The sequence below is a fragment of the Schistocerca nitens genome, chromosome 8 (genome assembly GCF_023898315.1).
Source record: "Schistocerca nitens isolate TAMUIC-IGC-003100 chromosome 8, iqSchNite1.1, whole genome shotgun sequence".
Taxonomy (NCBI): Eukaryota; Metazoa; Arthropoda; class Insecta; order Orthoptera; family Acrididae; genus Schistocerca; species Schistocerca nitens.
This window is the reverse complement of record NC_064621.1, coordinates 443,045,245-443,333,602: the sequence shown is the minus strand read 5'-3', so window position 1 is coordinate 443,333,602 and position 288,358 is coordinate 443,045,245. Positions and strand designations below refer to the sequence as shown.

Below are 288,358 nucleotides of genomic sequence, written 5' to 3'. Positions count from 1 at the left end.
CACACCGCGCTGCAGAACGAAAATTCATTCTTGAAACATCTCCTAGGCTGTGCCTAAGCCATGTCTCCGTAATATCCTTTCTTCCACGAGTACTAGTCTTGAAAGTTTTGCAGGAGAGCTTCTGTGAAGTTTGGAAGGTAGGAGACGAGGCACTGGCGGAAGTGAAGTTGTGAGGAAGGGTCGTGAGTAGTGCTTGGGTAGATCAGTCGGTAGACCACTTGCCCGCGAAAGGCAAAGGTCCGCGTTCGAGCCTCGATCCGGCATACAGTTTTAATCAATACCCGGCATAGAGTTTTAATCTATACCAGCGCACACTTCATTCACTGCAGAGTGAAAAATCAATCTACTGTAAACTACGTTGTAAAATCATCTTTGCACAACTGATATAATTCAGTGGCGCTATTTTACTGTTCAAACATAACAAATTGGTGTAACTTTGCTGATCGCAAAGCCAACAGCTATGCTATCACGCAGTTGCAGAGGACTGGACAGCATTCTAGGCCACAGACATGAAGTATCCAAAGCAGACAGCCAACCAGTAAATCGGAGCCAAGACGAGAGAAACATGCTCTATGCTCTCTTAATTTTCGCATGATCATCGCTGTCTTAGATTCAAAGATAATAATATAAAAGTTGTTTAAGGTCCAAAGTAATTTCAACACCAACGGGCGCTCATGTTGCATTTTAAGTGATGTAAGGGTAAATCACATTTTTACAATTAATGTGACTGCCGCGTGGTCTAAGGCTCATTGTCACGGTTCGCGCGGCTCCCACCGTCGGAGGTTCGGGTCCTCCCTCGGGCATGGGTGTATCTATGTTGGTTGGCCCTAACGTAAGTTATATTAAGTAGTGTGTAAGCCCAGAGACCGATAACCTCAGCAGTTCGGTCCCATAGGAACTTACCACAAATTTTGTACGTGACTTGTAAGGGATAGGAAGACAGACAGGTATCGTATTGAAACATCAGCATGCAGCTCATCACAATGTTTGAAATGAACTTACATTTAGTTAATATTTTAGAATTAAAAACTGCTCTGCCAAATTAAGGCTGAAACTAGTTCGAGGACTGAGAGCAGATAGGCTACTTCAAGGCAGGCCTAGGCGCTTCAGTCCGCAACCGCGCGACTGCTATGGTTGCAGGCTCGAATCCTGCCTCGGGCAGGGATGTGTGTGATGTCCTTAGGTTAGTTAGGTTGAAGAAGTTCTAAGTTCTAGGGGACTGATGACCTCAGATGTTAAGTCCCATAGTGCTCAGAACCATTTGAACCGCTTTTGCCAAGACAGGCCTACGAATCTCAACTCACAGAAGTGGCACATAGGGCCGCTGATGTTTATCATAGTGTATATAAATGATGGAGTGCGTACGTCGGCAGCCCCACGACGCTGTTCGGGATGAAGCTGTTGCACACTCGGAAGTTTCAACGCCAGAAAATTGGCGCGACATACAAGGGGACCTGTAGAGGATTGATGCTTGGTGCAGTGACCGACGGTAACCCAAATTAAATAAACGTAACATATTGCGCATGAATAGACGGAAAAGGTCCGTGACGGTTCGATCATACCATTGGCAATAGATCGTTGGCAATGTTATGAACCGTAAAATATCTACAAATATTCGTTCGGAATGACCACATGGTAATTGTAGGCAAAGCGAATGGCAGGCTCAGATTCATTGGGAGAATCCAAAGGTAGGATTAATGGATGGCAAGAAGAGTTCTATAGGCGAATGGGGCGTTTCTTGGTGGGTTCGTTAGGTAAGCGCGACAGCGTTTTGCACATGCTCATGAAGTCCATTTTTTAACAAGAAATCCGCAAACAGCTGTATTTTGAACCAATTTTATTAAGGCACTACCTGTTTCATTGATTGTGGCCACATTATCGGGTGCATATGAACATCAAAATATGGTAAACAACATGGCGAATATAGATGGCCCAACCTCCATAGATAAAACCATAATGTCCGTACGGCGAATAGCCAATGTATAAATAGTTGGGCGACAGCAAACACCCAGTGCCAAGCAATGCACTTGTCGATAACAATGGAAAACGAGAAGCGCCGTCCCAAACGAGTTGCGCACGCACGAGCCATCTCCTTTGATGAACCGACACAGCGCGGAACTTGTTCGTTGTTGCCTAGAGCGGCGCGATTTGACATCCACACCGGCTGCGCTGTGCGAAACCTCTTTGGTTTTGCGCGAGTGCGTGCTGCAGTGTGTCCTGTGGTTGTTGCGGCTCAGTAGGGTGGTGTGTTGTGCTGACTTGCTGGCGCGTCCTTGATACATGGCATTGGATGTTTCCCGCCACTCAACTTGACTCCGGCCTACGGCCATTATGGTTTTAACTATGAAGTTGGGACTTCCATATTTTCCACCGTGTTCTTTACCATGTTTCAATATTTATGTGAACCTCATGATGTGACTAAAAGCTACTAAACTGGTAGTGCTTTGATTAAATCAGATTAAAATACAACTGCTTGCTGAGTTCTTGCTGCAAAATGTTCTTCCCGAGCTGCGGATGCCCCGACCACAGGGTCGTTCGTAGACATGCTCAGTTGAAGATGCAAGGTGGTGGGAATTGTAAAGGGTATAACTATTTCCTTTGACAAACTTTGAGCAAAAGATTTTTGCACCAAAACAAGGAAAAAAGGAAATTCGTTACTGTGAAGCACGTGTCTCTTACTGCAAGCTCTTTGTTTTCCACATTTTGGGAAGAGGTAGTATTGTCCAAAACAGGAAAAAAGCATTCAGTAAACATACACTTTAAAATACATATCTTAATAGTTATGAGGACTTGCTCAGTAGAAGCGACGTGTTTCACAGTAGCGAACATGAACAAGTGCTCGTAACTCGTATGGTATGCATTTTAGAGCACATATTTACTAGACTTTTTCCTTTTTTGTGAAAAAGAACCTGTCTTAAAAGTCTGTGAAAGGATTTCAGTTGCACAGTGTACACCATGTAGTATTTTACTTTCAAAATTCCTCTATAGTATGTTTCAAACAGAGTCAAACAAGTAAATTACTTCCTCCCCACATATACAACGAAATGACCAGGACAAGGGCGTCATATGTAGGTTTACCAACAATCGTTCTGCCCAAACATCATTGTATGTTGGGGGGGAGGGGAATATCTGGGGGAGATGATAATGGCACTCTACGTACCCTCCGCAATACATACTGAAGTAGCTTTGGTATAGGTGTAGCGCACCGAAATCCGGATATTAAGGAGAATTCAACTTCACTGCGGGCTCAGGGATGTCACTGTGAAGATAAATTTTTGCTCTTTAGCATCCCTGTGGCTATGGTTGGGCCTTAAGGGTTTTAAACACGGCGCACTCTGGGAGAGCTTTTGTGGACCGGATGATCCAGTAACAAGTTCCGGCTATGGGCTTGACTAAGCATTGTTATTTCGGAGGTGGTATGCCCTTACCTTTCTCCAAATTTTGAAATGACTGTCCCAGGAAGATACATAGAAAAAAAATTATAGATTTTTGCTGACAGACCATGTGCTAGTGTTGCTTTACCACCCATCAAACATCCTGCCACCTTAAACCTACTGTTCTCTAAGATTTAAAAATAAAAAACGGGAGAAGCACTTTTCTCTTGAAGAAATTGTAACCACGATCGGTGTGCTGACCGAATATGTCAGTAAGTATAGACTGTGGGTGGTTTCAAAGAAAAAAAGTACACAAAGTTCATGATGATCATAATGAAAAGAAATTTGTCGTCTTGCTTAGAAATTATTTAAAGGAAACGCTTTCGGTGCCATTCTCGTGCCAAACCAAGCACACATTCAGTTCCAGAGAGACCATACCTCACACCGCGTACATCTACTGAGCTATACGTCCGAACAAGAACAGTTTTCAACTTCTATGACTGGTCAGTCATGGTTACCGTGGAATAAGCAACAAAATCCTATTTGTATATTAAAAACAGTTCCTGCACATTGACAAGCTAGTCGTATTCATAGTATCGGCGACACGAATACTGTGATCATTCGTCTAGCTGCGAAGTTGTAGAATGTCACTCCACCCATTTCCTAGACAAGGAAGAGAGTTAATTCTTTGTAAGTAGTTCTTCTGGCCACCAAGGCAAAAAAATGAGATAAAATTAGCAACAGGCGGCTAGTAGTCATCAGATAACTTTTCATCACTCCTTTCAGACGTTCGTAAAAATCGAGTGATATCACAAGCAGATTATGTAGCAGAAACGTTATTGTATGCTGTTCTTACAGCTATCACTCCGTCAATGACGGTTTGCCACACATCTCACTAACTGCAGACTCTTTCATTGCATTGCCGCTAAACTACGGCGTCTTTTAGCTTGGTAATAAAAAAAACGTTCCCTGTCCATTAGTTAATGCAAACACCAACTCTCCCGCCGTCTTTTCGTACAAATACGCCGTCTTCAAGGACTTTTAACAGGATAAGAAATCACTATTTCCTTCGGTTTCGTTTCCATGTCCTACAATTACAGTGACAGATACAACAAACTTCTTCCACGGACACTTGAGTTTGAGTCTTGGCTACGATAAAAATATTGCAGCTTAAAGAGCGACTCTTTTCATAACTGGCAGCTAAAAAAATTAAAATAACTTGAAATCATCAATGTTAAACACTGGAAGAGAAACTTTTCTTCGACTGAATACTGACTTTATGAGAATTCAAAGTACCTGCAATTCAGAACACCGCAAGGACTTCTTTGACGCAGAATCATTTTGCTTTCTGTGATGGTGTATTCTATTGGCGACCCGCCCATCGATATGCACGACGAATACGTGAACGTCCTGAAGCGCGATGGCGTGACTTGTTTACAAACAAACGTGCCATACGAAAACTCGAGTACAAACTACATAAAGCACCGTACAACTTTTGTTGTGCCATCAACAGCAAGGCTTAAAACGAGCGCAGGTGCACCAAAACATTGTGTAGAACGCTGTCCGACCCGTATCGGCGATACGTGTAGTGACACAAATAATATCTGAAGGATATTACAAAGAGCAATAAATAATGAAGTTGCCAGCTGCAATTGCTGATTGTTCAATTTAACATGTCTCTTCCTGCAAAATGTTAACAGTACTTTGCAATCCAGTGACATGTATAATAGTGAGTTACATGTATAACAATGAGTTACCAGACCATCTAAGAAAAATCTTCTAGGCAGTACAACTATAATTATCATGTCTCCTACCTTACTCCCATACGAGATTCCAGGACAGACAGACAGACGACGGCCACGACGACGCTGGATTCGCGGCGAATGACGCGACTGCTGCACTGAATACTCTCACAACTCTCCTGCTCGGAGGCCGGGCATGGACTGCGGCCAAGTTTCCCGCGCGCGACGGCTGCAGCCTCTGACGGCCGTTTCTCCAACTACTTATGACGTCACGACAGCTGAGCGGTCTCGCAGCTGAGCGCACCACCACTTTCTGTTTTTATGAGGTGTTGAACAGATGTGCTGCTGCTCGAAGGTTTCAATAAACCTTTACTCTGGCATATAGCATGCAATGGTAAATAATTTAGTTATGTTCCGATATCAATCGCAGAGGAGCAAAAAGACCATACGATCTATATGTTCTCTGCCAGTTTTTCGAGTTAGGTGGATCGCTCTGCAGTTGCAGTGAAGAAAAACAATGCTGCCATCGACAACATAGCTTTTCGAACTTGTCTCTCACAGTTTTGACAGTAATCGTCGTAACTGATCAATATTTGCGAAGTTTAAAATTTCAACTGGAGGTGAGACGCATGTGTGCTCTTCTTCTTCTTCTTCGTTTCACCCAACTTCGGGGTACGTTGAATCAATCACTTCTGTGTGTTCTGTGCCTTTCTTTTCGCCCAGTACTGCTTCATTCTTTCTGATCTTGCTTTTCTTTCCTCATCAGAGATGACAATCGTTCTTTTCTTCCTATTTTGGAGCTGGAATCCCTCTTTTCTGTCTTTGCTTATCATTTTTGCGGTCCTGTCTGTGAGCATTTTTTCTGTGATGTGTAGTTCTCTTAAGTCTTTCTCTGTTTGGATAAACCAATTTGGTTTTGATTTTTTATTCCTGAAGTAGTCAAACATTCTTTTTGTAAGTCTATTTGGGTTCATTCTGAGAATGTGCCCATAAAACTCAATTCTTCTTTTCCTCATTGTATCCGAAAGTTTTTCTGTGGTTTTGTAGAGTGTTTCATTTTTGGTATGAATTAGTTTGTCGTTATGAAATTTGGGGCCTAAAATTTTTCTCAATATTTTTCTTTCTTTGATCTCTAGCCTTTCAATTGGGCCATGGTTAGTGATAGATAATGTCTCAACTGCATATAGTGCTTCTGGTTTAATGACAGTGTTGTAATGTTTTATTTTTGAATTCCATGAGAGGGACTTTTTATTATAAGTATTTTTAGTAAGCTGAAAGGCTAGTTCAACTTTGTTTCTTCTTAATTCTATTGCTTTTTTCTCAAGGGCGTTCCAGCTAATCCATTCACCAAGATATTTGAATTCTTTAACAATTTCGATCTTTTGGTCTCTTACTTTAAGATATTTCATTGGCTTTTTTATATTTGTGATTATTTTGGTTTTTTCAAAAGAAATTTTAAGGCCTATTTTCTCTGCTTGTTTCTGTAATTCGAGGATCTGTTCTTTGGCTTCTTCCCATGTTTCAGCTAGTAGGGCCATATCATCTGCAAATGCTAGGCAATTAACCTTGATGCCTTTGTTTTTTGTTCCTAGTCGGATTCCACTATTGATTTTCTTGTTCCATTCTCTTACTATTTTTTCTAGGGCACAGTTAAATAACAATGGAGAGAGTCCATCACCTTGTCGTACTCCAGTTTTTATCTCAAATAGGTCTGAGAGTTCTCCCATAAATTTAATTTTGGAGTATGTGTTGGTGATGGTTTCTCTAATTAGGTTTGTAGTTTTATTGTCTAGGTTCAATTCTTTTAATATGGAGATTAGAGATTCCCTGTCTATGGAGTCGTACGCCTTTTGAAAGTCAATGAATGTGATGACATACGCTTTTGCTCTCGATTTTTGGTAGGCCATAAGATTTTTGGGGTTTAGAATTTGTTCTGGGCAGGATCTTCCCTTTCTGAAGCCTGCCTGGTATTCTCCAAGTTGACAATCTAGCTGGGGTTCTGCTCTGTTCAAAAGGACTTTAGACAGTATTTTGTATGTTACGTCAAGGAGCGAAATCCCTCTGTAATTGTTGGGGTCTGTTCTCGATCCCCTCTTATGAATTGGGTGAATGAGGGCCATCTTCCATTCATCTGGAATTCTTTCTGTTTTCCATATTTCTTCAAATATGTTTTGGAGAGATTCTATGGCATTTCTATTGACATTTTTCCACAGTTCAGCTGTAATTTGGTTCTCTCCCGAAGCCTTATAGTTTTTGAGATTCAAAATGATTGATTGTAGTTCCTCGACGGTGGGTGGTTCTGAGTTAGGACTTGTTGAAGTTGAGTTGCTGAAATCCATTTTTTCAATTGGTTCTTTACAGTTGAGAAGGTTTCTGAAATATTCCCTCAAAATTTTGCAATTATCCCTGTTGTTGTGTGCAATATTACCATTTTTATCTTGTAATTGGAGTGTCGGTGGGCTGTACTTGGTTATTTTTTGTTTAAAAGTTCTGTAAAAGCTCCTAGTCTTGTTTTTGTTGAAGTCTTCGTTGATCTGCAAAAGGAGTTGATCTTCTTGTGCTTTTTTAATTCTTTTGAGGTTTTTACTCACTAGTTTTCTTACACTCAGGAAATTTTGCCTATTATATTCATTTTTCTGAGATTGCATCTGTTGCCATGCTTTCTTTCTTTGCTCAATAAGTTTGTCACATTCCTCTGTCCACCATGCGTGTTTTTTGATTTTGGTTATAGGTGCTATTTGTTCAGCTTTGGTTAGTAGGCTTTCCTTCATTTGATCCCAATTTTGGTTCCTTATATCTTGAGTCGCGAGGGGAAACTCCTTCGAATTCATTATCTTTTCTGGATCGTATCTTCTGCTTTTGGGTTTACTGTTTCTATCTTTCCTTTTGGGGATAATTTTGAGTTTTATTTTAGAAAGATAGTGATCAGAATCCAAGTTTGCTCCTCTGAGTACTTTGACATTTTGTATTTCTGTATGGTGTTTCCATTTTATCGCCACATGATCAAGTTGAAATTCACCCAAGTGTGGGTTTGGTGAGGTCCATGTCTTCTGTTTTCTGGGTAGTCTCTTAAAGGCTGTGGATTTCAGGATCAAGCCATGCGCTTGGCAGAGTTCTACTAATCTGACTCCATTTTGGTTAGTTCTATTGTGCGCTGGGTAGTTTCCAACAATATTTTTGTATTTCTTCTCTTTTCCTACTTGAGCATTGAAGTCCCCCGTAAGTATGATGTTGTGTTTGTCTGGGATCTTTTGCACCGCGTCATCTAGTTGTTCCCAAAAACGTTCCACCTTTTCCTTATTTTTCCTATTGTCTTCATTTATGGGGGCATGTGCATTCCCAATTGTGTATACTCTATTAGAAGATTTAAAAGTGAGTGTGGAGAGTCTTTCCGATTGTGATTGAAAGCTGATAATGGAGTCTAAAATACTTTTATCTATTATAAAGCCCGTTCCGAGGTGGGGTGTGTTTTTCATTATTCTTTTGCCTACCTTTCCTTTGTATATTCTGAAACCTCCGGAATCAAAATTGTTTTCATCTATGTATCGAGTTTCTTGTAGTGATGTTATGAGTATTCTATGATGTTTGAGGGTATCTGTAAGATGTTTTAATTTTCCTGTTTTTAGAAGAGAGTTTACATTGAAAGTAGCTATGTAACTTGTTTTTTTACATTTCAATTTGCTTGATGTCTTATCATGTCCTGATTCATCTCTGTGCAATGCTGCAGACTCCCCAGAATCCGATAGTCTGCTTGCGCACCTTGGTGCGGTGGATTGTCCACCTGGGGTAATTTGTTTCACATTACACTCTTCCATGATTGATAGTATTATGTAAGGGGTGACTCTTCGAGCCACAAATTTACAACCACGGTTGTTAGCCCTGGAGGTTTTTCCCAGCCGCCCCTGACCTGGGGAACAGACGCTGACCAAAGACCGCCCAATGTGAGACAGTCGCCTTTGGATTTCTGGTCCTGTGTTGGTCCACGGGTGGTATTTTATTTCCCACCTACCCTACATATCTGTAGAGCTTTCCCCTATCCGCCACCTGGGGACGCGCCCGGTAGGGGTGTGTGCTCTATTCTGGATCTATTTCCATAATTTTGTCTTACAGCCAGAATGAAAAGGAAATTACACATCGATTATGATATAGTAGCAAATACGGTACATACAGAATTCCCTTAACGAAAGCATGAGCCCAAAACCTCAGTACATATTATAGCTGGTTATGCCTACTTCAGTTGTTAATATATACGCCCAGAAAATCAGAGAAATTAGAGTTAATACGGAAGTTTACTTTTTATTTTTTTATTATTTACTAAGCAGCTTGTGATGTACATCTGTGGAGCATGTCGAAGCACATATTTGCTTTCTTAGTTTTCAATTAAAATACATTACAGTTCCTTATTCAAACTGCACATTTGCTTAGATAACTAACAGATTTTGCCGGCCGGAGTGGCCTTGCGGTTCTAGGCGATACAGTCTGGAACCGAGCGACCGCTACGGTCGCAGGTTCGAATCCTGCATCGGGCATGGATGTGTGTGATGTCCTTAGGTTAGTTAGGTTTAATTAGTTCTAAGTTCTAGGCGACTGATCACCTCAGAAGTTAAATCGCATAGTGCTCAGAGCCATTTGAACTAACAGATTTTAGCCTAGTAGATTTCCATAATAGTTACGTAACTTTTAAGTTCAGTAAACCAGACAGATTTTTTGAGGCATACATATTTTATGTACATGACTGGAAGAAAATTTAAGTGCAGTATTTCTACAGCATGGTTAATCATTTTATATGGCATAAAACAGTGACATAGGATATATATAGTCTGGCTCCAGTTATGTTTACATTGATAAAAAAGACTGTACCTCCTATTACTTTTTCTTTTCTTCGTTTGTACGTTCTTTTACGCTCTGCTTGTTTACGTCAGTTAGTTTCATTTGAAATAAATTCTTCCTCCCACGTCGCGTAACAGGCCGAAACTATCGGCGTTTATTGCGGGTGACTTGCCTCCCCTGCTACAAGAAGTGCCACTGATGATTCGAAGGGTTATGTGGCTGCTACATAATGGTGCTCCAGTCCATTTCGCCGTTAATGTCCGGACGCACCTCAATCGTGTCTTCCCTGGTGGATGGATTGGATGAGGGGGTCCAGTTGCATGGCCTGCGCGTTCACAGGAACTCAAACAGAGCGATTTCTGGTTACGGGGCCATCTCAGAAGTATCGTGTATGCAGAGCCCATTTCAGATGTGGAGACATTGGAGCAGCGTATTCATGCTGCATTTGACACTGTTCGGATGCAGCCTGGGCGATGTGAACGTGTGAGACAGAACATGCTATAGCGCGTACACCCTTGCGTTGAGGCACATGGAAACCATTTTCAACATACTGCAACTGTGGCTGCATGGTACAGAGCAAATTAGACCAAGGTCTCTTTAACAATCTATGACTGAATAATTGAACTCATGCATTTCCGGAGATAAGTTCATTAGGCCTTTTTTTCCCGTATCCTCTCATCGATCAATCCCTGGAGTTTGTACACAGTGGAAAAAAAATCACCCTGTATTGGGAACAATCCCAGTATTTTCCTGAAGTAATTTAAGGAAACTCTTGAAATTCTAAATCAGTATGGTCAGATGAAGACTGGAGCGCCCACCCTCCTGAATACAAGTCCAGTCTGTTAAAAAGAGTGCTACCTGATTCGGTTTTTCCCTAGTACGCAATACCGTTATGTAAAGAAATTTAATAGAGTTCATTCATTTCTCATTTCCAGTCGCTACACACACTATACACACATCGTTTCATAATGTAACACTAAATACAACATCAACTGACATCAAGACCAAAGCGACGAAGATTGTTTTCCATTTCTTTGTACCACAACATTCCATACGCTAGGCTGAAAAACTCTCAGCATCCCCCTATGAGTGAGATGTTGAGCTGAAGACGAGAATACGGTATTAGAATTATAAATTTCATAACTTTGAGAGTAATTATTTCCAGAAAAGAAAAAAGGAAAGAAGAAACATAGTACGAAAGTGTTATGTGAAAAGATGTTTTGTTTTATCGTTGTTATTTATTTGTATTATATTTTCTTCCAAACTTCTACTCTGTTTTATCTAAGTATTCCTTCACTGTATAAAACGTGTCACTTAACAGGTATTTTTCAACTGCTTTGTTAAATAAGTTTGTTTTAGCAGTCTCTTTAATCTTCTTGGACAATTTATTGCACTGTTTTATTCCTTGCTTGTCAACGATATTCCCGCAGTGGTAACACCAGTTTCCGTCAGATCATCGAATTTAAGCACTGTCGGGCTTGGCTAGCACTTGGATGGGTGACCATCCAGGTCTGCCAAGTACTGTTGGCAAGTGAGGTACACTCAGCTCTTGTGGGTCCAGTTGAGAAGCTACGCAACTGAGAAGTATCGTCTCCGTCCACGAAGACCGACAACGGCCGGGCGGGTGGTGTGCTAACCACATACCCCTCCATATCCGCCCCCAGTGATTCCTCTCGGCTGTGGATGACACGGCTGTCGGTCGGCACCATTGTACCTCCCAAGGCCTTTTCGGACAGAGGTTAGTTTTTTTATTGCTTGGTAGAATGTGATGTTTGGAGTTTTATGTTTATTCTTTCGTGGTAAATATAAATTCAGTCTAGATATCGTTTCATGGTCATGGACAGAGCTGTCTATAGAGTAAATTTCACTGTTATTCTTTATGTGTGCGACTGACTGGTTAAAGTACTCATGTGGTATAGTTAAAATCCCCAATGTTTTGAACAGATCTTTATAATGAGTTCGACTACTATTTCTGGTTATTATCCTTATGGCCCCTTTTCTGTAGTTTGAAAAATGTGCTGATATTCTGTACACTTGTTTCCCAGAAAAGAATTCCGTAGGTAAGAAATGGGGGTAGTGTGCACATTAAACATAAGGGACAGTCAAATGAAAACGAGACAGATGGGGAAAAGTAAGTAAATAGTTTATCATTTCAAAAGTAATCGTCATAATGAAACTTCTTGATAGATTAAACTGTATGCCAGACCAAGACTCGACCTCAGGACCTTCACCTTTTGCAAGTGCTCTATCGACTAGGGCTACCCATTTAGTGAACTACCAAAGGAAATTAAAAGAATATGAAAATTCCAAATTTTCAAAAAAGAACCTTATAAATGCTAATTAGCAAGAATTTTTATTGTGTGATGGAATACCTAAATCATCATCATTCAGAATAAAGCAGCCTATACCCTTCATCATGTTTATGGTTTCACGTTGTACATAACAATATTTTATTACCCGATGTACATAGTTAAATCTTTCATGTCCTATTCTACACTCCTGGAAATTGAAATAAGAACACCGTGAATTCATTGTCCCAGGAAGGGGAAACTTTATTGACACATTCCTGGGGTCAGATACATCACATGATCACACTGACAGAACCACAGGCACATAGACACAGGCAACAGAGCATGCACAATGTCGGCACTAGTACAGTGTATATCCAGCTTTCGCAGCAATGCAGGCTGCTATTCTCCCATGGAGACGATCGTAGAGATGCTGGATGTAGTCCTGTGGAACGGCTTGCCATGCCATTTCCACCTGGCGCCTCAGTTGGACCAGCGTTCGTGCTGGACGTGCAGACCGCGTGAGACGACGCTTCATCCAGTCCCAAACATGCTCAATGGGGGACAGATCCGGAGATCTTGCTGGCCAGGGTAGTTGACTTACACCTTCTAGAGCACGTTGGGTGGCACGAGATACATGCGGACGTGCATTGTCCTGTTGGAACAGCAAGTTCCCTTGCCGGTCTAGGAATGGTAGAACGATGGGTTCGATGACGGTTTGGATGTACCGTGCACTATTCAGTGTCCCCTCGACGATCACCAGTGGTGTACGGCCAGTGTAGGAGATCGCTCCCCACACCGTGATGCCGGGTGTTGGCCCTGTGTGCCTCGGTCGTATGCAGTCCTGATTGTGGCGCTCACCTGCACGGCGCCAAACACGCATACGACCATCATTGGCACCAAGGCAGAAGCGACTCTCATCGCTGAAGACGACACGTCTCCATTCGTCCCTCCATTCACGCCTGTCGCGACACCACTGGAGGCGGGCTGCACGATGTTGGGGCGTGAGCGGAAGACGGCCTAACGGTGTGCGGGACCGTAGCCCAGCTTCATGGAGACGGTTGCGAATGGTCCTCGCCGATACCCCAGGAGCAACAGTGTCCCTAATTTGCTGGAAAGTGGCGGTGCGGTCCCCTACGGCACTGCGTAGGATCCTACGGTCTTGGCGTGCATCCGTGCGTCGCTGCGGTTCGGTCCCAGGTCGACGGGCACGTGCACCTTCCGCCGACCACTGGCGACAACATCGATGTACTGTGGAGACTCACGCCCCACGTGTTGAGCAATTCGGCGGTACGTCCACCCGGCCTCCCGCATGCCCACAATACGCCCTCGCTCAAAGTCCGTCAACTGCACATACGGTTCACGTCCACGCTGTCGCGGCATGCTACCAGTGTTAAAGACTGCGATGGAGCTCCGTATGCCACGGCAAACTGGCTGACACTGACGGCGGCGGTGCACAAATGCTGCGCAGCTAGCGCCATTCGACGGCCAACACCGCGGTTCCTGGTGTGTCCGCTGTGCCGTGCGTGTGATCATTGCTTGTACAGCCCTCTCGCAGTGTCCGGAGCAAGTATGGTGGGTCTGACATACCGGTGTCAATGTGTTCTTTTTTCCATTTCCAGGAGTGTAAATGTAAGATAATGTGTGACACATCATATACAATTTTGTAATCATGAGATATAAGGATGCTAAACAAATAAATAAGTTTAAAAAGTTAAGAATCAGAAGAAACAAAAGTACAAAATGATTGAGCACTTCGAAAATAGGTTAACTTCTTATGTCAGCAAGTGATGAACCATTAGAAGTTTCTTCCTGAGAAACCTTGATGTGATGTGGCAGTAAATTGATTGCCTGCATAAATGCCACCATCTGAAATGCATTTTGGACTGTTTTGACATAACGTGACGTGACATGATATGGCAAAATGGCAATACTGAATTGGCTTTTACTATATGCAGCATGCTGTAAGCCGGCCGAAGTGGCCGTGCGGTTAAAGGCGCTGCAGTCTGGAACCGCAAGACCGCTACGGTCGCAGGTTCGAATCCTGCCTCGGGCATGGATGTTTGTGATGTCCTTAGGTTAGTTAGGTTTAACTAGTTCTAAGTTCTAGGGGACTAATGACCTCAGCAGTTGAGTCCCATAGTGCTCAGAGCCATTTGAACCAACCAGCATGCTGTAACTGCTCCCCATGCTTACATCAGGCAGTCAGCAGAAGTTTGTGATCATTGTTTCTGGTTTTCAAAATGGTTCAAATGGCTCTGAGCACTATGGGACTTAACTTCTGAGGTCATCAGTCCCCTAGAACTTAGAACTACTTAAACCTAACTAACCTAAGGACATTACACACATCCATGCCCAAGGAAGTATTCGAACCTCCAACAACCGTAGCAGTCGGGCGGTTCCAGACTGTAGCGCCTAGAACCGCTCAGCCACCCTGGCCGGCTTTCTGGTTTTAACATGTCATACGATTTCTACAGTGTGGGAAGTCATACATTCGCCAGACAACCAGGGCGGTGGACGTCAGGTGCAAAGAACACCAGAGGCACACCAGACTCGGACAGGCAACCAAATCTTCCATAGCGGAGCACTATCTGGAGCTCGGTCACTCAATGGACTACAACAACACCAAAATTGTGACACAGACGCCAAGATTTTGGGACAGTGTCATAAAGGAGGCCATCGAGATCAAGGTCACAGACAACCTAATAAACCGAGACAGTGGTTACCAGCTCAGGGCGTAGAGTCCGGCTCTGGAGCTTATCAGGGCCCAACGAAAGGAACCGAGAAACTCCTAAAGAAGTAGTAACACCGCAGGAGCAGCGCCAGACGGGCGCGGACCGCGAACGCAACTCCCGACGCGGGACGGGCCTCTGACAGCCGCCACGACCGCAGATGATGGACGAGCCGAGCGCGGACTACCGTCAGAGCACCAGGGAAGTGTCAACACCTCAGGAGCAGCGCCAGGCGGGCGCGGACTACGAGCGGAACGTCAAACGCGGGTCCGGCCCCAGACAGCTGCCACGACCACGGATGGTGGACGAGCCGGGTGCGGACGGCCGTGGGAGCACCAGGGAGGGGCCAAAACCTCAGGAGCAGCGCCAGGCGGGCGCGGACCACGAACGGAACGTCAAACGCGGGTCCGGCCCCAGGACAGCTGCCACGACCACAGATGGTGGACGAGCCGGGCGCGGACGGCCGTGGGAGCACCAGGAAGGGGCCAAAACCTCAGGACCAGCACCAGGCGGGCGCGAACCGCGATGGGAACGCCGACACAGGACGGGCCTCAGAGAGCTGTCACAGATGGCGACCAAGTCGGGCGCGGACGTCCGAGGGAGCACTGTGGAAGAGACAACACCTTACCAGCAGTGCCAGGAGGGCGCGGTGGGCAAAGAGAGCACCCAGCGCACTCTGGGCATAAATACTGGACAAGATCCTCCAATCTGGCGTGTGGCAACTAGCCCGACACTTCACCAGGGAGAAAATATACACCCCAACGCTTCAAGGGCCTGACGGACATGCATACTCAGTGTGAGAGAAAGCAGAACTAATGGCCCGCACACTCGCAGCGTCATTCACACCGAACCTGGTACCATCAGATCCAGTGTTCACACTTGCTACTGACCAAGAGGTTACACGCATTCTAGCCCAACCATCACGCGATGACATTCGACATTCTAGCACAGCCGAAGTCTCATGAGCTATAATGCATTCCGCTGCTAGGAAAGCCCCTGGTCATGATGGAATTCAAAACCGTGTCCACCAAGAGTTCACAGATAAAGCTACTGAGTACCTAACACACACAACGAATGCCATACTAAAACACCAACACTTTCCCGCCTTTTGGAAGACAACCAAGGTCCTGATGTTCAGGAAGCCGGGGAAAGACCACAGGCTCCCACAAATTACCCACCCATGAGCCTACTGAGCTCGCTCAGTAAGATTGTTTAGAAGGTGATTCTCAAACGCATCACTAGGCACTGCATAACAAATGACATCCTGAGACCGGAGCAATTCGGCTTCAGGAATCACCACTCCACAACACAACAACACTTATGGGTCATTGAACATATAACACATGGCTTCAACATAAACAAAGCTACAGGGTCGGTGTTCCTGGACATCGTAAAGGCTTTCGACCGTCTATGGCACAACGGCCTCATTCGCAAACTCAGCGACGCGGGATTCCCCGACGGGCTGGTGCGTCTAATACACTCATACCTCACAGACAGGAGTTTCAACACTGACTTGCAGGGAAAACAATCAACACGACACGGTATACACGCGGGAGTACCCCAGGGAAGCATCCTAGGGCCCCTACTGTTTAACCTCTACATAAACGATCTCCCAACCACACACAACACAACGATGGCAATCTACGCGGATGACACAGCCATCCTTGCACAAGATTGGAAACCATCAAACATTATATCACGCTTACAGACTGCACTCAGAGTGGCTGAGCCTTGGTTGGAAAAATGGCGTGTAAGAGTAAACGTCGACAAGTGCGAATCCGTTCTGTTCACTAGAAGACCGAAACAACTGCGCAAACACCGATACTGCAGACCAATAACTCTACATGCACGCCCAATACGAGAAAGTCAAATACCTCGGTGTCTGGCTGGACCGGAAATTACTGTGGGGGGACCACATACAACACATGACCAGCCAAGCTAGCGCGAGGCTCAAACAGCTCTACCCTATGCTCAACAGGCGTAGCACACTGAACAGAAGGGTGTCGAGGTCCATATACATGACACTTATTCGACCCCTGACGATGTACGCAGTTCCTGTCTGGGGATACGCTGCCCCTACACGCCTGCACCGTCTGCACCTCATACAAAACAAAGTACTCAAATTCATAAGCAATGCTCCACGATACACTCACATCGCGGATCTTCACCGGGAATACCGACTTGAGACTCCCACGGAGGTAATCCACAAACTCACCACAAGACTGTACAGAAACTCCAGACATTCGCAGAACCCATTTATTCTGAATCTGGGGAACTACGACCACAATCATAGATGGAAACATAAAAGACCAAAAGACATACTTGTAAGGACCTAACATCTATGGCCAAGCACACGCAAACACAACGGTACAGGATATCCAGCTGGAATACACTGCCAAATAACTGGCACCACGCAGGGAAGCCGTACTGTATACTGCATGCAGACAAGCTCCACACATCCCCCACACAGTGAGACGATATATGGCCGATCTCCCACTACTGTATAACGATCTTCATTGTTCCAGGAATGTAGCGGCTGCAGCGACTGGGATACATCGCCATCGCTTGCCACAGTAATCATGCATGATACCCATACTAACAAATCCAACCTTGCATGAACTATCGCAGCTAGTAGGCCACTACTGCTCTTACTACCCATCCCACTGTCGCAGAGGTTTTTTTTCCCACGGCACGAGCCTTGGCACTTTTTTCCCTCTGCTCTTCAAATCTCTACCCTCACTCGCGTTTCGTCCACTATCTATCACCTGATGGACCGTGTTAATGCGTAGTCTTACCCAGACGCACGGATAACATCACAGCCCAGCATCCTGTGATCCACTTGCTAGATAACTAACATGTTGACGGAGGTGACAGTAGAACTTTTGGTTTGGTCACCACGTTGGTGCGGGCGTGGAGGGGCCCCATCTCTTTTTTTTCCAATTCGGCAGTTTCAGGTAGCACCTGAAGAAGGCAACGAGTTACGTGGCCGAAATATTGTGCCAGAGCGACACAAACATCTGGCAGTAGACCTGATTATTCCACATGTCAAGATCTCGCCGGGAAAGCCTGAAGAGTTACGGCATTATTATTATGATTTTATATTTAACTTATAACCTTAATGGTCTACATCACCAAGTATTAATACTTGGGAATTATCTTTCAACCAATAACATATAGGAAGTACTGGGATTACCATTAAAGGTGATGTTTTCCTTCCTGTTTATAAATCATACAAGGTTGTCAACATAATTATTATAACAATAAATTTATTTCAATAAGAAAGTTGAGGTTTAGTGCAAACAAAACAAAGAACGAAAATTTGGCTGTACAAAGTAAATATTAGTGAAATATATAATTATAAATGTGTTTCATTTTGTCTCAAGTCATGGCAGTGCCTCACGTCCCATCATTTTATGGTACCTATAATGGCATTTCCTGGATTTTCCAAGGAGGTACATGTAAGATGAAAAAAGAACCAATTCGCTGCAGCAGAGATGCTGCTAGATGAGGGAGATGTGATTGTTACTTTGGTTTTAAGTTAGTAGAAATAGAGGAGTCTGTGGTGTGTCTTGTTGAAGAGAGGACATACACATTTTATTGCTCCTCCTATTGTAACAGTTAATAATATTGGGTTTTGGGTTAATATAAATAACATCAAGTAAAACACAGAGCCTGTATATTTATCTGACAAATAGTTCTTCTCACACCATTGAAATATGAGTTTCTTTCATTAGGTGACACAGTCAACAATTATCAACTTCTACAGCAGCCATAGTCAAGACAACCACCACAGCAGAAAGAAGAGGTAAAGTTTCCCTCTGAGAAGAAAATACAACTAAGAATATTTACTATTAAACTTTCTAGTAAGTTTATGGCAGATATGTTTGATGGTGTCTCTTCGGCAGCTGGTTGAAAAAGCATTTCACTCACTTCCATTTATGGCTTCACACTTAAAAGACATTAAACATTTCTAATTCAAAAACTCTAATTGCTCATACAGCCAATAGCAAAAATAGAATAATACACCGGCGACTGTGATAAGACTCGAACCTGCGATCTTTCAATCCTAATTAAAAAGGAACCTAGTGATTGTTGAAATACTAATTGTATTCTGTTTTTGTTTCACATACTTGACAATGAGTAACATTGAGTAAAGGAGAATGTTACCAGTAAAAACGGAATAAAATGGCGAAAACTGAAGAAAATTTTCTCCAGATACAAGTAATTGAACTTTACGGAACATGAACAGAAGTACTGCAACGAAATGTAGGATCAAGAGTATTCTATTGGTCATAGAATGCAAAAGCAATTTCACCACATTATCCTGATTTTTAACCTGCTTGAAACACTTTTGCAAACAGCAATATTTATGGCAGAGTTTATTTTTCAGAGCAATAGGGTAAACAATTTTCATTAACGTAGTAGCAACAATAATAAGCCATCTTGTTTTAATATATATCATGAGAGAAATTTTCCGCAACTATTGAGTTTCTGATATATTTCAATCATTCAGCTACAGTGTGTTCCTTTTATGGTCAGTAAAAATGGAATCAAGTGCTAATAAGAAACTTAATACTAACAATAATGATCAGGATCTAATGCATTAGATATTGCAACTGGATGGCAGTGTCACAGTCGAAAAAAACAATATACAACTGAATTCAGCTGCGATGGATGAATGGACAGAATGTTAGACCACATGATGCCACATGGCTAACAATCAGTCACGTTAATTCACAATCCTCAATAGCAAATGTCTCTTTTCAAAATGATTTCGGTAAAACAATCCAACAGACATAGAAAATTTTCCGAGCTCAATGAGTGAACGAAACGGACACACGTTACTCAGGCTACATTAAACAATAATCATGCACAGGTATCAGCTGTAGGACAATACTTACAGAAATTAATACAAATTAATATTGAGTTTTGTACAGACTTGACTACTAAAATCACAGTGTTTCCATTGGCTTTGGCAGTTCAGATCAAAGAGTCAGTACCTTAGACCAAAAAGTCACGACACTTTCGAACGACTGCGAAAAATTGCGTTCTATCTTGAACACACAGTTCACAGATGCATTCAATAAATACGTACAATCATCTAGACAAAACACTTTCTAGTATGAGTGAATACCAATGTCAAAGTGCACGTCAAGTTGAGGTAATTGCATAAGTGCACGATAGTATCTAAAGTGCACATGACAGATTAGCTCGAGTACTAGCAACAATTCAAACACACGTATCTGAAATGGTGTCTGCGTGCGAAAATTTACCGCGTGATGTACAAAAAATCGTGCAAGACATTGGCTTTCTGACTTTCGGACAAACGTTTTTGAAAACTGAGCACAAACGTATGAATAAGGATGTAAAAAGATTAAATGAGAGAGCTGAGACTGGCGCATTTGACAGCGATTATACTCTAGCTGAAAAGTGCATCTGAGAACAAGGAGCTTATATTGATGTGGTTGAAGAGGTCATAAACGAAAGAGAACATAAAATTCTCGATAAAATGGATAGTGTTGTGAAAGAAATACAAGGTAAGACTCGTTCCAAACTTATCCGTGAAAGAGATCGTTTAAGCAAAACACCTTCTACAGTTAATCAAAACAGTAAAATGGTACTTGCCAAAGTTAGATTATGACAAAACCGAAGGAGAACAGTTTTTAAACAATCAAACGTATGTGTCAGTGTCACAATAAGGAGCACTGTTGTCTCCACAAACGAGTAGGACAGCGTTATAATCTGATGACATAATGCCTGGCCTATCGTCAGTCATAATAGATGGGGGGTCTAACAAAACATAGACAGTTCCCAGTCTTCTCACAATAATCCAAGAAAACACATTGTCTTCGTGAGAGTTGTTAGAGAGGTTTTACCTCAGCACCGATCTGAAATGCAAAAGATTCAGTTCAGTGTTGGTTTCATACAAGTTGGTGCGCGGTTGTGGCCAGCCGAAGAGGCACATCATTGTCGACCATATGAACAATTTGCACAAGCTTTTGTAGATAAATACTGATCGAAAGGAATTCAGGAAAGACGACAAATGGAAGTTTTCGACCCACAGCCGTTTAACGTAAAACAGGAGAGATTACGCCGATTTTTCGAAAGATTCTTAAAGAAGATGAGACGCTGGAACAGTCTGTTATCACATGTCGATGTTTTGAGAATATTGAAGAGTCATTTGCTGAATAACATTAGTGAAATGTGGTAACTGTCCAACTTATGAACTAGAATACTTTCTCACGGTCCTGGATTCGATTGACGTGATTTATGAGAGTAATCAAGACTCAAATGAGTGTAACAGAAACCAATCGGGTCCACCGAAAAATGATGGGTTTAATAATTGTGGTAATAGTAGCCTAATAACAAAAACAACAACGGCAATAATAGCAGTGCAGCTGGCATCTACATTCACCACCGCAGGGATATGACGGTAATGGAGGATCCGAAAACCGTCAAAGTAACGGTTTCCAAGACAGGAATAATAGAAATTACAATTCAGGTTACTATGGCTCACCATCCTCATCATTGGCTCTGAGAACTATGGGACTCAACATCTTAGGTCATAAGTCCCCTAGAACTTAGAACTACTTAAACCTAACTAACCTAAGGACATCACACACACCCATGCCCGAGGCAGGATTCGAACCTGCGACCGTAGCAGTCCTGCGGTTCCGGACTGCAGCGCCAGAACCGCTAGACCACCGCGGCCGGCTATGGCTCACCATCGAGAAATAACATAATGCATAGAATAATTGATGTGTTCTGTCGATAACAGACAACAAGGGTATAGGAATGTGAATGAACACACACACAAGCATAATTAACAATTATGGGAACAACGGCTATGGGAGTGGCAAAAACAAAACTCAGCGAAACGCCACCTCCAGTACTGTACTGAATAGAACATGGCAAAATACCGATCACATTGTAAACATTGTAAAAGTGACAGACGGTAGCAGCAGCACCTCACCTCCCCGGACGGTAAAAGGCGATTAGTGGGCCTAAACCCCAGACTGCTGACCTAAATTGGCCGTGGGGGCTTGACGCTGTAAACACTTATTTCTTATGACAAAGAAATGTATATGCAAGATGACCTATATAGAGATAATCAAATGATATAAAAGGAATAAACGATGAAGAACAGGCGATGGTTAATGCCAAAATAGGAACAATAGATGTACATGTGATAGGGAACACAGGAGTGGCTATGAATCTTGTTTTGTGCACCTTATTCAGTGAACTAAAAAAGAAACTAAATATACCTACTGTACATGTGCGGAATTGTCGTATTTTAACAGCTACACAAAATAAGTCAGAAGGCATCATGTTACAAACCTATTTTCTGATAACTTTCACTGGAACCACAATTACTTGTACATTCCTAGTGGTAGAAAAACCAACAGTTAAATGTCTCCTAGGAATCGATTTTTTCAAGCAATATAAAGTGAAAATTTACCTAGGCAATGGCAAATGTTATCTTTACTCAGATGATAATGTAATTTGAGTTTATTTAAAGAAAACAACGACTTGTGTGAATAAGGTTCGCAGGAGAGCTTCTGTAAAGTTTGGAAGGTAGGAGACGAGGTACTGGCAGAAGTAAAGCTGTGAGTGCCGGCCGTGAGTCGTGCTTCGGTAGCTCAGTTGGTAGAGCACTTGCCCGCGAAAGGCAAAGGTCCCGAGTTCGAGTCTCAGTCGGACACACAGTTTTAATCTGCCAGGAAGTTTCATATCAGCGCACACTCCGCTGCAGAGTGAAAATCTCATTCTGGAACCAAGTAGCAGATAAAGTGAGTATCCATCTGACGTATTCAGAAGTCTTTCACATGAGCGAGCAATGTAATGAAGAGACCACAGAGGAAATTACAGTTGAAACACTATTCAGAATAATGTAAAAGAAATGGGTAGTTTACAGCCATACAGAAACAAAAACTAGTTACATTGTTGTCACAATATTTGCATGTTTTAGAAAAGAAACCAGGAGTAATTAAAGGATATGTCTAACATATGGATATATACCCCTATGAAATTTTCTGTTGTACATCGTATGCAATTCATTGGACAAAGACAGAACCAGTAAGATAGGAGACTGAATCTGTGATCAACTGGAATGTTTTGAATCATCTCACTCGGCATATTACAGCCTCATCCCAGCGGTAACCAAACTCGATGGAAGTGTATGACTTGTTTTGGATGCAACGGAAATTAACAAAATCATAATACCTGTAAGAATTGAGCCAGAATACCTAGAGGAGCGATTATTAAAATTCCATTGGGTAAAATTTCTTACAACAATAGATTTAAAACGTCATACTGGAAAATCTTGTTGCACCCAGATAGCTGACAATACACACCATCTTTCTGTAATGGTAGAAGTTATCAAGGTTGCATTTTCCTGGTCGCGCGGGATTAGCTGAGCGGTCTAGGGCGCTGCAGTAGTGTGCTGTGCGGCTGGTCCAGGTGGAGGTTCGATTCCTCCCTCGGGCATAGGTGTGTGTGTTTGTCCTTAGGATGCTTTAGGTTAAGTAGTGTATAAGCTTAGAGACTGATGACCTTAGCAGTTAAGTCCCATAAGATTTCACACACATTTGAACATTTTTTTTACATTTTACTGTTAGAATTTACTGCAAGTGCAGGACTGTTTGTTGCAACTTTAGATAAGGTGCTAGACCCAGATTTATTCAATCGGGTTAAAGTCTGTGTGGATTGATTTACTTATTGCTACAGCTGAATGGAATGAGCATTTGGGCATACTGAGAAGCGCGTTTTACAAATATTCTACCTATTTTATTATTAATTTTTATTTTGTCCTATTTGTATGTATGAACTGTTTTGTGAAATAAGTCTATAAACAATACACCTGTGCACTTACTTTAAATTTAACATTTGTGTGTATATATCGACTCCTAAAACCCTATATCTAATTGCAGGACTAATTTCGTTTGTCTGATATTTTTGTGCTTTGGATGTTTTGTTATCTCTTGTGTGTTTTGTCTTCCATTGTCTCGCTCTCATACGGTATGGACGCCATTCTTCTGTGCTCATTGTAAAGTTTATTATGTTAGTTATAACTACACTACTGGCCATTAAAATTGCTACACCACGAAGATGACGTGCTACAGACGCGAAATTTAACCAACAGGAAGAAGATGCTGTGATATGCAAATGATTAGCTTTTCAGAGCATTCACACAAGGTTGGCGCCGGTGGCGACACCTACAACGTGCTGACACGAGGATAGTTTCCAATCGATTTCTCATACACAAACAGCAGTTGACCGGCGTTGCCTGGTGAAACGTTGTTGTGATGCCTCGTGTAAGGAGGAGAAATGCGTACCATCACGTTTCCGACTTTGATAAAGGTTGGATTGTAGCCTATCGCGATTGCGGTTTATCGTATCGCAACATTGCTGCTCGCGTTGGTCGAGATCCAATGACTGTTAGCGGAATATGGAATCGGTGGGTTCAGGAGGGTAATACGGAACGCCGTGCAGGATTCCAACGGACTCGTATCACTAACAGTCCAGATGACAGGAGTCTTATCCGCATGGCTGTAACGGATCGTGCAGCCACGTCTCGATCCCTGAGTCAACAGATGGGGACGTTTGCAAGACAACAACCATCTGCACGAACAGTTCGACGTCGTTTGCAGCAGCATGGACTATCGGCTGGGAGACCGTGGCTGCGGTTACCCTTGACGCTGCATCACAGACAGGAGCGCCTGCGATGGTGTACTCAACGACGAACCTGGGTGCACGAATGGCAAAACGTCATTTTTTCGGATGAATCCAGGTTCTGTTTACTGCATCATGATAGTCGCATCCGTGTTTGGCGACATCGCGGTGAACGCACATTGGAAGCATGTATTCGTCATCGCTATATTGGCGTATCACCCGGCGTGTTGGTATGGGGTGCCATTGGTTACACGTCTCGGTCACCTCTTGTTCGCATTGACGGCACTTTGAACAGTGGACGTTACATTTCAGATGTGTTACGACTCGTAGCTCTACCCTTGATTCGATCCCTGCGAAACCCTATATTTCAGTAGGATAATGCACGACCGCATGTTGCAGGTCCTGTACGGGCCTTTCTGGATACAGGAAATGTTCGACTGCTGCCCTTGTCAGCACATTCTCCAGATCTCTCACCAACTGAAAACGTCTGGTCAATGATGGCCGAGCAACTGGCTCGCCACAATACGCCAGTCACTACTCTTGATGAACTGTGGTATCGTGTTGAAGCTGCATGGTTTGTACACGCCATCCAAGCAAGCTCTGTTTGATTCAATGACCAGGCGTATCAAAGCCGTTATTACGGCCAGACGAGGTTGTTCTGGGTACTGATTTCTCAGGATCTATGCACCCAAATTGCGTGAAATGTAATCACATGTCAGTTCTAGTATAATATATTTGTCTAATGAATACCCGTTTATCATCTGCATTTCTTCTTGGTGTAGCATTTTTAATGGCCAGTAGTGCAATTTCTTAATACAGTATGAAGTTAAAGTTATTCTGCCTTTTATTTCTAACAAAAACCTTGTTACTTTTATATGATTTTTAATTTCTATGACGTGTTATCAGAGGACTGAGGCTGAAAAGAAGTGTCGAAGGAACATTGTTAGTGGACGTTAATGACTGAACACTTTTTGTTCAGTCATTACTTCTAATTACTTCTTACGCTATAAGTCTCTGAGACACTTCAATCGGTCATTTTATTTGTCTCTTGCAGGATTTTCAAACAAGCTATGCAAACAATGATTCAGTCATTCGTCTACTAACAATGGCGTTGCTGTGCGACCTACACCAGTCGGACAGAAGCCCCACGAACATTCGAAAGTTTTTGATGGTGACTAACTTCCCTGTTGCGTTCTCAGCTTCACGCCGAACTTGGTACGAAACATTGGCTGTATTACCTCGCTGGCCCATACGTATTGCTGAGAAACATACAACCACCTGGTGACATGTACCATTTTTTAAATTTATATTAAATCGTGAAATTACAGTCTTTGAATCTATTTAAGTGTAGTAACGTGTCATTCTGGAGCCCAGTGTCGGGGTAGACAGAATTTCTATTGTACTAATCTGTACTGTGTTCTGTGTTTCACCTACCACATATTGAGAGCCGAAATGGTGATAAACTGTTGTAATTGGAGAGAACCATACTACTCATGAGGAGCTGCTTGGCCGGCAAGGAAGGGAAAACGGGTATTGTAAAATTCTGAGCTCTCATAATTATGAAGCTGTGTGAGAAAGGTAAGGGACGTCAACGCACTGAGGCTGTTTTAAATGTTTGACGCCTTTAAGTAATTGCTCGATAGCTCACATTTGGCATAATTTTTTCAAGCAGTTGAGTTATAAGTGTTAATTTTCGTTATAAAGTCAGTTTTCATTCTTACCAAAAGTTGTCATACATGTCTGCCTTTGCACTGTGCCACGACAAGGTGGCATACTTCTTTTTCTAATGTTTTGCTCTACTCTTCAGGCATTCATCCTGTCTTCGCAGTTTAACATTATTGCAGCTGGACATAATATAAAGACATCGGTATTTTGTCCTTTGGCATTTTTAATGCCAATTTTAGTCATTTCTATTGTAAATGCCGAAGTAAAGAAAATTTTCCAACACGAATACTGGTGATGAAACAGGAAGACAAATGCATGTCGATGACGGCAATACTGGCGATCCAAATGGTGGTACGCACGGATTCCGAGTTGGACGCTTATGAAACCGGAGTCGCAAATGTTTCCAACCTATTTGAACCAGAGAACAAGCAACTTGGAACAAGTAAAACTACTACTCAACCTGAGCAACCGATTGCGTCATTCAGTGATATACCAAAAGTTAGCGAATATATTGACTGAGGCTACTACAAAACAAAGTGCCGACTTGGCTAAAGAGATATCAGTAAACGTTAAGTATTAAATTACATTCAAAATTTTAATACATAATGAGAAATGTTCAAGAGTAATTTGATAACATGTCAAAATACTTAAGTGAATGACTTTAGTGAGCAAAGGATTGAATTAGATTCGAAACTTCAAGACTTGTCTAAAAGTATGGACGACAAATTTGATACCGTGGTGACAGACCTGAACGGTCAATTAAATGCGAGTCTCATGAACCGAGATCACGAGTCTCAAGGAGGCATACCGTGAGGTTCCCGATCAATTTAAAAGTTTGTCTAAAGATGTAAAAGAGTTGAAAGATACTCGGACAGCTGGGCAAACAAAAGTGTCTAATTTAACAAAGCAGTGTAACAGGATTAAGATCGCAAGATGCAGCAGAATCTCGCTGCTCAAGGTGAAAAATTATTTAATAAAGTTTCTGATGAATGGATTCCTGAACGCAATATGGACATACTTCAGAAAGCGAAGGAGGAATTACGTGCCACAATGCAGGTTGTCAGTGCGGAAGTATTGTCCACACCGGGAACGTCAGGCGAATTTCCTCGCAATGAACTCGGTCAGATACATAATATTTTAACAAACGAGTTGCCTGGCTGGCGGCAACGGCAGATACAAGAGTCGCCACGCGTGACATCTCCACCGCCGGTTTTACACGATATTTCGCCGGGGCGGGAGATAAGAACGTGACATCACCGCAAGCCACTGGACCTTACAGTCTGTATGGAAATTTCCCACCGCCAGCTTCTGACTTTTATTCCAGGTTGTAGAGGAGTGTTGCGCATATCGTGGACTGATCGTCAGGAAATACAATTCGCGGCAGCTTATATGCAAGGCGAATCTGCACTGTGGGCCGCAGCAACTGCCGAACAATGTTCTACATACGATCATTTCGAGCAAGTGTTCTTGGCCAAGTATTGGTCACCGCACATACAAGCCCGCCTACGATGGGAAGTTTCAATCCTGAAATGTACCATCCTAAACAGTGGAGCCTTCGAAAATATTTCGAGTGGTACAATAATAAGACGTGATATTGGGATAATCCCATCGTACCCAAGGACGTGGTCGGAATACTAAAAGGCACATTACCGGTTGATATGCCTGAAAAGTTGCCAGAAGATAACAGTGAGGGTTTTCTGTTTGTCGTCGACGCGTTAGATTTAATCCATGACGATACGCTAACGGAAACCGTGGTTTTCCAACAATGTATTCCTGTAGACATAACAACAACGCCTGGAACTGCGCAGCTCGCAACTGTCAACCCCTCCCATGGTAGACGCGCTGCAAAACGTAAGCGGATATCAGCAGGTACATAGCGGCGCCAGATTACAGTATAGAAACTTGAATAATAGGTTCCCTGTCAGAATGGTAGGAATGGATCACTTGTAGGGCAGGACCATGGTAACAAGCGGAGACAAAACTGTCCACAGAATAATCCACTAAACGGAAGTCACAGCTTGAATCAACCTATTTTCGAGCAGAGACCACCAACAGGATGATCACAAATCCCGCGAAATTAGACAATACAGATTGTGGAGTGCACGGATGAGTAGCCTCCACAAACGAACAAAACATGTGTCAAACTAAGTGCAGTCTCATCGCGCTCCCTGATTGTAGCCGCGGTAATTAATGAGGGCAACAATTCCTGTAATCCGAGGAACACATTTTGTTGTAATGATTATCAAGATATCCGTGATGATCTTTGTTGTGATCCGATGTCATGTAGGGAAGTTTGGGTAATCAGGTGCAAGTGGTAGTGAATGGTGTACGGAGGTATTCCGGTCACCATAGTGATTGACACCACAACTAGTATGTGTGTGCTGGCCACTCATTCCTTAAAAAGAATTTTGGAAAGAGCTAAGTTTCCGACGTTGCTTGTACAGAATTGTGTTGAGTCGGGAGCTATTGGAGCAATCACGTAAAGAGCAGAGAAGCACGTATTGGTTTTAAGAGAATTTTAGAGCGGAGCCGTTGAGTGCACGTTCTTGGTGGTCAAGGGTCTAACTGTACCTAGTTGGATGTCAGTGGACTTCCTAAGACGGAGGAATACGTGTGTCAAGAATCAATATGGGACACGCGCTCTGTTTCTTAATGATAAGGAGCGGAAATTGAAATTAATTCGTACCAAGAAACGTCAGGACACATTATGCCAGGACCTTTCCATCAAATTAATTGACGTAAATGTGCTATAGGCAGACAATCATTTTACCAACATTGAAGCAAAACCTGTGTTGTCAACGCAAATGATCTATCCAATGTAAACAAAATTAGCACCAAGGCTCAGAAATCTGAATGCCTTGACGTACAGCAAAAGAATGACCTTATGCACTTATTAATGATGCAGGTACGAGGGCAGTTCAATAAGTAATGCAACACATTTTTTTTCTCGGCCAATTTTGGTTGAAAAAACCGGAAATTTCTTGTGGAATATTTTCAAACATTCCCGCTTCGTCTCGTATAGTTTCATTGACTTCCGACAGGTGGCAGCGCTGTACGGAGCTGTTAACATGGCGCCTGTAACGGATGTGCGTTGCAAACAACGGGCAGTGATCGAGTTTCTTTTGGCGGAAAACCAGGGCATCTCAGATATTTATAGGCGCTTGCAGAATGTCTACGGTGATCTGGCAGTGGACAAAAGCACGGTGAGTCGTTGGGCAAAGCATGTGTCATCATCGCCGCAAGGTCAAGCAAGACTGTCTGATCTCCCGCGTGCGGGCCGGCCGTGCACAGCTGTGACTCCTGCAATGGCGGAGCGTGCGAACACACTCGTTCGAGATGATCGACGGATCACCATCAAACAACTCAGTGCTCAACTTGACATCTCTGTTGGTAGCGCTGTCACAGTTGTTCACCAGTTGGGATATTCAAAGGTTTGTTCCCGCTGGGTCCCTCGTTGTCTAACCGAACACCATAAAGAGCAAAGAAGAACCATCTGTGCGGAATTGCTTGCTCGTCATGTGGCTGAGGGTGACAATTTCTTGTCAAAGATTGTTACAGGCGATGAAACATGGGTTCATCACTTCGAACCTGAAACAAAATGGCAATCAATGGAGTTGCGCCACACCCACTCCCCTACCAAGAAAAAGTTTAAAGCCATACCCTCAGCCGGTAAAGTCATGGTTACAGTCTTCTGGGACGCTGAAGGGGTTATTCTGTTCGATGTCCTTCCCCATGGTCAAACGATCAACTCTGAAGTGTATTGTGCTACTCTTCAGAAATTGAAGAAACGACTTCAGCGTGTTCGTAGGCACAAAAATCTGAACGAACTTCTCCTTCTTCATGACAACGCAAGACCTCACACAAGTCTTCGCACCCGAGAGGAGCTCACAAAACTTCAGTGGACTGTTCTTCCTCATGCACCCTACAGCCCCGATCTCGCACCGTCGGATTTCCATATGTTTGGCCCAATGAAGGACGCAATCCGTGGGAGTCACTACGCGGATGATGAAGAAGTTATTGATGCAGTACGACGTTGGCTCCGACATCGACCAGTGGAATGGTACCTTGCAGGCATACAGGCCCTCATTTCAAGGTGGCGTAAGGCCGTAGCATTGAATGGAGATTACGTTGAAAAATAGTGTTTTGTAGCTAAAAGATTGGGGAATAACCTGGTGTATTTCAATGCTGAATAAAACAACCCCTGTTTCAGAAAAAAAAAGTGTTGCATTACTTATTGAACTGCCCTCGTACATATTTACTCTAAGAATCCTGATACTGTGAAAGGGATACGTCTATCACATGAATATTGCTCCCCATGACACTTATTTTAATCATCTACATCTACATCTACATCTACATGATTACTCTGCAATTCACATTTAAGTGCTTGGCAGAGGGTTCATCGAACCACAATCATACTATCTCTCTACCATTCCACTCCCGAACAGCGCGTGGGAAAAACGAACACCTAAACCTTTCTGTTCGAGCTCTGATTTCTCTTATTTTATTTTGATGATCATTCCTACTTATGTAGGTTGGGCTCAACAAAATATTTTCGCATTCGGAAGAGAAAGTTGGTGACTGAAATTTCGTAAATAGATCTCACCGCGACGAAAAACGTCTTTGCTTTAATGACTTCCATCCCAACTCACGTATCATATCTGCCACACTCTCTCCCCTATTACGTGCTAATACAAAACGAGCTGCCCTTTTTTGCACCCTTTCGATGTCCTCCATCAATCCCACCTGGTAAGGATCCCACACCACGCAGCAATATTATAACAGAGGACTAACGAGTGTGGTGTAAGCTGTCTGTTTAGTGGACTTGTTGCATCTTCTAAGTGTCCTGCCAATGAAACGCAACCTTTGGCTCGCCTTCCCCACAATATTATCTATGTGGTCTTTCCAACTAAAGTTGTTCGTAATTTTAACACCCAGGTACTTAGTTGAATTGACAGCCTTGAGAATTGTACTTTTTATCGAGCAATCGAATTCCAACGGATTTCTTTTGGAACTCATGTGGATCACCTCACACTTCTCGTTATTTAGCGTCAACTGCCACCTGCCACACCATACAGCAATCTTTTCTAAATCGCTTTGCAACTGATACTGGTCTTCGGATGACCTTACTAGACGGTAAATTACAGCATCATCTGCGAACAACCTAAGAGAACTGCTCAGATTGTCACCCAGGTCATTTATATAGATCAGGAACAGCAGAGGTCCCAGGACGCTTCCCTGGGGAACACCTGATATCACTTCAGTTTTACTCAATGACTTGCCGTCTATTACTACGAACTGCGACCTTTCTGACAGGAAATCACGAATCCAGTCGCACAACTGAGACGATACCCCATAGGCCCGCAGCTTGATTAGAAGTCGCTTGTGAGGAACGGTGTCAAAAGCTTTCCGGAAATCTAGAAACACGGAATCAACTTGAGATCCCCTGTCGATAGCGGTCATTACTTCGTGCGAATAAAGAGCTAGCTGCGTTGCACAAGAACGATGTTTTCTGAAACCATGCTGATTACGTATCAATAGATCGTTCCCTTCGAGGTGATTCATAATGTTTGAATACAGTATATGCTCCAAAACCCTACTGCAAACCGACGTCAATGATATAGGTCTGTAGTTAGATGGATTACTCCTACTACCCTTCTTAAACACTGGTGCGACCTGCGCAATTTTCCAATCTGTAGGTACAGATCTATCGGTGAGCGAGCGGTTGTATATGATTGCTAAGTAGGGAGCTATTGTATCAGCGTAATCTGAAAGGAACCTAATCGGTATACAATCTGGACCTGAAGACTTGCCCGTATCAAGCGATTTGAGTTGCTTTGCAACCCCTAAGGTATCTACTTCTAAGAAACTCATGCTAGCAGCTGTTCGTGTTTCAAATTCTGAAATATTCCATTCGTCTTCCCTGGTGAAGGAATTTCGGAAAACTGCGTTCAATAACTCGGCTTTATCGGCACAGTCGTCGGTAACAGTACCATCGGCACTGCGCAGCGAAGGTATTGACTGCGTCTTGCCGCTTGTGTACTTTACATACGACCAGAATTTCTCCGGATTTTCTACCAAATTTCGAGACAATGTTTCGTTGTGGAACTTATTAAAGGCATCTCGCATTGAAGTCCGTGCCAAATTTCGCGCGTCTGTAAATTTTAGCCAATCTTCGGGATTTCGCGTTCTTCTGAACTTCGCTTTTTCCGTTGCCTCCGCAACAGCGTTCGGACCTGTTTTTGTGTACCATCGGGGATCAGTTCTATCTCTTACCAATTTATGAGGTATGAATCTCTCAATTGCTGTTGCTACTATATCTTTGAATCAAAACAACGCCATCCCGTGGAGCAGGAGGGAGATGATGAAACAAGAATCAAGCACGATGATCGCGTGGGACATAATTGAGAACTCGTTCTCTCGCTGCTGCAGTCCATTGTTACTCACAATGAAGCCAAGAGGTAGCGTGGACTTAGTTCCCGACGCACATAGCAGAAACAAAATCATTGTGCCCGTACGAACTCGTCCCGAAGCTCTTTTCGGTAATGAATTCCTAGCGACACTGAATTTCCGACTATCGTACTGGCAGATTCTGTTGTCAGAGGAGTCTAAGAAATATACTGCTGGCACATACTTTCCAGGGTCTGGGGACAATATTGTTTTAGATTAACCATGATAATGAAAATCAAAATGTAAATACAGTCAGTTTTGCTAGTCATATACTGACAAAATGTGAAAGAGCTTATTTCTTACGACCTCAATGAGCACACCATCTACTGTTTGTGATCCTTCCCAATCCATCACCACCTATAACCCAGTGGATATATCGCAGAACCTCTGACATTGCATTGAGACAGAATGCTATACAAATACTGGAGAAATATCTAGCGGCGGCTTGAGGAAGTTGCCAATACCGGCGTCATACCTCATTCCTTAGCCGAATCACATCCTAAATTCGCTGATTTTATTACGAGCTTAAATCGGTCGGCGACGTGCAACCGCAATGTTGGTCTGATAATATACACGCTGGCGATCACTGTCTATATCGAGTGTCACGATATTTGTCTCGAGAAACCACTTCATTCGGAGGTAATTCCATGCCTCGATTTATAAGGCTTGTATAGTTTTTAACACTGATATCAATAGCGATACTTGTGAGCACCTGTAGAACCAAGACCGATTGTGATAGAAACATGGTTGTTGCGACCGTGTTGCCATCTGACGGTTTGTAAGACGATTACGCCTCACTTTCTAAGACAGAGTGGTACCATTCATAGGAAAAACTTGTGAGACATGTCCACCCATCGCTGATTTTCGCTCGCTATTGATTCGTATGGCCAGTAATCAGTTATTAGCGAAGTATTATACTTAGTAGTAGGAGGTGCATAATAGGTTCGCTTTGAGTATCAGGCTTAAAAAGTATGTGTGTGTGTTCTGAGATGTGGAAAGAAAATGACTGTGTCCAGTTGTAAGCAATGTATAGATTTGACGTGGAATACTGTTATAGCAAAGTGAATGAAAGATTCTTTTTCACTTGGAAAAGTATGTCGAGTCATAAGAATGATACAGATATTTCTATTTCCAGAGCTACTGTTATCAGCAGGGGATATTTCCGAAACGTCGCTCGTGTGGAATGTCGTCCAATTGAGACCACGATCGTAATATTTAATTGTAAGTACAGTGATAAAATGTGTGTGCAGCCCCGGTGGCCTGTGGCGGAAATGATTCACGTTTCCGTCTAACGGCAGGAGCTGAACGAATGGAAAGCCCTGTTGGGGTACAGGAATGTACCTGACCTAACCGTGTCGTCCTGCAGACGGCTGAATAGCGAACTAATACTCAGTAGGTGTTAGACAGTCTTCATGATCGCATGTGTTGCCCGTAGAAATTTGAGAAGTCCCATGTAAATTGTCCGGTTGACTGCTTATGCACGTTTCCCATCTTTATTTGGTTGAGAGAACATCAGTTGTGGTGTGCGCATCTAGCAGGTGAAAGACAGGTGGAAGACACGTTCACTGGTTCTGTAGAAATGAGAAGCAGAGAAGCACCTCAGCTGACTTTGTAAATTATTGGCGTGATTTGGAATCAGCTTCCTCTATTTTTCTTTTTTTTTGGGGTTTTCACGTAAATGCCTTTGTTGACGGGATAAGTTTCTAGTTACTCAGTGGTTTATAGCATGCTCCACCTCGCTAAAGTTTCGAGTTTCTAGAGAAATAATTTCCAGTCTTTATCCTCAGAGCTATACTGTGCAAGCAACACTGCTATGCAAGCGATATTGCTATGTGTTTGATGTCGAGAGGTTTCGCGAAAATAGTATGATATTCTGGTAAACCATGTGAAAATATTTGTATTTTCACATGTGTTCTTATAATCCCAGAGTCTGGAGATGAGCGTAGGAAGCAAGCAGTTTGGGGCCAGAAATAGTAACGCCTTTGTGTTGAGGGGAACCGACCCAACCTTTGTACACTGAGGGTGTTCTGGTCACACGTGTGGCCAGTGTGTGTGCGATGGCAGATGACTTGTGACTGTCGGCTAAGGCTGATGACCTACCGACCTCATGGTAAATATTTGCTGCTATGAGGCCTATATATGATCCATGTGCTTATCCTATCTGTCTATGCAGTATAAGCACTAGTGTCTGGTGGTCGCTAGTTATACGCAGGATGCAGAAGTGATGATTTTGTTTGGTGTAGGATACGAATTGCGTGTTTACTACATCGATACGCATGTGGTGATATATAGCCGGGTTGGAGATCGGTTTCACGCTAAAATATTCAACCTCCCGTCGTCAGTGGCAAAGCAGTATAATTGAGAAAGTGTTTTCCTGATCTGCAGACTACTTTTGCAAGGTTTAACGGTCAGTGCAATATGGCGATCTGTACAAACTAGCTTTGCAGCTTGAAGGCTCATCTGCAGAAAAAGAGGCGGACAGTGCTCCCACACCGACAGCATCAGTAATTTGGTGGGTAAATTCAGTAAGACCCAATCAGAATGCTCCATTCACTCAGCACTTTTTGCTGGGACCGCCTCTTGTTGTCGGCCCCGAACTGACAACTCCACGTAGTTCGGCAGCTGACAGGCGCGTCGTCGCTGTGTGGGGGCCGCCAGTGCATGCCGACTCCTAGAGGTGTGTGCAGTGGCCTTCTGTGCAGACCAGTGGTAGGGGGATGGCGGGTGGTGTGTGCTTCGCCGTTGAAAGATTTTTAACTGTATAATTACGTGTGATGTGTGTTTCGTGACGGTATTCCTTGTGTGACTGGAATAAAAGGAAAGGCGTGTGTGACTGGAATAAAAGGAAAGGCGATCGATTTATTTACTTCTTACAAGACCTGCATCTTTCCAGACAGCTGAGAATGATGTGCAAGAGAAATCCGACCCCCACAAACCGATTTTTTTATAAATAAACAATATACCCTTGAATGTCCTTTCGTGAGATCCTTCCTCTACATCACAGAGCCGCCAATTTCCAACTAGAGGGAGAGAGGAGGCATGGGGTGGTGGGGAGGGTTGAATCGATTTCCTGAAAAATTCTTTGAATGAATAAATAAACTATATTTCATACACTGCCTTGAATCCCATGAATTGTTTAAATGAAAAATGTTTCACACATTTTCTAAATTGTTTAAACAATATTCCATACACTGCAATCGATTTCCAGACAAGTTCTGTAACTAAATAAATGAACTATTTTCCTTACACTGCCATAAATAATTAAACAATATTCTATCCATTGCCTAAATTGTATTGTGTCGTGTTGTATGGAACTGGGGACCTAGAAACAATGGAGAGGCTTCATACCCACCATAGCCTGCAGTGGTACACAACCCCAAAGCAGGCTACATCAGTCCACCCACCCCACCGCCGCCCCACACCGAACCTAGGATTATTGGTGCAGTTCAGCCCCCAGTGAACCCTCTCAGGGACATCTCACACCAGACAAGTGTAACGCCAGTGTTTGCATGGTAGAGTAATTATGAACTACGTGTACGTGGAGAAAGTGTTTGCACAGCAATTGCTGACATAGTATAACTGAGGCAAAATAAGGGGACGCTGAGGCAGATGGAAAAGACTGGACCTCAACAATAATCCGCCGAGCAGATTCGTGCCAGGGACTGGCACATCTTCCCATCCAAAAAGCAGACTATTAGACTGCACAGCTAATCGGGCGGGCTTGTCTAAATTGCTTAAACAATATTCCACACAATGCAATTGAATTCCCTTCAAATGACTGATCAACTGAGTGTTCTTCCCGCCCGTTTCCGGGAGTTTGGGTGGGAGGGGAGGGGGTTTACCAGATGGGGAGTGGTTAATTAATTGATCAATTTAATTAAGTAGTCAATCAAACTGAGTGGGAGGGGCTAATCCAATAACTCAGACCTGAAAGTGTTCCTGTAGTGGGGAGGGGGTGGGTTGGAGGTTTCCTGAGGGGTGGGGGGATGGGGAGTGGGTGGGGGAACAATTGGTTAAGGACCTGACAATCAAGAGGTAGGATCCTCTTAGCAGAACAATAGGTTAAGGACCTGTCAATCAAAGGAGAACAATAACATAATGTCCTGTCAATCAAAGGAGAACATTAGGTTTGAGCCTGATTGCATACCAGATCCTGATGTCGGCAACCTGCACTAACAAAAAGCGCTGGTGGCAGCTTTGCCTTACTACTCTCTGTCAACCAAACACAAAAAGCTTTAATAATGGCAGTTTTTATACACAAGACCATACATTAGACACTGAATACCACACCTGGGATTTTATTTCTTGAGCAACCCACATACAGGAAAATATATCGATTATATCCACATAAAAATATCCAAGACTTTATACGGTCAAAAGAGGTCAGTGCACCACAGCCACTTTTGCACCTGATACCCAATGTACAACACTCTGTTATATGTAAACTCGAAAGGAAAGAGGTTATGCACATCAACCACTTCAGAGCCTACATGCCTTATGGAAAATACAACAATAACCCTTATAGAAATTTGGAGAGGTTATCTGATAGAAAAAATGGAAAACACTTCTAGGATGTGAAAAAACATACATTTTTCGCTTAACTACATACAAAATATCCATATCACTTTTGAAACAAATTGGAGAATCTCTAATGAATGTTAGACTACATAAAATTCAAGGTAAGTGCAGAAATTCTTTGAAGTCTATTATGAAAGTGTTGTTATTCTATGCAGAGCGAAATGACAATATACAAACTGGAAATAGTGAATAAGAATGACAACAATACAGTCTGGCAGCCTGTGCTTGGCACAGCATGAGAGAAGGTGTTGGCTGAGTTATGGATGGTAAACATTTCCCCCTCTCCTCTTCCCACTTTTGATGCAGTCTGCCCATATTTGCGCATGACTGTATACCCAACACTTCAGTGTGCTGTATTAACAAACAATGATTGAATGTAACAGACACAACTCGTCATTCAAAAATTAACTAATGAAAATGACAAAATAAGACTCAATTGCACAAAGGAAATACTGTGAATAAACCATATTAAGTAAACACTGACACACACATAGCATCAAATTACAGAAAATTCGAACAACTGCAGTAGGAATTTCTCCATGTTACATATACATCTAGTTATAGAAACAAAGAGTACAGTTGATAACCCACATCGCTAGCCAGTGTATTAACAATAATATGTTTAACAAGTATTATCACTGCACATTTTGTATTTTATACACATATTTTGCTAGTATGAAATATTTTATGTAATGACACGTCCATTTTTCCATGTCATTATCTGACAAATCTCAAAACCAGCTTCATATGTGCGACCATATGTACATGTAGGTCTATATACGACAAGAAATGTATGTCAGCATAAGAAGCTGTATGTGTAAGAAATTATTTACATGGAAAGAGCTATGGTTATGCAAAGAAACGAACTATTTACAGAATGGTTATCATTGCAATAAAGTAATAAATAAAAAATGTTAATAAGTAAGCTACAAAGAACAACAGGCTAATGAATATAGCGACAGCACTAAAATTAAGTGTGATTTATGTTACACTGTCTACTGCTACATACAATAAGGAAGAACTACACAATTTATATAAAAGCGCAACCAATTAAGGTATGATGTTTATACAATACTTTACACCATACTATAGAAAACTACCTCTGCATTAAAGTGAATACGAAAAACTAATTTAGGTATGGGAAGGAATACTAAAAACAAATTAAGAAGAAAATGAAATTAGGTACATGCGATTAAAATGAAAGAAACTTTGCATAACTAGTAGCCACAAGTCTGAAGGTAATTTAAGGTTCATTACAGCAAATAAGCGCTATTTACACAAATACAGTGTAGCAGGCAAATTACTGTCAAAGAGCATGTACGGAAGTAAGAAATACTGATAAACATATACTCTGAAAAGTATGAAGAAAAACGTTATAGGCAAAAATATTAAAGGTACCAAGTTGTATTTTATGTGTGTATATGTGTGAATGAACATACATACTGACCTACATTATACATAATTATATACATATTTCAGAAGCTATTTAGTAATAAGAATTTTGTAGATGCAAAGTAGCACATCCCACTTGAGTTGTAGGTGGATGGTCTGGATTTGTGGAAAGGAGGATATGTAGGTACATTTAATTTATTACTTTGAAACAGCTAAACAGCTCTGCCAGCTGAAGAGTAATAACGAGTACAGTGAATCTCACATTAACTTAGTGTGCATGTTAATCAATAATATAACCCTTTGAGTACTGTGTGCATTGAAATACGTACATGGTTATGTAAGCCACATCTGAGGTTAAATTAACACTTACGTTCATGTTGTACAAAGGGCAAGACAAAACTAGCGTTGTAGAACACTTAAACATTATATTCAAACTCAGAGTTACCAGTGAGCCTGAATATCAAATGCAATGAAAACAAATATACATACATATCAGTTTGCGGAATATGTAAGTAGCATGTTTGTATGTTGGCAGTGGTATAGACCGTGTTAATATTGCTGACAGCACTCTGCACCCTCGGCAAGAGATTCTGTGGTTGGACAGACAGGCAGTTAGCGAGTGGATAGGAAACATAAGGACATGATATTCTTAGTGGGGGTCTGTGTTGGTAGGATATGCATTGTAAAGTGTGATAAAAGGAGGTGTTTATAAGAAAATACGCAAGGAAGTGTATGATGGGTGTATGGTTGATAATCTTGGGCAGTGGAACTATTGACAACTATACAATTTTTGGAACTGGATGTCACATTAGTAAGTTAAATTTTCTAAATACATTGTGCGCTCTTCAACAAAATCTCTGTTTTGCTAACCATATGCCTCCTAGTAGTTGGAATCTATAGTAGTTAGTATCTTTTTATTCAGCTGGCTGTAGTTGCTACCTCCTGTAGTTGCTGTAGTTCGTGTTGTGAAGATTTTCTGTGATGTAAGTAACTTATGAAAAGGATTTGGGGTATTGTATTGTTGGGATTCGTGACTGAAATGAGTTTAGGCAACTGCCCGAGTTGGAGGTAGTTTCATATTTCTTTAATTTCACATTTTTGGATTTGTATTATTGTTAGGATTTCTTGCAACTTGGGGCCATTTATTTATGTTAATTGTTGGAAATCATGTTGTCAATTTATAGCAGTTAGATTGCGTTGGGCTTGTATATTGTGGGTAATAAATGAATAGGTTAAGGTTGAGTTGTCTTCATCAGGGAAAATTCTGTAGGTCAATGTTTTATAAAAATAATTGAAGAGGTAGTTTCACATACAAATTCGATTTCAACAGCGATTATCTGATTCAAAACTATAAATATTCAGCTAAAGATTTTGAGACATAAATAAAATGGTACAAACACTATACTGCGTATGAAATTCCTGTGCTTTCCCTTTCCTCATGTAGTGGTGAAATTACTCTTGATTGTGTTGATGATAACATTAGTTTGCAAGTTGCTATGGGACATGTAAAAATTCTGAGAAATAAATTCTTAACTCGCTGAAAGAAATAAAAAGGAGAAAATTTACTTAGACCTAAAAATAAAGATGGCAGCAAAAACTAATTACGAGGAACCTCAAATTAGAATGTAGATAATATCTTCTTGTAACTACGCTTGTATGATTATTTGTTTCATGTCATTGTAAACAAGACAGATAAGCATGTGGCAAGATGGCGTCTAGTGTGTTTGTTCATAGTGATGAAGCGAAAAAAAGTTACAGTTTTGCTGTAAAAAAAGGAAATTGTGGGAAGTGTGACAGTGAAATAGCGAAATTAATCGAATGCGTTTCAAGTATACAAAAAATCGTGGAAGTTCTAAGACGTGAAATTTCGCAACTAAGAAATGAAAATACCGAGCTGCAGAAGGTGTGTCGTGTTCCTAACGATAAAACTGTAAGTAAACTGCAAACTGGAGCTGGAGAGAATCTCGAGAAGCGGAAAGTATGTGCAAAACATGTATCTAACCTTGTAAATGATTTTGTGTTCGCCGAAAAAAAACGGACTCACAGTACTGTCGACTGATAGAGTCGAACACACTAAGGACAATGAACTCCATAAACAGTGAGTGAGTACCAAAACAAAAAAGGGCACAAAAGAAAATTGCTACATAAATCGAAGCCCTGTAACTAAAGGTAGTGAAACCGTACAGACAAGTGGAAAGAAGACAATTAACAAGATGAACAAGCCCAATAAGCTGCACGACGACAACTGCAAATTCACTCCGAAATCCAAATCGAAGTGAAATATTCTCTTGCTCGCTGATAGCCATGGAAGAAAGTTAGCGGAAACCCTGCAAAGTGTAAACAATAAAATCCAAGTAAGCAGCGTGGTGAAGCCGGGAGCAAGAACCAAAAACATCGTAGCAAAATGTTGCTGGACAATGATTTTATCGTATATGTAGCAAGTGCAAATGACGTGGCGTTTAATGAAGCTGAGACCTGTGTCGAAGGCTTGTCCACGTTTCTAGAACAAAACAAATCTAAAAATACTGTTGTTGCTACCATTCCACATTGGCATGATTTAACATACCATACATGTGTTAACAAAGGGATCAGAAAAACAAATGCAAGGGTTAAATTGCTTTGTTCAAGATATGAAAAATGTTCGATTTTGGATATAGGGACATTAGATAAATGCATGCATACTGTACATGGATTACATTTGAACCATGAGGGGAAGTGATTTTTGTGTGAAAGATTAAATGAACTGATTACAGAAAAGATCGATCTAAGTAGCCTAACTTACGAAAACAGTTCGTTCTCAACTGATTTGCCAACTCACTTAAATACTGTATCTTGTGCCAGCAACATACAGAGTGTTCAACACACCAGCCAGACAGAACCATTGAAATCTCTAGCAGCGACCATAAAAGTGATGAAGCAGTCAAGAAGAAAGATAACTACCAGGCTCCAGGAGGATTTTTGGTATCCTTCAATATAGAGGAAGAGGATATAGCAGAAGGTCCGAAGCTCAAAACAACAGTAGGCCTACATGTCCACAGTGAAAGTACCCTGATACCAAGTAAGCCTAGTCGTAAAAATGGTGCAGATTTAAGAAAGACTAAACCACTCACAATTTTCTATCAGAACATTGGCCTAAGAGGACTTAAAAATTCACTAGACCAGCTACTAATAAACATAAATGATACTGAAAGAGAAAAGCAACCAGATATACTATGCTTCACTGAACATCATGTCACTTGTGGTATTCAGATGTTGTGCTTAGACAGATTCAGTTTAGCATCTCAATATTGCGGAATTCGTCAGTAGGAAAAGGGAGAGAAGGAAACGTAGTAGGTGAATATGGATTGGGGGGAAGAAATGAAAGAGGAAGCCGCCTTGTAGAATTTTGCACGGAGCATAACTTAATCATAGCTAACACTTGGTTCAAGAATCATAAAAGAAGGTTGTATACCTGGAAGAATCCTGGAGATACTAATAGGTATCAGATTATATAATGGTAAGACAGAGATTTAGGAACCAGGTTTTAAATTGTAAAACATTTCCAGGGACAGATATGGATTCTGACGACAATCTATTGGTTATGAACTGCAGATTGAAACTGAAGAAACTGCAAAAAGGTGGGAATTTAAGGAGATGGGACCTGGATAAACTGAAAGAACCAGAGGTTGTAGAGAGTTTCAGGGAGAGCATAAGGGAGCAATTGACAGGAATGGGGGAAAGAAATACAGTAGAAGAATGGGTAGCTCTGAGGGATGAAGTAGTGAAGGCAGCAGAGGATCAAGTAGGTAAAAAGACGAGGGCTAATAGAAATCCTTGGGTAACAGAAGAAATATTGAATTTAATTGATGAAAGGAGAAAATATAAAAATGCAGTAAATGAAGCAGGCAAAAGGGAATACAAACGTCTCAAAAATGAGATCGACAGAAAGTGCAAAATGGCTAAGCAGGGATGGCTAGAGGACCAATGTAAGGATGTAGAGGCTTGTCTCACTAGGGGTAAGATAGATACTGCCTACAGGAAATTTAAAGAGACCTTTGGAGAGAAGAGAACCACTTGTATGAATATCAAGAGCTCAGATGGCAACCCAGTTCTTAGCAAAGAAGGGAAGGCAGAAAGATGGAAGGAGTATATAGAGGGTTTATACAAGGGCGATGTACTTGAGGACAATATTGTGGAAATGGAAGAGGATGTAGATGAAGATGAAATGGGAGATAAGATACTGCATGAAGAGTTTGACAGAGCACTGAAAGACCTGAGTCGAAACAAGGCCCCGGGAGTAGACAACATTCCATTAGAACTACTGATGGCCTTGGGAGAGCCAGTCACGACAAAACTCTACCATCTGGTGAGCAAGATGTATGAAACAGGCGAAATACCCACAGACTTCAAGAAGAATATAATAATTCCAATCCCAAAGAAAGCAGGTGTTGACAGATGTGAAAATTACCGAACTATCAGTTTAATAAGTCACAGCTGCAAAATACTAACACGAATTCTTTACAGACGAATGGAAAAACTGGTAGAAGCGGACCTCGGGGAAGATCAGTTTGGATTCCGTAGAAATGTTGGAACACGTGAGGCAATACTAACCTTACGACTTATCTTAGAAGAAAGATTAAGAAAAGGCAAACCTACGTTTCTAGCATTTGTAGACTTAGAGAAAGATTTTGACAACGTTAACTGGAATACTCTCTTTCAAATTCTGAAGGTGGCAGGGGTAAAATACAGGGAGCGAAAGGCTATTTACAATTTGTACAGAAACCAGATGGCAGTTATAAGAGTCGAGGGGCATGAAAGGGAAGCAGTGGTTGGGAAAGGAGTGAGACAGGGTTGTAGCCTCTCCCCGATGTTATTCAATCTGTATATTGAGCAAGCAGTAAAGGAAACAAAAGAAAAATTCGGAGTAGGTATTAAAATTCATGGAGAAGAAGTAAAAACTTTGAGGTTCGCCGATGACATTGTAATTCTGTCAGAGACAGCAAAGGACTTGGAAGAGCAGTTGAACGGAATGGACAGTGTCTTGAAAGGAGGGTATAAGATGAACATCAACAAAAGCAAAACGAGGATAATGGAATGTAGTCAAATTAAATCGGGTGATGCTGAGGGGATTAGATTAGGAAATGAGACACTTAAAGTAGTAAAGGAGTTTTGCTATTTAGGGAGTAAAATAACTGATGATGGTCGAAGTAGAGAGGATATAAAATGTAGACTGGCAATGGCAAGGAAATCGTTTCTGAAGAAGAGAAATTTGTTAACATCGAGTATAGATTTAAGTGTCAGGAAGTCGTTTCTGAAAGTATTTGTATGGAGTGTAGCCATGTATGGAAGTGAAACATGGACGATAACCAGTTTGGACAAGAAGAGAATAGAAGCTTTCGAAATGTGGTGCTACAGAAGAATGCTGAAGATAAGGTGGGTAGATCACGTAACTAATGAGGAGGTATTGAATAGGATTGGGGAGAAGAGAAGTTTGTGGCACAACTTGACTAGAAGAAGGGATCGGTTGGTAGGACATGTTTTGAGGCATCAAGGGATCACAAATTTAGCATTGGAGGGCGGCGTGGAGGGTAAAAATCGTAGGGGGAGACCAAGAGATCAATACACTAAGCAGATTCAGAAGGATGTAGGTTGCAGTAGGTACTGGGAGATGAAGAAGCTTGCACAGGATAGAGTAACATGGAGAGCTGCATCAAACCAGTCTCAGGACTGAAGACCACAACAACAACAACAATTGCAGGTCCAATATGGAGAGGGGCGGAAAAGTGATTTATGTTAGAAATAATGTAGTATATAGAACTTTTGATGTAAGCAAATTTTGTATTGAGCAGCACTTTGAAGTGTGTGGTATAGAACTGGCAACTTTAATGTAAATTAAATGTAAATTTTCTGAATGAAAGTTATGACAGAATGGAGCTTGAGCAACTAATGAGCAGTTTGAATCTAATGCAAGTAGTTGAATTTCCCACTAGGGTAACTGACCACTCCAGTACTGTAATTGATAATGTGCTTGTTGGTAAGTCTAGGCACAGTAGCTTGACAGTCAGTCAAGTCCTAAATGGTTTGTCAGACCATGATGCTATAATTCTAACAATCCCCCATTTAAATCTTAACAGAAAACCAAAAGCTATCTGGAAAAATGTGAGCCCAATAAATAAAGAAACAATGGAGACATACAGGCAGAACCTACAGTTAGTTGACTGGTCTGAAGTGTTCAACTCAGCAGATGTCAGCACAAAATTTAATGTATTTATTAATTTAACATCAAATCTTTTTGAGAAGGTGTTTCCAAATAAAAGAGTCAGAGAAAATCAATGTAACCCTGCATTTAAGCCATGGATTAACCAGGGCATCAAAATTTCATGTAAAACAAAAAGAGAATTGTATGACTCAGCCAGGCAGTCTAACAATGCTGCAGTGATGGGGCAGTATGAAATGTGCTCTAAGATATTAAGGAAGGTGATCCAGAAATCTAAAAGTATGTATCTAAAAAAGAAAATTGACAAATCAAATAAAATGAAAATAAATGGAAATATGTTAAAAGCGAGATGGGGAAAAGCCTATATGCCAAAGAAGTGATTAGCTTAAGAACTGGGAACCTATCCATGGATGCTCCTGAAATGGTGGCTAATATCTTTAACAACCATTTCCTAACAGTCACCAACCAAATGGGATGCCAAGGTTCTGTAAAGAAAGCTACAGAATACTTTCATAACACCTTAACTAACAAAATAGATGAGATGCATCTTCGAAAAACTGCAGTGATAGAATTAGAAAATATAATTATGTCTTTAAAATGCAAAAATTCTGCTGGAGTTGACAACATTTCCAGCAAGTTACTGAAATACTGTTGTAAAGAATAAGTACAGTCCTCTGCCATATTAGTAATACGTCATTGGAAGGTGTTTCTCCCGACAGGCTAAAATATGGGCTTATATGACCAATTTATAAAAAGGGAGAAAAGACTGAAGCTACGAACTATCGACCAATTTCATTACTCTCAGTTTTCTCCAAGGTACTAGAGAAATTGATGCATAGCGGAATGGTTGAGCATCTTAGTAAATATAGCATCCTCAGCAGTAGCCAGTTTGGCTTTCAGAAAGGGGTATCATAATATGATGATGGTTGGAATATTTTGTGACCTGTCAAAAGCTTTTGACAGAGTAAGTCACCATATTCTCTTGAGTAAAGCCAAGACCCTAGAAATGGGTGGAACCATAGGCACGTGGCTTGAATCCTATCTGTGTGGTAGAAAGCAGAAAGTAATCGGGAAAGGACTAGATGGTGGCCACGTATCTTCAGAATGGGGTTCCATTACTGCAGGAGTACCTCAAGGCTCAGTATTGGGCCCACTGCTCTTACTAATATTTATAAATGAGTTAGCACTATGCACAGAATATGGGAAAATACTGATGTTTGCTGATGCCACCACTTTATCAGTTAGTAATCTCTCAGGGAATGTGTCAAATGAGGCTACAAATAAAGCTTTTGCAGATTTGGCAAAACTGGTTTGAAACCAATGGCCTTACAGCAAACCTAAAAAAGACAATTTACATTCATTTTCTTCTAACACAAATGTTACTAATGAAATGAACCTAAAAATGGGTGAGCATGAGACTTTGAAGGTTGAGTCCTCCAAATTCTTGGGTCTGCATATAGATTGCAAAATGAAGTGGCACCACCATATTCAAGATATGTGCAAAAGGCTACGCTCAGCAACGTTTGCCTTAAGAATAATTTCAGACACTAGGGCAATGAGCACAATAAAAACTACAAAATTGTTAAGGCTTTCGTGGCCACTTGTTGACAAACTGCCTATTGGCTTCTGTCTCGGGTTCTTCGGCCGACGTTCATCTAATGATTTTTCTGACGTTTCGCCAGCACGAGTGGCTGGCATTGTCAAAGCTTCACCCTCCATTGCCGGTGGTGAACTGGAGGCGAGCTCGCGGCCGCAGACTATATGTACCTGGCGCGCCAACGTCCGAGGGCTTCTCCGCGGTCATTTCCGGTGCGGTTCTCCTCTTGCTACCTGCGACGGTCGTTCGCTGCAGTACGGGAAGCCAGGATGCGTTTACCTTAAGGCTTTCCTCTTTCTTGTTGAAACTGTTCGCGTGTTTTTTGATTTCTGCAGCTTCTCTGAACAAGCGCGTGTGATAGTGCTTCTCTACAGCCAGAACTTCCGTGTCGGCGAATTTTATTACGTGGTCGGTCTCATTCGCCGACACGGAAGTTCTGGCTGTAGAGAAGCACTATCACACGCGCTTGTTCAGAGAAGCTGCAGAAATCAAAAAACACGCGAACAGTTTCAACAAGAAAGAGGAAAGCCTTAAGGTAAACGCATCCTGGCTTCCCGTACTGCAGCGAACGACCGTCGCAGGTAGCAAGAGGCGAACCGCACCGGAAATGACCGCGGAGAAGCCCTCGGACGTTGGCGCGCCAGGTACATATAGTCTGCGGCCGCGAGCTCGCCTCCAGTTCACCACCGGCAATGGAGGGTGAAGCTTTGACAATGCCAGCCACTCGTGCTGGCGAAACGTCAGAAAAATCATTAGATGAACGTCGGCCGAAGAACCCGAGACAGAAGCCAATAGGCAGTTTGACAATAAAAACTGCATATTTTGGCTATTTTCACCAACTTATGGCCTATGGTACAATATTTTGGGGAAATCAACCAATAGCAAAAAAAGTGTTCCATGCACATAAGCCAGCAATAAGAATTATGTGTGGAGTACATCCTAGGCACTCGTGCAGGGATCTGTTTAGAGCTCTACAAATCCTTACAACACCTGCCCATATATTTTTTCCCTGACGTGCTTTGTTTCAAAAAATAGCAAATTATTCAAAATCAATAGCTCATACCACAGTTATAACACCTGAAGGAAACTGGATATATACATTATGAGCTAAAAATGAAAAGCATTGTCCAGAAGGGGGTTTTATACAGTGGTACCACGATTTTAATGCCCTCCCAAAGTACATTAAAGAACTGGTTGGAAACATGCCAAAGTTTAAAGAAAATCTGAAGCAGTTCCTTTTAGATGAATTTCTTAGTAAAAATGCATAGAATCTCTTGTTTGTGCTTAAGCCTCACTGTGTGACCTCTACAATTGATTAATCATACTCTGTAAGTACAGTGTAACTTAATATAATACCCAAATTTATGTATGACCGTATATTCTTTCCGATGTCCTGTATCTTAACTAATACGTAAGGGTGTATGCTAAACTTCGCAGTTTCTTTAATCAGTAGCTTCAATATTTAACTATATGGTGAAATTCCTGCAATGGGCTTTTACATCACACATAGCTCACACAGAAGACTTATCCTATGTTTAAATTAGGAATTTTCACTATTCTTGCTTTTGATTGTGATACTATGTTACTTAAGATCGAAAATCGTGTTAACTGGTCATCGAAAAGGCATATTGCCGGAGTGTTATCTTATATTATTTCAATCTGTTTAAAAATTAAATAACATTCGATGGTCTATTGTTATTCTGCTTATCTGTTTTTATGTCTTGACTGCAACTATCCACAACTTTTCAGTTTAGTTGGACCACTTGGTTGGCTAGTGCAGTCATAATTAAATGCGCTGGTAAATGTGTTGCCTCTTATCATCACTGTGTCGATGTGTGCATAATGCTCTAAAAAAATGCACGATTGTTATGGTACTTCACTGTAATCAAGGCATCTTGTCTTCCAGACCGAGTGAAACGAGATCCAATGAGGTTCCAGTAAATGTGGAAGAATGCATAGAGCAATGTTTACATCAGGTTTATTCTTATGATGAACATGTTATAGTCACTGCGCCATCTCTTCCTGTCTTGCCCCTTGAAAGCACGTTTCTGTCCACCACTAATTAGCTACATTCAACACAACTGCACCAGAGTGTGTCAGTGATGACTTGACAGATAGTCCTTTAGTTGTACGTGTTCTTCGACTCAGAAAGCTTGGATGAAGGGTTGGGATTGCAATACTTGTTGATAATGGTAGAATAAATTTCTAATTCTGGCATCACTCAATAATTTACATTACTGTTGTGGTAAAATGCAACACAAATGGGTTTTCTACAATTTTGCTGTAATGTTATGATGTTCCCAAATAAATTAATGTAGTGGAGCAAATATGAACCCAAGACATATTGATACATAAGAAGTATATGTGTGTGAGCTTAAACTAAATAATGGTATTTTTATAATTGTAGCTATGTAGAGATCCCCATTGGGAAATTTTCAGCTATTTTTAAAAATTTGTATTCTTTGTTGTGCTCTCTGTCAGACAGAGGGAAGCAAATTATTGTTTGTGGGGATTCCAATGTACATTTTCTGAAGCAGTCTGAGAGAAAGCTGTACTATGAAATATTACATGTATTTTTTCAATTTGATGTCAGTTATCGATTTTCGTTCTTGAGGGGTGCAGGAAACCAGCACACTGATAGGTAATGTTTTTGTAGCACAAGATAAATTTAATCAAATAAAAACTTTTCCTGTTAACAATGGTCTGTCTGATCATGATGCATAACTAGTTACAGTACATGAAATAGCTCCATACAATAATGCAAAACAGTCCTCCAATATAGTGTTTTCAATTAACGATTTAACAATTGCAAATTTTAGGGAAAGTTTGCAACAGTTATACTGGGATGAGGTGTACAGGGAACATGATGCTAATTTAAAATTTAACCCACTTCTTGACACCTTTGCAAGTATATTTAAAAACAATTTCCCTAAGAAAACAGTGAAACATACTTGTAAGAAACCACCGAAAAAGTCATGGCTTACTAAAGAGATAAAAATATCTCACAAATAGAAAAGAGAAATGTATCTTTTAGCCAGAAGGAGTAATGATCCAGGAACAGTCAAACATTATAAAAACTACCGCACCGTATTAAGAAAAGTTATTAAAAATTCCAGGAGTATGTGCATTGTATGTGAGATTAGCACTTCTGATAATAAAAATTAATGCAATTTGGAATATTGTTAAAAGGGAAACAGGGCAACTGAAAGCACAGGAAGATTGTATATCCATCAAACTCAATGAAAAGCTTGTTAACAAAAAGCCAGAAGTAGAAAATATTTTAATAATCATTTTTAAGTGTTGTAGAGAAAATGGGCTCCAGCTATTCATTAGAAAATGCAAAGTTGTATATGGAAGAGGCAATACCTGCGCAATTTGATAAAACTGAAATTCAACCCACCTCTCCCACTGTAATTAGGAAAATAATAAATTGACTCAAAAGTAACAGCTCACATGGAAGCTGATGGCATTTCCAACAGAGTACTAAAAGCGTTTTCCCAACAAAAGATTCTCAGCAACATACGTATAGCTCACTGAAACAGGGTATTTTTTCAAAGTGACTGAAATATGCTATTGTTAAACCATTGCATATAAAAGAGGATAGGTCTGATGCTAAGAACTACTGCCCAATTTTACTTCTGACAGATTTATACAAAATTCTTGTAATACTAATATATTCAAGAGAAGCTTCAAATATTTGTAAAAATGAAGTACCAACAAAATGTCAGTTCGGTTTTCAGAAAGGCTTTTCAACAGAAAATGCTGTGTATGCTTTCACTGATCAAATATTAAATGCTTTGAATGACCGAACATCACCAATTGGGATATTTTGTGATTACTCAAAGGCTTTTGACTGTGTTAATTGTGATATTCTTCTGGATAAGCTAAAGTATTGTGGTATGAGTAGGACATTGCACAAATGGATTAATTCATATTTAACTGGAAGAACGCGAAGGTTGAAACTGAAAGTACAGATTGTCTGCAAAAATCAGTAGAGGCCTCTAACTGTGGAGGTATGAAGAATGGTGCTCAGGAACTTGTATGTAATGTCTTTGATTAAATTGTGAAATCGTTTCCCGCAAATAGATTCCACTGAATTTTTAGAAAACACAATAAATACAATTCTGTACAGTAAATGGCGTAACACCATTGATAAATATAGAATGTTAACAGAAGCATGTTGCTAAGGCAGAATATTCAAAATTTCTGAGTGTGTGCATTGATGAGAAATTGAATTGGAAGAATTGAAGAAACACCTTGATGTTCCACTGAAACAGTTAGGCTCATCTACTTATGCTATTGGGGCTATTGCAAATGTTGGTAATAAACATATCAGTAAATTAGTCTACTATGCCTATTTCCGTTCACTGCTTTCATATGGTATCAGATTTTGGGGTAATTCGTTTTTAAGAAAAAAGTAATCATTGCAGGATAGCTTGTGATCAGAGTAACAGCTGGAGACCGCCCAAGATATTCTTGCAGACATTTATTTAAGGAACTCGGAATATTCACAGTGAATTTGTTATTAATAATCTACCCCAATTCAAATAATAATGAAGTGCATAGCTACAACACTAGAAGAAAGGGTGATCTTCACTATTCTAGGTTAAATCTGACTTTGGTCATTTGCCAAATAGCGCTGAAAATCTGACAGATAGCCAACTAACATTTAAAAACAAATTAAAAGTATTCCTGAATGATAGCTCTTTCTACTCAATAGATGAATCTTCAGATATGAATTAGTAACTGTAAAGTGATGAAAACCAGTGTTAAACTGACACATTCGATATCATTACAAAATATCGTATTCATGATCTATGGAACAAGTATTAATGTAACGTAACGAGAAATTTTCTAGCTAATTTATGGAATGGGGGTGATTAGAAATTAGTCTTTTTGGTAAATAAACTGCACTCTTCCAGCCGTATTTTTACCTCTCAAGCAATGCTCTTTTCAAAAGTTCGTTAATTTTTGTGTGATGAATGCTTTTTCGATAAAACTCGTTTTTAAAAGGGAATACTTTTATGGACCCGTCGAAACAGTGAATCAGTGAAGGAAAATGGCCAAAATAACAATCAGACTCAAACTTTCAAAGCGATATGCAAACCGAAAAATGTGATGATAATTACAAAAATCCTGTAGAAAGAAATACAAAACATGTCGAACCTAGAAATAAATATAAGTGGGTTGCAGTAAGGTTCAAAAACAAAGCAAGGAAGCATCAAGAACGTGACAAACAGAGCACTAGAAATGACTTCTTAATAATTGGTGATTCACTAATTAAAAACGTTGCACTATCGGATACTAAAATCGATGTCCGCCCAGGGATAGGTATGCATCAATTAAATAATCACCTCAAGAACATGTAGACAACGAAACAAAATGCATTCCTGCTGGTACATCACAATGAAAACTACAAAGGTGTATTCATCAATGTGGGGACGAACTCAATGCGAAACAGCAGTGAAGAAGAGATGGTAAATGAAGCAAGAATTCTAATCCAGATGGCGAAAAACGGGTACCCAGCATGAAAGTTAATTATTACTAGTATCCTGCACAGAAGATAAGTAAATGATAAATACATAGATAGGATAAACAATCGCATCACAGAGCAGTGCAACAGACTTGGTGCAGTTTTTGTGGATGTGAATAAATTAATTAGTGATAAATATATAGGACAAGACATACTGCATCTAAACAGGCTATGATAGGCAACATTCAGCAATATGTATAGTGATATATGTAAGATCATACTTAATAAGGGAAACTAGTATGCAGAGATGTAGGTGTAAAAGTTTACAACGAAGTTGAAACGAAAATACACAAACAGCGTTTCAAACCAGATGCCATAAGGAATATTCAAAACAGTAACAATACTTTCGTAACGCACTTGAATATAAATGGGTTAAGTTCAAACTACACAAATGGCAGAGAAACAAAACTTCACGACTTGCAAATCATTTTGTCAGAAATACCAAATATCAAGATTATATGCTTGAATGAACACTGGCTAACAAAGGATAGTATCAAAATCTTAAATAACCTTGATAATTTTTATGTTGCCAGCAGCTTTTGTTGAAGTTCAAATGGCTCTGAGTACTATGGGACTCAACTGCTGAGGTCATTAGTCCCCTAGAACTTAGAACTAGTTAAACCTAACTAACCTAAGGACATCACAAACATCCATGCCCGAGGCAGGATTCGAACCTGCGACCGTAGCGGTCTTGCGGTTCCAGACTGCAGCGCCTTTAACCGCACGGCCAGTTCGGCCGGCCTTTGTTGAAGTAATTTAACTCTAGGAGGATTGTGCATACTTGTGGAAAGATCAAAGGCATGTAGAGCAAGACTCGATTTCGATTCCCTTAACGAAGAATGTATATTTGAAAGCTGCTGCGTATAGTTAAACGCAAAACATTATAATTTTTATGTGTGTACAGAATTCCAGGAGCAGAAATAACGAGACATTTTTTGTCGAAATTCCAGTGTTTGTAGCAAAAAATTCAAAAAGAAACCAAGAAAAGAGTCATAGTAACTGCTGATTTCAACATAGATCTAGCCAGTGAAGCCAATAACTCCACTAAACTCAATGATATGATTCAAATATCGGGTTTCGGTGCAAATTTCTCTGTTTTTACTCGAGTAAATGAAGTGTCTGCCACATATACAGATAATATTTTAACCAATTACACTTCTAACGAGGCAAATAAGTTTTGTTTAGATTTACGACTTTCTGATCATTGCACTCTGTCTATGGAGCTACCAAAAACAATAAAACCTTGCTCAAAAGAAAACTACATCAATCGGCAGTTCAACAAAGAAAATATGAAGTTATTCTATCATAGATAAGGTCAATTGGGCTATAGATCATAGTATTTGATGCTATGAAAATTTTACTACTTTCTTGGAAAAATTCATGCACGTTTTTAATTAAACTTTCCTCCTTGATGCAAATCATAAAAAGTAGGAAATAAAGTAAAGTGGATAAGTGAAGGAATAAAAATCTGGAGTGCTAGAAAAAGACGGCTTAATAGGGAACTAAAACATAAGAAAAGACCTGATTTTGTTACCTACGTAAAATATTACAGAAATATTTTTAAAAAATTGTAAAGGCAGTCAAAGAACTGGCAAATCAGAGGCGTTATGGTTAGTGATCAAAGCTGAAACAGGTTCCACAGGTAGAGGCTATGATATTTCAGAAATCAAGATAGAGGTTAAAACTATTGTAAATCCTGCTCAGATTTCTGAATTCTTTATAAATGTAAACAGATCTAATGTCAATGTAGCAGATTACCCAGACAAGGTAAATTTCTTCAACAATGAGCAACTTGACGGTGAATTTTTCAGTACATTTTCCTAACCTACTGTAAAAGATATAGAAAATGTGATACTGTCACTAAAAAGCAAAACATCAGCAGGATGGGGATGGATACCAACAAAAGTGTTAAAAACAGTTTCTAAAATAATTGCACAGCCACTAACTATAATAGTTAACCAGCTATAATAGTTAACCAGGTCCTTCAAGAGGGTTATTTTCCAGACACACTGAAGTACGCAGTAGTTAAGCCACTATTAAAATAAGGCACAAAAGAGCATATGGGAAACTATCGTCCAGTCTCTCTTGTTCCATCACTGTCAGAAATATATGAGGAGGTAGTCACCATACAAATTCAAAATTTAATAGAAAAATTTAAAATACTCTCAAAAAATCAGTATGGATTTCAAAAAGGCAAAACCACAATATTTGCTGTAAATAATTTCATTCATAAAATTAGCTCGTCTCTGACATCTTACTGCATGCCACAGGAATTTTTTGTCACCTATCAAAGGTCTTTGTTAGTGTGAATCACTCCTTGCTACTCTGTAAACTGGAAAAGTATGGAATTATGGGCACAGTATGAGAGTTGTTTAAATCCTATCCAACCAACCAAAGACAAAGAGTGGTTATAACATCAGAGAGAGGCACTTGTACTTCAATATAGAAAACCATTTCACATGGAGTACCCCAAGGTTCTGTCTTAGGTCCCATTGTGTTTTTGTTTTACATAAATGATCTGCCACTTAATATTGAGTGTCACTGACTTTTTGCAGGTGACACGGCTTTAATCACTGAAAGTAACAGTACAGATCAAATTCCACAAACTGTATTAAATAATTTAGAAAAATTAGTTACCTTGTTTGATATAAATGGGTTAAAATTAGACATGGAAAAGACTCAGTTAATGCAGTGTAAAACAAATCAAGCAAAAGTAAATGATATTCAGGTCAGTCACAGAAACCCAGATTTGCAGGAAGCTAGCTGTGTGAAATTCCTAGGAATGCAACTAGATAAAAATCTATCATGGGGATCATATATACAGTGCCTTGCAAATAAATTAAACATACAAGCATTTGGGACGAGAATATTGTAAAATGCTAGCAGTGTGGGCATAAGGAAAGTAGTATATCACAGCTAGTTTGACTCGGTAATAAGATATGGAATTATATTTTGGGGTAACTCAAAGCATATGTGTCGAACACTAAAACTCCAGAAAACCATCATTAGAAATATGCACAATGCCGGATGAAGAAAATCATGTCGCCTACTCCCAAAAATTCTAAGTATACTAAGTGTTCCCTCACTGTACAGATATGAGCTGATTATCTTTGTTCACAGTAACCCTGATTTATTTGTAGTAAATCATTTTCAACATGCTTACAACACGAGAAATCAAAATAATATTATGCTGCCCACCCACCGTTTAAAACTTTATGCCAAACTCCACATTATATGGCTATGAAAATTTATAACAAAGTCAACGGAAGCGAATTGCTCAGCATAAATTTAGAATCACATAAAAAAAAGTCCTTGTATAAGAAACTAGTGCAGAAATGTTACTGTTCAGTAGAGGAATTCATAAATGACAACCTGAAAATTTGAGCAGGAGAGAGCAAGTACTCAGGTCTGTTAATCTTAAAAGTTTGTTACTTTTGGAGAAAAATTATTAATTGCTTAATTAAGTAATTATTCCGTACTGTATATTATATTACTGGTATTATAAAGAAAATTGTAAACCAGTTTTTGTGTTTTGACGAGTCTCCTGTACTTTAAGTTGATGGTTTGAAATTGTAGTTATGAGACAATAAACTTCTACTCCTTCGAGGTTTATGTGTATGTTGAAAATTGGAATATGGTAGAATATCTGAAACGGAATAATAGCTCAGGAGGTTACTTGGATTGCTCGTCATTAATTTGGTAAACATGTCTTATTGTTGCCTTTCTCGTTAAAGTGATCTTATGTATCCCTCACGCGTGAACGACATTGTCCGTTTGACTTTGGCAAGAATGTTTGTACTTGTAGTTTGTACTTTGGTTGAAGGAAGCTAGTTATGTCTGTTGGAACGTTGTTCTTTGGTTGACGGAAGGAAGTGGTGTTCTATTTTGTGAGTTGAGTGACTGCAGGTAAGTTGGATTGAATAATCGGTTTGTAGATTGAGTTATTTTCAGTAATTATATCGGAGTTTAGAATTTAGAAAAGCTAAGTTTTGTCTGTTAGTATTTCAAAATCCAGTAACGTAATGTTGTTTTGACTGTAGGTGTTCTTTGGACCAGACACTTCCTTACCACGCGGTAACCACCAGAATGCAGAAGGTTTGTTTAGGTATAATTTTATTTATGAAAATTTATTTTTTACTGCTTTACTGAAGACTGATATCCATTTCATGTTGCAGCCAGCAAAGGAGCCGATTCCTTCCGTGCAGGTGTTCGGTAGAAAGGTATGAGATTCGCACTCTAATCCTATAGTAGTGTGACGTTGTGATATTTGTTACACATCACTAACTATTTAGATTCATTCAAGCGTATTACCTACCCTCGTCTTCGTAAAGTGTGGTTATTGTCGCGCTATTTAATTTTTTCTGTAACATAACTCCTGTGGATAATATAAATTAACTTAGTTACGTTAATGTTCCATCGACAACATTGTGTTCTTTCAGCTTGTCAATAGATGGTTGAAGATTAGATGTATTTAGTGTGGGTAAAAATTTAAGCAGTAGACTTTTTATTTGTGTTAACACTTCCTTCACAAGCTATTGTGATAAGGGATTATATGACAATTCAAGTAAAAGATTTGGATTATGTTGTCCCCATACTACTATTTCGCCCCCCCCCCTTTTTTTTCCACTTACATATCGCCAATCAATATGCCTGTGATGTTAATATATCCCGAATATGATGTATATGTGAATTTTCAGTTCTTTCTGAGGCTAAGAAACAAGGCTAAAATATGACTATTGAGCCAATGCAAAAGGTTTCATATGACTTTCTTTTTCAGAAAAGTGCAACTGCTGTTGCATATTGTAAAAGAGGAAATGGAAACTTGAGAGTAAATGGCAGGCCACTGGAGATGGTAGAGCCTCGAGTGCTGCAATATAAACTTCAGGAACCAGTACTGCTGTTAGGAAAGGTACTACTCATTAATTTGTTTTGGTCAATTGTTGCTTGTGTAAATTATTGTATGGGCTTCATATAGTTAATTTTCCAATTCATTTAATGAAAGTCAATGGTCAAATTTTAACACATATGCTGACTTGCGGTTTTAATTCATTCTAGCCCATTGTCTCAACACTGTTATGGGCATACATAGTATTTTGTGTAATTATTGTAGGCAACATATGCTATACAACTTGAGTTGGAAATTTAAGTACAGATGGCCAATATATTACTGTTTGTGGATAAAACTTGTTTAGCATTGAATTCTGTTCGGAATTGTTGGGAGAAATGCCAGATTCCTTGAAATAGAAATGCCATATTTGCATTTCACATGTCCTGCTTTGTGATATCAGTATGTAGTAAATAAGACATGATCCCAGACGTTCAGTAAGATTACCATAACAAATTTCTGTGCATATGATACTGTGCTCAATTCATTGAGTTGTATGTAACGTCTGATTTACTGTTTGGACTGTTATGTAGCAGAACTTTCTTTGGGTATAAAATTCACTGGTATTGTGAATTCAGTGTATCAGCACCTGATCTAACCCAGTACTATAGTCAGGGTGTATATGTAGACAAGAAAAAGAATTCAAAGGTTTTTCCTGGATTTCCCAGTTAAAAAATACTTTCTCCCAGGTGAAAACACACTTTCTCCATGTTAAGTAACGGTATATTTTCCCTCAGAACCGTAAAACTTATCAATCCTGTGAATGGTGTTGGTCTTACCCACGGGCATAGAGTTTCCGGGCACTTAGAAAATGAAATTTAGGGAAAAATAGGTTTTTGAAAGACCTTTGATCTGCAGGAGCAGGTACGCTGCACATTTTTGTATTATGAAAGTACAAATTCGAATTCCACCAAACACTGCATGTTACTTTCCTCCAAAGCATTGAAATTGAGGTTGCAATGTGCTTCTGTAAGCCAGTCATAGCTCATGTTGTGATCTTGCCAGCCGATGACTGGATATTCAGAGCGTAAGGCATGTGATGTAGTCAGCCAATAGCAACATTACTTAATAGTGGGAGCACACAAACAAGAACTTAATGGTTCAAATTTATACATAGTGCTCTACAAGGAATGCAAGGCTTTCGCATACAATATTAATCTTCTTTGCACATGTTACATTTTAAGGTATATCACACAAATGTGCTAGTAAAATTTTTAGTCTTACATTGTAATAAAAGAAACAAGACATTTGAGGATAGTCAAAGAGCATTGGAATTTTGTTAACTGTACTACGAGATGCATTCAAGTTCTAAGGCCTCCAATTTTTTTTCTCCGGGCTGGAAAGAGATAGAAACATGCGCATTGTTTTAAAATGAGGCCGCGTTCATTGTCAATACGTCCCAGAGATGGCAGCACCGTATGGCAGATGGAATTTTACCGCCAGTGGCGAGAATGAGAACTGTTTTAAATACTTTAAATGGCGACGTTTTCCTTACTTGAACAGCGTGCAATCATTCATTTTCTGAATTTGCGTGGTGTGAAACCAATTGAAATTCATCGACAGTTGAAGGAGACATGTGGTGATGGAGTTATGGATGTCGAAAGTGCGTTCGTGGGTGCGACAGTTTAATGAAGGCAGAACATCGTGTGACAACAAACCGAAACAACCTCGGGCTCGCACAAGCCGGTCTGACGACATGACCGAGAAAGTGGAGAGAATAGTTTTGGGGGATCGCCGAGTGACTGTTGAACAGATCGCTTCGAGTTGGCATTTCTGTGGGTTCTGTGCACACAATCCTGCATGACGACCTGAAAATCCGAAAAGTGTCATCCAGGTGGGTGCCACGAATGCTGACGGACGACCACATGGCTGCCCGTGTGGCATGTTGTCAAGCAATGTTGACGCGCAACGACAGCATGAATGGGACTTTCTTTTCGTCGGTTGTGACAATGGATGAGACGTGGATGCCATTTTTCAACAAAGCGCCAGTCAGCTCAATGTAAGCACACAGATTCACCGCCACCAAAAATATTTCGGGTAACGGCCAGTGCTGAAAAAATTATGGTGTCCATGTTCTGGGACAGTGAGGGCACTACGGTCATAGGTGCATCCTACGAAAAAAATGTTTTGAAGAACAAATTCCTTCCTGCACTGCAACAAAAACGTTCGGGAAGGGCAGCGCGTGTGCTGTTTCACCAAGACAACGCACCCACACATCGAGTTAACGTTACGCAACAGTTTCTTCGTGATAACAACTTTGAAGTGATTCCTCGTGCTCCCTACTCTCCTGACCTGACTCCTAGTGACTTTTGGCTTTTTCCAACAATGAAAGACACTCTCTGTGGCTGCACATTCACCAGTCGTGCTGCTATTGCCTCAGCGATTTTCCAGTGGTCAAAACAGACTCCTAAAGGAGCCTTCGCCGCTGCCATGGAATCATGGCGTCAGCGTTGTGATAAATGTGTACGTCTGCAGGGCGATTATGTCGAGAAGTAAAGCCAGATTCATCTATTTCGGGTGAGTAGCTAACTAGAAGAAAAATCGGAGGCCTTAGAACTTAGAGAATGCACCTCGTAAAACCTGCACATTTCAAGTGCATATTTGAGTGCTCATGTGTATGCCACCAAACTATATTCAGGACAGTGGAAATTAATGTCCTGTGGTGCGTCTCCTGCTCCCAGTCAGCAAGTTTGACAACCTGCCACTGCTAATAAAAAAATAACAAGAAGAAGAAAGCTCGCAATTAATACCGGATGGGATTATTTGTAATCGGGAGAACAAGCGCTAGTGGTAAAATTTGGTATCTTAATTGCCTATTCGCTTATAACTTGCTATTTTGTGTCATAAAATGAAATATACGATACATAAAACTAGTAAAGACAAGACAGCTCTTTAATCTTGCTACAGCTTTACATGGTGTGCTTTCCTTAGTGCGAAAGAATCTGTTAACTCATCAGAGTTCGTCAAACGTTTCGCCACATGAAAAATCAAAACATTGTCTAATACTGAAAAAGCTGTTAATACAATTAGTACCCATGACTGACAGTGTGATTTCTTGAGCTAATTAAGTCTATTTTGTCGCTGCAAGATGAAACAAAATAGGCCTTCCAACATTGCAGAAATTGTTACACACCAAATAAACGACTGTTTGGCACAATTGGTTGTTTTTATAACATGACAGAATATAATTTGTGAAGTATCAGTACATTCATTCAAGCATGGGGTCAACAGAAGCATCAGATTCCACCTGTCTGCTTTGACCCATGACATAAGGGTGTTGTGTGTGTCGTCATTAAGACACAGAGTTTGTGAGTTGGTTGTGTTTGTAGATGTCGTCTTGCTGTTTGATGGTGCGCCCCTCTGTGTGTGTGTGTGTGTGTGTGTGTGTGTGTGTGTGTGTGTGTGTGTGTGTGTGTTGGCCGACCTACTTTACAGCCCCAAAACTTGTTGGTGGTAAGTATTTTAAAACTTGTTGGTGGTAAGTATTTTTTTAATTTCCCCCTCCCCCCTTTTCTTGAGTTGGAATGTTTCGTGTATTCATGGTGTGTCGAATGTGTTTTAATTTACATAGGGATGTTTGACTTTTGAATTTTTGAGGTGCTGTGGTTTTGGTTCTGTTTTTCATAGTTGTAGGTGTTGGTTTTTCCTATCAATTGTTGTTGGCCTATATGGGTCAAGGGATGTCAGATTCCTGTACACTTTGTAATTTTTTGTTAATTTTGTGTGTTTTGAGATAGTGGTGTGTTTTTTACTGTTATGTTCAGCTTGTCCACTCCCTAAGACCCCCAGTTTCTCGCAGTTGACCTGCTAGTTTGTATTTTTGGAGGGAGATGATATTGTCCTATAAGTATTTACATATTTTTTGCCATGTGCATGTAGTGACATCATAAGCGCTATATTGGAGACACTTAGAATAGCCATTTCTGCCATATTGATGTCGTGGGTCAAAGCATATGGGTGGAATCGGACACTTCTGTAATCCTCAAGCATGAGACCGAAAAGCAGTTGTGCGGTGTTTCTATATAAATTTGGAATCATCATATTCTTCCTTAATTTGTGTGATGTCAGAGTTTCATCTCATTCCTCGTTCTAACAATCTTATCACCAATTCTGTAAATATTCCTGCCATTGTCTAAACTTATTTGCCAGTTAACTTCACCAACCCTCCCAGAATCACCAATTCAGTTATCCTGCGATTATTCTCCGGTTAGGTGTTACATGTTCGTACAATATCTTCCACACTACTTCCAGAATAGAACTTAAGCAGCTGCTAGCTGGGGACTGTACGACTGGCACTTACTAGTATAGTGATCTGGCCAAAATTTTTTGTCGATTTCATTTTCTTGTCTGCCCCGAGAAGGTGTGCCCGCTTGTAACTGCCAAAAGGAATCTAACGTATACAGTTGATTCTCTCGTCGGAGGCAATTTATGTAGCATTCCGTAATCTTCCTAAAGCCTTTGAGGCATTTTGCTGTTGACAGACACTTGTATGAGCACAGTGTTTTGTTGTATATGATGCTTTTTTTTTTTTTCGTAGCGGAATTCAGCAGTCTCCTTTGTTAGAGTATCAGTTCTTAAGTCAAAATTACAAAAACAAAAAAATCCCGGATTTCTAAGAAATTCCTGGGTTTCTCCTGGTTGTCCCAGGTCATATACACCCTGATAGTACAATCCACAAATGATAGCGGTGTGCGCATGTCAAGGCATGGATGGGAATGGCATTGTTTACAATTTCATGCAACAGTTGTGTACATCCTGCAAATTATCTTGCTTGCTTATGCAGAATTTATTGTGTTAGGATTAGAACTTGAAATTACTGCAACATGTGTTTAATGAACAACTTTATTCAAAAAAAAGACCGCACACTGAACAAAGAACACACACTGCTAGGACAACTGTGTTCATAACATCTGTGGACACCGATATTATGTGGTGGTAAAATTTGAATCTCAATGTATTGCTTACCACCACCATCAGCCATGACAACTCGCAACAAATGAAATATAAATTCACTAAACAATTTGATACAATCATATGTAATGCTTGCATTAGCTACAGCATTCAGAGCAGAGTGCTCAGAACACTACTGACGGCTCATTGTCTGTCCGTGTATCCGTGATTTAAGGAGCACCAAAAAAGTCTAAAATCGACTGCCATCGTTCATGACTCCTGTTATAGGGCTTTGTTACTACAGTTCAGCTGCTGAAGGCAGGTTTCTATGTTGCCAATGTTACTACATGGCTATTTGTTCTTATGCTGTTTTGGTCGCCTATCTGTGAATATCACACCCAAAAATTTCAGACCCATTGCAGTGCTGTACTACTGAAGTGGCAAAAAACCACTAATAACCTTGGGGGGATTGAAAAACTCTCTGTAATTAAAAAGACATAATTGGAAATATATATTGAGATAAGCCAATGATGTTTCATTGTCTTAATGTATAGATGCATTTCTTACGTGCATTTTAGGGAGGAGAGTTGATTACAGTTGGAGTGTTGTTATTATCTGTATGTTGTCACTATCTTCACCATTGCTACTGCTGCTACATCCCCTTATCTTATTAACTTACCCATCCTTTCTTCAAGTACACCTTGTTGCCATGTGTCTACTGAGGTGTGCCATGTATATTTGGCAATCATGTTTCATTTTGTCGGAGTCATACTACCCCATACACTAAATTTGACATCTTTCAAATTAAACTTTTATTGTTGTTTACAACGTAATTTTTCACCTGAACGCCGTGATTTCTATTGCATTAAGAAGGCAGTGATGTGATGAGGGTGCAACACTGTACAGTTTCTTCTAGGCAGTTTTGTCAGTGTTGTAAATATTACATGATTTGTCCTCTTTCACTGTTTCCAGCAGTTCTGCCCTTCTCATTCCTGTGTCAAATGAATCTATACAACCACTTCTCCTGCTGCTGCATGTAAGGCAAAGAATGAACTACACAAATTTTGTTACCTGTTTCCCTGTGGTTGTCTCATTTCTTTTCTGTAAAAACCAACAAAGCATTCGGTACAAACTCACCAGCATGCTAAAGAATGAGCTGACTGCCATGTTAAATTGAAGTTGTCTTGTCATGCTGTGTCATCAGTCCATGCAGTCTGTCTGGAATTACCAGTGTTTATTCATGTTTCATCCATCCAAACGATTTTGTGGGGTTTACGCTTCAATACTTTGCCCAGAAAATGGCATTTCCAGGCAATGATGTCCTGCTGCTCAAGCAGAACTCTTCTTTCAGAAAACGCTTCCTATTGGAAGGCTATCTTTTTCACCAGTGCTGAAGGAATAGATTTTTCCTTTGAAAATTAGTCGGAGCAACAGCTTCTTCTGGGTTGGATATTCTGTCCACGTTTAATAATCATGTATGTTGCTGAATTGTGTCCCCTTGAAAATTATCCAGTTCTGTTATAGTTAGAAGCACGCACTTTGGTTTTCCCTGGAGCTGAAAGAGCAGCAGTTGGCTCCTGTAGATCTCCAGCACACCTTTCCCTTGTTAATTTTATCACAGAAGTTATTGCAGTTTCAGAGCAACAGCTACTTGTTCAGACTTTTGACAACAGTATTAGTCCTGCTGCTGTTGTCCTTTACCTCCCAAAAAGCATATGTAATATGAGCTTTTGGGATTGGCTTTTTAATGTAGTGGTGCTGCCTACTTTCCTTCAGTGAGAGGAAGAGGCCATATCATATATGTTTGAAATTAACATCACCTTACCCTGCACAAGTTGAGTTGGTAACTCATGATCCATGATTAAACGAATCTGGGGCAAGTGTGTTGCAGCCACTATGGAAGCATGGCACCATGTGCGACCTCGAGTGGTCGGGTTGCAATCTGGCACCATGGCAATGTTTACAAATTCCAGAGCTGGGATTGACGCTATAGTGTTCCCTCCATACAGTGCACTTGGCATGCCTGAGGTGTTGGGGACATTCTTGTAGTGGCTGACTACATGTGTGATCTAATTTGTGCAGGGACTCCTGAGAATAGAGAAATAGGAGAAATGATAAAAGGTAAGAGTTCTGTAGTTAAACCGGGAAGGTTGCATAAAAAAGATATATAGCAGGTGAAGAATTTATTTATCGCAAACTGTGCATGACACATTTTGGAATTATTTCCGTCTTCAGAAGTGATCACTGCAGGGGAGCCATGTTGAATTTCATCCTTTAGAACACACTATAATTATAAAGTAGAAAAAAGTCAAATGAATATGAAAATTTTTTTGAAGATATTACCACTGTCTGGATAGTTGCAAACTTACCATCTATTTTCTAGTTGACACTACACACAATTTAAGAAATAAGGGTACTGCAAAAATGAGAAGAGTTTGATAGCAAAACTCTATAGTAAATGGGCTTTCATTATTTAAACTGTAATAATTGATGCTTGTCCTAATATTTGTTAGCCACTTTTTTACCAAATGAAAATGGATGCACAATTAATGGAGTCTTCACTTAAAATGGGTGCATGTTTTTGAAGGTAGAAAGTTTCACTTTCCTTGTGATTCAGAACATTTCTTTTAGATTTTCCCATTTAATTTCCAATATTCTTTTATAAGACAGTAAAATTTTCTACTTACTATCGTCAGGGACATGTTGTACAGGGTTTATGCACCCTGGGAATTTATTAGAATTCTGGGAATTTTACAGTGTTTTGGCATTCAGTTAATTTTTGTAATTTTGGCCAGTAAGAACTGATACTCCAAAAAGAATTTTACTGTAGCCCACTACTGCAGAATAACAACACAACAATAAAACATAAATGAGAGAATAACACAAAAATAAAACTAATTGCCAAGAAAATTCACCTTTTACAACAAAACACAGTGCACACACAAGTGTCTGCTGACAGCAAAATGGGCCATAGGCTTTAGGATGAAGACTGAAAGACTTTGTAACAACTACTTTCGATTAGCGTGACATGACTGTTAATATTTCTAATAGGTCGTGGGAAAATATTGTGAATTGTGGTTTGAGAAGTTACTTTCAAAATAAATTCCCTTTTATACAAGATGAATTATGTTGTGTGAGACTGTGAAATGAATTTCTGGATATACTTGGTTGTAGGATACCACAGTCTGCTATGAGGTGTGGTGTGCCATGTCACAATGTCATTGAGCTGTGGTGTTTTGCACTGGAAGTGATTTGTTGTGGAGGGCACAGTGTATCAATTGGCGTGCTCTCACGGTTTGTGTGGTATTGATAGTGTTTGTCTCTCTCGTGTGTGTGTGTGTGTGTGTGTGTGTGTGTGTGTGTGTGAGAAATTGTGGTGGCACAATGGAATATATTATGCAAATGTTGTCTTATAAAACAGAATGTCGTAAAATTTAAACTGTTCTCTTAGGTCTGCGTAACTACTAAGTAGGTGGATCAATGTTTTAATTAAATTGTGGGAGAAGGTAGGTGGAGCAGTGTTTATTAATAAATTGAATGTGTGACTCTGTTATTAATAGACATTGATCCACATATCTTTTCCCATGATCAATTAAAACATTGATTCCTCTACCTTGTCCCATGATTTTAATTAAAAAGTGTTGGTCCACTTACAACATTTACCGTAAACTATTTTCTTGTAGGTTCTGCCATCTTGTCCTATCAGACGCATCATTCATTGTGTTGACTTCCCATCATTAAATGTACAGGCAGTTACCAAATGCAGCATGCAACACAGAAACTGCCAACACCATAAGTGCACTTTCACACTGGGCTGTAGTTGTGGGGCAGGGTTATTGGTGTTACTTCAAGGTGTATAGGTGAATAGGAGATTGGTATACCAATTTTTGTAGTTGTGGGGTGGAGGTTCATTGTTGTCATGGCTTAGGTTTGAGCTATATAGGTTGAACTGAGGATTGGCACACCATAATATTATGGTGTGTTGTATAGTTTTGTTAGGTTTTATTTTATGGCATTCCAGTGTGTGTGTGTGTGTGTGTGTGTGTGTGTGTGTGTGTGTGGTTTTTTAAAGAACCTTGTCTAGAATGGTGTTTTTTTCTTATCAAATTTTTAGGTTGTATCCATGCAAAAACCCCTTCCCCAAAGGTTGTCCCTCTAATTTCATTGGGTTTTGTCAGTGTCTGATATGTATGGCATTTGTATTTTTGAGTGTTGTGATGATGCTTTGGTAGCCATGTTGGATAATAGCAGTTTTCAGTGTGTTGATGATGTCATTGGCCAGACCAGGCTGGTGGTATCAGTCTCCACTAATCCCAAATTTCTCAACACTTTGAGGACTAGACACTTCGAAAAATTTCAAGCCCAGACAATAAGCAATTTATGCAATATATTTTAAAATGTAACACGCTGAAGACCAAGATTCAGGGTTCAGTTCTTTCACAGATTATTAATTTGTCTGTAATGATGGTAAAAAGTATAGTTATCCTTCAAAATAAGTCCGAGGTGAGTTCTTGAGCAACATAACATGTAATTGGCTTTTTTAAAAAAGTAGAAGTATGTATTCAGCCAGGTAAGCTACAATGTGTTCAGTGTGCAACAGTGAAATTCAAAATTGTGCTTAAGAGATATTCAGCTGCTGCAGTTTAAGCTGTGCTGGTAGGATCCTGCCTAACCTCACCCTTGGAAAAAACAGCAAAATAATTTTTTGAAGATCAATATTAAACATGGAAGCTTAGCTTCTCTTGTAGCTATACTGTATGTAAATTAATTTAAATCATTAACATTTCCTATTTGTATGTTCACACTACATAACACTGATATTGCTATTGGCTGACTACATCGCATGTCTTAAGTTCTCAATACCTGCTGTCCTTGGCTGGTGAGATCATGCAATGGAATGTGATTGGCTGACAAAATTGCATTGTGCAGTGCAGTCCAGATTTCAGTGCTTTGGAAGCTGCCATGTGGAAACTACCATGCTGTATTCAGTGGAATTCTTAGTTCACTTCCATAGTAATAAATATGCACTGTAAATGTTGCCCCACACATATACAAAACACACTGCTTTTTGGGGTTTCATTTCTTTAAGTGTCAGGAAGTTTTACACCAGTGTACAAAACCAAGCCAGTCAAAGGTTTGATAAGTTTCACAGGTCTGAGGGAAAATGAATTTTTTAGTTAACATGGGAAAAATGTATTTTCACCTGGGAAAATTGTACTTTCAACAGCAAAATCTGGGAGTTTTTTGATGTCCATGTGTACACCATGTTAGAGGTCGAGAGCTACTGGTGTGGACTCCTTTTAGTAAGCAGTATCATTTCAAGATCTGGTGTGACACTTTAAGGGAAAACCAAAGGTTCCAGTGCCACCCACCAGCTCTGACCTCTCGCTTCATGAAGATGGACACAAGTATTTCAAACTTACACAATATGGCAACCATGACATAGTGCATTACACATGCATACAGAAACAAATACGAAAAATGTTAATTGCATGAATAACATGAAACTAACAAAACAATGGTATTAGTGGGTTTTCAGTGGAGACAAACTAAGTATGACAATCCTAATAATGAAGACATAGGCAAAAATCAAGCAAACAAAATCCTCGGCGTTTGACAAACTGTCAATAAAAAACCTAAAAAAAATCTGTTTGATAGTTCATAGGAGATTTTGCTTGACCTATATTGCACAATTGTTATGCCAGGTACCGTGAATCCCCACACCGATCCAAAAATTGGTACCAGAAATTTCACTTTGTAAGACGCCCGGGGGTACAAATGGGTGGGGATCCTGAAACTGTTTTCTCTTGCCGCTTCTTTACTGTGCGCCCTGTCCACACCAGGTACCTGATGATTTCGTTGCGGTCGTACTGTTCTGCCCCACACTGCTGCTGGCTTGCCTGAAATTATCTATCGAAATTGCAAGCGGGTTTTGGGGAGCCACTCAATGTTAAAACACAACACTGACTTACGTCTGGTATGAACAACTATATTCTGAGACATTAAGAATTCACAGGTTGCACTGTTTACGCTCGTAAGTCATAAATGTTTAACCCAATTGACAATCTTGATTCTGTCCACAATATCACTTTGACGAGCATACGCTTAACCGACACGACGCGGGTGATTATTGTTGATGCGGAAGCCGAATGATCGAACGAAAGTTCTTACGCTCGTCATGGGTAAACAGATATTTGGTACCAGTCTTCCTTGACACTAGTAATGATATAACACTGTTTGTAAAGTTAATTTTACAGTTCAGTTCTCAGTTGTACGAGCGTGCGCATAACCGTCGCGGCATGGCTGATTGCCGATGGTGCGGAAACGCGATGACCGAAAGCACGTTCTCACGCTCGCTACAAGACACTGGCACTTGTTTGCACTCTTTTATGGTAACTAATTTTTGCTGATTCACATTAGTTCATTCTGAGTGACCGAACACGGTGCGGATGATTGATACTGTATGGTACAACACACAACGAGAGGATACACAAATATGTTATCGGCTGCAATGCTCCTTTTTTAATTACTTCTTGATGCACTTTCCTTCATTTGCAAATTTTATCACTTTACTGTAATAGCACTTGTAGGACACTAACAATGCCTGTCACATGCAAAGCTACCCCCAACACAAGATAACAGTTCCGTGTCCCGTGCTCGACTATGCAGACGTGGCTACGCGCAAAGATACTCCGCAACCAAACCAGCGATATGACAGTATGCTTACAACTTGACTATATAGCTTAAACAAAATTGACAAAAACCACACACCGCTTGGCAAATCCAATGGCAAACACTTCACTTGATCTGTGGTATAACACCAAAACCTGCTCACATACTTGACACTGCAAATCTAACCTCACAGATTTAGGTAAAATGCCACTCTAACTTCCAATCTCAAGTCGGAATAATTACCTAAAACTGACAGAACCCAAAAATTCGTTAAAAATTGCATTAACACCATTTTTGAGGAAGAAGGAACACAATTAAGCTTTGTAGTCCCCAGTCTAAAATATACCTTCTCTACAACTGTGGCACTATTATAGTTGGCAATTGGATTGAACTGCTGAAGGAAATTACTTCTGGTCAAGATATCCCTCATTGCGGCATGCTGTGACCTTCTTGTTAACTTTGTTGTCATACCAATAACTAACAAAGAGGAACCAAAATTAAGTCTCCAACAGTAAGCAACACACCACACTAATAATTCCAAACCCATAAACAAATCTTTCCCATAACTGGCAACACAGAAGGAAAAAACTCGCTTTCAAACAGCCACAAACACTTCCAGTATTTTCACAAACAGCAGTAATTGAGTCCAGTGAATCACTAATATCACTTACACCACACAATTTGGAAACACAAATATTCCATATTAGAGCACCTTCACATGCCCTCCACAAGCATTATCCATTTCAAATATACTGTATGATGATGTCCCATGACAGGTCAAAGCAGATGGGTGCTACTGTAAACTTTGGTTGGCCCTTTTCATTTGCTCCTTTAGTCAGTAGTAGTTGCCAGATATAATACTAAAGTACTGACTGTTTTGTTAACTCTTTTTATTCTAACATTTGTAGTAGTATGCTTAAGTGTTCTTCCCTCCAGTTAACTTTTGCAGATCATAAACTGTAATAAATTGTATTCATGTTAGTGCTGATGGCAACTTAGATTGCCACAGAAATTTGATATCAAATTGTAATACCTGTTATTTTCTCTTATACCTGTTAGTACTTGTTTAATGAAATGATTTAATCTAGTGGAATATTATCTTGATTCAGCAAATTTCATGCAATAATATAGTGTACAGAGATTGTTCCAACAGTTCCATTTTTTGTAAGTTGCTGTTTTCACTGTCACAGGAGCGATTTTCCGGAGTTGATATCAGAGTTCGTGTAAATGGAGGTGGCCATGTTGCACAGATTTATGCTATTCGTCAAGCCATTTCAAAAGCTCTTGTTTCTTATTACCAGAAATGTAAGTATGCTGTCTTTAATTTTGCAATATGAGAGATAAGGAGTTTCATGTTTGTGTGCGAGACAGGGGTGTTGCCATTCAGGTTTAGAAATTCTAGGCTTATGGCCACAGAAATACCTACAAAGTTAAGGGGAATCAAGGGCAAAAGCAGTTCAGTAGTAGGAATCAAATGTTAGTGTGTTGCATTAAAACAAATTATCAGATGTGGAGGGGGGGGGCACAAGTGGTGAGTTGCTGGGCAGTTAGTGTCAGTTCTGTAGCTTCAAAGTCTTCACTTCAGTTGTAATAGTCATCCAGAGAACTAGAAGTACAAACAGATCATTATCTGGTGTCTGTTGTAGCTATTTGACACATCATGTACAAACTGGATCTGGTAGTTGTGAGGTACTTCTTGAAAGGATGAAAGATGTTCAGGTTGTTTGTTGTATGTTTCAAGTGTTGAATTAATCATGCCAAAGAATCAAGAGTCCCACAGAGTTATTAAAAACCATGTTTTGTGGGTTCATGCTTGTGTATGTTCTTGTTTTGTGATTACATGCCTGCAAGGGAAAGCACTGCCCTGTGTACTGAAAAAAATTAAACAATTCCTTTGCACAAGGAAGTACAATGCAGTTTTACTACCAGGAATTTTTTTGTGAGAAATTAGCATTGATGGTTTGACACAACCATATGGTTACGTTGCCAAATGTGGCTTGTGGCACACCATGTCTGTTTGCTACTAGTTGCATTCGTAGAGGCAAAACGTACGGACTGTGACAAAATGCAGATCAAATTTGTATGCATAAATTTATTTATAGGTGCTAGTTGTACATATAAACTCTAAAAATTGAAAAGTAGTATTCAGTATATTATATAATTTAATATATTGATGTTATTTGTAGTACTTCATTGAAGAAATGCAAACCTTTTGCTATATTGTCTAAAACTTGCAGTTTCTCTTTTTGAATTTCATGTATTGTGATATTGATTTTTGTAAAATCTTGATTGCCAATATCACTTGTAGGAAAGTCGATAGATTAAAATATACATAGCAGTGTCTAAGATAAGAGTATACTATGTCAATAGGGTGTTCATGATGCAAGGAAATGTCAACTTCGAGCTCATATAACTAAAGTGAGTAATTCGTAAGTACAAGCACTGTCATTGTGCACTCAGTGACAAATAACAATGGCCACGCTGGCGTGTGACAGTGACAGTCAGTTTCTATGAGGTGTTCGCAGTTTATGTATGTCCACCTCACAGAAACTGACTCGCTGTCATCAGACAGCATGGCTATTTTGTTTGCCATTTTGAGTGTACAATGACAGTGCTTGTCTGTTTTAAGTAGAGTTTAAAGTGGACATCCCCTTTTGTTAACGGCTGTATGACAAGTGCCCTCTACCTTAGGCTCTGCTGTGTATACTTCAATCTGAAGATGACAGGTAATGGTTAAGCTTATTATCAGTTTCCTAGGTGTGATCTTGACTAATAGATTTCACAAAAAAAATCGGTATTCACTGAAGTAATACATTGTCTGTACTGTACTGTACAGGTAACTAAAAATTTCATCGACAATTTATTCTACAGTGACACAATAATTAGTATATTGTTACAAGGTGGTGATCAGTCCATGGCATGCTCTTCTCTTAAATTCCAGAGTGTTGCAGTTACAGTAATGGGGAAACACCACTTAAATTACTGTTGTAATCTGATTTCTAATTTTCTCTTCTGCACTACCAGAGCAGTTATCTGTCCCGGGTGTGGAATTATATATTTTCCTTGCAGTGGTCCATAGTGCCTTTATTTTTGGGTGCCTCTTATGGCACATTTACGTCTACACTGTAAACCATTGTGAGGTGCATAGCGGAGAGTACATTCCATTATGCCAGTTATTAGGGTTTCTTCCTGTCTCATTCACATGTACAGTGTGGGAAGAATAATTGTTTGAATGCCTCTGTGTCTACAGTAATTATTATAGTCATATCCTTATGATTCATATGTTAGTGATACATAGAGGGTTGTTTTATATTCCTAGGGTCATCACTTAAAGCCAGTTCTTGGAACTTTTAACAGACTCTCAGTATAGATGTAAACTATCTTAGCGCCTTCAGATGAGTTCGTTCGTTATCTCTGTGACACTCTCCTGCAGATTAAACAAACCTGTGACCATTTGTGCTGCCCTCTTCTGTATACATTCAGGATGTGCTGTTAGGCACTTGTATGGCCCCCACACACAAGAGTAATATTCTAGGACCGGTCACATGCAATCTGTTCTGCACTTCCTCAGTATTCTACCAGTAAACCGAAGTGTACCACCTGCTCTAACCATGACTGATCCTATGTGACCATTCAGTTTCATAGCCCTACGAAGTGTTACACTCCGGTATTTGTATTAGGTGACAAATTCCAACAGTGACTCACTGATTTTATCGTCATAGGATACTAAGTTTTTTGTTGCCAATCTCTGCACCGCTTGCAATCTTATCAAGGTTTGGCTATATATTTATGCAGCTTCTTTATGATAATATATTATTATGGATAACTACATCATCTGCAAAAAGCTTGATTTTACTATTATGTGAAAGATCATTAATATACAACATGAACAGCAAGGGTTTCAGCACACTGTCCTGGGTTACATCCAAACTTACCTCTACATCTGATGATGACTCTTCGTCTAAGATAACATGTTTGGCCCTACCTACCAAAAAGTTCAGTCTAGTAACAAATTTCACTTCATAACCCATATGATCGTACTTTTGATAGCAAGTGTAGGTGCAGTACTGAGTCAAATGCTTTTTGGAAATCAAGAAAAACTGCATCTATCTGGTTGCCTTCATCAAAAGCTTTCAGTATGTCATGGGAGAAAAGTAAGAGTTGAGTTTCGCATGATGGGTGTTTTCGAAATGCTGGTTGACATTGAGAAGGGCATTATGTGGAGCTCAAAATATGTTCCAAGATTCTACAACAAATCAATGTCAAGGATATTGGACGGTAGTTTTGTGGATCACTTCTACTACCCTTCTTGTAGGTCACACCAAATGCAAATTCATAGGGGATCCTACTTTGCACTGCAAACTTAAAGAATTTCTTGCAGTAGTTTAGCTAATATCGAAATATCACAATAACTATGACCATTAACGAAATGATAGGTAATACATCGTGAAGCTGAGGAATGAATTTCTAAGATGTGCGAGACTGAGTTTATTACGGAATAGTTTCTTTAAAATTTTTTGAGAATTACTACAGATCAGATTGCGCAGCTGACATGTTACGCGCTGAGTAGGCCTGGCGTCGTCATTGCCTGCTGATGCGTTCAGCACACACTGACAACTGCACTTCCCTCCACCTGCTCCGTACTGAACTGTCAAAAGTTGCAACTAATTTTAAATGCCCTGTAGTTAGACTGATGTACATGGAATTGCAAAATAATGTCCTTGTAGTGTTGCAGTATTTCTTATTATAGTGAAACATCAGAGGCAAAACAAATCTGTATTCTAGTTTTTAAGTATATAAATGGTTCTGTTTGTATAAAATTTGTGTTCATTGTTAAATGATTTATTTTGTGGATTTATTATTATTTTAATAAATATGACATTTAATTTTCAGATGTAGACGAGGCGTCTAAGAAAGAGATAAAGGATATTTTGATCCAGTATGACAGAACTCTCTTGGTAGCTGACCCGAGGCGTTGCGAGCCCAAGAAGTTCGGTGGACCAGGTGCCCGTGCAAGATACCAGAAATCATACCGTTAAAGTGTATATTCTCTTATTAATAAACATTCTTTGAAAACAGGGTCTCATTTATTTCACCTCGAAAATTATTCTAATTTTTATGCAGTTATTTTGTGTGTTAATGGAACACAAGCCAAATTATATTGTTGTATCCATCAAATATTTTGAAACACAAATATTGTTTGCTGATTTAGTGGTGCCCTGTGTGCATTTAAAACAAATTGTTCAAAAGATAGGCAAGCAATTAACATCTTTCACCATATGAGGCCTAGAAATTTTTTAGACTTTACTTACTTCAAGAAAGTAAATTCTTAACTATTCACTATGGTCATAAGAAAATGCAATTTTGGTGCATGCTGGTAGTTAAAGAAGATATTGGTGTTGAATAGGTTATTTCACTAATCAGGGTGATAAGGACACCAACTTCCATTGATAATGCCTGGATCAAATACTAACTCATTGTTGAAAATTGGCAAAAATGAATAGCTGTTATATTTATTATGGTTTTAGTGTAAAAATTGCTGAGGGGATGTGGAGAATTAATGTGGTAAGAAAAGACTGCATAGTTCCTGCTTAAAATAAACAGCAGGTAGCGAAATGCAGACACTATGCTGCCTTGGTTTGTTGTCGTTTAGCAAAGAACTTGTTTACTTTGTAAAACACTGGACTACACTATCATGCTTTATATTCAGCTGACATTAAAATATGGACATTGTTACAATTTAGATGGTTCGTTGTCTCAAATTATGGAAATTATTCTTAATATTAAATACAGACAGAAAAAAATCGTAATACCAAAAAATTGCAAATCTGAAATGCTGTTACATTGACTTGTAATTGCCATAATGTTGAATGCAAACATGCATGCTTCGTGTTGTACAGTTGCCGGATGTGTTTGTGAGTTTCATGCCTGTTGCACTTTATAGGTTGGTACAGGAGTTCTCATATTTATTATTTTGACAGAAACTTAAATCCAGAGTATATTTGCAAGACTTACAAAGACATTTAAAAAAAAATCACTCACATATCTGTTAAAGCCCTGATAATTCATTGCAAGACAGCATCAGGAACTACATTTGTAGGCTGCCTTTTGTTTTTTGGACGAGGTGGTTGCCATAAGAGATTGTCTTAACTATTTGAGGCTTTGGATACTTGATGACAAAATGCTTGCTTTCACTCCCTCCTATATTGTTGTTTAGGCATTGCTTTCAAAAAAGGATTACTATAATCCTGTGTTTGACATTGAATTTAGCAGCTCAGAAAATGAAGAATGTGATGTTACTTCATTAGTGACTGAAGGTACATTATTTCATCAGTTGGGTGACAGGTGCTCACCAGTGATATGAGAAATACATCCTCTGTGCTCCAGCCAGCTCTTCCAAGATTTAAGTCCACAGGAAACTTACGAAATCTGTGGTTAGACTTCACAGCTACAGAGAAAGTAAAAAATGACCCCAAGTTTCAGGATACATTAATCACTCCAATGCACAAGTATACTTGGGGTTTTATGACGAGTGACCTTCAAAATTTTGTAACTCATTATTTTGAGCTTGAAAAGCTGTCTCTATCTGTGTGTGATGTTCATTGTATTTCTCATTAACAAAACAATTTGGAACATAATTCGAAAAAAAATTAGTTTATGGGGGTGATGCTGTTTGTGGATGAAGCTGGAGTTTTCTGATGATGTCCCTTATGTGCCAGATTTGAGACAGATCTGGTGATCAAGCAGGCCAATGCAACATCTCAACACTGTAGAGCATGTTGGCTTGCAACAGCAGTGGGAGAGCATTATCGTATTGGAAAACACCCCCTAGAGTGCTGTTCACGAATGCCAGCACAACAGGTTGAATCATCATATTGACATACAAACTTGTAGTCGGGGTTTGTGGGATAACCACGAGAATGCTCCCGCTGTTGTACAAAATCACATCCCAGACCATAACTCCAGCTATTTGTCCTGTGTCTAGCATGCAGACAGGTTGGTTGCAGACACTTAACAGGCCAATAACCAGCACACAGCCTTCACTAGTGCTGAGGCAGAACCCGGTTTCATCAGAAAACATACAGACCTCCACCTTGCCCTCCAATGAGTTCTCACTTTACACCAATGAAACTGCAAATGACGGCGATTTGGGGTCAGTGGAAGGCACAGTACTGGGTGTCTGCCTGTGTGATGTCCTTGAAGTAATTCATTTTTAAGAGTTTGTCACTGTGGTGCCAACTATTGCGCAGATTGCAGGTGCAGTGCAATGCGCCAGAGCCATATGCTGAACATGGTCTTGCCTCTCGGCAGTTCCATGTGGCTGCTCGGAGCCCAGTCTTCTTGCAACCATACATTCTTGTGACCGCCATTGCCAGCAGTCTTGTACAGTGGCTACATTCTTGCCAAGTCTTTCTGCATTATCACAGAAGGAACATCAGGCTTCTTGTAGGCCTATTACACAACCTGGTTCAAACTTGGTGAGGCATTGATAATGCTGCCTTTATAGCCTAAAGGCATTCTTGACTAACATAATCTCACCACACCCAATCTCAAAGGTAACTTACACTTATGACTGTTACGGTGCAGTGTGTATTTAAAGCAAATCTGATTTGCATCCTCATAGTGGTGCCACTAGTGCCACTCTTATGTAATGAGTGTGAAATTTGAATAGGCATCTTTCAGATGTAGGGACAGGCCTGCTGACTTTAATCTCACGCCACCTTCAAGTTACTAATTGTAAATTTGTTAACGTTGTTTTTAAAGAAAATAGTGTTGCATATTTTCCCATGTTTCTGCCAGTAAGGGCTGGAGTTCTTCACACATTAACACTTAAACAGTGCTGGCATCTTCAGACAAAACTGAAGACATGGTTGAATGATGAGCAGTATTGCTGGGGTCTAATTTTATGGGAGCAGACAAGGTGACACACTGGAACATTGCATTGGGAGTGGGGTTCAAATACCCTATTAATTTAGGTTTTCTTCAGCTCAAATAAGGCAAATACTTGGTTCCTTCAAAAAGATGATCAGACTTTTTTCACTGTACTTTTCGTATCAATTGGACTCTGTCTGATGACCTTGCAAATGAATAGTTAAACCCCAATTTTCCTTAATTTTGTAGACTACAATTTTTTTATCTATAGCCTCTAGTGTGGCGTGGAAAATTTTGTTTGCAGTGTGTAGCACAGAAACCAGGTCTTGAAAGCAAGTGGTGTTCTTCCAGCTTTGTGCATTCTCTGCTTCAATCAGTTGGCCAGCTATCAGTTTTAGTTAGAAGCATACACATAAATTGAATTTAGCTGGGGAAAAAATGCTTGCCACTCAGACATGTTTATCATTAGAGATGATTCAGACAGTGTATAACTGAGCTGCCAGGGCACCTGCTGTACCAGTTTGGAAATTGTAGCATTCATGCACTCCTGAATGTTAAGTGTGTCATGCAGAGGACATGCTTTGTTGTGCTCAATAATTTTTGCTGTTATAGTTGACACTATTTTTCATTACAGACATAGCGTAGTTGATGCAAAATACATTTATTTTTGCAGTACGTATGAATAACTTTTAGTTTTTCCATTGTCTTAGAGAAATTCTAACATGTACAAACTGTGTTATTTCCCCATTATCTTTCACTGGCTATATTGGGACTTGTGCCTGTCATATATTGTATGTTGCTGACCACACTGTCAAAAAACTTATTTTATACTCTATTGGTTAAACTGTAAAATAGTCTTTTTGGTCACAAATTTGTTATTCATTTCAGTAACTGGTTTTGATTATTTTGATCATCAGATAGTTACCAAAAAAAGTGCATATTCGTGAGAAAGAGCATTACAAGAGATTACATCAAGTGATGTTTCTTCACATTGCCTGAAGCTTTTAACAAATGATGTACCTGTGTCCTTGAACTTTGTAAAAGAAGCAAATGAAATTTATAACCATAGTTGGTCATCACATAATACAAAAACTTGATAAAACTATGATGGACACTCATGACCTGCAATGTAGGCCCATCATTAGTAAACTTTTTGGCTGCAGATCTAACAGCTAGGGGGCCTTGCCACAAGGTATTTCTGACGTAAGCACAGGTTACAGTGGTATGTTGCAAAGCCAGAAACAGCATGTTTAAAATTCCACCTAAGTTACAATAGGGTGAGTCATGCAACTAAAAGAGCTAGAGCATAAAAATGGGTTGACAGTAAAATATTTGTTACAATTATAAATGCTGAGTCGCAGGGTCTTACAGTGCTCACAGAACATAATGAAACTAATTGAAGGTAGTGTACACAGACACGAAAAAGGCTACAGAACCAGTGAAAGAGCCAAGATGTCAGTGGGGGCCAGCTGCTAAATATTGTGCCCCAGTTTTCTTTTGTCCATTTGTTTAGCCAGAGTATCAGGACATGCAAGACCTACACCAGCCTTGCAGACAATGAGAAAATATTCATTCGATGTAAATTTGTTTTACTCGTTCAGAATTTTAGTGGGATGGTGTTTCTTAAACCTGTCTATTTCTATTTCCTTCAGTAGGTTTAATAGGTGATTGTACTGTATGTTGGCTTCAGTAGGATAGTGTTCAGTAAGGTGTCATGTCGCTGTTGTGGTCTTCAGTCCTGAGACTGGTTTGATGCAGCTCTCCATGCTACCCTATCCTGTGCAAGCTTCATCATCTCCCAGTACCTACTGCAACCTACAATCTTCTGAATCTGCTTAGTGTATTCATCTCTTAGTCTCCCTCTAAGATTTTTACCCTCCACGCTGCCCTCCAATACTAAATTGGTGATCCCTTGATGCCTCAGAATATGGCCTACCAAGCAATCCCTTCTTTTAGTCAAGTTGTGCCGCAAATTTCTCTTCTCCCCAATTCTATTCAATACCTCTTCATTAGTTATGTGATCTACCCATCTAACCTTCAGCATTCTTCTGTAGCACCACATTTCGAAAGCTTCTATTCTCTTCTTGTCCAAACTATTTACCGTCCATGTTTCACTTCCATACATGGCTACACTCCATACAAATACTTTCAGAAACGACTTCCTGACACTTAAATCTACACACAATGTTAACAAATTTCTCTTCTTCAGAAATGCTTTCTTTGCCATTGCCAGTCTACATTTTATATCCTCTCTACTTCGACCATCATCAGTTATTTTGCTCCCCAAATAGCAAAACTCCTTTATTACTTTAAGTGTCTCATTTCCTAATCTAATCCCCTCAGCATCACCCGACTTAATTCGACTACATTCCATTATCCTCGTTTTGCTTTTATTGATGTTCATCTTATATCCTCCTTTCAAGACACCATCCATTCTGTTCAACTGCTCTTCCAGGTCCTTTGCTGTCTCTGACAATTACAATGTCATCAGCGAACCTCAAAGTTTTTATTTCTTCTCCATGGATTTTAATACCTACTCCGAATTTTTCTTTTGTTTCCTTTACTGCTTGCTCAATACACAGATTGAATAACATCAGGGAGAGGCTACAACCCTGCCTCAATCCCTTCCAACCATTGCTTCCCTTTCATGTCCCTTGACTCTTGTAACTGCCATCTGGTTTCTGTTCAGATTGTAAATAGCCTTTTGCTCCCTGTATTTTACCCCTGCCACCTTTAGAATTTGAAAGAGAGGATTCCAGTCAACATTGTCAAAAGCTTTCTCTAAGTCTACAAATGCTAGAAACGTAGGTTTGCCTTTCCTTAATCTTTCTTCTAAGATAAGTCGTAAGGTTAGTATTGCCTCACGTGTTCCAACATTTCTATGGAATCCAAACTGATCTTCCCCGAGGTCGGGTTCTACCAGTTTTTCGATTCGTCTGTAAAGAATTTGTGTTCGTATTTTGCAGCCGTGGCTTATTAAACTGATAGTTCGGTAATTTTCACATCTGTCACCCCCTGCTTTCTTTGGGATTGGAATTATATTCTTTTTGAAGTCTGAGGGCATTTCGCCTGTCTCGCATCTTGCTCACCAGATGGTAGAGTTTTGTCAGGCCTGGCTCTCTCAAGGCTATTAGTAGTTCTAATGGAATGCTGTCTACTCCTGGGGCCTTGTTTCGACTTAGGTCTTTCAGTGCTCTGTCAAACTCTTCACGTAGTATCATACCTCCCATTTCATCTTCATCTACATCCTCTTCCATTTCCATAATATTGCTCTCCGCTACATCACCCTTGTATAGGCCCTCTGTATATTCCTTCCACATTTCTGCTTTCCCTTCTTTGCTTAGAACAGGGTTTCCATCTAAGCTCTTGATATTCATGCAAGTGCTTCTCTTTTCTCCAAAGGTCTCTTTAATTTTCCTGTAGGCACTATCTATCTTACCCCTGGTGATATACACCTCTACATCCTTACCTTTGTCTTCTAGCCATGCCTGCTTAGCCGTTTTGCACTTCCTGTCAATCTCATTTTTGAGACGTATGTATTACTTTTTGCCTGCTTCATTTACTGCATTTTTGTATTTTCTCCTTTCATTAATTAAATTCAATATCTCTTCTGTTACCCAAGGATTTCTATTAGCCCTCGTCTTTTTACCTACTTGATCCTCTGCTGCCTTCACTATTTCATCTCTCAAAGCTACCCATTCTTCTTATAATGTATTTCTTTCCCTCATTCCTGTCAATTGTTACCTTATGCTCTCCCTGAAACTCTGTACAACCTCTGGTTTAGTAAACCTGGTTCCTAAATCTCTGTCCTACCATTATATATTCTATATGAAACCTGTCAGTATCTCCAGGCTTCTTCCACGTATACAACCTTTCATGATTCTTGAACCAAGTGTTAGCTATGATTAAGTTATGCTCAGTGCAAAATTCTACCAGGGGGCTTCCTCTTTCATTCCTCACCCCCACTCCATATTCACCTACTAAGTTTCCTTCTCTTCCTTTTCCTACTATCGAATTCCAGTTACCCATGACTATTAAATTTTCGTCTCACTTCACTATCTGAATAATTTCTTTTATTTCATCATACATTTCATCAATCTCTTCATCCTCTGCGGAGCTAGTCGGCACATAAACTTGTACTACTGTGGTAGGGGTGGGTTTTGTATCTATCTTGGCCACAATAATGAGTTCACTATGCTGTTTATAGTAGCTTACTCGCATTCCTATTTTTTAAATATTCATTGTTAAACCTACTCCTGCATTACCCCTATTTGATTTTGTATTTGTAACCTTGTATTCACCTGACCAGTAGTCTTGTTCCTCCTGCCATCAAACTTCACTAATTCCCACTATATCCAACTTGAATCTCTCCATTTCCCTTTTTAAATTTTCTAATCTATGTGCCCGATTAATGGATCTGACATTGCGCACTCCGACCCATAGAATGCCAGTTTTCTTTCTCCTGATAACAACGTCCTCCTGAGTAGTCCCCGCCCGGAGATCCGAATGGGGGACTATTTTACCTCCAGAATATTTTACCCAATAGGACGCCATCATCATTTAACCATACAGGAAAGCTGCATGCCCTCAGGAAAAATTACGGCTGTAGTTTCCCCTTGCTTTCAGCCATTCGCAGTACCAGCACAGCAAGGCCGTTTTGGTTAGTGTTACAGGGCCAGATCAGTCAATCATCCAGACTGCTGCCCCTGCAACTACTGAAAAGGCTGCAGCCCCTCTTCAGGAACCACACGTTTGTCTGGCCCTCCATTGTGGTTGCACCTATGGTACGGCTATCTGTATCGTTGAGGCACGCAAGCCTCCCCACCAACGGCAAGGTCCTTGGTTCATGGGGGGGGGGGGGGGGGGGGGGGGCAGATGTCTTATGTTCCCCAAATGTAACAACAATGAAACTGTCAGACATGGCTTTCAAATAAATAATACTCTGAAACTGTGGCTTAAAAATAAGATAGCTAGGAAAGGCAGGACCAGGGCACTACACTCATCATCCTAAAAAACAACTTCAGAGTGCTGTCTTGCAGTGAAAGTGAAACTTAGTTGATGTTCACATTTCGCCTGTTGTGAAGGATGCAGTTTTTTGTAACAAGCACTGAAGGAAAGAGATCTGTTAATAATTGAGATTTAAGTCTTGTGCACTCACCATATGTGCATCAGGATGTCATTCAGCATGTTAAAAAAGCTGGTTCAGCAGCCATTGATTGAACAGGTTGCAAACAAGCTGCAAGTTGTGGCACATGAGACTATATGGTCATACTTATATCATCCCAGTAATTGGCCAAGGAGGTTGCTCATGTAATTTTGGGGTGGGTCAAAATCTTCAGCATTGTTCCCAGAACTGATCATGGTCAGTGTACATCAGCACCGACACACTCAAGACATAGTAGCAAAAGCAATAAAAGGACAAGGAACTTTGCAGACATTGATGATATCTGCCCAACAACCTTAAGGAAGAGTGCTCTAAAGATAATTGAACCATTTGCACACGCTTCGCTTCAAGCAGATGTAATGAAAATTCATAGGAGCTGGGGGAGAGAATGTAAATAACTACAGGCCATCACAATTTCCTCTTGCATTTCAAAAAATATTAGAGAAATTTATGTATGAAAAACTTTCGAAAGCTGTAAATAAAAGCATAATCCTGTATAATGAAGAACACAGACCTAGAAATAAAAGGTCAACAATAACTGCAGTTCATGATTGCATTAATTGTTACCGAGCTTGAAATGCACAAAACAGGAGTATTTATTGACTTGCCAGAAGCTTCCTATATGGTGGACCCCCTGCAGGTCCAGAGGTTAGAATGGGCCTGAGATATTCCTGCCTGTTGTAAGAGGCGACAAAAAGGAGTCTCACACATTTCAGCCTTTATGTAATGGTCCCCTGTAGGGTTTGACCTCCATTTTTCAAAATTTCCCCGAAGAGCTAGCCGATTGGGGAAGGTCGCCTTATATGGATCATCGTGAATTGAGATCTTTAGCCCACTTTCTCATTGTCGCATTGTAGTCCCTCCCATTCTCCATCTCTTTGGCGAGGACACCTTCCTGGGTGCGTTTTTCACCATGTCCTATGCAGTGTCATTTTCTGTGCCGACGATGACCATGGACTTCTTTGCACCTCATATCCAGCACGGTAGCCAGTCCATTGTGGCGGAGCTGCCATGTACTCTGTTCGTTGTAGCCCTCTGACAACACGGATCGCTCGGCTGATGCCTATGCTGTTAACTCTCCACGTAAGCCAAGGAGTAGATGCCTGTCACCCTGGGGCATTGGGACTCCAAGCAGTGGCCATCCTGCCAGGTGGCCTTTGCTGCAGCTGGGTGGTTCCCATGGGGAGGGCCGCTGGTCGGAGTGGGTGGCATCAGGGCAGATGACACGCCATGAAGCGTAGTACGCCATCTCTTGCTGGTGGTCCACTGCCAGCAGTCTCTGAACTGGCAAAGTCTAACTTTAATGCTAAGAAATATGACCCCAAGCCCTTTCTCTCCCTGGCCACACCATGGGAGGAACGCCACACTAAGGATGGCGGTGAAGCTTATTCGCCCCAGTACCTCATACGTACAAGAGTTGATGGGGAATCTTTCATGTCCAAGAAGCCTCAGTTTTTTGTGGAGTATTTGGAGACAAGTTTGGAGAGCTTGTCCAAAATGCGCTCTGGGTCAGTTTTGATAAAAACAGCATCCTCTGCCCAGTCATGGGCATTACTCGGGATGTTTCTGTTACCATCACGCCGCGTGAGAGCTTAAATATGGCCCAGGGTATTATATTCCACAGGGACCTTCTTTTGCAGTCTGACGACGAGCTGCATGCCAATTTAGAGCGGCGAGGTGTTCATTGCATCCGGCGCGTCCATCGGGGTCCGAGGGATGACCAGGTTGCCACTGGTGCTTTCATCTTGTCCTTCGAGGGTGACACAGTGCCCGAGAGGGTCAAGGTGATGGTCTACTGCTGTGACATCAAACCGTATATCCCTCCCCCGAAGCGGTGCATTAAATGCTGGAAGTTTGGCCATATGTCTTCCTGCTGTACTTTCAGCCCCACCTGTCGAGATTGTGGATGTCCATTGCATCCCAATACTCCATGTGCCCCACTTCCCATCTGTGTTCACTGCAGAGAGCATCATTCACCTTCCTTGCCATACTGCAGGATTTTACAGGAGAGGAAAATCATGGAATACAAGACCCTGGACCGACTGACCTACACTAAGGCTAAGAGGAAATTTGAGCGCCTACATTCTGTGGCTATGACCTCCTCATACGCCACCGCTACGAGAACAATTGTTGCCCCATCAGTTCCTCAAATTCCTGTTGCCTCTCAGAACCGGGAGACTACACCTGCCCCCTTAATGGTGGGGGGCACTTCCCTCCCTTATGATCCCACACCACCTAATTTCCTAATTTGGGAGCAACACCCCCCCCCCCCCCCCCCAACCATCGGGGATTTCAGTCCCCACTTCTGAGCCAGAGAAGCCTAGGGCTTCTTCGTCTCCTCTCCCTTCCCAGGTTTCTGCTAGTGGGAAAGATGACACCCCCCCAGTGGCTGAAGAGCCCAAAAGCAGCTGGTCGTTGGGCTTCATGTTCATCCTCAGTCTGGGAGACTGATTCGGTGAAGTCCTCCCAGCCAGGGAAACCCAAGGAACTGCAAGAGAAATAAAAAAAAGAATACCCCTAAGAACAAGTAACTTGCAGTGGCACCCACACCACCACTACCTACAAGCTCTGCTTCTGGGGATGAGGTGGAGGACATTCTGGTGTCTGCTGATTACCTAGATCTCGCTGGACCCTCAGACACAATGGATGTAGACTGCTCAGGCAATAAGTCGGTGACGGCGCAGGTGACCGTGAAGCTTAAACTACCTCATTGAATGTTCCATGCCTTTCCAGTCTCAAGATGTCATCCTCCAGTGGAATTGCGAGTTACGGCGGTTTTTCCACCGCCTGGCTGAGCTACAGCAACTGTTAAGCTTTACACCTGATATCTGCATTGCCCTCCAGGAAACCTGGTTCCCGGCAATGCGGACCCCTGCCCTCCGCAGCTATAAGGGATATTACAGGAACCATAGCAACTATAATCCAGTGTCAGGTGGAGTTTGCATTCATGTCCTAATCCAGTCTGTAGTGCAACTGTGCCCCTTCAAACCCCTCTTGAAGCTGTGGCTGTCAGAATAAGGATGACACAGGAAATAACTGTCTGCAATGTATATCTTCCTCCAGATTGTGCAGTCCCCTGAATGTCAGGTGTCTGCTGATTACCTAGATCTCGCTGGACCCTCAGACACAATGGATATAGACTGCTCAGGCAATAAGTCGGTGACGGCGCAGGTGACCCTGAAGCTTAAACTACCTCATTGAATGTTCCATGCCTTTCCAGTCTCAAGATGTCATCCTCCAGTGGAATTGCGAGTTACGGCGGTTTTTCCACCGCCTGACTGAGCTACAGCAACTGTTAAGCTTTACACCTGATATCTGCATTGCCCTCCAGGAAACCTGGTTCCCGGCAATGCGGACCCCTGCCCTCCGCAGCTATAAGGGATATTACAGGAACCATAGCAACTATAATCCAGTGTCAGGTGGAGTTTGCGTTCATGTCCTAAACCAGTCTGTAGTGCAACTGTGCCCCTTCAAACCCCTCTTGAAGCTGTGGCTGTCAGAATAAGGACGACACAGGAAATAACTGTCTGCAATGTATATCTTCCTCCAGATTGTGCAGTCCCCTGAATGTATTACCTGCACTGATTGATCAACTCCCTAAACCTTTCCTACTTCTGGGAGATTTTAACACCCACACCCACTGTGCTTACTGGCCGAGGCAGAGATGTCAAAACTTGAATGTCTCAGTTCAACCTCTGCCTCTTAAATAGTGGGGGCGCCACACATTTTAGTGTAGTTCGTGGCAGTTACTCAGCCATTGATTTGTCCATTTGAGCCCAGGACTTCTCCCATCTATCCACTGGAGAGCACGTGACGACCTGAGTGGTAGGGACCATTTCCCCATCTTCCTGTCACTGCCCTGGCGTCAGGCCCACGGACACCTGCCCGCGTTCGCCAGCTTATCAAAAGACGGAAGCAGGAGTGTTGGGAGATATACATCTTGACCACTGGATGCCATACGTCACCTTCCCAAGTCTGGACGAAGATCAGACGTCTTTTTGGGTACCAGACCCCAACAGGTGCCCCTGGCATTAACTTCAATGGCGTGTTGTCTACCGATGCAAACACGATTGCTGAGCACTATGCTCGAGCCTGTGCGTCAGAGAACTACCTCCCATCCTTTCACACCCCCAAACAGCGAATGGAAAGGAAAGTCCTCTCATTCACTACACACCACAGTGAATCCTATAATGCCCCATTTACAGAGTGGGAGTTCCTGAGCGCCCTTACACATTGCCCCGGCACAGCTCCTTGGCCAGATCAGGTCCACAGTCGGATAATTAAACATCTCTCATGTGACTACAAGTGACATCTCGTCATCTTCAACCGGATGTGGTGTGATGGCATCTTTCCATCGCAATGGTGGGAGAGCACCATCATTCCAGTGCTCAAACCTGGTAAAAACCCGCTTGATGTGGATAGCTATCGGCCCATCAGCCTCACCAACATTCTTTGTAAGCTGCCGGGTTGCGTCCTGGAGTCACGTGGCCTACTGGCTCCATGTCAGGGCACCTTCCGCCAGGGTCACTCTACCATTGATAATCTTGTGTCCCTCGAGTCTGCTATCCGAACAGCCTTTCCCAGACACCAACACCTCGTTGCCGTCTTTTTTGATTTACGAAAAGTGTATTACACGATCTGGCGACATCATATCCTTGTCACATTATACAAGTGGGATCTCCGAGGCCCGCTCCCGATTTTTATCCAAAATTTCGTGTCGCTTCGTACTTTCCATGTCTAAGTTGGTGTCTCCCACAGTTCGCCCCATATCCAGGAGAATGTTGTCCCACAGGGTTCTGTCGTGAGTGTATCTCTAATTTTAGTGGCCTTTAATGGTCTAGCAGCAGCTGCAGGGCCGTCTGTCTCTCTGTATGCAGACTTCTGCATTTCACACTGCTCCACCGGTACTGGTGTTGCTGGGCGGCACCTACAGGGAGCCATCCACAAGGTGCAGTCATGGGCTCTAGCCCACAGTTTCCAGTTTTCGACTGCAAAGTTGTGTGTTATGCACTTTTGTCAGCGTTGTACTGTTAATCCGAACCAGAACTTTACCTTAATAACGATCCACTCACTGTAGTGGAGACATATCAATTCTTAGGACTGATTTTCGATGCCCGATTGACTTGGCTTCCTCACCTCCGTCAGCTTAAGTGGAAGTGCTGGCAGCACCTCAATGATCCAGAGGCAGCAATGCTAGCCACTAGACCACGAGCTGCAGGCGCAGAGAAAGAAGAGTAGTTTTCGACAACTATTGCACTACAAGATGTCAACCACCACAGCAGTTCTATTCACACAAGTCAACTGCAGATGGTGAGCCAATCTGGGATGAAGCCCATCGCCGTACTCTGGATGATGTCAATCCTCAACACGCCATAGCCATTCCCTGTCACTGTAAAAGCTACCAGGTGTTCAACTTGCTGCCAGATTGGGAAAACTAAGTGAGGCAACAATCTATTGAGGTGAGACCACCACAGATGAAAATCCTTCAAGGGTGACAGTTATCAAGATGTCAGGAAATCTCATTGGAATCATAATCGACAGCTAACATGTCCTGGTGATAGTCAATTTGGGGGACTATTTTTCTGTAAAGTCAATTTTCACCTTTCCAAGCTTAAGAAGACTGTGTTCCGTGATACAAAAGTAATTGTGCTGAAGGTTGAAAATTGGAGATGTGTCCAGCTGACAGGAACATTTATTGCAAGAAAAACTACCAGTGACAGAACATAGCCTTTAAAATTTGTTGTTTTAGCAGAATGTAGCCATAATACTATTTCCGGATGGGACTTCTTGCAAGTGTCACAAGCAGTCATAAACTGTGGAAGATCAGAGCTCCATACTGATGAAGCTATTCCAAGCACACATAACGAAGATTACTCTGGATGGTTGTTTATCATTGAAGGTGTTATTTTGCCGTCATCAGTGAGATGAGTTCCAGTTGTGATTCTAAATGCTCAGCGGAAGTGTGAAGTTTATGTTGATTGCAAAAAGCTGCTCAGACTCACAAAAGAAACCTACATACCAGTGACAATCATAAGCATTACAAATGGTCAAGAAGAACTTAGGATCACTGTCATGAGCAGCCACTGCTCCTCCCTAAAGGCGTATGTGTAGGGAAAGCAGATGAGTGCTATCAACAAAGGATTGTCCTCTGCGACCACTACAGACTGCCAATGGGTGGTGGCCTGCCCGAGGAATGTGAAATTTCTGGATGCTTTAAATACATTCTAGAAAGTGGTGAAAAGGTGACAGCTTATGCTTCCAGAGTACTTTCCTAGTTTGAGATGAACTACTCTACAAATGGGAAAGAGGCCTTGCAGTTGTTTGGGCCATTGCCAAGTTCTGGTTGTATTTATTTGGACAATTATTCACCACTGTGATGGGCCACCATACTCTGTGCTGGCTGGCTATCCTGAAGGACCTGTCAGGTTGACTGGCGAGATGGGCACTGAGGCTTCTGGAATACATCACAGTGGTATATAAAAAAAGCCACAAACAAAAGGATGCTGACTGCCTTTCAGAGCACTGGTAAAAACCATAGAAGCCTCCAAGGAGGAGGAACTGACAAAGGAGGATTCCAGTTGATAAACAGAGTATTGTACGAGGGTTGCCCAGGAAATAATGGACCACATTTTTTTCTCAGCCCAAAACAATGCTATGAATGCAAAATGTTATATGTGTATTATTTCAAGTCTCCTGAGTGAGTGTGCCAGGTTTCCATCGCTTCTGACGTACCTGGAGGACAGTTTCAAAATGGCGTCTGTAAGTGATGTACATTACAAGCAATGTGCTGTCATTGAATTGCTCACTGCAGAGAAAGAAACTGTGGGGAATATTCATAAATGTTTGTGTAAAGTCTATGGAGCATCTGCTGTCAACAGAAGTACAGTTAGTTGCTGGATACGGAAGGTGAGATAATCAGAAGACGCTTCGGCGGAGCTTCACGATTTGGAGCAGTCGGGGAAACCAATTCATGGCTGTCACACTTGACATGTTGCAGTGAACTGCTGATGTCATTCATTAAAGGATGCCATTTGTGGAAGACATTTTGAGGACGATGAGGAGGTGATTTACACAGTGGAGCACTGCCTCCACCACCAGGACATATATGCCCTTGTTTTGCGCTGGAGGAGGGCTATACAACAGGATGGAAGTTAACGTGGAAAAATAGTGTGTGTAGATAAAACATAATTCTTTCATGTGTGTAATTCTGATTATGTTCAATAAAGTATTGTTGAAGAAAAAAAATGCGGTGCATTACTTTCTGGGCAACATCGTATAAAATGAAATTACGATCCAGTGTGGTGGAAGTGGTTGCTCATTGTCCCAGTTCATCTACAGCCAGCTATCCTAAAGTTTTTCCATGACACTCCAACATCTGGTCACCTGGAATGTGTAAAGGCTCGAGGCAGAATCAGACACAAGTATCACTGGCTAGGTCTCTGCCACTCCTCTACACACTATGTGAACCACCCTAAGGAATGCCAATGACAGGAGCACATACTGCAATTATCTCCAGGGCATCTGGTACCAATTCCACCTGCAGTAGTGCCATTCCAATGAAATGAAATTAATATCTTCAATTATCATTTTAAAAAAGAAAGTTTTGTCTCTTTTGTGGTAATTGAATATAAATTTTGATAAGAGGAAATTAACTGGAGTGCCATTAATCAAAAGAAGCAGACAAGTAAAAAAGATGACAAGTTTAAATTATCAAACGACACAGATAAATTTACCACTAAGAGAGAGAAAATTAGGAATTCAAGATTTTGTCTAACTGCTTTGATACCATGGAGTGGACAGACCGTGAACATCATTTGTTGGCCTTATGCCGATCATTAATATTAGGCGTTATGCACAGAAGTGCTGCCCAAAAACTGTGTTTAAAGATTGGCTTAACAGATCTTACTGACACACAAGTGGCTGCTCCAAATTCGAACATCAGTTATGTTCAGCAGCGGCCAGCAAATGATATGTTGGCAGTCGTGCAGTTCTTCTAGCTGAAACAGAAAAGTTGGTGGGCAAGGTTAGTGTTGTGGAAATGAAACACTGGTAAACAATAACAATTATTCATATATTGATGATACTTTTATACAGGTAAATACTTTACACATCTTGAAAATATCTTTATTATGGAAGTGAAAGTTGCTACTCACCATATAGCAGAGATGCTGAGCAGCAGTGCATAATGGGAGTGATGACTGACTGGGTGTAGGTTAGGAGGAGGTTGGGGTGGGGAGGAGGAGGAATAGTATGGTGGGGGTGGGGGTCAGTGAAGGGCTGCACGTTAGACGGAGGGCAGGGGGAGCTGATTGAGGGGGGGGGGGGGGAGTAGAAGAAAAAGAGAGAAGTAAAATGACAGTGTGATGGTGGAATGACAGCTGTGTAGTGCTGTAATGGGAACAGGGAAGGGGCTGGATGGGTAAGGACAGTAACTAAAGAAGGTTGAGGCCAGGAGGGTTACGGGAACGTAGGATGTATTGCATGGAAAGTTTCCACCTGCACAATTCAGAAAAGCTGGTGTTGGTGGGAAGGATCCATATGGCACAGTCTGTGAAGCAGTCACTGAAATGAAGGATGTCATGTTTGGCAGCGTGTTCAGCAACAGAAACAAGTGGACCATCGTATTGCTGAACACGCTGCCATACATGACATCCTTCATTTCAGTAACTGCTTCACAGCCTGTGCCATGTGGACCCACCTGCACAATTCAGAAAAGCTGGTGTTGGTGGGAAGGGTCCATGTGGCACAGGCTGTGAAGCAGTTACTGAAATGAAGGATGTCATGTATGGCAGCGTGTTCAGCAATACGGTGGTCCACTTGTTTCTGTTGCTGAACATGCTGCCAAACATGACATCCTTCATTTCAGTGACTGCTTCACAGATTGTGTCATATGGATCCTTCCCACCAACACCAGCTTTTCTGAATTGCCCAGGTGGGAATTTTTCCTGCAATACATCCTATGTTCCCATAACCCTCCTGGCCTCAACCTTCGTTAGTCACTGTTCTCACTCATCCAGCCTCATCCCTGTTCCCATTCCAGTTCTACACAGCTGTCATTCCAACATCAAACCAAATCTCTTTTTATTTCTCTCCTTTTCTGCTACTCCCCCCCCCCCCCCCCCCCCCACATCTCTCCTGCCCTCTGTGTAACCTGCAGCACTTCACTGTCCACCACCCCCACCATTTATGCCTCCCCCTCCCCGCCCCAGCCTCCTCCTTACTCCTACCCAGTTTCCACTCCCATCAAGCACTGGTTGTGCTGCTGCCCGCAGTGTGGTTTCAGTTGCCTGAGACTGCAGTCGCACGCATCCATTCTGGATTTTCCATTCTGTGAAAATATCTTTCAAGTACAACTGCCAGTTACAAAATCATTCAAGAGAGTGATCATTAAGAGAGAGTGATCAACAAGAGTGGAGACGTCAATAGAGAGCGGGCCTCAGGAGAGAGAGAGAGAGAGAGAGAGAGAGAGAGAGAGAGAGAGAGAGAGAGTGCCAGACATATCTCATCTTTACATACAAGTAGACAACTGAAGGGAACTTTATTGTTGCTTTTCTTCAGTCTCTTCCTGTTCTGGAAGCCGCTTGCATGGAAAAATGATGTTTTAGGGACTTTACTGTGCTCCTTTTCGCTGTGACTGATCACATAAAATTTGATTGCTTATGCCACTTGTGCTGCGTCTGATGTGTTATTTGCCAATTAAAAAGTACAGTTGCTCTCTTCTGCTAATTTTAACACATGTATGCTATCCTACATTTAATAATTAGTTACAATTTTACATTATAAGACAATTTAAAGACAATACACGGAATTAATACTAAAATACAGTGTTTCTTACGTAGGCTTTCATAAATTATTTTAGTTTAAGGCCTTAAATTTATTTTCACTTAAAAAGAAATGTCTCATTGCACCCTTGAAGGACACTTTTTAGATTTATAATGTAGTTAGAAAATAAAAAGTAGAATTCAATTGAATGTGGAAGTCTGGTAGCAGGCAAGCTTTTACATAGGAACTTCACTTTTTAATTACAGTTTTGTTAATGTTCTTGTTTGTGAAAATTGTCTTTTATCTTTCAAGTCCAACTGATCAATCATCTCATTTAAAAGTTCTACAAATTATTGTACAAGTCATAAAAGTTGCATAAATGTCACTTCATCTGTAAAGATCTTTTACAAATCAGAAAACACAAAGAATGTACGTTTCACTGTGCTCATGTTATGCGTTTGTCTACGTTTCATCAAAAAATTCAATCTGCTTTGCACATTTAATTAGTTAAGTCTGCCGATTGAATGTATTGGCTCAACGTACAGCAGCAGCACAGTGAGGATTATTACTCTCAGAGTTCAATCAATTGTGCAGACAAATGAAGAGCGTTGATCAACAGCGGCAGCCCAGGTTGCTGCTAACGCCATCTCCTACGAATGATGTTACTCAATCATGCACCGCATGTCGCGCCCTGCTGCTGGCCAGTGGGACAATGAAGGCCGGCATGCACCGTGCACGTGATTCGAGCTGGGTTGCTGCGTGGATGCATGTGGTGCCAATTCACGCAATGCTTCTTGTGTTCATGAAAGACTTAAAGCACAGCACAATTAGTCTTTTATATATCAGTACACACAGCAGCGTCCTAGGAAAAAGGTTCTCATTAGCACGTGTTGTGTTGTGTGGTAAGTGTCCCTCTAGCATGAATGTAAATTGTCACTGTTTCTTCACTAGAGCATTCACAATTCACAAAACTGAAGTTTGTCACACTGTTTTAAAATGGTTCACAGTTTGAATAACCACAACAAACATGTCCCAACACTGTCTGTTACATTTATTTAGCGCAGTTATATACGTGTTTTTAAGTAGGCATTTATTAAACGTCTCTGCTAACACAGTATATTCGTCACACTGTAGAGTCATGTCGTATGTAATTGCACTGTTTGTGTGTTGTCGTTAATAGGTGATTATAAGTTTTGTAAACACTTGAAAATCCACATTTTGTACATCCTTGAGTGTCCCATGTTTGCTTAATAGTGCACTTTATTGTCCACCTGTCTTTGTGGCACTATTTGCATTACATGTAAACACTCACTTTTGCAAGTTTCCATCTTATTTACAAGTCAGACCCTGCTACCAGAATACCAGAAATCAATATACAAAATACCTAACTATTTACAAAATATATGCATATTAAATTTGTTTACATTGAAAACATGCCTGCATAGTAATATCGTGCTGCTATAGAATTTATCCCAGCAGTCTGAATGTCTCATATGTGCAAGATCATTATCAACATATATATGAGCCCACGACTGCTCCATGTTGCCCAGTATAGGTCAAATTCCTATTCACGAAGAAGAAGAAGGAAAAAAAAAAAATTGACCGCAGAGAACAATGAATGAGAGATATCCAAAAAAAGGGAAGCTAAATGCAGTATTCGCGTTTGCGAAATTAAATATTCCTCAAAAACCGTATGCGTCAAGCCCGTGTCTTGCCTAGCATAATCAGTTCATCTCATGGTCTTACAAAATTATGCTTACAGCAAGGCATATAAAAGGCTCTTAATGCTACTTTGTTACAGTGTTATCTGTTCCATGAATTGTGTTAACAGAAAAATGAATATAGTTATGTACAATAAACAAATTTAAGTAAAAACAAAAATGCATAGAAGTTAACTAAATGCTAACTAACATTGAGTTCAAAAACTTAAAGCTATTTTTTATATAGATCTGTGCATGTTCTGTAGCACATCTCTGGTGCCAAATATATGATTATGCTCTTCACGGAGCAAATATGTCAATAAGAAATCTCCTAATAAAACATTCTTTAAATGACTCAATCAAAGGTTCTTTAAATCCCAGTAAAATGAAATGTTAATAGGAGTCAGCAACATGACTGCATAGTCATAGAGCTGTTTGCATAAAAGATAGATATAGCAATACATCTTAATGTAACTGTTTACAGATTTATGTACGGTATTCATGCCTTCTCGCTTCCCGAGCATGGGGTCCTGGGTTCGATTCCTGGCGGGGTCAGGGATTTTCACCTGCCTCGAGATGACTGGATATTGTTGTGTCGTCTTCATCATCATCATTCACCCCCATTATGGTCGGAGGAAGGCAATGGCAACACTTCCCCTGGGACCTTGCCTAGTACGGCGGTGCGGGTCTCCCGCATCGTCCCCTACGCTCTGTCAAGGAGTATGGGACTTCATCATCATTACTGACAGCTTACTTTACTGGCAACATTTCTCAGTCTATTTCAGTCCGTGTTTATTTTCTGTAAGCACTTAAGGTGCTGTCTTTGTTCAATTCATTAGTGACAGTGTCTGAATGACACTTGTTAACCTAGGAATAAATGAAAAATATACAAACAAAGAGAAAACATAAGAAACACTTTACTGCAAAACACAGGAAATGAATGTGGAAAGTAGTAATAATCTCTGCGTTAGACTAGTATGTACATTGTATGCTCTACTGTGCTTCCTCATTAATGAGTCAAATCCAGTTCATTTGTTTATGCATGATTTTACAGTCACTGTTTGTTCCTTATATAGTCCATATCCTGTCTATTTTAACATACATGAATACAAAAGCCATAAGATAACATAAATAATACTAATAATAAGGAAAATAATACAAAATGCTGCATGCCCTGAATTCTGTTCATCATTGTACATATTTCATTGTACATATTTCTTGAGTTCATTTTGATGGTATAAGCCTTTGATATTCCACGATTCTGGGTAGGCAAGCCAATAATTGCCTTCATGAGGAATGCGTACAATTTTGTATGAGCCGGTGTACAAAGTTTGCCACTTCTTGTTCTGCCTTAGAAGTAAAGAAGATTTTGGATGTGATCTCAGGAGGATACGATCTCCCACTTTATACCATTGCACGTGGTCAAGCTTCTTATCATAAGCACACTTCCTAGTCTGTGCAGCAGCATTAATGGAAATAAGCATTTATCTGATTTGTTTCTCTCTGGATAATTCATCATCAGAATATTTTGGCAGAGGATTGATCCCTTCATTCCTCTCTTTAGTATTGAACATAATAGACCCTGGCGTAAGTTGCATCATTGTGTGGGGAAGGCAGTTTACCACCTGCTCGAATGGTGAAACAAATTCCACCAATTTAGTTTGTTTATTCAGTATATATGTTCAAATGAACCTATGGAATGCCCAGAAAATCCTTGCCATAGGATTTGATTCTGGATAGAAATTACTTATTAATATCTGACAGATACCAGTTTCCTTTAAGTTTCTCCATCTCTTGCCAGTGAAATTTGGTGCATTATCAGATATAATAGCATCTGGCTTCCCGAACATGGGAAAGAAATCTTCCTGGATTCACACGACGACCTACTGAAAACCTGTCTCCTATCCTTTTCCCATCCCTAGCCCATCCTTTTTCTTTTCCTTCCCATTTCCTCCACATAACCAATGCTGGCAGTTAAATTATGTATAGGGGTGTGAAGGAAATGCCAAGCCCATATGCCGAACATATGGCAAATCGTCAGTGCCTGGGCGATAAGGTGGCACAATAAGACAAGAAATGTATATTATGTTTCCCTTCATTTTGTTATACAATGTGGTCAGAAACAGTCTGAAAAGCTTGTAAGTATTGCAGGGTAGGTTATGCTGGAAAATAATTGTTAAGAAAAAAATTCGATGAGTTGAGCTTTTTCCTAATTAATTAGCATTGAAGATAGCCAATCAGGCCGTCGTGCGCGCTGTTTCAAGCGGCGCGCCAGAGACGGTGTCGCCAAATAGGTTCTTCGTTTGGTGAGAACACCTGGCACTAATTGTATCTGGCGGGCCACTTTAATTTGCGTACGCAATGGCCTAATTGGCTAATTTTAAAGCTAATTAATTCGGAAACAGCGCACCGTACCGAATTTTTTTCTTAACAATTCTTTGTCAACACAACCAACCCAACACCCTTACAAGCTTTTGCGACAATTTCTGACCGCCCTGGATAATCTCTTTTGGTTTTAAACCCTATGGCGAAAAAATTATGTCTCTTCTTTGCTACATAATAACAACGGTTTTGTAACTGCTGTACACTGAGAAACATGTGAATATTTAAGAGGAAGAATGCAGCACACACACTGTACTTCTTGTAATATAAAGTCCTTTAATATCTTTAGACCAACTGCTGTGTCACATCTATAAGTTTTGTGGCTAATATATATAATTGCTAACCTCTTGGACGCCTCATGTGATGCTGCACTAAATCAGCAATGCTTTCCATTAATACTAACCACGCAAAAGACGCCTTCCACCTGATGACCATCGACGCGAGTAATGAATGTAATCAAACTTAATGATTTACGCAAAATTATGTATTTTTCAATCCATTTATAGTGCTCATAACGTAGTCCATAATACACTCCTGGAAACTGAAATAAGAACACCGTGAATTCATTGTCCCAGGAAGGGGAAACTTTATTGACACATTCCTGGGGTCAGATACATCACATGATCACACTGATAGAACCACAGCCACATAGACACAGGCAACAGAGCATGCACAATGTCGGCACTAGTACAGTGTATATCCACCTTTCGCAGCAATGCAGGCTGCTATTCTCCCATGGAGACGATCGTAGAGATGCTGGATGTAGTCCTGTGGAACGGCTTGCCATGCCATTTCCACCTGGCGCCTCAGTTGGACCAGCGTTCGTGCTGGACGTGCAGACCGCGTGAGACGACGCTTCATCCAGTCCCAAACATGCTCAATGGGGGACAGATCCGGAGATCTTGCTGGCCAGGGTAGTTGACTTACACCTTCTAGAGCACGTTGGGTGGCACGGGATACATGCGGACGTGCATTGTCCTGTTGGAACAGCAAGTTCCCTTGCCGGTGTAGGAATGGTAGAACGATGGGTTCGATGACAGTTTGGATGTACCGTGCACTATTCAGTGTCCCCTCGACGATCACCAGTGGTGTACGGCCAGTGTAGGAGATCGCTCCCCACACCATGATGCCGGGTGTTGGCCCTGTGTGCCTCGGTCGTATGCAGTCCTGATTGTGGCGCTCACCTGCACGGCGCCAAACACGCATACGACAATCATTGGCACCAAGGCAGAAGCGACTCTCATCGCTGAAGATGACACGTCTCCATTCGTCCCTCCATTCACGCCTGTCGCGACACCACTGGAGGCGGGCTGCACGATGTTGGGGCGTGAGCGGAAGACGGCCTAACGGTGTGCGGGACCGTAGCCCAGCTTCATGGAGACGGTTGCGAATGGTCCTCGCCGATACCCCAGGAGCAACAGTGTCCCTAATTTGCTGGGAAGTGGCGGTGCGGTCCCCTACGGCACTGCGTAGGATCCTACGGTCTTGGCGTGCATCCGTGCGTCGCTGCGGTCCGGTCCCAGGTCGACGGGCACGTGCACCTTCCGCCGACCACTGGCGACAACATCGATGTACTGTGGAGACCTCACGCCCCACGTGTTGAGCAATTCGGCGGTACATCCACCCGGCCTCCCGCATGCCCACTATACGCCCTCGCTCAAAGTCCGTCAACTGCACATACGGTTCACGTCCACGCTGTCGCGGCATGCTACCAGTGTTACAGACTGCAATGGAGCTCCGTATGCCACGGCAAACTGGCTGACACTGACGGCGGCGGTGCACAAATGCTGCGCAGCTAGCGCCATTCGACGGCCAACACCGCGGTTCCTGGTGTGTCCGCTGTGCCGTGCGTGTGATCATTGCTTGTACAGCCCTCTCGCAGTGTCCGGAGCAAGTATGGTGGGTCTGACACACCGGTGTCAATGTGTTCTTTTTTCATTTCCAGGAGTGTATAAGGATGGCAGATGGCAGAGTTAATATTTTAAGTTCTCTAAATAATGGTCGACATGGTTCTTTGTGATTAGCAGTGCACATATTTTGAATGATTCTTTTCTGTATTTTTAGTATCCCCACTATGTTTGTGAAGTTACCCCAAAAAACAATACAATACCTAATAATGGATTCAATGTAGCTTTTATATGCTATTTTTCATGTGTCCATGTCAACTGCAGTTGATGATATTTGCATTGCAAAATGCAGAGCTGCTCAGCTTGTTTGCTAGGTATTCAATGTGTGCCTACTAGGTCAAATTTTTGTCTACATTTAAGCCTAAGAATTTGACCGAGTCATTCAATTCAGTGAAAATCTTGGCCCCAGCAGTGCTAGCAGCGCACAGTATACCTGCACCAGATGAACATTAGAATCAACAGTACAAACAGAGTAAACATTATACTTTACTGTCTCTGCTCTGTCTAGAATTACAAGAGTACATCAAGTTATGATAAAGGAATTGGCAGACTTGTTTAAGAAGGTATATATCCATGGCAATTTAATGTAAGAAACTATTACAGGGCTTGCATAAATCCAAAGTACATTTTGAATTTCAGATGCCCTATCTAATTTCTGAACCAATCAGCACATCTGCTCTAATTAGTTATTCCTTATTATCTAGCCAACAAATTATGTTAACATAGTAATATCTTCCCCCCCATGAACCATGGACCTTGCCATTGGTGGGGAGGTCTGCGTGCCTCAGCAATACAGATGGCCGTACCGTAGGTGCAACCACAATGGAGAGGTATATGTTGAGAGGCCTGACAAAAATGTGGTTACTGAAGAGGGGCAGCAGCCTTTTCAGTAGTTGCAGGGGCAACAATCTGGATGATTGACTGATCTGGCCTTGTAACATTAACCAAAACGACCTTGCTGTGCTGGTACTGCGAACGGCTGAAAGCAAGGGGAAACTACAGCCGTTATTTTTCCCGAGGACATGCAGCTTTATTGTATGATTAAATGATGATGGCGTCCTCTTGGGTAAAATATTCCGGAGGTAAAATAGTCCCCCATTCGGATCTCCGGATGGGGACTACTCAAGAGGACGTCGTTATCAGGAGAAAGAAAACTGGCATTCTACGGATCGGAGCGTGGAATGTCAGATCCCTTAATCGGGCAGGTAGGTTAGAAAATTTAAAAAGGGAAATGGATAGGTTAAAGTTAGATATAGTGGGAATTAGTGAAGTTCGGTGGCAGGAGGAACAAGACTTTTGGTCAGGTGATTACAGGGTTATAAATACAAAATCAAATAGAGGTAATGCAGGAGTAGGTTTAATAATGAATAAAAAAATAGGAGTGCGGGTTAGCTACTACAAACAACATAGTGAACGCATTATTGTGGCCAAGATAGGCACAAAGCCCATTCCTACTACAGTAGTACAAGTTTATATGACAACTAGCTCTGCAGATGATGAAGAAATTGATGAAATGTATGACGAGATAAAAGAAATTGTTCAGGTAGTGAAGGGAGACCAAAATTTAATAGTCATGGGTGACTGTAATTTGTCAGCAGGAAAAGGGAGAGAAGGAAACATAGTAGGTGAATATGGATTGGGGCTAAGAAATGAAAGAGGAAGCCACCTTGTAGAATTTTGCACAGAGCATAACTTAATCATAGCTAACACTTGGTTCAAGAATCATAAAAGAAGGTTGTATACCTGGAAGAATCCTGGAAATACTAAAAGATATCAGATAGATTATATAATGGTAAGACAGAGATTCAGGAACCAGGTTTTAAATTGTAAGACATTTCCAGGGGCAGATATGGACTCTGACCACAATCTATTGGTTATGACCTGTAGATTAAAACTGAAGAAACTGCAAAAAGGTGGGAATTTAAGGAGATGGGACCTGGATAAACTGAAAGAACCAGAGGTTGTAGAGTGTTTCAGGGAGAGCATAAGGGAACAATTGACAGGAATGGGGGAAAGAAATACAGTAGAAGAAGAATGGGTAGCTCTGAGGGATGAAGTAGTGAAAGCAGCAGACGATCAAGTAGGTAAAAAGACGAGGGCTAATAGAAATCCTTGGGTACAAGAAGAAATATTGAATTTAATTGATGAAAGGAGAAAATATAAAAATGCAGTAAATGAAGCAGGCAAAAAGGAATACAAACGTCTCAAAAATGAGATTGACAGGAAGTGCAAAATGGCTAAGCAGGGATGGCTAGAGGACAAATGTAAGGATGTAGAGGCTTGTCTCACTAGGGGTAAGATAGATATTGCCTACAGGAAAATTAAAGAGACCTTTGGAGAGAAGAGAACCACTTGTATGAATATCAAGAGCTCCAATGGCAACCCAGTTCTAAGCAAAGAAGGGAAGGCAGAAAGGTGGAAGGAGTATATAGAGGGTTTATACAAGGGCGATGTACTTGAGGACAATATTATGGAATGGAAGAGCATGTAGATGAAGATGAAATGGGAGATACGATACTGCGTGAAGAGTTTGACAGAGCACTGAAAGACCTGAGTCGAAACAAGGCTCCGGGAGTAGACAACATTCCATTAGAACTACTGACGGCCTTGGGAGAGCCAGTCCTGACAAAACTCTACCATCTGGTGAGCAAGATGTATGAGACAGGGGAAATACCCTCAGACTTCAAGAAGAATATAATAATTCCAATCCCAAAGAAAGCAGGTGTTGACAGATGTGAAAATTACTGAACTATCAGTTTAATAAGTCACAGCTGCAAAATACTAACGCGAATTCTTTACAGACAAATGGAAAAACTGGTAGAAGCGGACCTCGGGGAAGATCAGTTTGGATTCCATAGAAATCTTGGAACACGTGAGGCAATACTAACCTTACGACTTATCTTAGAAGAAAGATTAAGAAAAGGCAAACCTACGTTTCTAGCATTTGTAGACTTAGAGAAAGCTTTTGACAATGTTGACTGGAATACTCTCTTTCACATTCTAAAGGTGGCAGGGGTAAAATACAGGGAGCAAAAGGCTATTTACAATTTGAACAGAAACCAGATGGCAGTTACAAGAGTCAAGGGACATGAAAGGGAAGCAATGGTTGGAAGGGATTGAGGCAGGGTTGTAGCCTCTCCCTGATGTTATTCAATCTGTATATTGAGCAAGCAGTAAAGGAAACAAATGAAAAATTCGGAGTAGGTATTAAAATTCATGGAGAAAAAGTAAAAACTTTGAGGTTCGCTGATGACATTGTAATTCTGTCAGAGACAACAAAGGACTTGGAAGAGCAGTTGAACGGAATGGACAGTGTCTTGAAAGGAGGATATAAGATGAACATGAACAAAAGCAAAACGAGGATAACGGAATGTAGTCAAATTAAATCGGGTGATGCTGAGGGAATTAGATTAGGAAATGAGACAAAGTAGTAAAGGAGTTTTGCTATTTAGGGAGTAAAATAACTGATGATGGTCGAAGTAGAGAGGATATAAAATGTAGACTGGCAATGGCAAGGAAATCGTTTCGGAAGAAGAGAAATTTGTTAACATCGAGTATTGATTTAAGTGTCAGGAAGTCGTTTCTGAAAGTATTTGTATGGAGTGTAGCCATGTATGAAAGTGGAACATGGATGATAACTAGTATGGACAAGAAGAGAATAGAAGTTTTCGAAATGTGGTGCTACAGAAGAATGCTGAAGATAAGGTGGGTAGATCACGTAACTAATGAGGAGGTATTGAATAGGATTGGGGAGAAGAGAAGTTTGTGGCACAACTTGACTAGAAGAAGGGATCGGTTGGTAGGACATGTTTTGAGGCATCAAGTGATCACAAATTTAGCATTGGAGGGCAGCGTGGGGGGTAAAAATCGTAGAGGGAGACCAAGAGATGAATACACTAAGCAGATTCAGAAGGATGTAGGTTGCAGTAGGTACTGGGAGATGAAGAAGCTTGCACAGGATAGAGTAGCATGGAGAGCTGCATCAAACCAGTCTCAGGACTGAAGACCACAACACACAACAACAAGTAATATCTTGCTACAGGTTTAAATTTACTGATAGTAATGGTGTATTGCTGCGTGCCTTTTTGCATGATCCAAAAGTGGTAAAGTGAAAGGAGTTTCGTTTAATGACTTTCCGAGTCAAACTGATCTCGGAGAACAATGGCTTAAAGCAATATCAAGAGCCTATTTCAAATTCAGTTTCAACTATAGATCTTATGTCATATAGAGCCTTCATTTTTGAGAGTCTATCAACTTGGATTAAAAATTAAGAAATTGTAGGATGCTGTTGGTCTGTATGTTTTACCTTTATATCCATCTTACACAGCTGAACAAGTCAAACAAGAACATAGATCTGTTCTCAAACATTCAGTGAATGCAACGTAAAGGAAACAAAAATTATTAAAGAGCTGTGCAAACACATGATAAAAGCATTACTGAAGATGTCTCCCTGCTCGAATATCATGGCAATAATAATTCCAGTGTGACATTTTTGACAAAAAGTTGTTCAACTTAGAGCAAAATAAATTGCAACTGAAATTGTGGAGTGCAGGTTACACTTCTACACCTCGAAAAGAAACTACTTATGAGTTGGAGACTTACAACAACAGTTATCACAAAGCCTTGTCACATATAATTAAAACAGCAGAGCAGGATCCAACAATGCAAAATCTTCTATTATGCTTTCCAAAATCTTCTATTATGCTTTCACAAATAGTAAATTTCATGAAACCCTCTCTCATATGGACAGAATTTACTATAAAACACAGTATAGTGTGGGAATGCATATACAGTTGTGCTACAAAAAATAACCTGCAATTTCCTTCTGTGAATACACTGTCCTGGTATCTGGGTTACACTTCATGCGAAACAGTAGTTACAAATATTGTAAAGAAGCTTGTACTGTTATAACTACCTCAGTTCTCACTGTTTTGAACACTGAAAATCTGAAAGTGCACCTCAAGTGACATTTCAGACCATACTGAGAAATTATGCCATTTAATCTGCAAAATTCTTATATCGATTGTCTTAAAATACATTGGAGACAAATGAGGCTGGCCATTTAGAAAGGCTGAAATATTTAAATGACCCGTCAATCAACAGAAAAACAATCTGAATATATCCCTATACAGCAGTCCTGCAGCACTCTGGTGGAGCACGTGAGCACTTTTTGTTTTCTTGTGTTTGAACTTTTTTGAGGAATGGGGAGCCTGGCCATATACTAGCAGGTGATGGTTTGGCTCCTGGGAGAGTGTTGTGGAAATACCAAAAAACGTGGAGTGGCAGAAACTCAAAGTTAGATCTCAACTGTCACGTGACAGACTACTTACCATGTTTCAAGAACCAGAATTAACTGAAGAATCTAGAAGTATACACAATTAGTATCCAGCACTCTCATAGGGCACATGCAGACAAGACTGGACTTATTACAGTGCATAAAGGCATTTATGCATTCATTCTTGCCACACTCCATCAAATGGAATGAGAATTACCCTCTGACATGCACTTCACAATGGTTTGCACAGTATGGATGTGGATGTGGTATGGCAAGCTATGCAGTGACTGTAAACATTAGTTAGTGTTATCTGGTGTCACTTGGCAGTTCTCTATTATGATTGCCTCAACAACTGCTGTGTTTTACAGAGTCACAAGAGGAAGCACCTGATGTAAATGAGGAGAACTGGCTATATATACCACATATTTTATTAATTTGCAACTCACTGCTAAGACAAGCATGGCTCCCCATACCAGACCTCGATTTTTTTGTGCGTAAACTTCAGGAGGTTTTATACCTTCACAACACTAAAACCAAATATTGGAGCACTTATTGTTTCTAGTGCATGTTGTTAGTGGACTCTATTCCTGAGCCAAGGCGCATTCATCTGTATGACTTAGCCACATAGGTAAAGTCTCGCACATGTGACAGATCAAAGTTATTTTTAAAGGATTTTGTGTTATCATGATATAATTTCATCATTTCAATCAATTGTAATAGCAGCCAAGAAGTAAGACAAGTCAAGGAAAAGGAGGTGATTTTTATTATTTCACTGCAACTTAAGTCTATGTTGATGCATATGTTCCACAAAAATCTGTGCTGTGTCCAGCCATGCAAGTATTCCTACAGAGACAGCAAAGATCATCCATGCACCACTGGCAGATAACAGAACTTGGGTGTGCCAGAGATCATCCTGGGCAAGTTGGCCACTAAAAGAGCAACCAATGGCCATGAGATTCTCTGTTTTAATTGTAAGGAAGTAATGGTAGTAACTTACATTTCTCTGAATTAATGGTTTAACTATGGAACTGAAGAGGGTTTCAATCAGTCAGTCAGTTACTACTGAGGTGCTGAGGAAATCGCGAACTTGGGTCGGGAACACAATATATGTATTACAGCATGTGTGTTAGGAGATGTTTACAAGTGTTGTGATCAATAATTACCTGCTGCAAAATGTTACTGATTGTTTCATCAGTGTGGAATTTTCCACAATTTTATTGAAAGAGAATAGGAAGCTGTTTGTGGACTGATATGTGTTTAAAATACAAGGTTGGACAAGTGCAGTAACTGATCTAGGGCCCGATGAATCAAATTGTTTTCTGAATTTTGTCAGGGCCATTCTCCTTGTATTTTGCATGAAATTTGACATAAGGTCCAGCGATTTTAAGTTAGTACTGGTTTAGTCAAAAGTGACTTGCACACTAAGTCAGAATTTGATAGTACAATTCGAGTCATTAAAATACGACAGTGCTAAAGTTTTGACTTCAGCAATTTTGCCTGAAGTGGTCCATGTTGTGAGTTAGTGTACATTCCTGTAGATCTGGGTGTTGCAATTGGTTAGGGGATATTTATGAAGGCACACTCTAAGATAGTTGAGTGTCAGTCATGATTGTATGTTTTTATAATAGAGAACTGTACTGCAGGGCAGTAGCATTGTTATGCATGTGGAGTAACTCTTACCAAGCGTTACTCTTGAATTTTTTCTGGATCTGTGAATCCAGCACACTAAAACGTGGATCGTAGGTGAATTATTATAAATAGCACATTTTGCCTGTACATGTTGTTAGTGACGTACCCAGTGAGACCACAAAGCTGTAGTTAGACCATTTTAAAGCATAAATTTCATCTGTAATAAAAGTGATGAGTAACTTTACATTTAGGATCTTCTGGTGGGTACGCCAGAGGCCAAAACCTGAAGAGGTTTATGATTTTGAAAATCTGATATCTTAAGATGAGATATAAAGAGGTGCAGCATCTAGGATTCACATTTAAAATTAGTTAAAAATAAATTTTAGTCCACGAGTTATCATTTACCCATGATAATCTTTTAATTGTGTTTCCCCCTTTTGCATCCGTTTCATCCTTCTTGTGATTTTTCTCATGTATTTTGAAAAGGGAAGAATTTAAAAGGAAAGCAAAAGTTATAGTTCTGACATTTAGCTAGTAGTTTAACTACACCCATATCAGTGAATAGATCTAGACAACTGAACAGGAAATACTTACACCAAAAGGTTATTTTTCAAAGACTAGCACTTTGTGGCTTAAAGCATTACAGCAATTTCATAGGAGGTAGGCTTCGAAATAGTAAGGTTAATTACGTACTTGAGTTGGCAAGGATATTTCTAAAAGGTTTACCAAAGGAATGAACTGATATGTACCCAATGATTATATTAATAATATTATGAAAAGGAAAGTTGCTACTCGCCAGACTGCGGAAATGCTGAGTCACAGATAGGCACCACAAATAAATAAAGCCTTTGTCAACAATACACACACACACACACACACACACACACACACACACACACACACACACACCCCTCATAAACACAACTGCAGTCTCAGGCAACTGAAACCACTCTGCGAGCAGCAGTGCCAGTACATGATGGGAGTAGCAACTGTGTGGGGGTAAGGAGGAGTCTGGGGCAGGGAGGGGGGAAGGATAGTATGGTGGGAGTGACAGACAGTGAAGTGCTGCAGGTTAGACGGAGGGCAGGGGAGAGACAAGGAAGGGGGGAGGGGCAGAGTAGCAGAAAAGGAGAGAAGTAAAAAGACTGAGTGTGATGGTGGAATGACAGCTGTGTAGTGCTAGAATGAGAACAGGGAAGGGGCTGGATGGGTGAGGACACTGACTAATGAAGGTTGAGGACAGGAGGGTTATGGGAATGTAGGATGTATTGCAGGGAGAGTTCCCACCTGCGCAATTCAGAAAAGTTGGTGTGGGTGGGAAGGATCCATATGTCACAGGCTTTGAAGCAGTCATTGAAATGTAGGATGTCATGTCAGCAACAGGGTGGTCCACTTGTTTCTTGGAGACAGTTTGTCGGTGGCCATTCATGTGGACATACAGCTTGTTGGTTGTCATGCCCACATAGAATGCAGCACAGTGGCTGCAGCTTAGCTGGTAGAGCACATGACTGGTTTCACAGGTGGCCTTGCCTTTGATGGGATAGGTGATGTTTGTGCCTGGAGTGGGGTGGTGATGGTGGTGGTCTATTACTGGGGTACGGCTATGGATACCCACATGGCACCATCCTATGCCAGCCCATTCATGGGCCTCTCAGAGGAATCCTTCCTAAAAACCCCTAACCTAGTTCAGATTCATTGACGACATCTTTGCGATCTGGATCAATGGAGAGGACACCCTACTCACATTCCTCCAGAACATCAATAACTTCTCCCCCATTTGTTTCACCTGGTCCTGCACAACCCAACAAGCCACCTTCCTTAATGTTGACCTCCACCACAAAGATGGCTACATCAGTACCTCCGTCCATATCAAACCCACTAACCACCAGCAATACGTCCACTTCGACAGCTGCCACCTGTTCCATACGAAGAAGTCCCTTCCATACAGCCTAGCCACCTGCGGTCGTCACATCTGCAGTGATGAGCAGTCCCTCTTGAAATATATAGAAGGCTCACTGAAGCCTTCTCAGACTGTAATTATCCTCCCAACCTTGCACAAAAACAAATCTCCTGTGCCTTATCTTTCCAGTCTCCCACCACCTGCTAAAGTCCCATCGTCCAGCCACAAAGGAGCACTCTCCTCTTAACTCAGTACCACCCAGGACTGGAGCAACTGAACTACATTCTACACCAGGATTTCGATTCCCTTTCTTCGTTCCCTGAAATGAGAAATGTCCTGTGCACTATCCTTCCCATTCCTCCCACAGTGGTATTCTGTCGTCCACCAAAAGTACACAATATACTCATCCATCCTTTGACAACCCCTGCTTCCAAGCCCTGTAATACACCTAGATGCAAGACCTGTCCCATACATCCTCCCACCAACACCTACTCCAATCCAGTCACGAACATCACCTATCTCATCAAAGTTAGGGCCACTTGTGAAACCAGTCATGTGATCTACAAGCTAAGCTGCAACCACTGTGCTGCATTCTATGTGGGCATGACAACCAACAAGCTGTCTGTCTTCATGAATGGCCGCAGACAAACTGTGGCCAAGAAACAAGTGAACCACCTTGTTGCTGACATGACATCCTACACTTCAATGACTACTTCAAAGCCTGTGACATAAGGATCCTTCCCACCCACACCAGCTTCCCGCTCCCCACCACAGCCTCCTTCTTACCCCCACCCAGTCGCAACTCCCATCATTCACTGGTACTGCTGCTCGCAGTATGGTTTCAGTTGCCTGTAACTGTGGTCAAATGTGAGAGTTTAGAGAGAGAGAGAGAGAGAGAGAGAGAGAGAGAGAGAGAGAGAGAGAGAGAGAGTGTGTGTGTGTGTGTGTGTGTGTGTGTGTGTGTGTGTGTGTGCGCGCGTGCACGAGCGCGCGCCTACGTTTATTGTTGACGAAGGCCTTAATGGCCTAAAGCTTCATTTATTTGTGACAGTCTTTTTGTTGTGCCTATCTACGACTCGGCATCTCTGCTATATGGTGAGTAGCAACTTTCCTTTTCACAATATTGTTCCATTACACACTGGATTTTCCACTGTTTGATTTTTGCCTGAAGGCTTTTCTTTGTTTTCCTTTGTTACTATATTCTTTTGCATCACTATACTCAATGTCCGTCCTCCTGTATCTTCCTTCCTGTGTTCCTCTTATCACCTACAAACCACACTGAATGCTCTACAAACCACACTGTATCAATTGTCTCGGCCGTGCACATCAGATGGTCACAAGACCACGCTGATTGTTGATGTGGCATCTTTTGTCCCATATTACCTCCACCGATATAATTAATCCTACACTTTACAATTGATCACTGTCCCTGCACCAATTTCCCGTATTTTTGCATGCTATTTCCCACATCTTACTGGTGCCATACGATCTTGTATCTCATACTATGAACCCGTCCCCAACCTCCACTCTTTCTCCATTCTATCCCAGTTTTCACCAACTAATTCCACCTTAGCCAGTCATATCTGTCATCCCCCTTTCTCAATTTATCCACCCTCAGATCTGCTACCCACGAAAATATTTATTTATTCTTCACTTGTGACTTCTCGCCAATTCTAGTGAGTTTTCACCTTTCGCTACTGCCGACTCCCTCAGATTTCATTGTGTTTCCCCCTTTTGCATCCGTTTCATCCTTCTTGTGATTTTTCTCATGTATTTGGATGTTTTTGCGAAATTTATCACACATAATTCTACGTTATTTACATGATTTTTCGCATTTTTTCCACCACCATGGATCCTTGCTCTTTCCATCTAGGTCAATACAAAAAATTTCCTTACCCCTAGCCAGATCCTAGTCCCCCATACTGTTCCTGCATTGTTGCTTGGCTCATGGAATCCCCATAAATGGCCTTACCATCAAATTACCCATCTCTGGCTGCCAGCCCTCATTCCACAATTACCTCTACCTGTTCAGATTCCGCTAATCCTTAGCCCTCACCAACTTATTTCTGCAAAACCATATGAACCAAGCCCAGACCTCCTTACAGTACCTTCTTTCCATCCGCAAAATTCTCCTACTATGCAATCCAAATTTCCTGGAACTCATAACACACATTGAAACTCTTGCCCTGTAGGAATCTGAGCAACATGCACAACACCACCTAAAAGGGCTCTCCATCCTGCTCACTTCCTACTCCCGCCTTGGAGTACCACTGTCCACCACCTTTACAACAACCTCCAAACCTCCCCCATGTCCCCTCATAGGTGACAAACCCTGTCTTGCAGACCTACTACACTTACCCCACCCTCCAAAACTCCCTCCTACCACCACACAGAATCCAGAACCTAAACAGACCTGTAACACAATCATGAACCTCTCCTCCAGAAGCCTTAGCCCCACAGAAATACCAGTCATTTCCAAAGGCCTCACCTTTTGCCCCACTCCAAAATTCATTCACTGTTAAAGATCTTCTCTCCTTCTCCCAGTCTCTACCATGGAAAAACTTTTACGCCACCAGCTCTACCAATGAGACTTAACCAAAGACCAATATTGAACCCTGCCTACCTCAGTTCACTCCTCCATCCAACTGTGATCCATCCCCACTGCCCCCAAATCACCCTGTTAACTTTCCAGAATTTCTTAACCTTGCACCTTGCCTCACCATCATTCACCAAATCCCACAACATGCATAACTAACCTTACATCCGCAGAAAGAACTGCAGTCCACCATCTAAAAACTGATCTCGACCTTATAATCCTACCTGCGGACAAAGGCTCCACCACCATTGTTTTGAACTGCGATTACCTGGCAGAAAGACTCAGCCAGCTGTCAGATACTTCCACCTACAAACCTTGCCACAGTGACTCCATTCCAGAAATCCAGCAGGATCTCAAATCCTTAGGTCCATCCCAGAACCTCTCCCCGGAGTCCATCTCTCTACTCACCCCTACCATTCCCCGCTAACCTACCTTCTACATGCTTCCTAAAATCCATAAACCTAAGCACCCAGGATGCCCCATGGTGTCTGGTTATTGTGGCGCCACTGAGAGAATCTCTGTTCTCATTGACCAACACCTTCAACCTACTCTTCTTTATGAAAGATACTCTCCACAGATCCTGTCCCTTTGCCACACGGTGCCCCGCTCGTCACTACTGATGCCACCTCCCTTTACACTAACATTCTTAATGCACATGGCCTTACCACTATTGAACATTACCTTTCCCAACGCCAGCAGATTCCAAAGCAACAAATTCCAAAGCAACAACCTCCTTCCTAGTCACCCTGATCAAGTATATCCTGTCCCACAATCACTTCTCCTTCGAAGGCATTACCTACAAACAAATCCAGGGTACGGCTGTGGGTACCCGCATGGCGCCATCCAATGCCAACGTATTTATGGGGTCATCTAGAGGAATCTTCCTAAAAACACAGAATCCTAAACCCCTCACCTGGTTCAGATTCACTGATGAAATCTTTGTTATCTGGATTGATGGTGAGGACACCCTATCCACATTCCTCCAGAACGACAACAACTTCACCCCCATTTGTTTCACCTGGTCCTACTCAACCAAACAAGCCACCTTCCAAGTCCAATCATCCGGCCACAAAGGAGCATTCGTCTAGTAACTCAGTACCACCCAGGACTGGAGCAACTGAATTATATTCCCCACCAGGGTTTCAACTACCTTTCGTCGTGGCCTGAAATGAGAAATGTCCTCCCCACTATCCTTCCCACCCCTCCCACAGTAGTAAACCCACTGTCCACCGAACCCACACAATATACTTGTCCATCCTTACACAACCCCTGCTCCAAACACCTTACTTCATGGCTCATACCTCTGTAATAGACCTAGATGCAAGACCTGTCCCATACATCCCCCCACCACCACCTACTCCAGTCCGGTCATGAACATCACCTATCCCATCAAAGGCCTGTGAAACCATTCATGTGATCTACAAGCTAAACTGCAACCACTGTGCTGCATTCTATGTGAGCATGACAACCAACAAGCTGTCTGTCCACATGAATGGCCACCGATAAACTGTGGCCAAGAAACAAATGGACCACCCTGTTGCTGAACACGTTACCAAACATGACATCCTTCATTTCAATCTTTCAATGACTGCTTCACAGCCTATGATATATGGATCATTCCCACCCACACCAGCTTTTTTGAATTGCACAGGTGGGAACTTTCCCAGCAATACGTCCTACGTCCCCGTAAACCTCCTGGCCTCAACCTTCGTTAATCACTGTCCTCACCCATCCAGCCCCTTCGCTGTTCCCATTCCAGCACTACACAGCTGTCATTCCACAATCACACCCGATCTTATACTTATCTCCTTTTCCGCTACCCCCCCCCCCCCCCCTCTCCCCTGCCCTCCGTCTAACTTGCAGCACTTTACTGTCTGCCACCCCCACCATACTATCCTTCCCCCTCCCCACACCAGCTCCCTCCTTACCCTCATCCAGTCGCCACTCCCATCATGCACTTGTGCTGCTGCTCGCAGTGTGGTTTCAGTTGCCTATAACTGTGGTCGAATGCGAGATTTTAGTGTGTGTGAGTATGTGTGTGTGTGTGTACATCTATTGTTGACAAAGGCCTTAATGGCTGAGAGCTTTATTTATTTGTGGCAGTCTTTTTGTTGTGCCTATCTGCGACTCAGCATCTCCGCTATAAGGTGAGTAGCAACTTTCCTGTTCATAATACTGTTACATTCCATCCTGGATTTTCCACAGATTATAATAAGCATTCATGAACAGGAACAGATAACCAGAGGTGATGTTTAAAGAAGTTTATTTACATGTCTTAGTAGCAATTTGTATTTCTGGAACTGGGTGTCAGAACATACTACAAAAATACTTTAATTCTGAATATATATATATATATATATATATATATATATATATATATATATATATATATATATATATAACAGAGGGAAACATTCCACGTGGAAAAATATATCTAAAAAGAAAGATGATGAGACTTACCAAACAAAAGCGCTGGCAGGTCGATAGACACACAAACAAACACAAATATACACACAAAATTCAAGCTTTCACAACAAACTGTTGCCTCATCAGGAAAGAGGGGAAGGAGAGGGAAAGACGAAAGGATGTGGGTTTTAAGGGAGAGGATAAGGAGTCATTCCAATCCCGGGAGCGGAAAGACTTACCTTAGGGGGAAAAAAGGACAGGTATACACTCGCACACACACACACATATCCAGTCATTCTCACATAGAAGGCTTCCCAGTGCAGGCATGTCAGTTGGTAAATCACATGGTTGCTTTCACACGTGGCTCTGCCTTTGATCATGTACACCTTCCGGGTTACAGGCCTGGAGTAGGTGGTGGTGGGAGAGTGCATGGGACAGGTTTTACACCAGGGACAGTTACAAGGGTAGGAACCAAAGGGTAGGGAAGGTGGTTTGGGGATTTCATAGGGATGAACCAAGAGGTTACGAAGGTCAGGTGGATGGCAGAAAGACACTCTTGGTGGAGTGGGGAGGATTTCATGAAGGATGGATCTCATTTCAGGGCAGGATTTGAGGAAGTCGTATCTCTGCTGGAGAGCCACATTCAGAGTCTGATCCAGTCCCGGAAAGTATCCTGTCACAAGTGGGGCACTTTTGGGTTTCTTCTGTGGGAGGTTCCGGGTTTGAGGGGATGAGGAAGTGACTCTGGTTATTTGCTTCTGTGCCAGGTCGGGAGGGTAGTTGCGGGATACGAAAGCAGTTTTCGGGTTATTGGTGTAATGGTTATGGGATTCAGGACTGGAGCAGATTCGTTTACCACGAAGACCTAAGCTGTAGGGAAGGGACCATTTGATATGGAATGCGTGGCATCTGTCATAATGGAGGTACTGTTGCTTGTTGGTGGGTTTGATGTGGATGGATGTGTGAAGCTGGCCATTGGACAGATGGAGGTCAACGTCAAGAAAAGTGGCATGGGATTTGGAGTAGGACCAGGTGAATCTGATGGAACCAAAGGAGTTGAGGTTGGAGAGGACTGACACCAACCTATCAGAACTCCGGAGATGGAACTTGCCCTTCAATATATTCTCTCTTCCCGTTACCCACCAAGCCTCAACCTCCGCTAATTTCTAGTTGCCGCCCCTCGTACATCACCTGTCATTCAACAACATCTTTGCCTCTGTACGTTCGCCTTGACTGACATCTCTGCCCAACCTCTTTGCATTTATATATGTCTGACAGTGTATGTGTGTGTGTGTGTGTGTGAGAGCGCGCGAGCGAGTGTATACCTGTCGTTTTTTCCCCCTAAGGTAAGTCTTTCTGCTCCTGGGATTGGGATGACTCCTTACCCTCTCCCTTAAAACCCACATCCTTTTGTCTTTCCCTCTCCTTCCCTCTTTCCTGATGAAGCAACCTTGGGTTGCGAAAGCTTGAAATCTGTGTACATGTTTGTGTGTTTTTTATTGTGTCTATCTACCAGCGCTTTCCCGTTTGGTAAGTCACAGCATCTTTGTTTTTTATATATATATTTTGTGAATAAGCTTAAACTAAAAACAAATCCACTTAATTGAAGGTGTGTTATAATACTGGGAGGTAGAATTACCAGTTCAACTGAGCATATGATTACTTATTGGTCACATCATTGTTTGTACATTGTTTCTAGGAATCTGTGTTCTTCTAAGAGATTGGGTAGAATTTGGTTGCACCTCTCCATGAGTAAGTATTAATGTTATTTATTTATTCTCATTTTTCTCATGTACTTGGACAGGGTGTGCCTGAAAATTTTAACGGAGCTAGTTATGTCGACACTCGTAGGCTGCAACTCTGGCACAATGCACACACTTTTAGGAACACGTTTGTATACTTACAGTGTGCTAGCATCCTTTTTTCTACAGGTTTAAGGTTTTGAATTGATTCACCTTCGCAACAGCTCAGCTCAAAAGGGAAGAAAAGAAAGTGGTGTTTTGTTTTAGACACAGTTGACAGTGTATAAATTACAGTTTGATGAGGTGAAATATTTCCATAGAGAGGCAACACAGAAGCAAATAATGGTTTTATTTTTTTAAGAATCTTAACAGAACTTAAGTCAATTTCCTAAGTGTATTTAACTTACAGAATTGGAACATAAGTTTAGAGCAATGTCACATTTGCTCTTAGAAGCAAGCACACAGGAAATTTGCAGGAAATGATGTGGAGAACAGACACGGAGATTCTTGACAATTGTTAACAACTTATGTTTACTCAGAGATCGGTTCATCACTTGTTCAGTCAGCATATTTGACTTCTGTCAAAGCGTTTATATAGATAAAAGGGGAAAACTCAAAACATCTGTACTAAAACACTGGCTACTAAAAAGTCATTTTGTACCTCACATTTATCATCATTTGACTCTATTCTAATATCTGTTAAATATAATATGTTTATCATCCCTGCAACACAAAAACAAGGTCAGTATTGACAGATCGGAATTGAAGGACAGCATGTGATACATTTCTTTGGCATTAAAAAACTTAAGCTAATCAGTTTGCACACAAACAGGCTATTTTAACTGTCATCGTAAAATCAAATACGCATAAGTGTAATCTTGAGTTGAACTACATTTTAAGTCATGCAACAGTTTTGACCTGTTCTTTCACATTTGGATTAGATTATCAAACATTTCTTGCTTTAACAGTGCATCTACTGCGTTATTTTAGACACCATGCTTGTGTTATTAGACCAGTTATTCTTTTCTCTAATTGATTTTCTTTAAAATACTGTTAATTTATCCACATGATATGTTGTGCTCCCTCTGTTTATTTTCAACCTTCATGTTTATACATGGTCTTACTACTAGAGCACTGTCTTTGAGACCAAATGTGAATAAGTTGTTCTCGAGAGCAGCAAATACACAAATTAAAACTTAGTGAACATGGTCAAAACATTTCTTGACAAAACACACATGGTATCATTCTACAGCATACACAATTTAAAATGGTGCTGACATACATTTGCACTCAATAACAAATAGCAACAACAATTACTACGAATTCTTTGTGAATACTATCAAAACAGGTGAAAAAGGTAACTACATGAAGAAATCCAGAGAATGTATTACGTCGCTGGCAACTCAGCTTTTATGATTCTGTATTGCTGTCGTCGAATGGGTTGTTTTGCTGCCGAAATTCTGGAGGCAACTCTTCCAGAAGTTGAAGAACATGTACGACAGGTTCAGGACGCCCATCTTCTCCAATTCGACATGGCTGAAGAAGTGCATCTCTACAAGGGATGATACAAGATATAATTATTCAAAGTGCTCAGCTGAGTTTCAGGGTGTTGTCATAAATCTGCTTTTATCTAAGAAATTTGTTTTCTGGTACATTTGTTAATTCCAGTATGTACTGCATTATTTTATTATTAAACTTCCTGGCAGATTAAAACTGTGTGCCCGACTGAGACTCGAACTCGGGACCTTTGCCTTTCACGGCCAAGTGCTCTACCTTTCTTTCAGAAGTGCTAGTTCTACAAGGTTCGCAGGAGAGCTTCTGTAAAGTTTGGAAGGTAGGAGACAAGATACTGGCAGAAGTAAAGCTGTGAGGACTGGGCGTGAGTCGTGCTTCGGTAGCTCATATGGTAGAGCACTTGCCCGCGAAAAGCAAAGGTCCCGAGTTCGAGTCTTGGACGGGCACACAGTTTTAATCTGTCAGGAAGTTTCATATCAGCGCACACTCCGCTGCAGAGTGAAAATCTTATTCTATTTTATTATTATTCTACATTTAGAAAGTATAGCATCTGGTTGTTAGCTTCAGTCTCAAAATCATTTCAGTTAACATCTTACTGAAATGTAAAGGAGACATAAGGAAAGTGTTTTTCTTCTATTTTGACTAGTCTCAAAGAAAGGAAAAAATTATTGCTGAAGACAGTGTGAAACACATGTAACTATGGATTTCATAGCTGATGAAGTATCATCCCAACTTCGACCATGGAACTCCACAGTTTTGTGTTGTCAACTGATTGTCCTTCAAAATGCCTGTGTACTGTGATCATACTGGTTTGAAGTCTGCATGTGGGCTCATGAGTTAGCCGTCTCGGGGTGCCACCGACTGAGTCACCTAATCTCCTCATTTCATCATTAGCTAATACTGAGCTGCATTTATAAGAGGAGTATAGGTGGTTGCAACTTCAATGCTGAAACATACTTACCAAGTGCGCTGCATGTACATTGTATCTTTCATGTGCACATGGAACAGGTAGCCATGGCAACTGCCGCCTAACACAGAATATTTTCCACTTGTCTCTTTTTTTTTGCTGATGATTTACCATATCTGAATCAACTTACAGCATATTAGAGGAGGAGGAGGAGGAGGAGGAGGAGATTAGTGTTTAACGTCCCGTCGACAACGAGGTCATTGGTGACGGAACATATTAGAATCTGACCTATTACCCATGTACGTGATAGCCAACTTGAAGTAACACTTTAACAAAATGACTGCTGCACAGGGATAATGTTGCACGTTGATTACTGCCTTTTTTGTTATATAGCTGTGGTTTGAATAATTTCATACTTAGTACTGCTCAAGTAAAAGGTTAATTTGCTAGCTTTTGCTCATAATGACACGAATTTCTTGTTGCTGGAATCCAATGGCTTTAGAACAAACAGTACCATATCACATGGAAGACAAAGGTGGTTCACTTATGTTTAGTTAATACATATTCTGTTCTCTGATTACTCAGGTTAAGAAAAATATAAAACTGCCATCAATCTGAAAGTTGATTTGAACACCATTGTGCTTATTAGACATTGTCCTCCTGATTATGGTATGCTCTTTCTTTCCTGTAATTTCTGAGCTGACTATAAGATGTTTATTGCGAACCTTAATTTAACATGGACTCCAGACCACAGTGAAACTTGGCAATTTTCTTGTTAAAAAATCATTGACAGACGTGAAAAGTGGGACACAAAATACCAGGACATAACAAAGGATCAAACCCCAAATCTTTCAATTTCTAGTCTGGCACTGTGATACCAAGCCACACTTCCCCCCATTAAGGATCCCAAAATGTCGTTTAGGGCTGCTGTTAACAGTATTTGATGATATGGAATCTTTCTGCCAGACCCCTCTTTAAATTCTGACTGTACTGCCACAATGATTGGAGTTTAATGCAAGCTGTAGCATTGACATCTATATTATTCACCACAGTGTAAATAAGTTAGGGGTAAATGTAACAACTCAGAGAATAGTAGAGAGCTGAGTAGTTGGCAAACAGAAAAACACGACAGGGATACAATTCTGCAGCTTGACTGGGATGTCAGGTGGAGTAGGAGAGGGCAGATAGGAGGTGGGGAGCAGGAGGGAGAGTTGTGGGCCTGTCGCTGATGGCTCAGAGGGAGGCATCAGTACATGGGAGCTAGGAACGTGGGAGGGAGATGCAGCACGTGCACAGGACAGGAATGCAGCAAGAGCATGGGCACTGGTGAGTTCATGGAGCATGCAATGACAGGCACAGGTTGTGAAGCAGTCACTGAAATCAAGCAGGCTGTGTTCAGCAGCATTTTCCGCTATGGGCCACAGTTTGGTGGTAGCAGTGGTCACTCATTCGGGTGGACAACTGGTTGGTGGTCATGCCAAGATAGAATACAGTGCAGAAATTGCAGCAAAGCTGGTATGTGAAAAGTCTGATTTCACAGGTGGCCCTGCCTCTGACGGGACAGGGTAAACTAGTGATGAGATTGGCGTAGAATATGCTGGGTGCTTGAATCTGATGGATCTTGAACCTGGGTCTCCCATGGGGATGTCACCCATGTGGCAAGTTGTTACGAGTCAGTGTGTCATATTTGCAATGGACCAGTACATTATGCATGAGGTGTATCTATTAAATAAAAGGACTGATGCTGTCACGTGGTAAGTATCATGCGCCAAAGATGAATTACCAATAACAGTGAAGTGTGAAGCCTTCTTGGTCGAATGCCGCGCTTCTGGTGCCTGTAGACAAATCAGAGTGGCCGCCTTTGTTTGTGTAAGAGCTGTTATTTAGTTTTGTCAGAAAAATGATGAATGTAATAATAGAGCAATGAGCTGTCATGAAATGTCCCATGAAACTTGAAAAAACTGCTACTGATACCTATCTTTCAGAAAAGGAAACATATGATGGAGACTGTTCTTATGTACAAGAGTTTTTTAGTGGTTCAAGTGCTTCCAAGATGGCTCTGAAGATGTTGAGGATGACTGATGACCAGGACATCCTTCAACATCAAAAACCGATCAAAAGGTAGGTTAGCTGATTTGATCTGACCATCAGTTGAATATCTGATCAATTGCTGAAACTGCAGGAATTGAAAAAGAATGCGTAAAGGAAATTTTACATAACCAATGTAACATGAGAAAAGTGTGTGTGAAATTGATGCCGAAAATTCCCATAATCTAACAAAAACTAGCCCATGAAAATTTTTATAATGACACTCCAAATATCACTGAAACTGAGCCTAATTTCTAAGAATGAGTGCTAACATGTGACAAATCTTGATTTTTCACTTATTATTCAGAAACTAAGCAGCAATCCCTACACTGCAATGGCCCAACTTCTCTGAGAGTGGAAAAAAACTCTCAAATGAGCAAATTCATGGAGCTGTGTATCTTCACTGGTTTCCTGAAGGCCAAACTGTTAATCAATATTACTACCTTCAGGTTCTTGCTTAACTCTGTGAAAAAATGCCCAAATTGTGGAAGAGAAAGTCATGGGTTCTGTTTCAAGACAATGCACCTGCTCATTGACTGTTGTGAGGATTCTAGGGAAGAACAGCATCCCAGTGTTAGACCACCCAACTTATTCACCTGACCTAGCACCATGTGACTTCTATCTATTGCCCAAAGTCACATCTGCATTAAAAGGAATTGGATTTCAGTCTGTTGAAATTGTGAAGGGAAAAGTGGCATGTGTCATCAAAGAGCTTACAGAGGAAGACTTCCAGCACTGTTTCCTTCAATGGAAAATTCATATGGAGCATTGTAGGGATGGAGGAGAGGAGTATACTGAGGGTGACAATAACTAAAATGTATGTCTTTGAAATAAAATGTTTCACTGCAATATTCCCTTACTTTACAGCCACATGCAGATTTCATGGGTGGCAGAATACCACTTGAGGAGAACTGGGAAGGATTATGGATAGGATGTTCCTTATCTCCGGGCACGATGATGAACAATCAAAGCCCTGGCAAAGGATTTGGTTCAGCTGATCCACCTGGAATGATACTGGGCGATGAGGGGTTGCTCTTTTACAGCTGGTTCTAGGGGTGGGGTGGGGGAGGTGGGGATTATTGGTGTGTGACGATATGGCATGGGAAATCTGTCTACGGACTAGGTTTGGGTGATTGCCTGTTTGTAAAGACCTTAATGAGACCTTCAGCATATTGGGCAAGGGTTTTTTCATTACTACAGATGGACTGCCCGCAGATGGCCAGACTATATCAGAATGATTTTCTGATGTGGAAATGATGACAGCTGTCAATATGCAGGAACTGCTGATTGTTAGCGGGCTTGGATGGAGATACAGATGGAGCCATAAGAGAGGTAGAGGTCAATATCCAGCAAGGTGACACACAGGGCTGAGGAGAACCAGGTAAGGTGAGTGGGAGATAAGATGTTGAGTCTTTAGAGGACTGAGAATAGAATGTTTCGCCCTTAACGTAGATCATGATGATATCATCAATGAACCTGGACCAAACAAGGGGTTTGCAATTTTGGGTGGCTTGGGAGGTTTCCTCTAGTTTATTTGAAGTGGCTGTGGAGCATTTGACAGCAGAGAGCTTGTTATTAGAAAACAAACAACAGTGTTTCACAAAGAGCAGCACAGATTTAAAGAAAATGTCTTGTGATAGAAATCACAGCATATCTTGTATCTGAGTTTGTGGAATTCTCTGATGAAACACATTTCTATATTAAATATTATAAGGGATGACTGGAAGAATTGCTGTAGCTTTTGAGACAGTCTAATGCTACTTCCCACCACCTTCACCCAGATGAGGAATGTAACATGGATTTAGTTTGCTGTGAGAAATATCTGGTCAAGGCAAAATGTGCAGTTTTTAAGATGCAAGAGGGCACTAAGGAAAAACCTGTCTGCCTCTGACACAGCCTCATGTTTGAATAAAGCAGTCTCACCTGTAATTCCAATTCCTACCACTGTAAAGATGGTGCCTATTGAGCCAAATCCTTTTCTGGAGACACTGAGAGCTGGCCCAGATTTTGCGAACAGTTTGAATGTTCTATTGACAGTAATGTACACACAACTACCATTAATAAACATATATTCTTTGAGGATACCTTAAAGGTAGGCCTAAACAAATTTTTGATGAGATTTTGATGAGGACATTCTTGACTTATCTGGACACTGTGTGGAGATCATAACCCCATAACACAGATTCACTTGGGTTACTTTGAACAGGTGGACCTATTAGACTGAAATGTTCTGAAACTCTTAATTTGACATTCATTAAAGGCAGTTAATGGCTCCATGTTATGAAGCCCTTGGACAAGGATATAAATGTGGAAACTACATTAAGGAGACATACTAAAATTAAAGGAATTTTCATGGAGCACTCATGGTGCAAAATATATGCACAAGCATACTACCTGCTGCCACTGCTGCTCTTAACATTTATTCCGTGCAATGTTATTCAAAGTGCAAAGATCAGGTGTACTGTGAAGCCCTACTGTGTATTTTGGCACAATTTGGTCACTGGACAAAACACAGTAAAAAATATTTTGGACTGTCTCAAGATACTCTCTGTCCTAATCAGGTCAAAGTGTCAGAGGCTGCTGCCTGCTCTTACTGCAAAAGGAACCACCATTGATCAGTTTTTGATGATCCGGAGGTTTCTAAGCTTTCCAGTGTCACCATCAACAGGTCAGTGACCAACGTCACCACAGGACTCACCTTCAAACAGCAAGTGTATATGGAATAAGATCTGCAGGCAAGAGTAAACTCACATGCTGTATTTTGGATGCCTTTATTAGCCAAAACCTGATTTGGAGTCTAAACTTCAGAGTTTATTGACAGCTGGACTTTGTTAAGTAGATACACCAAATCAGCTTTGATATTCATGTCTCACAGACTCAAATATCTCAAGCCAAGAAGCACATAGAAGAATGTTTATGTCACAGTCATTGGCTTTGACAGTTTATATTGTTTCATGAAAATATCTAACAGTGCCTAAGAATGCCAAGTTGACTCAAAATGTCAAAAACCTACAGCTGGAAAATCCCAATGAGGGAACATACGATATTCCTATAGACTTACTCACAAGAACAGATCACTATTGGGAGATAGTGGATGACACATCATCAACACATATTTCTGAGCACTGTTATCCTTCAAACTCAGGTACATTTTCAGTGGCAATTATTCAAAAGTATTAATGAAGCACACCACTATTACCCTCATTATCCTAGCTTTAAAGGAATCAAATGATGGCACCATTCATAGATTTTCAGACTTAGAAGCAATTGGAACCAGAACTACTCAAAAAAGATTAATGAGTGATACAGAGTTAGTGATCTTGGAACAGTTTCTTGTGTCCAACATGCATGAAGACTAAATTTTTAAGGGCTTCTTAGGTAGATTATAATTGAAGTTTGATAAAACCACCAAGATGAATAAAGAAAACAAACTTACAGACTTATCAAAATTGATTATGAGTGTTGTTATTGTTTTGGTCTTCAGTCCTGAGACTGGTTTGATGCAGCTCTCCATGCTACTCTATCCCGTGCAAGCTTCTTCATCTCCCAGTAACTATTGGAACCTACATCCTTCTGAATCTGTTTAGTGTATTCATCTCTTGGTCTCCCTCTACGATTTTTACCATCCACGCTGACCTCCAATAGTAAATTGGTGATCCCTTGATGCCTCAGAACATATCCTACCAACCGATCCCTTCTTCTAGTCAAGTTGTGCCACAAACATCTCTTCTCCCCAATCCTATTCAATACCTCCTCATTAGTTATATGATCTACCCATATAATCTTCAGCATTCTTCTATAGCACCACATTTCGAAAGCTTCTATTCTCTTCTTGTCCAAACTAGTTACCGTCCATGTTAACACTTCCATACATGGCTACGCTCCATACAAATACTTTCCGAAACAACTTCCTGACACTTAAATCTATACTTGATGTTAACAAATTTCTCTTCTTCAGAAATGCTTTCCTTGCCATTGCCAGTCTACATTTTATATCCTCTCAACTTCGACCTTCATCAGTTATTTTGCTCCCCAAATAGCAAAACTCCTTTACTACTTTAAGTGTCTCATTTCCTAATCTAATTCCCTCAGCATCACCCTACTTAATTCGACTACATTCCATTATCCTCGTTTTGCTTTTGTTGATGTTCATCTTATATCCTCCTTTCAAGACACTGTCCATTCCGTTCAACTACTCTTTCAAGTCCTTTGCTGTCTCTGACAGAATTACTATGTCATCGGCGAACCTCAAAGTTATTATTTCTTCTCCATGGATTTTAATACCTACTCCGAATTTTTCATTTGTTTCCTTCACTGCTTGCTCAAAATACAGATTGAATAACATCGGGGAGATGCTACAACCCTGTCTCACTCCCTTCCCAACCACTGCTTTCCTTTCATGTCCCTCGATTCTTACAACTGCCATCTGGTTTCTGTACAAATTGTAAATAGCCTTTCGCTCCCTGTATTTTACCCATGCCACGTTCGGAATTTGAAAGAGAGTATTCCAGTCAACATTGTCAAAAGCTTTCTCTAAGTCTACAAATGCTAGAAACGTAGGTTTGCCTTTCCTTAATCTAGCTTCTAAGATAAGTCGTAGGGTCAGTATTGCCTCACGTGCTCCAATATTTCTATGGAATCCAAACTGATCTTCCCCGAGGTCAGCTTCTACCAGTTTTTCCATTCACCTGTAAAGAATTCGTGTTAGTATTTTGCAGCTGTGACTTATTAAACTGATAGTTCGGTAATTTTCACATCTGTCAACACCTACTTTCTTTGGGATTGGAATTATTATATTCTTCTTGAAGTCGAGGGTATTTCGCCTGTCTCATACATCTTGTTCACCAGATGGTAGAGTTTTGTCAGGACTGGCTCTCCCATGGCTGTCAGTAGCTCTAATGGAATGTTGTCTACTCCTGGGGCCTTGTTTCGACTCAGGTCTTTCAGTGCTCTGTCAAACTCTTCACGCAGTATCGTACCTCCCATTTCGTCTTCATCTACATCCTCTTCCATTTCCATAATATTGTCCTCAAGTACATCGCCCTTGTATAAACCCTCTATATACTCCTTCCACCTTTCTGCCTTCCCTTCTTTGCTTAGAACTGGGTTGCCATCTGAGCTCTTGATATTCATACAAGTGGTTCTCTTCTCTCCAAAGTTCTCTTTAATTTTCCTGTAGGCAGTATCTATCTTACCCCTAGTGAGACAAGCCTCTACATCCTTACATTTGTCCTCTAGCCATCCCTGCTTAGCCATTTTGCACTTCCTGTCGATCTCATTTTTGAGATGTTTGTATTCCTTTTTGCCTGCTTCATTTACTGCATTTTTATATTTTCTCCTTTCATCAATTAAATTCAATATTTCTTCTGTTACCCAAGGATTTCTACTAGCCCTCGTCTTTTTACCTACTAGATCCTCTGCTGCCTTCACTACTTCATCTCTCAAAGCTACCCATTCTTCTTCTAATGTATTTCTTTCCCCCATTCCTGTCAATTGTTCCCTTATGCTCTCCCTGAAACTCTGTACAACCTCTGGTTCTTTCAGTTTATCCAGGTCCCATCTCCTTAAATTCCCACCTTTTTGCAGTTTCTTCAGTTTTAATCTACAGTTCATAACCAGTAGATTGTGGTCAGAGTCCACATCTGCCCCTGAAAATGTTTTACAATTTAAAACCTGGTTCCTAAATCTCTGTCTTACCATTCTATAATCTATCTGAAACCTGTCAGTATCTCCAGGGTTCTTCCATGTATACAACCTTCTTTTATGATTCTTGAACCAAGTGTTAGCTATGATAAAGTTGTGCTCTGTGCAAAATTCTATCAGGCGGCTTCCTCCTTCATTTCTTAGCCCCAATCCATATTCACCTACTACGTTTCCTTCTCTCCCTTTTCCTACTACCGAATTCCAGTCACCCATGACTACTAAATTTTCGTCTCCCTTCACTATCTGAATAATTTCTTTTATTTCATCACACATTTCTTCAATTTCTTCGTCATCTGCAGAGCTAGTTGGCATGTAAACGTGTACTACTGTAGTAAGCGTGGGCTTCGTGTCTATCTTGGCCACAATAATGCGTTCACTATGCTGTTTGTAGTAGATTACCCGCATTCCTATTTTCCTATTCATTATTAAACCTACTCCTGCATTACCCCTATTTGATTTTGTGTTTATAACCCTGTAGTCACCTGACCAGAAGTCTTGTTCCTCCTGCCAGCGAACTTCACTAATTCCCACTATATCTAACTTTAACCTATCCATTTCCCTTTTTAAATTTTCTAACCTACCTGCTCGATTAAGGGATCTGACATTCCACACTCCGATCCGTAGAATGCCAGTTTTCTTTCTACTGATAATGACGTCCTCCTGAGTAGTCCCCGCCCGGAGATCTGAATGAGGGACTATTTTACCTCCGGAATATTTTACCCAAGAGGATGCCATCATCATTTAACCGTACAGTAAAGCTGCAAGCCCTCAGGAAAAATTACGGCTGTAGTTTCCCCTTGCTTCAGTTGTTTGCAGTATCAGCACAGCAAGGCCGTTTTGGTTAGTGTTACAAGGCCAGATCAGTCAATCATCCAGACTGTTGCCCCTGCAACTACTGAAAAGTCTGCTGTCCCTCTTCAGGAACCACACGTTTGTCTGGCCTCTCAACAGATACCCCTCCATTGTGGTTGCACCTACGGTACGGCTATCTGTATCGCTGAGGCACGCAAGCCTCCCCACCAATGGCAAGGTCCATGATTATGAGTAACCACACAATATACAAATTGTTTCATATTAATTAATGTCAGGCCTGTGGATCTAGCGGTTGATTGCATGCCCTTAAACCAAGAGGTTGTGGAACTGAATCCTGGGTGGACAACAGTAACTTTCAGAGTGTCTTTCATTCAATGTTCACTTCCCAATGATGTGAGCACTCATCAGGAATGATACATGGTTCAGATTCCACTGTAAACTGTAGGACCCCTTTTCCTGATTGGATGACTGGGGTAGGTTTGGGACAGGATAGCTACTGTAATGACGTCCAATTGAATGACTTGCACTTGGCCATTGAGCTGCACGCAATTATTATTATGATAATTATTGTTATAAGGGGTGTTCAATAAATAAAGGAAAATGAAGAAACAAGTTCGGCATGTTCATCACCACAAAAATTCATGCAAACTACTCCTTCGTGACAGCGTAAATCCTCACACAAGTCTGTACACCCAAGACAAGCTCACAGAAACTTCACTGGACAGTTCTTCCTCACCCACCTTTCAGCTTGTATTTCACACCTGCACCAATGAAGGATGCACTCTGTGGGAAGCAGTATGTGGATGATGGGGAGGTTATCGACACAGGTGTTGGCTCCAACATAGATCAGTGGAGTGATACCATGCAGGCATACAGGTTCCCCCAGTAAGGTGGTGTAAGGCCGTCACGTTGAATGAAGGTTATGTTGGAAAATAGGGTTTTTTAGCCAAATGAGTAGGGAATAATATGGTGTATCGAAATCATGAACAAAATTATACTGCTTTCAGAAAAATGTGTTGCATTACTTATTGAATGCCTATCATATTATTATTATTATTATTATTTTCGATTATTCCCATTTAAGAGAGCGTTTGAACTTGAATTCCTTTATGATGATTGTTTATGTTTTTTCTGAGCCCAAATTTTCTTCATGTGTTCACTGTGTTGTTTCTTTCGCTCCGCTGTCCATTTGCATCCTGGTCTCTTCCGTGTTGTGGTGTCAAATTTATGTTTTTTGATGATGTTCCTGAATTCAGTTCTATTTTCTGCATCGTTTACTGTTATGTGTGCTTGTCTGAGGTCCTCTTCAACTTCTTTTATCCATTTTGTTTTTCCCCTGCCTGAGTTGATGACTTTAAGAATTCGCTTTGAAATTCTGTTTTCATTCATCCTGTGGATATGTCCGTAGAACTGCATTCTTCTTTTCCTTATTGTATCCGTAATCTTGTCTGTGTATTTATATAATTCTGATGTTGGTCTCTATATATTTGTTGTATTGGGTATGGATATTTCGATTAGTTGTGTTAATTTCTTCTTTTTATTGGTGAGTATGATGTCAGGTTTGTTATGTGGTGTTGTTTTATCTGTTATAATGGTTCTGTTCCAGTATAATTTGTATTCATCATTCTCCAGTACATTTTGTGGTGCATACTTGTATGTGGGAACATGTTGTTTTATTAGTTTATGTTGTAAGGCAAGCTGTTGATGTATTATTTTTGCTACATTGTCATGTCTTCTGGGGTATTCTGTATTTGCTAGTGTTGTACATCCGCTTGTGACGTGATCTACTGTTTCTATTTGTTGTTTGCAAAGTCTGCATTTATCTGTTGTGGTATTGGGATCTTTAATAATATGCTTGCTGTAATATCTGGTGTTTATTGTGTGATCCTGTATTGCAATCATGAATTCTTTTGTCTCACTGTATATATTGCCTTTTCTTAGCCATGTGTTGGATGCGTCTTGATCGATGTGTGGCTGTGTTAGATGATACGGGTGCTTGCCATGTAGTGTTTTCTTTTTCCAATTTACTTTCTTCGTATCTGTTGATGTTATGTGATCTAAAGGGTTGCAGAAGCGGTTATGAAATTGCAGTGGTGTAGACGATGTATTTATATGAGTGACTGCTTTGTGTAGTTTGCTAGTTTCTGATCGTTCTATAAAGAATTTTCTTTTTTCTTTATTATTATTATTATTATTATTATTATTTTAATAAATGTTTTCAAATTTTGCATATCTATCATAAATGAAAGAGAGGACTACCATTATGAAGCATTGAAAGTTATTATTTACAGCCCCAAAAAGTTAATGTTTATGCGCAGTTCCAAGGGGCAGGGTACTGCAACATTGTTAGCAAGAAACTATGAATGATGGAAAACTACAAACATAAAAACAATTAGAAGAGACAGTTGTTATTGTTTGTTGGCAGCAATCACGAGAATAGTGTTGTGTCTGAATGTGTTGGATAATTAGTCATATGTAGATAACAGCTACACTGTAAAATTTTTAAACTATCTAGAAATTAATACTGAAGTGAGTTTCACAGATTTAATCAATTAGCTTAAACAAATTTTCCAGCTCTGCACAACTGCACAAGGTGATGAAGTAAAATAAATTGTGTTGCATCTTTTAAAGGAATGTCATGAAGTTCTATTTATCAGCTTAAACTAATAAAGTTATGCAATTAATTTTTGTCTGATTGCAGACAAATGTTAACAGTACTGGCACACATTGTAATCACCATGCCACAGAACTGTAGTACACTGCTACGGGAGTCAAAACAAACCGGTACTGCTCATCAATGAAATGTAGAATAATGTGGTACCTTGTTTTCTGCATTAGAAGGTGAACAAAGCTGCAACAATCAATGCGAAGTTCGTGGACATGTGCAACAACAACACACAAACATATAACACGGTGAATCATATAACACGGTGAATCATATAACATGGTGGTTAGGTTGCACAGGTGCTTCCAATGTGATCAAACAAGTCCAAATGATGAAGAACAAAGTGGCAGACCATCTCCTTGTGAAGAACCGGGAATTGCAAGAGACATACGAGCTCTGGTGCTTGATGGCTGCTATGTCACAATTCAAGTGGAAAAAATGAAAATCAATCACGTATCAGTTTCCAACATCTTGCATAGTATCCTGACTGTGACAAAGGTTGCCACCTACTGGGTTCCAAAACTGTTCACACTCATTCTAAGAGGCTAATGAACAAGGTAGAAGCAGAAATGTTTAAGCTATGTCAAGCCAATCTAGATGATTTCTTTTGCCAACTAATCATCATGAATGAGTGCTGGGTGTTTCATTATGACTGTGAGATAAAAGAGCACAGCACGCAATGGAAACTTGAATTCACCACCACCAAAAGAGGCAAAGACTACACCATCATTGGAAAAAGAGATGCTGAGAGCATTCTGGGACTGCAATGGAGTGTTACTAAAAGATTGTACTCTTGAAGAGCAAATGGACACAGTAAGATGCTACCAAAACCTCCCGACAATGTTATTGGAGGCTATCAAGATGAAGTGTTGCAAGAAGTTGTCCTAGGGTGGTGTTTTAGCTCCTTGACAATGCTCCAACTCATTGAGTACAGGAGACAGTTGCACATGCTTTTTCTTTGAGCTATCAATTTTGCCTCACCCTCTGTATTCTTCTGACACAGCACCCAATGACTTCTTGTTTTTTCCTCAGATGAGGAAATCACAGCATGGCAGACACTCCAAAATTTCAAGGTGGAACATCTCATGAATAGCCAAAATGTAGACTTCTACAACCAAGATCTTCACCAAGTCTATCCACCATTGGGAAAACTGTAGTACACTGAACAGTAAATATGCAGAGGAGGACTGACATCACTGCACAGTTTCATACAGACAGCTCGATTTTTTGAGCGGTATACCTAACCTAGCTGACACAAACAACCAACTGGACTACTGCTCTGAGAAGTTTATTGAGAATGCAGTGAATCAGGCAACTTACCTCGTTAGTTGATCCATCATGTTAACAAGCTGCATTGCCTCATATTCTTTTTGTTCATCAGACATTCCAGCAGTTGGATCTGGTTTTGGTGGTTCATAGCAGCCAGTAACAGGATTCACACTAAGGAAATAATTCAAAAATTTTGTCATTACATTTTAAAATATTGACAGAACATATGGGGAAGGACGTTATCAGGCCTGGTAGGGTTGTAAACTAGGTCAGATAAACTGAACCACGAAATGGCTGTCATGAAAGAAAGAACACCAGACAATAATAGGAAAAACATGATGTAAATAAGGTGCATGGCACGTAAATAATGTTAAAAACTCAATTGGAATTATAATGAGAAGTCAAGTCAAATGAAAATCTTAAATATTAAAATTTTTTATTTTTTTCCTGAGCAAAAGTGAAAAACAAGTGCATAATTTTTCAATATAGTCTCCCTGTCATTCAAGACACTTCCTCCATGGGATGGTGGGGATATATATATATAAAAATCGTTCCTCCCATCACCTCTTTGAGTGATCCAGACATGTGGTAGAAACTCGGTGCAAGGTCTGATGTGTATGGAAGATGTAGCAGAGTATCAAAGTGCAGGTCATTGATGGCTGCAAGTGCTGCACGAGCAGTATGAGGCTGAGCATTGTTGTGTTGCAAAATGACACTTGTAGTCAGAAATCCATGTCACTTTGATCTTATTGCAAGCTGAAGCTGACTTTTTAACATATTGGACTACGATGCACTGGTGATGGCATTTACTCTAGTTGTGTAGTGTTCCAAGACAAAACCTTTTTTATCCCAAAAGAGTGTCAGTAGGTGCATCCGGGACTTCTTGGGTTTTGATGATGAGGAATGGCACCATTCCTTGCTTGGGCTCTTTGTTTCAAGTTGGTGGTAGTATACTCAAGTTTAGTCTCCTGTAACAATTTTTATGAAGATGCCATCATCTTCAGCTTCAAAGCACCATGGAAGTTCTTCAGTTCTGGCATGAGCTGCCGTGGCACCAATCTTGAACACACTTTGTGAAACTTAAGTGCTTCGTGAATGACGCCATGTGCTGAGCTATACTAATGTTCAGATTTGTAGCTCTTTCATCCACAGCAACATGGCAATTTTCCATCACAATGGCTTCAACAGCTACAGTTGACTCTAGTGTCACAATGCGGTGTGCCTGATCTGGGTGCTGAGCATCTGTCACATAAGTTATGCCATTTCTACTCCACTTCACTTGCTGCAGCAATAAATATGCATCAGCGTACTAGACCTTAACTCACCAATGGAATTCACTAGGTTTCGAACCTTCACTGCTCAGAAAACATATGAAAGAACGCTTTTCTTCCTTGGTGCACATCTTAAGTGGTGCAACCATTTTGAACTTGTACTGTGCCTGTGTTTGGTTGTCTGTAGTATGCAACCACCTGTAGGTCATTCTTTACAAAACTCGTAACAGTACTGACATCTTGCAGAAAATGATGTGAAATTTTGATTTTCAATTACACTTTTAAGGTTTTCATTTGACTCCCCCTTGTAAAAGTACTACTGCTACTGACAAAAAACTTTTAAAAATGTCAACAAATCTTAATGAAAATAAAATGTATGACATACAGAACAATAAAACAGAACATTATGTTTGGCCCCAAAGAGATACTGGAAAAGCAAGTGCACATTGATAGGTGTTTGACTGTGAAATGAAAGGAGGTTGCAGTGTTTCGAGAATTTCTGCATAAATTCTAGAACCACTCGACCTACTACCGTCTTGAACACACAATATTTTAGATGTGAGAGTGGGATGCTAGAATCCTACCTACTGTGAGTGACATGTTTGTGTGTGCAGGTGCAAAATCAGTCGCGAGCAGAAGGTAGACGTGGCGGACAAATGGCACTGACAAGTACTTGTCAAGCGATCCGTGGAAGTTCTAGTGAAAGTATAGGGAAGAACTGTGGAACTTCTAGGTTATTCTGTGCTAATTGTATCAGTGACCATTGTTATAAATAACAAGAACAACTGAGATCCTGAAGTCTGAAAAAAAAAAAAAACCTCTTATGTTGTATTTGCTGGAGGCAAGATGTATTTACGATTTGTTTGTAATAGAGTTGTGGTTGTTAAGCCAACTCTTTGCTAAATGTACATAAAGCTGTTTCTAATGTGAGATGATACGAGTGGCTTACAAGAAGTCCAATGTTTATGAGTGAAGAGTGAATTTTGATCTTTATGAAGCTCAAATATACCGATAGTTATTTAAAAGTATTTTTCGAGTACATAATTATTACGCAAGTAGAGAGAGAGTCTTTAAGGTTCCCGTAACTAGCAAGTTTATAGAGATTCCAGAAGCCGGCTATCCAGAGAAGAAGATCGGCTGTGTACACCAAGTAAGTCGACTCGTATAAAAGAAGTGGGAAGTTTGCACATACACTTCACACACTCTTAGTCATCAAAAAGTTAGAATGTGGTGACCGATGTGAAAGGACCGAAGGAAAAAAGGAATTCTGTGACAAAAACGAGATAAGAAGTTATCATGTGTTGCTATAGCAACTGAGCATAATGAGACAAAAGAATCATTCCAAGAAATTGAATTAAGCCTAAAGTACCAGATGGAGAAAATTTGCGAATGTAAAAAAAGGAGATGATGTAAGAAAGTCACAATATTAAAAACCAGAGAGAAGATCTCGACATATTAGACTAAGAAGAGATACGCCTAGAAGGAAACTACTAAGAAGATCTGGTGCAGGGAGTATACAGCTCTCACACGCATTGCGGGGACACAGTTGTGGAAACCAGCCTACATCCGACGTCGCCGGCACCAACTACTGTACACCGGTACTGACCTGCCGTCACATCCGCTCCCCTACGCTGCGAGATGTGTACGTCGGGTGAGTGCAAAACAAAACTTTAGTACCTTAGCAAGAAGTGATACAAAACATTGAGTGAACTTTATTAGTGTAGTTATTATACTTGAAGTTAAATGCTCACAAGGTCTAAAGCTTGTAAAAATATGGATAACGAACAGCAAGTTGGGGAAACTTCAGAACCAGTCATGGCTATGCAAATTAGTAAAAGAAGGACCAGACTGGTCTAAGTTGGTAAATGTAATCAAAACTCAATTAAATGAAGCCTTAAATGCTAAGTCTGCAGTTAAATGCTAAATTGGATGTTCAGTACGGAACTTTAGGATTGTTAAGTGCCAAGGTAGATTCACAAAGTAAAGAATTTAGTAATCTATGTGAAGGCATGGGAGATTTGAAGACTGAATTCGATGCTTTAAATACTAAAGTAGAGAATATAGAGAATGTTAAGATAGATTTAAAGAATGAATTAACTAGTTCCCTGCACATTCATGTAAATCATATGTTCACTGACCTTAGTAATAAACAGAATGATAATTTCCGAGAGTTGTCAAAAAAGTTAGAATTTGAGATTGAGGACAGATGCAATAATGTAGAATCAGAAATCAACGAAAAATTAGGATCTTTCGAAAATGTGTGTAACATTTAATGCTGTAAAGCAGGGACTGAGTACTTTAAAACAAAGTGTAGATAAGCCGTGAGAGTTAATGCTTGTCATTCAATCGCAAATTACAGGTATAAGTACACAAGTGGATAACATAGAAAGAAGCTTTAAAGAGAAAATAGCAAACTCTGATATCGTAAATGTAAGTAGTTTGGAAGAATAAGTCGAAGAAATTATAGAAAGAAAATTTACCGAGAGAATAACATCCAGGAACTTGTCCCCTATGGCTTCTTCTGAACTTACAGGATACCAGAAAGGGCATAGACAAACTCTGGAGAGAATTCAAACTTATCCAGGAACAAGTAGAAAAACAAGTAACTTCAACTAATGTGGTGTTAACCAGTGAAGTAGTTACTGATTTGCAACGGGGAGCTTAAGGGTTATTGTGACAATTCCCTTAATTTAAGCCCAATGGAGATGTACATCCGACACAGTTTTTGAAAAGGTTTAACCAAGCTTTACCGAAAAATTGGGAAGATTCTAAAAAGATTGAATTTGTTGTGGGTTACCTTCTACGAGACGCATCAAAATGGAGAACTGTAAATATTGAGAATTTTTCTTCATGGGGAGACTATCAAAAGAAGTTTAAAGAGAAATACTGGTCTGCCAGTGCACAAGAAAAGTTAATATCAGATCCAAGGAAACCGAGCGGAGTCATAACCCCCAGGGACGTTAACGTTCTGAGTTAAGGGGCGGAGTGACGACCATCGGATCCCGAGTTATTTTCGGTGTTTCTTCCATAATAGTTTTTCTGCACCGAATTCCTATCAAACTATGCTGTTTTCTATGCCCCAGGGACTTTAAAATTCTGAGTTAACGGGCGGAGTGACGACCGTCAGATCCCTAGTTGTTTTCAGTGTTTCTTCCGAAACAACTTTCCTGCACCAAATACCTTTAAAATCTTAAACTATTCTGTCATCTATTCCTAAAATCTTAAACTATCCTGTAATCTTATATCTTAGAAAACCGGATATGACAGTCAAATAAAAAACAATCCTAGATAATCACAGGTAAAAAGTGATACTTAGATAAAGTGAACTGAATTGAATATTATGTTTGTAGAAAATATAATATTGTGTGACTAATTGAACAACTAATATACCATAGTATATAGATTTTCCATTTTGTATAGAATATTTTATACCTTTTGTGAGATGTGATATAAATGAGAGGGTTTGTATTACGTTTGAAAGGGGGGGGGGGGGGGTTGTAGATAAAAACAAGGTTTACAAGAGCAAATAAACCATGGCTAACACAAAATACACATCACACCTTTCAGACAACGCTCACAACCAAGTGTGCCTGATTCTTCACCATTTGCCATTTCCATAGGGTTGCTAAGATTTCCTTCGGGGACCTCAAAGGTGAAGGTGGAAATACCCATACTGTAGGAGATGATTTAACACCAAACCACCTCCGGCACCTCACACAAGTACCTGAGGGGTAGGGATCCTGGGGAAGGAGGGTGGTAAGGATTTCCTGTCTTTGGGGCTATCTTCTTTCTCTTCTTAGATCTTAACAAACATATCTATTTTTTTCCCTTCTTACTTCTCATTTGAGGACCTATATATTTTTTCCATTTTTCCATATTCACAAACTTCTATTGCTGAAGTCTTTCCTTGTTTCTGTGGTTTCTAACAACCTACATCTTATCTTTAGATAACAATGCTGAAGAATCAGACTACACGAACACACATCCGCATACGCACAAGAATACTCTTATACACAAACATTGAAATTACAGATTAGAAACCTGTTGCAATGTGAGAATTGCCAGGTGTTGTAGGGGACAGAATGTGTGTACATAAGGGGGAGGGGGGGGGGAGGGGGGGGGCAAAAACATACATACATTCATAAGTGTATAAAAACTAGGATGATTTTACATCAAGTATACATAAGAAGGAGGCGTGAGCACAGAAAACAAATGTGAATTGATTGTGATAGTCATTTAAGAAAAGTCAGTATAATAAATACTCTGAAAATTGATGAATCGTAGGATAGTAGGACTTGAACTATATTTAGACATAGTATCTACTAACAGTATAAAAGTTGAGAAGTAGAGGAGGACTCTAGGGATTAAATGATATATTCAGAAGTGAATGCGAAGTGTAGAGTAGATTTGTAGTTTAAAAAAAAAAATACTTATAGTATATATAGAAACGTATACTAGGGTAATGAAATGTGAGGCCTACTCAGAAAGGATAAGGGGGATGTACCCGGCATTTACTAAATTTAAAGGACAGGCATACCTATGGGGAGATAGGACGACCTGTGGCCTAAAAAATATGAATGTTTTATAAAGTGGCGTACCTACCAGAATGGAAAGAGGAAGTGCTCTCATAGGGTGTATACGCGGACAAGGAAAAAAAATTCCTGGGTTTTTCCCAGATCTCCCATTTAAAAAATATACTTTTTCCTGCCAAAAATACACATTTTTCGTGCTAAGTGACAGTAGGTTTTCCATAGATTTTTCCTCGGAACTGTAAAACTTACCAATCCTTTGAATGGTTAACGTTTTATACACTGGCGTCTTTAAGGTTCCTGTAACTAGCATCATTCTTCGGAGAAGAAGTTTATAGAGATTCCAGAAGACGGCTATCCAGAGAAGAAGATCGGCTGTGTACACCAAGTAAGTTGACTCATATAAGAGAAGTGGGAAGTTTGCACATACACTTCACACACTCTTAGTTGTCAAAACGTTAGAAGGTAGATAAATAAGAAGACAAAATAAATTGTTAGACTGTGAAAATAACAAAGAGGAAAGATGATGTGAAATGTATGCATGACTCAAACACTGTTATTCTGCAGTCCTTTACTATTTTGTTTTGTTTGTATGTTACGGATTAGTTTCAGCAACTTTTCCATCCTTGTGTCAATCAGCACCCACATTAAACCTTCAAAAGAGGCCTGTTGCTTCTTCAGATAGCCCAGTAATATTTTAAGTACAACAACCATAAAGTACATGCGAGAGTGATATGCACTTCATTGAGTGCCTAAATTTTCCCATAGTTCTGTAGTTGGTGAGATCTGCTTCTAATGGGGTAACTAGCAATTTAACTCTTTGGTAAAGTTGCCACCATTGCCTGGTAAAGCTGAAATGAGGTTTAAACAGGAAGCAGTTGGGTTCAGCAACTGTTCTGATTTCATGAGAAATAGGAGAATGTCAGTTTTTGGGCATCCCTTTTCCTACCAATTTGTTTGACTAGGCAGTTACTACCTCCCTAATCAAAATATAGTCTGTATTGTAACCTCATCCACATTTGACGCTGTTGAATGCAGCATTCTCTGAATGAGCATGAGAATGCACTATTGTGGTTAGGAAACCGGAAATTGAGAGACAAGTACTCCCAATACCACATGTGATGCTGTAAAATGGAGCTGCCCTTGACCTGGTAATGTCAACATCAGGTAATGAGCAACATTGCCACATGTGGTATAGTCATTCACAAGTAAGGAGCAACATGCTGTGGTGCATTTGTTGTGGGTGAAAGTATTAAAATAAAGTGGTATTCACACTGAAATGTTGGGGAGTGTGAAGGAGACACTGTCTAGGACTCTAGGTGGTGCACATCTTTTGCTGTATGTTAAATGTGCACTGCTGATGAGCCACATTGGTGCCAGTAACTGTGACAAGAAATTGAGCAGGTGATTGTATGTGGCAGTAAGATTTGTCTGTGAAACTGAGCTGAGCAGTTCATATGAGACAGTGTACAAGCCTCTGCATAAGGAACTCCACTTTGTAAAAGTCATCTTCTACTGGGTATCTCAGTACCAGCGAATGACTACAGAGACCAGAGGATGAAGGCACTTCTTGGGCACTCAAATGTGCTATGTGACTATGACTTCTGGAAAGGTTTGTGACTGGAGAAAAATCATAACACTACACATCCAAATTACAGAAGGGCTGGTTGGTGTGGAAGCATTTCTCTGCCTTTTATATTGGCTTCTCTATAGGATTCTCCACAGAAAAAGCAATAAAAGACTTCACAAATGAACTGCTACTGGTATATTCTGTTACCTCTCCAAGGCCTTTGATTATTTGAATCACAAAACTGTACTTGGCAAACTAAATGTTATGGCATTAATAGTGTCACTCTTGCATGGATGAAGTCTTGTCTTCATAACAGAAAGCAGATGATGTTCTTGACACACAGTATCATAGGCATGAAACCTTATAATGGGGGAACATGAAGTGTTGGGTGCCACAAGGATCAGTACTGGGCCCACTCTTATTCTTCACCTATGTAAATGATCTGCCTTGACTTTAAAGAGCAGTTCAAAAACTGCAGTGTTGCTTGATAACCAACACAAGCATACTAATCAAGGGCTGAAACTCAACCTTAGTGGACACAGCTCTGATGATAATTGAACAGATCTACAAGTGGCTCACAGCAAACAATTAGAGAGTCATATTATGCAGTTTTGAGGAAGCAATGATGACCTGTTAGCACCGGAAGGGACATTAACTGTTCTACACTAGCTGAAACAACCCATGCAAAATTCCTTGGAGTCCAGTTGGATAACAAGTTAAAATGAAGTCAACATGTAGATGAACTAATCAAGAAGCTCAGTTCTGTATGTTTGCCCTCAGAAGCTTCTCTCAATTCTGTTGATTTAAAGACAAAAGTTTTAAAGTATTTGGTGTTTATTTTCACTTCCTGTTGTCTTATGGAATAACTGTCTGGGGTAGTTCACCTATACTAAATACAGTGTTCGTTCAGCACATGTGAGCAGTACGAATTAGATAACCATACATCTTGCTGAAGCCTTTTAAGGAGGATGGAATTCGTCACTCACTTCCCAATATATTTACTCCTTAACCCTTACGAGTATCAAAGGGGGATGGGGAAGGGGGAGGGTACTTTTGTAAATATTGTACTTTAGATTGATATTTCATATTTTAAAATTATGATAAAAATGTTTATTGTTTTTATTATTTCACCTGAAGCGGATGATGACGCCACTGGCAAGGTCAGTGAGAAGTATTTTACAATCACTGGAAAAGTTTTTACGTCCAAACATTTTCATAACACAAGGCAGGCAGCACAAAACATAGTAAAAGAGCAAGAAGGCATAAGAAGTGAAGGTAAAGTATGAACTATAAGAGAATCACTTGAAATGATTATTTCTCCAGAAATTGTTAACATCATAATAAAGCATACCAATGCAAAAGCTTTGTGACAGAATTTACCCAAAACAGACAGACTTGAATTCATAGCGTATATAGGGTTACATATTGTTATTGTGAAGGAGGGGAATAGTGAGTCACCTATTCGTGATTTATGGCCCAACACTTGAGGAAGATTTGTTTACACTGCAGCTATGAGTAGAACTAGATTCCATCAACTTACTAAAATAGTAAGATTTGATGACGGAGAGATGCAAAATGAGTGCATGGAACATGACAAGTTTGCTGCAATACAAGAAGTATTTATAAAATGAATGAATTACTGCCAAGATATTATTCTGCTGGAATGCACACTGTTGCTGACGAAATATTGTCATTGTTCTGTGACAGGTGCCCCTACACAGTCTTCATGAAGGAAAAACGTGGAAAGTATGGTGGTGGTGGTTGTTGTTGTTGTTGTTGTTGTTGTCTTCAGTGCAGAGACTGGTTTGATGCAGCTCTCCATGCTACCCTATCCTGTGCAAGCTTCATCTCCAAGTACGTACTGCAACCTACATCCTTCTGAATCTGTTTGGTGTATTCATCTCTTGGTCTCCCTCTACAATTTTTACCTTCCATGCTGCGCTCAAATACTAAACTGGTGATCCTTTGATGCCTCAGAACATGTCCTACCAACCAATCCCTTCTTCTACTCAAGCTGTGCCACAAATTCCTCTTCTTCCCAATTCAATTCAGTACCTCCTCATTCATTACGTGATCTATCCATCTACTCTTCAGCATTCTTCTGTAGCACCACATTTTGAAAGCCTCAATTCTCTTCTTGTATAAACTATTTACCGTCCATGTTTCACTTCCATACATGGCTACACTCCATATAAATACTTTCAGAAAGGACTTCCCGTCACTTAAATCTATACTCGATGTCAAAAAATTTCTCTTCTTCAGAAACGCTTTCCTTGCCATAGCCAGCCTACATCTTATATCCTCTCTACTTCGACCATCATCAGCTATTTGCTCCCCAAATAGCAAAACTCATCTACTACTTTAAGTGTCTCATTTACTAATCTAATTCCCTCATCATCACCCGACTACATTCCATTATCCTCATTTTGCTTTTGTTGATGTTCATCTTATATCCTCCTTCCAAGACACTATCCATTCCGTTCAACTGCTCTTCCAGGTCCTTTGCTGTCTCAGACAGAATTACAATCTCACCAGCAAACCTCAAAGTTTTTATTTCTTCTCAATGGATTTTAATTCCTCCTCCAAATGTTTCTTCTGTTTCCTTTACTGCTTGCTCAATTTACAAAATGAATAACATTGGGGATAGGATACAGCCCTGTCTCACTCCCTTCCCAACCACTGCTTCCTTATCATGCCCCTCGACTCTTTATGACTGCCATCTGGTTTCTGTACCAATTGTACATAGCCTTTTGTTCCCTGTATTTGACCCCTGCCACCTTCAGAATTTGAAAGAGAGTATTCCAGTCAACATTGTCAAAAGCTTTCTCTATGTCTACAAATGCTAAGAATTTAGGTTTGCCTTTCCTTACTCTATCTTCTAAGTGAGTCATAGCGTCAGTTTTGCCTCATGTATTCCAACATTTCTACAGAATCCAAGCTGATCTTCCCCGAGGTTGGTTTCTACCAGGTTTTCCATCTGTAAAGAATCCGTGTTAGTCTTTTGCAGCTGTGACTTATCAAAACTGATAGTTCGATAATTTTCACACCTCTCAACACCTGCCTTCTTTGGGATTGAAATTATTATATTCTTCTTGAAGTCTGAAGGTATTTCGCCTGTCTCATACATCTCACTAACCAGATGGTAGAGTTTTGTGATGGATGGTTCTCCAAAGGCTATCAGTAGTTCAAGTGGAATGTTGTCTACTCCCGGGGCCTTGTTTCGACTCAGGCCTTTCAGTGCTCTGTCAAATTCTTCACACAGTATCATATCTTCCATTTCATCTTCATCTACATCCTCTTCCATTTCCATAATATTGCCCTCCACTACATCTCCCTTGTATAGGCCCTCTGTATACTCCTTCCACATTTCTGCTTTCCCTTCTTTGCTTAGGATTGGGTTTCCATCTGACCTCTTGATATTCATACAAGTGGTCTCTTTTCTCAAAGGTCTCTTTAATTTTCCTGTAGACAGTATCTATCTTACGTCCTAGTGATATATGCATCTACATCCTTACATTTGTCCTCTAGCCATCCCCGCAAACCATTTTGCACTTCCTGCCGATCTCATTTTGTAGACATTCTTGTATTCCTTTTTGCCTGCTTCATTTACTGCATTTTTATATTTTCTCCTGTCATCAATTAAATTCAGTATCTCTTCTGTTACCCAAGGATTTCCACTAGCCCTCGTCTTTTCACCTATTGATCCTCTGCTGTCTTCACTATTTCATCTCTCAAAACTAACCATTCTTCTTCAACTGTATTTCTTTCCCCCTTCTTGACAGTCATTCCCTAATGCTCTCTCTGAAATCCTCTACAACCTCTGGTTCTTTCAGTTTATCCAGGTCCCATCTCCTTAAATTTCTACCTTTTTACAGTTTCTTCAGTTTTAGTCTACAGTTCGTAACCAATAAACTGTGGTCAGAGTCCACATCTGCCCCGGGAAATGTTTTAAAATTTAAAACCTAGTTCCTAAATCTCTGTCTATCTATATATATATACAGGGTGTTACAAAAAGGTACGGCCAAACTTTCAGGAAACATTCCTCACACACAAAGAAAGAAAATATGTTATGCGGACATGTGTCCGGAAACGCTTACTTTCCATGTTAGAGCTCATTTTATTACTTCTCTTCAAATCACATTAATCATGGAATGGAAACACACAGCAACAGAACGTACCAGCGTGACTTCAAACACTTTGTTACAGGAAATGTTCAAAATGTCCTCCATAAGCGAGGATACATGCATCCACCGTCCGTCGCAAGGAATCCCTGATGCGCTGATGCAGTCCTAGAGAATGGCGTATTGTATCACAGCCGTCCACAATATGAGCACGAAGAGTCTCTACATTTGGTACCGCGGTTGCGTAGACAAGAGCTTTCAAATGCCCCCATAAATTGAAGTCAAGAGGGTTGAGGTCAGGAGAGCGTGGAGGCCATGGAATTCGTCCACCTCTACCAATCCATCGGTCACCGAATCTGTTGTTGAGAAGCGTACGAACACTTCGACTGAAATGTGCAGGAGCTCCATCGTGCATCAGCCACATGTTGTGTCGTAATTGTAAAGGCACATGTTCTAGCAGCACAGGTAGAGTATCCCGTATGAAATCATGATATCGTGCTCCATTGAGCGTAGGTGGAAGAACATGGGGCCCAATCAAGGGCTGTTCCAACAGGACAATGCACGTCCGCATGTATCCCGTGCCACCCAATGTGCTCTAGAAGGTGTAAGTCCACTACCCTGGCCAGCAAGATCTCCGGATCTGTCCCCCATTGAGCATGTTTGGGACTGGATGAAGCGTCGTCTCACGCGGTCTGCACGTCCGGCACGAACGCTGGTCCAACTGAGGCGCCAGGTGGAAATGGCATGGCAAGCCATTCCACAGGACTACATCCAGCATGTCTATGATCGTCTCCATGGGAGAATAGCAGCCTGCATTGCTGCAAAAGGTGGATATACACTGTACTAGTGCCGACATTGTGCATGCTCTGTTGCCTGTGTCTATGTGTCTGTGGTTCTGTCAGTGTGATCATGTGATGTATCTGGTTCTTCTGTGGGAGGTTCTGGGTTTGAGAGGATGAGGAAGCAAATAACCAGAGCCACTTCCTCATCCTCTCAAACCCAGAACCTCCCACAGAAGAACCACAAAAGTGCCCCACTTGTGACAGGATACTTTCCGGGACTGGATCAGATGCTGAATGTGGCTCTCCAGCAGGGATACGACTTCCTCAAATCCTGCCCTGAAATGAGATCCATCCTTCATGAAATCCTCCCCACTCCACCAAGAGTGTCTTTCCGCCGTCCACCTAACCTTCGTAACCTCTTAGTTCATCCCTATGAAATCCCCAAACCACCTTCCCTACCCTCTGGCTCCTACCCTTGTAACCGCCCCCGGTGTAAAACCTGTCCCATGCACCCTCCCACCACCACCTACTCCAGTCCTGTAACCCGGAAGGTGTACACGATCAAAGGCAGAGCCACGTGTGAAAGCACCCACGTGATCTACCAACTGACCTGCCTACACTGTGACGCATTCTATGTGGGAATGACCAGCAACAAACTGTCCATTCGCATGAATGGACACAGGCAGACAGTGTTTGTTGGTAATGAGGATCACCCTGTGGCTAAACATGCCTTGGTGCACGGCCAGCACATCTTGGCACAGTGTTACACCGTCCGGGTTATCTGGATACTTCCCACTAACACCAACCTATCCGAACTCCGGAGATGGGAACTTGCTCTTCAATATATCCTCTCTTCCCGTTATCCACCAGGCCTCAATCTCCGCTAATTTCAAGTTGCCGCCACTCATACCTCACCTGTCATTCAACAACATCTTTGCCTCTGCACTTCTGCCTTCACTGACATCTCTGCCCAAACTCTTTGTCTTAAATATGTCTGCTTATGTCTGTATATGTGTGGATGGATATGTGTGTGTGTGCGAGTGTATACCCGTCCTTTTTTCCCCCTAAGGTAAGTCTTTCCGCTCCCGGGATTGGAATGACTCCTTACCCTCTTCCTTAAAACCCACATCCTTTCGTCTTTCCCTCTCCTTCCCTCTTTCCTGATGAGGCAACAGTTTGTTGCGAAAGCTTGAATTTTGTGTGTATGTTTGTGTTTGTTTGTGTGTCTGTCGACCTGCCAGCACTTTCATTTGGTAAGTCACATCATCTTTGTTTTTAGATAATTTTTCCTACGTGGAATGTTTCCCTCTATTATAACCATATATATATATATATATATATATATATATATATATATATATATATATATATATATATATATATATATATATGATGTGACTTACCAAATGAAAGTGCTGGCAGGTCGACAGACACACAAACAAACACAAACATACACACAAAATTCAAGCTTTCGCAACAAACTGTTGCCTCATCAGGAAAGAGGGAAGGAGAGGGAAAGACGAAAGGATGTGAGTTTTAAGGGAGAGGGTAAGGAGTCATTCCAATCCCGGGAGCGGAAAGACTTACCTTAGGGGGAAAAAAGGACGGGTATACACTCGCGCGCACACCCACACATATCCATCCACACATATACAGACACAAGCAGACATATTTAAACTGCCGCCCGGTTCAGATACCACGGTTTGCGCCCCCCCCCCCCCCCCCCCCCGCGCCACTAGATCCGAGTCTGCTGTGCACATGTGGATCTGGCAGCTTGGGAGCGCCAGTAAACTTTTTCTGGGTACCCCAAGTGGATGGTTGCTGCTACTGCTGCTTACACAGCCAACAGCTACATTTAGGTATTACTCATACGCGACTCAACTGCCCGTGTGCATGAGCTCGCTCGTACCTGCTTAAATGAATCTAATGCAAACAGTTGTGACATCACGTTCATCGGATACAATTTGTTGTTACGAAGCATTGCGTAGTCTTCCTAAAGCCTTTGACAGATTTTGCTGTTGGCCGACACTTGTACATGCACTGTGTTATTTTATATGGTGCATTTCCTTTGGAATTTAAGTTTTATTTTTGTTTTTTTCTCTCGTTCATGTTTTAATGCTGCAGTATTAGTCTGCAGTAGCCGGATACAGTAATATCCTCTGTTAGAGTATCGGTCCACACCAGTCAAAATTACAAAAATTTAACTGAAAACTAAAACAATGAAAAATTCCCAGAGTTCTAAAAAATTCCTGGGTTTTTCCCGGTTTTCTCCTGGATGAAAAAATTCCCAGGTTTTTCCCAGATCTCCTGGTTGTCCCGGGTCATATACACCCTATTGTACTACTGTAGTAGGCATGGGCTTCGTGTCTGTCTTGGCCACATTAAGGCATTCACTATGCTGTTTGTAGTAGCTTACCCGCACTCCTATTTTTTATTCATTATTCTCCTGCATTACCCCTATTTGATTTTGTATTTATAACCAAGAGATGAATACACTAAGCAGATTCAGAAGGATGTAGGTTGCAGTAGGTACTGGGAGATGAAGAAGCTTGCACAGGATAGAGTAGCATGGAGAGCTGCATCAAACCAGTCTCAGGACTGAAGACCACAACAACAACAACATTTATAACCATGTATTCACCTGACCAAAAGTCATGTTCCTCCTGCCACCAAACTTCATTAATTCCCACTACATCTAACTTTAACCTATCCATTTCCCTTTTAAAATTTTCTAACCTACCTGCCCGATTAAGGGATCTGACATTGCACGCTCCGATCCGTAGAATGCCAGTTTTCTTTCTCCTGATAACGACGTCCTCTTGAGTAGTCCCCGCCCGGAGATCCGAATGGGGGGGACTATTTTACCTCCGGAATATTTTACCCAAGAGGATGCCATCATCATTTAACCATACAGTAAAGCTGCATGCCCTCAGGAAAAATTACGGCTGTAGTTTCCCCTTGCTTCAGTTGTTTGCAGTACCAGCACAGCAAGGCTGTTTTGTTTAATGTTACAAGGCCAGATCAGTCAATCATCCAGACTGTTGTCCCAGCAACTACTGAAATGGCTGCACAGCTCCTCTACAGGAACCATATGTTTGTCTGGCCTCTCAACAGATACCCCTCCGTTGTGGTTGCACCTATGGTACAGCTATCTGTATCTCTGAGGTCCGCAAGTTTTAGCATTTTTACCTGTCAAATTTTGAGATCTCAAAACTATGTTAGGATTTCTGTATTTCTCCACCATGTGAACAAAAATCTTAAGTATTAACATCAGCATCTTTTGTAATGCACTGTTTTTAGATGGAGAAAGCTAGCCTAATGGTATATGTTTTTCATTAAGGCCACTGTTGTTATTTTATTTCAATAAAACAAAACTCATTTGGTGACAAAAATGCGCATTTCCTTGGAATCGCATGACAGATTTAAAATACCTTCACAGTTTTCAGAAAACCTCAGAAAAAAGTAGGCCTCTTGAAAGAAGTGTATAAGGCATAGAAGAGTTGTATAAACCAACACTATAGGTAACCGTCAATAAAATGTTGGCTCTACTATGTCCATTATTGTTGGTTATTATCCACTGTATTATGTGTATTATTTTACAGATATTGTGTGATTTTTCTTTTGAGAAATATATGAGTACATAGTGTACAAACCACCAGCGACTGCAATAATTTTCTTCTTCTTTTTGTCCATACCGTCTAATATATAAACTACTTTCGAAGTGCCAAAATGTTCTTCAATAAATACAATGTCTATAAAACATCACACTGTACAATGTACTTATGGTGAGATGGTCATAATTCCTGAAATCCATCCCCGTGGCCTCTGGCCTGCTGAGGAGTGCCACAGTCCTGGTTCCACGAATAAAACACAAAAATCCGCCACATTACGCCACACACAGACAGACCTGGCCTGTGGACAAATCGGTGAGACTAGATTTGATTGGCAGGGACTGCAAATTAGTGGAAAATGATGAGCTTCAGATCAGCAGGCCCGATCTGTTAGAGCTACCCAAAGAAATGGCCTGCAGTTTTGGCCCGTCACGGAAATCCACTCATGTGGCCAGCTATTCATGTGTCACAGACATCATGTTGATGAGATGAGAACACAGTGATCACACCATGCAACAGATACCTTGCACAAATACTCTGAGAACCAATACTAATGAGGATAGGTAGCAACTCACTGTAAAGATGATAGACGAGCTGCAGACAGGCATGTAGAAGACACACTCACACAACTAAATTTTTGGCCATAGCCTTTGTCAGAAAATGAGCACACACACATTCACACAATCAACAGATACAGCTCATGGACACATGACCGCTGTCTCCAGCCGCTGTGTCAGCAATCTCTGAGAATCAGATCCACACAAACCACACCTCACACCTCACTGCCTTTCGGTGACAGCTGCTAGGCTAGCAGCAAGAAGTGGTGGTAGCACTGACTGCAAGCTGAGGGGAGTGGTAGGAAGGGGAGAAGCATTAAGAATGAGGGAGTAGGGAAGCGGTGCATATACTAAGCTGCGCCCAGGCAGTGATGATACTTGACATCTCAGTAAACAAAGCATGTCATCCACTGACACAAAAACAAGATTTTTCCAGTATTTTTTTTCCAAATTTCTCTGATGTTTGCTTGATGTCCCTGACATGTTTGAAATTCCCTGATATTTTTTTATATCCAGAACTTGTGGCAACCCTGACTGTTCACTGCTTTTGATCTCCCAGGTCATCAGAACTCATACTTCACAATTTTTTTCTGTGGGACTACATAAAAGACAGAATCTTTGTCCCATCAACGGCAGGTACTCTTCAAGAACTGAGAAATCAAATTGTTGAAGCTGTTGTAGATTCAATGAACAGGGACCTGTTGATATGAGTGTGGAATGAAATGGAGTACCGTTTCAATGTTTCTTGGGCAATGTTTGGAGCTCATGTTAAGTGAATGGTACAGTGTCTGTGCAAACATAAAACTTTCCAGTGACGTGCAATGTGTTTCAATCTTTCATAGCTTGTCTGTAATAAACAACTGAAATGTGTTCTTTCTTTTTAAATCACCCTGTGTATGGAAAAAGTTTTGTTCACTTCAAATGATTTCCTTAATGGCATTGCCAGTTTTCATGAAAAGTGGTGTAGCATATTGCACACGTAATGAGAGTTACAGCAACTTCAGTTTCAGTACTTTCATCACTGAATCTTTATGAACTACAGCCTAAGTTTTACACAGATCATGCACGTGAACAGGTTACAGCATCACCCAAGAAAGGTTCAGTTAGTATCTTTTTTCAAAAGGAAATTTTTATTGCTTGTCACATGGATCAGAAGATGGCAGCTCTGAAATACATGCAATGACAGGGCAAATTTCCTTTGGAACAGAATGAAATTTTCACTCTGCAGTGGAATGTGCACTGATCTGAAACTTCCTGGCAGATTAAAACTGTATGCCGGACTGAGACTCAAACTCGGGACCTGTGTCCTTAGTGGACAAATGCTCTACCAACTGAGCTACCCAAGCATGACTCACAACCCGTCCTCACAGCTTTCCTTCCACCACTACCTCGTTTCCTACATTCCAAACTTCACAGAAGCTCTTATGCAAGTTTCATAGGAGAGCTTCTGTAAGTCTGGAAGGTAGGAGATGAGGAGAGGCAGAAGGAAAGCTGTGAGGACGGGTTGTGAGTCATGCTTGGGTAGCTCAATTGGTAGAGCACTTGCACGCAAAAGGCAAAGGTCCCGAGTTCGAGTCTTGGTCTGGCACACAGTTTTGGTCTGCCAGGAAGTTTCACATCCTTTGGAACAGTTAGAATACCATCCAATTCAAGTTTCAAATACAATTAATTTATTTATTGGTTTCAAAAATTTTGTGTAGCTCTAAAAATATTACGATCCAGTTTTCATCAAAACCCCACACATTCAAACCTCAACATAACATTTTAAAAAGTGTTAAGGTTAAAAGGGTAGGAAATGGTAGCTGTGGCTCACCTCAAAAATTCATGTAAAGTAAATAGCTTTATTACTTGAGATCTTTTTAAATTCTTGACAGAGTTGGCCTCCATTGGTTATACAAGATACGTTAAAACTATGTGGGAGAGTGAGTTTTAAAAGAATATTTCTGCCTGTCTTGGGCAGAGATCTACCTACGGATCAACTCATGTACAACTCACAGATGGAATCTTAAACTTCATTTGTTGCTGTTGTTGTTGTTGTTGTTGTTGTGGTCTTCAGTCCTGAGACTGGTTTGATGCAGCTCACCACGCTACTCTATCCTGTGCAAGCTTCTTCATCTCCCAGTACTTACTGCAACCTACATCCTTCTGAATCTGCTTAGTGTATTCATCTCTTGGTCTCCCTCTACGATTTTTACCCTCCACGCTGCCCTCCAATGATAAATATGTGATCCCTTGATGCCTCAGAACATGTCCTACCAACTGGTCCCTTCTTCTTGTCAAGTTGTGCCACAAACTCCTCCTCTCCCCAATTCTATTCAATACCTCTTCATTACTTATGTGATCTACCCATCTAATCTTCATCATTCTACTGTAGCACCACATTTCGAAAGCTTCTATTCTCTTCTTGTCCAGACTGTTTATCGTCCATGTTTCACTACCATACATGGCTACGTTCCATACAAATACTTTCTGAAACGACTTCCTGACACTTAAATTTATACTCGATGTTAGCAAATAACTCTTCTTCAGAAACGCTTTCCTTGCCATTGCCAGTCTACATTTTATATCCACCATCAGTTATTTTGCTCCCCAAATAGCGAAACTCCTTTACTACTTTAAGTGTCTCATTTCCTAATCTAATTCCCTCAGCATCACCCGACTTAATTCGACTACATTCCATTATCCTCGTTTTGCTTTTGTTGATGTTCATCTTATATCCTCCTTTCAAGACACTGTCCATTCCATTCAACTGCTCTTTCAAGTCCTTTGCTGTCTCTGACAGAATTACAATGTCATCGGCGAACCTCAAAGTTATTATTTCTTCTACAAGGATTTTAATACCTACTCCGAATTTTTCTTTTGTTTCCTTTACTGCTTGCTCAATATACGGATTGAATAACATCGGGGAGAGGCTACAACCCTGTCTCACTCCCTTCCCAACCACTGCTTGACTTTCGTGCCCCTCGACTCTTATAACTGCCATCTGGTTTCTGTACAAATTGTAAATAGCCTTTCGCTCCCTGTATTTTACCCATGCCACGTTCGGAATTTGAAAGAGAGTATTCCAGTCAACATTGTCAAAAGCTTTCTCTAAGTCTACAAATGCTAGAAACGTAGGTTTGCCTTTCCTTAATCTTTCTTCTAAGATAAGTCGTAAGGTCAGTATTGCCTCACGTGTTCCAACATTTCTACGGAATCCAAACTGATCTTCCCCGAGGTCGGCTTCTACTAGTTTTTCCATTCGTCTGTAAAGAATTCGCGTTAGTATTTTGCAGCTGTGACTTATTAAACTGATAGTTCGGTAATTTTCACATCTGCCAACACCTGCTTTCTTTGGGATTGGAATTATTATATTCTTCTTGAAGTCTGAGGGCATTTCTCCTGTCTCATATATCTTGCTCACCAGATGGTAGAGTTTTGTCAGGACTGGCTCACCCAAGGCTGTCAATAGTTCTAATGGAATGTTGTCTACTCCCAGGACCTTGTTTCGACTCAGGTCTTTCAGTGCTCTGTCAAACTCTTCACGCAGTATCGTATCTCCCATTTCATCTTCATCTACATCCTCTTCCATTTCCATAATATTGTCCTCAAGTACATCGCCCTTGTATAGGCCGTCTATTTACTCCTTCCACCTTTCTGGTTTCCCTTCTTTGCTTAGAACTGGGTTTCATCTGAGCTCTTGATATTCATGCAAGTGGTTCTCTTTTCTCCATTTGTCCTCTAGCCATCACTGCTTAGCCATTCTGCACTTCCTGTCGATCTCATTTTTGAGACGTTTGTATTCCTTTTTGCCCGCTTCATTTACTGCATTTTTATATTTTCTCCTTTCATCAATTAAATTCAATATTTCTTCTGTTACCCAAAGATTTCTACTAACCCTCGTCTTTTTACCTACTTGATCCTCTGCTGCCTTCACTACTTCATCCCTCAGAGCTACCCATTCTTCTTCTACTGTATTTCTTTCCCCCATTCCTGTCAATTGTTCCCTTAAGCTCTCCCTGAAACTCTGTACAACCTCTGGTTCTTTCAGTTTATCCAGGTCCCATCTCCTTAAATTCCCACCTTTTTGCAGCTTCTTCAGTTTTAATCTACAGTTCATAACCAATAGGTTGTGGTCGGAGTCCACATCTGCCCTTGGAAATGTCTTACAATTTAAAACCTGGTTCCTAAATCTCTGTCTTACCATTATATACCTTTTAGTATCTCCAGGATTCTTCCATGTATACAACCTTCTTTTATGATTCTTGAACCAAGTGTTAGCTATGATTAAGTTATGCTCTGTGCAAAATTCTACCAGACGGCTTCCTCTTTCATTTCTTCCCCCCAATCCATATTCACCTACTATGTTTCCTTCTCTCCCTTTTCCTACTCTCGAATTCCAGTCACCCATGACATCAAATTTCCGTCTCCCTTCACTACCTGAATAATTTCTTTTATCTGATTATACATTTCATCAATTTCTTCATCATCTGCCGAGCTAGGGTGCATATAAACTTGTACTATTGTAGTAGGCATTGGCTTCATGTCTATCTTGATCACAATAATGCGTTCACTATGCTGTTTTGTAGTAGCTTACCCGCACTCCTAATTTTTTATTCATTATTAAACCTACTCCTGCATTACCTCTATTTGATTTTGTATTTATAACCCTGTATTCACCTGACTATAAGTCTTGTTCCTCCTGCCACCAAACGTCACTAATTCCCACTATATCTAACTTTAACCTATCCATTTCCCTTTTTAAATTTTCTAACCCACCTGCCCGATTAAGGGATCTGACATTCCACGCTCTGATCTGTAGAACGCGTTTTCCTTTTCCTGATAACGACGTCCTCTTGAGTAGTCCCCACCCAGAGATCCGAATGGGGGACTATTTTACCTCCAGAATATTTTACCCAAGAGGACACCATCATCATTTAACCATACAGTAAAGCTGCATGCCCTCGGGAAAAATTACGGCTGCAGTTTCCCATTGCTTTCAGCCATTAGGAGTACCAGCACAGCAAGGCCGATATGGTTAGTGTTACAAGGCCAGATCAGTCAATCATCCAGACTGTTGCCCCTGCAACTACTGAAAAGGCTGCTGCCCCTCTTCAGGAACCACACGTTTGTCTGGCCTCTCAACAGATACCCCTCCATTGTGGTTGCACCTACGGTATGGCCATCTGTGTCACTGAGGCATGCAAGCCTCCCCACCAACGGCAAGGTCCATGGTTCATTTGCCACTGCTTTATCTTCATTTCTTTCACTTACTGTTTGTCCTTGTTCATGCAGGAGCATGCTTTCCACAATTAACACATATTATACATGGGTAATGCCAAAAGTAAGATCTTCTATTTTTATATAAGTACATAGACCTGTTTATTTTTACAATGGTTTACATCATTTTGCAGCTCTAACATTTACCTATTTTTCGATATAATCACCGTTTCTGTCGATGCAATTTTGTAGACGCTGCGACAGTTTTTGTATGCCCATGTCATACCAGTTCGCCGCCATGCTGTTCTGAAAGTTATGGAACTCTTCTTTCACCTCATTGTTGGAGCTGAATCGCTTTCAGGCCAAATGTTCTTTTAACCTAGGCAACAGGTGATAGTCACTGGGTGCCAAGTCAAGGCTATAGGATGGGTGGGTGATTATGTTCCTCTGAAACTGTTGCAGGAGAGCAACAGTTTGCCGAGTGATGTGTGGGTGACGTTGTCGCGGAGAATGTGTATGCCCTTGCTCAACATTCCTCTTCTCCGGTTCTGAATTGCCCGTTTGAGTTTTTTCAGAGTCTCTCAGTACCTGTCAGCGTTAATTGTGGTCCCAGCGATATGGCTCCGACGACAAGGTGAAAGAAGAGGTTCATAACTTTCGAAATAGCATGGCGGCGAGCTGGTATGACATGGGCAGACAAAAACTGCCACAGTGTCTACAAAAATGCATCGACAGAAATGGTGGTTATGTCGAAAAATAGCTAAATGTTCAAGCTGTAAACTGATGTAAGCCACTGTAGAAATAAACAGGTCTATGTACTTATAAAAAAAATAGGAGACGTTACTTTTGGGATTACCTTCATAATTTAACATTCTCAGAACTTATTGACATGCGACTATTTTACACCAACATTTTAATTTCCTCAATAAGTGTCTGGGAGAATGATATAAAAAGGTCTGATGTATGCATGTAAATGGATGATATCTCAAGGCAGAGAACCAAGAAAGCAGCTAATGTGGGGAAATGCAAGGAGGTTTATTATACTATCTGTAAATAGTAAAGAAATTGATGGTACCTGTCTCGGTATTTCTGGTACTCTTCTGTATCACTGTCTTCACTGTCTGATGAATATCCATCAGGTTTCTTTCCATCTCCACCAAGCATCAGACCTTTATTTGCTAGAAGTCCAGCAGCGTTACCATAGCCAGTATATTTTACCATTCGGCCAACTAAAATGCAAGAATAATTTTAATCCATATGAGCATCTGATTATAATAAATTATGGACCTGAAAATGAGATTAAAAACAAAAACTTCAAAAAAATTATTTTTATTCTTACAGTATAATAAAAAAATTCCATTTGTTGTGAATATTTTTCATCCACAATATCCAATCTTTAGGATGAATGAATGCATGCAGGCAACTTGTGTTGAGATTAATACATGTTGTTGTTGTGGAGTCCTGAGACTGCTGTGATGCAGCTCTCCATGCTACTCTATCCTGTGCAAGCTTCTTCATCTCCCAGTAACTACCGCAACCTACATCCTTCTGAATCTGCTTAGTGTATTCATCTCTTGGTCTCCCTCTACGATTTTTACCCTCCACGCTGCCCTCCAATACTAAATTGGTGATCCCTTGATGCCTCAGAACATGTCCTACCAACCGATCCCTTCTTCTAGTCAAGTTGTGCCACAAGCTCCTCTTCTCCCCAATCCTGTTCAATACCTCCTCTTCAGTTATGTGATCTACCCATCTAACCTTCAGCATTCTTCTGTAGCACCACATTTCGAAAGCTTCTATTCTCTTCTTGTCCACACTATTTATCGTCCATGTTTCACTTCCATACATGGCTACATTCCATACAAATAATTTCAGAAACGACTTCCTGACACTTAAATCTATACTCGATGTTAACAAATTTCTCTTCTTCAGAAACGCTTTCCTTGCCATTGCCAGTCTACATTTTATATCCTCTCTACTTCAACCATCATCAGTTATTTTACTCCCTAAATAGCAAAACTCCTTTACTACTTTGTCTCATTTCCTAATCTAATTTCCTCAGCATCACCCGATTTAATTTGACTACATTCCGTTATCCTCGTTTTGCTTTTGTTCATGTTCATCTTATATCCTCCTTTCAAGACACTGTCCATTCCGTTCAACTGCTCTTTCAAGTCCTTTGCTGTCTCTGACAGAATTACTATGTCATCGGCGAACCTCAAAGTTATTATTTCTTCTCCATGGATTTTAATACCTACTCCGAATTTTTCTTTTGTTTCCTTCACTGCTTGCTCAAAATACAGATTGAATAACATTGGGGAGAGGCTACAACCCTGTCTCACTCCCTTCCCAACCACTGCTTTCCTTTCATGTCCCTCGATTCTTACAACTGCCATCTGGTTTCTGTACAAATTGTAAATAGCCTTTCGCTCCCTGTATTTTACCCATGCCACGTTCGGAATTTGAAAGAGAGTATTCCAGTCAACATTGTCAAAAGCTTTCTCTAAGTCTACAAATGCTAGAAACGTAGGTTTGCCTTTCCTTAATCTTTCTTCTAAGATAAGTCGTAAAGTCAGTATTGCCTCACGTGTTCCAATATTTCTATGGAATCCAAACTGATCTTCCCCGAGGTCGGCTTCTACTAGTTTTTCCATTCGTCTGTAAAGAATTCGCGTAAGTATTTTGCAGCCATGACTTATTAAACTGATAGTTCGGTAATTTTCACATCTGTTAACACCTACTTTCTTTAGGATTGGAATTATTATATTCTTCTTGAAGTCTGAGGATATTTCGCCTGTCTCATATATCTGGCTCACCAGATGGTACAGTTTTGTGATGACTGGTTCTCCCAAGGCTATCAGTAGTTCAAGTGAAATGTTGTCTACTCCCGGGGCCTTGTTTCGACTCAGGCCTTTCAGTGCTCTGTCAAACTCTTCACGCAGTATCGTACCTCCCATTTCGTCTTCATCTACATCCTCTTCCATTTCCATAATATTATCCTCAATTACATCACCCTTGTATAGACCCTCTATATACTCCATCCATCTTTCTGCTTTCCCTTCTTTGCTTAGAACTGGGTTGCCATCTGAGCTCTTGATATTCATACAAGTGGTTCTCTTCTCTCCAAAGGTCTCTTTAATTTTCCTGTAGGCAGTATCTATCTTACTCCTAGTGAGATAAGCCTCTACATCCTTACATTTGTCCTCTAGCCATCCCTGCTTTGCCATTTTGCACTTCCTGTCGATCTCATTTTTGAGACGTTTGTATTCCTTTTTGCCTGCTTCATTTACTGCATTTTTATATTTTCTCCTTTCATCAATTAAATTCAATATTTCTTCTGTTACCCAAGGATTTCTACTAAACCTCATCTTTTTACCTACTTGATCCTCTGCTGCCTTCACTACTTCATCCCTCAGAGCTACCCATTCTTCTTCTATTGTATTTCTTTCCCCCCTTTCCTGTCAAATGTTCCCTTATGCTCTCCTTGAAACTCTGTACAACTTCTGGTTCTTTCAGTTTATCCAGGTCCCATCTCCTTAAATTCCATCTTTTTGCAGTTTCTTCAGTTTTAAACTGCAGTTCATAACCAATAGATTGTGGTCAGAGTCCACATCTGCCCCTGGAAATGTCTTACAATTTAAAACCTGGTTCCTAAATCTCTGTCTTAGCATTATATAATCTATCTGAAACCTGTCAGTATCTCCAGGCTTCTTCCACGTATACAACCTTCTTTTATGATTCTTGAACCAAGTGTTAGCTATGATTAAGTTGTGCTCTGTGCAAAATTCTATCAGGCGGCTTCCTCTTTCATTTCTTCCCCCCAATCCATATTCACCTACTACGTTTCCTTCTCTCCCTTTTGCTACTACCGAATTCCAGTCACCCATGACAATTATTTTTTTGTCTCCCTTCACTATCTGAATAATTTCTTTTATTTCATCATACATTTATTCAATTTCTTCGTCATCTGCAGAGCTAGTTGGCATATAAACTTGCACTACTGTGGTAGGTGTGAGCTTCGTGTCTATCTTGGCCACAATAATGCGTTCACTATGCTGTTTGTAGTAGCTTACGGGCACTCCTATTTTTTTTATTCATTATTAAACCTACTCCTGCATTACCCCTATTTGATTTTGTATTTATAACCCTGTATTCGCCTGACCAAAAGTCTTGTTCCTCCTGCCAGCAAACTTCACTAATTCCCACTATATCTAACTTTAACCTATCCATTTCCCTTTTTAAATTTTCTAACGTGCCTGCCCGATTAAGGGATCTGACATTCCACACTCCGATACGTAGAACGCCAGTTTTCTTTCTCCTGATAACGACGTCCTCCTGAGTAGTCCCCGCCCGGAGATCCGAATGAGGGACTATTTTACCTCCGGAATATTTTGCCCAAGAGGACGCCATCATCATTTAACCATACAGTAAAGCTGCATGCCCTCGGGAAAAATTACGGCTGTAGTTTCCCCTTGCTTTCATCTGTGATTAATACATATCACCCCTCTCAATCGTAGCTCTCTGGTTCCTGGAGTTATAATGTTTATGTTCCCATGTTTTGGTATTTTAATGAACTGCCATGAGAGGAACAACTAAGAGAGAATAAGTTTTTGCATACTTGTGCCTATATTTTCAGTGTGAGGGCGAAATAACTCAGTTATTCTACATCTACATCTACATCCATACTCCGCAAGCCACCTGACGGTGTGTGGTGGAGGGTACCCTGAGTACCTCTATCGCTTCTCCCTTCTATTCCAGTCCCGTATTGTTCATGGAAAGAAGGATTGTCTGTATGCTTCTGTGTGGGCTCTAATCCCTCTGATTTTATCCTCATGGTCTCTTCGCGAGATATATGTAGGAGGGAGCAATATACTGCTGGACTCTCCGGTGAAGGTATGTTCTCGAAACTTAAACAAAAGCCCGTACCGAGCTACTGAGCGTCTCTCATGCAGAGTCTTCAACTGGAGTTTATCCATCATGTCCGTAACGGTTTCGCGATTACTAAATGATCCTGTAACGAAGTGCGCTGCTCTCCGTTGGATCTTCTCTATCTCTTCTATCAACCCTATCTGGTACGGATCCCACACCGCTGAGCAGTATTCAAGCAGTGGGCAAACAAGCGTACTGTAACCTACTTCCTTTGTTTTCGGATTGCATTTCCTTAGGATTCTTCCAATGAATCTCAGTCTGGCATCTGCTTTACCGACGATCAACTTTATATGATCATTCCATTTTAAATCACTCCTAATGTTTACTCCCAGATAATTTATGGAATTAACTGCTTCCAGTTGGTGACCTGCTATTTTGTAGCTAAATGAAAAGGGAACTATCTTCCTATGTATTCGCAGCACATTACACTTGTCTACATTGAGATTCAATTGCCATTCCCTGCACCATGTGTCAATTCGCTGCAGATCCTCCTGCATTTCAGTACAATTTTCCATTGTTACAACCTCTCGATACACCACAGCATCATCTGCAAAAAGCCTCAGTGAACTTCCGATGTCATACACCAGGTCATTTATGTATATTGTGAACAGCAACGGTCCTGTGACACTCCCCTGTGCCACACCTGAAATCACTCTTACTTCGGAAGACTTCTCTCCATTGAGAATGACATGTTGCGTTCTGTTATCTAGGAACTCCTCAATCCAATCACACAATTGGTCTGATAGTCCATATTCTCTTACTTTGTTCATTAAACGACTGTGGGGAACTGTATCGAACGCCTTGCGGAAGTCAAGAAACACGGCATCTAACTGTGAACCCGTGTCTATGGCCCTCTGAGTCTCGTGGACGAATAGCGCGAGCTGGGTTTCACACAACCGTCTTTTTCGAAACCCATGCTGATTCCTACAGAGTAGATTTCTAGTCTCCAGAAAAGTCATTATACTCAAACATAATACGTGTTCCAAAATTCTACAACTGATCGACGTTAGAGATATACGTCTATAGTTCTGCACATCTGTTCGACGTCCCTTCTTGAAAACGGGGATGACCTGTGCCCTTTTCCAATCCTTTGGAACGCTACGCTCTTCTAGAGACCTACGGTACACCGCTGCAAGAAGGGGGGCAAGTTCCTTCGCATACTCTGTGTAAAATAGAACTGGTATCCCATCAGGTCCAGTGGCCTTTCCTCTTTTGAGCGATTTTAATTGTTTCTCTATCCCTCTGTCGTCTATTTCGATATCTACCATTTTGTCATCTGTGCGACAATCTAGAGAAGGAACTACAGTGCAGTCTTCCTCTGTGAAACAGCTTTGGAAAAAGACATTTAGTATTTCGGCCTTTAATCTGTCATCCTCTGTTTCAGTACCAATTTAACTGTCCTTTCAGGAAAATTGATGTAGTCATCAGGTTCTTAGTATATTATTCCCTGTAGCAGATTTTCATAAGTATATTTCTCTCTCAATTTCAAACAGTTCCTTGAGCAGCACCTCAAATTCTTTTTCATATTCATACAAAGTGCTAAAGCCAATGCAAGAAATGCTTTGCCTGCAGTGGTAGCCATTCCCACTAGTGTCAAAATACTTCATGACACAAAAGGCATTTGCTTCAAAAGGGAGGTTAAATTGACAAACTTTGTTAGTATGTGTAAGGACTTATTAGAAAAGAGTGAATTTGGCAGACAAGTTTGATTGTGTACAGAGGCCTATGGAGGCAGGGCCAGTATGATTGGTGTGTTTGTTAGGCAGCAGGAAGAAATTTGACTTGCAAATGAACTACGAGAAAATAAAAGTGGGAAAAATTGAAGTGAAGACCAAAATAAATTTAGGAAGATGGAGAAAAATGATCAATAGTAGACAGGAGGAGTAAGATAGAGAAACCCCTTTTTGCTCTGCATCTTCTGTTAGCCATTCAGATTATTTACTAAGGTTTACTGGACCATTATTTTTTCAGGTTACTGTGACAGTCTTCCTAGTTATACCTTTACTTCCAACAATTTCTTCAACTATCGCCACTTAATTGTGTCCTGAAGCTTCCATAAACTGTTGAACATTTGTTCCATATATTACAATATCAGCTTCTTAGAGGGGCAATATGTATTAAATGGACAAAAAGTTTATTTTGTCCATTTCTCCCTGTTTTTTGTGTTTTGTATTCCTTGTGCTCTTTCACATATGTAGCCTATCATTACGAGCTCTTTCACTGATGTAACCTATCATTACAAATTGCATTTTATAAATCAAACACAGGCAAATGAAAATCATTTTTGTAGCAACTGTTGCAATAAAAGCAGCGGGGTCAGGGAAATTACACAAATGAAAATGCTGAATGTTGAGCTTGAGGATTTTTTCTGTCTATGGGAAAAAGCTAGTTATCAGAAAAAAGCCTGGCTAGTGCAGTGAAAAAGGCAAGACAGTAGGAAAAAAGCATGACAGTGGGAGAACAAACAAATTGGAAAAAGAGTAATTAGCAGGAAAGAGGGCAAGTTAGTGGAAAAAAGGACAAATTAGTGGAAAAAAGGGGCAAGGTAGTAGAAAAAAGGAAAGTTAGCAGAAAAAAGGGCAAGTTAGCAGGGAAATAAGGCAAGTTAGGAGGGTAAAAGAGGTAAGTTAGCAAGAAAGACGTAAGGTAGTAGAAAAAAGGAGGTTATTAAGTTTGTTGACATTACCAACCAGGTGACACACGATCTGTTGTAAATTTTTTATTTATGTTAGGGGTCGAAAGCCCATGTAGTCAAGGTTGCACACAAAATCTTAATTAATCGGACTGATCACTAGTTTTGGCTAACAATGTAGTCAGTGTTGATGCCAATACTGTGGCAAGATCACCAGTCCCCATTTCGTCACAGCACCAGCCACACATGTGTACACTATGTAAATGCCAAATATTGTGTTTCTTGTACATTGTACTGCCACAGTATTCACATGTACCACATCATAGCAACACATATATGATGACTTCTGTTACAGAAGAATGTAAATGCTGACTGCATCAGTTACTAAGTTATGACAGCTTAATGTCTTTGTCTCTTGACCATCATTCAATTAAGCTGGCCACAATCAATAAAATGCTGCTTTTAATTATGTGTGAAGCCTTAATGGCATGATCACTAATCATAGATGTGTGGGTAAGTTAGCTGAAAAGAGGTTAGCAGAAAAAATGGTAAAGGTAGCATACAGGAAAATGTGATAAGGAGGGGGGGGGGGGGGGATGGGATGGAGCAGAAAGGAGCACGAACAGGAACAAGAGCAGGGGGAGGACTGTAATAGCTTTTATTTCATCTCTCTGTTTAAAATTAGAAGTTTTATTATTAGTTCTGTTGCTTATCAGACTTTAACTGAGATTTTATCATACATAAGCAAGGAAGACATGAAATCAAAAGTTTCCAGTAAAGCAAATGCATCTGCAGTATACAGAATTCTATAAAGAAATAATATAATAAAGTATTATTAATCTTCAAATATCTTATAAGCCCTTGATCCAGTAACATACAAGACAAACTGTGACTTCTGAAATTTTCCCGGCGTATTTCTTCTTCTAATACCCGGAAATTATTAGAAGAAGACAAACTGTATTTACAGACTTATAATATTCTCTAGAGGTCAAATCTCATAGAACATATGTATATCACTTCTCTCTGAGTGAGCAGAGGACAGAAGTAGGAAAACTGACAGAGATGCTCCGCAGTTCTTACAATTATTTAGACAACATAAAAAAATAGCATACCATTCTCCTTGCATAGCACGAACAGAAGGTCAGCAGCCAGCTGTGAAATATTGGTGTCTGGATTTGCTGCTGTCAGCAAACGACATAGTTTATTCCGCATTGTGTCACCCTCTTCTGGTCTTGTTAATACTTGCTCACCAAGTGGAGGTAAGATTCTTGCTCTTAGGAACTTTCGAATTGGGCGCTGATATCTTGCTCCCTTGGCTAAGACTGTGAGTAGCGGACACAGAGACTCAGGATGTTTCTTGATTACCTACAAAACCATCAATCAGAAATAAGCATGTATTATCTTTTCTCTTAAAGAGTTTTACTTCAAAATTAATCCTGCCAGCAATTCTAAATATTCCTTCCTTCTTCTCAAGTAGCAAAAGACATGTCTGTTTTAGCAAATAACCCAATTACTAAACTTTTTACTCATTTACAGGTACCATTTCACCTGTCTTCCCATTCTCATGCCTAGCATTGAGACCATTCTGAAATTTACTTCATTTGTCCTTTGCACACTTAGCTCTAAATCCTATAATGTCATAGCTCTATTCTTCCCCTGGCATCACAACTTCACACATTACTTACAACGGCTGAACCAAGACCATTAAGAATTTATTACAAGGTGCACCCAGAATGTAAATTTCAACGATTGATAAAGAAAACAAAAATATGACTAAGTGCAAAATATATATTGGAATATTTACACAGGTTCACTGGCTGCTTCTCAATGTAGTTACCACCATTGATGATGCATTTATCGTAATGGTGCACTATCAATTGTATACCCATATCATATGAGTCTGCCGCCAATGCCCGGAGCCACAGTCACTTCAGTCTGCATCTCAGCATCATTGTGGAAACTTTTTCCTGTCAGAAAATGTTTCAAGAGATGGAAGAGATGAAAATCACTTTGGGCAAGGTCAGAGCTGTAGGATGGATCGCTGAAGATCCACACCGATTCAACACATTCGTGTGGATTGGCTGTATGGAGTCTTGCATTGTCATGCACAAGTGCAATGCCTCTTTTCAGTATCTCACATCACTTGTTCTGGATCGCCCTCCTCAGATTTTACAATTTCTGACAATACCAATCATCATTCACTGTCTCCCCTTGCAGTAAAAACTCACACAGGAAGACACTACATCGATCCCAGAAGAAAGTGAACATGATTTTTTTGACAGAGATTATCTGCTTGAATTTGGCTTTCACAAGTGAACAACTACATCACCAATGCAAGGACTGTTGTTTTGTTTCTGGTGTGCCATGTAGTGCCCATGTTTAATATCCAACAACAACATGGTCGAGAAACTCATCACCTTTCTCTGCGTGCCACTGTAGGAATGTCAATGCTGTGGCCAGATGTCTGGTTTTGTGTCCATTTGTCAGTTGCCTTGGCATTCATCGTGAACATATTTTATGAAAACCAAGCCACTAGGAGACAATTTTGTGCAAGAGCAAGCGAGACATCTGGGGGGAATTGATGAGAGCATTCTGAAATTGTGAAACACCAGCTCTGCAAAATTGCTTGCCACACACTTTCCATCTGTTCTGGTGTCACCAGGGATGGTCGACCACTACGATCTTCACTGTGAATATTGGTTTGTCCTTCAGTGAATTGCCTACACCATTGTCTGAATGTACTGTCGCTCACAGTGTCCTGTCCATACACATGGCACAACTGGCAATGAATCCATGCTGGAGACTGCTTCTGAGCATGCAAAAATTGGATAACTGCAGGAATCTTGCAGCTGATGGGAGACAATATCAGAGCAGCCATTTTATCCCAGGACTGTGAGGTACCCACTGCTACAAAAAGACTCAAACTGCACTGCAGTATTCCACATACATCCTCTCCACTCCTGTGCATGCACATTCCTATCCGACTACTCATGCCACCTCTGGACATGATCGGAACTTACTTGCTGGATGCATCTCGTTTTTTTACTAAAAGCAGACCAAATCACAATAAATTATTTACTTTTGATTCTGGTTATCGGTTTCAATCTGTAAGACCATCTTCAGAGCAGAGGCTCCATAAGAAGGGAGGAGCCGGTTCACAGAACTGCTGTGTAGTGACAGCTGGAACTTGTCACTTTTCCAAATGTTCAGTTCATGACAAGTACCAGTCGCTACTACACAGCTCACTGAACCATCTCCTCATATCATCTAGAGCCTCTGGTCAGAAGATAGTTTTGTAGACTGAAACCAGTTACCAGAATCCAACATAAATAATTTATTGAAGTTTGGACCGCTCGTTGTTATAACAGCAAGTACGATTGCTGTGGTTCCATAATGATGTAACAAATTATGAAGAATTTACCTGAAGCACTGAATTTTGAAAATGAAGGAAACCTCAGTTTTTTAACTGTGTGTGCAAATTGCTATGAGCTCATTATTAAGGTAAAAAAATAAAACAGATACTTATTGATTACTTTCTGCGGATAAATGACAGTAGTGATGCAGAATTCTGTCTAAATCTGTTATTTGCAATACTATCAAACACATCAACATGTGTATCAGATCAGCATCTACTGGACACAATGCCACCATAGTCCTAATGATGAAGCTTATTACTGACCCACTACTGCCCACTATAACAAATATCTTCAACCACTCATGAACCACAAATGTTTCCCCTGAGGCCTGGAAACAGGGACTAGTTAAGCCACTACTTCAAAAAGGACAATGTCATAGCGCACTCTGGTTAACTGACCTATTTATGTACTTCAGGCGACATCTTTAGGCGACATCCAAGGCCTTAGAATACACAGTCCGGAACCAGTTAACCAACTAGTTAACTAAAAACAATGTACTGGATGAATACTAATCAGCTTTCTGTAATCATTGCAGTGCAACATGTGCCGTAATAAAGGTAATAGGCAACCTGAAGGTTGCCTTGGACAGACAAGAGGTGACTATTGTGTGATTCTTATGTTAGACATCAGCAAAGGTTTTGAAACTGTTGACTTCGACATTTTACTTGCCAAAATTAGCAGCCTACATTTTTCAGCAACATAGTGGAACGGTTTCGCTTGTACCTGACATCTTGCCAGCAATACATTGTGCCAGGCATCATAAAGTCTCAATGGCAGCTGGCAGAATGAGGCATTCCCCAGGGTTCAGTGTTAGGTCCTATACTCTTTCCCTGTACAGCAATGCTATGTCATCAGTTTTGTCCTCCTGCAACTACCACATGTATGTTGATGACCTCCAGTTGTATCTAAGTGCAAAACTAATAAACTTGAATATGGCTGTTGAGAGTTTCATGCCTGACCTGTAGGCACTGTCAAAAGGGGCACAGAATACAGGGTCAAAATTCAACGCATTCAAACCACAAGTGGCTCTGTTGGTCATTCTAGACACGTTAGCCCGAAATATTGGGGAACACTATCATCTTCAATACTAAATGGAACAAATATCAATTTTTCTCTCTCAGGAAAGGATCTAGGAGCAAATATGCACATAAATCTAAATTGGACTGAGCACAGCCACAATGAGCAAGATGGCATGCCCTACAAAAATTTAAAAAGATCTTCCCTTTTGTTCTGAAAAAAAGAAGGAAAAAAAAGAACTTGTACAACCACTTATTCTTCCAACTGTTGATTACAGCAATGTTACCCTGAAAGCTCTTTCTCTGAAGTGCTCATGTCACCTGTGTCACCTGTGTCTGATATGTCTGTGATGTTTCACTCTTAGATCATATTTCAACATCATTTTGCATAGCTATCCTGGCTGCATGCAGACAAGTGCAGAAATTTTTGCACATCAGATGACAAGGAATCTCATCCTTTCTGCCCATGAGTTCTGGGTGCCTTTTTCAAACTCTGTCCATTTCCTGCATCTCGCCAGTTCTTTTCCTTCATTCCTCTTTCTTCCCCTTCAACCGTTCTGCCAGAAGAAGGCTCCAACAGCTTGCAAATATCGATATCTTTATCTGTGTGTTCTCATGCCATCACTTAATGAGCAGATTCTTTCATCTATCCAATAAATATTTTTTGTATCTACCGCTATTACTATTATTATTGTTGTTGTTATTATTTTATTGCTGTTATTTATTATTATTATTATTATTATTATTATTACTGGTGGCAGCAGCAGTAGTATTAATAGAGGTGAAATCACTTTTAATTCTATTAATACTATTTTATTTCTATTTGTCATACTAAAATTATTGTTATTTCTCAAGTAACTATGATGTAAAAAAATATTGAATTTGTGGAACCCTGGTAAGAGATGGCCTGAAGGCCCTAAGCTGATCAGGTTAAATAAATAAATAACAAATGTTGAAGTGTCCTTAGTATTATTATTCACTTATTATTTTAGGTTTAGCATTTTAAATAACATTTATAGCTCTGAATTCATTATTAAACTGCAGCTTCAGGAGAATAAACATGTAAAAATCTTCCAACTCTTAATTTCTGCTATTTAAATGTGACTCTTGGGGCAGATCTAGGGACAAAGTGTAGATTCCTTTTTAGTTACATAAATCAGAAACATAGAATAGTAATAAGAAATAATGTTTGACATAGGTTTTGTGGGCAATAGCTTATGTAGTTAAATTCAAATCAGTGAACTGTATATGTGGTAATGCTTGTACATAATCAAGAATGATGTCAAAATTGATCTATGTTCCCAGATTAACTCCAAAACACACATGACATTTGGTAATAGAGAATCGATAACTACCTGGTCTTCCAGCTTTTCATCCAACAGTTCCAATATTATTTCCACCACTGCCATGTTATATCCTTCACATTCCAGCTCAGGTGGGCACAGTCTGTCTGCAAGTGTCAATAGTTCTGAATAGCAGCTCCCAGGAAGACTGACTAGTAAGTTTACTGCATGCCTGGAAAAAAATTAACAGCGTAGAGTAAGAAAGAATGAAGGTATCTATTTGCATTGCAAAGATCCCACTAATTGGTGTGTGCATGAAGTAATGGTTGTTGCTGCTGTAGTCTATAGTCCGAAGACTGGTTTGATGCAGCTCTCCCAACTAGTCTATCCCATGCAAATCTCTTCATATATATGTACAGGGTGGTGCACGATGTGTGTCACCATTTTGTCAATACAATCTGAAAGGAACATATACTACAATGAAGAGCCGTCTATCGAGATTTGTTCTAACTCAGCAAATGCTCAATATGTCCACCATTTTGTTTCCTAACTTCCTTCAAGCGTGAAGTTAGTGATTACCCTACGGCACATGTTTTCCGTAATTTAACTGGAAGCTTGAAGAATAAGTCTTCTGAGCTCCATTAAATCACGTGGACATTTCAGGAAAATTTTTTCCTTTAGGTACCCCCAAAGAAAAAAGTCACATGGATTGAGGTCTGGGCTATTGGGGGGCCAATTTTGTCCGTCATTGAAGTGACCTGGAAACCTGAGTGAAATGATCCGCATGTTGAAATGCTCGTGTAAAAACTCCAACACAGTGTTTGCAGTATGTGGCATTGCTCCATCTTGCATGAACCACTGCATGTTGAAGGGAAAGGTAGTAGCAAGAAGCTGTGGAATGAAGCTATTGCGAAGCATGCTCAAATACCGCTCGCTGTTCACAGTTTCTTCAAAGAAAAAGGGTCCAGTAAGTCCGTGACTGGAAATTGCTGCCCACGCTGTAATCCTCGGAGCATAATGCTGTCGTTCATAAAGCACTTGTGGGTTTTCAGTGGCCCACAAGCGTACATTCTGTTTGTTAACCACACCGTCTAAATGAAAATGCGCCTCGTCTGAAAACCAAACATTGTTGAGAGTTTCTTCCCTATCCTCCGCCCACTGAGCAAACAGTAGTCTCTGCTGCTTGTGTTCTTCAGTGAGATGCTGTGCACAGGTCATCTTGTATGGGCACATATGGAAGTCACTTTTAAGAATGTGTTGAATGGAGCATCTGGATATTCCCAGTTGCACTGCTGCCTTTCTACATGATTTCCCAGGATGTCTCTGTACAGCAACTCGTACCACTTCAATATTCTCTGGCGAAGAAACAGGCTTAGGCCGAGGTCACTTCACTTCCAATACTGTTACTTCCTGTACAAATTTATCGTACAACCTGTGGATGGTCTTCTTGCAAGGGACCCAACATGTGTTAAACTGTTGTCGAAAACGCCTCTGAGTCACAACAAGGCTTTTCGTTTCATGAAAAAGTAACACAATTGCCGATCGTTGCTGTGTCGTCAGTCTGCTGCTAACTAGTCTCCTAGCAGCAATATCGTGAATTACACATCATTTCGTAACTCATTTGTTTTTCCAAGCTCTGCTGGTAATGCTGTAGAGATCCTAGCGGGATATCTAATGTGCATCGTAAATTGTGAAAGAAACAATTGGTAACACATTTCGTGTGCTACCCTGTATCTACTGCAACCTGTATCCATTTAACTCTGCTTGCTGCATTCATGCCTAGGTCTCTGTCTACAGTTTTTGCCTTCATACTTCCTTCCTGCCTCAGGATGAGTCCTGTCAATCGATCCCTTTTTGTAGTCAATTTGTGCCAAAAACTTTCTTTTCTCCCAAATTCAATTCAGTATCTTTGATCTAATGTTAACTCCTGTGAATTACCAACAGCTTACCTTAAAAGGATTTAAAAATAGGAAATAGGCAGGAGGCACAAGAAAATAATTCTAACCACACAGCAGTCAACTAAAGAAGAAAATGTAGTACATTGTTATAAATCTCTCCAACATGGGATCATTTGAAGTTTATACAGTTTCTCAACTGAAGGAAAAAGTGAACATTACAAACAGGAAGCTGACAACAAAAGCGTCTCACTCACTGTACTACACTACAAAAACCAAGTAACTCCATGATTAGGTGCAGAGGATTATGCAATGCCGACAAGCCATTGTTTCATCCTCTGCTTAGGGCATTATTTGGATGCAGTATGGAGACGCATGGGATCAGCACACTTTGGACCTTGGAACTGTTACTTCTCATTCAAGCAGTTCTTCAGTTAATCTCACAAAGTGGAGTCCACCCTATTTCCGTCCTCCCATCTACCAAGGAATAACCCCTGGCAGTGCTGGGAATTAAGTCCAGGTTCTCTAGATGGCAGTCAGACATGCTGACCACTTATCCACGCAAGTTGACACACAGACTTGCACTGCTGATGCTACTATTACTTTATTTGTCTAACGGAGTTGTGAGGCTGATTTTTTGTGTTTACTGAAAAGCTGTTTTTGTTGCAACTGCTTTGTGTGGTTTGGAAAGTTATTTCAATATTCGGACTCTTGTTTCCAAGACATTCTTTATTCAACCTCTTGACTGTAATCTATTTGCTGGCGTATTTAAAGCTAACCGTACATTATTGTATGTATCTGGCGTTTCACTGGCAAATATTTTCCTTGATATTTAGCATTACCTGAAAAATTTCAGAAGAAAATTGCAAGCTCATCTGTTCAGCTACTTCTTTCATGGTTTAGTTTGTTTATTTTATGTTTCCAAATCTGCCATCATTATTTAAACATGAGATATTAAAGAAAGGTAGAATCTGGAAAAGTTGGAACAACAAGATTAAGAGTTTCAAAGGGAGCACTACGGTAACAGCTGACTTAACATATAATCAGGGCAGCAGATGAACAATTAGGCAAAAAGTCAATGTCCAGTATAAATCCTTTGAGATACTAAATATAATTGAAGAATGGAGAAATTATAAAAATGCAACAAAGGAAGCAAGTATAAAGAGGTACAGACATCTAAAAATGATTGAAAGAAAATGCAAAATGATAAAGCAGGAATGAATAGGAAAAAAAATAAAAATCACAAGAAACTTACATAACTAGGGAAACAGATGCTGTGTAAAGCAAAATTAAAGAAATCTTTCGAGAAAAGAGAAACACATGTATTTCAAGAGCTTAGATGAGAAAAACAAGTGTTAAGCAAAGAAGAGAAGGTGAAAGGTGGATGGGTACAGTAAAGGTAATTAATTAAGAGTCCCGTAATCACCCATGGGGAGCAATTTTTCCACTTACACAGCCAAAAGCAACCTCGATGTGTTAAGATTATTAAGAATCCATGCAAAAAAATCAAATTGCTTGAATAATTATTGAACATGTGGGAGAAAAATTATGATGAAAATTTGTAATTTTACTGTACATTAATAGAATAATGAATCTTGTATAGATCTTCTACAGAAAGGCTTATACATAGGTTATGTAATAACTTGGATGAGTCACACAATTACAAGAGCTCACTTTATCTTGTCACTGACTTTATGTATGTGATTATTATTGGATCATTTTTATACCTATCTTCACATTATTTGTCACATTTTATAATTAAGTAACGTACATATCGATATATGGTATATCTTCAATATAAGGAGATCTTTGGGCTGGGATGCCAAGTCACTTTGTATTTGTTGTTGTCATCTCATATGAACAGGATGATTGCTGCACTTATAAATTCTATGAATGAGATTTTTATTCTGTTTTTCATGTTCATTAAAATATTCAGCACCTTGTGTTTCAATATTCATGACAAATGAAATGTTTTAAGTGATTTTTGTAAGCATATTATTATGTCACTTCCAGGCACCAATTTGTGTTGTCTTAATGTTGTTCTACAAACTGTAATGTTATGTTGTTAGGTAGCAGATGATGGCTTTATGGCCAAAACTGGTAATATTAATAAAATCCAGTTAATGCAGTTCAGTGTCACGAGTTTTTTTTATATATCAGCTGCTGAAAATTACCTGAAAAAACCTAAAAAAATACATTTCACTCACCTTCACACACTCTCATATAGAAATAAGGTTTGCACAAACTTGTTGCAATCTCCTATACTGTGTGTTTAAAGGTCAACATCATTTCATCAATCACAGTGAACAAAATAATGGCATTTTATATACTAGCATTTTGTGGACGTCAATGAACTAGTGAGAACAATAATCTGAAGGAAAATTCCACCAAAGCTTCAGAAATGAGTTTACAATATTTGTCTGGATCTTGTCAGAATCACCCCATAAGCCTCACATCTCTAAACTCCTCTCTATCAAAAAATTCTTTCCACTATTGAATTTATCTGTCTATTATTGCCTTGCCAATACATGGTCATAACAATCACAGAATATTGCCCTATGTTGCATAACATTGTGTCTTGCTTCTTTTAAATACATAAAGCAGCTCTCGCTTTTACAATAACCATAAATAGACCTTTGTGGTACTTTCCAGTAAAACGTAACTGTTCTTGCTTTGCTTTGCATTTATAACAACACCAGTGCAGTTGAAAATACACAAAGGTGTAAAAAAGATCATATACATTTAAGTTTAGGTCCATGCAAAAAGTGTAAACAAGCAGTGTTTTATTGAAGTCATGTATTTGATGTTGAGCCCATGTGCAGTATGCTAGGCTCACTCCTGAAATGCTTCTACTCTATCCTTACCCCAATTAATCTTTCTTTGCAGGTCTGGCAAGAAAATGTCACCACTCCAAGAGAACAACAGATGTGTATGACAAAATCTGTGAAGCTCTTTACATAAGATATTTATGAACAGGAGAAAACTGAATAAAAACAGTTTCTGATGACTCAATACCTATTCTATTGCTTTAATAAAAGATGAATAAAATTAGTAGCTAGAGAATCATTCAATGGTCTTCAAGAAAAGAAGAAAGTTAATAGATCTGTATCCAAATATTATGAAGTTAAAGATAAGGCTCTAAGAAATGAGATGATGTTTACCCTGTGTTAGTTTCTCACACCAAATCTGTTTTGATAGATTCTAGGAAAACTGGAAACATAGCAGATGACACCAAGAAGTTGTAGAATAGCGCTCTCGCTCTCTCTCTCTCTCTGTCTCTCTCTTTTAATGTGTGATTATTTGAGTACTAAACGTGTAATTATTTGAGGACACAGTCCATCTTCTCAACACGTCTAACTGCCATGCAGAGGACCTGGGTACGATTTCTCAGATTGTGATGGATTTTTCCTTGGAGGACTGGAATTGGAACCTCCACCCCATTAGGCTGATTGAGGAACTACTCAGCCTTCACAAACTTCAAATATCTTATCACCCCTAGCCTTCCTGACTTGGTTCTTAACAACATATCATACCTGTAATAATGATGATGATGATGATGACATATTTGGTAGGAAACATAGCCCCCCCCCCCCCCACACACACACACACGACAATCCAATCTTTAATCTAAAAGTTTTATTCAAAGGGAAACAATACTATGAAAGACGCAAAAATAGTACAGCAGCAATCAAACCTGGCTGATTACTGCACTTACGAAGAATGAGCCAGACACTCTGTAACATAAAAGTTTAGGCCAGAGCAATTCACAAAATTTTAAAACACATATCACACTCATCCTGGCATCCGATAAAGTAGAATGCAGTACCACACATAAATTTACAGCTACCCTCTCACCAGAATAATAAAAACCACTTTGTTAAAATAAGGCACAGTGAAATGCACAAGCCACATGGGCAACAAAAAATTAATCATCCAGCCCAAATAAAGAGCCATATATAAGAGTACTAAGTACTATACAGAGACAAGTTAATGACATATTTCCTTCATGACTGGACAGAGGAACAAAATGGATGGGGCCATTGGTTTCACAGCTTGCAGTTGATTATCCCTCACCTTTAGTCACTTTTCCTCTCACTGATGAATGACTTCATGAGTAAATAGCCTGTAAGAGCAACTCTGACGACGAATGGGTAATTCATTACGTAAAGGGAGATGAAAAACCAGTAGTCATGTGGTACTGGAATGTGATTGTAGGGGAAGGAGTACAAGAAAGGGTTGCAGGAGAACATGGGCTTGGTGCTAGGAATGAGAAAGGAGAACGACTAATTGAGTTCTGCAAAAATTTCCAGATGGCAATAGTGAATACTCTGTTCAAGAAACACAAGAGAAGGAGGTATACTTGGAAAAGGTCAGGGCATAAGGGAAGATTTCAGTTAGTTTACTTCATGGTCAGACAGAGATTCTGAAATCAGATACTGGATTGTAAGGCAGACCCAGGAGCAGATATAGACTCAGATCACAATTTAGCAGGGTTGAAGAGTACGCTGAAGTTTAAGAGACTACTCAGGAAGAATCAATGCACGAAGAAGTGGGATACGGAAGTACTAAGGAATGAGGAGATACGCTTGAAATTCTCTGAGCTGTAGATACTGTGATAAGGAATAGCTTAGTAGGCAACTCAATTGAAGAGGAATTGACATCTCTAAAAAGGGCAATCACAAAAGTTGGAAAGAAAATCACAGGTACAAAGAAGCCAACTGCAAAGGAACCATGGGTAATGGACAGCTGATCAACAAAAGAAGGAAGTACAAAAATGTTCAGGAAAATTCAGGAATACAGAAATGTGAGGGTCGTCCAATAAGTAGTGCCCCACATAAAAAGCCCTTAATATACATTAACAAGTGCCCTTGTTGGTGCCTCACATTTGGTGTTTGTTCTGAACAGTGGTGAAGATTCGAACCATTCTGGCAGATGGCAGAGCCTTAGTACAGGGTCAAAATGGCGTCTACATATGACTCACGTTACAAGCAGCGTGCTGTTATTGAATTCTTGAAACCGTGATGGACATCCACAAATGTTTTTGTGCAGTGCATGACAATGCTGCAGTTGATAGTACAGTTGGATGATGGGTAAAGGAAGTTACAGCCTCAGGAAATGCAGAAACAGAGCTCCATGATCAGATATGCTTGGGATGTCCCATCACTGCCACTGCTCCAGATATGCTCAATCATTCACCCTCAGACTTCCATCTCTTTGGGCCACTTAAAAATTCTCTATGGGGAACACAATTTGAAGATGACGAGAGTGTCAGTCATGCAGTGAAAATATGGCTATGCCTACAGGACAAGAGCTTTTACCAGCAGGGAATATATGCTCATCCACAATGTTGGCATACAGCCACAGAATGTGACGGAGACTACGTAGAAAAATAGGACATGGACAAGACATGTTGACGTACATTATCACCAAATTCTGACTCTTAACAATAAATATGTTCTGACAAAAAAAAAGTGGCGCATTACTTATTGGAACAGCTCTCGTAAAATTTACTTAGGAATGAAATAAATAGGAAGTGCAGGGAAGCTAAGGTGAAACAGCTGCATGAAAAATGTGAAGAAATCAAAAAAGAAATGATTGTCAGAAGAACTGAGTCAGCATACAGAAAAGTCAAAACAACCTTCTGTGAAATTAAAAGCAATGATGGTAACATTAAGAGTGCAATGGGAATTCCACTGTTAAATACACAGGAGAGAGTGGATACATGGAAAGAGTACACAGATGTCCTCTATAAAGAGGAAGACTTGTCTGATGATGTGACAGAACTTAAAACAGCTTTGGAAGACTTAAGATCAAATAAGTAAGAAAGGATACACAAACTCCATCAGAATTCCTAAAATCACTGGGGGAAGTGGCAACCAAACAACTATTCACCTGGGTGTGTACAATGTATCAGTCTGGCAATATATCATTTGACTTTCGGAAAAATATCATCCACACAATTCTGAAGATTGAAAGAGCCAACAAATCTGAGCCTGCTTAACAGCTTCCGAATCAAAGTTGCTGACAAGAATAATATACAGAAGAATGGAAAGGAAAACTGATGATGTGTTAGATGATGATCAGTTTGGCTTTAGGAAAAGTGTGGGGATCAGAGAAGCAGTTCTGGTGTTGAGTTTGATAATGGAAGTGAGACTAAAGAAAAATCAAGACATGTTCATGTTCATAGGATTTGTTGACCTGGAAAAAGCATTCAACAGTGTCAAACAGTGCGAGATGTTCAAAATTATGAGAAAATTAGGGATAAGCTAATGCAGAAGATGGGTAATATACAATATGTACAAGAGCCAAAAGGAAACAATAAGAATTCAATAAGAATGGAAACCAAGAATTAAATGCTCAAATTATAAAGGGTGTAAGACGGGGTTGTAATCTTTTGCTCCTACTGTTCAATCTACACATCAAAGAAATAATGGTGGAAATTAAAGGAAAGTTCAACAGTAGAATTAAAATTCAAGGTGAAAGGACATCAATAATAAGATTCACTGATGACATTGCTATTCTCAGTGAAAGTGAAGAAGAATTACAGGACCTTCTGAATGGGATGAAGAGTCTTCCGAGTACAGAAAATAGATTGAGATTAAATTGAAGAGATAAAAGTAATGAGAAAAAGCAGAAATGAAAACAGCGAGAACCTTAACATCAGGACTGATGATCATGAAGTAGATGAAGTTAAGGAATTCTGCTACCTAGGCAGCAAAATAACCCATGACAAACTGAGCAAGGAGGACATAAAAAGCAGACTAGCATTAGCAAAAAGAGCATTTCTGGCCAAGAGACATCTGCTAGAATCAAACATAGGCCTTAATTTGAGCAAGACATAGCTGTGAATGCACATCTGGAATACAGAATTGTATGGTAGTGAAACACTGTGAGAAAACTGGACCAGAAGAGAATCGAAGTGTTCTGGTGTAACCAAAAGTGCCAGAACGAAGATAAAGAACGGAAGACCAGAGAAGGCAGTGAGACGACGTCAGCCAATGGTGCGCTGATTAGGACCACACCACGACCAGAGCGACATCTGCAAGAAGTGAATATAAGCGTCACTCCTGCCAGCCTCGGCTGCTCAGATCAGCTCAGTATACAGACATTAGTGGAATGTATTTGCAGAGCATAGCACGGCATAGCTGAGAGTGTTACAATCCATGTCCATTGCTTGTTTGGACTTTATCTATTGTGTCGAGCATTACTTGTTTGTATGTTGCCCATTGTGTGTGACTACTCCTTTACATCTCCAAGTTAAGTATTGTCAATTTTATTTATTGAAATAAAACTACTAATGTTACTTGCTTGAATTGCTGTATAGCATTCCAAGAACACAGCATCCTTTAAGGCACCCTATACAAGACAAGTGGGCAAAAGCCAAAAGCTGACAACAAGAATCCTCCGAACTCCCTGCTGACAGCCACGGACATATTTTTGCAGGCACCTTAATTCTCTCGTCTTTACTTTGCAGGAGCGTTCGCCACTTTTGCTAATCAGTGATTTCAGATGGGCGATGCAGAACTTTTCTCCGATTTTGTCATTATTTAGATTGCTTGCCTTGCATATTTTTTGTATTTATGTCTTCCAACATGCCCAACAATCCTGTCCCACCCCCTATTCTGGCATCACAGCCGCAAGTGTTAGAAGCCACACAGCTAATGCAGATGTTTCAGTTTTGGACGCAGCAAATATCAGCACTACTCAACATGGTGCAGCATCTACTTGCCAACACTGCACGCCCGACGGTACAAGCACTGCCTACTACAGCTGCTATACCATCTTTTTGACAGTTTTGTGACCAAGAAGAGGAATAGCTCGAGTGGTTATCACAGTCTGACACACATTTACTGGCCCACAATGTACCAGGTACTGTGAAAATTCCTTATCTATTATCTACAGTAGGAAGTGCAGTGCTTCGCCTCATGCAAAAACTTTTTCCTAACACCACTCCGAATGAACTTGATTATGGCCAGGTTGTACAGTCACTAACAAACTATTACGACCAACAAGTGAATGTGGTAGCAGCTAGGTATCAATTCTTTAACAGCAAAAAATGGTCAGAACAAACTTATCTTGAGTGGGTAACAGATTTGCAATGTATGACAGGGAAATGGAAATTTAAATGTGTTTGCGGTGCTTTATATTCAGATGTTATGTTACGTGATGTGATTGTGTACAATGTACCTAATGTCAAAGCCAGAGAACAAATTTTGAAACAGTCCGATCCATCATTTCAGCAGGTAATGCAAATACTAAATCAGTACGATTCCGGTGCCTATTCGGCTCATAAATTTGAGCAGCCAGCTATTTGTCGGGTTGAGTCCCTTAGCTGCGATTACCCCATTCTGCACTGGTGGTGTGCGCTAAGCACACCGAGTAAACAATCTTCCATGTCGCATACACAGTTCAGTAAACAGGCGGCTACACAGGCAAACAGAATTAAGTCTTGCCCTAGGTGTTATTCATGCCACAAACACCAAGACTGCCCCTCTCGACAAGTTCAGTGTTATGCTTGTTCTAGGAAGGACATGTGAAAATCCATATGTTTGCAATGGAACAAACATAAGAATTCAGCCCACTCACAAAATTCTAGTCACAAGGCCCATGTCATTAATGTGGTATATTCCAAGTCTGCAACTAGCAAGCGTGCAGTTTCTACAGTGATACGTCAGTCAAATAAACTTTTTGTTCATTTACTTATTTGTGGGAAACATGTGAAATTTCAGTTGGACACAGGTGCCTCTGTCACATTGCTAAAGTGTCACACATATGAACTGTTAGGCTCTCCACACCTGTCTAAAACTAGCACACAGCTGACAGATTATAATGGACACGACATTCCCGTTCTTGGAACATGTACTTTGCCTGCCATGTATCGCTCGCATATGCTAACGGAAATTTTTACAGTGCTACAATCACACGAGTGTGAGAATATATTTGGTCTTGATTCTTTTGATTTGTTTGGCTTTAACATTCAGGACAATGTGTTGTCAGTGTCCGCATTCAATGCAAAAGACAGTGTAGCTAGCATGCTAAAAGAATTCCTGGAATTCTTTCCTGGAGGTTTAGGAAAAGCTAACCATTTTGCTGCACATATTACGCTGAAAGACAATGCTCAGCTGAAATTTTGCCAGGCCAGAACTGCTCCCATTGCATTATGGGACAAAGTCACTGCTGAACTTAAGGAATTGCAAGATCCTGGAGTTATAGCGCCCATATCAGCCAGTCAATGGGCTAATCCACTGGTTTTTCTCCCCAAACCTTAAGGTCGCATTCTCCTAGGTGTTGACTTTAAGTCAACCCACAAATTGTCATTGATACCATCCATTGCCACGCCCAGAGGATCTCATCGACAAATTAGGCACTGGATGCTACTTTTCAAAAATTGATTTGCGCTCGATGAAGAATCTCAAAACGTGTGTGTAGTTAATACTCATATGGGCTTGTTTAAATATTTGCATTTGTCTTTTGGCAGTGCTTCCACACCCGCCATTTTCCAACAGTATTTGGAACAGCTGACTGCACAAGTGCCAAACTGTTCAAACTATTTGGACGATATTGTTGTAGCAGGTTGTACACCTGAAGAACATATTGCAAATTTACATGCTTCGTTTCAAGTGTGTAGACTGGACAAGTGTGATTTTTTTTAAAACCTGAGTTGCAGTATCTTCGTCATGTCATAAATCAGTCAAGGTGTACATCCTCTTTAGTTGCATTTGTTAACCATACGCGACTTGCCAGTTCCTCGCAATATCACAGAACTGCAGTCAGCCTTAGGGAAAATGAACTATTACATTCAGTTCATACGGACTGCTGCACAAATCACAGCTCCATTGCATCGCTTGCGTGGCAAGAATGTCCCCTTAGTTTGGAGTGCCAAATAGCTTTTCAAAAACTTAAAGATGCATTGCTCAGTGATCGATGCTTAGTTCACTTTGATCCTGACAAACCAGATGTATTGGAAGTTGATGCTTCCTCTTATGGAATCGGTGCAGTGCTTTCACACCGAATTGGTGATAAAGACAGACCTACTGCTTTCGCATCAAAAGTGTTGTTCAAAGCTCAGTATAACTATTCACGAATTGAGAAAGAGGCAATGGCTATTGTATATGGTGTCACCAAATTCCACCACTATTTGTATGGCAGACAATTCCACTTTGTAACGGATCACAAACCTCTGCAGTCATTTCATCCGACGACTCCAGTTCCTGTACAAACTGCCCAAAAATTGCAAAGATGGGCTTTGTTGTTGTCTCAATACCAGTATGAGATTGCGTATCGTCTGACAGCTAAACGTGATAATGCGGACACACACATTCACGTCTTCCAATTAGACATGACATAGACTTTGACGCTTCTGCTGCAACTTGTTGTCACATCTCAGGATTCTGAATTGCTTCAGTTATTTCTACTGCATTATAGAAAAATTGCACAGGCCATGGAAGCTGATTCATATTTGAACATTTTGCTCAAGTACATTCTCACATCTTGGCCTCATTCCTTGCATAGCACAAAGAATTCTGTAGTTTGCAAAATGAAGTGTTGCAGTTACTTCACCGACACTGGGGCATTGTTTGTATGAAACAGTCAGTGCGTCAACACTGTAACAGGCATGGTATGGACACCCAAATAGAACAGACGACGTCACAGTGTCACAAATGTGCCGAAAATCAGTCTGCTCCACCACAAAAATGCTCTTCTTGGCTTAAGTCGCAATCACCATGGCAACGTGTGCATATAGACTTTGCGGGACTTTTTTGGGACACTCATTGGTTGATTGTGGTTGACCCATATAGCAAGTTTCCTTTTGCTGTACCAATGAACTCGACAACATCACATAGCACAATTCAGGTTTTGTCATCCATTTTTTGCCTCGAAGGTTGACCTGAAATACTAGTGTCAGGCAACAGACCTAAGTTCACCTCAAATGAATTTGAAACATTCTGTGAGTGCAATAGCATAAAGCATCTAAACAGTGCACCATTCCATCCTTAGTCCTAACCAGTGCACCATTCCATCCATAGTCAAAACGGCAAAGTTGAACGTTTTGTCAGAACTTTCAAGCAGCAGATGGCCAAACTTCGGTCCGCACACACCAGGGATCAAGCACTGCAACAGTTTCTCATCTCATATCATTCCCACCCATGGGATGGACCATTGCGGTTGGAATTGCTTCATGGCCATCGCCATCGCACACTATTCCACCTTCCTCAGCATCCGGTGGCGAAGGGAGGCTGCAAGTATCGCTTCGCACCACATGGTATTGTCTTTTACAGGGTCTTTAGCGGAAGCAGACGGTGGATGTGAGGCGGGATCATCCATTGACATGCATGTATCATGTCCAGATGGTTTGCAGCACCGCCATCAAAATCAGCTTCACCTCTGTAACATACACGATGATCTTTCAGTCTCTCTTCCCCCAGATTCACGGGTCCAGAGGACAGCGCGGCCACAGCAGCCACCAGGTGGTGTCATCATGACACCTTGGGTCGACCCCATGGAGACGCAACCTTCGCCTCCTCTCGTCCTATCAATCGAGCTGCACCCGCCCACAACACAGCAGTCATCGCCTTCTTCATCCGGCTCATGAGAGCAGGAAGTGGATGCATACCTTTCTGGTCATTTTCTGGTGGGCGTTACCACCAGGGGGACTTACCATATGGGATGAGAAGGAAAGAAGTCTTTCCTTATCATCCCATATGGTAAGTCTCCCCTGACCCACAGTTCTGGGTGACTTTCCCGTAATCTACTTCTTTTCCAAGACCTCTTCAGCCCTTTCCCCTCACCCCTCTTCCTTCTGCCCGGAGAAGGAGCCACTAGCTCTGAAAGATTGCCAATTACAACTGTCTTGTGTGTGTGGTGTGTGTTCTGCCGCTGCTTGGTGAGTAAATTTTTTATCTATCCAATTAAATAATTTTGTCTTTTAGTTATGCAACTTACATATTCAATTCAGCTGGGTTACTTGATTTGAGAAGCAACAGTTGATATAAAATTGCACCCAAACGTATGTGGTGTGGTTCTTCTTCAGTCTGATTTACTCCAAGAGAGAGATTGAATAACACTTTCAAAATCTCACAGACAAACTGGACTTGTTCACCCTGAAACATAAAAGCATATAAACTGCTTTTGCAATGCTATTCTGTAAATGAACACTAAAATATTAAATGTTTGGAGAACAGCAGTAATAACTCAGCTTCCGTTGCAGAAATAGCTTAGACTTGCAAGAAATGCAAAACAATAATTCACCAGATCTGTACAAAGATGAAAAATGATTGGCATAAATATGATAGAAGAGAACATTATATTGACTTCATTGTTTTAAAAATGTCAGTTCTTGTAATTTAATTCATTTAAGGTTAGTTATTGTAATACTAAACTGTAAATAAACATGCTATAGCTAAACCAGAATGGCAATTCTTGTGTGAATGGCTGGAAATACACACATGATACCAAGCTTCCAGAATATGTTCAAAGCGTGCAAACAGTTTTCTTTAGATAACTAATAACTGGGGAGAACTGGGATATGGGCTCCGTAGAGGATAGTTCTACAAATGTTTTGTAAACACACAAAATGCTTTAAACAGTTTATAGTTGTTTAAGATTAAATGAGTGAGGCAGGAAACTGAATATGAACTGCAGAAGAAATTAGACAGAGGTCAAAGACTATTGAGTTATGTATCATAAATTAGAAAGAGAGAACAGAGATAAAATTACAAAGAATAAGAATACAATTTATGAAAGAGAAATATTTTGTAGAAATTAACACAGTATAGGAAAAATTCATTAGAGGGACTTATGGCACAGCATGTAAAAGGATAATAAATTTTTCTCTCTTTATTTGATAGTAACTTCTTTTTGCATATCCTTTTATACACAGAAACATTCAATTGAGAAAACTAATAAATTATGGGAGAGAATTTCTGGCCAGTTATCACCTTCAGGAGGCAAAATGTATAGTACTGTTGATAGAAATGTGTGTAAATAAAACTGAACCATTATCCAAGCTTTCATTACTAATATATCCTTCTTTAGGGAGGGAAAAGGGATAGTTTGAGGAAGGTTTAAAAGGAAGGGTAGGTCAGTCAGACACTGGTGAATCCTTCTCATCCTATTAGTTCAGTAAGTTTGGTCCTGTGACCTTGGATAGTGCAGCACTTTGATTTTTATATGTGTCTATTGGTAATAAAACTCATTTTACCTCCTAAAAATAACTACTGAGCACAGATTCTGTTCCATAATTTGTTACTTATCAACAGTAGCTTCCAATCCCATCATGATAATTATACAAGGGAATACACATCACATGGCAATGTGGTGAAAGGAGAAGCTTGTTACTGTTATTGTTGTGGTTTTCAGTCCAGAGACTAGTTTGATGTAGCTCTCCACAGTAACCTATCACGGTCGTCTGTCCTGTGCACGCGTCATCTCCAAATAATTACCACATCCAACATCCATCTGAACCTGCACACTGTACTCATTCCTTGGTCTCCCACTACAATTTTTAACCCCCAACATTCATCTCCAAATTCAATCAATCGATCCTTCCTTTTATTCCAGATGTGCCATAAATTTCTTTTCTTCCCAACTCAGGTTCAGTACTTCCTCACTATTTCTGCAATCTGTAGTTCAGCTTTCTTCTATAGCATAATATTTCAGAAGCTTCTATTCCTTTTTTTCTGAAATACTTTTCATCTACATTTCACTTCCGCACAAGACAAATATCATCACAATCCTACCTAACACTTAAATTTATACCAGGCTTTAACAAATTCCTCTTTCTCAGAAACGCAGAAACAATTTTGTTCTACAGTCAGTCTGCATTTTGGTTGAGGTCATCGGTCTTCTGCATTTTATAATGTTTCTACTTCAGTCATCATCAGTTATTTTGCTGCCCGAATAGCAAAACTCATCTACTACTTTTAGTGTCTCATTTCCTAATCTGTTTCCTTCAGTATTGGATGATACAATATGACTGCATTCCATTATCCTATTTTTCTTTTGTTGATGCTCATATTATAACCTCTTTTCAAAGCACTATCCATTTCGTTCAACTTCTCTTCCAAGTCCTTTGCTGTCTCTGACAGAATTGGAATGTCATCAGTAAACCGTTCAGTTTTTACTTTTTATCTTCCTGAACTTTCATCATTCCCTCTCCAAATTATTCTTTGGTTTCCTTTATTACTTCCTCAATGTACAGATTGTTAAACTGGTTACAACCATATCTCACTCCCTTCTCAACTACTGCTTGCCTTTCATGTTCTTTGACTCTTATAACTGCTGTCTGGTTTCTTTATAAACTTTATATATCCTTCAGCTCCCTGTATTTTATCCCTTCCATCTATGCAATTTCAAAGAGCATGTTCCAGTCAACATTGTTACGAGTTTTATCTAAGTCTACAAATATTATAATGTAGGTTTGCCTTTCTAAAACCGAATTTCCAACATAAGTTGTGGGACCAGTTTTGCCTTGCATGTTTCTACATTTCTCCGGAACCCAAACTGATCTTCCCAGATGATAATTTCTACCAATTCTTCCATTCTTCCACAAATAATTCATGACAGTATTTTGCAACTATGACTTACTGAACTAACAGTTTGGTAATATTTGCACCTATGAGTAGTTGCTTTCTTTGGAATGGGAATTGTTACATTCTTCCTGTCTCATACATCTTGCACAGCAGATGGGATATTTTTGCCATGGTTGCCTCTTCCAAGGAATTCTGAGGGAATGTTGTCTACTGCATGGGGATTGTTTTGCCTCATGTCTTCCAGCACTCTGTCAAACTGTTCTCACAGTAACACATCTCACCTTATCTTCGTATACTCCCTCTTCCCTTTCTATAATATTGTTTTCAAGTTCATGTCTCTTGTAGAGCCCCTCTACACATTCCTTCCATCTTTCAGCTTTCCCTAGTTTGTCTAGCACTTGCTTGCCATCTGAGATTTTGAGAACCATACAGCTGCTTCTCCTTTTTTCAGAAGGTCTCTTTAATCATCCTGTAGGCAGTATCTATCTTTCTTCACTAGTTACACATGCTTCTGCAGCCTTGCATTTGTCTTCTAGCCATTCCTGCTTAGCCATTTTGCACTTTCTTCCAATCTCATTTTTTATGTGTCTGTATTCCTTTTCAACTGCTTCACTTACTGCATTTTTATAATGTCTCCTTGTATTGATTACATTCAATATCTCCTCTGTTATTCAAGGATTTCTAATAAGACTTTCCTTTTCACCTACTTGATCATATGCTGCCTTCACTATTTTATTTCTATTACCCATTCATCTTCTATTGTGTTCTCTTCCCATTGTTTTGGTCAAATGTTGCCTAATGGTCCCCCTGAAACTCTCAAAAACTTCTGGTTCTTTCATCTTATCCAGGTCTCATCTCCTTAATTTTCTACCTTTTCAATTTTTTAAGTTTTAACTTCCAGTTCATAACCAATAACTTATGGTCAGAGTCCACATCTGTTCCTAATAATGTTTTACAGTTCGTGTAAAATGTCATGGGAAATTTATTTCCCCCAATGCGCCAGATGTACCCATTATTTCCAACTCATATGTTATAATGATTTTACCTAAGACCATGGATCATTGCGAAATGAAACACCAACAAAGGTTTCTAACTTTTAATGTAAACCTTGATTATTTCAGTGTTTGATAATATTTGTTGTTGCTTCTCACTCCACCACACCTCTATAAGAGAACATTGGACATTTGAAATTTTCTTTACTAATTCAGATTTTTCAGTGGGTTTCTTATTATTGTTAACTAATTGCTTTTTTACACTGTAGGAGCAATATCACTATATACAACTGTTACAATTAGATTAATAATATTTCATCCCACATTGAAAAAAAATGGGGTTGAATATTTTGTGTCTCATTGTGCCCACTCTTCCACTACAAATTGACAAATATAAAAGAAAGTGAAGCAACCACCAAAACTGTTCAAATCAAGACAGACACAACAAAAAGGCTGCTAGACATTTAAGCTTTCAGCCAAAAGACCTTCTTCTACAGTAGGAAACACACACACACACACACACACACACACACACACACACACACACATATATATATATATTCATACAAGCACAACTCTCACACACATGACCACTGTCTCTGGCCACTGAGGCCGTTCTCAGTGGCTTGAGAAAGTGGTCGCGCGCGTGTGTGTGTGTGTGTGTGTGTGTGTGTGTGTGTGTGTGTGCGCGCGCGTGTGCGTGTGTGTGTGTGTGTTTTCTTCTTTGGAAGACAGCCTTTTGGTTGAAAGCTCAAATGTATATTGATCTTTTTGTTGTGCCTGTCTGGGATGCAACATCTCTTCTTTATTCCATATTTTGAAATGTGGTAGTATGAAGCAAAACAAGAAAAAAAGGCCATGGGTTCTAAAATGCATACCTTAAAAGCTATTCAATTCTGTGAAATGCATCTTGTGTGTTAAGCTCTTTTCTATTATGACTATTCTACAGAATGCCATAAACAAACAAGAATACAATATTTATTGAGAAACAGCAGAGCTTCCAATGTACCAAACTGCATTAAATCAGACACGACTGTAAACATCGCTGCAAATCAATCTGTCACCACAATCTTTATTTCGCACTAACATTCATTGTTTTTGCTAATCAGGATGTATAGCAAATGAAAAGAATGTGCACAGAAGGGGAAATATGGGCTTGGAAATGGGCATGTGCGGTAAAGATAAGTAAAACAACACTCTAAGGATTAATTTACAGATATTTGGCCACACTTATGATGAAGAATGAAGATTAGTGTATACATTTAAGAAATTTCACATTATTTACCATTAGAGGTTTCCCTTTGGATTGTTTCAGTATTAAGTCCAAGCTCGCCACTAAATATGTATACCCATGAAGAGGGCCCCGCAGTGTGGGTCTCACTGATGAACACAGAGCAGTAATCAAAAACAAAAGCTTCATGTCAAAATATTTGAGAGTAATAGGCCAGCCACCTTCAGGATATGTTCGCATCCGTATAATCACTGCTTCCACAGCATGATTTTGGCCACAAATCGCTTGAGCTTGTTGACTGTTATACACAATATTGCAGAGAGCCTTTAATGCCTCAAGCATCACTGAAACAAAGAAATAATTAATGAATAAATAAATGAAGAGAAAGAAAATGACACACACACACTTTGTAAATACATCTTCATAATTATGACAATGAATTTATTTTGGTAACTAGATCATCCTGTTTAGTCAAGCTTGGAGAGTAGTTAATAAAATAAGGATTTTTCTTCTTGCCACAGCAAGCACAAAACAAAGAAAACTCTAGCTGAAAACTAAATTAAATATGTCACCTAATGCAAATTTTGGTACACAATGTCCCTTTCCAAATGCAAAAACAGGGAGTAGATCAGTAAAATGTTAATCCAGTGTGTCTCAAATGCAGGAAAACACATTCCCAGCAAGATTATGCAGGGAAAGTGCTCCCTCTTTTAAATATGCATTCCTGATTATGCCAGTGTGGACAGCACAGTTTTGGTGAATGCTATGGCTGTTGCAAAAATTTTATTAAGTGCACAGAGAAATAATTGTAGCTATGGACATAGTTTTACTTTCCAGGGTTACTAGATGTATGAGTGCAAATTAAACTATTAACCCTTTGAATGTCAAGGTAATGATCTATTGTCACCCCTACTGATGCTAATACTGTCAGGATGCCAATTCGTTGCTACTCTGCTTTGTATTGTTTATCTTACAGAATCGGGTGCTAGATGGTGTTGGCGTGCTGATTACAGATGCTCTTTGACTCGAGCTGTACGTAGGTTGATAGCCATCGACAATTGGGCATCATTTCAGTGAAATATTAGCGTTCGATTATTCCACTTTTGCATCGTATGTTTACTGACGTCGTGTTTCGCAGTACATGTTTACATTCTGTTATTGCATTCTACATTCTTGTTTTTGCACACTTCTGTTATTTATCATTGTTTCTGTGTGTTTTTATTCATGTTAAGCGTTTACAGTTTGTTTATTTTCTCTGCTTTTTGTGAAGAATGTGACCTACACCAGGCCACAGCAGAGGACTTACCTACGAAGAAATTTGTGAACTTTTAGAATGTACTAATGATACAGAATGTTTAAGCAAAAGTAGCAACAGTTCAGAAAGTGACAGTGATGTACTTGATGATATTGTGAACGAAAGTGAAGATGAAATGGAAGATGTACAATACACGGAAGTGATTGTACCTGAAACACTACAGCCATTGCCACATCCATTTCAAGAGATGCCAGGACCAAAACATATGCCGCCAGCAGGATCTCCTGTGACAGAATATTTCAATCTATTCTTTACTACAATGTTGCTGCAGCTTATTGTAACTGAAACAAATCGCTCAGCTAAACAGTTTGTAACTAAACATGCTACATTGTCCAAACCATATAAGAAGTGGAAGAATGTGACAAGTACCGAGGTAAGAAGTTTTATTGCTTGCATACTAAATATGGGACTCAATGAAAGGCCCACAATACTCTCATACTGGAGCACAAAACCGCCACTGGCATTTCCATGGTTTGGTAAAATGTTTTCTGCCCACCGATTTAGGCATCTTATGAAATTCTTTCATCTTGTGGATAGTGAGAAATGTCCAGCACCAGACCATCCCGATTATGACCCACGTATCAGGTACCAGCCATTGGTAGATCATGCTAATAATATATTTAGACATCATTACACACCTCATGAACAACTTAGTATTGATGAGAGTCTAGTTGGTACTAAATGTCACACTTCCCTATTACAGTATTTGCAACTGATGATCGTCGTGGTTCTCTGGATTTGAGAAAACTTCCAGAGAAGAAAGAGTCAAGATGCTGTGTGTGTACTAGTGAGGGAAGGAAAAGAAGGTCAAGAACTGTTTGCAATAGATGTAATACTGTAGACACGGAAATTCTGTAATGTTGTCTTCAAATAAATAATTATTATCTTTCTAAATAATAACACAAATTTCATATCCCTCATGTCATTTTACTCACAAATGTGTGTATATTCTATGCACTGTAGTTAGCCTTCTTAAATTGAAGCGCAGTGTTGGATATATGGAATCAAAGTCAAATTTATAATACAAAAAAAAATTATTTGGACTGTCACAATCAAATTCATTTGAAACATTATGCCATAATATTCTACATACTTTTATAGATAAGTGGTAATTTTTTCATATTTTTAAAGTGAATACTGTATGATATAAGGCACTTTACTGCAACCTACATCCTTCTGAATCTGCTTAGTGTATTCATGTCTTGGTCTCCCTCTACGATTTTTACCCTCCACGCTGCCCTCCAGTACTAAATTGGTGATCCCTTGATGCCTCAGAACATGTCCTACCAACCGATCCCTTCTTCTAGTCAAGCTGTGCCACAAACTTCTCTTCTCCCCAATCCTAGTCAATACCTCCTCATTAGTTAAATGATCTACCCATCTAATCTTCAGCATTCTTCTGTAGCACCACATTTCGAAAGCTTCTATTCTCTTCTTGTCCAAACTAGTTTCAATTCCATACATGGCTACGCTCCATACAAATACTTTCAAAAACGACTTCCTGACACTTAAATCTATACTCGATGTTAACAAATTTCTCTTCTTCAGAAACGCTTCCCTTGCCATTGCCAGTCTACATTTTATATCCTCTCTACTTCGAACATCATCATCAGTTATTTTGCTCCCGAAATACCAAAACTCCTTTACTACTTTAAGTGTCTCATTTCCTAATCTAATTCCCTCAGCATCACCCGACTTAATTCGACTACATTCCATTATCCTTGTTTTGCTTTTGTTGATGTTCATCTTATATCCTCCTTTCATGACACTGTCCATTCCGTTCAATTGCTCTTCCAAGTCCTTTGCTGTCTCTGACAGAATTACAATGTCATCGGCGAACCTCAAAGTTTTTATTTCTTCTCCATGGATTTTGATACCTACTTGGAATTTTTCTTTTGTTTCCTTCACTGCTTGCTTAATATACAGATTGAATAACATCGGGGAGAGGCTACAACCCTGTCTCACTCCCTTCCCAACCACTGCTTCCCTTTCACATCCCTCGACTCTTATAACTGCCATCTGGTTTCTGTACAAATTGTAAATAGCCTTTAGCTTCCAGTATTTTACCCCTGCCACCTTCAGAATTCGAAAGAGAGTATTCCAGTCAACATTGTCAAAAGCTTTCTCTAAGTCTACAAATGCTAGAAACGTAGGTTTGCCTTTCCTTAATCTAGCTTCTAAGATAAGTCGTAGGGTCAGTATTGCCTAATGTAGCATAACAGTATGAATACGCAAGATATTTTTAGCACACACCACTCCAAATCGGTTGACTGCAAAATGGTTAACAAATACTGCTCAAAAGCTTTTCCTTTTGTTAATAATGTAATTTATATGTATTATAAAAGTGTGTGTGTGTGTGTGTGTGTGTGTGTGTGTGTGTGTGTGTGTGTGGGTGGGCACGTGCATGCGCGCCACATCTCCTTCTAAACCACTGGACCGATTTCAACCAAACTTGGTACACATATCCCTTACTGTCAGACAACAATCAACAATTGCTGTGGGGGGTAAAAACCGACCACCTAGCAGAGTTCAGGAGATATGACATCATAAACAATGCGATGAAGAGAAAAACTGCATCTTTCACAATGTTTAAATGTATTACTTCTGTGTCAATAACCATAGTCACAATAAATTTCACGAGCAGTATCTGCATGTGTTGCTAAATGTGTGAGCACAAGTATATCACGGTATCACTCACAGTTCAGAAGATATGGAGTCATTAACAGTGAGATACATGGAATACTGTCTCATCATGCATGATATTTAAATTTATCACTTCTTTGTTACTAACTTTATTCACATCATATTTCACTGACAGTATCCAAATATGTCCCTGAATGTACCTACACAAATATATCATACTATGACACATAGTTCAGAGAGAGATGATGCCATAAACACTGAGATACGAGGTGTGGCTAGAAAAAAACCGGACTAGTACTGGTGAAACAATAAAACGAATGCAATAAGGCTGAAAGTCGCGTGGCCTGTCACGTGACTCTCGCTCCACCTACTGCTCGAGTTTCATCTACCTCCTGCACTCAGTCTGCCCGTGGCGTCTGTTTTAAGTAGTTGACGTTTTGTCTGTGCGTCGGAAAATGTTGAGTGTACAGAAAGAACAGCGTGTTAACATCAAATTTTGTTTCAAACTAGGAAAATCTGCAAGTGAAACGTTTGTAATGTTACAACAAGTGTACGGCGATGATTGTTTATCGCGAACACAAGTGTTTGAGTGGTTTAAACGATTTAAAGATGGCTGCGAAGACACCAGTGATGACACTTGCACTGGCAGACCATTGTCAGCAAAAACTGATGCAAACATTGAAAAAATCGGTAAACTTGTTCGACAAGATCGCCGTTTAACAACCAGAGCAGTGTCTGAGTTAACAGGAGTTGAAAAGGAAAGTGTTAGGCAGATTCTTCATGAAAGTTTCAACATGAACAAAGTGTGTTCAAAAATGGTTCCAAAGTGTCTCACAATTGAACAGAAGGAACGCCGAAGAATGATTTGTTCTGACATCCTGGAAAACATTGAAAGTGATCCCACCTTCTTACAAAATGTTATTACTTGCGATGAATCGTGGTTTTTTACTTACGATCCCGAAACTAAACGCCAATCGATGCATTGGAAAACTCCTGGTTCTCCACGACAAAAAAAAGCATGAATGTCAAAATCGAAATTCAAGGCAATGATGATTGTTTTTTTTGACATCAAAGGGATTGTGCACATTGATTGGGTACCAGAGGGACAAACAGTGAATCAGCATTACTACATTAGCGTCCTGGCTACCCTACGTGAGCGAGTACGGAGAAAACGGAACGATTTGTGGAGAAAAAAGTCATGGATCCTTCACCAAGACAATGCCCCAGCTCACAGTGCGTTGTCAGTGAAGACGTTTTTGGCAAAACACAACATTCCCATCTTAGATCATCCACCCTACTCACCTGATTTGGCCCCCTGTGACTTTTTTCTTTTCCCTAAAGTCAAGTCAGCTTTGAAAGGAACTAGATTTGAGACTGTTGAAGCAGTAAAAGAAAAAGCGACGGAAGTAATGTATGGACTTACCGAAAATGATCTGCAGCATTGCTATGAACAGTGGAAAATTCGTATGGAGCGGTGTAGAGACCGAGGAGGAGAGTACATTGAAGGAGATAACATGAAATTGTAAATAATTGTAAATAAATGTTTTTTCCAGCATCAGTCCGGTTTTTTTCTAGCCGCACCTCGTACATGAAAAAAAATGTCGTATCAAGCATGAAGTTTTAATATATTTAGTCTTTACTACAAAGACACTCCTATAGTCAAGTCAACTTAAGGAAATCCTTGACACCTGGCAGCAGTTTTCACAGCTTTTAGCTGCAAAACACAAATGGTTGTATGTGAAAACAACAGCCATCTATAAAGCTATGAAAAGGTGTTGCCATAGAGATGTTTACAAAATTGTGTTGTAGATACACGAAGCAACTGCGCCCAGCATACAGAAACTGTTCAGATCATGTTTCTTAATTTGGATGCTATACATTTGTACATTATGCATATTTCTTTCTATGGCTGTTTCATTATTTTTGAGAGGTGTTTTCACAAATAAATGGAAATGAAATTTTTTCAATACTTCACTACAAACACAGTTTTTTTTTTGTTTTCATTTCTTAAAGAAAATTGGCAAAATGAATATCTGGGCAATGCTAGCTTTTTTAGCTACTAACAAAAGATTTAAAACAAACATGCAATGGATAAACCAATAATTGGTAGCAATATCCTTCCATGATTTGCACAACGGAAATCATTTGACAACAAATTTGTAATCTATTAAAGGGCGTGTGGGCTTTTTCAACAGATTACTAACAATATTTGCCAAAATAAAAAAGATAAACACCAAATATCAACTCTATAGAGATGTGATCCGTAGTAGTGTAGATGAATGAGAGCTCATAGCTCTTAAAGTATGCACTTAAGAGCCGACGTTCACTAGACTGTTTTGTTTTGAATGATCACTCTTGTCAAATCCCTGAATACTGATCATCCCTCCTGACACACACACACACACACACACACACACACACACACACACACACACAGGGTGCCTCTACCAGGAGTCATCAGACATTTATGTGGCATTTCAGCAGATATTTGCAATTTTGTTTCTGCATTGTACAGCTGGAGTCAGCCCAAACAAATACTGCTCATCACATCTTTCATGAGATGCCCAGCATTAACAGAAATCATTGGTTTGTTTCCCATAACAAATAAAACAGTCTTTGAAGTTGAATTTTATGTGGTCATTCAATAAAGTGGTCCCAAATTAAACTAGCGCAATGTTTGTTTTATTAATATATATTAACAGGGACAGTAAAACATGAAGTATAGCTAGTACTTCAGGAGGTACCAAGCAGCAACCTGGCCCATGATGAGTACTGGTTATTCTTTGTGTTTTACCGTCCCTGTTACCACACATCGATAAAAAGAATATTGCAATAGACTAGTTTTGGACCACTTATCAAATGAGTATGTAAAATTCTGCTTTAAAAAAATTCTCTTTCTGATGGAAAACAAATCGGCACTTTCAGTCAACACTGAGAGTTGCATGAAATACATGTTGAGCTGTATTTGCTTGGCTGACTCCAGCTACATATTACTAAAATGAAATTACAATTATCTGCCTTACACAAATAACAGATGAAATTGTTACTCTACATCACAATGATGCCCTTCCACTGTATAAATGCTTCTTAACAAAGAGGTGTGCTCAGCTTTTGCCATACTCTTTGGCTCAACTTACAATAAAATAAAGACATAAAAAATCTTACAAAGCAATTGCAGACATGGATACAAACCAAACTTGACACAAAAGATGACTTATGGAGTGTAATATTCATCCACTGAGTGAAAAGAAGAGCAGAGTTGGTGTTAATAGACTATTTGAGAATTAAGGAAGAAAAATCACAGAACACTTTGTAATGTGGGACTGAATGGAGCAGGGTGCAATACAATCTTGAATTAAATGCCAGTAACAAATAAGAAATGAAATTTTAAACAATCCAAATTGGCAGAGAGGACAATCAACATGCCACGGATAAAGTTTAGTACACAACAAAAACAGAAGAATGGATGAAAAAATGGACAGCAAATAGTGAAAAAGGAGAAGAAAATAGTAAGCAAATGGCAGAAAAGAGCAGCCTGAGGTATGGGCACAGGAGTCATTATCTAATTTTGGTTGCAGTTGCAAAACATTCCCATGCACATAATCCACTCAAAACTCAGTTTACTGTAAAACTACATTTTTCATCTGATGCTTACCAAATATATAAAAAACAAATCTGCCCCTACACAACAGAATAACTGTCTACCCATGTCTATCTCTTCACATGGGATATATCTAAAAACAAAGATGATGTGACTTACCGAACGAAAGCGCTGGCAGGTCAATAGACACACAAACAAACACAAACACACACACAAAATTCAAGCTTTCGCAACAAACTGTTGCCTCATCAGGAAAGAGGGAAGGAGAGGGAAAGACGAAAGGATGTGGGTTTTAAGGGAGAGGGTAAGGAGTCATTCCAATCCCGGGAGCGGAAAGACTTACCTTGGGGGAAAAAAGGACAGGTATACACTCGCACACACACACATATCCATCCACACATATACAGACACAAGCAGACAAGTGTCTGCTTGTGTCTGTATATGTGTGGATGGATATGTGTGTGTGTGTGTGTGCGCGAGTGTATACCTGTCCTTTTTCCCCCCAAGGTAAGTCTTTCCGCTCCCGGGATTGGAATGACTCCTTACCCTCTCCCTTAAAACCCACATCCTTTCGTCTTTCCCTCTTTCCTGATGAGGCAACAGTTTGTTGTGAAAGCTTGAATTTTGTGTGTGTGTTTGTGTTTGTTTGTGTGTCTATCAACCTGCCAGCGCTTTCGTTCGGTAAGTCACATCATCTTTGTTTTTAGATATATCTTTCCCATGTGGAATGTTTCCCTCTATTACATTCTTCACATGGGATAGCATATATGCCAATTAATATGTTGTAGTAACAAGATATTCATCATGTTAGAAAATTTTCAAACTTTATCCTTGGCTAAACAATGGTGGCCCTCTCCTTGTGTCACTGCAGTTCCTCTCTGCTGCCATTCAAATGTAGAAAATCAATCAGGCTAACTTCGTCACCCCCTCCCCCCTTCAATCATTTTTGTCTGCAAGACATTCGATTACGCAGAACCATTAGTAGCACCTATGTTCACAGGCAATAATACTCAAATTCATTTTTAAGAGTCCTCTACCCCACTGAAATACCTGGACTATCTGAAGTATTCACTTTTGCCTGTGAACTATATACACTCAAAAAACAGGATTCAGCCACACAACCAAAGAGTGATCATTATACTAAAACCCAAATTTAACCATGGTGACTTCCTACTTCATGTACACCAAATGCACTAGCTGTCTACCCTCTTCCAGAGATCAAAAGCATATCAATGATGGCATTTATAGATGCTTTTATTATTTATTGTACAAAAGTTTAATTCATATATTACCAGCACTTATCATTTCACCAATTCTCTTGTACCTATTCCTATTTCACTCCCTCCCCATGAATTGCTTATTGCAATTCATGGTATCTCCCAGTATACAAATAAGTCCATTGTCTGTTTACTACCTAACACTACATTAGACAGGGTTCCAACAACACCACTCGTGGATGACATCTTAGATGCAGTTTGTGATTTTGCTTACATAGATCCAAATTTTGAAAGCAGATATTTTGAGGTTAGGCCATTCACCATTATGCAAATGGAGAGAGAGAGAGAGAGAGAGAGAGAGAGAGAGAGAGAGAGAGAGAAGTATCTGTAACTAATCACAAATTAATTTGGAAAAGGTCTTATTCACACAAATGGGTTACATTTTGTATTTGCAACTGATTTTGGATTAGGATTTTTAAATTATCTTGCAGCTGTATAATAAATGAAGGTAGTCTTGCACAGAATAAAAGAATCTGTTTAATTGCATGAAACTAATTTCTATACAAAATGCACTGAGCAAATGGTTATTAAGAATAGCTGATTTTCATAGCCTTAAGGATCGAAGCCCTTCTGAAGCAGAGAATTTGTAGAATTAAAACGCTGTGCTGGGGACTGAGATAAACACTACATGAACAACACATACATCTCATAATCCGAAATTCCTTTTCCTCCAGATACTGCAGTTCTTCTGTGTGTGGGTCATTTTGTTAACTTCCACTTGTGTTGTCTTCTCTCATTTTACCATCAATTCCCAGAATTTCACCTTGTGTGCACAAAAAGGAAAATTAAATTTGAAATTATTGACCTTTGCATGTGGTATTAAACCAACTCACTTTGTGGGCATCCAAGAAAATTTCAATTCATCATATCAATTCTGAAATATGGCTTTAGAATCTATTTTTGTAGTTCTTTGGCAGACACTATGGCTAAACAATCTAAGAATATCAACATTAACTTTAGTGTAGTTTTGGGCTCCACAGTACAGCATCACCTCCATGTGCAAGCCACCAGAAAAAGGTGACATCTTCCAGGCACCAGCTAAAGTCAGAAACAATGACAATTCTGTGCTGGGAGATTTTAAATGCTGCAGTGTGGTATGGGCTTCCAGGAGACCGATGACCAAAAAATTGCACTCAAGGCTTAGAAGAGTCATACAACTTCCATTTAGTTTATAATAGTAAACTGCTGCCCTCCTCCAATAGTGACAGGTGAAGAAGAGGTTACAACCCCAAAAATAAGTACCTCCCTTCTGCAATAGTAGTCCAATGTGAGAAGCACATAGGCACGCCAATCCCTCACGCATAGCACAGAGCCAGCACGTTTATTGTAAGCACTTTTGTCAAGCCAGAGCAGATACTGTTCACAAGAAGTTTCAGAAACAGCAACAGGAAAACTGCCAGTGACTATCTAAATATAGAGATAGTGAAGTTAAGACTGAAGCTTCAAGAATATAACAACTTCCCTGACATCACCAAGTGAATTTCAAGAAGATTCAACATATCCTTATAACAATGTAACATAAGTTACTGCAGACTTACAAGTCAACTGCAGCTTAATGGCACAACCAATGACAAGATGACTCGAAATCGCATATTTCAGAGTCTGGGAAGCAAAACCAAAATGCCCATAAATACATACATCATGACTGAGCTAAGATTAAGTACAACACATCACCTGGTGCTGAAGACTTGAAGATAAAACAAACTCAGAACTTTGAACCAACAACAGTGGCTCGTGGACACAAGACCATCTGTGTTACCAATTTGCAGATCTTGAAGACAGGGAGGAGGGCCTGAATTATTGCCTCATTGAAAACACGGAAGGAACAACAATACCCAAAAGTTTTTGACCCCTGTCACAGATCTGATACATGTTTAAGGTCCTAGAATGACTGACATACAACTGAATATAAAACATGTTTGAACAGAAATTAATCCAGCACTAAGAGGATTCTGACTTCAGACATCATGGGTAGAACCTAAATCTCACACTATACAAGGGAGATGTACATGGATGAAATATTATAAAGTGGCCTTCACTCATCAGACAGCTGCACGTGACATTATCAATCATATGAAGCTACTGATAAAGCTCTAAGATCTAAAGAGGTACCACCACCACCTTGATATCCTTGTTGTCATATTGTGAAGGAAATTCCACCTCAGCCTCTCATCGCCATCATAGGCCAAAAGGCTATGTCCTGACACTGCAATCATTTTCCCCTATTCTGTGCTGTCCTCTTCATTTCTTGACTATTCTTACATACTCGTACTTACAACAGATCTCTGATTATTTTCTTTCTCCTCTTAGAATTCTTTCTAAAAGCTTTCCTTCTTATATATCGGTTAAAAACTTTTTGTGTCTCAATAAATATCCACAAAGTTCTTTTTCCCTTTTGTTTTCAGGTTTCTCTGCGACTCAAGAACATCTTCATTAGTTTTTCTTTCTGGCTAAATGATCCCCGATAGCTTTCTCTAATGCCACATTTCTATCACCTCTAATTATTTCCAGTGGGTCTTCATCAGTGTTCAGCTTTCCCAGCCACATAAGAGCACACCCAAGGTGAAGATCTTGATAATTCTTTTTCTTTTCTATAAAAATGACTAGTTCACCAGTAGTTGTCTCTCTTGACTGACTGTATGTTTACCTGTAGCAATAATTTTTCTGCTGTTGTTGCATCATTTGTTGTCTTCTGTAATTAAGTTTCATCCATCAGCAATTCAAACATGCTGACAATACAACAATGGCAGTTCATGGCTTTAGCTCCATAGACATAGGAAGGAACTGACAGAGACTCTGGATAAACCCAGTCTGTATTATGAGGATAACCTTCTAAAGCCAAATGCCAGCATGACACAGTTCTGCACTTTCTATATTAACACAAATAGATGGGGCAAAAAATTTGTCATGGTGATAAAAATGACTGTGGCATTGTACACATCCCAAATACCAAGTCTTGACTGGATTGCACTCTGACAATCAAGCAGCTCTGGAACAACATCAAAGCTAAGGCTTGTGCCAAGAAACAATATCATTACATTCCTAATGGGCAGGACACAGGGTGCTGATCCATGACTGTTCTGAATGTCTGCTGTGGTACTGTGTGTATCTGCTGCTGAGTATGCCACTCCAGCATGCAGCACCAGTCTTACCCACATGTTGGCACTGCATCCACTCATATATTTTGTTTAGTATTACTTTTAAGAAAGCATCTGAACGTGAGTAGTCACAATTTTTTCTTAATCATTTGTTTTTTCAAATTCTATCCATGCACTCAGTTCTTCTGATCATTTATTTCCTGTTCTCTTTCCCATTGTATTTGTGTAAGTGTATGTTTTTTTTTTTTTTTTTTTTTGTTTCTGAACAGTTGTCGATTGCTTATGTAATCTCTTGCAATTCCCACTTCGTAATATTTTATTCTACTTCTGAGATCCATTTTGTTTAATTCTGGCTACTGTTTGCTACCTTCAAGATTTGTCCAGTGAACCTGTTCTTGTGCATCCTGTGGACATGCCCACACAGTTTCATCCTCCTTCTTCTACAGCTGTCTGTTGTTATTTCTATCTATTTGTAGATCTCTCTCTCAACAGCCTCTTTATGCAAATTCCTTCACAAAAAACTGGTCAGAATATTTTCTTTAGAATTTTCCTTTCCTGATTTTCAATCTCTATTATTTCTGTTTGAGCACGACTCTCATGAATTTTTGCAGCACGGACTACTTCTGGTGGAACTATTGTGTTGCAATGCCTTAAGTTCTGCATTGGCAAATATATTTTTTATTGCACTGACTGCACGTGAGCTTACATGCTTTTTGTAGCTTTGAAATTCTTTCTTGATTGGCAGTTGTGTTCAAATCTGGTGGTTGGGTGATCTCTCCTAGATATTTATAGTGGGTAACTTGTGATTATTGCCTGTACTGGATTATAATGGGGAGATAATAGCAGGCTTCCTTTCCATACACTGAGTTTTCTTGGAGATTTGCAGACCAGTTTCCTGAGAGATTTCGTGAAGCTTCTCCAGAACAAGTTTGGCTTCTCCTCTATTGTTTGTTAGAACAGTGAGGTCATCTGACACGTGGTGATGGAAAGAGGGAGGGTTAATATGGAAGCCAAACCCCATCATCCAATGCTTGGAATACATTCACCTAGAAAGTGCTTAAGGTTCAGAAAAAGTTTCCGCAAAGAACTCATGTGTTAGTGGGTGCCCACCAGAAACAGTGGAGAGATTGTGGACAGAAGTAGAAATTGTTTCAAAAGAAGGGCCTGCTGTTGGTTGTGTGCTATCCTAACTGTGAGAGACACTGAACAGTATGCGGGTCAAAGTGCTGTGCTGCAAGACCAATAGGCACAACCGAGATCTTCTCCTGGTGGAATCGGACATTCTCTGCAATTATGATGAAGTGCAACACTTGGTCTGCCTGATGGACACAACCTGCACTCAAGAGGCTCTTTTCACAGTTAATTGCAAGTTCAAGCCAGCCATAAATTATTGAAAATAATTTGTTTGAACAGAAATAAAGAATAAAACAAAAGTCACTTATTTATTTGTTCAAAACTGTAATTGCAGGCTGAGCACATTTCCCCATGAAAATGGTTTGTACAATTACTAAGACATGCAGGTTGAGAGATTCAACAGTAGTTGTGAGTGATGTTTATTTGCATTCTTCATGTTGTCATAAACCACTGGTCAGAAATCACAACTAAAAATTTTGAAATTCATAGCTTTGATAAACGACATTTTGAACTGACTTTCAGCAACTATGTAAGTTCATAAACTTTTCACTGTGGCACTAGCACGTCAATGTTACTTACCTTACTTTGTTACTTTTGTGCTTCTTTATTGTTATCCCTGAAATTTGGTATGATCATCAGGAAAATATGTCCCGCATGAACATGAAGAATATTCTTAACAGTTTGCTCAACAAATCCTAGAATTTTATCTTGATCACAACACATATAGTGAAAGGCTAACATCATGCAGCTTATGCCCTCTTGGTATGTTTACTGTGGCCACAAAGTCAACAGATATGCATCACATATTATTTTGTCCCTGCAGTCCTGGCTATCTTATGAGTGACACACATACTGTAAATTTTTTGACACATATGTATTACCAGTCTTTTACAGTACACAAAAAACTCAAGTAAGAGTCTGTGCAAAATCTGTAACTTTTATGCATAATTTGAAAAATGCAAGGAGCACAAACAGAACTGATATGGAAACTGTTTCTCATCCTCAAATAGTTATGGAGATAAAATGAAAACAACAAACCATCACGGTCAGCTGACTTCTGGCTTGCTTTTGACAAAGCTTCTTCTTGTGGCACAAGTCCTGCTAATTTCAATAAAGTCTCCACTCGTTTCTCTGTCACATGATCACATAATCCCACTTTATCACGGCTGAAAAAGTGTACGTAAAAAGAGGTTAGTAATTCTAGGATAAGGGAAGAATGAGTTCTCTTTCTTAATAGCTAAAAAGAAAGATTAATTCTTTTACATTGAACAGGGACAACTCTCAGCACTGCTGATACACACACATAAAAAGAAACATAGTACCCTTAACTTTCTGAACTGCTGGGTCTTGCTTTGGGACAGGAGAAGAGAGGGAAAATCAGGTTATGAAGGTTGGACAGGGAAAGGGTAATGGAGAATTCACTTTCAGTGAAGTGGAAAGTATGAGTCTCTCGGCTGAAAGTAAGTAATGGCCAGACCATGAGACTTATTGCAAATTCAATAAATTTCTGCATGTTATTTTCCCTTTTACGCAAATTAACTGAAAAACTAAATACGTTGCTAATACCAATTATAAAGAGAATTAGCTATAACCACAGATTTAAGTGTCAATACCATAAATCATCAGATTATGAATTATTCCCACCATATGTATTTATTAATTTGCCATTGTGACCACCCAAAACTGCAATTCTCTTATACCATTAATAAAGTGAAAATGTGAAATAGTATGATTTGTGATAATGTTAAAACCATTTATGTCAAAACATATTTCACTGGTCAAATTCCAGATAGTTGCAAATAATACTGAATGAGAATTATTTGAACATGTGCACACACTACACAAAGTACTGCACTTTGATGACAGGAAAGGAAAAATATCATAAAAGAGAAAATAAGTATATTTACTTAAATGCATGGAACCACAGAAACTGTTATCAGGTAGTAGCTTATCAGTCCAGTCAAGGTCACATCCAACTGCAGCAGTTAAATAGTGTTTGTATAAGCACAAGCATACACAAAGAATTCATCCACAGATTGAGAGGGTACTTGACATTATTTCAGTGATTACAATATCAAGAAAAATTTATCATTACTTTTCAGTATGGGTAGTATCAGTATCATGCTGCAGCCCCTCTGTCCTCTGGACTAATTAGGTTGGTATGTGTCACAAAGCCACTGTATCTGCTCCTGAGGCAAGGTGGCCCATAACTACTATTGTAACTGGTCCTTGATATCATGGATAATGATAATGGGTGTGAGTTGATGTCTGAGCTGGACATGCACATGTTCTACAGGGTGGAATGTGGTAAACTGCTTTATTAGAATTCACATTGTGGTGGCACTGTTGCTCGAATAGAGGGGAGATTAGGTGTGATTTATAGTGACTGATGGGAGGTTTGTATTCAATTGTTGTTCAGTTGCAATACTGCAGTGGACATGTGAGGAGTGCTCATTTATCATTTAGTGTTGAAGTGTATTTCTCGAATCCTCATTCAATCATTGCAGTGCAGCGCGCTTTTCATGCGGACATGCTTCTGGACGACAATCAATTTTAAATTGAGTAAATGTATCTGTACGAAGGGGACCTGAGAGAAGTGTTACAACACTGCAAAATGTTGAACGAGTTTGAGCAGCAGTACTGCAATCTCCAAAATGCTCAGTTCGGAAACACGCACTTGCTCTTGGCATTTCAGGATGTTCTTTCCACCAGATTCTTCATAATAAACTCAATTTCCACCCATATAAAATGAGCATGGTATAGCAATTATCAGTACAGGATTATGTAACACAAATAACATCTTGCAAATACATGCTTGCAACCATACCACGTGACACAAATGTTTTCTTTCCTGATGAGGCACATTTTCACCTCAATGGGTGTGTAAACAAACAGAATATGAGGTACTGGAGCGACACAAATCCGACTTTTTTCCAGGAAAATCATCAAGCTGTAACTGTGAATTCGGACCGTTACTTAACTACGCAGCAAGAGTTTTTCCAGACAGTTTTTGAGGCAGTGCAATAACAGGATAACTGGTTTCAACAAAACGGTGCCACTGCAAACATAGCGGGCATTAACAAGAATTTTTTGAGGCAAACATTTCCTGGGGTATCTCAACTGGCTCGCATGATCACCAGGATCACCAGATGTAGCCCCATGCAATTTTTTTTCTTTGGGGTTACCTGAAGTCAAAGGTGTATTGCAACCATCCCAACATTCTGGAAGACCTACAGAACTATACTAAGGCTGAAATTGCAAGGCATGCTTGAAAGAGTGCATGAGAATGTCAGTAAACAACTGTGGCAATGTGTAGATTGTGAAGGAAGACATTTGCCAGATATACTGTTTAAACCATGCAATTAGAAACTTCCATTACTGTCCAATATGAGAAAAATAAAAATATAAGTTTCTAAGTGTTCATTTTTTTTTTATTTCAGTCCCAAATCAGCAATTTACTGTGCTCCACCCTGCATCAGGAAGAGATCAGAGGATCTTACTGGATATGGGACTATATCAACATCATAGACATGTGCCATGTGTGGTTGAGCATAGTCTGTTGAAAAATGTCACTATGATAATGTCGCGTAAGGAGTAACACATGACAACTCAGGATGTCAGCGATGTACCATTGTACCTTCAGAGTTCCCTCAATTGCTACCAGCCGTGGCCTGAAGTCATACATGATGGTTTCCCACATCATGACATCAGGATTCACACCACTGCGCCCCTCCAAAACACTGGAAAAATGGGGCCTCTCCCCACGTCACTGCCATACTCAGTAACAATGGTCATTCATGGAAATGCAGAACTGCAATTCATTGCAGAAGACAATGCGACCACATACATCAACGGTTCTCGCTTCCTGGCCATGACACCATTTCAAATGGAGATGTTTATGTTGTGGTGTTAATGGTAATGTTAATTCCCTAGACCGGCTGCTGTTAGTCTGAACAAACCACATGAGATGGCACAGAATGTTGCACAGAGTCCATCACATTTTCTTGGATGGCAGGCACAGGTGTGATGAGGTTATATGATGTACTTGGTGCACAGTATGGCAATCCTCCCTTGCGGTCAGACGTAGTCACTTGGAACCCTGATGATGAGTATGCGTGCCTCCATGCTCCCATGAAGTTCAACAATAAACCAATGTCACATCCAAACACTCCAAAAATTTGGATATTGCACAATTCAACCAGTGAGACAAATCCTTGTATAGGTGTATTACACCCACCCTGTCCTGGGTGTTGTTTTGGTGTTAAAAGCACAGATGAAGGATTGGAAAATGTTTCATTTTACCGAAGAGCATTCACGTGGGAGCCTCCCTCCAGGCAGAAACCTTTCAGAAAGATAATTTCATGTTAGGAAACGATGAACACAGGAATAACCATTACCAACATTCCACTGAGCAGTATCCACAAAAGCAAGCAAGCAACAAGGAGAAATCAATGCAGACAACTTTGTTACAATGCCGAGCTATACCCAGTGCCCTCTCTGAGGCCTCCATGTCTTAGAGTCGTACAGTGACATACACATTTTGATGGCAATTGCTAGCAAATCAATGATTAATGAGATTGTGTCACTGCCAAACACAGCCATCCCAGCTTGAGCCCTGTCACCAACAAGGTCACTGGTTGTACATTCCGCAAACCCTTTAGCATAGCTGTGACAGTATATTTGACATAAATTCCTAGAAGATACAAACATAACATATCCCTGTGCAAGAAGCTTCAATTGTTCAACATAGCCGTTAAACCACTCTTATTCTACTGAATAAAGGGGACTATTTTAGGGGTAAAGTTTATTTTTATCTTTCTGTCTTGGTGGTGAGTCCAAGAGATTAGAGTAAAATAGCTCAGGACTTGCTGGTTCTATGGAACCCAAGTCGAGTTCCATTTTGTGTGTGCCAGTGTGTTTCTCATTTAAGGATGCTCAGTAGTGGTGTTATCAGTGCTCTTGCTCTAAAAAGTTGGAGGAAACAAAGGATAAAACTTTATAAAAGGATATAATATAATCTCATTTACAACTACACTTTCTCATTCTCACATATGTGCACCATTACATCCACACTATCAGTCAAACTCTAAAATACTAACTTTAGTGAATGAATGTGAAATTTCCCTTCTAAGGCTTTATATGTATTAAGATCATCTTAATTACACAAGTAGTTTCAGATTAAAAAGCCATTTTCGGGTGTTTACCTAGTACGAGGTGCCACAGATGTGGTTTAGAAATTATAGTAGGAATGCTACTATTTATGACGATTTGACAAGTGCATCCACAGTTTTTCAAACCATCGTGACTGTGGTGTCCACCGTATGTTAAAACATATGTAAAATAAATGTTTGGAAAACAGAGGATAGTTAAGCCTTACACAACTTAGGTGCCCTAAGCTCCCCAGAAATTTCCTGCTAATGACTGTTTCACTTTAACAGCCATTCACTCCATCAGCATATAACATACCATCAGACTGAGGTTTTCCTTTAGATGTTTGTGCCACCTTTGCTGGGCTCTCAAGGGTTAGAATGAGAAAAATGGTTTCTTCCAACTCTCAGTTACTCATTTCATGATGAGGTTGAACATAGTTGATAATCTTCAACTATCCCAATTCTCCTACCGTTTTGGTGCTGCAATGTGCTTCTGGACACTGCATGTTGTAACACCTTCGCTAAAATTAATGTTTTGTTGATTTGTTTGTTTGTTTATTTATTACTTTATCAGAAACATACATATTATATAAACAGTTATGACTATATTACTTCTGTCCAAAACTTGGCCACTTCCAATACATTTTCTGCTCCTTGATGAAGTAGTTGTTCTGTGCAAGAGGCTGTACACAGTCGGCACTGAAACACATGATGAACAGCCTGGTCTTCTCCACAGTTGCACTGAATATCATCTTGACCAGTGCAGCCCCATCTTGCCAAATTAACCTTTGATCTGCTAGCTCCAGATCCCAGTCTGTTCAGGGACTTCATACTCATTCATTCCTCATCACAGCAAGGCTGTAGAGTTTCTGACACTCTTTTCCAGCCAGGGGGAGCATTTGTTTGTATTGGGATGGGGGGTGAGAGAAATCATCTATGTCCTTTTACAGACCCATTCTTATATTTGCTTACAGTGATTTAGGAAAACCGTGAATGAGTGGAGCATTGATGAAATAGAAAAACAATTTTCTCATCTTTTTGGATCACAAATGAATATTTCTGCTACAGTCCGTCAACAGAGATGAATGATATTGGCACAGAATAGTATCTGACCACATTTAGCCATTAGCAAAATTGAATTGTTGGTGTGGGTTGGTCTTTCCAGGCCATTCTTCAGTCTGGAACTGGCATCCAGTGATTTCTACTTCTTCAGATCATTAATGAAACATTTGGTTAGCATGCAATTCATAAACTCTTTGCAAGTTCATGTATTTACGAGACACAGTCTCACATTTTAGTAACTGTGTGACAGATTCATGCCATCTGATGCACTACTTTCATTTGTTTTGAACAGCCAGTGACTATCGTACGTAGCTCAGTGAGGAACCAGCCTCCATTCTTGAAGTGCCAGGAGAATATATCACTCATTTGCACATTATATCATGATCTTCTAAGTGGAAACCAGTTACTTATTTAGCTGATTTAGCTGTGTCTGTGTTCTTCTGTAGTTTAATCTTAAATTTCTCAAGTGTTTGTGTAGTGTAGATTCACTATCTTTAATATGAATAAGGACTGTGAACACTATGTTCAGATGTGACCTGAGTTGGAGACCCTTTGCTCACAGCTTCAGGAGGTGTTGGCTTCGGTCACACAGCTTGAGGCCATTGCCATTGGGCATCTGTGTGGGGCTAGACTGGCGGATCCAAGGGGCATCCAGCAAGCCCCTTGTGACTCCCAACTGGTCCACTACTGTGGATCGGTTACTGCCTGCAATAAAGTTGACCCCTCGCCTGTGGTGACTGGGAGGTCGTTTCAAAGTGAGACAGAGAGTGAAAGTTTTTCTATGGGGCCAATCGAAAAGTCTTCCAAGTTTGTTTGACAAACAGGTTTCACATACTAACTGTGGCTGATAAAAATATCCTGAGCTGGCTGCAATTGCCTGCAGTGTTTCAGGGGAAACCTCTTAGCATGCAAAGTCCAAGCTTTCACAGATTTGGGATTTGCTGGCAATTGGGAACTCCAATACTATGCACCTGGTGGAGCCCCTTATGAATAGGGATACCAAAGAGGGGAAAAATCCAGTGTACAATCTGTGTTTATTCTGGGAGAAGTCATTCCAGATGAGGAACAGGTCCTTCTGAAAGCCATGAAGAGTATAGGGTGCGGCCAACTGCAGCTGGTAGCTCAAGTTGATAGTAATGTTGTATGTCACTTTGGATCAGAAGAGATTCGGATTTAAGTAGCTATCTGAAGAGGTAAAAACAGCCAGTCTTTCTTGCATGATAAAGGCAGAGCTCACCATGTGTAACATCTTTGGGAGGACTGACAGCAGTCCATTGGTACAGACCTTAGTGGTGGGTCTGAATCAGAGGCTAAAACACTTCTGCAACAATGTCGGCTTCAGATTCCTTTGTTTGTACCATAAGGTGGAAAGGGGTTGTGATTTTCTCAACAGAGCAGAGGCCTATTACACACAGGAGGCAGCTACACAGGTAGTGGGGTCTGTGTGGAGTGGACCAGCTGGTTTTTAGGGTTCCGTACCTCAATCAGTAAAAATGGAATCCTTACAGGAACGCTTTGTTTTCCACCTGTCTGTCCAACTGTTAACACCGTTTTCTCTCAGGAACAGTTATAGGCATCAAGTTGAAATTTATGTCATGCACTAAGTTCTATGGTTCCTTGGGGGTCTAAAAATTTAATGTTCTAAGTCAATGCATTCAAAAGATACTGCCATTTATGTCACATATTTCAATAATCAGAAGTTCATTCATTGAAACCTACGGGGTACTCTCTATTGAATTTCGGCAAGAAGCAAGCCTTCACAGTACAAGTAATGGGAAAAATTCAAAAATTATTAAATCGTAATTGCATCACATAACAAGTACCATTTTGCTGTTAGAACTTACACTACATTTATTATCCATCAAAAGCATGACAGAAAAATATTACTGAATGCAAAACACAAAATGCAAAAAATATTTTATTACATCTTCTCTCTCTAGATATATAAGCTGAAGTCTCCTGCTCACTTCTTTTTATATGTCCAGGCTCGTCTCAGGAACTACTGTAGAGATTTTGATGCGGTCTTGGGATTGCTGGGAATGACATCTTGTCAGTATCAATATGGATCACAGGCAAAAACTGTCAAGAGTCTCTGATTCTTTGATGTATAAACTACAAGGGCAGTCTGAAAAGTTCTCGGCCTGATAGTGAAAATGACATTTTATGCTTTCAAAGAAGTTTTATTTTTCAATATAATCTCCACTGATATCAGTACACTTCGCCCAGTTGTGTTTCAATGCCATTATCCCCTCTCTGTAGGGTTTCTCTGGAAGTGCTTCAAAGTACCCATCGGCAGCTGTAATGGCTTCTTGACTGACAAAAAATGCTGGCCAAAGAGGCATTCCTTTGATTTTGAAAATAGATGAAAGTCGCAGGCAGCCAGATCTGGGGAATATGGTGGACGTTTCAGCACTTCATAATACAAGACCCTCAATTTTCCCACTGCCAAGACATTTTTGTGGGCTGGTGCATTCTCCTGATAGAAGATGATTTTTTTCCTTCTTTAAGCCATATCTATTTTCACAAATGTTTGCATCCAGTTTCATTAGAAACTGAGAATAGTATTCTACAGTCATGGTTTTACCTTCTTCAAGACAGTCAATCAACAAAATTCCTTTAGCATCCCAAAACACCGATGCCAATATCTTTCCCACTGATGGCACCATCCTTGCCTTCATTCAAGCTGAAGAATCAACTTCTGGTCATTGCACAGACTGCTGTTTGGATTCAGGTGTGTTGAGGTGAATCCATGTTTCATCCACTGTCACATATTGACACAAAAAGTCACTTCTATTTTTCTAAAACACACACCATGCACTTTTTGGAAAGTGCTATGTTAATGTGTTTGTGATCCACAGTGAGCACATGTGGCACCCTTTTTGTGCAAAGCTTTCTCATGTTCAATTTGTGGTGCAAGATGTGACCAACACACTCTTTTGATATCCGTACAGCATTAGCAATTTCACGTATCTTTATACACTGACCTTCCAAAATAATACCATGCACTTTGTCAAGATTAAAGTGTTCTTGCACTTTATGAACGTGCTTCACGTGAAACATCTTGGACGCTTTGACAGCCACATTTGAACCAGGGCGCGATTTTATGTAGTGCCTACTAAAATGTGTACCAATGTGAGTGGGGAAAAAATCACGTGAGTACTGCTGTGATCTCTAGGTGAAGCCGAGAACTTTCCAGACAACCCTCATATCTATATACATAATGAAGTTTGTGAAGAACCCTCAGTGCATAAGTCCTAATCATACTTGCCGTGTTTTTAAGGTTTGAAGGTCTCAGAGAAATAAAAACAATGGTTCAGTCCCATAGAGTGCAGGTGAAACACAGGATGAGGGAAGACCCAGGAAACATTGGTATTACATTTATAAATTGTCATAGCTGTGTCGGGAAAGAACCAGAGCTCCCAACCTCATAGCAATCACTGAATCAGAAATTGTTATAGAAACTGAAAGCTGGCTTCAGCTGGAGATAAGTTCAACCGAAGTTTTTGCCAAGACTTAATGCTGTTCAGAAAGGGTAGAATATATTCAATTGGTCGTAGCATGTTTGTTACTGTTAGAACTAGTTTATCTTGCAGTGAAGTTGAAGTAGGTAGTTCCTGTGAGTTAGTATGGTTTCTTTAACAAACCCCACAACTCAGATGATATAATTACTGGAGAGTTCAAGGAAAATTTGAGTTTAATTTTGCCTATGTACCTTACATAATTATAGTTGGTGGTGACTTCAGTCTACTCTCAGTATGTTGGTGAAAATATATTTGCAATCTGTGTTAGGCATAAAACATCATCCAATATTGGTGTAAATGTTTTCTCTGAAAATTGTTTTGAGCAGTTATTTCAGGAGTCCAAGAAGATTGTACATGATTGTGATAACACACTAAACCTCTTAGCCACAAACAATCCTTAGCACATGGAGTATGTCATGATGGATACAGCAATTAGTGACCACAAAGTTGTGGCAATGAGACTTAATGAATATCCAAAATCACCAATAATATATACCAAATATAGCTATTTAAATCATCTGACCATCTTCTTCACTTCAAGCATTAGGCCTATTATGTTTTGTCTGTTATAGTACCCATCCCTTTCTTGGTCTTCCTTGACTTCTTCTAGCAACTGGCTTAAATCTTCTGGAGAGATAATCTTATCACACTCACTCTTTAGTGATGTTCATTCCAGTTTCTATTTTACTGTATTTTATTGAAGATATTAAATATATTCTGTTCTTTCCCAATTTTGGAATTTCAGAATCTGTCAGTTCTTGTGTGTCCCTTTACTGCTCTTAGAAATCTCACCTCTGTTACTTGTATGCAACTTTCTTCATGTTTACTTATAAACAATGATTCGCTTCCATAAAGAAGCACTGGAACTGCCACTGTCTTACAAAATTTCAATCTTTTTCTTAGGCATCTGTTTATTGTTCCACATATATTTCCAAACTTAATTAATTTCTTCTCTGTCACCATCATACTCATAGGCAACACCACAACTGAAATAGTTATAATGTTTGACCCATTCTACTGTTAATAACAATTTTTGTCCATACAGAATGTTTTCCTTTATAAGCCATTGATTTTGACCCCTTTTCTGAAATCATCAGATGGTGTTCGTCACAAATATTATCTAATAAATTTATTCCCCTTTGTAGGTCAGCTTCATTCTCTGCCAGCAATATGGTATTGTCTGCATTTAAAAGGCAATTCAAGTGGGAACTTCTGTTAACCTTAATTTCACCATCAAAAATATCCTGCCATTTTTGGCATGAGCCGTCTAAATAAATGTTAAAACGTGTGGTTGATATGCTGCCCCTGGTCTAACTCCTTTCTTGTTGGCTAAAGGCTGTGTTAGATGACTTTTATATCTAAAATTACATTTGTGTGTTTGAGCAGACTTTTTGGGATGTTCATTAGTTGTTGTGGAGATTATCTATTCCTCATCATTCTTCACAGTTTCTTCCTATCTATATTATCGAATGCCTTAGAAAAACCAATGAATACTAAATGGGTTTTATCAATTATACTCCTCTCTTTTTCAATTATTTATTTAATTATAAATACTACACCTGTTGTTGACCTACCCATCCAAAATCTCATTTTTTCTTTGCCTAATAAACTCTCAGCTATAATCTTTAACCTCCTATTCATTATTCTTGCAGCGTCCAGTAAGCTGATTCCACCATAGTTCTAAGCTGATTCCACCATAGTTCTGACAGTTATTGCAGTCTCCTTTTTTAAACAGTAATATTACGTTTGCCTGTGATCATGTTTCTGGAATAACTCCATTTCTGCAGCATATATTAAATAAATGTAGCAGTCTCTTTGTAGTAGGGTGCCTCGATATTAGCAGTTTAACATTTATGTCATCCATACCAGTAGCTTTTCTATTCTTTATGGAGTTTAGGGTTTCTATTAGTTCATTCACACAAGAATTACCTACACATCCTATTCCAATTTCACTCTCTTTATTCTCTGTGGAATATGTTTCTTCATACCACAAGTCCTTTAATGTTCTATCCAGTTTGCTTAATGGATGTTTTTATTTGAGCGCAACTTCTTTTTCTGTTTGATTGATCACTTTTATTGTTTTATAAGTTATCACTTCCCTTCCATGAATATCATCATCATCATCATCATCATCATCATCTATTACAGTTATACACATATCCCACAAATCCTCGATTTGCTGCATCTCTCTCTCATTTGTAAATCTGATGATTCTCCTCTGTTGGTTCAATGAAATACTTAAGATAAGCATCTTGTTTTTTCATTATAACTTTATCTGATTTTAGTGTCCTAATTTTTAATCCTTTCCTCCTCCTTATCTTTTCCTTTTTTCCTAAAGCTTCTTCAGCTGCTTTCTTAACTGTGGTTGCTGTATTTTCCCAGTCCTCCCCTATTTTTTCCACTTCTTCTTTCTGGTCTAGTTCTTGATTAAACCACTCTGGTTTATACCTCAAACACTATGTTCATTTCATGGACACCAATAAACCTCCAATTACTTAAAGAAATGAACTCTCATGTACAAATAAATTTCAAACATTGATTATTTTAAAGATGAATTAATGTGTTAAATATTTGACGTTAAGCATCCAAGTGAGAAAATTTTTAGAAAAGTTTTGAAATTATGCTTAAAGTTTGTTGGAAGGCACCAAGCGCTTTCATTATGAAACAATCGATGAATATAGTCTGGGTAATTTGCAATCCATTTTAAGCAAAAGCAAATTTTCCAAACACCTCAATGTCTATAGGGTCATATCTCCTGAACTGTGTGACGTACAATGATATAATTTTTCAGTGGTATATGTGGATACTGACTGCAACCTCTGTTGAAAATAGAGTTCGTAGTAAAGAAGTAATAAATTAAAATAACATGTCTAATGCTGAAGTTGTATAGTTTGGGATGAATGGGACGAGGACCATCCTGAACTATTGAAAACTCAAGACTATTGAAATCTATGTGGGAAAAAGAAATAAAATTATGTTGGAAAAAATAGAGTCATCAAAATATGAAATTTATTAGCAAAAAATGTTTGCATAGGCACGGAATTATGTTTTAACTAAAGTCTAGTAGTAATACTTTACTTCATGAAGTAATTGTGAAGTGTCTTTTGTTTGATGAAATTGCAAAGTTTCCGCAAGGCAATATCACACCACTGTCTGAGGAAAAGGCTGTTGGTTGGCGTCCCCTCAGGTTGATGTTCCACGCAGACCATGGCGACCTCATGTGCAGCATAGCTATGGGTGTGATTCATCATCGGTGCAGTTTCTGCCTCATCACTCTGACACTGCATTGGGGTGTTAACCATGTAATTATTGAAAAGCCTGTAACTCCCAACTGTACATCTGAATTTAACAATTCAGTTATTTCCACATTTTCCACCTCTTCACAGCCTGGCAACCTTCCGATTATATTAGACAAGGAATAATCATCCTCACCTGCAGAATATTCAGTTTCAGTGTTAGGTCTACTTCCTCTTGAATTTTTCACCATGACTTAGAAATTGTATCGGACTTTATCTTGCTCCAAGACTTGCTGATTCAGTACACAATGTCCTTCACAGTCACTTTCATCAAAGCTCCTACAATCTTTTCATTGTATTCCAAATGCAAGACTGACTGTAGCAATCGCCGACAATACTTGTTCTTCAAGTCTTTCAAAATATCCTGACCCAAACTGTCGTCTCCCTCTTACATCTGGTTTCTAAAAGAAACAATTCTTTCGCCTGCAAGATTGAGCCAGAAATCGGAGCCCCTTTCTGTCTTTGTTGCAGAAACTATGTGAACAATGCCTTACTTGTTTTTTTCAAACTCTGACTTCTTTATAGTTTTCTGGTTACGAGATTTTTCAGAGCATTTCTTTGAAGAAAACTGCTGCAGTATAAGTCAGTTTCTTCACCAGTCATCAACAGTAACTTCGCTGACACCACATTTGAGAGCAAGTACTTTTATTGTTTCTCCTTTGTCAAGTAATTTCTATGCTTATAAGTTAATATTCAAAGGCACAGATTTCCTTTTCCTTGTTACAGCATTTGTTTTTAGAAGATGTACATACAAAAATAGTCAACAAACAAAATGAAACACAACATTGAACACTGTCTATGCCAACAATGACAAACCTAAAATGCTACTTTCAAAAACTAGCATGGGGCCATTGACATAGGCACAACAAAGTGTGTGGTTCAACAGGTGTTGTGTTATGAGCAAGTGGGGGAAACAGATCAAGAATTTACAAATTTACACTTCCTATTCCCCCCCCCCCCCCTCCCCCCCCTCTGAAGCTCGAAATTATAGGAAACTCATAACTCTGAGACTTGAAATATCGAGACTCTACTGTACTTGTTTTCTTGTATTGAGCTTTTAACATAAGCTTATACCTTGTAAAGAGTAGAGTATGACAGCATTTTAAATTTTCAAATTTGGCCATTAACTATGTGAAATGCTGAAAATATTTTGTTTTTTATCCTGGAAGCTGTTAGAGATGCAACCTGAAACTATTACCAGCTTCCGGAAAAGTTGCTCAGTAATACAGATATTTTATATAGATTTCTTCCTTCATCTTCTCTTCTGTCAACATATTGTTCTTTCTCCATTTGGTGTACGTATTTAGTGAATGTATCACCTAGAAATGTTCAGCACCTATGTCATATCCCTGTCCACTCTTTAGTCTCTTACTACTCTAATTTAGTTAATGATAGTGCAGTCAATACGGGCCTTACATTCTTGAGCTGACCATGTGTATTTTAAGATATTTGTTTTGCGCAAGAAAGTATTGGGTATTTTTAGTCTGTTAAAAGAAACACAATCTCTCAGAAATCTTCCATAGTTATGTATGTTATCTTCTTCCATTGTATCTACAATCTTTCGGATAAATTTATTCTCTACCCTTGTGTTTAAATCTCCTGTCAATACTACACTTATCCAAAACTGATGGCAGTTTGTCATTGAAATCTATAGACCCCGCCCCCTTCTTCAGGTGCATAAACTGTAATGATAGTCAAGTTTTCTCTCTCCTATTTGACAGTTAAAACTATAATTCTTGGATTTATGTAACTACACCCTATAATTCTCTTTTCCCATCTTTTCCGTACGTAAGTGGGAGCCCTTTTGCTTGTTCTCTCCTTTTTTGCATTCTACTGTACATCACCAAATACTTTCCTGTATGCTTACTACTTTGTTGCTTGTTCTTTGTTTCTATTAGGGAAGCTAAATCTGCAGAAATCCACTTTGAAAACTTTTTTAGCCTAGACAGTAATAGTGCTTCACTGTTATCACATTTTAAAAAACTGTGCAGTAACCATTTATTAGCGTAACAGAGGGACATAATAAAGAATATTCACATTGTACACCCGTCATTACTTGAAAAATGCCCGCAGAAGCTCCAGGACTGTTTAAAGGTTTATTACAACAAATGTCTCATGAAATGAATTGTAATTTTATGAAATAATCTGAAAAAGTAGATTCAACAAATAACAAACTCTCTAACACTAGGATAATTCCTTAACACTAGAATCTACTTTGTCAGATAATTCCTGATGACAAAGCAGAGTCTAAAAGCAACAAACCTCTGCCAACGCATAAAATACGAAAGAACTAAAATTAGGGAAAACAGCACAATCCAAACAGGAAATGGAAGCTAAATTAACTAACATTGCAAATACTTTGACCCAATTGCCTCAGGAGTTGAAGAATGAGATCAGTAACCAATGTGATTTAGTTCGCAAGGAAGTAAAAGACCAATTAAAAGAATTAGAGGGCAAAATTAACAAAGTAGGTCAATTTGCTATTAGAGATTTCAACCAGGTTAAAGAGCAAATCTCAGGGGTGAAAGAGCATGTAACTGTTTTCGAACAATGCAAAAAATTTACAGAAATAGCCAACACACCTGAAACACTACCTAATTTGGTGGAACAATTACATGAAGTTGTAAACTCTCCCATACAAGAGAAAGTAGAATTGTTTAACGCTAACACTCTTTTTAAGCAAGGAGCTGAAGAAAACAAAAAAGAATTAACAAGATTATGGGAAGCTATCAAGAGTACTAAGCAGGAAATCCATAAGAAGGCAGGGGTAAATAACAGTGGGGTATCGAGTAGTTTATTAGAGGGGTTACAATTGGGAAGTAATATGAATTTATCAAAGCAACTTTCAAAATTCAAATCTGATGGAGAAGTTCACCCAACCTATTTTTGTGAGTATTTTCTAGATACTTACAAAAAATCTGGGAGGATAGCAAAAAGATAGATTTTGCCTCGAGTTATTTGATAGGTGATGAGGCAGAATTGTGTACTGCTGAACTGAGGATTTTTCAGCTTGAGAGGATTTTAAGGAAAAATTTCAGAGAAAATCTTGGTCTACCAGCATACAAGAGAAACTGACATTAGAGTTATTACACCCGAAATATTATAATAACTCTTGGGAAAGTTTTAAAAAGTATGTAGAACGGCAACCGACTCATTCTAAATATTTAGATAAGCCAATATAGGAGCCCCATTTAGTCAAAATATTGGTACAAAGGTTACCATATCATGCACAAAACAAAGTTCGGTATAGAGTCTGGACAACAGTTAATGATGCACTAACTTTTGTTGAGGGATTAGATACACTGAACAAAGAAAGGAATGAACATATGCCAGAGGATAACAGGGGAGGTAATAGCATGGATAATAAAGATTCCGAAACAAATTCATTAAGAAACAAATTCTAATCTTTGCCAAGTACGGAAGGAAAACAAAACTTGGAATACACCTATAAGTGAGCAAAACATTTTCTACCCTAACACAATAAAGAGTGTCAAAACAGCAACATCCCTTCACACATATTCGTGCCTAAAGTAGTAGCTAGTAGTGAGAACAATGGAAAACAGGGAAATCAAAGAGAAACACTGATTGCAACATATTATCCTACAATAGTTACGGAAAATGAAGAATGCTCTGGAAAGGTGGGGAGGGGGGGAATTAGTCCAAGACCTTTACATGTAGCATCTAGTATTTATTCAACAAAAACTGCATCAGTATGTTTATGAAGGTGGCCATGTGCTTAGTTAATAAACTTAGCTATAAATTAATATTTCAAGGAAAATTCTGAAGATGTATGTTGTACATGTAGTACACGAAATGATAGAAACTGAAACAAGTTATAGCATTATGACATTTGCAGAGAAATGCTTTAACTCACAAGGTCTTTGCAAAAGCTATGAATATAATAAGCTAAATATTCTGGAATTTAGAATATGAAGTTATTGGTTTTGTACATGTTTTAAACATAAAGAAAGAAGAATAAAATGGTTGGGTTTGTCTTTGAATTTTTTTTATGGAAGTTAATCATGGGTAGTGATATCACCTCTATTGAGTATTGATTGACAAACACACTGATCACGGAACTTATACTGACAATTGATGATGACTTATGTCAATATACTTATTTCATTGCATTTCATAGGTGTTTGTTAGGATCAATTTTTGGGGTGTCTGTGATGGTGAAGCTATAGCAAGTCCATTCTGAAAGGAATACTGTACAACTTCTCCCTCTGGTACCACGGTGAGGTACCTTAGCAGATGGGGTCACTGGGGTGGGGGGTGGTAGGGGAATCCATCTATGGGGTATAGTAGAATTTATAACCTACAACAGTAGGATTGCACTGGCGGGTATTTCAAGTATAACAACAACAATAGACTTACGGGATTTTTTTTTTTAGGGTTAAGTAAGAGACACATGTTAGTCACGCCACATGTTGTAGGGGAGAAGAGTCCAGGTAGGAGATGGAAGACAAGACAAACTGATGATAAGTTAGAATGTGTAGCTGAATAAGAAGCAAGATCTTATGAGTTAACATGAGAATGAGAAGGTTTGATAAGTAGTATTCAACCAGGACTAGGTCCATGAGGTATCAATTTTAATAACAGGAGACGAAGTGCTACCATTATCCTAGTATATTCACAAGAAATATCTGGAATGGAATCTTTTGTATTGTCTAAAACTAGTAATTATAAGAAAGTAAAGGATAAGCTATATGTATCAGTAAGTAGAAACAAGATAGATAAGCATCATGATGATGATGATTGGTTTGTGGGGCACTCAACTGTGCGGTCATCAGCCTCCGTGCAAAGCCCCAATTTTTACACAGCCCAATTTTTTGTACACAATCCAATCTAGCCACTGTCACGATTGGTGGTGGTGGTGGTGGTGGTGGTGGTGGTGATGACAACACAAACACCCAGACCCAAAGCAGAGAAAATCCCAAACCCGGCCGGGAATCGAACCTGGAACCCCACGATCCAAAGGCAGCAACACTAGCCACTAGACCATGAACTGGGAATATACATACACGTGAGAAGTATGTGTATGTAGTGATGTTATAAACGAGTGTGAAAAAAAGAAAAGAAAAGATGATGTTAGAATAGAGGAGTTAAGCTATTTAGATAGAGAGCAATCAGATAACGTCAACAGAAAGCAATTATGATAGAAACTTATTGTATAGAGTGAGAAAAGACAGTGGATGGGGGCTAGTATCTGTGATCACTGGCGAAGTTAAGAAGAGGCACACCCAAATAGTGGATGAGGTGAAGGAGAGGAAAAGGGCAGGTGGATCTGTAGGAGGAATGGCCTATACTTTGGTCAGGCGAATCCATGGTAGGGATGATCTGTACCATTTAATGTAGGGAGGAGAGAGGTAAGATTAGACAGACCTACAGAACGGTCAATAACTTGGTCAAGTGAACCCATTAAGAGACTGACTTGTATCATACTTTTTTTCAGGGAAATGAGGGAACACTCACATCTATAATGTTATAGAGGTTGTCACAGTGACTGCCCTTAGAAGGAGTGTAAGTGCAGTGAATACAGAAGTATGAAGCTGTATAAAGACTAGTAGTCATGATATGAAAGTTTTCCCCAAACTAGTTCTATAATCAAATACACTTACCTGACATAAGAGACAAAAAATGGTTGGAGTAGGAATGTTCAACGCTTGTTGACTACAACCTATACTGAGATTTGCCTCTTGAGTCTGAATGGTAGGAATATTCCCAAAAAGCAACTCCTCTGGTAATAATAATGTGAGAAAGAGTGAAAGGTAACTAACTATGTACATATACAAGAATTGAACAAGAAAGTCTTGAGTATATTGCCTTGTATGCGAAACATTGTTAAATAAATAAATAAAATCAACAAATATAAAAACCACAAGTAATTTGATGAAGTTTATTTAAGTTGGATGACGATACACATATATCTTAAAGTGCTCTCTTGCTATACAGAAAGATTGCTCATTACAGGACAATTTCTAGCATCATACAGGTTGTGAAGTTGACAGAAAAATACTAAGCAGGTAGTACATTGCAGGACATTTATCGTGCATGGGTGTTTGTTTCCGTACATGCAGAAATTATGAGTTGTATGGAATATGGGAAAATGGCACGGTATGATGACAAGTAAATGGCTTCAAATGCTGTGGTTGGGGTCTTTTATGTTCTGGCATCATGGCTTGGTGGTGGCTTGACCATCAAGGAGCAACCACATTCTCCAAGAATGAAAACAAATGACAAGAGGATTTTGTAACAAATAAAATACATTGTAATCTTGGATGTCATGTTGAGTCTTCGAGGCATATGTCGAATGAAAAGTTGTGTTGTATTCTAGTTCACATGTCACTCTAATGATCTGTACACCCACTTGTCACTCTAATGATATATACATCCATTCAAGGAAATATATGTTTGTAAAAGGAAAGTAGTGGACGTGCTTTTTTGTGATGTGAATAGAAGTTATCCTCTTTTGATCCAATAACAATTGCAGAGCAAAGAAGCTTGACTACACATGGGATTTCAGAGGCACTCATTAGCAGGATCTCTACTTCAAGAGAATCAACTATGGCAGCTGAAAAATAAAATAAAAAGGAAAATACATAAGATATTATGTTGGGTGACAGATCTCATGAAGTGTGAAGTGTTCTGACTCAGCTTCAACTATAAGGAACAAGCCAGCAGCTATATAAAACCTTAAACCAACAAGAAAAACAGTTCACAAGGAAAGTGCTACATTAAGCCAGTGTTCCCCAACGGTACAAAACAATGATAAATAGCATGCCACATTTAAAAGAATATAAAATCTCCGAGATTAGTGATGGTTTACAGATGCCAAAAACTTTAATGCAGAATTCAATGTAAGATGATTTTACTAGTTTCCACAATGATACTCTGCCTTGAAATCCACAGAAAATCCAAAGACACTCCGGTCACATGTAAAATATATCACAGGCAAGACACAATCTGTACCAGGAATGTGCAATAGCAATATTAATATTATGGGTGACAACGCCACTAAAGTGGACTTAGTAAACTCGATTTTCTGAAATTCCCTCACTAAAGATAATGCACTAAATATTACAGAATTTGAATCAAGAAGAGCTGCCAACACAAGAAATTTAGAAGTATGTACCCTCCGTGCAGTGAAGCAATATAAATCATGCAATAAAGGCAAGTCTTTTGGTCCAGATCATATACCAGTTAAGTTTCTTTCAGAGTATGCTGACATGGCATTACAACAGTAGGTTTTCTACAAATGTTGATGAAAGAACGGGAGGTTTAACTGAGCAATATGTGGCTGGCAAGTAATCATATAGTGGCCAAGCCAGATATATAAGCAAGAGCTTTCATTCAATCCCAAGGGGCCAAATGCGGAGGTTAATTATGTGACAAGTCAGTAAAAGGATATCACATGGATTTCCCCATGGTGAAAAGGAGCGAAACCGAGCCACTACATGACTGCAGAAGCCAAGCAGCGTGGTCAGACTCTGACCATGTGTGAAACTAAAACATATATTCACCAAAAATACTGCAACAATTCCATACCAGTAACAGAATACCTAATAACAGCACTGAAATTGCAATAAAGGCATTCCTTCAATAAAATTATCATCATGTTTGTACAATAAATACTGACACATTTATTAACAATTAATTGGTAAATTATTTATAACAGAAGTAACAAAAGCTACAAATATGCTACAATTATGTTCGACACACAGTCTGATAGCACTTCAAGTCAGCTATAAAATGGGTACATTTGCTATAATATAGAACAAATTAAATAAATATTATAAATAAATCTTTGAATAAGGTTTGTCAGAGTGCCAAAGCAACCGAGTTCTTCATATTTATACTAATGATTAGCAGTAGCATGAGTAATTCACATTACTACTTCAATTTGTTCACATGCACTTAATGCAAAAATTTAGAAATACAATGTTTTAAGATGGTCAATTGATTAGAACAGTACAGTACTGCAGGAGCATGAAGAATAAAGGTGTGAACTTGACTAGGCTCTTGCAGTTCCAATCTGTAGTATAAAATACTTATCCAGAAACTGTGATTTCAATTATGTATAAAATTAGCTTGTGCAAATGTTGTCATTGTGGTCTTCAGTCTGAAGATTGTCTGATGCAGCTCTCCATGCTACTCAATCCTGTACAAGCCTCTTCACCTCTGAATAATTACTGCAACCTGCCATCATCTGAATTTGATTATTGTAATCATCTCTTGGTCTCCCTCTAAGATTTTTACCCCTCACACTTCCCTCCAGCACTAAACTGGGGATCCTTTCATGTCTCAGAGTGTGTTCTATCAACTAATCCCTTCTTCTAGTCAGGTTGTGCCACAAATTTCTTTTCTCCCCAGTTCTAATCAGTAACTCCTCGTTAGTTATGTGATCTACCCATCTAATGTACAGCAGTCTTCTGCATTCAAAAGCTTCTATTCCCTTCTTGTCTAAGCTGTTTATTGTTCATGTTTCACTTCCAAACATGGTTACACTCTGTATAAATATGGAATGTAGATTAATTGTAAAGACATGTCTTGTTTGTTGAAAAACAGAACATGTAAAATAATTGAAAATGGTGGTCAAGAATGTAAGAGCTGAAATGACTCCATCAGTAATCACATGACAGAGTTGAAGACGGAGCAAACAGAGACAGACAAAAGATATACTGATGTTTGTAGCTGGATGGGTACGGTTGTTGATATGAGATACACAGTCAGAGTGCCACACATGTTCAAGTGAGTTTGGAGATAGGAATATTTCAAAGTGTGCCTATTTGGTCATTTCTCAGTATAATAATTTGTTATTTAAATAGTGAATGCTAATAAAGCTAATAGTGCCCGAATTGAATACTGCATACAGACTTGGTTAAATCTGTTGAGCATTAGGTATTTATGCAGTCTAGTTGATTTAGTCCACTGCTTGATAGCTCTGGCTAATGATAGCAATTGCCTATGAATGCTCTGCTTTCTCTGCCTACACAGATATTTCTCACTTTATTTACTCGACTGTGTATATCATCATCCCATGTATGGGCACCATTCAAAGTAAATTTGTGGTGTCTATGAATAAACTGTTAGTGGAATCTAATAGTGTGGTAAATCTACATTATTATCCTGAGGGATCATGAACTTTGTTTCCCTTATCTTATCTAATCATTTATATTTATTCATGTATTTTATATATCATTCACTGACCATTTTCTTAGGGCTCTCCTAGATAACTATTAGATGTTTTTGTAGTACGCAATGGAACAGTGTACAACTGAACCCCTATGTACACTGCTGGCCACCGTAAATGCAACACCAAGAAAGACAAGAGGTAGCACAACAAAATTTATTTTGTAGATAACATGTTGACCAAGTATCAAATGATTACGTTTACAGACGTCTGTGACATGTGGTTCCTGCCAGAATCAGTAGCCAGAGTAGCCGCCATTGTTGGAGATCACCGCTGCCACACGTCTCGGCATTGAGTCAAAGAGACGTTGGATGTGTTCCTGGAGTACAGCAGCCCAAGCAGCTTCCACACGTTGCCAAAGATCATCTGGTGTGGCAGCTGGGAATGTAATCCGGGTCACTCGTTGAGCAACCATGGACCACATGTTTTCTATCGGTGAAAGATCCGGAGAGTGAGCTGGCCAGGGAAGCAATTCAATCTGGTTATTGACTAAGAACCTTTGGACAATGCGTGCCTCGTGTGGTCGCGCATTATCCTGTTGAAATATGGCTGTGGCCGAGCCCTGAAGGTAAGGAAGGACAACTGGCTCCAGCACCTCGGATATGTAGCGCCGGCTATTTAAAGTACCGTCAATGCGTACTAGAGGCGTGCGAGAGTAATATCCAATACCGCCCCATACCATAATACCCGGTGCAAGACCAGTGTGGCGGTGCATAATGCAGCTGTCCAGCATCCTCTCTCCACGGTGTCTCCACACTCGAATCCGACCATCGTGGTGCTGCAGACAGAAGCGTGCCTCGTCAGTAAAGACAACGTCATTCCATTCTGCCGTCTGTCATCACACCATTGGCGATGGAGACGTCTGTGGTTCTGCGTCAATGGTAGACGAAGCAATGGACGTCTTGCGGACAGACCACTCTGCTGTAAACGGCGTCGAATGGTACGCGCAGACACTGGATGATGCGTTACAGACGCAATGTGCTGTGCTATCGTTCGGGATGTCACTGAGCGATCCGTCACTGCCATGCGCACAATTTGTCTATCAGCACGTGCAGTGGTGCACCGAGGTGAATGCGATCGACCACGTCGGTCCGTCGTACCCTCCTGCATCCAACGGTCACATATCCGCATTACAGTTGTTTGGTTTCGTCCAACACGACTAGCGATTTCTCTGTATGATAATCCACAATCTCGGTAAGCCACTATCCTTCCTCTGTCGAACTCGGATACTTGATCAAACGATGTTCGCTGTTGTCTACGAGGCATAACTGATCGTCTTGTGAAACAGCCACAAGGTAAACACATGTGCCGAACGTACACTCGTCGAAATCGCCAAGCCTTAAATGGCACTATGAGGTGGCGCCACAGGCGCGCGTGATGTGCGTCTGCGCTGAAATTCTAATCAGTTGCATATCTCATCGCTGCAAACCCATGGTGTAAATTTCACTTGATTCGGATGCTTCCTTCAGGGTGTTGCATTTACGGTGGCCAGCAGTGTATGTGAGCAGGCCATCATACCATTTTAAGAGTGTGTACTCGCCCTCAGGTGGATTGGTAGCAGCAAATTAATTAAATTGATGAATAGTTTGTACACCAAATAAACAGACAGATGCTAACACCAGTGTTGCAATGATGAATAAGCTTCATTTTTAACAGTCATATACAAATGCTCGCACAACAAAACGTCTGTACCTGGGGACTGGAAGTGACAGATTGCAAAGCTGAAACAGTGTATTCTCTCTCATTCAGTACTGAAGAAGCAATGAGTGCCATAAAAGAAATAAAAGCAGCAAAAGCCTTGGGCTTTGATGGCATTCCCACAATTCCTTTTGCACTTTGCCAAGTATGTGAAAAAGTAGCTAGCTGAGTTCTGCACAAAAATTCTGCAAACAGGCAACATAGGATCCATATAAATGAAATGAACAAAAGTCACAGTCTTACTGAAACCAGGTAAACCAAAGGACAAATCAGAAGGTTATCAACTTGTAGCCTTAATTAGTGTGCTACATAATCACCTGGAGAGAATGATGTACAATATAATGCATCAGTAGATCTTTGTAAATATACCAGGTGAACAGGCAGATTAGATTAGATTAGTTTTTCGTTCCATAGATCCATGCTGAGGAGATCCTCGTGGATGTGGTTTTTAGCTGAAATAACAATACTAATAGTATGAATATATACAATATATCATTTGTTTCTATTAAAAAATTCGTCTATGGAGTAGAAGGAGTTGGCCACTAGTAAGTCTTTCAGGCTCCTTTTAAATTGATCTTTATTTGTAACTAAATTTTTTATGTTTGCTGGCAAATTATTGAAGATGAGTGTTCCTGAGTAGTGGACCCCTTTTTGAACTAAAGTAAGTGCTTTTAAGTCTTTGTGCAGATCATTGTTGTTCCTGGTATTGTATGTATGAACTGAGCTGTTTGTTGGTAAAAGAGATATACGAGGGCCGTTCAGAAAGTAACCTCCGGTTGATTTCAAAAAATACACCAAGTTAAATAAAAATATTTTAATATATACATCTTAAAACTACATCTTTGCACTATTTTTCTACATAGTCTCCATAGCGATTGAGGCACTTATCGTATCTCTTCACAAGCTTTGAAATTCCTTCTGCATAAAAATCACCCGCTTGTGCCTGGAGCCAGCCTGTGACCGCATCTTTGAGCTCTTCGTCGTCATCAAACCGCTGTGACCCGAGCCATCTCTTCAAATGCATGAAGAGGTGATAATCACTTGGCACCAGGTCTGGGCTGTAAGGTGGATGGTTGATAACGTCCCACTTGAAGGACTCAAGAAGGGCCGTTGTTCTGCAAGCAGAGTGAGCACGGGCGTTATCGTGCAAAAAAACGATACCGGAAGTCAGCATACCACGGCGTTTGTTCTGTATAGCCCGTCGTAACTTTTTTATTGTTTCACAGTACACGTCTTGATTAATGGTCGTACCACGTTCCATGAATTCAACCAACAACACCCCTTTGGCATCCCAAAACACCGTTGCCATCAGTTTTCTGGCAGAAAAATCTTGCGAGGCTTTTCTTGGTTTGGTAGGCGAATTTGAATGTGCCCACATCTTTGATTGTTCTTTTGTCTCAGGGTTCACGTACTTAATTCAGGTTTCGTCACCGGTCACAATTCTGTTTAACAATGGTTCTCCTTCGTCCTCATAACGTGACAGAAAGTCTAATGCAGAGGCCATTCTTTGAGTTTTGTGGTGGTCGGTAAGAATTTTGGGCACCCATCGTGCACAGAACTTACGGTAACCCAATCTTGCTGTCACTATCTCGTACAAGAGAGTCTTAGAAATCTGTGGAAAACCAGTAGACAACTCCGACATTGAGAAACGTCGATTTTCACGAACTTTTGCATCAACTGTCTGAACGAGTTCGTCAGTCACCAATGATGGTCTACCACTCCTCTCTTCATCATGAACGTTTTCTCGTCCACTTTTAAATAAACGTACCCATTCACGGACAACTCCTTCACTCATAACTCTTGGTCCGTACACGGCACAAATCTCACGATGAATAGCTGCTGCAGAATATCCTTTGGCTGTAAAAAACCTTATGACAGCACGCACTTCACATTTGGCGGGGTTTTCTATTGCAGCACACATTTCAAACTGCCACAAAAACTAAACTAGCGCAGGTACGACGTTCACTCGACCATGGCTTGATGCCGACTGACCTGTTGAGTGCGTGAACGCACAGATGGCGTCGCTACTCCCCCCACAACCCGCACTGTGACCAATCGGAGGTTACTTTCTGAACCGCCCTCGTATTATTTAGGACAAATTTCGTTAAGGAGTAAGTATACTGAGAGGCAGTGGTTACTATACCCAGTTATTTGAAGAGGTTTCTACATGACGTCCGTGAATTTACTCCACAAATAATACGTATTACACGCTTTTGGACTCTGAAAACTTTTGTTTGACTTGAAGAGTTACCCCAAAATATTATACCGTATGACATTATGGAATGAAAGTAGGCAAAGTATGCAAGCTTTTTCATTTTTATGTCGCCTATGTCTGCTAACACTCGAATTGCAAATACAGATTTGTTAAGGCGTTTCTGCAGTTCTGTGGTGTGCTCCTCCCAAATGAATTTATTATCAAGTTGTAATCCCAGGAATTTAAGACTGTCAACCTCTTCTATCTGCTCTTCTTCATACTTTATGCATATGCTGGGTGGAAACCTCTTACAGGTTCTGAATTGCATGTAGTGAGTCTTTTCAAAGTTTAATGTCAATGAGTTGGCTTTAAACCATTTATTAATATCCATGAAAATATCATTAGCAGATCTTTCTAGAACTACACTCGACATACTATTTATTGCAATACTTGTGTCATCTGCAAACAAAACGAAATCTGCTTCTGGCAGTGTAACTGATGAGAGATCATTAATGCACACAAGAAAAAGCAATGGCCCTAAGATGGATCCTTGTGGGACACCACATGTAATTTCTTCCCATTCTGATGATGACTGATGACTTAATTCACTAGTCCCTTGTACTGACACCCTTTGTTTCCTGTTAGCTAGGTATGACTTGAACCATTTTGCAGCACTGCCTGTGACACCATAGAATTCTAATTTATTTAAAAGGATGTTGTGGTTCACACAATCAAATGTCTTTGACAAATCACAGAAAATACCTGCTGCTTGTAATTTGTTATTTAATGAATTAAGTACATTTTCACTGTAGGTGTAAATAGCCTTCTCGATATCAGAAATCCAAACTGTGTTCTTGATAATATGTTGTTTGTGGTCAGATGGTTGAGAAGCTGCCTGTACATTACTTTTTCTAAAATTTTTGAGAATGCTGGCAAAAGTGAAATTGGTCTGTAGTTTGATGGCATCTCTTTATCCCCTTTCTTGAATAGAGGCTTAACATCTGCATATTTTAGCCAGTCAGGAAATGTCCCAGTTATAATTGACTGGTTACACAAGTAACTTAGAATTGTACTAAACTCACAAGAACATGCCTTAATTAACTTTGTTGATATTTCATCATAACCACTAGAATGCTTTGTTTTCAAAGATTTTATTATGGAAGTTATTTCTTTTGGTGAAGTGAGTGACATATTCATGTAGTTGAAGCTATTTGTAAAGGCTAGTTTCAGATATTCAAGGGCATTATTTACTGATCCTGACAATCCTATTCTATCAGTAACGGATATAAAGTACTTGTTAAATAGATTTGCCACACTATGCCCATCGGCTACTAATGTGTCATCTACCCTTAATGCTATTTGCTCCTGTTCCTTTCTGGTTCTACCAGTCTCCTCTTTCACTATATCCCATATTGTTTTTATTTTGTTCCCTGAAATTGCTATCTTCTTCTCGTAGTGCATTTGCTTAGATGTCTGAATTACTTTTTTTTAATATTTTACAGTATTCCTTGTATTTAGCTAAATCATCAGTATTGGAGCTATTCTTGGTCGACAGATACATTTTCCTTTTTGTCTTACAGGAAATCTTTATTCCTTGTGTAATCCATGGTTTTATTATAGACTTCTGTTTAATTTGAGTAACTTTTAGAGGAAAACAGTTTTCAAACATGGTACTGACATTGTTCATGAAGGTATTATATTTTTCATTCATGTCATGGGCACTATAAACATCTTTCCAGTTCATATCTTTGAGCAGTTTTCTAAAACACTCAATTTTTGGTTGACTGACTACTCTCCTGTACTCAGACTTAGCAGTCTTGATAATCTGCTCAGAATTTACATCTAAAACAAGGAGCTGCATGTCATGATCTGATAGTCCATTTATTACAGGTTTTATGATGCAGATCAAACTGCAGTTGCAGAGATCTAGTCCCCTACCTCACAACCTTCATAGAACCTGGTTTCCAGAATCAAGATATGTCAGTGGTTGTATCCATTGATCTGACAGCTGCATATGAAACTGTCTGGCGGCAAGGGGTGGTATTGAAACTTCTACAAATCACCTCAAGCCTAAAAATTGGCAATCTGAATAAAATGCTCAGAAACTGATGTTTCCAGGTACTAACGGGCAACAAGAAGAGTTCACAGTGGGCCAACACAAGGATCTGCTCTGGACCCTCTCCAGGTCAATTTTTATACGTCAGATATGCCTGAAACCACAACACAAAAGTTTGGATATGCTGACAACTAGGCATTCGCAATGAGATATAGAGTCCTTGAAGTTACCGATTCTATATTGACCAATGATTTCTCAGTATTGTTGAATATTTCCGCAAATGAAGGTTGCAGCCAAGTGTTGCTAAGATAAAAGCCTCGAAGTTTCACACAAACAACAAGCTGACCCACGAAGAACTGAAGATCTACTTAGCAGGAAGGCTACTCAGACAAAACAGAAACCTGAAAATATCGAGAGTTCACGCTTGATAGAATGCTCAGTTACAAACAAGATCAGTCAAGAACAGCTGCCAAAATCACAACTCAATATAACATTCTCCAGAAACTTTGTGGAACATTATGGGGATCCTCAGCATCGACAGTCCATTCTTTGGCTCTTGGATTGGTTTACACTGTTGCAGAGTATTGCTCCCCAGCTTGGATGAGTAGTACTCATACAAGATTGCAGACACTAAGCTCAACCACATCATGTGTCTCATAACTGGTACCAATACAATTAGACCTACAACTATTTTCTGTCTACCCTTACTTAGCCACATAGCACCTCCATCTTAACAGCATGAATGTGCACTTGTACGGCAGCAGAAAAAAGTAAGGAAAAAGTATGTAGGATAGGTGGAGTAATCAAATTACACACCTATCGATTAGAGTCTCAGTTGTGCGACTGGGTTCATGATTTCCTGTCAGAAAGGTCACAGTTCACGCTAACTGATGGGTAGTCATTGAGTGAAACACAAATGTTATCTGGGATCCCCAAGGAGGTGTTACAGGCTCTCTGCTGTTCTTAATCTATATAAATGATTCAGAAGAAAATCTTAGATTGTTTGCAGATGATGCTGTCATTTATGTAGTAACTCACTGTTTACTACACCTACCACCCACAGCAGACGTAAGCTGGGCCTCTATGGCAAGCATAGTGCACGCTAACATTCAATTGGCATGCCCACAACTACTAGAGGCAGCCAGCAGGGGTCACCAAACTATTGTCATCAGGTTCGCCATGCAGGCGCAGCACTACACTGGCAACACCTGGCATGGATAGCATCTCTGTAAGGGCAAGCACAGGCCTCCAGGCCCTCAGTTATTGAGACATGTACTACTTTCACTGTATTCTTGTTGGTGTCACTCCATGACCCAATAAACTGTACCTCTTTCACAGCTATGTGTTTCCTCGTGCTCCTAGTCAGAACAGTGCACTTCCAGTAAACTCGTAAGAAGACAAGTACGAATTACGAAGTGAATTAAAACAAGATATATGCATTTATAAGGTTTATAATTTAAGCAACAACCAACCACAAGCATGGTCTAAAAAAGTTTATTTAACTCAAACCATTACCACTTTCAAACTTGTTACAATCCCATCTTCAGCTGGCTCTTACAGTATTTCTTTCTTTCCTGTTCAGGCTTCATTTTGTATTTGTTACTGGTGTGGTGCAATCCTGTATTGTGTCCTGTATGTGTGTAAAAGTGACAGTTGACTCTGAACAATAAAAAGTGTGAGGTTCTCTGCATGAGTACTAGAAAAATTCCAATAAATTTTCTATGGTACACAATATAAATTTAAATGTTCTCAGTTCAATTACAAATGTAGGGATTACAATTACAAACCTAAATTGGAGCCATCACATAAATAATGTTGTGGGGAATGACTGCATTTTATTGGCAGAACATTTATGAAGATGCAACAAATATAGGGAGGAGCTTGCCTACACTACACATGTCTGTACACTTCTGAGTATTGCTGAACGGTATGGGATCCTTACCAGCTAAGACTGATGGAGTGCATTGGAAAAGTTCAAAGAATGGAAACTCATTTTGTGTTAACGGGAAACAGGGGAGAGTGTGCCACAGATATGACAAGCGTGCTTGGGGACGGGGGTCATGGACAAAGCACCTTTTGCTGCGGTGAAATCTTTTCACAGAATTTCAATCACAAACTTCCTTCTCTGAATGTGAAAATATCTTCTCGTTTTCCTTCTACACAGGAAAAATAAACCATCATGATAAAATAAGATAAATTAGAGCTCACTCAGAAATATTTAGATGTTCATTTTTCCCAATGCTATTTGAGAGTGGAACAGTCGAGAAATAGTCTGAAAGTGTTTCTATGAACCATCTGTCAAGCATCCCGTGCCAAGTGTGGATTCCAAAGTAGTCACATAGATGTAGATGTAATAGAATAAGAAGTTCAACAAACCCTCATAATGTGGTAGTAATTATTTGCAGTATTATGTAAGTGTTAATTTAATTATGGAGAAAAAGTTGTGTAAGTAACATGTCTATGAATAACTTTGACATGCTAAAGTGTATCATTATAGCTGGCTATGATATTAAGTTTTCCCATCACGGCACTCATTATAATACTTCTCATTACCTTCTTAATTTTAGAATTCTCAAGAAAATTTTCCATGTTCTCTACTCAGTGGTCTCGTATATCGTTCATCTTTCATCTCGGTACTCTTCTGTTTTTCATGAATTTTACATGATTTGCCTACAGACTGCTGACTTCATTGGTCCAGTAGAGGACTCGCAGTAAAGAGTTTTCATTACATATCTGCAGAGCTAACAGAAAAACTACTACTTGAAAATCCACACATGTTCCACAAAATCAAATAAAACTCAAATGATTCTTACTAACAAAACTGTTAAGTTGTAACTACTCCATTAGACCAGTTGCAGTCAAGTGACCAGCAACAAAGACAAGTGTGCCAGTTTAAGAGTGTAGTGACGTGAATTTAACTGTCAGCAAAAGTGTAAATATCACTATCTGCACATCTATTATCTTTTAGGAGCAGGCCAGTATACCTATTAAGTCTTTGCCTAATTTTGTGAAACAAGTTAGATTATTTGCTTGACATTGCACATGCCAATGCAATTCAGTTAATGAAAATAAATGAAGACAGAATCTTCTTACAGTGAAAGAGTGTCAGGTCAGCCTGGTCATTTAGCTGGGTTGGACAAAAAGTGGCTAATAAAGAGGAAAGGTCATGCCTCAGAACTACTGAGGGAGAGAAGTGATGTGCTAAATGCTTTTCCATACCAACTCCTTCGACATCATTTTATGAACCACTGAACAATGACTCATCTTCTGATTCTAATGAAAATGACATGCATTTATATGAACATTTCCCAACTGTGATCAAAAACATACACACTGGAACCAGTAAAAATAACTATGCAGAAAAATTTTTCTACTTCAAAATTAGTAATAGTGCTAGATATGAGGTCCATTCAAATGCAACTTGGTCAGTGTGCCTACCTTTGCTTTACACATAAGGTGGCACCACGTAACTGTAGATATGGTGGTGCCATATATTGGTAGAGAGACTGATGTGCACACACCATTTGATATTGCATAGCGCCAGTGAGGTTTCACGCTGAAGAGAAGGTGGTCACACAAGTTATCGCCCACTACTGAACAAGCAGGCGAGTTAGCAGGAACAACTGGGTGTGATTCGATTTTTGGCAGTGGAGGGAGGTGGAGGCCATGAAATGTATCAAAGGATAAAGGCTGTGTACAGTGAGTACAGTCCGAGTCATTCAAGTATTGTGGAATGGCGCAAACGATTCCTTGAGAGGCGCAAGTCACTGGAAGACGATGCTCATCCTGGGCAGGCTCATTGTGTCATCACACCAGAAATTGTTGTGGAAGTGATTGCTTTAGTCTTGGACAACCGCAGAATCACCGTGGATGAGATCCATCGGTTACTGGATATTACTGTGGGCACCGCCCACACCATAATGCATTAACACTAGAACTTTCAAAAAATCTGTGTGCAGTGGGTTCCCCACCAACTGACCTCTGATCAGAGCAATACTTGAATGGTGCTGTCTTTGAGTCATCTGCAATGTTATCATAAGGATGAATACGGCTTTCTGTCGCATATTGTCACAGCTGACGAAACATGGTGTCACCATTTTGAACCAGAAAGCAAGTGTCAGAGTAAGCAGTGGAAACATGTGGCTTCATCACCTCCAAAGAAATCAGCAGTTCTAGTAAGGTCGTGATAAACTGTTTTGACCACAAGGGCTCATTGCTTGTTGACTTCCTGGAACGGGGAACCACCATCAATGTCCAGCGTTATCAAGCCACTTTACAGAACCTTATATGAGCCATCAAGTCAAAATGCCGAAGCATGTTGTCCAATGGCATTATCCTCCTGTGTTATAATGCCTGCCCACACACGACCAATGCAGTGAAGATGACATTGTAGCAATTTTGGTGAGAAATGCCGGAACATCCACCGTGCAGTCCCGACATTTCACCGTGTGACTTTCATGTGTTTGGACCTCTAAAACAAGCTATTCGTGGACATCGATTCGCAATGGACGACGGAGTGTGTGAGTGGGTCCAGGCCTGTATCCGACAGCTACCTACTAGTTTCTTCAAGGATGGAATCTTGCTAGTGTCGCAATGGTATAAATGTGCCACCAGTTTTGGTGACTATTTTTGAGTTAATGAAATTGTTATCATTACTTTACACTAATGACTGGGTTTCATTTGAAGGCCCCTTATAGATGTCAGGTAAGTTTGTAGGATTCAGTGTTTATTCTTGAAGATACCATCGAGACACTTGGATATAATACTGATGGATAACCTGTAAGTAAGTCCTCAATTTGAAGAAATCATACGGAAAAATGGAAAGAGTATGCAGAAGCTATAAAACTAATTTTCAAAATGAGATACCTGATGTGATTGTTGGCCAGGATGGCATACTGTTGCCTGCTTGACATGATTGGAAATCAACACAAGAACATCATCTGACAGTTATTTCATATGAAAATAATGGGCAACATATCACTGTGCCAAGGTTGTAAGACTCTTCAGGATGCGGACAGGTGAAAGCCATTTGGGACACGATTGTAGACTGGTACCGTATTTACTCGAATCTAAGCCGCACTCGAATCTAAGCCGCACCTTAAAAATGAGACTCGAAATAAAGGAAAAAAAAAAATTCCCGAATCTAAGCCGCACCTGAAATTTGAGACTCGAAATTCAAGGGGAGAGAAAAGTTTTAGACCGCACCTCCAAATCGAAACAAAGTTGGTCCATTGTAATATGAGACACAATTTAGGTCGAATGAATGATGATACAGCTACAGTAGTTTGGTTCAAGTCGTAAGCTTAGCAGTTAAGCTTTACCAGGTAGCCATTGCTATGCGTCAGGCGCTCCGTCCGTATTTATACGGGTACCCTTCCTTTTTCACGTGCTTCGTCTGGTTTGAATCGATTGCTTATTTTGCTTTGATCTGTTAAGTGCCGTTTTCTTTGTTATAATTGTTTACGTCACTCTAAGCTGAAAATGCATTACTGTACTGTCATGCATTGTTTGTCGCATTTTGATAGTGCGTGTTTACGGCCTGTCGCCGCTCGCGGCATGACTTGCTTTTGTGCCCGCTACCGCCGCTTAAAAAAAAAAGAGGAATCGTCTCATTAGCGAAACAATGGCAAGAGACTGCTATTTGTTGTTACTTACACTGCTGCTTTTTTTGATAATGATCAACAAGAACCAAATAATAGACTGCGTATGATAGAACATGTTCTGAACGAGTGTTTAGCGAAACTTTTTCTCCGTTTGAAAATCTTTGCGGCCGCTTCTTTAGTACATCAAATTCTGCACAGAAATTAGTCATCTTACATTTAAAATCTAGTCAGTTGCCGTGCTTCATTCCTGACTGTATCACTCATTCCTGACTGTATCGCTATTAGGCATAAGAATAATACGAATATAAACATGACACGATACGTATATTCTTCCGCGTTTGCTGTTGTCTCACTCTAGTTTCGTAGTTTATTAGGCAGACAGGATTTAAATGAGATAGCAGCAAACACGAAAGAATACATGGCAAAATGTTTATATTCGTATTATTCTTATGGTGAAGAGAATACTGCATGTGATTCACATTTCATCAGGTTCCTATTAGCAACCATCTAACCATCTCTTCTCACAGGTAGGAAAAAACTCGGAACGTAGAGTTGACAAACATCCCTAACAGTCTTGCCAGTCGGATTTTCGTAGTACATTGAAATTCTGCTACATTCGAAGATGAACAATACGGAATTTGTATTTACTTCGTTGGATAATGTATGAAAATACAGTGGTCGAAACTTCGGGCGGAGAAAAAAAAAAGCTCGTCTTCTACCTTTTTTTTAAATTTATTTACTGATGCAGAGGTTTTGGCGCCAGTATTTATCTTTGTGCCCACAAAGCATACTTGTGTAGCGCTACATATATTCGACGGCAGAAGTTAGTTGTGGCTGCACCTATCAACATTTTTCAGAACTTCCGCTTGCTTTGCACTCGATTCTAAGCCGCAGGCGGTTTTTTGGATTACAAAAACCGGAAAAAAAAGTGCGGCTTAGATTCGAGTAAATACGGTATCTGTAACATAAGTGTAATTTCTTTGCTGTGATATTACGGCTTCAAATATAGGTCATATCAATGGTGCCTGTGTGCTTCTTGGAGAAAAGCTTAATAGAAATCTGCTTATTTTTGCTTGCTGCCATCACTTACAAGAAATGGTCTTAAAACACATGTTCAAAGTAAAAATGAGTCAAGTGACAACAAATCCTGATCTTCCATTGTTCAAAAAGTTCCAAGATAACTGGAAAAGTACCAATGCAGATAAAATACAAGCTTGTATTCCACCTGACTCTTTCCGAAATTGGTTATCTGCTTGAGTTTTGCTGAACTGAACTGACCAAAAAAGTAGTCAGAGACAACTATCGAGATTTACTAGAGCTTTCTGTGATATTTTTCGATGGAGATAAACATCCAGGTGCCATGCACCAAGCACAATGGATGGCAAGAGCTATTTATTTCCTACAAATGTCATTGCTTTGTGCTCACTTTACAATTATGAGCAAGAATAAGGAAGGACTGTCAGATGTTTTGCCTATTCACTGTGACATCCTATGACAAGCCAAAACTCCAGTGTAATTTGGCAGTAAAAGCACCCTACCATGATTTGTACTTTTTAAGTCGATGAAGGCTTATCAAGAAAATAATAAAGGCATCCCCACAGCAGCTTTACAGAGGATGAGGCAGCATTTATGTATTTGACTGCTCAAGTTTCTGTCTTGTCACTGTCTTACAATAATGTGGATCTAGAAACTACAGTAAAAGGAAGAACTTTTCAGCCCACCGTGTGGTAAGTTAAATAAGTACATACAGAAGTCGTTTCTTTAGTTTTCTGTTTACATCACAATTTTGGTAACTCACTTTCTCTTTTTTAATTACAGAGAAAAACATCTATGACTTCATTTCACTCAGCAGCTAGATGGTGTCCAATTGTCTTAAAATTGATGACAGTTTTCTCCATGAATGTCCCCCATGGTCAAATAATGCTTCTTTACAAGAAGGAACAAAGAAAGTTTAAATGCTGAGGACAGTGGACGATACAGCTGAAAGAGGGATCAAGCTGATGCAAGACTTTCACAGTTTAATCAGACAAAAGCAATTTTTGTTACATTACATGCAAGAACACCAAAAGATTATCCTGACTGCAGAAAGCAAACTTCAATAAGAAAATTTAAGGAATAATGTTTCTACAAGTATATACACACACATTTTTACAGCGTATAAACACAATTTGGGTATACTAGTGTTTTATTTACAAAATAAACATTAAGTTTTAAAATCATTCCATTCTCACCCATTACAATTTTTTTGTCTCATGTTTGGCATCAAGTCAGCACGTATTATAATAATTGCAATAATATTTAGTATGTGAGTTATTAAAGTCAATCAGAAACCACACCCATCTTTTCATCACAAAATTGACAATACCTTGATGTATCAGGACGTGTCCTATCAATTGAACCCCTCTTTTAGTCAGGTTGTGCCACAAATTTCTTTTTTCCTCCAGCCGATTCAGCACCTCTTTATTAGTCATTTTGTCTATCAATATAAAATCTTCAGTATTATGAAAAGTAAAGTTGCCACTCACCATATAGTGGAGACACTGAGTCACAGATAGGCACAATAAAAAGACTGTCACAAATAAGCTTTTGTCCAGCTAGGCCTTCGTCAAAAATAGACAACAGACACTGAGAGTGACTTCAGTTGCCACAGACTGCAATTGTGTGTGTGTGTGTGGGGGGGGGGGGGGGGGGTGGTGTCTATTTCTGACGAAGACCTAGCTGGCTGAAAGCTTATTTGTGACTGTCTTTTTGTTGTGTCTATCTGCGACTCATCCGCTGTATGGCGAGTGGCAATTTTCCTTTTCATAATATTGTAACATTCCAACCTGGATTTTCCATTGGTTAATACAAAATCTTCAGCATTCTTCTGTAGCACCACATTTCAAAAGCTTCTATTCTCTTCTCACCTGGACCATTTATTGTACTTGTTTCACTTCAATATAAGGCTATACTCGAGACAAATAACTTCAGAAAATACTTCTTAAACCTTAACTTCATTTTAGATGCAAACAAATTCCTCTTTTTCAGAAATGCTTTTCTTGCTAGTGCCAGTCTACATTACATCCTCTCTAGTTTAGCCATTATCAGTTATTTTATGGCCCAAACAGCAAAAATCATCTCTATTTTTTAGTTTCTCACTTCCTAATATAATTCTCTCAGTACCATCTCATTTCATTAGACTAGAATAGAAGAGTCAAGGTCTTTCTCCAGGATAAGAGCACACAAAAGAGTGACCTACCTCAAGGCAGTGTGCTCACTTCTATGGCTTTTAATATTTGCACCAACTATCAGCCCACTGCAGCAGAACACTCCACACATTTCACTTATGTTGACGATACAGCAGTGGTTGCTCAAGGGGATGGTCTGAAGATGTAGAAGAAAAGTTCCCTTCATTGTTGGATACACTTGGACTTTACTATGAGGTCAATCAGCTGAAACCAAATTCCAACACAATTCTGGCTACAAATCTATGTTTGCCTTTCTTTAACCTATGTTCTAAGGTAAGTCGCAGGTTCAGTATGGCCTCACATGTTCCTACATTGCTCCGGAATTCATCAGATTTTTCCCGAGGTCTGCTTCTACCAGTTTTTCCTTTCTTCTGTAAATAATTCATGACAGTATTTTGAAACCATGACTTACTGAAATGATAGTTTGGTAACATTCATACCTGCCAACAATTTTTTAAGGAACTGGTTTTATTACAGTCTTCTAGACTGAGGGTATTTTGACTATCTCACATATCTTGCAAACAAGGAGGAATGGTCTTGTCATGGCTAAGTCTTCGAAGTATCTCAATAATTCTGCGGGAATTTCTTCTACTCCAAGAGCATTTTCAGTCCTCTGTCAGATTCTTCTCACAGTACCCTACTTACCATCTCATCTTCATTTATGTCTGTTTCTACCTGTATAGCACTGTCTTCAAGTTGATTTCCCCAATCTTCCCGGTGGGGATCATGATGGCCTAAGCACCACCTAATACTTCTGCCCCACTTGATGTCACTATGCTATGGTAACTGAGTAGCTATTGCAAAATTAATGTTGATTGCCATGGCAGCACTATCCAGATAGTGCTGGTCACCAGCACCAAGAATGCCTTCTGAGGAGGCCACACCTTCCAGAAACCTACATATAAGCCGACCTGGGCCAATTGTAATTCTATCGCATTACTGATGCAGTGAAAGTGTGCACTGGTTGGTCTATTGGTTCGGTTCTTGTTATGGATTTGCTTTATAAGTGTATGCTCTTCGGACTCTGTTAATAACCAGTTGGACTCTGATGCTGCACAAACTGGGCTTTGCTTGGACTTCTTTCCTAAAGAATATAGCTTTCTTTCATGATTCTTAAATCAAGTGTTTGCTAAGATTAAATTGTGCTATGTGCAAAATTCTACCCTTTCATTCCTTTTCCCCAGTCCATGTTCTTTTCTTACAGTTCCTTCTCTTCCTTTTTATGCTACTGATTTCCAGTCTCCCAACACAATTAAATATTCATCTCTCTAATTATCTGAATAATTTATTTCACCTCATCACATGTTTTTTTTTTTAAATTTCTTCATCATCTGTGGAGCTAGAGAGCATACAAACTGGCACTATTGGGGTGGGAGTTGGCTTTGGGATTACCTTTGTTATGATAGTATGTTTTTTATAGTAGCTTATCTGCAGTTCTATTTTCTTATTAATTATTAGCAATCTTAACATTCAAACAACAAGGTGACAGAACACTTGTGATAAAAAATATGTATTTCAATCATTTAAGTGTTTTCAGAATGCCTATGTAGCACCAGGAATATTCTTGTTTTAGTGAGTGAAAGCGCAATCCACACACAACTTAAAATACTCAATGATTTCATTTCGCGAGGAAGGGGCGAACGGGATTTCTTATACAGCATTAATTTTCTTTTAATTTACTAAGAAAAATTAATGTTGAGTGACAACTTACCTCAGAAGTCTAATGCAAATAAGACAATATTTATGGCAAGCTTCACTGTTTTCATTTTCTAGTCTTCGAAATAAAGCTGCCCACAGTCTTTCAAGAGTCTCCTTATCATTTTCATGGAAACTATATGTTTGAATGTGCTGCAAAATATACACAAACATTACACTGTAGCTAGAAGCATTTCATATTACTTATAACTGCGATGTTAAAGAACAGAACATAACTCTGGATTCTAAGTAAATCATTGAGTCTACACCGATTGTATCATGAAATTCTTACAACACAAGGCACAAAGTTTATCCTAAAAATCAACAGTATTATTTTCCTTACAACTTGTCAGGGCAAAATATTCTCTCTGTTTCTTCATTAACCCTCAAGCAGTTGCACCATTTTATAACGCAAGCAGGCAGGTGGTGTACTTTGTACATATGTCAAGAATAGCTGTCTATTATGTTACCAAAATAAAATGTATGAGCAATAAAACAGTTTCACCTTAGTTTAATTGAACAACAACAAAATAAACTTACATTATACAAGCTAAGTCAGTGTTTAATTAAACAATAATAAAATAAACTTTCATCATATCAGTCTATTGCATTGTAGAAGTGTTACCTCACAGCAGAGACTCACTCAAAGCACCAAACAGCACAGTTGCTTCAGATACCACCTATATACTTATTCGAGTGCTAATTATCTTGAAGACAACTGCTTCATATTGGGTTAGTGCAGCTAGCTCGGAATCTGGGTCACTTTCATGCATGGATTGTACATTTTTTCTCACCTAGCTCGCTGTTTATTTTATATTACTGCAGCTCTCTTGGATGTGTGACACCACAACTTATCACAGTGTTAGCTGAAGCAATAGTGAACGAATAACTAGGGTCTCACAATTTCAAAACAGCATTGAAACTGTATGAGTCAATGTTAATTGTGGCTGGCACACTTTACACACAGGCACGCCCGCTCGAGGGTTAAATCCCAAATATCAGTTATTGTACTGTAGAGGCCAAAATTACTGGCACATACAATAAAGCACAATTTAATTCCAACACTCTTTATTACAATGCCTTTTGTTTACCTGTCCACCACTCTCGAGCAACTTCTGATAAAAATCCAAGTTGAAGAGACTCTAGTTTTGCTTGATGATGTGTTGCCAACTAAGATTGTTATGACTTGCACTTCTGGCCTGCTCTGAAGAGCACTTGACGTTACACTATTATTGGTTCTTACATTTAATAGAGAAGTTTTATTCCAGCACAACTGAGATCACACAAGATCTTTACATAGAAACTAACTGACAATATATTTATTTTGACATTATCTCCCACTAGTATGGAAGAGAGTACTATATCTACTTTGCTCAACAAAGCTTTTAGATCACCACGAGAATTGCAATCTCAAATGGCAAGAGATCTGTATTTTTCCTTTACCAACATTAAACTCCTTAAATTTTTAATAGTATTGCAGCTATTCCAAAATTCACAATAATTTACAGTTGGTATTTGAATACTTTCATGTCTCGGAATACTTTCATTTATTTATTTTACATTGCATTTTCTAATATTCTACATTAGAACATATTTTCTGTCTACAATTACACCGAGTTGACAAAAGTCATTGGATAGCAATATGCACATGTACAGATGGTTGTAGTATCGCACACACAAGGTATAAAAGGGTAGTCCATTGGTGCAGCTGTCATTTGTACTCAGGTGATTCACATGAAAAGATTTCCAATGCAATTATGGCCATTCGATGGAATTAACAGACTTTGAATGCAGAATGGTAGTTGGATATAAACGCATAGGGCATTCCATCTTGGGAATAATCAGGAAATTCAATATTCCAAGATCCATAGTGTCAAGAGTGTGCCGAGAATACCAAATTTCATGCATTACCTCTCACCATGGACATCACAGTGGCCGACGGTCTTCAATTAATGACTGAGAGCAGCAGCTTTTGCGTAGAGTTGAAAGTGCTAACAGACAAGCAACAATGGTGAAATAACAGCAGAAATCAGTGTGGGATATACGACGAAAGTATCCATTATGACAGTACAGCGTTATTTGGCATTAATGGGCTATGGCAGTAGACCGCCGATGTAAGTGTCCTTGCTAACAGCATGACATTGCCAGCATCACCTCTCCTGGGCTCATGACCATATCAGTTGGACCACAGATGGCTGGAAAACCGTGGCCTGGTCAGACGAGTCCTGTTTTCAGTTGGTAAGAGCTGTTGGTAGGGTTTGAGTGTGGTGTAGACCCCATGAAGCCATGGACCCAAGTTGTCAACAAGGCACTGTACATGCTGATGGTGGCTCCAGAATGGTGTGAGCTGTTTACATGGAACATTGACTGGAAATGGTTATGTTCAGCTACTTTGAGACCATTTCCAGCCATTCACAGACTTCATGTCCCCAAACAATGATGAAATTTTTATGGATGTCAATGCACCATGTTACTGGGCCATAATATTCGTGACTGGTTTGAAGAACACCCTGGACAATTAGGACGAATGGTCTAGCCACCAAGTTTGCCCAACATGAGTCCCATCCAACACCAAACATGAGTCCCATCGAACACTTACAGGACATAATCGAGAGGTCAGTTTGTGCAAAAATTCTGCACCGGCAACACTTTCACAATTATTGACAGCTATAGAGGCAGCATGGCTCAATATCTACATCCATACTCTCCAAGCCACCATGAGATGCATGGCAGAGGGTACATCCCATTGTACCAATTATTAGGTTTTCTTCCTGTTCCATTCACGTATAGAGCATGGGAAGAATGACTGATTGAATGCCTCTGTGCATGTAATTATTCTAATCTGCAGCTGCAGGGAACTTCCAATGGCTAGTTGAGTCTATGCCATGTCAAGTTGCTGCACTACACCAGCCAGAAGCAGCTCTGGTGTTTTGTAACACCAGTGTATGCTTCTACATTCACTTTAAGTTAAATAATAACAACACTACAATTACAAATACAACAAAAATTACTATTACCTCAGAACTACTAATACTACCAGTGTCACTATCTATATTACTGCTTCTATATTTACACATGTCTAGTTCACAATTATTATTTCTGTTATTATTATGTATAACCACATTGATGAAAGGAGATAATGCAGCATGCAAAAGGGAATACATGCTTCTACTAATGAGACTGACAGGAAGAGCAAACTGCAAAGCAAGAATGGACAGCTGAAAAATGCAAGGCGGTACAAGCATGCATGATTAGGTGAAAAATAGACATGTAGGAAAATCAGCAACCTTAGATGAAAAGAGAAGCAGCTGTATGAATATCAAGAGCTCAGGTGGTAAGCAAAGAAGGGGAAGGAATACACAGAAGGAGTGTGTAAGGGAAATGAACTTGAAGACTATGTTGTAGAAAGGAATGAGGAATTAGAGGAAGATGAGATGGAAGACTTGATACTGTGAGAATAATTTGACAGAGCACTAAAATACCTGTTTCAAAACAAGTCCCCTGGAGTAGCCAAAATTCCCTTAGCAGTATTGAGGTCGTTGGGAGAAACAACCAGTTTGGAGGATGCAATACGGAAGACAGATTTCAATTCTTGGTACTAACAGTATTTTTTCCTGTCATTGAAGGGCTAGAATGGGGACCATTTAGACATATATTGCCACTGAGGAGCTACTGGAATGATAAGTAGTGGCTTCCAGGTCTACAAAACTGACAACAGACAGGAGGGTGGTGTGCTGACACTATATCCTTCCAGAACACATCCACATGACACCAGATGGCAAACGATGACACAGCGATCAGTTGCTCCCTATTGACCCGACCAATGCCAGAGTGGCAGGGCATTTTTGGTGAACCAGCCATAACAGAACTATTCCACATGGTGTGCAAAATATATAGACAAAATACCTACACATTTCAAGAGGTATGTAGCTCCATAAAATGTAGGTGCTGACAGGTAAGAATATTACTAAGTCATTTAGTTTAACAAGTCATGGTTGCAAAATACTGCTAGATTATTTACAAATGAATGGTAACACTGGTAGAAGCTGACCTTGGGGAAGATCAGTTTGGGTTCTGAAGAAATTTACAAACATGTGGGGAAATATTGATCCTAAAACTTATCTTAGAAGACAGATTGAAGAAAGACAATTTTTTGTCTGCAGCATTTCTAGATTTAGAGACAGCCTTTGATAATTTTGACTGGAATACATTCTTAAAAATTCCAAAGGTAGCAGGGCTAAAATATAGGAAGTGAAAAGCTATCTACAACTAGTACAGAAACCAGACTGCAGTTGTAAAAGTTGAAAGGCATGAATGACAAGCAGTAGTTGAGAAGGGAGTGAGACAGGGTTGTGGCATATCCCTGATATTACAATGAGCAGGCAGTACAGGAAACTAACGTGAATTTTTTTTTTTGGAAAGGGGATTAATGTTCAGGGATAAGAAATAAAGAATTGTGATGTTTATCAATGACATGGGAGATATAATGGAAAATGTGATACTGTGGGAATGGCAAACGTCCATAGGTTCACAGTGTCAAGAGACAGCAAAGGACTTGGGAGTGCAGTTGAATGGAATGCATAATGACTTAAAAAGATGTTATAAAATAAACATCAATGAAAGTGAAGCATGGGTAATGGAAGGCAGTCAAATTGAATCAGACAATGCCAACACAAATAGATTAGGAAATGAGACACTAAAAGAAGTAGATGAGTTTTGCTTTTTAGAATAACAAAATAAGTTGAGGTGATTGAAGAAGAGGGCGTATAAAATGCAGACTAGCAATAAAAAGAAAAGCACTCCTGAAAAAGATAAATTTACAAAAATAAATTTCTTGTTACGAACTCTTTCCTGGTGGTATTTATCTAGAGTGTAACTTTGCATGGCCATTAATCATTGTAGACAAGAATTTTTGAAATGTAATGCTACAGAATAAAAGTTGAAAATTAGATGGGTAGATGGAATGACTAATGAGGTGTTACTAAATCAAATTGGAAAAAAAAAAGAAATCTGTGGCATGACTAGATTAAAAGAAGGGTTTGGTTGACAGGGCACACCCTGAGGTATCAAGGATCCATTAATTTGGTACTGGTATGAAGTGTGAGAGAGAAAAATGGTAGAGGGAGACCAAGGCTTGAATACAGTAAGCAGGTTCACTCTAAAATTAGATGGGTACGTGGAATGACTAATGAGGTGCTACTAAATCAAACTGGAGAAAAAAGAAATTTGTGGCACAACTTGATTAAAAGAAGGGTTTGGTTGACAGGACACACCCTGAGGTATCAAGGACTGATAATATTAGTCCATAGTATCAATGTACACCTTTTTAAGTATTGCATGACATCCAGTTTCCAAATCGGTTCTCAAGGTACCCTTCTCAAGAATCATTACACCATCAGCACAAACCACCAGACCTATGACTCAATGATTTTCTTGCAGCTATCCTAGGAATGTAATCGGCACATATCCCAGAACACAGGTCCACAAATGGATCCTTATGGGCATCCTTTGGAAATCTTTTCATTCAAGTGTTGATCTGGAAGTGCAAGTCTTACCTCTGCATCCTGACAACAGTCTTTCATACAGCTGCGTAGAGCTGTAGGAGAATCTAAATCACTTACACAATCAAAAAGCTCTCGTCACAGAGACCAAGTGGCATGGTGCAGTGGTTAGCACACCGGACTTGCATTTGGGAGAACGATGAGTCAAATCTGCATCTGGCCATCCGGTTTGGGTTATCCAAAATTTCCTAAATTGCTCCACACAAATGCCAGAATGGGTCCATTGAAAGGGCACGGCTGATTTCGTTCCCCATCCTTGAAACATTCCAAGCTTGTGCTTCATCTCTAATGACCTCAATGTTGATGGGATGTTAAACACTGATCTTCCTTCCTTTTCTCGTCACAAAGATGGTCAAACAAACCCAGCCATATCTGGCCACTGCGTATTTCTGTGAAGCACTTCTTGCTAAAATCATTGCCTCTTTTACAGCATCCTTTGTTGACTTCCCCTTCTGAAGCCACTCTGATGACTGTTTCCATACAGCAGTCTGGTGGACAGCAATTTTTCCAGTAATTTTCCTAAAGCGCCTAATAGGTAGATTGGACAAAGGACTTAGAAGGTAGAGGATCATAGTCCCATACTGTTGGCATTCTGCGCTGTAGGAAACTTGCATTGCTCAGCTGGCAAAAGTGTGGACCAATTTGCAGATGAAGAGCCTGCATAACTTGGCCGGGAATGTCATCAGGGCCCAAGGATTGGCTTCTTTTGCGTTTCAATATTTCTTCCTTGACCTTCTACTCTGTAAAAGGACAATCCACTCAATGACTTATTCACATTTCTCTCCATTTTTATGAAGTTTCTATGTTTGGTGATATCAGCTGCTTCAGCATCACCTGAGATCAACATAGGCCTACTCATTGAAAACTGAGTTGATTGTTGCTAATTCTCAGTCATACACCCACCTTCACCATTTAATATTGATAGCATAGACGGTGATTTTACTTCTTGACACACAATTCTGATCATGTGCCTCAACAATCAAGACACTGATTCTGTGTCACAAATTGCTTCCAGCTACTCATTCCCACTTGTCACAAGATTTCTTGAAACTGCTGCCCCTGGTTATTGTACCATTCAAGTCTCTGAGCAGTGTCATCATCTAACTGTTTCTGGTTCAATCTCCTTACTCTCTGACTTATTTCCTTGATCTTTGGGGGCCTTTGTTCAATGGAATTTGTCTTCTTGATTGAGTAGGTCTGATTTCCAGTTTTGCTTGCTGTTTTGTACTGCACTTGCTAGCTCTTCTGTTTTTGTACCTCTAACGTCACTAATAACTACAGACTACAGACAGAAAAAGTGATTTCTCATTTGGTTCTCGAGGTCTTTCTGCATGTTAAACTGCATTTTGCCAGCTGTAATTTACTTGGTGGGAAGGTGCCAAACCACAAATCCAAAGGTTTCAGGTTCATGATATCCCCAGGGTGTTGATGTGTCATTTATCACTTCTTTCATTTCTGGCAATGTTTGCTGATGTGAAAAATGTTGAGTTGCACCGTGGTTCGAAATTCATATTCAGTTGTATGTCCCCCTATAAATGGCTGAATAAGTCTGTTCAAAGGTTGGAGTAAGCCAAAACCGTACCACTCCCAATAGGATCATACCTAGTCCCGCCTCCTTGGGTGGTTAGAAACTTTTACATGGGTCATGTGTTCACTACATTATTGCAGTAAATTTATGCTGTGGTGTTCAAAACAGTCTTTGGATTGATAACTGCTTTACTTTTTTTTCTCTTCCACAGAATAATTTCTGTGAAAGTTCAGCTACTAACCTTTCGGCCACACATTTGATAGCTAATGTGCAGTCTGTGTTAGATTTTGCACCAGCTCTGCTTCCTACAACGGGAGATTTCCATCTTTATTGACAACATCTATGTTAAGCTCCATAATGATTTCCTGCAGTAGCATCCTCTTTTCGCCCTATACTACTCTGTGAAATAGTGGGGCTTTGTGTTCAAATTCATAGCAAAAATTAAAAGTATCCTTTCCCCAAGGCAAATAAGATATTTAAACTTCTCCATGTACCCACATATGACACAGCCAAGATGAAAATATCTTGTTATAGTACTCCTGCCTCCTTGGGTGGTTAGAAACTTTTACATGGGTCATGTGTTCACTACATTATTGCAGTAAATTTATGCTGAATATAACATTTGAAGTAATTCATTTTTGGCCCTGTGTGATGACCGAACGAATGTGCGGCATTTCAGAAAAATTGTGTCAGCTTTCATGTATGGCCCTTGCAGACGCAAAATGTTGATTTTCAATTTCCCCCACAACTTTTTCAATGTTGTACATGATGCTTTAACCTCTCATACCTTGCAATACCACCCTACATCTTGCAGCATACATACAGCAGAATTCTATGACCCTCACATACTGAACCAATGAAATCTATCATTTATGCACACACTGCTGAATTTTCAAAAAAAATTTACTTTCTGTGATGGCATGTTGTGCTGAAGTGAGTATGTTTGGCATACCAGTCACTGCTAATATTTGGTATTTGCAGACTCCATAATATTGCACAACCTGAGCAAATTCTGCTGACTGCAGCACGAGTCTCGTAACACTACACATATTCGGCAGTTAAACTAAATAACTTTAGGAATATAATTATGATCAACCTGTTGCCCCCATTGTAGCTAGCAGGGATCTGCTCATGAACTTTGTAGTCATATCTATAACAAATAAAAAAATGAAACATAAAATTAAATCCCCACAAATAAACAACACACCACATTGTAATTCCAAACCCAAAAGCTGCCCAAAACTGCCAACATCATAACAACTCATTAACAAACCATCACAAACTCGTTCAGTATCGTTCTCACAAAAAGCAACGTTCTCACCAGAAGTCCAACGAATCACCAACAGCACTCACAAACAATTTAGAAACATAAGCATCCAACGCTAGACAGTGCCACCACATACACCACCATGCCCTTTGCAAGAATGCCCCATTTCAAGTGCCATGCCACCATGACGTCACACAACAATACCCGTTTCAACATGGGCCAAAGCAGACAAGTGGTATCGTCAGCTTCAGTGTAAGCTCTTTTTCTTCTAGGAACTAAGAAAAGTCTTGGTCTATGAGGTGCATCTCAGTCTTTATCCACAGTATCCTGTGTTGCCTCGAGTAGTGCTCTCTCGTTTGTCTTGCAGTTGCAACCAATGATCCTGAAATTATGTATTTGTACTTAAAGATCAAATACCTGCTGTTATTGCTAGTGATGTTGGTGCATTGTTATAATATTCCTTCTCAGCCATCCATAATACTACAGTTATTTCTGTAATGATGATGCCTTGTACAATAACCTCTGATTGAAAGACTTGTTTCAAAGAATGTATCATGTTTGCAACAGCTCCAAATTTTTAAATTTCCTACTTTCTGTAATTATTTTCTGGTTCATAAACAATATCTATAAGGTCATGTTTGTAAGGAATAGTTGCCACAAAAATATTTACATAAAATATATTTTTCTTGTTTCTATGAGCATTCTCATTCACCGTGGATTTGGATTTTTGTATCTGTAGATATGTTTTTTGTCTGCCAAATGTACAACAATTGTTTTGTTAAACTGTTACAATTTTTCAACAATATTCTGAGAGGTCACCATCTTGTAAAAAATTACTATCTTCTCTGTTCTATCTCCGTTCGCTTCTGAATAACAGTTACACTGAGACAAAAGTATACCATAAATTTAGTAGACTTTGGGTTTCTCATCAATGCTTCCAGTTTATTAACAAACCTTCTGACGATTATCAGGTCCTTATGACATGAATGGTCATCATCATCATCTTCCTTTCAAGGATTAGGTTGTTGCCTGTTCCGAACTCACCCACAAACAAAATCATTCCCATATTTTTTGAGGTCTTCCAATATCTCTTTTCCCATTAAGATTGTAATTCAAGATCTTCAGCAGAATTCTGTGACCTGACATTCTCGCGAAGTGTTGTCTCCAATCTTCATGATATTTTTTAATTTTTTGATTCCTCCTCCCAAGGGACACTGCCTTATTGATGGCACTTTCAGTGCCAGGTGGAAGGGTTTGCAGTGTTCCACGAAGTTGAGTGCCGTGCCAGTGATGGCGTAGATACTGGCAGGGTCACCCCAGCCGGAGTGGTCTCGACTGAAGAGCCAGACAAAGAGTCCACGACGCCGGGTAAGGAGGGCTCTAGACGCATGGTGAAGGTGGCTTCCTTAAGGGAGGCAACCCCGACAGAAAAATCAGGGAGGTCGCCATACCTAAAAGCGGTACCACATCTACACAGTGCTCGTAATACAAGCAGGGGATTGTAGATTAACTGGTGAACTCAGAAACAGCCTTGTCTACACGACTGGATCAACTGATGACAAACTGATCAGAACTACCACGGAACAAAATACAAATTGTTTCCACTAGGCCCTAATTTCAACAAGTCGTAGCCCAAAGCTATAACAACATAGACTCAAAGGATCCTGAAAGCTGGATTTCTGGAGATACGTACGAACTTTAATGAACTCCTAGGGTACAAACAGAACTCCATAAACTACAATTCCTTATCTAATGATACTAAAGTTGAGGAATTATTTTCCACAAGCTGAACCGCAAACGAAAGTAAATATTATAATTCGTATCGGCAACTGATTTAGAAAAAGGCATATACTCCTGGGATACATCCGTCCGAGATATATATAATATGTGACAGGTAACGATGCAACTAACACATTCCCTGAAACAAGCAACAAATTAGCGGAAGTTACCTTCTCCGCGAAGTCTTTCACAACTGTAGACGCCTCATCGATGGATCCGCTCTCTAGTTTAAAAAGGGAATTATCATCCATGATACACGAAAGCAATATTTACGTATATGAAAATTTACACCATAACTTGTTGAGAAAACCAATAACAAGTACTACGAGCTGTCAAACATACAAACACAGCCTCCAGGAAGAAGCTCCAAAAGATATCACACTTGACGAAACATCGATTACAAGGTGAAGTCCATAAATATTTCTACCCCTTTACAAATGCGAAAGTTAAGGTATATTTCATTTACATCTACATGATTACTCTGCAATTCACATTCAAGTGCTTGGCAGAGGGTTCATCGAACCACAATCATACTATCTCCCTACCATTCCACTCCCGAACAGCGCGCGGGAAAAACGAACACCTAAACGTTTCTGTTCGAGCTCTGATTTCTCTTATTTTAGTTTGATGATCATTCCTTCCTATGTAGGTTGGGCTCAACAAAATATTTTCGCATTCGGAAGAGAAAGTTGGTGACTGAAATTTCGTAAATAGATCTCGCCGCGACGAAAACCGTCTTTGCTTTAATGACTTCCATCCCAACTCGCGTATCATATCTGCCACACTCTCTCCCCTATTACGTGATAATACAAAACGAGCTGCCCTTTCTTGCATCCTTTCGATGTCCTCCGTCAATCCCACCTGATAAGGATCCCACACCGCGCAGCAATATTCTAACAGAGGACCATAGAGTAAATAACTCTGGAGTGAGCATTGCGTTCTGCGCATGTTATCAACATTAAACCAGGATTGTCACGTGATCTCGGGACTTCGCTGTGCCTGTGTGCTTTCTGCAGCGTTTGAAGTTTATAATACCAAGAGTTTTTGTTGTGTTTCACCGTTTGTTGATAGTGTAATAGCGATGGTGAATTACGTTGTTGCTACGGATGGAGAGAAAAATATGTGAAAGGAGGGATAGTAACTTTTCATGGGTACATTCCATATAGCTCTAATTATAGTTTTCATTTTAGTAAGACACTGTATACGTTTAAAAATTTCGAGACGCATTATAATTAAGACTTGTTTCTGTAGACCTATTTTTCCACGATTTTATGACTATATAATAGATATTACGGCTCGTACAAAAGCGTACAAACAATCGCTTCCTCTCGTAAATTTGCTAGTGGAACAGGAAAGGGAAAGGTTAGTTGTTTCAGTAAATACTGTCCTCCATGCATTTATCAGTGACTTGTCAATTATGTATATAGATTACTCCGTCTACTATTTATTTAATGAATTGGGAGCAAGTACTTAAAATGCGTTAAATAAATACCTCAAAGTGCCACCAGTAAGAAAAATTGTGCTTTAGGTCGCAAAAACGAGAAAATAAATACGCAGAAATACAAGAAAAAAAGGACGAATTAGCAGGGATATAATCGCTAATGTGTGGTAAATTCGGTGTTTTTCGGACACTTGCGAAAGTACTAACGTACTGTCAAGTCGTTTTGCAGGACTATCACTGCAAAAATGTACTTCAGGCTCTGTAATACTATAAAGTGCGGTATCATACCAAAAACTACCAAAAATCGAGTGCATCTGAACTATGACACCTATCGCAAAGAAGCTGAATGTAATATCACTTGCCCTTAAAAGTTACATAGCTGGTTTATTCCCGGTATCAAATGGATACTGTTAAAATGTCTTCGCAACATATATAAATAATCCACGACACGTACGAGAAGAATCCGTCTGTACTAGAGATGTAGTGACATTCTAAATATACAGGGCGCTATACGAACAAACACACGACGTCCCGAGATCACGTGACCAGGCCGGCAATGTATGTTGATAACTCAAAATCTGTTCTGCGCATGTGAGTGCTCACTCCATAGATATTTACTCTATGCAGAGGACGAACGAGTGTAATGTAAGCTGTCTGTTTAGTGAGCTCGTTGCATCTTCTAAGTGTCCTGCCAATGAAACGCAACCTTTGGCTCGCCTTCCCCACAATGTTATCTATGTGGTCTTTCCAACTGAAGTTGTTCGTTATTTTTACACCCAGGTACTTAGTTGAATTGACAGCCTTGAGAATTGTACTATTTATCAAGTAATCGAATTTCAACGGATTTCTTTTGGAACTCATGTGGATCACCTCTCACTTTTCGTTATTTAGCGTCAACTGCCACCTGCCACACCATACAGCAATCTTTTCTAAATCGCTTTGCTACTGATACTGGTCTTCGGATGACCTTACTAGACGGTAAATCACAGCATCATCTGCGAACAACCTAAGAGAACTGCTCAGATTGTCACCCAGGTCATTTATATAGATCAGGAACAGCAGAGGTCTCAGGACGCTTCCCTGGGGAACACCTGATATCACTTCAGTTTTACTCGTTGATTTGCCGTCTATTACTACGAACTGCGATCTTCCTGACAGGAAATCACGAATCCAGTCACACAACTGAGACGATACCCCATAGATCCGCAGCTTGATTAGAAGTCGCTTGTGAGGAACGGTGTCAAAAGCTTTCCAGAAATCTAGAAATACGGAATCAACTTGAGATCCCCTGTCAATAGTGGCCATTACTTCGTGCGAATAAAGAGCTAGCTGCGTTGCACAAGAACGATGTTTTCTGAAACCATGCTGATTACGTATCAATAGATCGTTCCCTTCTAGGTAATGTTTGAATACAATATATGCTCCAAAACCCTACTGCAAACCGACGTCAATGATATAGGTCTGTAGTTCGATGGATTACTCCTACTACCCTTCTTAAACACTGGTGCGACCTGCGCAATTTTCCAATCTGTAGGTACAGATCTATCGGTGAGCGAGCGGTTGTTAACCCTAGTAATAAATTTTATATAAGATTTTTTCTAAGGTTTTCTGTAGACTAGATTGTTAAATACCCAGCAGAACATTCAAATAAAACACGAAGATAAGAAAACACACGAAATTGCTGCTTTATATATTAACGTACCTTTGCAAAAACCATATAAAATTAAATGAAAAAGAAAAGCAAAGCACATGGAGTTCCGCAATAGTCAGATCTTACGCCCATTCTTTTCATTCTTTGACAATCTATCAGAAGAAGTAACTAATCGGAAAATTGTACTTTTTGCAGACGAAACAAATGTCCTAATTAAACTGTACAATGAAGATATCTTTCATGAATGAGTTTAAATTCAATACAAATGTTGACAATTTTTCAGAACTAAAAGGCTAATAATAAATTCTGAAAAAAACAGTGACAGTTAACTTTCATACTGCACAGCAACTCCACCCTGCAACACCGATTTTAACATTAGGGGAAAAACTTTCTCATTAATGAGCGAGACAAAAATTTTAAGTGTGTGTATTCAGGAACACTTCAATATTGGAAACAAAAAGTTAAATACAATCATACATGCTGTAAGAATCCTCCCAGAAAATACAAGCCATCCATGTGTGGCCAATGGGTACTAAGACAGTATACAGTCATACAGGTGCACGGAATTGTCTTTTGTGGGAACTCTGTAACTAGCAGAGAAAGATTTAGATACAGATAAATAATGTTAAAATAATAAAACATGTTAAATACAGGGGCTCCTGTAGACCAGTATTTGTAAGTCTCAATATTCTGATGTGTGCTTGTATATACATCTATGAAGCACTAAGGAAGAAACTTAAAAGAAGAAAATATCTTCAGTTATAACTGTGATTTTCACTCCTACGATATTGCACAGACTCATAACCTGCATCTCAATGTTTTAAGTACAGACACGTGAGGAGGTGGGGTCTATCATGATGGCATTACGCTGTAAACTGACATGTCATCCTATTGGAAACAGATATCAAATTTACTTAAGTTTAAAGTGAAGCTGAAATCATCTTATTCTTTTAATAAATATGTTATCACTATGCAACATGTATTGATGTAGCTCAGTACTATGTTGAACAACGATTTGAATGCTGTGCTGTCAACTTAGAACTTGAAACTCAGTTCATCATAATATCTACAACTTACAGGATACCTGTGGGAAACATTAAAAAGTCGCAGCTACAGTTAGTTCTTACAAAACTGTATAGGAATAACAGCCAGATTATAGTATGTGGCGATTTTAGCATTAATTTTCTTTCAAATGGTAACAGTTATAAACAACTGGAATCATTGTTGTCAATTTTCAATGTATGCCTGATGGTCTCATTCCCAAAAGAGTATAAGGGTAGAGCAAGAACTTGATTGATAATCTGTTCCTCAAAAACGCGATGAAGCGTACCAGGCAGATACAATGAATGAGAAATTCAATTCATTCCTGGACTTATTTCTCAAACGTTTTGAAACCTGCTTTCCCCAAAGACAGATTAATATTAATTCAGCCTATTTTGGAAGGAGAGAGAGGATGACAACTGGCATAGAAATATCATGTGCTAAGAAGTGAGACTTGTTTATAGAACAAACAGCTATTACAAACCTAGCAGTGAAACTACATTACAAAAAATACTGTACAATTCTAACTTGTTTAATCAGGAAGGCCAAACAAATGCATTCTGCAGAAAAATTATCAAGTCAAACAATAAAGTAAAAGCAGTATTGAACATCATAAAAAGTAAGACAAATACGAACATAATATCTAAACAAGTAGGTACTCCACAGTCCTCTGATAGTAAATAATAATCAAAAACTTGCAACCTCTGATTTTAATACCTTCTTTCTCACTGTAGCTGAAAGAACAGGGAACCGTAGCAAATAGTTTCCCACAGAAGGTATAGAGGTACTAAATAACATGCAACTCACACCAAACACAGCACTTCATTTCAAAGCACGACTCCTAAAGAAATTGAAAAAAAAAAAACATAAAATTTGTTAAAAGCTCTGGATTTTCTGGATACAATGAAATGTCAAATAGGATTTTAAAAAAATGTGCAGACTTAATCAGTCACATCATATGATGTTGATGGAACAAGCCAATGACCACTGGACATTCCTGGATAGATTGAAACATGCAATAGTGATGCTCATCCACAAAAGTTGGGCAAGGAATGTATTATCCGATTATGGGCCCATCTCTTTGCTGCCAGAGCTCTCAAAGGTGATTGAGAGAGTAGTGTATCATAGGATTTATGGCCATATGACACAAAATGACTTACTGGCACGTACACAGTTTGGCTTTCGCAAGGGATTCTCCACAGAGAGAGCTATATGTAGGCTAACAGATGAGACTACAAGTGAATTAAATCTCAGAAGGTATCCAACAGGGATCTTTCGTGACCTTGCTAAATCCTACGACTGTGTAGATCATAACACATCGCCAAAAAAGCTTCCACACTATGGCATCAAAGACAAACTCTTACATGGCTGGAGTCTTATCAACACAACAGGAAGCAAAGGGTTATCTTAATGGAGGCAAGTGTAACAAACTGAGACTGGGGCAATGTGGAATATGGAGTCCTCCAGGGCTCAATTCTTGAGACACTGATTTTCCTGATCTACACTAATGATCTATCAGCTACAATGAATGACAGAGCAAAAATAGTCATGTTTGTGGATTGCACAAGTATTCTGATCAAGGGTACCAACTCCACAGTGGCAGATACAGCCCTGAGAGTCAATAACCAAGTACACAAATGGTTCACAGAAAATAATTCAATCCTAAATTTTTCGAACACTAACACTATACTGTTTCAGAGAGCAAATAAAAAACTCCAGGTGCCTGAAATGGAGATCAACAACCAAAAAATTTCTGAAACCACAAAAACAAAATTCCCGGACATCCAGATAGAGAGCCAGCTAAGATGCAAAGAGCAAATTGATCGACTGGTCAAAAAACTTAGCACAATTTGTTTTGTTGAGAGAGCTATTTCTCATCTTGCTGACAGATTTTGGTTTAGTCACGATTCGTACACTTCCATTCTGTACTCTCCTATGATATTATCTTCTGGGGAAATGCTACAGGAGTTGAGAAAGTCTTCAAACTACAAACATGAGCAGTGAGGTTAATATGTGGAGTCTCTAGCAGAACATCCTGCAGTGGTCTCTTTAAGATGCTCAGAATATTTACTGTTACAAATCAATATATATATATATATATATATATATATATATATATATATATATATATATATATATATACTCACTGATGACGTTTGCAGCCATCAAAAAGGAATTATTCCAGAAAAACTGTGACATTCACAAGCATAATACAAGACAGGGGAAAAATTTCCACATAGGCTCTGCAATCTCACAAAAGTCCATAGGAGAGTAACTGAGTCAGGAATAAAAGAAGTATACAATAAGCTTCCCATCAATATAAAAAAGGAAAATTAATAAGATACAGGTATTCAAAAAGAAACTGAAGGAGTTTCTCAGAGAATAAACATTTTATAAAATGAAGGAATTCCTAGAGAAAAAGGGCATCCTTTTAAGTAAAAACAGAGGAAACCACTTAAAAAAACAAAAACACTCTTACAAGAAAATCTTACTTATGGCATGAAGACAAAAGTATGCATTCCTAACATAAATTATAATTTTAAAATGTAAATTTATTTATATCATAGTTTAAAATGTGTACTACCATTTATTCTTTACTATTAAGTATTCACTTGAACTTATTTATGTGATGAAGGTAACAATTTTTGTATTTTGATTTAAATCATAATGACAGAAAGTAAATTTATTTATTTGTTTGTGGTACTGGGTTAAAAATGTGTACTTCCATTCACTCTGCTATTTTAAATATTCACATGAAATTATTACCGGAAAAATGCAGGTTGAAATAGTGTCTGCAACCAATCATTCATAGAAATAAGGATTTGTGTGATCAATAATTTTATATTATTTCACTTGTCTTGTCCTATATTACTAGAACACCCTTTATACAATATGTACAGGACCAAGTAAAAAATCAAATAAAATCATCAAATACATTTTTCGAAATTATAGTACAGTGTGTATAAATTGTATATACTGTATCAAACCTGATTTGTCCTATACAAAAAGTAGAAACTATGTACTGCGTCATTACTTACAGGACTAATAAAGATATATAAATACAAATAAGTTCGTTCATTCATCGCAAGTTCTGTAGAACCTATTAGGGAGAAGATATTTCGTGGATGGGGAATGAGGTGAAGTTTACATTAATAATGAAGAATAAACTCTTAGAAACTAAATCTGCATACTGCACACCATAAACAATTACTATACTATTCAGTATTACTTATGATTAGCTCAACATAATCCTACCCCAATTACTGAGCATGAAAGCTGCTACTTTGAATAGAATCTGGTGCTTCCTCATTTATACTGCTATTTCTCTCCTACTGGCAGCTTAACATTTAAATGAATTTGCAAGTCTAACAATGTTAGCCACCCAAAGATACCTTTGTTAATGCTCCCATATTTTCGCCTTTCTGAGGATAATAAATTGAATATGCCGTGTTCAGCTTTGGTACGTTAACATAACAGGTTTCATAAATGAAGTTATCGCATTTCAGGAGCTTATATTTATAAGAATACTTACAGCTTTTCCTTTGTTTGAGACAGATTATGTTAGATAGGTCCAATTTGAAATTCTAGATTATGAATTCTGTTGTTTACTTATTTTATTTTGTTTACTTATTGCCAATCCCTTTAATCCATATTGAGATAATTTGCAAGGACGTGCAACAAGTCAGATTTACAAACATAGAGACTCAATGATCATAATAAGCAAAATATAAACAAAAGCAAAAGTGTAGCATAAATTGGTAAATAAGTTTGAAGTCTGAGGTACAATTACTAGTATAGTTCAAGTAAATTGACATAAGTACTGAAACTAACTTTTGGTACAATACAGACAAAAAAATCCACACATTGTCGATCATAAACAAGTAAGGCAAATAATGGCTAAGACATTAAAAATAAAGTCTCAAAACATAAAATACAAATGACAGCATAAATGTACAAAAACATGGTTGATTTATCTGCAGATACTGATTAAGGCAGTAGAAGCACTTTCCCATATGGTATTTTCTTAATTTATACTTCAAGGTAGGCACGTTATTTGTGTGAACTTTGATATGTGATGGTAGAGAGATGAACATTTTTGTGGTAGAATAATGGCACCTTAGACTTAGATTTTTAGATCCCTATGTAAATCATCTTTATATCTTGTATTGTGATCAAGTTATGCTCAATTAAATGTAGAAAGGGAATGGTTATTGAGGACAAAAATCTTCAAAGAAAAAAGTATTTCTACAAGAATATCTTGGGTGAACACTGCCCACAGTTCTAACTGCTCTTCTTTATGCAACAAAGATTTCTTTAGCTAAAGGTTGAGTGCTCCAAAAAATTTCATCATATGACATGACAGAGTGAAAATGGCCAAAACAAGCAACATAAGTGTAACTACACATAGATCATAAGTTGCCAAACTCAATCTTTTATTAAGATCAGAATATGTCCAGACCAGCTTAGCTTGTGACCAACAATATTTTGGTTATCACAGTTCAGATGGATTACTTCAGCTTCTTGCAGGGCACATGAAAAGGATATTATTGAGTTGTTTAAGTATTTAGTGTTACTGTATTTGACTTATACCAGTGTAAGGTGTTAAAAAGTACACTATTAAATTTATTTTACAGTTCACTGAGTGTTAGAATTTCAAGCTAGACAGGAACAGAAACGATTAGCAAACAAGTTGACACAACAAACAGTAGATTTGCTTAACTTATATTTCTCCCAATATATGAAGACTCATTACAAATAACTCAGCAAGAATTAGAGTCCAGATCATACAACAGCACCTAGGTTGTGTCTCGCTACACTAATCATGAATGAAGCTGTTGTAGTGCAGAGGCTCCAAGTGCAAGTAGGTTAGTGGCTGCCATCAGCCATCTTATATCACAGAGATGGAGGGCCCTTGTCCCATGTGGAGTTGCTAGTATTCTATTGGGCGCCTCCCCAGGTGGCGGATTGGGGAATGTTCACCAGATATGGTGGACACTGGGGAAATAAAATACCCGGGGCGGACCAAAACTAGCAAAACAATAACTGCTGCCTTGCAGTTAGGAGCTGGGTCTCCAAAGGTTAAGGGAAGAAAACCCTGATTAAAAATCACCCATCCCCTGGTAGGGGTTTGACGCAGGATTGACAGCCCGCTCTGTAAAAAACAACTGTTGTAAAACTTCTAAAAAGTATAGTTGGACGGATGAAGGAAGATGGACCTGGCATGGGAAAGGATAAAGAGGATGGAATACAAGTAAATGAAGGAGGGAAAATTAGGAAGAAGAGAAATATAAGGCATAGGTCAGATCTATATATCGGTACCTGGAATGTGAGATCCCTATATTGACCAGGAGCACTGAACGTAATGCTGGATCAAATAATGAGTCTGAAGCAAAGTATAATAGCACTGCAAGAAATTAGATGGACAGGGAGTGGAGTTTTAGGAAAGAAAGAGGCGAATATATTCAGTAGCGGCAGTGAAAGAAATCACCAGCTGGGGACAGGATTTGTTGTACATCATCAATTAAAGCATTTGGTAATAGGGTTTACACCCAGTAGTCCAAGATTATCAACACTCAGGATAAAGGGGAAGTTCTTTACCTACTCCATAATTAATGCCCATGCACCAACAGAAGAATCCGAAGAAGGAGAGAAAGAAGTATTCTATGAATCTTTGGAAAGCGTATATGATGAGTGCTCAGGGTATGATATTAAAATAATAGATGAAGACCTAAATGCTCAGGTGGGGAAAGAACAGATTTATAGACCGATAAATGGCCCCCACAGCAAACACGCAACAAGTAATGATAACGGAACGAGTATTATACTGTTCGCAGCATCTAGAAATATGGTAATAGGATCAACACTGCTCCTACATAAAGAAATTCATAAGGGAACATGGAACTCACTGGATGGAAACACAGTAAACCAGATCGACCATGTGTTGATAGATGTGAGACACAAATCGGACCTATTGGACATGAGGAGTCTCAGAGGCCCAAACATAGATACAGATCATTTTCTGATATGGGCACAGGTGAGTGCAAGAATATCTAACGCAGTGAAAGGAGACCGACCCAGGGCACAGAAATATAACAACTTTAGAATCAGTGGAAGTAAGAGGACAGTATCAGGAGAAGAAAACTAGGATTCTAGAAAACGCTGGAGAATATAACAATATTGAAGATTAGTGGGAAGCAATAAAAACGACGGTGGAGACATCGGCCAGAGAGATACTTGGAATTGGGACAAGACAAGTAAGACCATCATGGTTTGATACTGAATGCGAATTAGTAACTGAAGAAAAGAACAAAGCATATAGAAGGACACTGCGATCACACTTTACGAGGAGGATACAAAGAAAAACGGAGGATTGAAAAGAGGACGCACCAAAGAAAAAAGAGAGAATGGATGAAAGCAAGTGTCAAAGAAATGGACCTCATGAGAAGCAAAAATGAAATAAGAAAATTCTATAGAGAGGTGAATGCAGCACGGAAGCCTTTTGGTAGCAAAACAAGATTAATAAAAGATGAGACAGGGAATATAATAAGTGAAGGGAAGGGAATATGCGAAAGATGGCGCAGGTGTTTTAATAGTCTCCTCAACCCTAAAATAACTATACCAGAGAACCCAACAGACACGAATGGGGAAGAGGACCCAGACAACAACACTACACCACCAAATATAGAAGAAGTGAAAACTGCCATTAAGAAATTGAAAAACAACAAGTCTGCAGAGACAGATGGTATTCCAGCAGAACTGTTTAAGCAAGGCGGCAGAGAGCTGGAACAAAGCCTTCTGAAAATGGTCACCAGAATATGGGAAGAAGAGAAAATGCCCCAACAATAGAAAGAGGGTATCATATGTCCCATATATAAGAAAGGAGATAAGATGGAGTGTGGCAATTACAGAGGGATCACACTACTTAATTTGGGATATAAAATACTCTCTAATATACTATTCAACAGAATACTCCCAATCATACAGAGGGAGACGGGGCTGTACCAATGCGGAATGCTGATTCCTTCCTGGGAAGTCAACCATAGATCAAATATTCAACTTAAGACAAATCCTGGAAAAAACAAACGAATACGGAGTTGGCACACATCACCTCTTTATAGATTTCAAAGCAGCTTATGATAGCATAAATAGAGAGCAGTAATATCATGCTGTAGATGAACTGGGAATCTCTAGAAAGTTGGTAAGGCTGGTGAGAATGACAATGAGCGAAACACAAGGTAGTGTAAGAATAGACGGAATGATATCCAACACATTGAGTATTAAAAATGGAGTGTGACAAGGGGATGCATTGGCATGCCTTCTCTTTAATGCCATCCTGGAGAAGGTGATGATAAACGCAAACCTTCTGAACAGAGGAAAGATCTTCTATCAATCGGTCCAGATACTGGCCTATGCAGATGACATAGATATAATAGCAAGAACCTAAAAAGCAATGGAAGAGACATTTACAGCTATTGAACAGGCCAGTAGGAACATGAGGTTAATTATTAATGAACAAAAAACAAAATATATGGCAGCTGGAAAAGACGTAGAGAAAATATGCCAAATGTAATAACAATATGCAATTATACATTTGAGAGGGTTGAACATTTCAAGTATCTGGGCTCGACAGTTACACATCTAAAGGATACCTCCTTCAAAATTAAGCAGAGATTAATACTGGCCAACAGAGCCTGTTTTTCCCTAACAAGACTTCCATCCTCAAGGCTCCTGACTTGTACTACGACATTAACTATGTATAAATCACTTATATGACCAGTGCTTATATATGCCTTTGAAGCCTGGATATTAAGAGCTAAAGATATTGAAACACTGGATTCATTTGAAAGAAAGGTACTTAGACGAATTATCGGCCCAATCTGTGAAAGAGGAAGATGGAGGAGGAGATACAACCATGAGTTGTATAATATATATAAAGACCAACCCATCAGAAGGATAGTGAAATCATCCAGACTGAGGTGGGTGGGACATGTGACTTGCATGAATGATACAGAAGTACCAAAAAGAACGTAACAAGGAAAGCCGGGAGGGCAGAGACCAAGAGCCACATGGGAAGATAGAGTAATTGAAGATCTTAGGAAGATGGGCTATAGAAACTGGAGAGTATTGGCAAAGGACCGAGAGAGATGGAAGGAAATTGTAGAAGAGGCCAAGGCTCATCATGAGCTGTAGAGCCAAGAAAGAAGAAGAGAAGGAGGGCCCTTGTGGTATGGAGCCACTGGAGGTGTGTCTGTATGGGAGTGCACTATTGTGTCCACCAGATCCCACACAATCACTAACAATGTCAGATAGAAACCTGGAATTTCATTGTCAGTTTTTAAGAGTGTGGGGTGGTATCGATATGTAACACCACATCCCCCCCCCACCACCACCAAGTCTCCTCATTCTTGTCTAATAACAAGGAATGATGCCTAAATGCAGGTGGGAATGAGGGGACAAGAGCCGAAACTTAAGCCCATGCCGAGTTCGTATCCACATCCCATCACATGCCCTGAGCCTGCCCAGGAACATCAGCAAAAAAAGCAGGGAAAGGGCGTGCACCCTCAAGTAGCATGTCGGACAGCCGCTGGGAAAAGGGGCCCATACACCGATGATGGTGACTGTTGAGATGGCGAAGAACATGAAAGGGCATCGACATCCATCAGCTTCAGGACAGGCGCCAAGGGCTCGCGGATGGTGTAAAATAGATGCAATGAAGGCTGCTTTGTACAGGCTTGTGGCAGGATCATGCAGTTCACATGGACGAATTTGATTCTGATGGTGTCGCAGCAATCCTCTAGGTCGGGCTGTTCCAGCTCGTAGACGCCATTGTTAGCCACGGAGCGCTCCCTGCTCCAGGAAGCCGTGTCGCGCGCTGTGACCATTCAAGTGGGCCTGCACGCCAGCACGTGGCACGGCTGGCTGAGGCAGGCGGCAAGGCAAGCGTTTTGATGTGCCAGCTGCGTCTTACAAGATCGACAACCCCGTACTCTTAGCTGCTAAGACGTGGTGACATGCTACACCAGGAAATATGATGTTTAGAAAATAAATAAGAAACAACTATTGTACAAGATATTGCATACTAAATTTATTGGGCCTCTGTCGCTTGAAATTTTCTTTTCATTACAAGATCGGAAATATCAGTCGTCAAAGTGTTCCATCATTAATGCGGAGGATGGCCTTCATTGTTGCATCCCGAAGAAACGATCGTTCCTTACTTTTTACTCTTTTCATTGCTGAGAGAAGCTGTTCACAACAACACGTAGATCCAAACACGCACATGATCTGAGTGGCATTGTTGTGAAGCTTGGGAAATGTTTATTGCTGTAATGAATGATACCATCGTATTGCAGTACCTCTCTTTCAACAAAGTTGAATTTGGCAAGTCAATAATCTCAAATTGAAGTGACGATGACAAGTCATCAGGGGAAACTGAAAAAGGAGCGCTGAACACCTGAAGTTCCATTTCCAAACTAGTGAGGTCTCGGAATCGTGATGAAACGACGCGATGAGCTGCTTTAACTTTGCTTGGTAATCGCCGAAAGTAGTACCCTCAGGTGGTTTTAAAGAAGCAAGACGATTGAAGGACGTTAAATGTCCATTACTCATCTGCCTCTCAAATAAACGTAACTTTTCCATGAACGCTTGATCTGGTCGTGCATGTCAGCGATTAGCTGCCATTTGCCCTACAATGACAGATTTATATTATTCAGATGCATAGTTATGTCAGCTAGGAACGCCAGGTCCGATATCCATTTTATATCTTTCAGACAACGCATTTCTTCCCCTTTCATTTCGAGAAAAAGGGATATTTCCTCACGAATGGCAAAGAAAACATCAAGAACTTTTCCCCGGCTCAGCCAACGAACTGTACTGTCGTAAGGTATATCCCCATACTCCGCTTCGATAACTTTCAGGAATCCTTTGAATTGGCGATGATTCATGCCGTGACGACGCAAAAAATACACTTCACGATATCTTTCATTACGCCACCTAGCTCTACTGTTTCAGCACACAGTGCCTCTTGGTGAATAAAACAATGAAGAGTCAAAATGTCTTTCCCGAATTCGCCCCTGAGTTTATTTTTCAAACGAGAAGCAAAACCCTGGCGACGCCCGATCATATGTGGTGCACCGTCTGTCGCTACAGAATGGAGCTTATCCCATTGCAAATTCATATTGTCCACTTCACAAACAGCTTAAAAAATGTCACGTCCTGTTGCGGTGTAATCGAGTCGTACCACATCTAAGAGTTCTTCAGTTACTTGCAGCTCCATGTCGACACCATGCGCAAAGATTGCAGGCTGAGCACAGTCCGATATGTCGGTGCTTTCGTCAGGCGCTAGTGAAAATGCAACAAAGCTCTCCACCTTTTTCCTGAGCTGTGTCTCTAAATCCGCTGCCATGTCCAGGATTCGAAGAGACATTGTTTGCTTCGACAGGCAAACCCCTTCAATTGCCTGCACCTCCCTTGGAAGCAAACAGTCTGCAACTGCTGCCATGCACAATTTTACGAGTGGTCCCACCGAAATCGGCTTGCCACTCGTCCCAATGATGTGAGCGACCCTGTAGCTTGCTCGAATTGCAGATTCAGTAGTGTTTTCTCCACTCTCATTCACCTGAAAATTATAAACGCATTACAGAACACGAACTATGTTGCATGTTTCGATACCCTCCGTATTACGAAACCGTTTTTAAACTTACGTCTCCTGGTATGTCGTCGTTCTTAAGCCTGGCTAACAGTTCTCTGCGTGCAACGCCTTCTACCTGTGCGCTGCATGAAGACGTGTATAATGTCGTTGTATCTTGTAGCTCTTTCCAGAATTAAATACTTTATGACATACAAGACACTGTGGACGACCATCTCTCTGAATGAATAGAAAGGTATCATCCTCCAATAGAGGTACAGGGCTCCCGCCCATAGTCATAGCTGTCATCGAACACGGATTATTGCGTCAGTTGCGGCTGCATGCGGCCAGGGGGCAGTGAGTTCGCATTCCCCCTCCACGCGGGCTCCGAGCTGTCGCAGTGAGCGCTCCGGCTCCATGGAGCTCGGTTTGAACAGCCTGCTCTAGGTCCTTGTATGAGAAACATAGATCGTCCAGTACCTCATGCAACGCTCTCAGCACCTCCGCCCACTGTACAATCTGTAAAAGACTGAATCGTTCATGTGATTCTTTGCCTATCTGGCTGGAGTGGACGCCACCCTCTGTGGCGGATGTGGCAGATGAGGCAAGGTGTGGTGGCGCCGTCCATGTAACAACTCCACCAGCAACGGTGGCTGGGAGCAGTAGGGAGACAAAAATAGCAACAGAGCTTTATCCCGTGTGTTGGAGGCAAGAAAATTGTCCATCTGCTGCTTAAATGTTGTACAAAGCGTTCAGCTTCGCCATTGGACTGCTGGTGGAATGGTGCACCATTGATGCAAGTGAGGCCAGAAGCAGTGGCCGGCCGGAGTGGCCAAGCGGATCTAGGCGCTTCAGTCTGGAACCGCGCGACCGCTACGGTCGCAGGTTCGAATCCAGCCTTGGGCATGGATGTTTGTGATGTCCTTAGGTTAGTTACATTTAAGTAGTTCAGAGTTCTAGGGGACTGATGACCTCAGATGTTAAGTCCCATAGTACTCAGAGCCATTTGAACCATTTTTGAGAAGCAGTGCAAAACTGTTCAACCTTAGCAGCAACAAACTGAGGTACATTGTCAGCCACAATCACTAAAGGTAAACATCGAAGAGAAGGTCTGGATTGTGGAACTAGTCATAATAGACTGCATAAGAACCACAAAGGGAAATTTGCAGGAAGCAAGATGATGCGCCAACGTGTATCCCGGTAAGGACCCATGAAATCCAAGTGCAAAAGTTGCCAAGGTGCTTGAGTTTCAATCATTTAAAGAACTGCTGACTGGGGTCTGACTGATATTCAGCACAAGTTTGTTGTTGGGAAGTCAGCTGTTCAGTTTGTACATCCATCTGGGTGACAAGCGCAATGACGTCATGACACCTGCTTGATGCGAATGACGTCCTGATGACCATGGTGTAGCAAACGAAGCCAGTCAGGCTGGAGAGCATAGGAAACATGTGACTGGTCATTATCGGTGCGAGGGCGTGCCGATGAGCGAAATATTGGCAAACCACAGAGCTACGAATTTGTCTGGCTGAACATGTGAAAAGTGCGGATGCAGTGTAACAGAATCTGAAAATCAAGATCTGCTGCTGTGGTTGCAGTGTAACAGAATCTGAAAATCAGGATCCGCTGCTGTGGTCTGGGCAATTTTCCGGTGATTAAGCGAAAAATTGTGCAAAACATCTGTGTCTTCTGCATCAACATAGCAATAAGAAGCAGATGATTCGTTGAATGCGGAATCAGAGCCAACAGGCGAGAAAGAGTACCTGCGTTTGCATGCTTAGGAATGGGTCCATACACAATCTCATATTGGTATACTGACTAAAGAAGAGCCCATCGTTGCAGCTTCTGCGTTGTGCGATTTGGGACCGACTGAGAAGGGCTAAACAAAGGTTGTAGAAGTTTATAGTCAGGCACCAAGTAAAATTTTATGCCAAAAAAATACTGGTGAAACTAAGTGACACCATAGACAGTGGCGAGAGCTTCTTTTTCAATTTGCAAGTAGTTGTACTTAGGTTTGTTCAACAACTTCGAAGCAAAGGCAACCGGTCTTCAACAGCACCAAATTCATCCCACAAAACTGCACCAATACTGTCAGAGGAAGCATCCGCAGCCAAGTCAACACGTTTGGCCAGATCAAAATGAACAGGGGCGTCGATCACTAATAAAAGCATCTTTCAACTTCTGGAATTCAGACTGACACTCCAGTGATCAAACAAAAGGAACATTCTTTCTGCGCAAGGCAAGCGATGCAAGGGCGCCGCTACTTGAGCGGCGTTAGGAATAAATTGGATGTAATGCATGAGCTTCCCTGACACAGACTGCAATTCCCGGACATTGCTTAGGGGTGAGAGGCAAAAGATAGCAAGAAAATGTGACTGCAGTGGGTGAACGCCCTGGCTATTAATGACATGTTCTAAGCACTCAGGATCAGTCAGAAAAACATTGATTAATCTCTGTTACTTTTGGGACTAGCTGTGGACATCACTTGAAACAGACTGCAAAGATTGCTAATGTGTTCTTCAGGGGGGTGACCTGAGGTGACGATGTCATCTACATAATTCGAGCAGTAACTTTTAGAGTCAGCTGTTCCAAAACGCACTGAAAAGTGGCGGGTGTGGAAGCACTGCCAAATGGCAATCTCAAGAATTTGAAGTTCCGTATGAGTGTTAAAGACAAAGACTTGTTGCGACTGCTCATCCTGAAGTATTTGTAAGTAAGTGTCATGCAAATCACTTTTGGAAAAGTAAGGACCAGCATCCAATTTATCCATGAGTTCTCCCTAGCGCGGCATAGCTATCAATGGCTGTTAAAGAATTCACGGTTTTCTTAAAATCGGAGCACAACTGGAGACTGCTGGACGGCCTTTATAGAACAACAAAATGGGCCGCCCACTGACTGGCAGTAATGGGTGCTACAACCACAGTGTGTTGCAAAGCAGTGAGTTCCTGAACCATCTGTTCTCAAAGAGAATGAGGAACAGGATGAACTGTAACAAAGCGTGGTTATACACTGTCTTTCATTGAAACATGGGCAACAAATTTCTGGCTTTGCCTAATCCCTCAGAAAACAAATCTTGAAATTTTGCATATAATTAAGAAACACTGTCCTGATAATCAAAGGAGGAAACAGGAATTATACTTAAAATGAAGTCTAGACCAAAAATAGTACCACTGTTTCAGGAGGAAAGCACTATAAATTCTACTGTCTTTGTCAAATTTCTGAATGTTGTAGGAAGGCTACAAGTGCCTAAGACAGGAATGTCTTGGCCGTTATACGTCATCAGCATTTGGCGTGATTTGCACAACAGATTTGCCAAGCAATTCGTGAGTCCTATGGTTGAGCAAAGTCACTTTGCTGAATAGCTATTATCTTGTTGTTTTGCACAAATGACTCTGCGTGGCTTTGAAAACACACCACACACTGCTTGTAACTTAGATTTATGTGAAGGGGTAGCAGCAGGTGGTGCCATAAAAAAAAAGAAAAAGTCGCTTTACGCGAGGATAAGAAGCGATCATGTGCCGTATTCTAACGTGGGCATGACTTCACACCCTGTGCCTGATGTGACAGGTGTTGACATGAGCACATAGCTGTGACGCCTGTTTGTCATGGCTGCTTACAGAACAAACAGCTGCTACCTCACATCTTTATACTGCATTTTCACAAGAATCCTGATAGTTTAGAGCCTGTTGCAATGAAGGATCCGTGTATTTAAGAATCTGTTCTCGAATTCGAGAGTCAGCTACATTGTGCATGATGGCATCATGAAGCACTGCATCACTGTAGTACATGCTACAGTCACATTTGAATCTACACTGTCTAGAAGGCCTTGCAATTCAGTCATACACTATCAGTGTGTCTGTCCTTGTTGCTTACATAACCTAAGGAATTTGTAATGAGCATCTGTCACTTGAACACTGTCTTCATAATACTTTGTAAGTGTCTACAGTAGGTCCACGTAATTCACTAGTTCAGGGAGCGACATGGGAAAAAATCTGGGGCAGAGTTGATGTGGTCAAGACATAAGAGTTTGTCACTACCTAGTGTTTGATGCACGGCGATCTTCATGAAATTCTTCAATATTTTTTATCCATACAACTACTACACAGCTTAAGCTGTTTGGAACTATTAATTTCGAAATTATAAAATTTAACAGCTAAAATTAAACTTTTATAAAATTCACAGAGTGAATTCCAAATCATGAAATTCATTATTTCTATTTTTAAGTTTCTTCATTCCTTTATATTTCAGTTTTATCTATCCTTCTTCAACTTATTGAAAATCCCAATCAGTTATTAGTTTAGAACATCTATCTGGTAAAATAATCTTAAAGTTTTTATTAAGCTCCATACATATTTTTCCCCATATCTAGTATTTAAATATTCACATTCAGTAATATTATATAAATCATTTATATCTCACTTTTTTAATCTCTTTCGAGACACTGCATTGTTGAGCTTCTTGATTAGAGTATCCACTTGTATATAAAAAAATTTACTATATCTTTTTACAACGTGTAATGTCCATATTGCATGTATCTTCTTTATTTTCTAAAACATATCTTTTTTATCACCATGTGGACTCAAAATTTGGTTTTTATTTGAACTGTACAGTTGTCATGTTTTTCACTTCGAATCATACGAATTTTTCTGTACTGTTTTCTATTGTTATACAAACAGTATTTATAATCTTCTAAATTTATTTCATCTTTAACAATACATTTCATTACTCCTCTCGATTATTCTCTATTTTATCACCAACTTTATAAGTGTACCTTTTTGCTCTTAAACCACAAAAGTCTTCCATTATTTTTCCATTGTATTTGTCTTTATTCTATTTTTGGAATACCATAAATATTGTCTATTGGATAATCACTCAAATGAAAGTAATCAATCATTCATTGATTTCATATCATTATAAAACTCTTCAGTTTTAATATTGTAAATGTAATGTCCGTATCTTGATAACACAACTCAATACTTTCTCCATATTTTGGTTTCATTATTCTATAGTGAAAATCGTTCATCAGTACTTTCGATAAATAAAGTATACTCATATCAATGTAGAATGGTTTATTAAATGTAATTTTTGTTTTTTTGTATGAATAGCAACAAGATTTTCATTAAATAAAGTTCTTCCTTTAAATATTGGTTTAGCTATAATTTTATCACTCTTTTTTTCATCAGAAACTAATTTTTTTCCACTCTATTTCTGATATTTTCTATCGTTTTTCCAAACTCTGAGTTATTCATTAATTTAAAGAAATCTTCTTCAAAATCGGCTTAGGCGTTAGTTTTCATATCTGTATTTAAATCTATATACTTCTTCAACCAATCTGATAGATTGAATTTCAAGATTGTATTTATTTTTGTTATTTTCATTCTAAGAGACAGATACTGTTTAATGTTTTTATAATGAACTATATAATTATGTTTTTCATTCAGAGTAGTCAACAACTTGATTTCTATATTTCCTGGTACTATTTTATTTTTTGGAGCTAATGGTAACTCTTCATGCAGATCGACCAATTTTTTGGGTATTCTAAATATACTTCGAAAACATATCTAATTTTGACAGTATTTGATATTTCACTTATTTTTGTACAATCAAAATTATTTGGCTGAACCCATTCACATCCAGAACATGGCAAATATTGCCTTATAGACTAACAATATATATATTGTTAGCATCTAAATATGCTAAATAATTTGATCACCTTTTATCATAAAAATCTTTCATATATTTATTATTTGCTTTGGCACATCTTTTACAGTACTAAGATATACCACCTCTTATTCCTTTTTCTACCATTAAAATAGTGTCATAATCGTCTAATAATTCTAGTGGTAGTTTAGTCATTTTCAAGATTGCAACCCAAGGTAAACCAGGTGCTGTACAGTACCAAGATCGATATAAATCATAAGATTTAATGCACATTTTCCTAAAATTATCAAAAACATCAGCCAGCAACACTACATAAGTTTTAAGAGACAATTTTTCATATTAACTTTTTCCCAAACTAATTATGATTGTTTATAATCTTCATCATCTACTTCACAGGCATTCATTTTATTGCAAAAGTCTTCTTTTGGTAGTAATTGATTTTTTTTCAAATTTCTCCCAAGAATCTTTTCTGCTCACTAGATTGATTAACTGCTGGCGGCTCACCTCCAACTGCGCAACGCTACGCGCTGTTAACATCCAGCTGCCTAACACTACAATGGCGAGTATTACAACAATGCAAAGCAGCCACAGACTGCACACAGCACAGCCAGTGATTTTCATACAGAGGTGGCGTTACCAATAAAAACACCTAAACAGTCTACTTACATAGCCCCCATGCTACCCACAAAAAATTTTACAAATTTTTTTGTGCACTGGCCAATACATATTTGTAAAATTTTCATAATCGTAATTACAATAACAAAGAAATCAAATGCACACACTTATTGATACAATGTTGGTCAAAAGCTAAAAGTTTCTCACAGTCCATAAAGGTAGTCCTGAGCATTCATCATAATAGTAATTACAGTTTTTTTCACAAAGTCTCATTAGTAAAAGAAATTGCACACAGAAATAGTGGATTTCCATGCAGTCTTGAAGAAGTAGTGTTGTCCTTCCAACGGAAAGACAGTGCTGACTCTTGACATGCTGAGAGAAGAGTATTGGTGGATAGGTCATCACAGAGCAGACCCACTGTAGTCCTGGTAGAGATTGTGGTATTGGTGGGCCACCAGAGGTGCAGACCCACTGTAGTCCTTGTAGAAATGGGCAGCAGCCATCTGGTGTGACTGTGCAGGTGTACAATCACCATCAAAGAGTCTTGCGGAGAATATAGCAAGTCCATAAACCACCACTTGTGCACTCACAAAGTTTTTTTAATTGTCCTTAGAACCAGCAATGCTGATATCCAGTCCCTTGCTGAATTATTAACACACATGCAAACACTAACAGTCCCTACTTCTCACATATTGTCCATATACTATGACCAACAGAAACGTGTGCAGTGAAATGTAACTTACAAGTTAACAATATGATGAACTGGTGTCAATTACAATTTTATAACATAAGAATACAATTACAAAGGTACAAAATACATCATTAAAGAATATAACAATACAGATAACATTTGTAGTACAGGCTTTACAAAAGAATCGAAATAGCATATACATCAGTGTTACAGGAATTATGACATAAGTAAACACATAAAAGAAAAGAATAATTATTGAAACATCAACTTCACACATGAGCATTAAAACAAAACAGAATAAATAATGTGTAAACATCTTTACAAAGTAAATAACATATTATTAATGCCAATTATATTTGAGGATAACAGTATTCCTCATCATAGTGAATGTAGCTTAGTATTAGAGAAATTCTACAACATAAGTCTTATCAGATAAACATGTAAATACAGGGAAAACATAAATACACAAGGGTACACAAACATATAGCGGAATAATACAAGGAAAGGACAGGGTTTGTTTTACTGCAGTATTTTGCAAACAAAACTTTCTTTACTTCTCGGAGATCTCCCTTCGTTCTTCATTATTTCCAAAAGTCCTATCTATACCTGCTTTCTGTACTTTTCTCGTATAGCCTCTCAGTGCATTTCTTCAAATTCATCACAACTCATTCTCTTATAGGCTACCCCTTCTTAAGCTAACTTAAATCTACTGAGCTCAGATGCTAAACTAAGGGACGAGGCAATGCAGCTGTACAAAACAATTAACACAAACAGCAATGACAAAATATTCAAATTGGCAAAGCAAGCAGCAATATTACAACTAATATAAGGCAATGAGCAGCAAACAAGAAAACTAAATGCGTAGTAAAACTGGCTTAACAGCATAATACAAAGTCAAATTCAGTAACATTATGCCTGGCAAACAGCAGCTTATAGCTAAACATGACAAAGCTCAAGCAGAAAAAAATATTACACTAAAGATGGCCATGTCTAATACCTACGTCACATCTTAACACTAGAGTGGTGCATCACGAGAACTTACACTAGCAGATAAGTTACCAAATCGTAAAGAAATTATTTATGCAATTCCTGTGAAGGGAAATGTCTATTTATGTGCCCTCGTTTTCTTGGAAGTAGAGCATAAATTTCTTATTGACTGGATCTGTAGGCATAAAATAACTATATTAGTACATATATTAAATTTTATTTTAACCAGTGCTGCAGTGCAGTTAGAAACTAGATATTAAACAAAATGAGTGAACAAATACATAAAGCAAGCCATATGGCATTTCTCTCAATTAGCAAGACAATAGCTGTGAAATGTGTAATCATATGTTTTCAAGTTCAACCGTGTCGTTTTTGCGATGCTCTCTACAAAGGAACATCAATAGCGAGGATAATGTCCTCCCCTTTTTTTTTCTACCTGTGCCGCTGAAATGGGCTCGCAATAATGGCTTTTCCTCCAGGCAACTGGCACACCTGGCCGCTCGCAACGCATTACGTCACGGTCACTTACCTTTCTTACCGAAATATTTACAACAGTTTCCGCTACAGTGGCAGTCTCGTATAAAAATATTTCACAGGTCAAGAATTAGCGTTGCAAATCTGTAGAAACAAAATCCTATAAATATAAGTGTCCAAAAACAATATTCGTCAGCATTGTGATACAGTCACGCATTTACGCACATTTCATAACTCTTAAAGTACGATTCTTGGTTTCCAACATACTTCTTATTCCTCATATACGGTAGCATCATCTTATTGATCATAAACATATCTCAACAGCATAGTACACATCGTCGTCATAATAATATCATAACATCTCAGTCAATTCTCAAAATCGTCGTAGCTTCCACCAATAATTTCAAAACCTAAAAAAAATTCTCTGCTCATTTCAATAGTGTCATCTACCTCAAACGTACTTTAAAAATCATGATCCCATACCAAATATATCATTCAAAGCTCTCATAGTATCACAATGGTTCCGAAAAAATATGAGCATTTCACAAAGTACAGACAAAATACAATTTCATAAGTGTGAAGTTATCCAACTGTGTAATTGCGTAAACATCTGTCACTGATGTAGTAAAAAAAAGTTTCTTTCTCTGTTAAATGATCAGATAACTGTGTAATTTATGTGTTAGAGAAATATGGTACCGATGTGTAAAATTGTGTAAGCAAATACCATATTAGCTAGGGTTCCTTGTGGTTGCCACACACATGGTACACAAAGTAAGCGTGTACCCCCCTGAGGATTAATGTAATTATACCCTCAGGTGTTACAAATTACAGCAATGGAATGAAATGTATCACGGAAAACCTTCTATGCAATTCAAAAATCTTGAAAAATAAATGGCTTAAGTACAAAATTAATCTCTCAAATGCGTGTCCTGTAGCGCTAAATGTGCGTCTTGCTGTAAGATAATTCTGTGGAAGTGTCGTAATTATCGTCCTCCGAAAGCTAAGTTCTGCAGAAGTCAATGTACTTACCTGATGATAAACAAAAGTGAAATGCTTTGTGTATAGATATCGTAGTTATTACGCTTATTGTTGTGATGAAGAAAGTACTGTACTGTAACGTATTGTTGTGCCACGAAAAAGGCTGTCTCATTGTTGCTATACCACAAAAGTTACTACTAAAACATGTTTTTCTTTCCAGAAGAATTCAGAAAACTGTGCAGATATAAAACAGATACACTGCAAAAGCAACATTGTAAATTTTCACTTATTAGTAGCGTCGTGATAACATCGTGTAGCTGTCACATAAACTAACCACTGTCCCCTCTGGTATCTCACAGAAAGTACTTTAAACCCAGAATGTATTTTCAAGTAAACCAAAATGTTGCATTAAAATCTCATTAGCAGTACCAGTATGTGTCCTAAGTATGTAAGCCTGATAGTCGTTACGTAATCGTGCAGCTAACAAGCAAGAATGTACAAATACAACACTGTGTCGTCTGTTCACTATAACAATACATTCGTAATTTCTGTTTAAAAATGTTCCCTAGGTTCTAGACTGGATGTTTAACTTCAAACATTGTTGCATGTTAACAGATAAGTTAGTGAAAAATTTTGTGGGAAAGACAAAGTTAAAAAGCAGATTATCTTTCAATAAACGGTTTTACATGTGAAATGTGGTGTAAACCTTTACTCTTCCTAGTACGCAGAGTTTCAACTGAAAAGCAATTGTCATGTTTTATACGTCGGTAAGGAATGCTAAATCTTTTCTCAAGGTTAGCGTCTGTGTTATTTTTCTCTGAGCCAGGCGGCGCACGCGGCTGCCTGCTGTGCGAGTCATTGTCTGTCTCTTTGTTGGCGCGCGCCGTTATTGGGATTAGGAGACCTAACTTCTACAAATTCACCGTGACGAGAGGGCCCTGCCCTGTTTAAATCCCGCCAGTTCTGATGCAATTCAGGTCTGTCGTTACGATCACATCGTCTGTCGTCATGTCGGTAGTTCCTGTAGTTTCTTTCTTGTCGGTTAAGTGGTGGAGAATTTCTCCCTGAATCGTAACTGCGCGCTGGACCGTTGCGTCTAAAGTTATTCTGTCTCCCTTGATAATAATTATTTTGGTTCCCAAATTGTCTGTTTCTCTGATTGTCTCTGTGATAGTCACTACCACGGAGAGGTGATCTTTCCCTGTAATTATTGCTACTCTGCCAACGGTTGTCATACGGGTGGTGTCTGTTTTGGTCACGATATGTGTTGTGAGAATAGCCTTGTCGTGTCCAGTTATTATTTCTTTCATCGCGGAATTGCGACGGATGTGATCTGTAATTGTTGTGCTCCTGTTTTCGCGTTCCGCGATTGTCAGTGTCAATTTCCAGTTCTTGTAACAGTCCCTGAAAAGCTTCAATGTCGTCTTTGCAACGTCCTGCCAAAATAATATGTCGTAAATGTTCAGGTAATTTGATTAAGCAAATGCGGATGAGTTCTGAGGGGCTGTATGGGTTTGAAAGATACTGATTCTTATGCAACATGTCTTCAAAATATTTGACAAGACTGGAAAATTCAGATTGTTCAAAGTGTTTCATCATCATGATGCTACGTTTTACTCGGTCTTGTGTAGCTTGAGACCAATATGCTGAGAGGAAGGCATGGTAAAATTCTCCTTCACTGTGACAATCGTGAATGACCGATCGCATTCTTACAGCTGGTTCATTCTCTAAATAGCCACACATAAATTCTAACCTGTGTTCTGACGACCAGTTGGGAGGAAAACAATGAGAGAATTTATGAAGCCATGCTTGTGGATGAATGTCGTTGCCAGAATTCTTAAATGTTTTGAATTTACGTGTAGTAATGAACAGCTTATAGTCAAAATCATCATGTCGACGAGTCGCATATCGGTCATTGTTAGGTCGTGTCGGCCGTTCCATCTCAAAATTCGGTGCACATTGCCAATTTCTTTCATAACTTCCGAAATGCCCTGTGTTATTATTTTGCGGCCTTTCCGTATTTCTAAGTCCCTCATCCCGTATTGGGGCGCGAGTGTCCTCTGAAATACGTAATTCTTGTATTACCTGTGTCAGCTGATCTTGTACTTTCCGGATTTCTCTTTGGTGTTGATTCAGATTTTGTTTCAGTTTCCTAATTTGTTCGCTCTCTTCTGTGTCATTAAAGACTACCGGTTTTGTGTCATTCAGATTATCATCTACCTTCGTAGATAAATTAGTGAACTGATCCGAAAGTTCGGCCACTTTCTCCGTTAGTGTACTTATTTCCTCAGTGTGTTTTTCTGAACCAAGTTTCAGAGTATCTACTGTGTCCTTTAAGTTTTCCTGAGTTTTTGCAAGTTGCGTAACCGAATCGGTAGATGCAACTGAGTCAAATTTAGCTTGCAAGGTCTCATGATTTTCATGAACAATAGTTTGCAGTTCTTTTATGGCTGCTTCGTGATTCTGTAATGCATTTTCATGCCGCGAAAAAATAGGTTGAAAATGCTCACAAATTTGTATTTTTACGTCATTACAGACTTTTTGACATTTCGATTCAATGGTATGTAACTCAGTAGTTAAATCTTCACGTGTTTGTTCAAGAGTTTGTTCCAATGAGTCTAACTTTTGAAGCTGTTGCTGTGTTTGTCTCTGATTTTGTTCCATCGTGTCTAACTTTTGAAGATTTTGTTCCATTATGTCTAACTTTTGAAGCTTTTGCTGTGTTTGTCTCTGATTTTGTTCCATTGTGTCTAACTTTTGAAGCTTTTGCTGTGTTTGTCCCATTTGTTGTATTAATTGTAATAACAATGCATTGGTGTCTGAAACATGTTCCTCAGTGCTTTTCGGCAGTGAATTTGCACCGGAAACATTCACATTTTGACAAGCAGAAAATGTGTCTTGACTCATTTGAGAAAACGGTGAGGACCCAAAACCTGAGTCTACAATATTTGCAAAATTGTGTCCTGTCATTCCCGATTCCTGAGGCGAGCTGTTGCCGACGGATCGATCGATAATGCTTCCCTCTTCACTAATTGTTTCACTGTCCACGCCATTGTTTGCCACCCGCTCCATTTCCCTATGCACAGTTACCAAATTACTACTTTGAACATCAGTTAATTCATTACTTGGTGGCGCTAACACACTGCTTTCGTCTTCGCTGTCATTTCTCAATTTACTTTGGAGCCTAGTGTTACGTTTTTCACACGCCATTACTGTCACAATATTTCACACGACAACACAGAAAAACACAATTTGAAGAGCAAAAATAGGGGAACACCTTAACATAGGGCACTGAAAATAATATCTAGTTAATTGCAGCTGCGAAATACTTGGTGCAAATCTACATGCATGCCACAACTGTTTTACTGTACAACAATGAAAGACTGCAACTACAAAGGAGATTTTCTCTACAATTACGCGCTAGCAATAAACAAAAGCTACACTAATTACACAAACTACAAGAAAAAAATCAGAAGATTCCAGTGAGGTATCCTCGGCTAAGGGTCGACATATGAAACGTCCCCTTATGAACAATTTTACAAGACTGTGCTTAACCTGACACAATATTTTGTTAGCGCAACGCAATCTGACTTTCAGAATTCCCTACAAAAGAATGGCCCTGACTAACATTAAACTATACCTTTCACAAATCACTAAATCACTTACCTCACAAAAATCTTCGTTACTCCCACTACTGCAACACAGCAAGCGCCACTACTGCCAGCTAAATAAAAGATTCAAACTATGGAAGGCACTAACTACTGATAGGGATAGTTAGCAAATGAAAGATATTAATAGTGAACAAACAATGTATTTACCTTAATAGTCATAATATATATACCAGTTCATGACAAATTACAAAACTCCGCCATCTCTCTCCCCACATCCACCACTGCTGGCGGCTCACCTCCAAGTGCGCAACGCTACGCGCTGTTAACATCCAGCTGCCTAACAATACAATGGCGAGTATTACAACAATGCAAAGCAGCCACAGACTGCACACAGCACAGCCAGTGATTTTCATACAGAGGTGGCGTTACCAATAAAAAAACCTAAACAGTCTACTTACATCATTTGTGTGTAAATTTCACTTCCAAATCCAACATTTAAGTTTTCTCTCCTTCTTATGGGATTCTTGTCTTAATTCTAATACTATGACCAGAATGACAACACCAGTGTCCATATGAATAATTCCAGATGACGCCATGTTGAAAACTGCACCATGAAACTTGTAACAAGAGTATGTGGAAACAGCAACATATGGTGTCACTGACATATCAGCCATTATGCCACATGTTGTGGCATCACTTGTGTCACATGTGGAAAAGCGGGTTTAGTGAAGCACGATTTTGAAATCAGCTCCATCAAGAGATAACGAGAATGTGCTCTATTATGTATGATCAAACTTTTTTTTTTTTGGAAATGTGTTTGATTTCAGGAAGTTTATAAATTCTTTCAGTGATAATATGGTATACTTGCTGGCTGTGAAGATCAAGCTGACTTTGTGTTGCATACCATACAAAACTCGTCATAGTTCATATTTCCTACCTAATGTCTGCACGTTACATGTGCTTGGATCCAAAATTGGATGTCAGGCAGAAGGACATAAATGATTCCTACTAGACATTAATTGCATTGAATCGATAAGCAGTCAGTGTCACCTTCAAATGGTGACATGCTCACAGGATGTCAATTCGACGACAGAGGACTTAGCACATTACCAAACTGTGGATATAAGGGCCTGAAATTCAGTGCTTGATGCAAGAAGATGGAATGTAGTATCAAAATTAAGGACCGAGTGACGATAAACTTTGGTAATATCCAAAGCAAACTTTATATAAGATGTTCCCATTAAATTTTTTATGGTAAACTATTGAGAAGTGGAACATTGGAATATGTCCAAACACTTCAAAACATAGGCATTTATTCTCTAGACAAAATATACAGGGTGATTCAAAAAGAATACCACAACTTTAGGAATTTAAAACTCTGCAACGACAAAAGGCAGAGCTAAGCACTATCTGTCGGCGAATTAAGGGAGCTATAAAGTTTCATTTAGTTGTACATTTGTTCGCTTGAGGCGCTGTTGACTAGGCGTCAGCGTCAGTTGATGTTAAGATGGCGACCGCTCAACAGAAAGCTTTTTGTGTTATTGAGTACGGCAGAAGTGAATCGACGACAGTTGTTCAGCGTGCATTTCGAACGAAGTATGGTGTTAAACCTCCTGATAGGTGGTGTATTAAACGTTGGTATAAACAGTTTACAGAGAATGGGTGTTTGTGCAAAGGGAAAGTTCTGGACGGCCAAGAACGAGTGATGAAAATGTAGCACGCATTGAGCAAGCATTTGTTCGCAGCCCAGGAAAATCGACTCGCAGAGCTAGCAGAGAGCTGCAAATTCCACAATCAACTGTATGGAGAGTCCTACGAAAAAGGTTAGTTATGAAACCATATCGTCTGAAATTGGTTCAAGCACTGTCTGCAGCTGATAAGATTAAAAGAATCGATTTCTGTGATTTTATCCTTGCTCAAATGGAAACAGATGAATCTTTCGTTTCAAAAAAAAAAATGGTTCAAATGGCTCTGAGCACTATGGGACTCAACTGCTGAGGTCATTAGTCCCCTAGAACTTAGAACTAGTTAAACCTAACTAACCTAAGGACATCACAAACATCCATGCCCGAGGCAGGATTCGAACCTGCGACCGTAGCGGTCTTGCTGTTCCAGGCTGCAGCGCCTTTAACCGCACGGCCACTTCGGCCGGCTCTTTCGTTTCAAAGATTGTGTTTAGTGATGAAGCAACTTTCCACACTAACGGGAAAGCCAACCGTCACAATGTCTGTATATGGTGCATTGAAAATCCGCGGGAAACAACTCAGTATGAACGTGACTCGCCTAAGGTGAACGTTTTCTGTGCCATTTCAGCCAATAAAGTTTTTGGTCCCTTTTTCTTCGAAGGTGCTACTGTAACTGGACTACAGTATCTGGAGATGTTAGAGAATTGGCTGTTCCCTCAGCTCAAACAAGAAGCACAACAATTCATATTACAGCAGGATGGAGCGCCACCACATTGGCACTTATCTGTCCGTAACTACCTGAACGTCAACTACCCGAGGCGATGGATCGGCCGCCAGGCAGCCCGTGACAGAGCACTTCATCACTGGCCTCCAAGAAGCCCTGATCTTACCCCCTGCGATTTTTTCTTATGGGGGTATGTTAAGGATATGGTGTTTCGGCCACCTCTCCCAGCCACCATTGATGATTTGAAACGAGAAATAACAGCAGCTATCCAAACTGTTACGCCTGATATGCTACAGAGAGTGTGGAACGAGTTGGAGTATCGGGTTGATATTGCTCGAGTGTCTGGAGGGGGCCATATTGAACATCTCTGAACTTGTTTTTGAGTGAAAAAAACCTTTTTAAATACTCTTTGTAATGATGTATAACAGAAGGTTATATTATGTTTCTTTCATTAAATACACATTTTTAAAGTTGTGGTATTCTTTTTGAATCACCCTGTATATTTTCAGTCATGTCAAACAACATACTTAAGCCAATACATAGGGCTCTTTTATATTCTTCATTGTGTTTTTACCAAATTCTGTGAAAAGGACTGTATTTTCTTCCTTGACATTTTCACTATTCAAAAAAGCTATTTCATGATAATAGCTTCATCTCTTTATGTTCTTATTTATATTTACATACAGTGTATACTTTCTCTATGTCAAGGTACTTTACAATCTAAATCTTTTTTGCCTCATGTTGAACAGCACTCAATGGAAAAAAATTCAAGTTGGCATGGAACCTTTGCATTGTGGCAGTAAGATAAGCACTAAGAACAATCAAAAACGCGAAATTCAATACCACAACATGAGTGAGTGTAACACAACGTTAACAGGCAACTTCATCCCTCCCCTCTAACAATGCGAAGGTCAAAACTATGTTAATGAGCCACCTTGACTTCGAAGTCTTGTTCCATTCTGTTGACGAACGTGGTTAATGCCAAATATTTATAATGCATTGTGGAATAATCTGAAATTCCATTTTTTCATGTGTGAATCTAACTTAATACAAAACATAGAACAAAAAGGAGTGTACAGATAAATTATTGCTGCTCTGTTAGAAGAGGTATCTGCTTTAAAATACACTACCTGACAAGAAAGGTGAAGCACCCAGAACAGATGTCTTTATAGCTTCATACAGGGAGACTGCATTGGCAGGTACCATGTGTAAATGATGTGGGCAGCACTAGTTTGGAAGGGGCTTCATAGGGGGTCTCCATTTGACCAGCTGAGCGAATCATGGATTATCCAGATTAGTGGGGCATCGGGATATGACAATGTCCCAGTGTTGGACTGCATGGGGAAATGAGGCAGGTAAAATCGTCAGGGTTCCAATGGAACAACACTAAGCACGACAATGGAGGATCGCCGCATTGTGCACCAAGCTGTAATCCAGGCACATCTGCACTTGCCATCTAAGAACAAGTAACGGACCTGCAACATCTGTGTCATCCTGCACATTTGTTATGTGTGTAGGATTAGCCAGACTAGAGAGTTACTGTACCATAGTAGCCTACTGTTAATATCACAGCACAAATGACTGTGTGTGGAGTGGAGCCATGACCAGGGAGCATGGACTGCTGATGAATGGAATTGTATTATATTCAAAAATGAATCATGATTATGTACTAGTCTTGATGACCATAAGTATAGCAGTGACCTGGGGAGCAGTCCCACTCTTCCATTGTTTTGGAGAGGCAAAGCAGTGTTGTTTCTGCTATCATGGTGTGGGGTTGAGGAGCAGTCAGTGGAGGGGCAATCAGGTACAAATGAAATCCAAGTTTTCTCACTTCCCGCCAACTGTCATAGTACTTGCAGTGGATCCAGATGCAGATTGGAATTCCTGTGTGATGGTCTGGATAGATGTCTACCTATGACGCATTACGACCCTCTTCAACTATCTGCGGTGTCTGATATTCAACAGAGTGGTCGGCTTGTACGCTTTTGTGCTGTATGTGTCCCTTCACGTTTCCACTTCACTCTCACATCAGAAACAGTGGGCCTAGGGATGTTCAGGAGCGTGGAAATCTCGCGTACAGGCGTATGACACAAGTGACTCCTAATCACCTGACCAAGTTCGAAGTCCGTGAGTTCCGCGGAGCGCCGTATTCTGCTCTCTCACGATGTTTAATGACTACTGAGGTCGCTGATATGGAGTACCTGGCAGAAGGTGACAGCACAATGCACCTAATAAGAGAAACGTATGTTTTTGGGGGTGTCTGGATACTTTTGATCACATAGTGTAGTTTTTGCAAAGTTGTGACGGTGGTAGCTGTTGTATGTTTTGTGCACAGATTTTTTCATAAATGCAAGAATCTTTGATAACTTTTGCTTGTCGTAATTTGTGAGTTCTCTTTTGAACCGAGAGGCAACAGCCTCTGCTTCCTCAGCATTTTCCGAATCTCGTTATTAACCCATGGTGGATCCTTCTGTCCTTAATCCAGCTACCAGGCACATAACTCTACAGAGCACGATTTACGATCTGCTGGAACTTTACTCATAATGCCTCTACATCTATCTTATTGGAACTAAGTGATGCCAGTTCACTATCTAAGTGAGATTCTAACAACTGATTATCTGCTCTCTGTAGCAGAAAAACACTCCTAGCATTTTTGACCGATTTATTAACATTCGTAACTATAGTTGATACAATGACATCACGATCGCTAAACCCCATTTTTATACTGATGTTATGGATAAGTTCCAGCCTATTTGTAGCTACGAGGTCTAAGATATTTCCATCGTGTGTGAGCTGTCGAGTAAGCTGCTCGAGAGAATTTTCAAAAAACGTGTTCAAAGTATTTCGCATAACTGTCTGTCTATAACCCCCCCCCCCTCTGTGAATCCATAGACATCCCAATCTATACTCGTTAGGTTAGAGTCGCCTCCAACTAGTACTGCATTATCCGGTTATTTAAGTGCTATTGACTGTAGACTTTCTTTCAATGAGTCTAGAACTGTCACAACAGAATCGCGTGGCCGGTAAAAATATCTTGGTTTCACTTAGACGTGTTATACGCGACGAGATAACTTCACTGTCACTCTCAACTTCGACCTCAATGGAGACAATATTTTTGTTAACTGCAATGAACACTCCCCCTCCTATGGCCTCTAATCTATCTTTCCTATATATGTTCCACGACACATTAAATATCTCAGAGCTTTCCACTTAGAGTTTCAGTCAGCTCTCGGTCCCAAGAATAATTTCAACTCGAGAACTTTCCTGGAGGGCTGTAAATTCGGGATTTTTATTACGATTACTTCGACAATTAACTGGTAAAATTATGACAGTCGAAGTGTCTTTATTCTGAACGCTGTTTGACATCCCTTGCTGCATATTGAGTGACATCAGAATACCTCAAACTAGTGCCTAGCCTAAAAAATCCTCATGTGCACTCTACAAGTACTCTGTTACCTGAGTAGATGTCTCTTTTGTGTAGTGTTCTCCTGAATTGTCAAGTGATAGTTATACAAAGTGAGTCACTAACTATTGCCACCTAGAATAACTCCAAAAGTATGACAGAGGCTGAAAAGTTTGTGGGACAAAAGGTGCACGGGACAATGGGGCCCATAATGGTTCTTTGTTACTAGGTTGGGTCGTGTCAGACATATGGTCAACTTTGTTTTCTTAAATGGGATGCTATAGTTTGGTACCTGTTTTTGATAGCAGCTATCGAGACGAACTCAATGATGTGTGTCAGTAAAGTCTTTGAAGATCAACAAAGGTTAAAAAGGCGGCATGAACGTCGATTTACAGAAGGAGTTCGAAGTGATGACCGTTGGTATCAATGCAGTGCTGCAATCTTCTTATCATGAATTGAGTGGTATTTCTTATCACTTCAGCACTTATCGAAGCACATGCTCTGACAATTCTCTCGTATATCGCGCAAATAGTAAATATTCGCCGAATACGGCGTATCCATCTCACGTGCCATTAACATGTAAACACCATTCGAAGGTTTCGTACTACAACACTAATAGGAAACGTAAGACTAGTATCGTCGAATCATGCGAATGATGTATTTCTTCGAAGAATAAGTCGATATGCTTCTCATGTACGGGGAATGCCAAAGAAATTCAGTGAGAGCTAGAGACTTATTAGCTGAAAGATGTCCTCAACACTCTCACCCTACATGTCGTACATTTAAATATATGTATGATAAATTGGGTACAACTAGATCTTTAATACATCGGAAACATATCCGGCAAAGGAAAGTTACTAACGAGGAAACGCAAATTGGTACTCACGCCACTCTGGTTAGAGATCCTTGTGTTAGTTCGCATCAAATCGCAAGGGAATCAGGCATGAGAAAGAGTAGTGTTGTTCGTGATAAATATCATCCTTACCGTATCAGTCTCTACCAAGAATTAACTGCTACAACTTGTATTGTCGCACTGAATTTTGCCAATGGGCTCATCTTCAGATTCAGAGGGATGACACATTTATTAATTTAATTTTATTTACTGAAGTGGCTACATTCAAGAACCATGGAAATGTTAATTTGCATAACATGCATTATTGGGCAACTGAAAATCCATGTTGGATGTGGCAAGTTGCACACCAGAAACCATGATCGGTGAATGTATGGTATGGGATTCTGGAGGACAGAGTTATAGACCCCTGTTTCATCGAAGGAAATCTTAATGGTAGGAATTACACCACATTCCTGCAAGAAACATTAGATCTGTTATTGGAAAATACCATTACGATCAAGGAACAGAATGTGGTTTCAAAAAGATGGGTGTTCGGCACATTTTTCGCTGAAGGTTAGAAATGAGTTACAGAGACAATTCCCAAATTGTTGGATTGGACACGGAGGTGATGTGTCGTGGCCAGCTCGTTCGTCAGATTTGACGCCTCTGGATTTTTTCTTGTTGGGATTCGTAAAACAGATTGTTTATAATGACGTTCCAACTACACCTGAAGATATGCGAGAGCGAATTATCAGAGCATGTACTTCGATAAGTGCCTATGTGATAGGAAAAACCACTCAATCCATGATAAGAATATTGCAGCACTGAATTAATGCCAATAGTAATCACTTTGAACACCTTCTGTAAATGGACGTTCATGCCACCTTTGTGACCTTCGTTGACCTTCAAAGATCTTATTGTTACACATCATTGGATTCGTCTCAATAGCCGCTATCAGAAAATAAGTACCAAACTATAGTATCCCATTAAAAAAAAAACAAAGTCGACCCTCATATCTCTGAAGCGACCCCACCTAGCAACAAAAACACCAACGTCATATTGTGGCCAAGATTGTCCTACGCAACTTTTGTCACACAAACTTTTCAGCCCCTATCATACTTTTGGGGTTATTCTAGGTGGCAATAGTTATTGACTCACCCTGTATATGGGCTCAGACTGCCAGGTACTTAGTAAATTTGACTCGATACTGTTATCACTGAAATAACATTATATACTCTGTCAACACGTAACGTTTCATTTCGCTTCCTCCTCTCCATCTGGGACCTTCACCTTTTTTGGCAAGCAATGTATAAGCTGAAAACTGTGCTCAAACCTGTATGTTCCATACAAACTGAATTACCTAAATACGTAAATACACTCCTGGAAATTGAAATAAGAACACCGTGAATTCATTGTCCCAGGAAGGGGAAACTTAATTGACACATTCCTGGGGTCAGATACATCACATGATCACACTGACAGAACCACAGGCACATAGACACAGGCAACAGAGCATGCACAATGTCGGCACTAGTACAGTGTATATCCACCTTTCGCAGCAATGCAGGCTGCTATTCTCCCATGGAGACGATCGTAGATATGCTGGATGTAGTCCTGTGGAACGGCTTGCCATGCCATTTCCACCTGGCGCCTCAGTTGGACCAGCGTTCGTGCTGGACGTGCAGACCGCGTGAGACGACGCTTCATCCAGTCCCAAACATGCTCAATGGGGGACAGATCCGGAGATCTTGCTGGCCAGGGTAGTTGACTTACACCTTCTAGAGCACGTTGGGTGGCACGGGATACATGCGGACGTGCATTGTCCTGTTGGAACAGCAAGTTCCCTTGCCGGTCTAGGAATGGTAGAACGATGGGTTCGATGACGGTTTGGATGTACCGTGCACTATTCAGTGTCCCCTCGACGATCACCAGTGGTGTACGGCCAGTGTAGGAGATCGCTCCCCACACCATGATGCCGGGTGTTGGCCCTGTGTGCCTCGGTCGTATGCAGTCCTGATTGTGGCGCTCACCTGCACGGCACCAAACACGCATACGACCATCATTGGCACCAAGGCAGAAGCGACTCTCATCGCTGAAGACGACACGTCTCCATTCGTCCCTCCATTCACGCCTGTCGCGACACCACTGGAGGCGGGCTGCACGATGTTGGGGCGTGAGCGGAAGACGGCCTAACGGTGTGCGAGACCGTAGCCCAGCTTCATGGAGACGGTTGCGAATGGTCCTCGCCGATACCCCAGGAGCAACAGTGTCCCTAATTTGCTGGGAAGTGGCGGTGCGGTCCCCTACGGCACTGCGTAGGATCCTACGGTCTTGGCGTGCATCCGTGCGTCGCTGCGGTCCGGTCCCAGGTCGACGGGCACGTGCACCTTCCGCGGACCACTGGCGACAACATCGATGTACTGTGGAGACCTCACGCCCCACGTGTTGAGCAATTCGGCGGTAGGTCCACCCGGCCTCCCGCATGCCCACTATACGCGCTCGCTCAAAGTCCGTCAACTGCACATACGGTTCACGTCCACGCTGTCGCGGCATGCTACCAGTGTTAAAGACTGCGATGGAGCTCCGTATGCCACGGCAAACTGGCTGACACTGACGGCGGCGGTGCACAAATGCTGCGCAGCTAGCGCCATTCGACGGCCAACACCGCGGTTCCTGGTGTGTCCGCTGTGCCGTGCGTGTGATCATTGCTTGTACAGCCCTCTCGCAGTATCCGGAGCAAGTATGGTGGGTCTGACACACCGGTGTCAATGTGTTCTTTTTTCCATTTCCAGGAGTGTATTATGAAAATAAAATGCTCTGCACTAAGTTATTCTGTATTAAATTGTGGCGTTATTTTGTAAGGAGCTAGCTTCAAAATTATTATGAATAGAGTATTCAAAATTCTGAAAAGAGAAACAAGAATAAAAGCCAAACTTAAATGCAGAGAACTGTGTAAGGCAACGTTTAAAGCACTTAAGATTTTAACACTAGCAAGTATGTATGTATATGATTCCCTATATTGACCAGAATTCAAACATTGTCCTGAATACACATGACATAAGGAAACAGAACTTCTTCCATGAGCCCAGAGGAAGCACTATGTAATGCAAATCAAATCCATCCCCTGCAGGGCCAAAAGCTATAGAAAATATCCCTTCAATCTAGAGAGGTGAGCAGTAAATACACTTTTAAAGATCATACAAAACATTTCTTGTACGGAATTGTTTCTATAATAATGAGTTTATGTGCACTACAAACTACAGTGTAATACTGTCCACAAAACGAGAATTAGCTTACATAAACCACAAAGTGACAGAGAAAGGAATTCTCAAATACTTAGGAATGTGTATATATATTTCATATATGATGAAAGTAGAATTGTAATTTAATGTGGTATAGGGCTAGAATATTGATTTATATAACTGTAGTTTCCAAATACTAGTTGTTAGGCATATGCATACTTTAACATGCTTTTGATACAAATTTGACTTGGTCCAAGCAGTGTAGTTGTTTATGTATTCATTATGTTACATGTACTGTATATTTTCGAATGTTTGTGAGTGCTATGCAAATTGTCTTATATGAGTCTTGTATCATCTAGCATGCACTATAACTAAGCTACTCACATATTTTTGTGGTATTATATTCATATAGATAATTATTCCCTCCAAATTTAATTGTCTAATTATTGGCAGTATATTTTTGGGATTATTTGGAAGCTAACGAGAGCTGGAGTAGTATCTTGTTTGAAAAATGGTGGTAAATAGTGAAGCAGAATGAATTATTCTTGACAACTAAAATTTATGTTATGTGTATGTGTTGTATTTATTATACTTACAGAAAAATGCTACGAGCTTATGCACCAACCTAACGAATAGTAGTCATTATTCCAGTGCTCCATACACAATTGGAAGAGGAGAAAACCTTAAAAAATGGGTCAAATGACTCTGAGCAGTATGGGACTTAACTGCTGAGGTCATCAGTCCCCTAGAACTTAGAACTACTCAAACCTAACTAACCTAAGGACATCACACACATCCATGCCCCAGGTAGGATTCCAACCTGCTATCGTAGCAGTCGCGCGGTTCCAGACTGTAGCACCTAGAACCGCTCGGCCACTCTGACTGGCCGGAAACCTTAATATTCTGCTACAAGGATAAGTACCATCTGCCATGCATTTCACAGTGGCTTCATAGTATCTGTCTAGGTAGTGGTGTAAACTAAGCTCTTACAAAGCCAACTGCTGCCATTATATTAAGTTCTGTTCATTGTACAGGATGCCAGCCAGTCAAAGAAAATTTTAGGGAATTACTTTAAAAAATGTATTTCAAAGGCCCAGTGGAATCTTTTTTTTCTCCCAGAGTAATTCACGCCGTGTCTAGGTGACACAAGTCGCTTGCCTTTCAAAACCGAGGCTGTTCTGTCCAGTTAAAGCTGCTGACAGGAGATGCCCTGAGCCCTCTGCTGAAACTGCTAGCGAATTCGCGCCATTGATTTTAGCCAATAGTGTGTGCAGGATACCGATCACGTGGGTGATCGCTGGAGCATCCTGCAGAGCAGAACGCACTTGCTTTGCTCTCTTGTAATCCAGACCTCGAGCAGAACAGACGTCTGTTTGGAAGGCAGAGCCTCTGGCTCTGCTTTTCACGACCGGCCACCAGTGTAAGTTAACATGAACCGCTTTCCCTTCTGTTGCCCATTTCATTTAATTGTTCAACCACCTAGACTGGCCTAGAACTTCCGACCCTAGGTGCGCCTTTTGAACTCCGCTTATTGAAATACATCCTCTTTATTGTACTTAATTCCCTGATTTGTCATTTAACGGCAGCCCTGGATGCCCACTATCAAATACTGACTGCTCGACCTCCTGCACACTGCCGCCACGACACGTATATATCAACCTTATTCCCCCTTCCCTGCCGTTTTATACATTAAGATTGGTGTCAGAAGTTTCTCTCCCCATCCCCAAACCATGTACTCTTCTACAGTTGGTGTCAGGAGTGGGATGTAACAATTATATCCCCCCTTCCCGGCATGTACTCTTTTACAATTGGTGTCAGAAGTGGGACGATAGAGTCCATATAACTTTACATTGGTTGTAGAAGTCCCTCATAAGCTTCCCCTAACTTTACATTTGGTATCAGAATCGCGATTCGTTCACACTGATCGGTCCACAGGGTGGCCGTTTATTCTGGTTCATGTTTGACATTGTGTGGTCGGTCAATATTCGACACTGTTATTTCGCTACGAGCCTGGCTGCTGCAGCTGAGCCAGCTGTGATACCGCATCAGACGCTACATCTGCACATACCGGCGCCTGGAGGAAAGTCTGCTGCCTGCCTCCACAGCGCACCGCTCCTACAAGTGCTTCCTGAGTCCACCGGGTTGCACCTCACAGTGCACATGCGCACTGCGTGCCGACTCTGAGCCAGGCGCCGAGACCTGAAGAAAACAGGCAAGGCGTCCGTGCTGCTCCGTGGTCACACAAAGCGCACGCGCGCGCTATTCACGATTGGCGCGGTTTCCCTGCCATTGCCGCCGCTCACCTCTCAACGCCCGTCTGCCGCCCCAGTTTCGTCGCCGGTCAGCCCCCGCTGCATCTGCGTTTGTGTCCTGACATCAACGCCCCTGGCGCTTACTTTCGCTGCCGTGCAACCAGCCGCCCCGCCGCCCACGCCGCTGCTACACGAGTACCGCGTGCGTACAGTCCTCTGTCGCCATACTACCGCCGCCATCGTCTCTTTTATACTGTGAGTGTTGATATATACTGCAGTATTTGCAGCATTTTGTCTGCATACAGAAAAGAACTTTTAGATCTCCTTTATAGCATAAATTTCGCATCCATAATACAGTTACTGCCTGTGTATTTTAAAAACGCAAATCTCTTGTCGAAGAAGTATCTCATGCTTAGTTGTTGTGATGAGAAGTTTTTTAATATTTTTTTTGTATAGCTTTTAGTTAATCTCCAGGGATGTGCAGCTTGCACAATGTGTTTGGCAACCACAGAGTCTCCCAGCTGTTCATGGCATTTTCTTCTGTTTCGTTTTCGTGTCGTTATCAACTCTTTTTTCTTTCATCTTTCCTATAAGCATTTTTTCTCCGCCCTATAATGAAAGTAGGTTCCTTATCCTTGCTCCACAGACGTATGCACTTTAGGGCTCTGAAATGCCCTGTGTTGTCATACCGCATCCGCAAGGTATCCAAAATCGCTGGCGCCCAAATGGACTTTTTCTACCTTCTCTTTCTTTCCATTCTTGTGTCTCTGCATCCTCTTTCCCAAACATTTATTCTTTTTCTGTCCATGCCTTCTGTTTTTGTAAGTGGTAGTTCATTGATTGATTAACTCAATGCACGAAGCTACAAGATGACTTCTGGCTGTTAACCCCCAGAGGGCAGTGAAGTTTTGTTGATGATGAAAGAGAATTGATTTGTTTTACCCCTGTAGGTTGATTGGTGAGAAGACAAGAGGTCCCGTGTGTGTTGTTTTAAATGATGCTAAGTGGTCTGTTTTATACCAACACCCCGAGTTCAGAGCAAAACCGTTAGCCAAGATTCACTTTACCATGCAGCGAGTTTCCAATTGAGACAATGTTTTTTAGTCATCTAAACTGTGGCCTATGTTCCCAGTGAACGCTTACTATAAGCAGAGACCGCATGACACAACCACGTTGACTAGCACAGCTGTCGCCTTGCAATAAGTCAGTCACGCCCCAAACGTTACCACTTCTCTCCCTATTCTTCGTCTTGCCTGTCATAAATTAAGTCTAATCTTCATTTGATTTATAAGCCATTTATTGTATACGTTTTGAGTGAACATGTACGGAGATTATTAAGTGTTTAAAGGTATCCTCTCCCAACTACTGTATAAGTATTTGTTATTTGATGATATTAAGCTATTTGCCTTATATTCAGCTTTGTTGCATAATTTTTGTATTGTACTGTATTTCACTTTTAAATTTCCCTTATTGACAATGATTCTGTTTTGCCTTTCGAAAGAATGCATCAAGTTTACCCTACTAAAGTTTTTCTACAATGTTACTTTATACAAGCGTACGTCGTTGAACGTTTCGTTTTGTTCTTAAACCTAGAATGTGCAGCCCCTCCTTGCGTTGTCCATTCTATTTGCCTTTTCTTGTTCAATAGATTGTGATACTTCGAATTTTCATCTAACTTTTGTAACTAATACTCCACTGTTCCACTGCTTTGCAGATGAGGTAAGTCTACTGTCGTTTTAGAAGCGTTTATTTCCCTATTTTCTTTCAAGCTGCCTAAGATTAAAAAATGATTGCGAGTTTTTCATTCTCATGCTCGCTGACCAGGCTATAATTCCGAGTGGAGTTTGGAAGCAAGTGACCTCCAGCTGATGGAATGTGAAGCGGAAACACACCATAATAAAGAAGCGCCCCGTTATGGGTGTTTTCCCGTGGACCGCCATTTACTTTAGTGACGCTTTGCACTTCTGAGGCTCTTCCGAAGTATAGTACCAGCATACGACCTTCCATAAACGCTAAACATGCCCGCTACGATATGCATTTTCGTGGAAATCCTTGCTAAGTGAAGCACCCGAGTTATATAAAATACCCAACAGAGAAGAGTTGAATGCGCCCCTGAAGGGGCATTCGTTATCATTCACCCTAATTCTTACGAAGTAATTCATTGACGAAGTGAGGATGTTAGGAGCGAGCACGAAAATTGACACTGCTACCATTTGGATACAATGCCTCGCAGTGTGTTTAGGAAATGAGACACCTGTTTCTTTATTCAAACAAACACACCCATGATGTTACAAGATTGAAGCTCCCGCTGAAATAAACACTAGTTTGATTGATGTTTAGTACTCATGACGTGACGTCATCGCCCAAGCGCAGTAACGCGCTATTTTGCTGAAAATTTAGTTAGCAAGAGACTTCCACCCAACTGAATAAAAGTTTTATTGTATTGTATGTTAACCGGGGACCTGGAAACGATGGAGAGGCTCCATCCCAACTGCAGCCGCAGTGGTCCACAACCCGCAAAGACTACGGCAGTCCACTTCACCCCTCCGCCGCCCCCCCACCGAACCCAAGGTTATTGTGCGGTTCGGCCCTGGTGGACCCCCCCCCCCCCCCCCCCTATAGGGAACGTCTCACACCAGACGAGTGTAACCTCTATGTTTGTGTGGTAGAGTAACGGTGGTGTACGCGTACGAGGAGAACTTGTTTGGGCAGCAATCGCTGACATAGTGTAACTAATGCAGAATAAGGGGAACCAGCCCGCATTCGCCGAGGTAGATGGAAAACCGCATCCCTGTGGATGGCCAGCTCACCGGACCTCGACACAAGTCCGCCGCGCGGATTCGTGCCGGAGACCGGCGCTCCTTCCCACTCCAGAAAGCCGTGCGTTAGACCGATCGTCTAACCGGGCGGGCAAAAATTTTACTGTACAATTTCACAGTAGTTCGCGCTCTTTTTTTTCGTAGCTCACCCTGTTACTTCAGAGTTTTCTGAATTTTGCTTTTACTGAAGTTCAACACTGAAATGCACTCTGTCGTCCAATATCTGTTTAAGAATTAACGCAAGTATTGTACTAACAATCTAAACTGAGCCTCCTTGAATGTTTTTTACTGTGCCGCCATGCATTTGGTTTTGTCCTAGAACAGTTAGGAGCTCTTTATGTACAAATTTGGTGTCGCTCTGTGTGGATCATTACCGGTGTTTGACTGTCAACAAGCCAACATTGTCTTTCTCTGTTCTTACGCGTACTTCGCATTATACCGCCGGTACACGCCGCCATCTGTGCCGAGTGCTGAAAGTGCCTTTCCCTTCCCCTTCATCCCTCTCGCGATCCCGCGTCCCTCGCGCTTACCACCCAGCTCTTTCCTCTCCCACAAGACATTCGTAACGCCACAGATAATACCCCGTCCATCACCCTACTAGAGACAACGGCCATTAAAGTTTGTCGACGTCACACGTCCCTTCCGGACAAGCGACGTGCTTTTCTCCTGCCAGTCAAAGTTTGCTTACAAACAGTGCGTGCGCTTGTGTCGCACAGAATCACATTCTAGATGTGAACCTTTTCGTATTTTGTGTACTGATTAAAAACTCATTGCATTCTTTCCCTTCCTTTATATGAAGTTTTATGAATAGGACGAGAATATTGTTAGCTGTGGACACACATTTTAATTATCTTTTGTAGAGTTTTGCCTGTGTGTTCTCCATGCCTATAACTTTGTTTTACAAGCATAGTTTATGCCATATGACAATACCCTGATTTCATCCTTAATTCCAGTGTTTTGACAGTATAAGAAAAGGCTTTGCACTTCGCATTTTCAGCATGAGTTAATATGGTTAAAGATTTTCATATGATTTATGAAACATCATTTGTTCAGCTTCCTAACTGCACCCTCCATTCTACTGGAATGTGTTAATATTTTGTAGCCTGTGAAACTTTGTGCAACTGTTACCCGTAACTAATATGTGGAGCATATACCACAATTTTCCGATTTTTATCACTCTTCTTAAATGTACTTCAACCAGTTTTTACCCAAGTCAGATGTTAACGACTGCATTAAACTGATTTATTATGTTTTTACCCAAATACTTCGATTACCACAAAATTAAATATTTTGTTATAATTATGGATTTTCCGTTGTATTTTGTTATACTAATGATTTAAGTTATTACAGAAGACATTGTATTTCTGCACAAAATTTAAACAATTAATGTTTTATTATTTTCTTAACTCATGAAATTTGATAAACCTGACTGCATGTAAGTCCCCTCCCACGTACATACAAAAGATGAAAACAATTGCAACACATCCCTGCCACAGTATTAAGGCCCCTACTTCAGCAAACCGTCTTTCCGGGGAGTGACTGATCCCCTTTTGTAAACAATGTTTGTCACCACTTCTCTGGAAGGAGGAAGGAATGTAAAGAATGGCAGCCAGTCAAGGAATATTTTAGGGAATCAGTTTAAAAAATTTATATCAAAGGCCCAGTGGAATCTTTACAAGTTTTCTCCCAGAGTAATTCACGCTGTGTCTACGTGACACAAGTCGTTTGGCTTTCAAAACCGAGGCTGTTCTGTCCAGTTAAAGCTGCTGACAGGAGATGCCCTGAGCCCTCTGCTGAAACTGCTAGCAAATTCATACCATGGATTTTAGCCAATAGTGTGTGCAGGATACCGATCACGTGGGTGGACGCCGGAGCGTCCTGTGGAGCAGAACACACTTGCTGCGCTCTCTTGTAATCCAGACCTCGAGCAGAACAGACGTCTTTTTGGAAGGTAGAGCCTCTGGCTAAACCTACTAACTTCCGACCCTAGGTGCGCCTTTTGTACGCCGTATATTGAAATACATCCTCTTTATTGTACTTAATTCCCTGTTTTGTCATTTAACGAAAGCCCTGGATGCCCACTATCAAATCCTGATCGCTCGACCTCATGCACCCTGCCGCCACGACGCATATTTAACAACGTTCTTCCCCCTTCCCTGCCATTTTATACGTTAGCATTGGTGTCAGAAGTTTCTCTCCCCATCCCCAAACCATGTACTCTTTTACAATTGGTGTCAGGAGTGGGACGTAACAATTATATCCCCCCTTCCTGGCGTGAACTCTTTTACAATTGGTGTCAGAAGTGGGTCATTAGCGTCTGTATAACTTTACATTGGTTGTAGAAGTCCCTCATAAGCTTCCCCTAACTTTACATCA

At 40.0% G+C, this 288,358-nt stretch overlaps 2 protein-coding genes across 2 annotated transcripts; one reads left to right on the top strand and one right to left on the bottom strand.

Moving 5' to 3' along the window:
* The first annotated feature begins 55,887 nt into the window (after positions 1 to 55,887).
* Positions 55,888 to 73,574, top strand: LOC126198946 (40S ribosomal protein S16). Its single transcript, XM_049935591.1, has 6 exons — positions 55,888 to 55,955; positions 56,090 to 56,144; positions 56,225 to 56,269; positions 56,827 to 56,958; positions 69,687 to 69,801; positions 73,390 to 73,574. Exons 2-6 carry the CDS (start codon positions 56,136 to 56,138, stop codon positions 73,533 to 73,535), a joined length of 447 nt encoding a protein of 148 aa, XP_049791548.1. The 5' UTR covers positions 55,888 to 55,955; positions 56,090 to 56,135; the 3' UTR covers positions 73,536 to 73,574.
* Positions 73,575 to 113,163: 39,589 nt separating this feature from the next.
* Positions 113,164 to 243,604, bottom strand: LOC126199032 (synembryn-A). The gene is made up of 10 exons (XM_049935733.1): positions 243,425 to 243,604; positions 233,136 to 233,272; positions 195,463 to 195,590; positions 181,411 to 181,700; positions 176,546 to 176,703; positions 162,780 to 162,939; positions 158,105 to 158,357; positions 150,507 to 150,660; positions 127,843 to 127,962; positions 113,164 to 114,383 (listed from the first exon to the last, which is right to left on the bottom strand). Exons 1-10 carry the CDS (start codon positions 243,503 to 243,505, stop codon positions 114,242 to 114,244), a joined length of 1,623 nt encoding a protein of 540 aa, XP_049791690.1. The 5' UTR covers positions 243,506 to 243,604; the 3' UTR covers positions 113,164 to 114,241.
* Between the last annotated feature and the right edge of the window lie 44,754 nt (positions 243,605 to 288,358).

Bases quoted from the DNA above. Each gene is read 5' to 3' on its own strand.
- LOC126198946 (XM_049935591.1), top strand. The intron at 56,270-56,826 runs GTATGAGATTCG...TTTCTTTTTCAG, and splicing joins TGCAGGTGTTCGGTAGAAAG to AAAAGTGCAACTGCTGTTGC. The intron at 56,959-69,686 runs GTACTACTCATT...TCACTGTCACAG, and splicing joins CAGTACTGCTGTTAGGAAAG to GAGCGATTTTCCGGAGTTGA.
- LOC126199032 (XM_049935733.1), bottom strand. From the start codon at position 243,505: ATGGATGATAATTCCCTTTTTAAACTAGAGAGCGGATCCATCGATGAG. The intron at 233,273-243,424 runs GTAACTTCCGCT...TATATTTTGCAG, and splicing joins TGAAAGACTTCGCGGAGAAG to CACATTCAAACATATAGTTT. The intron at 176,704-181,410 runs GTAAATAATGTG...TTTATGTTTCAG, and splicing joins CCAAAGGGAAACCTCTAATG to GGTGAACAAGTCCAGTTTGT.